This window comes from Vulpes vulpes, chromosome 12, assembly GCF_048418805.1.
Source record: "Vulpes vulpes isolate BD-2025 chromosome 12, VulVul3, whole genome shotgun sequence".
Taxonomy (NCBI): Eukaryota; Metazoa; Chordata; class Mammalia; order Carnivora; family Canidae; genus Vulpes; species Vulpes vulpes.
Genome location: NC_132791.1, coordinates 106,036,211 through 106,324,568, shown reverse-complemented (window position 1 = coordinate 106,324,568; position 288,358 = coordinate 106,036,211). Strand labels below are relative to the sequence as shown.

Here is a 288,358-nt window from a genome sequence, read left to right as displayed (position 1 = left end):
TGCATCTGCTATACTTCAAATGAAGTAAGAGGAAAAGGTCTTGTGTACCCAAGAACAAAAAGTAATTTACTGATACTGGTGGGAGGCAAGGTGGGAGAGGGCAATGAGCATTGAGAATCTGGCAGCATTTAATGCAAGAAGATGGTAAAACAATGTCCATAAGGCTCTGAGGAAAAGAACATGGGATACAAGAACTTTTCACCAGACAGGTTAATGTGAATCAGAGCCAGGAGAAAATGTGAAGCATAAGAAGCTCAGGGAACATAATATCCATGAGCCCTTCTTGCAAACAAATGAAAATGAAACACATTCAACCAAGAGATGAATCAAATCAGTTCAGAAATGGAAAAGTACTGCCATCGGAATTCTTCTTACAGAGGGAACTTCCCTAAGGAAAAAATACTTTGATAAGCTTCCAGGGGTAATAGAGTATTTCCCACCTTCACAGACTTTTCCATATCTCTATATTATCTCTACCGGTATTTATTTAATATGTTTCTTTAAAATCACTCATGACTCAATTTAGATTCATTTGCTTATAAAGGAAAGTTGCTATTATAGGCCTAAAAGAAAAATTGGCATTGCTTACAATAAATAGAAGATAGCCAAGCATGAAAATAAATTCAGTGAAGCCCAATGTTATTACTATCTCACAGGATCCTATTGCCCGCTCTCAGAGCTGAGCCTAAATCCTGCTTTTTCTTTGATAAAAGGGAGATTTACATTACAGGTTACATGCCTATTCCCACCAAACTGAGACTTTATTTTTGACTAACTCACCTTACTAATAAACAGAGTGTGACATTTCAGTATGTGATTCAATTTAAATGAACGCCATGTCCTTCTATCACCTTCAGGCTCTGCTTTTGCGGAGCACAGGTGGAGGATGAGACCCTGGAAACACAGCAAATGAAAAATCATTGTGCTTAGGACCATGAGAGGAAGCTGGTTTTGCTCTCCTACAGGGAGAGCTGAGATGCTATAAAGGGAAAATGAGCCCAATGCGTGTCTTAGTTTTCTAGGACAAATCACCACATAATGAATGACCACAAACCTGGCCGCTTACAATAACACATATTTGTTCTCACAGTTCTGAAGGCCAGAAGTCCAAGAATCAAGGAGTTGGCAAGGTTGTGCTTCTTCCAAAGACTCCAGAGGGGGTTCCTTCCTCACTTTGTCCAGCTTCTGGAGACTCCAAGTTTTCCTTAGGCTTGTGACTCAATAACTCCAATCTATCTCTGCCTGTCTTTATGTGACCTTCTCTTTCTCCCTCTGTGTCTCTCTCCTGGGTGTTTTATATAAGGACATTTGTCATTGAATTGAGGCCCACGTTAAGTGCCAGGTGATCTCATCTCAAGATTCTTAGCTTAATTACATATACAAAGATCCTTTTTCCAAGTGTGGTCCTATGTTTAGGTTTCAGAGGGTTGGAGCATGCATATGTCCCTTGGGGGGGTCATTATTGAATGCACTACTGTGGGAAAGCAGATAAAACATCAGTGAGATGCTTTGGGGACAACTGACTGGCTCAGTCAGTGGCACGTACAGCTGTGCAACTCTTGGTCTCAGGGTTATGAGTTTGAGCCCCACATTGGATGAGGAGATAACTTAAAGAATAAAATCTTTTAAAAAATTTAAGAGTCAGTGAGATGCTTTTAAGATGGGAATTGATTTGGTTGAAATTCCCTGATGGTTAATCAGCAAAATGGTATTTGAGCATGTGGATGTCAAATGCTCCATTTGAAATTACTTAAATTGCTAGGACATAAAATCCTCTTTTTTTCCTCCTATATTTTCTGTCCAGCTATTGCAACCACACACCCATACACTCAACATTTTAAACTTCCCTGTTTGTATGTAGGTATAATATTTTTCTCAAGGTATGTAGGTATGTATTTTTCTCAAGTGCACATGTTTAAATAGATCATACTCTTCCTTTTATGAAATGCTATCATTATTGGTTCTTTCAAGACCCCATTTTGTCTTATTCTGTTCCCTTTTTTGCTCAAAATTATATTTTTGAGAAATATCCACATTATTACATATATGTCAAGTCTATTTTTTCCAAATACTAGACAGTATTCCATTATATACATATAAAGCATTTTATCGCTACTAGTTTCCCCTAGATGGGCCCTTAAGACATCTCTAGTTCCTTGCTACCATAATCAGCACTGTGACAAACTTACTCTTGAGGTCTCCTGCTCTGTACTCATGTGTGAGCTTTTCTACTATGGAATTGCTTGGTATATGCTTGATATAGGTATATGTACACTTAAATTCAAGAAAGCTAGCTCTCCAAAATGTCTGCACCAATTTACACTTCTACCAGCAGTGCAGTAGGGTTTCCATCCTACCAGCACTTATTATTACATAGCTTCATGTAATAATTACATATGTATTATCATATAACAATAGAGACCATGGTGCCATATACTACTATGCTAGTATAGTAAAGATAGTCTCTCAAGATGCTGGGCAACTCTCAGTCAGCCACAAGGGCCAACAATCAATACACTTAGAGCCATTCTGTTTTTCACTTTTAGTAGAATTTTCAATAAAGTACATGAGATTCAATACTTTATTATAAAATAGGTTCTGTGTTAGATGATTTTGCCCAAGTGTAGGCTGCTGTAAGTGTTCTAGCTATGTTTAAGGTAGGCTGAGCTAAGCTATGATATTCAGTAGGTTAGGTGCATTAAATGTATCTTTGATTTATATTTTCAAGTTACAATGGGTTTATTGAAATGTTATTTCATCGTAAGTCAACTATCTGTACCTATTGGTGAGTCAAGTTTCCTTTTATGTGTATTACCTATGCATATGCTTTTCCTAGTTTTCTTTGGGTGTCCATATTTTTCTGGTTTATATGCCAGATATTAATTTTTTGTTACTTTTAGTCATAGAAAATATCTTCTAGTTTATCAGCTTCCTGTTAATGTCTCATGGCATCCTTTGTTGAACAGAAATCTTCCATTTCATTTTAATGCGTTCAAATAACTCTATTTCTCTCTTAATGTGTTGTGTTTTGGGAGTCCTTCCTTCATCCCAATGTCAAAAATGTATTTTAAATTTTCTCTCATTAGTTTTGTAGTTAGACCTTTTTTATTGGATATTTATTCCATGTAGAATCCTTACTTTCTTATATATATAAAGTAGGAACTCCAATTTACCTTTACTATATAAAGAGCAAATGTTCCCAGCACTATTAACCAACTAACCTATTCTAGTGTTTTTAATTTTTTGGCAAAGATTTGCCAGATGGGAAGATGGGTATTCATAATCTACTGGTGGGAGTCTAAATTGATAAAAAAATATTTTGGGAAGGATATTTGGAAATATCAAATACCCTTGACTTGTGACTACAGTCTTTATTAATTTCTGTCAAAAGAATATAACCTCTGGAGGGGGCACCCAGCTGGCTCAGTAGGAAACTACTGTTTAAGACTCTTGTTTAAACTAACTACTGTTTAAACTCTTGTTTAAGAGTCACATATTCTCGGGGTTGTGAGTTCAAGCCCACACTGGTTGTAGAGGTTACTAAAAATAAATAAAAACTTAACATAAAGAATAACCTAGGGAAAAAACTGCAGCAATGCCCATGCAACCAGAGGATGCCAGATAAAGGGATAGGCTACTCAACTTTGACATGTAAGGAAATTTCTATCATATCACAGACTGACCACAGAGATAATGGGATGGAAACTCCAGTGACCACATGCAATAAGAAATACAGTCATTGCAAATAGCATGGAAAAGTCACTGGACAAATGGAGGGCCAAGGCCTCAAAAGCAATCCTAAGAGGAGTAGAAACTGATTTTCAGAGTCACCACACTCAAAATATCAACTTCTCAACAAAAAATTACAAAGCATACAAAGAAACAGGAAAATACGGCTCATTCATGGAAAAAAATAATTTGATAGAAACTATACCCGAAGAAGCCCAGATATCAAAATTACTAGTCAAAGACATTAAATCAATCCTTGTAACTATACTCAATGAGCTAAAGGAAGCCATGGATCAAAAACTAAAGGAGATTAGGAGAGCAATGTGGGAATAAGTAGGGAAAGTCAACAAGGAGATGGATATTATAAAAAGGAACCAAATGAGATTCAGGAGCTGAAAAGTATAGTAACTGAAACAAGAATTCACTATAAGAATTTAACAGCAGATTTGGTCAGTCATAATAAAGAGCCAGTGAACTTGAAGATAAAGCAGTTGAAACTATCCAGTCTGAGGAGCTCAAAGAATAAATAAAAATGAGCAGAAGCTGTGGAACACCATCAAACATACCAATATCTGTATCATCGAAGCCTAGAAGGAGAAGGGGGGGATATTTGAAGAAATGATGGCTGAGAATTTCCCAAATTTGATGAAAGACATAAAAATCTACACATCCAAGAGGCTCAACAGACCACAAGCAGGATGAGATCAAAAATCTTCACACCAAAAAATACTACAGCCAAATTGTCAAAAGACAAAGAGAATCTCGAAATCAGCAAAGGGTAAGCAACTCATCACATCCAAGTGATCCTCAATAAGAGTAATAGTTGATTTCTCATCAGAAACCATGGAAGTCAGAAGACTTTGAGATTATATATATATATATATATATATATATATATATACATATATTTTTTTTTTTTTTTAAGATTTATTTATTTATTTGAGAAAGAGCACAGCAAGGGCAGGGGCTGAGGGGAAAGTTGAAACAGACTCCCCATTGATCAGAGAGCCTGATGTGGGGCTCAATCTTGGGACTCCAGGATCATGACCTGAGCCAAAGGGAGACACTTAACCAACTGAGCCACCCAGGTGCCCTTATATATATTTATGCATATAATATGTATATTTATTTATATACTATATATTACATATGATATATTTATTTTTACATTTATTTGTATTTAAGTGGGCTGAAAGGGGCAGCCCAGGTGGCTTAGCCATTTAGTGCCGCCTTCAGCCCAGGGTGTGATCCTGGAGACCCAGGATCGAGTCCCACGCCAGGCTCCCTGCATGGAGCCTGCTTCTCCGTCTGCCTCTCTCTCTCTCTCTCTCTCTCTCTCTCTCTCTGTGTCTCATGAATAAATAAAATCTTAAAAAAAAAAAAAAGGCTGAAAGAAAAATACTGTCAATCAGAAATTTCATACCTGGCAAAACCATTCTTCAAGAATGAAGGAAAATTAAGAAACCCACAAACAAAAACTAAGGAAGCTTTAGTTACCAGATCAGTTAAATAACTCTTGGCAGTAATTCAAAGCCATGTGAAGAAATAAAGAACACTTGTACTACACAGGTAAATATAAAAGTGGGTGCTATTTTACATTTTTCCTGTAACTTATCTCTTTTTCTATATTACTTAAAAGGCAAATGCCTTAAAAATTATAAATTTGTGTTAATGAGCAAACAATGCACAAAGACACAATAGGTGACAATAAGAATATAAAGGGGGGAGGGACAAAGATGCATAAGAGCAAGTGTTTGTAAATTATTGAAACTGAGTTGGTATTACTCAAAAGTTGTCAAGGTTTAAAATGTTAATTGTAATCCCCAAGGCAGCCATAAAGAAGATAAGCAAAAAATACACAGAAAAGGGGGAACAAGGAATAAAAATGGTGTACTAGAAAAAATTAAAAACTAAATACCAAAAAAAGGCTGTAATGGAAGAATTGAGGGGGGAAAGCATATAAAACATACAGAAAACAACTAAATGGCAGAGGGCAAGTCCTTTTCTTGTCAGGGATTACTTTAAAGATAAATGTATTAAACTTCCTAACCAAAAGGGCCATAGACTCACTGTGCCCCCAAAATTCATACTTTGAAATCTAACCTCTAATGCGATGGTATTAGCAGATGTGGCCTTTGGAAGATAATTAGGTCATGAAGATGTAGCCTTCATGAATGAATTTAGAGACCTTATAAAATAGACCCCAGAGAGCTCTCTCAACCCTTCCACCATGGGAGGACACAGTGAGAACATGCCAATTACGAACTAGTAAATGGACTCTCACCAGATGAAATAGATAAATTTCAGGACACCTGGGTGGTTCTGTCAGTAAAGTGTCTGCCTTCAGATCCCTGGGATCAAGCCTTTATCCAACTCCCTGCTTCTCCCTCTTCCTCTGCCCCTCCTCTTTCTTGTGCTCTCCCTCATTCTCTCCCAAATAAATAAATAAGATCTTAAAAAAAAAAAAAGAAAGAAATTTCTACCAGAACTGAATCATGAAGAAATAGAAAGCTTAAGTAAGCCTAAAACTAGTAAGGAGATGGAATCAGTAATTAAAAACATCCAAATAAATAAAAAAAAGCAGATGGCTTCACTAGTGAATTCTATCATACATTTTAAAATGAATAAATCCAATCCTTCTCAAATTCATCCCCAAGAAATGAAAGCAAGGGACACTTGCTGACTAATTCTATGAGGTCAGCATTACCAAGCTAGGTAGAGACATCACAAGGAAAAAAAACTGCATCCCAATATCCCCTATTAATATAGATGCTAAAATTCTTCACAAAATACTATCAAACCAAATTCAGCAGCATCTTAAAAATATTATTCACCATGGACATTATATTGAACTTCATCAAAGTTAAAACACTTTTGAATGTCAAAGGATACTATTAAGAGCATGAAAAAACAACCCACAAAAAGGGAGAAAATATTTGCAAATGACATCTGGAAAGGGTTTAATATCCAAAATATATAAAGAACCCCTGCAACTCAATTCAGAAATGAGCAAAAGACTTGAACAAATGTTTCTCCAAAGAAGATACACAGATGGCCAATAGGCACATGAAAACATGCTCAACACCATTAGTCACTAGGATGCAATTAAAAGCACAATGAGACACCACTTTGCATCTACTAGAATGGCCATATATTTTTTTTTAACAGAAACTAAAAAGATTGGCAAGAATGTGGGGAAATTGGAACTCTCATGCTTTGCTGGGAGGAATATTAAATGGTGCAGCCACTGTAGACAAAATTTGGCAATTCCTCAAAAGTTACACATAGAATCATGATATAACCTGGCAGTACCACTCCTATGTATGTACTTTAAAAAGCAATTAAAAAGAATTCAAACAGATACTTGCATGACAATGTTCACAGCAGCATTATTCATAATAGCTGAAAGGTAGAAATGATCCAAATGTCCACCAACTGATGAACTGATCAACAAAATGTGATATATATACACACACAATGGAATATTAGTTGGCCATAAAAAATGACATTCTACTACCTGCTTCAACTTGAATGAGGACATTGTGCTGAGGGAAATAAGCTAGACACAATAGAATAAGTGTTGTGTATTCCACTTATATAAAATGTAGAATAGGGAAATTCATAGAAATGGAGTGTGGGTTTGAGATGATGAGGGCCATGAGGAGTGATCACCTAATGGGTACAGAGTTTCTGTTTGGGGTGAGGAAAAGTTTTAGAAATATTTTGGAATAGTGGTGAATGTTGCACAATATGTGAATATAATTATACCACTGAATGGTATCCTTAAAATGGTTAAAAGGGCAAATTTTATGTTATATATATATATATATATATATATATATATATAAAACATTATATATTATATCTTATATATATTATATCTTTGATAAAAGATTAAAAAGAAATGAAGTGATGGTCCTCCATAGCAATGAAAGGAAGACTTACTTATCCAACAATTTGGACAATTCTAAAAAACGTAAAGTTAACTGAAAGAAGGCAGATACTAAGACATTTAGAGAAAAGGAAACATATGATTCCATATGATTCCAGAAAAGCACTCCTGGCAGAGGCAGGGGTGAAGAGGGACTGAATGAATACAAAGAGGCATGAGGGAACTGTTGGGGGTGATGGAAATATTCTATATTTTGTCTGCGGTGGTAGTTGCATGATGATTTACCTTTGCAAAAATTCATTGAATTATACACCTAAGAAGTTCAATTTTACTTCATGTAAATGATGCCTCAATAAACCTGATTTAAAAAAATAATAATAAAAAAAAAAGCCCCGGGCAGCACACGTGGCTGAGTGGTTTAGCGCCACCTTCAGCCCAGGGCGTGATCCTGGAGACCTGGGATCGAGTCCCACATTGGGCTCCCTGCAGGAGCCTGCTTCTCCCTCTGCATGTGCCTCTGCCTCTCTCTCTGTGTCTCTCATGAATAAATAAAATCTTTAAAGAAAAAAAAAAAAAACCCTTGCAGAAATGTTGGCCTGTGCTTTTGGAAAACAATGGGTCTGCTAATCCAAACTCAACAGATCATCTGTCCCTGCAGTTTGACTGTCCTCTCCTACAGGCCTAGCAGCCATGCCTGTGAGAGCCATGAGTTTCAAAACCATTGGCTGGATGATATTTTTTTACTTCCAGCTCTGGAAGCCTGGCTAATGGAGGGCTCCCTACGAGCTGACAATGGAGGAGAAGCAGAAGGGAGGGTTTGTTGCAGGCGGGAGGGATGCAGAACCAAAGGCAGAGATGGCCTGTGCCCATTGCAGGCCATAGCTGGGCAGGGAGGTGGTGGGGCGGGCGGGGGGGAGCTCTGAACACCTCTGTTCTTCCTTTCATACTCCCTCTGCCAAGAAGAGGGAGATTCCTCCCTTCTGATAATCCTGCATCAAGAGTCTTGGGCAGCTGCTCCTGGCATCACTCGTGGAAGGAGGGTCTCTCCTGGCTGAGATGTTTGTCTCCGATACCCCCAGAGGAAAACAGATGCACTCCTGGTGACACGCAGGCTGCCCCTGCCTTCTCACTGACGCTGCACCCGAAAATGCCACCCTGCCCAGGAAAGGACCCTGCCTGTGCCTCCCGCTCCCCTCCCAGAGGGACCTGTTCAGGCGTGTCTCTTGTTTCCTCTGCCTGTCGCAATCCTGCCAGCCCAGTAGGGGTTGTTGGGGGCAGACCATGGGCGTGCCTCACCATGGGAAACTGCTCTACTGTTGGTCCCAGCCAGGAAAAGTAATTGCCTTGGAGAGAGCTGTACTCAGCTCCCATGGGCGAGGCAAGGAATTCACCCTCTCTTCCAGGGCCCCTGGCTCTCCCTTCCAGATGCACCTGGGGACCTGGGTTTGCCTGTGGCGCAAACTGGGAAAGGAGAGTGAGGAAAATGAAGTGTTAGCCAGGGAACCGTGGCACGCTCTGCAGCAGACAGAAAACCCGGTGAAGAGTTTGCTTGGTGTGGTCTGCATCTAACACCAAAGGATTTACAGTAAACCTTCGAAACACCCCCAATCCAACCATCTTATCTCACCCCTAATGCACGTACACCCCAAAGATCTTACCTGATTTGTCCAAGTGTCATGGCAGGTGCCTGGCAGCACCAGGACTGGAATGAGTTCTCCTGGCCGATCTTGTCTTGCCCCCAAACCTGCCAGGGGCTCCCCTTTTCTCCCAGAGCAAAAGCTGAAGTCCTTATGGTGGCCTCTAAGACCCCACATGATCTGTCTTCCTTCCCCCAAGCCCAAACTTCTCTGGCTTCCTCTCCTTCTTCTCTCCTGATTCCCTCCACCCCACTGCACTAGCTGCTCCCTGAGCACCTGGGCCTGCTCTACCTCCTACCCCAATCTCAGTGTCTAGCTCCTCGCCTCCTTCAACTCTTGGCTAAATCTCACCTTTTCAGTAAGTCCTTTCTGGAATTGCATTTAACAGTTCAACCAGTCCCCTCACCCCTCCGCCACTCCCATTCCTCCTACCCAGCCCGACTTTTCCTCCTCCTCAGTTCTTCCCACCTAACATACCTGCCAATGTCCTTATTTATGATGTTTCCTGCCTCTACCACGAGAATGTCAGCTCCACAAGGGAGGGCCCCATCTGTTTTGTTCACTTCTGTGACCCCAACATCTATGAGGAGCCTAATACAACCAGTATTTGCTAACTGAATGATTAAATGAGCTTTCTAAAGTGCACATGCACTATATGGTTACTTCTCTTTCTAAATTTTCCCCAAAGGCTTGATACCAAACTTAACAAATGATACACCCGCTTTTTAAATTTATGCACCTAGTCCCTCTACTGCTGAAGGCAGCATCCACTCCCAGCTCCTTGATTAGGAGCTTGTTGGAAACACCCTACAGCCCAGGAAGAAACAAGCCCCAGCCAAAAGCTGGCACCACCTCAGAGAGGTACCAAGTAGGAGAAAATAGCCCTTGCTGGTGAGAGAAATGTAAGATATCAATGAAAGAGAAATGAAAGAGAGAAACGTAAGATATCAATGAAAGAAATGTAAGATATCAATGAAAGAAATCAAAGAAGAAACAAATAGAAAGATATTTGTATTCATAGACTGGAAGAATTAGTGTTGTTAAAATATCCATACTACCCAAAACAATCTACAGATTCAGTGCAATCCTTATCAAAATTCCAAAGGCATTTTTCACAGAAATACATCCCAAAATGTGTATGGAACCACAAAGGACCCCAAATCACCAAAGTAATCTTGAGAAAGAACAAAGCTGGAGGCATCATGCTCCCTGATTGCTAACTAACTATATTACAAAGCTATAGAAATAAAAATTGTGTGGTACTGGCATTCATAATAAATATGAAGATTAATGGAACAGAAGAGAGAGCCCCAAAATTAACTAACCCCAAAATGGTCAATTAATTTATGACAATAAAGCCAAGAATATGCAATGGGGAAAGGACAGTATCTTCAATAAATGTTGGGAAAACTGAACAGCCATATGAAAAAGAATGAACCTAGACCACTATCTTATGCCATACAAGACTCAAAATGGATTAAAGACTTGCATGTAAGACCAGAAACCATAAAACTCTCAGAAGAAAACACAGGCAGTGAGCTCTTTGACTTTGGTCAAAGGCAAAGACAACAAAAGCAAAAGTAAGCAAGTAGGACTACATCAAATTGAAAAGCTTCTGCACAGCACAGAACATCACCATCAAAGTCAATGACAACCTACTGAATGGGAGCAAATGTCTGCAAATCGTATGTCTGATAAGGGGGTTCATATCCAAAATACACAAAGAACTCATACAACTCAAGAGCAAAAAAATAAAAAAATAAAAAAACAAAAAACCACACAACCTAATTTAAAAAATGGGCAGAGGATCTGAGTAAGCATTTTTCCGAAGAAGACATCCAGGTGGCCAACAAGCACATGAAAAGATGCTCCACATCACTCATCATCAAGGAAATACAAATCAAAACCACAATGAGATATCACGTCACACCTGTCAGAATGGCTAGTATCAAAAAGACAGGAGATGACAAATGCTGGCCCGGGTGTGGAGAACAGAAGCCCTCGGGGAATGCTGGTGGGAATGTAAATTGATATAGTCACTATGGAAAAGAGCATGAAGATTCCTCAGAAAGCATGATCCAGCAATTCCACTTCTGTGTATTTATCCAAGGAAAATAAAAACACTAATTGAAAAGCATGTTCATTATATAAGCACCCCGTGTGTTTATATTTTCAGTAGCCAGATATGGCATCTACCTAAATGTCCATCAATGGATAAAGGTGGGTAAAGAAGATGTGAGATATATATATATAACAGAATATTATTCAGCTCTAATAAAGAATGAAATCTGGATGTTTGCAACAACATGGAAGAACCTGGAAGGCCTTATGCTAAGTGAAATAAATCAGAGAAAGACAAATACTATATGATCTTACTGATATGTGGAATTTAAATAACAAACCAGGTACATGGATACAGACAGCAGTCTGGTGGTTGCCACAAGCAGAGGGTGGGAAACACACGGAAAGGTGGTCAAAAGGTATGAACTTCCAGTTATGAAATAATTAAGTCCTGGGGATGTAATGTATAGCATGGTGTCTATAGTTCGTAATACTATATTGCACGTTTTTGAAAGTTGCCAAGGCAGTAGATCTAAAGTCCTCATCCCAAGAAAAAAATGTTTGGCCACTGTGTATGGTGATGGATATTAACTAGACTCATTGTGATGGTTTTATATTATGTGCGAATATTGAATCATTGTGTTGTACACCTGAAACTAATATAATGTTACATGTCATCTATACCTCAGTGAGAAAGAGAGGAAAGAGGAAAGAAGAAAGAAAAGAAAGAAAGAAAGAAAGAAAGAAAGAAAGAAAGAAAGAAAGAAGAAAGAAAGAAAGAAAGGAAGGAAGGAAGGAAGGAAGGAAGGAAGGAAGGAAGGAAGGAAGAAAGAAAGAAAGAAAGAAAGAAAGAAAGAAAGAAAGAAAAAGAAAGAAAGAAAGAAGAAAGGAAGGAAGGAAGGAAGGAAGGAAGGAAGGAAGGAAGGAAGGAAGGAAGGAAGGAAGGAAGGTCCTAGATCTCTCCATAGCCAGGGAAGGGGGCTGGGCATCCCACCCTGGTAGGGCGCTAGCACATTGCCCCCAAAACACTGAGCAATGCTCACATGCCACAGCTCACCCTGACCCAGGAAATCCTTTGAAATAAATATGCCTGCCCCTCGTCAAACCCAAAGAACTAATACGTGTGTCCTTAGTCCCCCCCCGCCCCCCCGGGCCTGAAATGCCCCAAGAACAGAGGCTCCGCCTGGCGTGAATTGCCAGGTTTCTTTCCTCTGGGTTTTCCCGTCTTCGGGCCGCAGCTCTCAGTCCCCTTCCCTGCAGGTGGACTGCTCGCCTCCTCCCTGCTGCTGCTGGGCTGCCCAGCACCACTGCGGCGGAGCCCCAGAGCCAGACACACTCGTGCCATCAAGGTCCTGGAGGGCTACGAGGTGACGGGGACCACATGGAACCGAGACGCAGAGCACCTGGACCTGAGGGCTGAGGCCCTTGGGCAAGTCTCCTCCATAAAATGAAGAGTCGCATGATAGTGCCTGTCCTCCAGAAACGTCCCGAGGATTCCTGAGGCTTGGATGCAGAGGCACCTTAGAGACCAGGAAGCAGCAAAGAAAAGTTAGCTGTTACTGGTCAGGTTTACAGGATGCCCGGAAGAGAGGGCGCTGCCTGTCTTGAATTAATTTCCAACTATGGAATTTTCGACGTCCTTGAATCTTGGTGAGGAAAAGACTTTGGTTGGACCAACCGCCTCGATGGCTTTCACATCACCTGCTCACCCATTTTGCCTGGGGGTGAAGATGTGTGGGGAGGAAACTGCTCCATCCTGTTCTTTCCCATGGGAGACAGGCCCTGGGAGTAAGCCTCCAGGAGCCCCGGACAAGGGGCCCTTCCCAACCTACGGGGGGCTTGGGTGTCTGGCTCCCTCAGCCTTGGCAAAGGAGGTGGCTGCAGCTGCCAGAGAGGGAGGCCGACCCGGTGCTTTATTGCGGGGCTGTTAGCTGGAAATGGAGCCCCAAAGAGTTTGTTATTCCAGATATGAATTCTCTATCTCACTTTGCACCTTCAGACTTGGCCTAAATGCTGGAGAGTCTGTGAGCAAATGGTTCCCGGTGGCCTTGGGGGAGATCATGAGACTAAATGCAGAAGTCCCAGAGCAGGTGGGGCCACCCCACAAGGAGTCACCTCCAAAACACCAGGACTAGCCCAGCCAGACCTCCCTCCCAAGGTCCAAGTGGAGCCACCAGGCGCCATGTCACCCCAAGGGGGCCTTGACCCCTGGAGAAGATGTTGACTCCTCCAGGAATGACCAGAGGTCCACACTTGGCAGGGAGGGAACAGTTCGGGCCAGGCCAGGCTCAACAAGGCCCCCTTGTGATCAGAGGGTTTCCTCTGCAAGATGGGGGCAGGGGGGTTGAAGAACTAATCCAAGTTACCCTCACGTGGGAATTGAACCCATGGCCAGAAGGACACCAAGTGGCATTATGGTCACTCCCTAGGGAGGCGTGCTCTGGCCAGATTTTGTGGGTATAGCACAGGCATCTTCCTTCACCATATTCCCCCCACCTGTAATCCTATACTTATCCGAGACCTTGTCACCCAGTGTCCACCGCCGTGAAGATGGCCTCCACCCCTGCCATAAGGTCAGGACTGGAACAGTCTTGAGAGAGAAGTAGGAATTCAGGCAGTAGGGTGACTGTGGGTGTTCTGGGCAGAGCGGGGCCGGGTTTGAAGAGGTGCAGAGGCCCAGGGGGCAAGTGCAGAGCTTACCGTGGGGACCTCGGGGCACCTGCTAGGCAGTGCAAGAGAGGATGGAGAACAGAGGTTCCTGACCCCCTCAACTATGGAGCGTGGGATAAGTTGGGGGGCTGTGGAAGGACTTTAGGCAGAGTATGTGAGACCATCAGACTTCTTAGGGAGATGATCTTTATGACAGCATGACAGAGAGGACTGGAGAGAAGTATCCAGAGGCACGAAGCTACAGGACACTGGTGCTACCGTCCAGGCGGGAAACAGTGGAGGCCTAGAGTAGGATGTGGCAGTGGGGCTGGCGTGAGGAAGACGGAGTCCAGAGATAGTAGAGCAAAGGACTTGGAGCAGTTTGGAGGTGGGTGGAAATGGGGTGAAAGGGACCAGGAGCCAAGCAATCCAGTTCTTCCTACCACAACTTCACCCCACGTCCTCATTCACGGGGCCTGGGAGCACGCAGAGACCCAGCTCACTGATCACGTTCCAGGTACCTCGGCCATTTCCTCTGACCAACACGGATATTTCAGAAACCCCACCTCTGTTCAGAAACAGCCTCTGACTAACAGGTTGGTCCTTGGTCAAAGGGGGAACCCCTGTGCCTCTCTGACCCCCCATTTGGAGCCCATGTATCTGGGCCCAGCTGGCTGCCCAGGCTCATCATCTGTGATGTGCACTCGTTCATCCCAACCGGCCTGTTGGGGGCCAGAACTGCAGGTGGGAGATCAAGGTCTAGGGCCTGCTCTTTCTGTACAGGGGCTACAAAGCCTGAAAATCAGAAAGCTCTTTCTCCTAGATCCCTAAGGTTTTTGACAACCCTGAAAGAAACTGGTAAAAGTTCCTCCTTGCTTCCTAAATGATCTCACCCATTGCCTGGAGATGATGACATGACCTCCGCACACAGGCAGGGAGCAAGCAACAGCTGAGATTATTGGAGAGATTAATTTCCCCATACAGGGCAGTTTTTCCCCTTTTTGCATAGGCAGCAATTCAATAAATAATTAATGCTTGTTCATCTTCTAGTTATTTCTCCCGTTGTAAAAAATTAATTGGTCTTCCATCATCTATTGCATTGCAACCTGGACGTATTTGGCCCCAGTCCACCACCTGCTGAAACATGCTCCAGCTCCACCTCGTGCTCACTGGTGAGCGGCAGTCCCACTTGCAGTCACGCCCAGCCCCCAGATCCAGGGCTGCGAATGGGAGTGCACGGTGCTGTGGCAGGCACCTCCAGGGGAGCCTCGCACAAACACTGGCTCTTTCTTCCAGAAAGCTCGGGGAGTTTGCAAGCACTGCTTCTCACATCTCCTCCCTAGGTGCTGAGACTCTCATTTTGCAAACGACGTTGAGCAAGATTAGTGATGGGATGGGGGAGGAGCACCCTTTCTCTCCAGGCCTCAGTCTAGGGACGTCAGATGTCCTGGGATCTTTCTAGCTTTTGCTGCTGAGCTGTTACCCCATACACTTGAGCAGGACTATCAGATCCCTAAGAGGTGAAAGGGAGAGGGTCCCGAGATGGCTTGGTTCCTCCAGCCTCAACTACTACCTTTCCCCCTCTTTTAAATTATAAGTCAATGGTAGCACCTCCTCCAGGAAGCTCTCCTAGATTATGACAGTCTGATGTCCCCACTCCAATGCCTGACTCACCCTTTCCCCTCAGTGCCCTTCCATGATCCCAAATAGAGTTCTGCTGATTACGAGTTTGTTTCCTGAAATTAGAACGTACGCCCTGGTAGGTAGGGCAGTCGTGATGTTTGCTCTGTATCAAATACACCAAGCCCTTGTGTGGCTGTGAAGAGTCCCAGAGGAGAGATGGGAGCATCGGTGGGAGTAGCTGAGGAGCAGGCCAATGAGGGCGGGCCACGTAGCAGCCCCTGGACTTGTCACCCCGCCCCCAACCCCGGAAGGAGGTCGTGCAGCTAGCCTTCGGGGCTGCGGCCCAAGCCCTGCCCGGCCCTCACTCACTGAGTCCCAACCCTGCTCCTTCGCCTGCCCCGGGCTCATGCCACTTAACCTTTTCCAGCCCCGGGACCTCATCTGAAAAATGCCTCCCCCCATAAGGCTCATAAGGCAGTTGTAGGGATTCCACGAGATGATGCATGTAGACGATGTTCGCACACTGTAGCGTGCTCAGTGGTAGACAACGTATTGTTATCATTGTCTGTGTGGTCCTCCCCTTCCAATACCCTAACCCGGAACCCTGTTCAGAGACACCATCCTGTGCCCACCCTGGAAGCCGCATGAATTCCAACATGCTGATTCACCACCTGGTTTCTTAGGGTGACCTGACGCTAGTGTTCTATAATATTGAGCTAGAAGGATCCCTTGAGATCAGCCAGCAACTTGTTTCTCAGGTGGGAAAAGTGACTCCAACAGTGCTTGACCTAAGAGCGCTTTTATTGCCTGCTTAGCTTGTGCTAGGGTCTCTGCTAAGCACTTAAATGGATTATCTAACTTAATCCTCATACAACCCCGTGGGCTCAGTACCATTACTCCCCTCATGCTATAGATGAGATAACTGAGGCACCAACAGTCACCACCTCAAAGTAGCCAGGCCAGATCCTAAGTGATTCCAGAGCCCAGTGCTCTTGGCCACACTCTGCTGCCTCTATAGACTATCTTCTCAGAGGTTGACTCTCTCTAGGAAGAAAACTACATGAAAAATACCCTATTAGTCACAGGATTCACTGAAGAATAAAGTAGAATCTCAGCCATCAAAGAGTTAGGGTCACTCTCTTCTTCGTCTCCATTCCTTCCTTTTCCAGAAGAAGTCCGTCCGTCTTAAATCCATTAGTGGAGCTGAACAAGATAGGCTTCCAGGTCAGAGAATGGGGGTGTGATGGCCCAGAATGGGGGAGGCAGAGCACAAGCAAGGCGAGGAGGGCATCCTTGTAGGGCAGTGATAAGAGGCCAAAACAGATGAGGGAGGCATTCCCGGGGGACCCCCCAGCTGAGCGCCTAAGGGGAGTGTCCAGGCCGCAGTGGACCAGCGTGGACCATGGGCACCCAGGCAGAAAGAGGGGGGATTTCTCAGAGAGACGAGCCAGAAGAGGATGCCAGAGCCTGTCCGGGGTAAGGAAGGCGTCATGGGGGTGGAGGTGCTGGGGTTGCTGATGGGAGATTTGATAATGCAGACAATTGGTCAAATAAGTAAATATATTAAAGGTAATGGGAGCCAAGTCTCCATCAGTAAAGGGAGTTAAAAACCACAGAACGGGACAAAAATTAGAAGGAACCTTGCAGCGTGGGGGGGAGCTGGGGGTACCAGTGTGAATTCATGGATTTCCAGACATGGTGGCCTCGCTTAAGGGTCTGTGACCAAGTGGGATAGTTCTGCTTCTTTGGGGGAAACCTGGTCTGCTCTGAGGTGTTGGAAGGCCAGGTGCAGGGGAAGTGACCTGTCTAGCCTAGAATATGCCAGACCAGTGGGCCCCCAGCTCTTCCTGCTTCCAGAGAAGACGCTCTCCAGACAGGGCAGCAACACCAGCTGTTTCTTCAAACCTCAGTGCCATCATCGGACGCTCACCCAGCACCTCCTTCTGGGTGGGGCTGTGTGCTAGTCCCTGGGAGTGGCTTACAGTCCCGCTCTTAGATCTGCGGTTCCTGAGCCTGAGCGAGCATGATAGGCACCTGGGGAGCTTATTAAAAATAGTGTCCTGGTGCCTTCCCAGAACCACCAAATGAGAATCTCCAGGTGGGGCCTGGGCAGTTGTATTCATAACAATCTCCCAGTTAATTCTTGTCCCGTCAACCCATGGTTATGGACTAGGATTGGGACCCACTAGTTCAGAAAATGGTGTAGATACTTCAGTATTTGTAGTGCTGAATAGAAAGCCCTTCATCCTCAAATAAGTCTTTAAAAAAGAGAGGGGAGGGAAGGTAAAGAGGGGGGGGGAAATAATGACAACTTGACATAATTACGGCGTCTCCCTTTTAAGCCTCACAGACAGTATCTTGCCTAAATTCTTCTTCCAGCTTCCACTGGTTCTCACTATGAGCTGGGCACTACCCTAAAGGCAAGAGGACTCCAGGCTATAGCACAGAATCATATGTTTCTAGTGTAGAAAAAGTGGAGTGAATGATTCAGAAATTCTGGATGCCCTTTAAAGGCCTAATACGATCATTCCACACCATTAGCAGAATTCAACTGTGTCATGTAAAACATTTGCTCATCCCCAAGAAAGTCACCAATGTCCCAAGGCTACTAAGGACTAAGAGGTTGTACCAAAGTGAATAGAAAGTTTCCAACAAGTCCCACCCAAACTTCCATCCACAGTCACCATCAGGAACTGCATTGAGAGTTTCAGAATATTCGAAGAGGGATTTTGAGAGGCCTTTGATGGCTCCCAACACACTCATCATACCTGAGTGTATACCTGAGGGAAGGAAGGCAGACAGAAGTGCTTCAGTAAAGGCATGAATGTGAAGGCATATCCGTGAAACAACAAATAAATAATCCAAGATGGCCCAAGAACAGGGCACCACACAAGATTTTTCCTTTTCCTTTTTTTTTTTTAAGATTTTATTTCTTTATTTAGAGAAAGAGAGAGCACAAGCAGGGGTAGGAGCAGAGGGAGAGGGAGAATTTCGAGCAGACTCCTTGCTGAGCTTGGAGTCCCGATGTGGGACTTGATCTTGAGACCTGAGAACAGGACTTGAGCCAAAAACAAGAGTCTGACATTCAACGGCCTGAGCCACCCAGATGCCCCCATGCAAGATTTTTCTATGCAGCTCCGAGAGAAAACACAATGAGGAATCAAGAAGCTAAAGGCTAAATGCAGATTTGTACCTCTGAGAGATCCCGCCACCACAACCCAGCATAAGTCATAGAGACGTCCTTTGAAGGCATTACCATGACCCAGAGACTTAGGGAGTTCATAATCTCTTATACCTCCATTTATCTCTAAAAGGGACTTTGCTGGAGACAGTGCCTTAACCTAAAAGAATGAGTCCATGGTGGAAATGGTGAGCCCCAAGACACAGCAGTTGAGGGGAAGTTTACCAGACAGGTAAGCCTGTTAATGTCCCTCACATGCCAGCCTATTGTACCTGCATTTGTCAATCCTACTGAACGTGGGGTCGAGAGATCTGAGTTCCAGACCCGGCTGTGCCATTTGTTTGCTGCGTGGCTTTGGAAAGACCTCTTAACTTCTGTGAATCTTGAATTCTTCGGCCACAAATTGCAGATAGAGTATCTGCCCTGCTTACCTCACGAGATTTCTGTAGATGAAGCAATGCCCAGAGTGCTCTGTCAACTATTAAGCATCAGTGAAAGATAATGAGCTACTGTATGACTCTAGGTCCACATAATCCTCCCTTGTTTTCTGCTTCTTGTCCTTTGCAGACTGACCACCGCTCCTTTCCACGGGACACTCCGAGTCAGGGATGGTCTCTCTTTTCTGTGGTGTCTGCTCACCACCCCCATCTGTCTGAGTCAACCATGAAGAGGCCTCCAATCCAGAACACTTGAGTCCCACCCACATGAGGCCACCACACATTCTAGGGGAAATGCCTTTGTCGTGTCTTACAGATTTTGCTCTTGCCCCAAATCACAGAACCAACCAAACTATGGTAGGAAGAAAGTCCTGCTTGGTGAATTCGGGTTTTGCCATTCTTTTGACAGTGGTTGACACCAGAGCTACACCTATGCTATTGTTTATCCAGCCTATTAAGGTTCTGTTTTCCATAAGATATTTTTCTTGTATTCCATCCAGAACTGACTTGGTCGGAGCTCAGGACTGCTAAAGAAAGACGGCAGGGCCAAGCCCAGGACTTCCTAGTGTTTACTCAAGGAAAACCCATACTAAGGGAGCACCTTACTACACATAGGTGCTGAAAGCAAACGAAGCTAGTTCTCATCTATCCCCCATTCAGGCCCCCATGACCTAGTTTCTCTCTTTCTCCCAAAGAGGAGATCATGAATTGTGAAATGCCTTCATGGAAAAAACAGCCGGAGGGCCCCAGCCTAATGGGATTATATCCAAAATCATTATGTCATGAAAAGTTTCTTTCCCCGAGTACACACAGGCTGTTTTCCAGCATCTATCCCAAATCACTTTTTATAGGGAGATGAGGCTGAGGAGGCGGTTTATAGCCAGAGAGATGCACAATCCCCCAATTCATCCCTCTTGGCTCTGCATTCCCCCGTATTATAAAGGGTTCGTCCCCAGCCCTGAGACACTAGGCTCTCCTCCTGACTGTCTCTGGCCATCATCCCTCTTTAAGTATTTAGAGGACCCTTGACAAGAGATTTGCTGAGTTGGCGATTGCCTTTGTCTTGTTTCACAGTCTTGACTAGAGGGAGCCCTCCAAGGTTGGGGATGAAAACAATGTTATCTCTTACAGGACGTGGGCACCCCCAGGACAGGATCATTTGACTGGGAGAGGATGGTGCAATGCCATGTAATAAACATGACTCTGGGAGTTCTGGCTCCAGCTCTGTCATGGATCAACAGCTCTCTCACAGGATCTGGAGGTAGCCCCAGAATGATCTGCCAAGTTCCATATAGTTAGATGAGTCTCTGAAAAGACGGCATCTTGCCACAGTCAGCCTGATTGGGTTGAAGAGAAGAATACAGTTGAGCATCATGGAGCCTAAACCACTCTTCAGGAGCCAGCATTTCATTACTATTCATAGAGGAGAGGTCAGGAATGTGACTGAAGGAGGGCTAGGTGGAGCTGGAGGGGGAGGCAGGTGCACGGGATGGAAGATAACAATTTTCTGCAAATGATTTGGGAGATAACTGGTCCACCCAGTTTAGAGGCCAGTTCAAATGGCCTGAAGTTAACTAATGAGAAAATCAAGAGAAGAGGTGGCATGTCAAGAATGAGGCCACTGCCTGCTTCCCTGTAACAGGGAGGATCATCAGTAGCAGTGGGTTCTGAGAGCGCTGTGTGGGTACAGGATAGCCTGAGTACACGGAACAAAGCCAAGTGACTCTAAGAGCAAGAAGAGTTGTCTCCTTACTGCCTCGCCCACGTGAAGATTGCCAGGTTCCAACACATTCTGCCTTTTGTATCTGATGGCAGGTCAATTTTTATAAAATATCCTGAAGAAATGTGTAAATATGAAACTGATATAGCTAGATTTTTAAGAAGCAAGGATCTGATTGCCGAGTATTTGCCTGTGCAGATTATAGATTTAATCACCCTCTAACCTATGGCCAAATCCTTCTGGGGAATCATGTCTATAACAATGGGGAATTCCCAAAATTAACTCAATCCAGCCTCCACACATTAATATTAATGCTATGTTGATATAATAGAGATAGTGTTAATAAGTTTCCTGGTTTCAACACCCCAGCAAGAGTAGGGGAAGTCCCAGGCATAGAACAAAGTTCAGTTGCTTTACTTCCCACTCTCATATTATTCTTCAAATGGTCCTTGGCATCTGTACCAGAAGAGAACTCAGGCTTGCTCCCAGCGGGGGACCCGCAGAGAAACCTTCATTGGAAGGAAAGGATCAGGCCCTTAAGAAACATAACAAAGGAGCACAGGGGAAGGGAGGGAAAAATAAAATAAGATTAAATCAGAGAAGGAGACAAACCATAAGAGACACTTAACTCTAGGAAACAAAGAGGGCTGCTGGAGGGGAGGTGGGCGGGGGGAGGGGTAACTGGGTGATGGACAGTAAGTAGGGGACGGGATGTAATGAGCAGTAGGTGTTATTTACAACAGATGAATCCCTGACCTCTACCTCTGAAACTAAGAATACATTATATGTTAATTAACTGAATTTAAAGAAAATAAAGGGCAGACCTGGTGGCTTAGTGGTTTAGCGCCTCCTGCAGCCCAGGGTGTGATCCTGGAGACCCAGGATCGAGTCCCACGTCAGGCTCCCTGCATGGAGCCTGCTTCTCCCTCTCCCTTTGCCTGTGTCTCTGTCTCTCTCTCTCTCCTCCCTGTGTATTCTCATGAATAAATGAATAAAATCTTTTAAAAAAAAAAGTTTAAAAAATAATAATAAAAAAAAGAACTGGAGATCATGGAGTGCTAGAACCAGGAGACAACTGAGTCTAATAATGGTCAGTTCCATTCCAAGAATAGCACTAACATTTTGATATGTATTTCCCACAAACAAGGACACTTCCCTACATAATAACAACATGTGTAAAAACCAGGAAATTAACTCATTTCCATTACTATCATTAAATTCCCACACCTGTTCAAGTTTTGCCAGTTGTCCCAATAATGTCCAGGATGGCACCCTGCTTTAGTTGTCACGTCTCTTGATTTCTCTTTAACCTGTAATATTTCTTCAACTGCCCTTGACTTTCACGGCCGGGACTCTTTTAAAGATTGCATGACAGTTATGCTGTAGAATGCCCCCTCCATTAGGATTTGTCAAATGTTTCCTCATGACAATTTTCAGGTGATGCATTTTTGGCAAAAGAGACGCAGAAGTGATTTTGAGCTCTCCTTGCATTCTACGAGATGGTGCGTGATTACAGCGCACCTTATTACAGCTGAGGCTAACTTTGACCGCTTGGTGCAGGTGCTGTCTGCCCGGTGTCTCCACGATAAAGTTGCTCCTTTTCCCTTTGCAGCTATGAGACCATGTGAGACTACAAAAAAAAAACCCTAATCCTCATCAGACTTTCACCCACTTGCTCTAACGTTCATTGATATTTCTTGGCTGAATTAATTGCTCTGACGGTTGCCAAATGGTGATATTCTAATTTCATCATTCCTTCTAAGTGTACTAGTTGGCATTCCACTGTAAGGAAAAGCTTCCTCTTCCCTGCATTTATTTATTCACTTAAATATTTACACAGACTCAGGGATTCTGCTTCATTCAGTGGATTATGATTGGTTACTAACATCATTCATTTTCATATTCAAATCATGCCTGATTCGGTCATGGGGAGCCCCTGCGGACTGGCTCGTATGTCCTCTACTTGTCTCCATCACACTTTGAGTGCTTCCTTACTTTCTAGTGCAACAAAATATTCCAGGACCATTATGTCCTTTCTCTGCCACTCCCATGAGATTTGTCATTTTCCCCAAGAAGCCTGGCTCATTTTAGTGGAGAATGGAATTTAGGCTCTAAGATCTGAGCTCTAAGTTTGCTTTTACTGCTGTTGGGGTGTCACTGTTCTCAGGACCTCTCGGTGGTGAGGATGCACACACACACCCCACATACCACACAGTACACACATTTAACCTATTATGACAGAAAGCAGATCAGTGGCTGCACAAGGGTGGTCCACAGGGATAGAAAAGAGGAATTATAAAGGGATGCAAGGAAACTCCTGAGGTGACGGATAGATTCATGTGTCAAATTTCAGCAAAGTGTACATTTTAAATATATACACTTAATTATATGTAAATTATACTTTGATAAACTGGTTTAAACAGGCTCCCTCCATGCAGGGAGCCTGTCAAAAAAACTTTGACATCCCTGGATTCACCATATAAGGAAAGCAGTATTCAATGGGTGTCTAACACCCTGGCTGCTGAAGTATTACTTAAAGAACAGTAATGAGTGGGGGCACCTGGGTGGCTCTCAGTTAATCACAAAATGTTGATGGTTGTTACTTCTGAAGGTAGAGCTGTGAATATTTTTCTTGGTGTTTTTCTGTATTTTCCAACTTTTATCCAACTGCATGTACGTACATATGCGTGCGTGTGTATGAGCTCATCATCCCTTATCTATAATTCAGAAATCCAAAAAAGCTTTCACGATGAAAGTTTTTAGTAAATTGGGCACAAACTCATTTAGCAACAAAAACCTGGCCTGAACCGACATGAGACTTGACGTACTTTATAAGCATTAGTCTTGCATAATCTGTATTTACCCCATCTGTGTGAACGCTTGCATTTGCTGCAAAAAGGCCACTGCCCCCAGACTCCTGGAGGTGCTACAGAATATTCGTATAGGTAGCACTCTAATACTCCAAAGGCTCCAAACTCCAAAGCATCTGTCCCCAAGGATTTCTGACAAGGTATTACGGACAATATTTTATGATTAGGGGAAGAGGGAAGGAAAGGGGGCTGGAGGAAAAGAAAGGAAACATTTCTAATCTGGGTGGGTGAAAAAAAAGTCCCGGAAGGGGTGTCGAGGGCACATTACATGTAAGAAGAGGTTAAAATGTAACCTTGGCTGCCTATTCTGCCAAAGTTCTTCAGCCAAAGGCCACCAGAACAAGTCGGGCGGGTCACCTGTGCAGGCAGGGTGCACACATGCGCGGGGGGGATCCTCAGGACGTTTCAGGAAGGGGGAGTTAGAACGTGTCATAGATTTAGGTTTTTATTTCTTGATTTGGGGGAGGATCTAAGGGAGGAGGGTTCACTCTAGAGTGGGTATTTTCAGAGAGTGGGTGCAATTCTAGGACCGGGTATCTGGATAAATCTTACCTACTGCAGGGGACACAAGAAGGAGGGTAGAGCTGCAATGGGTGAAGAAGCCGTCATCTGCTTCAGCCAGGGCAGGCTGTGTTTGGCATTTGCACGACACGCCGTGACTTGTTTGGGTCTGTGCTTAGACGTGGTTCTGAGGCCACCTTGCTGGGTCTCGTTTTATCACGGTGTCAAGCACCCTGAGCTTGGGGGTCACGGCCAGTGGGAGATAACATGGCCCAGCCTCCGGTGCCAGGCCGGCTCCTGAACCTCAGGGGCTGTGCTTTTTTTTTCTTTCTCATCTCAGCGTCAGCTGAGGCCCAGAGCTGTGGCAAACAGGTGCCAGAGGCCCCACTATTCTAAAGAGGGGGTGACAGCATCGGTACAGAACTTGATGGGTGTCACCCCAATGCCAGTCCAGGAACCCTTGGCCCATCACCTGCTTGAGGCGATCAGTAGGCAGAGATGGGAGCCAGGAGTTTGCTAGAATATGGCTCACAGAGGCAAGAGTGCTTCCCCTCACCCACAAACCATAAATATGTCCAAAGGTGAGAACCACAGGAATCTCTAAAGGGGAGAGAGAGGCTGTAGCACCCAGCTGTGGGGAAGGGCAGGGAGGGAGACTGGGAGAGGTACCACCAGGTTTGGGGCAAAGGGACCCCAACACACACTGTCGACTGCAGAGAGGGCCCCCTGGGAGCCAGGGGATGAGAGGTGCCCAAAGACACAGGGGGCTGCCCGGGACCCAGGAGCCCAGCACAGAGACCCCCGGGGAACCACAGCAGCCACCTCGCAGAGAGCCAGATGGGGACAGCTGCCATCCGGGGCCACCAAAACCAGATCGCATCCTATTCCCTCCTCCGTGTCCAGGGAAGTCAAAAGCAGACATCTGGGTGGAGAAGACAGAGGAGAAGGGAAAAGAAGTAAAATAGTGAGGAAGCCCCCCCACCCCCTGCCTCCTTCCTCCCCCGTCACCCAGCCCAAGACGGGCCCACGAAGGGGGGGACAAGTTCTGGGTCAGGCCAGAGACTGACGCGTGAAGAATTCAAGGGACCAGGCTCCCTAGTATCCCCGAAATAAGAAATTTTAATATTGCAGAAGGACTGGGAAAGCTACAGAATCTACCAATGACCTCAGAAAGGAGAGGGGTGAGAGATTCAGACAGAAGCAACAGCGTCAAAGAGCAGAGTTGCCTTCTGCTTACACCCAACACGTGGGCTTGCTCGGTACGTCGCGGCCTATACACGGGGACGTGCTGGTGCGTTTTTTTTTTTTTAATGGATAGACTTAGGTGGGGGGTGCAGTTTGGGGTTTACAGGGAAAAATGGAGCAGGGAATGCAGAGGATTCCCACACACTCCCCTCCGCCTCCCACCCAAACACCCACGGTTCCCTCATCAACACCTCGCAGCTGTGTGATGAGCTTGCAAGGGTGTGTACGCCGATGCTTCCTCTGTGTCATTCGGGTGAGTTTCACCGCCCTAAGACCCCCGCCAAGCTCTATCTCTTCACCCCTCCCCTGGGGAGAAGCCCTTGCAATCACCAATGTTTATATTTTCCCTAACTTTGGCATCCTCCAAAATGTCATGCAGTTGGAATCCTCCCGTACGCGGTCTTTTTGGACTGACTTCTTACACTTAGCAACGCGCATGAAAAGTTCCTCCCCACCTTTTTTTTTTTTTTAAGATTTTTATGTATTTATTTGTGAGAGAGACAGAGAGAGAAGCAGAGGGAGAAGCAGGCTCCATGCAGGGACCTGATGTGGGACTCGATTCCAGGACCCCGGGATCACGCCCTGAACCGAGGGCAGATGCTCAATCCCTGAGCCACCCGGGCGCCCCCCTCCCTGCCTTTTCACGGCCTGGTCTGCTCACCTCTTCTTATCACTGAATAATATTCCATTGTATGGATTCCAAACTCTGGGTTCCATGGTTGGTTTATCCATTTACCTGTCAAAGGACATCTCGGTCGAGTCCAAGTTTGGGGCGTCATGAATAAAGCCGCTCTAAACACTTGTGCACAGGTTTCTGTGCGGATCTAAGTTTTCAGCTCATTCAGGTAAATAACTGGGAGCCTCACGGGGGGATCACAGGGTAAGACCTTGTCAAGCTTTGTAAGAAATTGCCGAGCCGTCTTCCAAACTGGCTGGGCCCTTGGATGAGAGCTCGTCTGGTTTCAAACCCTCATCTGGTCTTACCAGTGCCTTTGATCGTGGCCATTCCCGTAGATGTCTGCTAGTAGATTATTATGTTTTTTAATGTTAGCCATTCTCAATGTTTTGCTAGCAAATTTTTCAATCAGCTCTCTAGCAAAAGGGAAACCCTGAAATGTTGCCCATTTTCCTGACGGAAATACCCCCACGATGGCCAGTGTAAGCGACCAACGCGACATCACTGAAGAGTCAGGCTGGGATGCGCAGGGGTGGGCGCCGGCTCGGGCACACCATTGCCTGTACAAATGCCAAGGCCAGCGAGCAGGCTTAGCCATTCTCAACAAATCCGTCACCTTCTCAGACTGGTTGGTCACTACTCCGTGGCAGAGGGTGTGGGGGGGGGGGGGGCTGGTGTCCTGGGACTCAGAGGCGGGAAAACCCTGTAGGCAGCGTCCTCTATGGGATGCAGGCTTAGCTAGGCCAACTTCTATCTTCAGGACAAAGATGCTAAAAGTAGCTGGTGGGTGTTTGGCAATCACTCAGTCATTCCTTATCAATGCTTGGTGCTCCCACAGGTCTTCCAATCTCTACAGAATTGTGCCCCAAGTCATCTAAAAAGGTTCATGCCACCAAGAACTTGCTACCCTGTACGTCTCTCTCTGTTGTTCACCTCCTTATAAAGAGAGCTATTTGGGGGAACCTCCTTGTCCTCTTTTCCCCCTTCACCCTTCCTCGTTTGTCCAGCCCTAGTTGAAGAATTTATTTGGTGACCATTTGACAGCATAATTTAGATAAATATGGATCTAGAAGGCAGGAGAAGATCCCCAACCCCTTACCTCTCAGCTCCCCTGTAACCATTCTGGGATCAAACACCCTCTTGATCTCCAGGGCCCATAAGGTTTCCATGGCTTCTGGGAGGACACCTAACAGAGGTGTCAAGCTTTCTGAAATAAGAAGACAATTGTACGTACACACCGGATTATTTTTCTAAAACCTCCACGGGGATTCGATTATGTAACTGATTCGTCTCTTCCCAGAGCATTCTTTCTTAGTCATCAATAATTGGACTTGGCTGCGATCGTTTGACGATTTTGTGTTCAGCAGTTATTTGAGTAGAGCTCAATTTATGAGATTATGCTCTGAAGTATGACCGGGGCTCACAAGACCAAGACGGGTACGGCCGTGAAGTCAAAGCAGGAGTGTGGGAGCAGGACTCCGGGGCCTGCGGAAGTCCTAATCCGCTTGCACCCAGGGAAGCTGGAGTACAGTCAGCAGACAGGATTAGTGGGAGCGATCATCCCGCCTAAGTGAAGTAATTTGTCCAAAAGGAACACAGCTCCTCGTAGCCCTGAAGTTCCCAGGCAGTGGCCTGCTCCCTGCTGGCGTCCGCGGCCCCCTCTGAGCGCCCTGCATTGAGCCCAGGGCTGACCTTGGGTGGATTGTGCAAGCCCCTGAGATTAATTTCCTCATCTGTTACCTGAGACCACAAGCCTTTCACGATGGACAGGTGGTCTGGCTCAGAGGGCGCGGCCACGGTTGGAAGCAAGCAGCAGGGAACCTAAGACCGGTTTTGTCACCATGGGTGCTATGCGACCTTGACTGAGCAAAGCACTTAATTTAAACCTGTTTCTCTCTCTACTAAATACGGACAATGATTATGCCGGGCTAGGAGGTTACGAGAAGTCCGCTGGTACTGCCAGCCCACGAACGGTCCATTAAACCTGAGCTCAGCCTTGGGCTGCAAGACTCCCCAGTCCTTTCCACGGCTTCTGTGCATTCCTGTACCTCCCCTTCCAAGGCTGTCCTGCCCCCCGGGCCCCTCGCAGGTGCATGTGACCCCTGTTCTGCCCCCGTCAACCCAGATGTGAGCGAAACCCCTGAATGCCATGAAAAATGCACTTACATGTGAGCACGTCCTGCATTCAGAGAAACCCATTTTGGAGGAGGCGGCCATGGAGTGGGGTCCCTTCACGCTCCTCCCCCGGCCCCCCCTAGCCTGAAGCACCAGCCCTCCCCATGCCTGTGTAGCACATTCTGCCCACACCCCAGGCCCCTAAACTCCAGCTTCTATTCCAAAGCACGGCTCCTCCTTCTAAGGGAAATGCTGTTAAGTACACTTCCCCCCCATGTGGCTACAGTTCCAATAACGGACAGACGGACTCTATCTTTACAGACTATTCATGCAAGGCCTGTGACAACCCTGAGAATGTAGTTTTACAGATGGGGAAACTGAGGCTCAGAGACGTTAAGTGGCCACCAACATGGCACACCCAGGAAAGGCTGGGCCTGGATTGAATGCCAGGCTGACTCCAAAGCCTATGCTTCTCCTTCCATCACCTGCTCTGGGTTTCCGATGCTCTGGGTTTTGGGACCCGCCAGGATGAACACCTGCTCCCAGGAAGATGCTGGCCTGCCACCCCCTCCCGGCCAGGAGGGCAGGAGACGCTACTTGTGCACCACACCCTCCACCAAGGAAGCAAGCGACTTAATTGAGAGCCCAGGCGGGGCAGGACAAGGTCACTCTGGCTTCTCTGCCTCCTGTCCTCTCCCCTCCACCTCCCTGACTGCCCCCTCGCGCCCTCCCCTCCCACCGCTCCATTCCCAACCGGGACGCCCATGCCCTGACAGCAGGGGGAAGCCTGTAGGATGTGCTGGGGGGCCCACAGTCTGGGTAAGCTCGACAGGAAGAAGGCTTGACAGGGCAAGTCGGAATCGGGTTCTGGAGATAGAACCCAGGCCCCGACCAGAGCGAGGTTGGTGACACGGTCGGAACAGGGCACCCTAACGACTACTGCATGCAGAAGCATCTTAAAGATGGACAATGGATCCTCCGGTAACGAGGATAACGGGGAGACGAGGTGGGGCCGTCGCTTCGCAGAACGCACCTCAGCAATCTGGCTCCAGACTGCACGTGCCTCCTTGGGGGCTTCACTCTCCGACCAAGGCTGCTGCGGTTGGCAATAAAAATGCAGTCGTAACCTCCTGAGCACGCTCCCCACCAGCTGACGGTGGCGGGAGGTGGCGGAGAAATGAGCTGTGTGGTCTGGGTAAGTCAGCCTTGGATTAAAGATTGGCTATGGATGATATACAAAATAAATACCAACAGAAAGGCCACAGTTGACCCTGCTACCTAAAACGGGGGGCGCGGGGGAGGCGGGGGAGAGCGCGGTGGATCCTTAGATCATCAAGTCGACGAAGGGCGCAGGGACTCTGACCTCACCTTTCTACCGCCCGTCGCGGTGTAGCCCCCGACTTCACGTGCCCCGTTCTAGTTAGGGAACTGCGCCGTCCAGACTCCAGCGTTGAGCAGCCTCCTTTGAACGTCAGCCCCACGACACGCTGTAATGGGACTTGGGGAAAACGATCTTTCCCCCACCACCCTGTGTCTCGGGTCCCCCACCATACAGCAGAGACGCTAAATGGAGCTGGTGTCTGTGGGCCGCCCTGAGGCCTCAAAGGGAAAGCGGTTGGTGCGTTGGGCAGGTGGCCCTGAGCGGCGGCCCTCGGCCCCACGCTGCTCTAAGCGCAGGACAGACCACGCAAGGGCCTTCTCTCTGCGAAGCACTGTCCCCAGTGGGGGAGACGGACAAAGTTGGCATAACCGATGACCGTGCTGTGTTGTATACGGGGGTGAGCAAACCACGGACGCTCAGAGCGGGGCCCCAGAGCCTCACACCCCAGTCTGCAGCCACCCTAGGTCATCGTCGGGCTGCCGACTTACGTCTTACGGTGCGCCCCTGAGCCTCGGAGGCTGATGACCCCCCCCCCCCGGGCCGCGGAGCCAGCCACAGCCAGGCCAGGACACAGAGTCGGCCTTCTGACTCCCACTCCAGTGCTCTATCCCTGCCTCTTCTGGGGGGAGAAGCTGGTGAGGCCAGGAGCGGGGACGCTGGCTGGGGACTCATCTGCAGGGAAGCTACTGTCCCCGCAGCTCCGACCACCCTTCACCTCCCCGCCCGGGAAGCCTCCAGAACCCACCTAGCAGGACACTCGGTGGGGTGGTGAGGCTGCGCACCCCGCAGGAGGCCTGTTCCCGACCGAGCCCCCTAGAGAAGGGTTCCCACGGCGTGGAGGTTGTCAGGGTGCCAAGGGGACAAACAGCAGCTGATTGTACTGACGTGCGCCTCAGTTGAGTCCTCCAGACCTGAGGTTAGAAGACAGCGAACAGAAGGGCTGGGCCGCCCCTGCAGGATGTCTGTCCCCTGGGTCTCCCGCTGCAGGCAGAAGGGGACACCCCGGGCGCGCGCTCCAGGAGGCACCCACCGGCCCACAGCCCCAACGGGCTCCACGGGGGAGGTGGAGGCTGGAGGGCCAGGCGGGCCCAGCTGTGTGGGGCCTCACCCCGACACTTCCAGCCCAGCTCCCCCCAGCCCCGCTGCCCCTGGGATTAATCCCAAGGCCCCAGAGGAAGCCGCGAGTCCCCAGGCATCAGCACCAGGGACACCCGCCCGGCAGCGACCTGTCCCTCGGGCCTGCACTCCTGGTGATGGCTCTGCCCTTCTCCGGCAGTGCCAGCTCGCTGACCCTTGCAGGGAGTCCCCGGGTCTGCAGCCGTGCTCTCTCCAGACTCCTCTGCCATTCATTCGAGTGTCAACCTGTCATCTTGACAAGACTCTGTGACATCTTGACAAGCTTCCAGATGCCACCTGCCCCCGCTTTTAGGTCTTGGAGTAACAGCAGCGTGGCTGACGCACCGGCTGGGCCCCACATCGGGTGACCCCAGCGTGCGCACTGCAGAGGTCCACCCACCCCGTGTCGTCTCCGCCTGGCCGGGATCTGCTCCAGGGCCTGCATCATGTACCCCTGCCCCTAACTGGCCCTGCCGGGCATGTTCCAAGGCACGTGGTAAGGTCTGCATTTCCGAGCTCTCAGAGCAGTGCGAAGACGGTATTACCTATTCAGTTTTCTTTTTTTTTTTTTTTACCCTCCTTTTTTTTTAATAAATTATTTTTTTATTGGTGCTCAATTTACCAACATACAGACTAACACCCAGTGCTCATCCCGTCAAGTGTCCCCCTCAGTGCCCGTCACCCATTCACCCTCACCCCCCGCCCTCCTCCCCTTCCACCACCCCTAGTTTGATTCCCAGAGTTAGGAGTCTTTCTGTTCTGTCTCCCTTCCTGATATTTCCCACACATTTCTTCTCCTTTCCTTTATATTCCCTTTCACTATTATTCATATTCCCCAAATGAATGAGGACATAGACTGTTTGTCCTTCTCCGATTGACTTACTTCACTCAGCATAATACCCTCCAGTTCCATCCACGTTGAAGCAAATGGTGGGTATTTGTCGTTTCTAATGGCTGAGGAATATTCCATTGTATACATAAACCACATCTTCTTTATTCATCATCTTTCGATGGACACCGAGGCTCCTTCCACAGTTTGGCTATTGTGGACATTGCTGCTAGAAACTTCGGGGTGCAGGTGTCCCGGCGTTTCATTACATCTGAATCTTTTTCTAAACATATTTTTTTTAGCTTTAGGGCAAAAATTCAAACAACAAAATGTGCGCAAAGTCAAAATGAGCAGCTCCGAAACGCGTGAAGGGGGTCAAATGGTGTAGAATTTCATGTATAAAATAAATAGTTCACGAGAATATAATGTCCAGCACGGTGACCATAGCTATTAATCCTGTGGCACAGTTGGAAAGTCGCTAAGAAAATAGATCTTTAAAGTTCCCAGCACAAGGCAAAAAAGCTCTGTGACTACCTCCGGTGATGTCAACTCGGTTTATCGGGGTGATCGTTTCATGATATATACAAATACCGAATCATTAATTTGCACCCCCGAAACTAATATAATGTTATATGTCAATTATATCTCAATAAAAACCATTAATAGCCTCCCCCACACTTCCTCCTTGATCTCAATCCCCAGAAATATTCAGTCTTAACAGTTTGGTGTGTATCCCTCCACTCTTACACACACACACACACACACACACACACACACACACACATACACGGGGTCCACATAGATTCTTTTGCACAAACAGAAATATTATACAAATTGTTCTGCACTTGTCTGTTTTTAATGCAGCAGGACACTTTCCCAGTCAGGACACGGAAAGCCAACTTGCTGCTTTTGGGGCAGCCATAGAATCCATTGCAGGGAAGTCCCATAACGGGTTAAGTCAGCCCCCTGTCTGTGTACAAACCACTCGCTGCCACACACGTCTTTGTGCGTACGTCTTTCTGTACTTCTGTTTTCTGTTTGTCCACAGGTTAGTTTCGAAGAATTCGTGTTACTCTGTGTCATTTTGCGTTCCTGGGTGACTAGTGAGGTCGGTGTGTTTTCCCCTGTGGGTTGGCCCTTTGTATTCCTGCTGTGAATTTCTTGCCCACGTGCTCTGATGCTCCAGGCTTTTCACTTTCACAGCAATCCCACTGTCTCCACCACCACTGACTCTGACCTTCTGTTCTATCAGCCTGGGGAGGCGGGGGGTGGGGGGAGGTGGTAGTGGATCTGCATTCCTCATGCCTGGTTTGGCTCTAACAGGATGATAGTAAAAGCACACATCTCAGAGCACCTGGGTGGCTCAGTCAGTTGGGCATCTGCCTTCGGCTCGGGTCATGATCCTGGGGCCCTGGGATCCAGCCCCCAGGGATCCACCATGGGGCTCCTGCTTCTCCCTCTCCCTCTGCCTGCTACTCCTCCTGCTTGTGCTCGCTCTCTCTCTCTGTGTCCAATAAATAAATAAAATCTTAAAAAAAAAAAAGCATACACCTTTCATAAAGCTTCCCAAATGGAGACTGAAGGACCCAGCATCCTCTTGCTCAACCGTACTGCCCTTCAGAACCATGCAGAGCCTGAGTCAAAGCAGACTCCACTGTCACCCAGCTGATGGCGGAGGCAGTCGGCTCTGGAAGCCTCAAGGAGAGACATTATCACTTGGGGATGAGCACCCAAGTGGAAGATGAAGGTTCAGGAGGGGGCTGCGGAGGAACATGATGAGGGATTGGAAAGATGTTGAGAATGAGAGCAGTGAGTTGGAGTTTTTAAAAGATGTTATGTATTTATTCATGAGAGTCACATGAGAGAGGCAGAGACAGAGGCAGAGGGAGAAGCAGGCTCACTGCAGGGGATCCCAAAGTGGGACTCGATCCCAGGACCCCCGGGTCATGCCCTGAGCCGAAGGCAGACACTCAACCACTGGGCCACCCAGATGTCCCGGGAGCAGTGAGTTCCATCACGGGACATGTCACAAAGCTCCGAGTGATGAGGTTTATCCCATCCCTTCTTCCCTCACCCCTCACTAGGAGGCAGAACGCGATGGCTGAGCTAAATAACTTCACCAGAAAATAATTCTCAGAGGATGTGTTGCTCTGTGATATTCTTGGAACCCTGTAGGAAATGATACACTTGACCTTGGGAGACACTTGACCTTGGAGGACAGGTCTGGTGGCATTTGGGACAAGGGGACAATACCCAACCTGAGCAAGTGTCAGCCCTTCTCCTGCAGCAGAGATGACGACCCCCCGTAGGCCCCAATCCACCCCTTGCGCCCCACCAGAAGCTGGGAAAGGACAACCTTGTGCAGGACAGAAGGGCCCCCACTACACAAGTAAAACAATAAGAATTGAGCAACAAGGAAATCCCTATAGACCCACCACACAAACTCAACCTCTGGTGGCATCCAGTCCTGTGTGTCCCCTCTGCTCAGTACCTTCCCAGAGAACACGGGACGGGCTCTTGCATTGAGTGACCAACTGTCCTTGGACTCTGGCCAAGGCTGGCACTTGGACAGTGGCCTTGGCATTGCTCCTGGGCCAGTGTGGGCACATTCGGGATTGTGTGTCCTCAAGGCTGGCACTCTATTATCTCTTCAGAGTAAACATGGGAATCGCATACATTAAAAAGCCACCCTAGTTCTAGAAAAGCTTTGAAGAGGAAGAGGAATATATCAATATATATAGTGGTGAGTTTCCACGTGCCATCCTCAGAGTAACATTCCATGTTGGGTATGAGCATCAGCCCCCTCAACAGACAAGGAAAGTGAACTTCAGAGGCATTGGGGGTCTTGCCCAGGTCCCATGGCTGGTCAGAGGGAAGGCGAGGATTGGAGCCCAGCTCCTCCCACCCCTCGTGCAGAACTGCTCGCATCACACCAAGCTGATTGCATCATTCATTAACCATCTTCCAAGGGCACCATAGTGAGCAAAACTCGTTTATTACCCTTTCCCCATCTCTCTGTTCACATAAATCCCCATCCCAAGTGGGCACGGGAGACAGGAATCGGAGGAAGGATGGGGAAGTCAGCCCTGGGCTGAGGAATGGCCCGGACAGAAGGAGCCACGCATGTGCCAGTGCAGGCCGCCCGCCCACGGTCGGGAGCGTGGACGAAAGGGAGGCTGTGTGAGCAGACACCTGCCACCCCCTCCCCAGCGCCCTTGTGCCACCTTCGGAATCGGCGACACCCCCAGACAGCAGAGGTGGGTGGAAAAGAGCAACTCATTCAAACTCATAGATGTGTTCAACAGCAGCCAGGCTGGGGTGGGAGAAAGGGCGTGTGTCGGGGGAGCAGGGTCGGCCACCTCATGCCACACACAGTGACCCCCGAGTCCCTCACCATCCAGTGGTGCTGGGCCTGCGGCCCTGCCATGAGGAGCAGGTGGTGGGTGCTGGCAGGTGTTCGGGGCAGCTCCGCGGGGCACAGGAGTCCTGAGCGGTAGCAGCCCCTGCTGGATTCCAATGCTCTAACTCCCACCAAGCCCTGTAGCCTCCGTCAAACTTGAATAGTAGTAAGTGACTGGTGGTGGAGGATCTGGGAAGAGGTTCAGGACCAGCTCTCAGGTCTGGCGAGCCCTTCGCTGGCCCCGGCCCTGGAGTCTGGGGAGCCCTTCCTCCAGGGCCCCAGAGGGGGAGGGCGCCAGAGAGATGGGGAATTCGCACCTTGCCCGCCGGGGCCCTAGTCTTCTCATCTGTCCCTCTTCGCTGTACGTCATATACACCCATAGGCGACGAAGCACTTAAGAAAATAGAAATAAAGAGAGAGCAAGAAGGGGGGCTAGCTGAGAATATTCCGTTGTTTGGGGAGGAAAAGTTTTTGTTTTTTTTTTAAACAGAGTGAGCTGACTTCTTTTATTGTCTCTCCCAACCTCCAAGCCCCAAATCTGAGCCTGGATGTCCTCTAAGAGTCAAGGCGATGAAGACCACCACCTCCTTGGCTGGCTTTATTCCCGGACCACCCTTCTCTGATGGTCTCAGCATAGGAACTGTACTAATTATGTCACTCTGCTGCTGAAAAGCCCCTCCACCTCTTGACAGCCCATAAATAGGACACCTGTGGAGTGTCCTCTGTCCAGTACAACAGCCTCATTTCTCTATTTTGACCCAAGTTCTAGACATAATGAGCATCTTCTGGCCACTCAAACTAACCATTCTCTTCCTTGGCTTCCTCCCTTCGCATGGGCTGTCTCGACCTTTCTACTCAACTGGCCCAAACTCCGCACTGGTTCTTCCAGTTAACTCACTTCCCCGAGGAGGCTCATCCCTTACTTCCAGCATTGGTGAGCGCTTGACGTCCCAACTTACAAGATCCTGCATTCTCTCCACTGAAGCAGCCAGCATGCATGGCTACTATCCCTCGTTCATCTATCTTCCCCACCAAACTATAGACCCCTTGGGGCAGGGCCTTGTCCGTCTTGTCTGTTGTGTCCTACTGCCTAGCGTGACATTGGGCACCTGTAAGTACTCAGCAAAGAGTTGTGAAATGCACCCCCAACTTTTGTTCAATAACAATACTCATCAAGTATCGTTAAAGCACCTCAACGTACTAAGAACGGAACCAGGGCTTTGAGATTCAGAAGTCAACAAGCACTGTAGATGCCACAGAAGATTCTCCACTTCCTCTTGTAATAAATACACTAAGTGAAAACAAGATCCACGAAGCCAATGTACCTGCCACCCCCACGGGGGAGCAACCGAGTGAAAAGTGGGAAGCGAGATAAAAACTGTGGATTCCAGCTATAAATTATACAAATGCTTGGCATTAAAAAATTATTTTAACACATCAAATATTAAGTCATTCGTATGCTGCGCAATTACTTTATCTGTCATCAGCACACTCAAGCTATTCGAAGCGGTGACAGATGGAAAGGAGTCCATGCCAAGTTTTCCCGCAGGTGTGCATCTGGGCTGGAGAGGATTCTGTACGTGCAGGAAGGGAGGGGAGGAAGGGGGTTGACTGAGGTTATGAAACTGGAGCTGATGCGAGAGGCTTGGCAAAAAATAAAAATTACAAATTTGCATCCTGGAGAGCTGCAGGGTATTGCACTCCCTGGGAACTCAGCGTGATCGTTAACCAGGCAGCTCAAGGGAGGTGAGACGGCTGCTGCCCACATGACAGGAGGGAGACATCGAGGCCCAGCACAACTGCAGAGTTAGCAAGGCAGAGCCGGTGACCAGACCCAGCAGTTCCGGATCCTCTCACCCACCTTGCTTGGAGCCCACTCAGGTTAATTGATTCTGAGCGCAGCACCCCGGAGAAAATCAGGCAAGTGGAAGGTGGGGCGAATGGGCTGCAAGATCACCCAGAGACCAGGGCTCCTCGGAGGCCATCAGGTGAGGGATGGATGGATGGCGGGAGGACCAGACACACAATATCTGACCCAGGCTAAGGATTCTCTAGAACATTTTCTAATACAGGATATGAAGCCTACTCTGCCAGATACTGAATCATCCATTTGGACCCAGCCTGGTGCAACTCGTCTTGGGCCTAAGGACGTACACTCATACCAGGTGGCATTATGCATTTGCTCATGTCCACTTGTCCCCATTCTCCACCCAAATTCCCAGACCTGGGTTCTGCCTCCAACAGGGCATCCTCAGCTCCCTTCCGACAAGTGAGCCTCTGGCCCCTGGTCTAGGAGGGCGGCTGAGTGCCATCCCCACCTGTCACCATCGTGATGAGCTCCACACTCAGCCAATGGCTCCCGCCTCCTTCTCACATGGTCTATGCTTTGTCCAACACGTGGACTTCAAATCTCATGATCTTAACTCTCTTAATTAACTTTGATATCAGGGCTCACACTCTCCCTTCCTTCTAATCTCTCCCCCATAAATCTGGACAAGGAAAACAACCCTTGTTTGACATTTGAGTCAGTTCATGATGAATGAGGGGCTCAAGCAGAGGACAAGACTGAGGATGCGTCTGAGACCTGACAGGCCATGGAGCAACCCTTGGTCGATGGGTCCTCCACCTGTATCTCGCCCCAAACACACATACACACACACACACACACACACACATACACACACACACACACACACACACTTGTCATGTGGCCCAACTGTGAAAGCAACTTCACTCTGCAGTGTTCATTCTCTGAAGGGACCACCTATCTGGCACAAAATGATGCTCATTTTTCTTTCATCTTCTCAAGCAGAACAGGAGGGAAATGATTGGAAGCATAGGATGAAGGAATTAAGGTTGATATGAGATTGTGTAGTTCAGCTTGAAGAAGTCCTGAAAGCAGGGCATCTGGGGGGCTCAGTCCATTAATCATCTGCCTTCAGCTCAGGTCGTGATCTTGGGGTTCTGAGATCAAGCCCCCACATCAGACTCCTTGCTCAGCATGGAGTCCGCTTCTTTCTCCCTCTGCCGCTCCCCCTGCTTGTATGCTCTCTCTCTCTCTCTCTCTCTCTGTCAAATAAATAAATAAAATCCTTAAAGTCTAAAAAAAAGGAAGAAGAAGTTCTGAAAGTACCTTTTCCAAGCGACTGTGGAAGAGACTTTTCAGGTCTAGGAAAGCTGGGAAAGAGCCTTGCTTGGCAGATGGATAAGGTCTTCCTGTCACCAGCGGGCCACCTCGCTGAGAGCCAACCGCCAAATGGCCAAAGTGCCAAAAACCAATTGACTTTCAGCAAACTTTCATGGAATTGACCCGAGGCCTAAGCAGGGCAGTGACGGTCGAGGCAGACGGGACGACTGCAGTCCCTGCAGAGCACGGTGCGTGCAGATGGGACAAGCATCTTCAAGATGCCATTGCCTTGTTTTGCTTTCATAACCACATCCGACTTGTTTTGAAATATTCATGGCATTAAAGATAAAAGATTTTTGTGTTTCTCAAAAGAGGGCACAGGTTTTTAAGAAATGAGAAACTTCATTCTGGGACAACATACGTCTTTATCAAAGCAAAGGAAGGATGGAGATTCCAGCTTTATTCCTTCACTTGTTCTACAGACGTAGGAGCTCATTTCCTACTTCAGGCCTGGGATTATATAGACAAATAAGGCCGAGTTCCCAGCCTCAAGGCGGGCCTCCTGTAACAGAGGGAGCTGGCAGGAGAGGAAATAATTGCCACTTGGGTAGGTCCTGAAGGGGGTGGGTAGGGTACCCTGGGAAGAGGAGGGGGGAATTCAGCAGGCCTGGCATGAGGTAGGAAGGCTTCATGGGAGCAGAAACATTTGAGTCCGTTCATGACGAACGAGGGGCTCAAGCAGAGGACAAGTCTGAGGATGTGTCTGAGAGGCCATGGAGCAAACAAAACATGTGAACCGTCACCACATGTTCCAGAGCAATCAGGAGACCACTGCCATCACCTGGGTGGGAGAGGTCTGTGCACTTGGAACATGCTCCACGTCGGAGACAGACTCTGCGTCACGCATCTGCATCGTCCACCACAACTGTGGATTCAAGGACATCACCTTTCAAATAGGAGTTGAGACTAAAACTGGAATAAAGACATGCGGAACCCATGGGGGTGCGGGTGGACCCTAACTACTGCAAGATAGACTCCAGGGGATGAAGAACGGCGACAGGAAAGTACTTAGGACAACCAAGCCGTGGGGAGGAAGAGCCTCCCATCCCATGAGGAGCACTTGAATTTAAATTCCAAAAGAATGCTTTAGGATCGTCAAGCATCCGAGGTGCAAGGGCTTCCGATTCGCCGCCTTGGAAGACGCTCCTCGGTGGGACCCTCGGCCCATGGGCTTTTCTTCGCTGGCTGGCCCTGCTCGCTCCCTGGGGGAGTCACAAACAGGACTGACTTCCCAACTCAGCAGCTTGAGCTCTGACAAGATCTCCGCCCCAGGAGGCCAGGTTCCCTGGCAGGCACCCGCTCCCCGGCCCCGCCTGATGTCAGAGGAAAATGATGCATCCTCCCGAGTGGATTTGGGCTGAATTGGAAGACCAAGCCCTTGTCGTTCAAGTGCCAACAGGGCAGTTCCGAACCTGCCAGGCTGGGTTAGTCATCACCCCTATAAAATAAAGTACCCCGATAATTAATACAGGACAAATTAATTAAAGGAAGTGGGAACATTGCAGAGCCCATTATGAACCGGGGGATAACTATTAGCAAACACAGGAAGAGGTTTACTAAGTGCCCCTGACTCTCGCTTCATGGACCATAAACCAAACCCTGAAGTCGTGCCTCCCGTTTCCTCCGAGAGTCGGAGGAAGCACAGCAGAGTCCGCGTGACTGAGACCTACAAGGTGACAGTCCCTCCATGCTCAGCCCTTTGCACGATCCTTCCACCCATTCAAGGATCTCCTGAGCACCTGTGTCCCTCGGTCAGTTACCGTCCCAGCCCTCGGGTGAAAGAACCACAGGCCTCTCCCTACATTTCTAAGAAAGCAGACACAAGGGAGCATTAATCCTAGAGTAGCCAAGCCAGGTCCCTACAGCGGTTGCCCTCCCCACCTGCCCCAGCCGCAGCACCTTCTAGCTGCGAGGCAATGACCCCCAGCTCCCCGACGCCCAACCACAAGTTTGCAGGGCCTGTGGGTGGAGCGTTATAGGTGATCGGAACCAGGGACTATATCTAACGTGCACTCAATTGACTCTTTTTCTCTCCGTTACCACCTGACTCACCTGCTCATTTACTACACGAACTGCTGTTAGGAGGTGGAGGAGGGGCGGTAAAGGATCTCCCTCCCCCCAAACTGAGAGGGCACGTTGAGGCCAGAGAGCGAAGCAGGCCGCTCCATACAGTTTACAGAGTTTTATTCGGGGTCCTTACTGACGAGGGCGGGGATGGGGACGAGCATGATCCATGCAGCTGTGAGGTCATCCTGTGCAAAGGCCAGACCTTAGTCTGCAGATTTTCTAGAGCGAGGGGCACACTCAGAAGGACACTGGAGTAAGATCAAAGGGCTCACGCACACCTCGCAAGGCTTGCATGCACCCAGTTGACAGCTAGCTTTGATGGCATCACCTGAGCACCAGGAAGGGGAGAGACTATGTCCTCTCTAGGATGCACGGGAGGCCAAAACCAGCCTCCTCCGCGCCCTGGCCTCGGCAGGCATTCCAAAAATATGTGTGTTAACCTCCAAGGGGCCTGCAACGTGTAGCCCCAAGAAAGGTCACCGCGCGGCTGAGTGTGAGCAACGTGGAGGCCGCAGATGGAGTCAGCAATGTCAGCCCTCCTACAGTTACTTGCCTCACTCTGCTCTCTGTCCCTACGTCACCCACAGAAGTGATCCTCCCAGCTCAGCAGCTATCACAGCACGTCCACCAAGTCAGGTTTCTGGACGAGCACTGAGAACCTGACAGGCATCGGCCCTCTCCCCACACCCGATGTCCAAAGAAAGGCGATGCATCCTCCTGAACAGATTGAACCGGATTTGAGGTTTACACCCTCCAAAGGGGGTCAGAACGTTGTATTTAGTGTTGCTTACCCTCTATAATGAAAGAGCCGGAGCTGTATTGCCAAAGTGCCATGGTTTTACTGACGGACGAGGTCCGTGAAGCTCGAACAGGGCCTGGCACACAGTACGCACTCAATGAATACTTTCTTGGATAACTCAGTGAATAAGATCACTACGGTAACTTTTCAGGGCCATACTGCATACGCTCAGCAGAATTCCCGGAATGAGGGGATCCCTGGGTGGCGCAGCGGTTTGGCGCCTGCCTTTGGCCCAGGACGCCATCCTGGGGTCCCAGGATCGAGTCCCGTGTCGGGCTCCTGGCATGGAGCCTGCTTCTCCCTCCTCCTGTGTCTCTGACTCTCTCTCTCTCTCTCTCTCTCTCTCTGTCTCTCTCTCTCTTTATCTATCACAAATAAATAAATAAATCTTAAAAAAAAAAAAAAAGAATTCCCAGAATGAAAGAGCACCCGATTGCAGCGGCCTGCTGTTTCCCCCGCGCAACCCTGTACACCTGCTGCCCCGGAACCGGCGGGGAGGAAGGACACAAGAGGCCAGAGCAGCCTTTGCACGATCCCAACCCGTGAGGCTCCTGGAGGTCCCTGTGAACCTGTCGGAGGCTGTGAGGAGACAGGACAGGCCACCGGGCACGTCCGAGTGTGTGTGGCCACACCGAGAGTTCTGGAGGCCCGGAGTGCACATGCCCTGCCCGTGGCGGCTAGGACCACCTGTCCAGCAAGCTCAAGGGTGCTCTAGCTCGGGCCCCCGACGTTCCTGCACAAGCCTGCTAATGTTGCCTTGCCAGAAGGCAAGGAGCAGCTCACTCGGCCCCCGACGGAAACCACTTTGCTAGAATCCTGGTTCCCGGCACCTGGTCCCCGGGCCTCTGAGCGCCCCAGGCTTCTGGTGAACCGGCTGCAAGAGGTGCACCCTCCCTCCTCGCGAGCGAAGGCCCCAGGGGTGCCCCAGCCCTGCCGCTGTCTCCGGCGGAGACCCCTGGGCTGCACCGTATGGACATCGCAGGAGGAGGAAGTGTGTCTTAAATGGAGTCGAGGGCCTTTTGCAACCATCCCCCGGTAACAGACTCCATCACGTTAACCCGGGGCTCTGGTCACTGGCCAACCTGAGTGTCATTTTCTTCTCGAGGGTGGAAAGCGCCAGAATATTTTAGCTGTGAGGCAAATAGGGCCCCTCAAGCAGAGTGACAGGCCTGTCCACTCACCTGTCTGCACAGAGGCAGCCGTCTGAGTCCTTGGGGGGCGGGAGGCTCCCCTGGAAGCAAGCGTCTCTCCACGTTGTCTGTACTGCTCCAAGGGAACAGAGCATTATTAATTCTGTTTGTCAACGAAGCCAGAAGTTGTAGGGGACCAACCCCCCTAAGCTCTTCAGCATACCTGCCTTCCTGATATGTCTCCATTCCCTCCCCTTCTCCCCGTAGGACTCCAGCCCACCTCACATCTCATGTGGATGATACCCCAGCCTGCAGTCTTGCTCCCTCTCCACCCACTGGCCACTCTGGCTAGAAAGATCTTGCCTGAATCTCTTGCTTAAAACCCTCCAAAGGTTTCCAGTGTCCCTAGGCTTGAGTTCCGTCTCCTTATCATGATCTGAGCCCTCCCAGACCCAACAGCCTCCTCTCTTACCCACGCCTCCATCTCCCACTCAGCAGAAGAGTCATGCTCTACCCCCTTGCACTTTCCCCCCTAGACACCGTGTCTCCACCACTTCCAGGTCTTTCAGGATGCGAGTTCTGACACCCCCGACCCATCCCTCCCCACTGCTTCTAACCTAACCTCGACGCCCCTGCATGTCCCCACTGCCGGCTGCCCCGCAGACCAGCTTACACACCCCTGCTCTCTATCACTATCCGTCTGAGTACGTAGCCCGTCCTAACCTTCATAAACACCTTGGAACGGCCGGCTTCCCACGTGACGAAAGCCAGCCTGGTCTGTCCCATCTGCCCACCACCGCTTCACCACCGCCCAGGACGGTCCTAGATCCCTAAAGATGCTGGAGACGGAAACACACACCCATCTCAGAACAGCTTTGAAGCTCTGCGTCTCTGCCTCCTCCCCAACACTCTTGCCCAACGTTACCCTTCAGTTTATTTCATATCTGGGATTCTCGCAGTCGATGCACCTGTTGTACTTCCCTATGAAACACCTGCTATTGTCTCTGTTTCTTGTCCCCTCACCAGCCTGCTGTTTCTGCCCCAGCAGGGAATTCCGTGCGGCCAAGGAACTCAGGAGCCTTGAGAAATGCGGGCCAACCCGCCCCTAAGGATTCAAGGCCGTAGAGAGGTCTGGCGCGCCCCCTGGAGACGACAGTGAGTACTTCTGTAACAATCGTCGCGTCCTCCGGGATCTCCCCAAACCACGGGCTGTAATTCTGGAAGGACTGTTAGGAGGTACCTAGCCCAGACACCTGCACTTGCAGATGAAAAACTAACCAGAGCATCCTGAAGAGGGAACATGGTGGGGAAAACGTTGGCCTGGTCCCTTCTCGCTCCCAGCACCACTGCCCCCAGCTTTCTAACCCACCCCGCTGCTAATTCAGGGAGAGGCAGCAAAGGCAAAGCCCCTGGGGGCGGACACTAGTCTCATTAATTGCAATTAATGAGAGTTTGTTTCACAGCGAGGAAACAGAGCTCTGAAGTATCAAATGAGAGCCAATGTCCTTTGTGTGGGGGACCACCAGGGAGGCCTTCCTGAATCTCTTTCCCAAAACCGTGCAAGTTGGAATAGCCCTGCAAAACCTCACTCTTAACAGACGTCGATCATCCATATAATGAAACACCTGAAATAGTCTAGTCGAACTTAGTCATCGTATGAGATGAGAAAGATTTACTTACACACATTTTCTGGCACCTACATACGTAATGAAATGCATGAGGTTTTCAGAGACTGTCCTCAAGTCAGATGCAGCTCTACTCCACGTCTGCTGAGTCTGAAATAAGACAAATTTATTTCACTGTCAATACCCTAAGGAGATATTAGGGCTTGAGAAAGGTATACGGGGGTGTGTGTGAATCTACTATCTATTAATGTGCAGCAAATGGTAACCATACAATGAGAAGAGTAGAGGGGCGCCTGGGGGGCTCAGTCAGCTAAGCCTCTGACTTCAGCTCAGGTCATGACCTCAGAGTCCTGGGATCCAGCCCCGGGTCCGACTCCTCACTCAATGCGGAATCTGGTTGTTCCTCTTCCTCTTCCCCCACTTTCCCATCCCCACGTCCCCACTCTGCTCTCTCAAATAAATAAATAAATAAATAAATTCTTTAAAAAAAAAAAAAGAGCAGACATGGTTTTTCATGAGCAAGAGATTTTGCCATAAGGTGACTTTCTTGGGAGGCCTGGGTGGCTCAGTGGTTGAGCATCTGCCCAGGTCGTGATCCCAGGGTCCTGGAAAGTCCTGCATCGGGCTCCCTGCATGGAGCCTGCTTCTCCCTCTGCCTGTGTCTCTGCCTCTCTCTGTGTGTGTCTCCTGAATAAATAAATAAAATCTTTTTTTAGAAAGGGTACTTTCTCTTTATCACATGTGGCACATGCTAAATTTCTCAGATTGGTTTTCTAATACAATGCAACTGTAAGGAAGGCATCAAATGTTTATGTAGTTTGAACAGGCAGTCATGTAGAACAGTATTTCCCCCAAGTATGAGCTGTAGACCCCTAAGGGGTCTCCAAAACTCTTCTGGGGGTCTGTGAGGTCAGAACTCCTCTCCAAATAATACTATTTTGTCTTTTCCACTATGTTCATAGTTGCATGGGTGGGCAAAAGTGCTGGTGACTTAGCACAAATCAAAGGTGGTAACATCCAATGTTCCTAGTATCATCGCATCCTTGTTTGCTATGTGTTCCGGGGGGGGAGGGGGAATGCTAGTTTCACTTAAGAATGTCCTTGAGGAAACAGTAAAAAGAAAATATTGATTTTATTAAATCTCTATCCTTGAGTACGCACACCTTCTAAAATGTTACACACTGTACATACAGCATTTTTGTAGCACAGTGAGGTCCAACCCTGTGTAGAGGATAAGCAATTGAGGGTTCTTGGAATTGTAAGAGGAACTAGCTGCTTTTTTCATGGAATGCTATTTTTGCTTGAGTGACTGGCGAGCAAATTACACTTACTCAGATGTGGGTATTTAGAGGCGTTTTCGTAAAAGACAAATAAAATGAGCCAGTCGCTTCGATGAAAGCAGTTGACAATATTCATTGCCAATGATAACATGTGACCTTTCAAACAAAAAAATTGCAATTCTGGAAAACTTCTATCTGCCACTGTAAACCTGACAGCTTCCCTGCCCGTAAAGACTTTTCCAGTGAAGTCAGTACGTTATTAACAAATGTGACTTTTTTTTTAATCTTGCGTGACGAAATTTGTCAACACTTGGAAGATCTGCAATAAGTCAGTGAGTCGTTATTTTCCGAATGACCCATGCATGATGTTGCAAAATCACGCATGGGTAAGATCCACTCAAGTGCATGATTGGCCAATGGATTTATACGTAGCAGAAGGTGAAGTTCATGGACACGGTTTCAGATTCCACACCGCAACTACCCCTTCAGAAATTACCACTCATCGATTTTTGATGTAGAAAGTGTCCATAATTATCTGTTGAATACTTCTAGTCTGTATAATTACATATCTTTGTGAAGTCGTATTTTCTCCCTATATGTCCCCTGAAACCACACATTACAAAACATCTTATTCAGAAGCAAGCATGAAAAACCAACAGCCTTCTTTTAGGCCAAACATTAGAGTGAGTTGCAAACATGTAAAACAATGCTGCTCTTCTCATTGAAATGTCTCTGCTTTGGGTTAGGGTTAGGGTTAGGGTTAGGGTTAGGGTTAGGGTTAGGGTTAGGGTTAGGGTAGGGCCTCCGTGGCTCAGTGGCTCAGTAGGTTAAGCATCTGCCTTCTGCTCAGGTCGTGATCCCGGGGTCCTGGTATCGAGCCCCTCGTTGGGCTCCTTGCTCAGTGGGGAGCCTGCTTCTCCCTCTGCCTGCCACCCACACTTTTTCTCTCTCTCTGGCAAATAAATATAATCTTTTTTAAAAATATATACTTCCTTTGGAAAATGTAGTTATTTTTTTCTTAAAAATCATTTTATAATGGTTTATAATGATGTACGTTGCTATACAATAGGTTTATGAATATTTTTTAATTAGCACTTTTCGAAACATGTCAGTTTTGACTTTTAACTTACATAAATAAAGGTATACTTTTTTCCCACTCTGTCTAGTGCTCATCTCCACAGTAGCTGGGATATAAATCAGGCTCTCTCACTTGCTACTTGAAAGTTTTAGTGGATTCGCATTTGAGGTTAGAATAGACCCCTAACCTGCTGCTGCCGGGGGCTCCAGTGCAGGCGGGGGGCTTGCTGGTCAGAGCAGCGGAGCTCACGCCGCTGGCCCTCTCTGTTCAGGCCTTGGCAACTACTGCAGCCCCAGAGCCTTGCCTGGCGGCCGGGGAATCCTGCAGGCACCTCCACCGACCCCCATCCAACCAGCCTGTATGTGTGGCACTTACGCTCCCTGCAGTCATCCTACTTATTTCTGTTTTTACATCAATTTTTACTGTCTGTCTTCCTGGACCAGAAACAAAAGCTTCATGAGAGCAGTGCCCTATTTGGTCCCAAGGGCCCAGCTTGTAGAACCATTGCAGACAAGGCACTTAATAAATGCTTTTTTAAAAAAAGATTATTTATTTATTTATTTATTTATTTATTTATTTATTTATTCATAAGAGACCCAGAGAGAGAGACAGAGACACAAGCAGAGGGAGAAGGAGGCTCCCTGCAGGGAGCCTGATGCGGGACTTGATCCCAGGACCTCAAGATCATGAGCTAAAAGGCAGACGCTCAACCGCTGAGCCACCCAGGCGCCCCTAATAAATGCTTTTGAATGAATACGTCTCCGCCGTGTTAACAGACATGTTGGAAAGGGAGGAAGAGGGAAGGAGCGAGGGGACCCCGGACAGACAGGTCAGTCAGGAATCGAGTTGGTTGTCAACAGCGGTGGAAGCTTCATAAATGCTCTGCCTTCTGGAAACATCTTAAAAGGGGAATGAACCGGACAACCTTCTTGGGTCCCCTCCCTCTTTGGGAGCTTTGTACTCTATTATTCAATATTTCTCAATAAACCTTGCTTTTCTGCCCCCCCCAAAAAAAGGGTGGGGGGAATGAACACAAGAGAAACCTCCTTACTCTGACACACGGGCGTATAATCTCCCTTTCTCGTGTGCAAACTCCCAGGGCCCAATGTCCTGTCTACACACGTTCACACAGACGCTCTGGCTAATTTGCTCACACCGACAGGCACCTACACTCACGAAGATTCTTCCTTTTAAAATTCTTCCTCTTCCTTTCGTTTATGACTTATGACTTTATGTTTATAATTAAGGATTTTCTTAATTCCCTGGGTGTTCCAGGCATCGAGTTCATGACAGGGTGGACGCTGAAAGGGTCAGGCAATGCTTTCTCTTCTCTTTTCTCTTCTCTTCTCTTCTCTTTTCTCTTCTCTTCTCTTCTCTTCTCTTCTCTTCTCTTCTCTTCTCTTCTCTTCCTTCTCTCTCTTCTCTTCTCTCCTTTCTCTTCTTTCTCTTCTCTTTTATTTCTCTTCTTTCTCCTCTCTTCTTTCTTTTCTCTTCTCGTCTTTCTCTTCTCTTCTCTCCCATCTCTACTTTCTCTTCTCTTCCTTCTCTTCTCCTCTCTCTCTTATCTTCTCTCTCTTCTCTTGTCTTCTCTTCTTTTCTCTTCTCTTCTCTCCTCTCGATATTCCAGCGAAGCAACCCTGCATCTGCAAAAAGGTGTCTTCCCTCCAAGAACAGTAACACCTGGCTCAATTTTCTAAAGCAATCTACACATTGATGCAACTTCTCACTGAATATCTTGCAAAGTTAACAAAAGATACAAAAATTAAGGTGGAGATCATTAAAACCCCAACCGTGCTTCCTTGGCTTCCACCATCCTCCCGCCATAATAAATCACTGAGGGAAGCGATCACTGATTGAAGTCCTGGCTGGATCTGGGAACTCACCCAAAGTAGAGGCATGTGCCCAGAGTAGATGGCAATTCTTTACTTGAATCTTTAAAGTAATATGATTCTGTTCTGCATATAACAGTAGACGGGGCGTCGGGAAAGGAATATAAATGAGGGGCACTGGGCCAGGAGAGGGTCCTAGGCATATATCGTGTGAATCGTGGGTGTCTGATGAACTCAAGATCCTGCAGAGGCAGCCGCTCACTCCCAGGTGGAACACAAGCCCTGTATGGCCAGAGCTGCCAATTTTTTATGAGAAGCTAGATAATTGGATTTTCTATGCAAAATTCCCCCAATTGTTCAATGGTAGCTCATATTCTTTAAAAGCACTTTTTATGTTTAAAAACATATCTGAAAAAAAATATCTGTAGGGACACGTGGATGGCTCAGTTGCTTAAGCATCTGACTCTTGATTTCAGCTCAGGTCATGATTTCAGGGTTGTGGGTTTGAATCCCCACATCGGGCTCCCTGTTCAGTGGGGAGCCTGCTTCTCCATCTCCCTCTACCTACACTCTGCCTACTTGTGCGCATGTTCTCTCTCTCTCTGTCAAATAAATTAAAATATTTTTTTTTTAAATCTGTAGGTCAGATTCAATCTGAAGGTCGCCAGTTTATGACTTTTGTTCTAAAGATTCAGAGAAAAAGACAGAGGACAAGAACCATGGGGGCAGGGCCGGGGGGTGTGGTGAAGACAAAGGAGAAACAAGCTTTTAGCAAAGATTTGAAATTTCAAGAGCAGAGAGACTGGCTGGCCTCAGGGACAGTGTGATTGTCTCTGACTTCATTCCAACCTGATCAAACCGCAACCAGGTCTTTCTTGGGCCACTTGGTAGAAAGAGGGTGTGAGGAACTTGACAGGACAAAGTGGAGACCGATCCGAGAAAGTGAAATTGGTGGGTCAGCCCCAAAGGATGGGTGAGGAGAGCAAAAAAACAATCCGAAAGATGATTTAATGACAAACTTCAAAAATGCTGGAAACGTAGAAAGAATAGCCATTGAACTTTGAGGACCATGGAAGGAGGTGTCTTGATTCCCCAGACTCCAGAGGCGGTCGGGGGGCCGGGGAGGGGACTTCCATGCATTCAGAAGCTAGCTTTTTGCTGCCAATCTTTTAAAAAAATTTTTAAACGTTTATTTACTTATTTATTTTTTTAGAGAGAGAGAGAGAGAGCACAAGCAGGGGAGGAGGGGTAGAGAGAGAATCCACCAGCAGACTCCGCTGCTGAGCACGGAGCCCAACTCGGGGCTCGATCCCATGACCCTGAGACCATGACTGAGCCAAAATCAAGAGTCCCACGCTCAGCTGGCTGCACCCCAGGCGCCCTCCGCTGCCAATCTTCCAATACAGCTCTGCCTCTGCAGCTCCAGGCCGGGGGGAGACCAGGAGGTGGCACTCAGGGCTGCCGAGGGAGGCCTGCACAGCCCTGACAACCAACTGAGCAGCCTGGGCGAGCTCGTCCTGCCATCCCGCAGGGCCCCAGGGCAAGGCCTCCTACCCCCTCATGCCTCTCTGGCAACTGGAACCCAAACAGCCCCTGGAAAACAACTTGGGTTATAAGAGTGAGCGTCGTCTCCGTTATCAACGTGAACTTCCCACTTTTGTCCCCAGAGGAGGCTTTCCCCACTCAGGGACCTGACAACTCTTCTGCTGCTCGTGTTGCTTGCGTCCAGGGTCAAGGATGAGGAGCGTGGGCAGAGACAGGAGCCCCAAGGAACAGGGACTCAGGAAGGTGGGAGCACCCTTACCTGCAGCACAAAACCCAAAAGCTTTGAAAGCAGGTGCTCAAGAAAAGGTCCACCACTGCACTCTTCCATCTCACCAAAAACTGGAAATCACCCAAATGTCCATCGCTGATGCATGACAACAAAATGTGGCACAGCCAGGCCGTGGAAATTATTCAGTTGTGAACAGCGACAAAGGGCTGACACGTGCTACACACATGGACGGGCCTCGTCAACTCTTCTAAGTGGAAGGAGTCAGACACGGGGGGCACCTGCTGGATGAGCCCACTCATGTAAGACGTCTACAAGGGCAAACCCTGACCATCAGGAAGCAGATGAGGGGGGGCTGAGGCTGCGGCCAGAGCAGAGCAGGGGGTGACCGTGAACAGGTGGGTGCGGGTTGCCTTTGGGGTGTGGCTGCTTTGTAAGCAGAGGAGATGGGAGTTCAACATCGCAGAGGGACTAAATGCCACCGAACTGTACGTTTTTAAACAGTTAATTTTATGTTAAGGGAGCTTTGCCTCAACTTTGAAGAGGCAAGTCAGTAGAGCATGTTGGGTAGGCGCTGACCGCCTGGTGTGGGATCCTGGCTCTGTCATATGCCAGTCGTGCGCCATGGGGCAAGTTGCTTCAGCTCCCTGAGCCTCAGTTTCCTCATCCTACATGGGGGGGGGGGGGAATACTTTCCTCATACAGTCATCACAAGGACTAAATGCGTTCATGCTCACAGAGCACCTCGGCCAGTGCTCCCGTTGTCTAAGCACCATATCAACGTGTTTTCAGGGATACGTGAGCCCCCTCGCCCACCCCAAGCAGGCCGTGCAGCCCCCCGATGGATCTCTCCAGGTCTGTGGTTCTTGGTGCCACCGCATGGCCTCCCTAAGGAGCCAGATGCCACAGGGGGCTGCTGAGCTCAGCTGGGGACACTGCTCCACTTTTTTTTTGTAAGATTTTATTTATTTATTCATGAGACACACACAGAGAGAGAGAGAGAGAGAGAGAGGCAAAGGGAGAAGCAGGATCCCTGCGGAGAGCCCGATGCGGGACTGGATCCCGGGACCCCGGGGTCACGCCCTGAGCCGAAGGCAGATGCTCAACCACTGAGCCCCCCGGGTGCCCCACTGCTCCACTTTTAAAGATCTCATGCAACAGGAATGAACAGGAGCTTCGGGCCTGGGACCCCAATTCTCACATGCCTTAGGGTGTAGGACCTATATATTGTGGGCGGAGACTTGTTTCTAAGGACTTTTGAGATTCCTGTAAAGAAGAGAGAACTTGGAGACCTCTGGGGAAGCTGCACAAGACCGCCCGGGCTCTCATCCACAAGGCTGGAGGTCTCTGGTGCCAGCCCCTGCACCCTCCGCCCCCCCGCCCACTTCCAAGGCCGATCAGGATGGGGAGAGCAGAAATAGTGAGGGCCCTGGAGCTACACTGGCCCCGGGTGCTGGCCCCACTGCACCCAAGTGGGGTGCCTGCACCTGCGAGGAGGCTGGAGGCGCGTTCCCTGCTGCACTCCGCCCAAGCTCGGCTGTTGTAAATGTGACCTTACTGTTGCTTGGGCATCAGGTTTTCCCTGGGTTTTGTTTTTGTCTTTTACATGAAGTGTTTTTATTTTGTTGGGGGATGAGTATTACATGAGCCCCAAATCCATTCACCCAAAAAGATATAAAGTAGCCCCCACCCCGCTTGTTATCCACGTGCTCCCACCCCACAGCTGACCTCACTAGCAGCCTCTGCGTGCCTCCCCGGAGTCTCTTTAAGGTAAACCAAATGCATGTGGTGGTGTCTCTCTCTTGACAGGAGGAACCGTGTATTGTATGCGCCCGGCTACACTTTGGCTTTTTTCACCAAATACACCTTGGACGTCAGTTCTTGGGGAGCTTCCTCGTTCTTTTTCACAGCTGTATAGCATTCCCTTGCGGGGCGGTTCCATAATTTATTTAGCCATTCCCCTCTCGATGGGTATGTGGATTGATTCCAATCCGTGGCAACCAAAAACCAGGGGTGTAATTTTGCAGGTCATTTTGCAAGTAGGCAGTTTTCTAGAAGGCAAATCCCCAAGAGTGTGGGGTCAAAGGTCACACGCAATTCTGATATTGCCGAATTTCTCTCCGTTTTACCTGCCAACATTAATGCAAGAGATTTCTGTTCCCTCACAGATACACCCCCACAGTGTGTTGTTAAATTTTTGGACTTTTTCCAATCTGATAGGTGAAAAATGGTATCTGAGAGTGATTTTAATTTGCATTGCTCCCATTATGGGTGAAGTTGAACTTTTTTTTTTTTTAATATATCTAAGAGGCCCTTTCTGTCTTCTATCCTGTGAACGATCTGTTCACATCCTTCACCCATTTCCTTTTTTCACATTCTTAGTCTTTTGCCAATTGGCATCTATGAGGTTGTTTTTTGTTTTTTGTTTTTTTATCTGTTAGTAGATTAGCCCTTTCCCAGGATCCCAATTACAAATATTTCTCCCAGTTAATCATTTTTGCAAGTGGTGTGTTTGTCATGCAGCATTTTTTTATATTGTTTAATTTCTCAATTTTCTTGGGGCTCGTGTGATTTCTGGATTTTGAATCATAGTTGGAAACCCATTACGCACTTCAACGCTAACAAAGGTTTTAACATAGAAATTCTCCCAAATTTCCATCCAAGTATCTACATGGCTATATAAAAGAAAAAAAAATTTTTTTTGATCTTTGGTCTCTTTGGACCTTCTTTTTTTTCTTTCCAGCTCTTTCTCACACGGGGTAGGGGATTCCTGCGTCCTCTCTCTCCATCCAGCCACCCTCATAACTCCCTTTCATCCTAACCTGAACTTGGCCCTGGCACCGTACTTAGACATTACAACAGCTGCCAGCAATGTAGACTTTAGGAAAAGGCAGCAACCGTAAGGCACCTCCCAGAGTGATCAGAATTTCCACGCGCATCTGAGCTGTCTCGGGTGAGGCGAGGTTTCGGGGGGACCCGGAGGAGGTGACTGGATGGGACCCCAAAGAGCGGGGACCCCAAAGTCGGTTGCCACGGCCACTTAAAATTCTTGGAAGCGCTGAACAGAGTCCCGTGGAAAGGGAGCAAAGGGGACTTAAAACACAGCTCCCGGGTTTCAACATGTGTTCTCCGTTGGTAGACTTCAGGATGAGGATTTGAAGGACCCTGTGGGAGTATCCTTTCACTGCTCGCTCCTAATCCTCTCCAAATCGCCTAGGCTCTACAGCTGTTGGTTAGCCAGATAAACTATTTGTTCAATTATTCTTGGCCTCGATGGGGCGGCCGGCCTCAAAGGCTTCGGGCTTCATACTTCGGGCTACTTCAATCAGCCGGGGCCCTCCCAGGGCTGCCCACAGGAGCCGGGGCGCGTTTGAAGACACCACGCTCCTCGCGAGTCTCTCCCTTCCACTTCCTTTTCATCTCCACCCAGACGGGGCCCGGGCGGCTGACACCTCCCCGCGGACCCCGGTGTCGGGGAGCAGAGTTAGCTTTGGGAACAATGCCAAAGCAGGGAATCGAGGCGATAAAATAATTACAAATGAAAGGGAGATTAGCAGGCACTGTCAGGACAAATGCTTCCAAACTGGTTCCTGAGACCTCGGGCAGCACATTCTCAGAGGACACGTCGCCGCAGCTGCTGTCTCCATGGCAATGGGGGCAACAGATGCCCGGCTGGGAGCCCTCGCCGCAAATGTCAGACCCGACAAAACACCAGCCACGGGGAGGAGATGACAGACTAGGTCACCTTTGCATCATGGAAATGGACTGGTAATTAACACAACTTCATTTTCCCCTTTTGTCTGCTCTCCGTCCCCCTCCCTGGCTTCGGCTGAGCCCCACTAATAAATGGTTGACAGCTGTTGAGAGATAGGTCCGGTCTGGCAGTTGCTATGAGAAATATGCTCTTTGGGGGTCTGGTTCCCCCACGGCGAGGTCCCCGGAAGGGCTGGTGTGCTCGCTCTTCAGCCGACTTCTCACCCGATTCCTCTGCCCCTGTGTCGCCAGTTTGCTACCTTTCCCTCAAAACTTTATTTCAGTTTCCCATTAAGATCTCAAGGCAGCAGTAGGAACAGCGGCTTTGCTCCATCTTCACCCCCTCATCTCCATCATTTCCCCCAACATAAAACCCAAATAACAGGACTGGATTTGTTGCATAAGACCCTGAGCTCTGTGCTTCCAAAGAGACTGCCAGTACCTGAGCTCTCGCTATGTAAAAATTCTAGAACTCTTACCAATAGCACCTCTCTACCTAATATGATTACAGAATCTGACGCTCACCCTCTTTCACATTTCATACCAGCTTAGGCATTCCTCTGGGGTGATTTTCCTAGGAGCAGTGGCCAAGAATCTCAGCAATATAAGCAAAGGGTATGAAGAGGTACTTTCTAAGCACTCATCAGGAGACCCTTGTCAAACTCCTGAACTCATTATATAGTCACTGACTTGGAGTCAAATGAACCACATACAACCTCAGCTCCTCCGTTCACAACGAAACACCTACTATGTACAAGATTAAACTACAAGCTCCCAGAAAGGAGGCCCGACACAAATTTTTTGTTTATCTTCATCACCTGACACAATGCTCTGAGCAAGCATCAAAAAAACATGCAAGTTCTGTAAGGCAGGGTACTCCAAACTTTTAAAATCAAGTATCCTTTTGTCAGTGAGTTTTGAACAGGCACCCCCAATGTAGCTATGTTTATTTAAATAATATGACCCAGTAACATGATGAGCATTTACAGGACATACAGAACAGGAGAAAGTGATACAGAAAATTGGGCACGATTAAAAATAAGCAGAAGTTCTAAGATTTTCTTCTTATACTGCAATGGATCATCTTGCCCTGCCACTTTAGAGATCACTGTTGTGGAGAACACACAATTTCTACACTCAAGAGACTTAGGGTCTACTTGAGAAGACTTGAAAACAAAAATAACCACTGGAACTTCTGGTTAAAAACAAATAATAATAAAATAAAATTTCAGAGTGGGAAGTGATCTCTGAGCTCATGGATGGGCTTCAAGGAGCCCAAGAGACCCACCGAAATGGAACGCTGAAGTTCATAGGTATGAGCATATGTGCACATTTTCGTAAAACCCAAAGCTTCCAGACAATTCTCACATGGGTCTAGAACACACAAAAAATACGAAAACAAGTAGCTTAAAAGGAGAAAGGAAACACAGAAGGATCCTGCCCAACCTTGTCCTCCTTGTGCAAATAGAGCACCCTAGACCTGATGGGTTATTGCGCCTAAAGCTACCCAAGGAGATGATGGTATTTCCAAGGACTGAAACTTTGTCTCTAGGTTACTGATTTTTCAACTTCTTGTAGCAGAACCCACTTTCCAAATGATCTCCTACATGAAAAGCCACATATATAAAAGTAGATGAAAGTGAAGGTGTTCTGGGTGGAGTAGGGTTGATCTCACACCACCATTCCCTCATCATCCCCAACCTCAGCATTCCCGCATTGGCAACTCCAGAGGACTCCCCGGATTATGGCTGCAAATCCCTACACCAAGGATTCTCGAGCCTGTGATCTGACAGTTTTCCTTAACTGACATCCTTTCACTCAGTTCATGAACCATTCTAAATCACTCCCTCCGCTCCACTTCTATTTCACGTCCTTTGTGTCCTTTGCCAAAGCCCCATGAGCTGAAGTCTCTAAATGTTTTTCACCAAGTGCAATCCATGATGCGCCTTCAGCAGAATTACCTGATGTGCTTGTTAAAGATGCAGACTCATGGGCATCACCCCAGGCCTACGGACTCAGAATCACTGGTCTTTGGCACCTGGGTGGCTCAGCAGTTGAGCGTCTGCCTCCAGCTCAGGGCATGACCCCAGGGTCCTGGGATCGAGTCCCACATTGCGCTCCCCACAGGGAGCCTGCTTCTCCCTCTGCCTGTGTCTTTGCCTCTGTCTCTGTGTCTCTCATGAATAAATAAAATCTTAAAAAAAAAAAAAGAATCACTAGGCTTGAGGCCCCATCACATGTAACTTCACCAAGCTCTTCCCATAATTCTCAAGTGCTCTAATTTGGGGTCTACCATAGGGCCTGGGCAGCAAGGCCCTAACTACCGAAGTCACCAAAACAGACTCAGCTTCTCTTGAACCTATTCAAAAGCTAAAGACAGAGCCAAAGGAGATGAAAATTGCAGGACTGTGTGTCCACGGCTCTGAGGTGAACAATAACTGAGTGTCCTCTGAGGTGACAATCCTCTTTCTCCGGTCGGGATGCACGGTGACAGGTGTTTTTCTTTGAATACAGTGCCTCATGCTTTGCCGACTTCTGGAAGGGAACAAGGGCAGCTCAAGAGGTGTGCAACTTACTAACCTGGAACTCAGTCATCTGCAGCCTTGGGTCGGGGGCTGGGGGGAGCCGGGGGGCAGCTGAACCCCGGAGGTGGACCATTTGCTCTTGCGACATTCAGTGGAATGGGAGAGTCCCTAAACCTTTCCCTTTTTTCCCAGTTTAAAAAAAAACAGCAGTGGCTAAGCCTATGTGTGAGCTACCAGGCAAACTGGCCTCCGGGGATGTTCCTGAGCTACATGGTCGAAGTTGTTTCTGCCATCCTGACGTAGAAGCCAGAACGACCCAGAGCTGTAAATGGCAGGAAGTCATAAAATCAATTCTTCATATTTTTAGATCCAAATCAAGTTCTGCTTCTTTCATGCAGCCCTTCCTCAACCTGCACCTCTTTCTTTTGAATCCTGAACACCTCTATCAGCAGAACATATTTTAGCACAAACTTATTCTTTCCTTTCAGCATCTTGTTTTTGCCCCCACGTCTCCACAGCATAAGCCCTTGAGGGCAGAGACCACATCCCATCTCAGTTTCTCCCTCAGCATCCGCCAGAGTATTTTGTACATGAGCATCACTGGGTACCTTCTGAACAGAGAGACCACATCAAAGGGAGAGGTTGGGAAAGGGGAAGGTAGTAATAATAGCTCAAGTTTCCTGAGTACCAATTACATGCCGGGCCAAGGGGCTAGAGCCAGGCACCCGGACCCCCCGCAGGGAAGTGCAGAGCAGGGTCCCCTCGCCCTGCGGGCTGCTTCACACACCTGACCTTGCCTACAGCTCGCGGAGGCTCTTCCTCTCTGCCCACAGCGCCTCGCCCCATGTTTTTCATACCAGAAGCATTTAACATGTATTAATCTACTTAATTTTCACAACCACCTTTTGAGGTGAACCCCACGTTATAGAAGAGACAATTTAGTTACAGGGAAGTTGAGTGAATTGCCTGAGGTCACACAGCTACTGAGAAGCAAAGCCACGATTTGAATCCAGGGAGTCTAGTTTCAGAGCCCAGGCTCTATACACAACCTAATTCTGCAGAAGACAGATCCCCTATGGACATGGGAGGGGTAGATGAGGTCAGAGAAATGGAGGAAACCCTTCTCAGCAAAAGGAAACTAGGCCCCAGAATCTTTATCCCGGTTCGATCCACCATGACCAGCAGCAAAAGGCAATGAGCTTTTTCCCTGTGTCTCAGCTCTGGGTTTGGCTCCTGACAAGTCAACTTTTCCCTCTGCAACACCAACTGCAGGCCTCCCCTTCCAGATCCTGCCTCTGCGTGGATTGGGGGAGCTGGGGAGAAAGGGATTTGCCAATGGAGAGTAGCCCCAGATCAGAGAGCCTCAACTGGAGCCTCAAAGTCTCCTGTTGGGGACAACCCCCAACTGGGTGCATCCAACCAAAACTGGCAAGACAATTCTCACTACCCTAGAAAAGCACCCTGAAAATTAAAACAATCCCTCACACCACTTTTTGTCCAAACCTTCTAATGCGAAATAATAAGATTACTTGAAAAAAAACAAAAAAAAAAAAAAAATAAGATTACTTGACATCCTGAGCCCCACTGCTGAAGCCCAATCCCAGTTGGCCAGGCCCAAAGCCACTGGGGGCACTCCCAACTCCAGTCCAGGCCAGGATACATGGTGGCATCTGCCACTCACAGGAAAGGACGTTGCCACCTGTAACCTGGGAAGACACTTTCCAGGAGGTGGGGAGAAAGTCTTTCCTGTGAAGGTAGCAACTATTTAAAGGACTTCATATATGGGATCCCTGGGGGCTCAGCGGTTAGGCAGCTGCCTTTGGCCCAGGGTGTGATCCTGGAGTCCCAGGATCAAGTCCCACATCAGGCTTCCTGAATGGAGCCTGCTTGTGTCTCTGCCTCTCTTTCTCTCTCTCTCTGTCTCTCATGAATAAATAAATAAAAAATCTTTTTAAAAAAATGAAATTAAAAAAAAAGATAAAGGACTTCATATATGAAGTAAAAGTAAACTCCTTGCTCTGGCGATTGTTTTAAAATGTTAACATATTCATGGATCATAGAGCAACAATGAATAAAGCACCAGACCAACTGTCCAAGGCCTAAAAGGTCAGTGTGGTTGAAAGAGACACTGGCTTGGTCGGGTTTTTAGGGAAATCTCTACCTTACGTAACTTCTTTCTACAGTGGAAGGTGCTTGTTTTTCCTTCATTCATTCACTCCATAAACTGGTGCTGAATGTCTACCAAGTGCCGGGCTCTTCCCCAGGCTGCCCGCCGGAGATGTGAAGGTGAACATGCCTTCCGGGTGGGGAGACCCCAGAAGACACAGACAGGTAGGCAAATCATCATGTGCAATAGAAGTTTCAGGTTTCTGGGATGGGCAACCATAAAGGGAATCGATGACGAGGGAATGGTTAGATCTACCAAGGGGCTCAGGAAAGGCATCACGGACCGAATGGAAATCCTGAAGAGAATGTAGATATTCACACCAAGGGCTCAGGGCACTGTGAGCTGCACAGCAAAGGTGAAAATGGAGAAATAGAGTGAAAAATAATACCGAGGAGCTGAGCAGGAGAGTCAGACCATGGAGTCAAAGAATGATTCCACTAACCAGGTTCCTGTAAGCACTTCCTTCTGAAGAAGCCAAGAACTTGATTCAAAGTCCTTTCTTTGGTGCAAATTATCTGGAATTCTTCGAGGGAGGACATAAGGCTTCCCCCCCTCACAAAGGGAATGCCTGGCCCTGCAGCCCGGGCCCTCCGGAGACTGGCCCAGGGTGAAGGCCAAGGGGCTAGAGCCAGGCACCCGGACCCCCCGCAGGGAAGTGCAGAGCAGGGTCCCCTCACCCTGTGGGCTGCTTCACACACCTGACCTTGCCTACAGCTCGCGGAGGCTCTTCCTCTCTGCCCACAGTTCCTCGCCCCATGTTTTTCATACCAGAAATATGAACTGGCCCAAATCACGGCGATCTCTTTCATGTGACTGCTTTCGGGCAGCAGGAAGTGTGTTGTCTGTGAATTCACTCTAGAAGGTTGAACAAAGGTGCTCAACTGAGGACAGTGAAATACAACGATCCCCACTATTTCTGGTGCATCAGCTAACTGCCGGGCCCCGTCCTGATGGCTTTTAGAGACCTCTAGAGAATCCAGAGATGGCTCCTTTGACACAGCACACTTACAGGTAGAACCACTGTCCATGTTCCACAGAGGAGAAAACCAGCCTCAGACTGTGCTCGAACCACACAGAAGTGGCAGGTTGGGGACTCAGACTCTGGTCTTCCCGCCCGGTCACTGGCATCCGGGCTGGCACTGGGACTCACACAGGACACGGAGGACTGCAGTCAACATCTAAGAAGTGAGCTCCGTGGATGGGGTGGTTTTCCCCTCTCATCCTCTTACATAACCTCCGCAAACAGGGCAAAGGTTCAGGGAAGGGAGCGTTTTCTCCGGTTCCTCTCCATCCGCAATTTTACCCAGTCCTTCTCTGGCGGGCAGACGGTCTCCATCCCAACCAGATTCACATGCTTTCATTTTCAATATTGGGTTTTCCCCTCTTCCCTCCTGCCCCTACCTAAGAGATGGAACTTCTGGAAGCCGAGAACCTCAGGGCATAAGTGAAAGAGATTTTGGACTCCATGAAATTGCTGACCTCACAGCTAGAATAACTGAAGGACGTAAGGTGCTGGTAAGCCCGCAGCCTTTTACCCCCTGCCCAGGGCCGGTTGGAGAAGATGGTTCCAGAAGGGGTAACCTAGGCTCGCAGCACCTGCCTGTGATGGAGGCCACCCGGCCTCACTGTCTCCCGTTCCCACCGTCGCTGCTGAGCCCGCCAGGGTGCTAACAGGTGCAAGAACAGGGACAAGGAGGTGTGCCCCTTGCGCCCTTGAATGGAAAGATCTGCCAAAGAAACTCCTATTTGTGCCAAGTGATAGCAGACCCCTAGGATCCAGTTTGGGGTCTCAGCGCCTGGCTTCTGCGGACACACAAATGCCAGGGTGGATCTGGGACACACACGTCTCTCGATCATTTTGTACGGATTGTTCAGGACACCTTTTCACGCCTCGACTTCCTCACAGCTTGGCGTCCTCTCGCCTTTCAGAGAGCCAGGAGCCTGGGCAGCCCGGAGAGAACGCCTGGCCGTGGGGCTGGAGATGTGTCCTGGAAGGAAAGAGCGAAGGAGGGGGACGGACTTGGGCCCAGGGGCTGCGTGGGGAGCCCTGCACAGTCGCCTACTGTCCTAGAAGAGCTGACCCCAGACCGTCCCTGGAGTAAATCTGGTCCAGGGGGCTACGGACACAAGAGCTCTGGCCGCAGGGACGCACTGAGGAACAGGACTGAGGTTGGCTCAGTGGCTCTGGCCGCTGGGAGGGAGCGCCCTTCGCAGAAATTGGTCCCCAGGAGCAGGACGGCACCCAAGGGACGGGAGGTGTGCGAGGCCACTGCACTGTCGTGGAAACAGCGACACCTGCTGAACATTCTCTAAGATGCTGCTTTGTCCGCTCCAACTGTTCGGAGGTACCTTGATGTCTGGGGTACTGGGCTTGTCAAGAGCGTGCTGGAGACATGGGAAGATGCAAGGTGGTTTGCTTCCTGGAACAGTGGGATTCCAGAAGACCACGTGGCCACTATTTCAATAACAGGGCTGACTTTCCACCCCGAGCTGTGAGCACAGGGCACAAGCACGCGCCATGAAGAGGCCTGCACTTTGCAGCCGGACAACCGAGACCAAATGCCCATTAGCTTTGTGAACTCGGGAAAGTCACTTAACATCTCTCAGCTTTAGCTTTCCGTATCTTAAAAGGCAGGGTCCCCGCAGCGTGTTACGGCAAAAATTAAATGAGAGGATGGACATAAGTTAAAAATGAAATGTGCATTAGGTAAATCAGATGCTATGCATGATAAATAGGCTTCAAAAATGTAACATAAAATATTTAACATGGGGGACCACAGGGGGCTCAGCCGTTGAGCATCTGCCTTCAGCCCACAGCCTGATTATATATATATAATCTACACTGCATTCATTTTTGTAAAAGCTATGGAGTCCAGTGTTCTTTTTCTACGTAACATTTCTTTGGCATTTGGATGTCCAGTCGTTCTGACATTATTTATTGAAAAGATGATCCTTTCTCTCCTGAACTGTTTTTGTACGTTTGTCAAAAATCAATTGGCCACGTTTGTTCGGCTCTATTTCTGGACTCTCTATTCTTTCCATGGATCAATGTGTATCCCTCTGTAATTCCACTGTCTTGATGATGGTAGCTTCGTGGTGTGTCCTAAAATCGCATAGTGTGATTCCTGAAACATTATTCATATTTTTCAAAACTGTTTTAGCTCTTCTGATCCTCTGTCTTTCTCTATAAATTTTAAAACCTATACCAGGGCATCTCGGTGGTTGAGCATCTGCCTTCAGCTCAGGGCATGATCCCAGGGTCCTGGGATCCAGTCCCACATCGGGCTCCCTGCTGGGAGCTTGCTTCTCCCTCTGCCTGTGTCTCTGCCTCTCTGTCTCTGTGTCTCTCATGGATAAATAAATAAAATCTTTAAAAAAAATTTTTTTAAACCTATACCAACAGGACGTCCTGGTGAGATTCAGAATGGAATTGTGCTCCATCTATAGGTCAATTTCGGCAGAATTGACGTTTTTATGTTACATCTTCCCATCCGTTAACATAGTATGTCCCTTTATGTGTTTAGGCCTTTGTGAGTTCTTTCACCAACATTTCAGTGAGATTGCTATCTCACTATTTCATTTTGTGGAGCTTTTTTAAGCCATGTTGTTTTTTAATTTTGCTTTCCAATCATCATTTCTGATTGTGATAGTTCATTTTATATGAAACTGGCTAGCCCTTGGTGCCCAGTTTTGGGTAAAAACACCAGTCTCCACGTTGCAGTGAGGTCGTTTTTAGATGTGCCTAACATTTAAATCCCTAGAGCTTGAGTAAAACAGATCACCTTTTATAGTGTGAGTAGGCTTCTTCCAATTAGAGAAAACCCATAGATTCCCCCCCACCCACCCCAGGAAAAAGGATTTCTGCCTCCAGCGAGTCTTTGGCTTGAGCTGCAACAGCAAGTCTTCCCTGGGTCTCCAGCCTGCAGATTCAGACTTGCCAGCCCCATGGTTGTGGGAGCCAACACCTTAAAATAAATCTTTTTCTCACTCTTTCTCATATATACACATACATGGAGAAGAGAGACTAGAGAGAGAGTATATATATATATATACACACACACACACATTCCCTATATTCCTTCTTTACACACACACGTACACACACATCCCATTGGTTGTGTTTCTCTGGAGAATCCCGATTAATACACTGGCATATAGAAATATAACAGATTTTATTGTATATTGACTTTATGTCCTGGAATCACATTAAATTCACTTACCAGTTCTAGGAAGATTTTTACAGACTCCTTGGGATTTCCTACAGACACAATCATGTCAACTATAAATATAAACGCCCCTTTTACCTGGGCAGGGCTGGAGAGCCCGGGGTTAAGAGCGTAGCATCCCCTTTATTAGGTTAGCTTATGAGAGCAGGGAATGTGCCTGGCCTTTTTGAAAGCATGAAAATTCTGAGAGAAAGCAACAGAGGACAAAGTTTTCTCAACTGTGAGGCGGTGAAGGGTGGTGACTCAAACCCTAGGTTACAAAGAACAGGCCCAGACAGCGGGGCCGGAGACAAGCAGAAGAACGAAGTTGAAAGATAACCGTAGCCTGTTCCTCAATAGGTCCAGGCCTTTAGATGAAGCAGGGATCTGGGCTTCAAGTGAGGCTGGGTGCATCCCAGGGATCCAGGTAGGGCTGGTGCACCGCGGGGGGTGCTCAGGGGAAGTCTCTGTGAGGGGGTGGGGGGCGGAGCCGCTAAGAAGTTTTCGGGGCTAGAACTCATCATGGGAAAAGAAGAAATGGGCCCTAGAAACTACCCCAGAACAGAGCCTTAGAGCCTTAGAGCATTCTGAGACAGCAGGAGAAATTTCATTAAAAGTCTCCAGAATTCTGGGGCATAAGCATCCCCTCCTTGGGAGCCCTTCCCTTAAACTGTGACTCCAGGTCCACAGAAGCTCCCCACACACCAACATGACACATTGGCGGCTGTGCCCAGCAGGCCAAAGGTGGAACGGCTCTGCACAACTCAGGCTCAGTGGGTGGGGACGCACCCAGACCCAGAGCCGCTGTCCTGTGGGAGACGATCTGCATGTGAGCACTGCTCCTGTAGGATCTAAGAGTCTGGTCACCATTTCCAACTTGGAGTCTGCACCTAATTTCAATGTGGGGGTGGAGATTGCGACACCACCAAGCAATTCTTACACACCAGCTGGGTGTCTTACAGTTCAACTCAATTCTGACGCAATCTACACCAGCATGGTGTCTACACCAGGACAGCGTCTACACAGAAATAGTGTCTACACAGAAACAGCATCTCCTCGGAGTAGCATCAGATCCCACAGGTTAAGGGTTCAGTCCTACAAGACTGCCCCTCACCACACTCCCTTTCAGACGCCAATCATAAATCCAGGTAGTCAACTGTGCTCCCCAACACCATCTGCAGATCAGAGGTGCCCACAAGCCTCTCCCTGGGTTCAGTTAATAGGCTAGAGCAGCTCACGGAACCCAGGGAAACATCTTGGTTACTAGATTACCAGGTAACTCAGCACAGCCCACGGGTGAGCAGCAGAGGCCAGGTGTGTGGAAGGGGCTCGGGGCTTCCAGGCTGTCCCCAGCACCACCACCAGCTCACCAACCAGGAGCTCTCTGAACCTTGTCCTGTTGAGGTTTTCTAGAAGCTTCATCACACAGGCAGGACTGATTAAATCGCTGACTCCTGGTGATTGAGCCCTATCTCCAGCCCCTCTCCCTGCAGGGGCAAGGGGTGGGGGGCATGGAAACTTCCAGCGCCCGGGGGCACCTGGTTGGTCCCCCAGCGACCATCCTCCCATCCTTAGGTCCTTTGGGGGCTTTCCAAAAGTCACCTCACTACCATAACTAAAGACACCTTCCTCGCTCTCATCACAGGACAGTCCGAGAGTGGACGAAGGCCAAATAGGTGTTTCCTAGTCTAAATGGCAGGTCGCAGGGCCCCACCGCCGGGTGCACATGTGGAGGGTCTGGGCCCGGGGGAAGGCACAGGAGCCAGGATGCCAAGCCCGGGTTTTCAGCTGCGGCTCTGTGCTTCAGGTGGCGAGAAACAGGGGACTGGTACCCGTGTCCCCCCGAAGCCAAGCCCCCTCCTCTGTCCAGGCTGATACAGGGGACTGGCACCTGTATCCCCCAGAACCCAAGCCCCCTCCTCTGTCCAGGCCGAAACAGGGGACTGGCACCCGTGTCCCCCCGAAGCCGAGCCCCCTCCTCCGTCGCCACACCTTGGAGATCTGCTTTTGCCATCTCCGCAGAGCTGGAGCTGAGAGCGGCGGGCCACCTATGAAGTGGCGGAAGGTGGCAGGATGTCATTGGCCCTGGGGCCGCCTGTTAATCATCACGCCGCCCTGCTCCCGCTCACTCTTCTATCATCCCATGGAAAGTTCCTAACAGCTGTCCCCAAGCGCTCCCAGGCCGCAGAGATCTCCCCTGGGGCAGCAATGTCAAAACACCATTAGTGCCCCTGGAGCCCCGGGCCCCCCTTCCCTTCCCCGCGCCGAGAGCCTGCTGCCCCCCACCCTCCTGCGCCCCAAGCCCCAGCCTCGGGGACTTCCTCTGTCCTCCCCCTCCCCGACGCCCCCCGGGGCCTCCGACAGCTGGGCCCTTCCTGGGTCCCCTCGCACCACCGAGCTGAGCCAGGTTCCAAAATAGCCTCCCGACACCGATGACAACTGCACGGTTATTTTGGAAGGTCTGCAGGGCCGAGCCCGGGAACAATGCGGCCACGACAGTAGTGCTGGGGTCACCGGCCACCGCTGGGAGGCAGCGGCCAGCTGTTTGCAGGGCGGTGGCCCGGGTCGCAGCCTGTGCGGGTGCCCAGCACCAGGAGCACCACGGACAACTATGAGCAGATCCCAAAGCTTCCATCCCTTAAACACACAAGGACGGTCTTTAAAACATAAAAATAAATAAAAATAAAAATTTCAGTGGGGTGCTTTTGAAGATTTAATTGGGTTTATTAAATGACTTCTGAATCGGACAGCATCCCATCTGGCAAGTAGAGGGGGGCTCCACTGATTGAAACAAAAGAAAGGTGTTTAAAGGCAAAAAAGCATATTAAAAAAAAAAAAAAGCAGAAGCCCTTGGGTGGTTGAGCGTCCACCTTGGTCTCAGGTCATGATCCCAGGGTCCTAGGATTGAGCCCTGCATTGGGGATCCCATTCTCTCTCTCTCTCTCTCTCTCTCTCTCACTATCTCTGTCTCTGTCTCTCTCTCAAATAAAATCTTTGAAAGAAAAAAGAAGAAGAAAGGAATTTATTAGCAAGGAATGCGTTGTTTAAGCAAGTTTGCCCTCCTAAGGGGAGTGGAAGGGGCCTCTCTGGAAATTTCCTAGTGCTGGCCAGGACATTTCTCGTGCTGACTGGTTAAAGCCTGCATTCCTAGGAGGCTGAAGCTGCCCTTGGGTTAGGCATTAAGTCTGGGTTTGCTGACTTGGCCCAAGTGACACCATCTTGGGCCTGTGGTTTTCTTTTCAACAACAGTAAAGACATAGAAACAGCTTCCTTGAAAATTGGCTTCCTTATTCTCACAGGATGACCAGAACCAGGGCCTGGAGCCTTACACATTAGGGTCCACGCTAAGCACTTGCTCCCTTCAAAGTGCAATTTCAAACTAGCCCTGAGCGGAGTCCAATTACATCGGACGATATATTTATTCTGTATGTCAAACAAAAATTCAACTGAGAAATTTAAAAGATTCAATTGGCTTTTTTGAACGATTCATGAGTCAGCCAGCCTCCCATCTAGCAAGTAGAAAGGAGCCCCCATCAAGCTGCAGGAAAGGAAGAGAGGAAATTATTAGCAGAGGATCCCTGGTTTTAGGCAAGGTCGCTCTCCTAGGGGAACGCAAGGGGTCTACCAGTAAATCTCCTGGTGCTGGCCCAGCCATTCCACATTGGCTGGCCAAAGGTGACTCGGGGAGGAGCGGCTGAATCTGTACTTAGGGTAGGGTGGGTGTTAGGTGTGGGTGTGCTGACATGGGGCCTGTGGTGAGGCCTAAGATTTTTCTTTTTTCTTTTTCTTTTTTTAATTGTATTTACTTAGAAGCATTCAGAATGTCAACAAAACAGCTGCAACTTTTTTTTTTCTTTTTGCAATTACAGAGTGGTATTCAGTTAACAGAACAATTATTTCGTAGAAGCTGCATCAGAGACAATTGAAGATGAAAAAACTACCATCCCCATATAGAAATAATTTGTGCTGTGCACCAACAAGAACCTGCTTTAAATTTCCATGCCAATTTACAGCTCCCATACTGTACCAGGCAAGGTTAGTGGCTATTGAAAATACCACCAGGACAGGGCTATCTAAAGACACATTCGGTAGTGTGTTAACTATACAAAAAAAGACACTGTACAGTTTAAAAACAAATCTTACACAGCCTTACATTTCAATTTTTTTCTTTAAAAGGAGTGAGTTGTATACAGGGGAGTTAAGTGCTTTATAGATAAGAAAAAAAACTGCTCTAGAACCAACTTATTCATCATCATCATCTTCTTCTTCATCTTCTTCCTCCTCCTCATCCTCTTCATCCTCCTCGTCTTCCTCCTCTTCTTTCTTTTTCTTGCTCTTTTCAGCCTTGACAACTCCCTTTTTTGCCGCATCAGGCTTTCCTTTAGCTTGGTACGCAGGGGCCTTAACAGTAAGTGACTCCACTGGGGGCCTGTGGTTTTCTTCTTGACATTTGTGAATTTTATAAAACATGCATATCAGGAACATACATAGGTCATTAAACTTACAGCCTGATGAATGTTCACCAAGTGGACCCAACTGTGAAACCAGCACCCAGATCAAAACACAGAACATTACAGGGGACATCTGGGTGGCTCAGTGGTTGCGTGTCTGCCTTAGGCTCAGGGTGCGATCCCGGAGTCCTGGGATTGAGTCCTGCATTGGGCTCCCCACAGGGAGCCTGCTTCTCCCTCTGCCTGTGTCTCTGCCTCTCTCTGTGTCTCTCATGAATCAATGATTTTTTTTAAAAATCTAAAAAAAAAATTTGTTTTTTTAAACAGAATATTACAAAATCCCAAGAGTCCCCTAGGCCTACTTCCGGTCAGAACTCCATCCCCCAGGTCACTCCCCACCCCCCCCACCCCCCCGTCAGAATTGCCCCCAGCCCCAGGGCAATTGCTATTCTAATACTGTAGATTAACTTTCCTGGGTTTTTAAAATTTATATAGGAAAATCATAGACTCCGTACACCTTAGTGACTGGCTTGTCTCACTCAGCGTGAGTTTGTGAGATTCATTCTTCCTGTGTGTGGTTGAACTCATTCTCACTGTTGTACGGTATTTCGGGGATAAGTGTCCTACAGTCTATTCATCCATTCCACTGTTGGGCATTTGGGTAGTTTCCAGATTGGAGACATTGGTAACAGGGATGTTGTGAACCTTCTAGAACACATCTTTTGGTAAACATAGGCATGCAAATCTGTTGGGTACATATTTTGGAGTGGAATTACAGTTTCGAGAAATAGATTTCAAAGGTAAAGAAGCAAACTCAAGTTTGATACAGACTTGACCGTAGCAAGAAATGAAGTCCATGATCATGGGAAACGAACAAGGGGTGGTAGAAAGGGAGGTGGGGGGGGTGACTGGGTGATGGGCACTGAGGGGGGCACTTGATTGGATGAGCACTTGATGGGTGTTATGCTATATGTTGGCAAATTGAACTCCAATAAAAAATTAAAAATTAAAAAAAAAAGAAGTCCATGATCATAGCACACCCAAGGTGGCCATGAGCAGCAGAGGGAGCGTGCTTGTGAAAGCACAGCTATAATATTGTGACACATGTACAAATTTCAAGGAGATTGTTCAGAGAAGCACCAGATTTCTTTTAAATGATGGGAAAGAGCCTTGGGAAAAGATCACAGAATCACCCAGATAAATAAGGCTGATGGGTGAGGCCAATATCTATCTTTAGAGAATCTGCATAAGATCATATAGTTATTCTTCATTCTTATACGCAGAACTCTCTGATGAAGAGAGCTAGAACCACTGGGGAAAGGAGACAAGCAGAAGACGGGGAGGATGCCATATGTGTATGTGGGCCCTAAAAAATCTGCACTGGGAGCTATTTATAACCCTGGATGGGGGTGAGGAGGCAGGTGTTACCTTAAGGAAAGAAGGTTGCATGTCACCATTCTCTGTCTTGGGTCCTCACTGCATGGGACCATAAGATCCCCTCACCAATATATACAAAATATTTCTGAACAATGTTATGTCATTTCCCCTCTTTGAAGGCAAGTGACAAAATTAATCTTCCCATTTCTAAAACAGAAAAACGAAGTCCCAGCGGAGTCTGCATTTTCTAATTTCAGTTGCAGTCAATGCTTTTGGAAGTTCTGTCCTTAGTAACCTTAGTGGCCTGGCCTGTGAACCAGACTAAGCCAGGCTCCTGGGCGCTCGCCGTGAGGCACCATGGCTGGGCCTACGGCGCCATCTTGCGTCCACAGTGAGGCAGCCACCCGTTGCAGACGTTCTAGCAAGTTTTACTTCCTTGGTATTGGGTACTATGCCTCCTCACCCCTAACATGAAGTGCAGGGCATTCAGAGATTGGGAAGATAGCTTTAGAGTTCTGGTTTTAACTGCCATATGGCTTTGGGCAGCTTATTTTGACCTCATTGTGCCTCAGTTTCCAAAACCTGAAAATGGAGATAAAAGCAAGAAACTCAGTTTCTCAGAGGAGTATGCAAGTTAAGCAATAGAAGGCACACAGAATGTTTGTCCACGTGGTAATCACTCCATACGTGGTAACCACAAAGCATGTTCCCTTGAAGAGTTGATAGTCTCATGGGGGAGGTGGGCGTGTAAGTGCAACATAGAAAATACATGACAAGTAATGAATAAGAAATACAAACCTTGGGGGATCCCTGGTGGCTCAGAGGTTTAGTGCCTGTCTTCGGCCCAGGGCATAGTCCCGGAGTCCCAGGATTGAGTCCCACGTTGGGCCCCCTGTGTGGAGCCTGCTTCTTTCTCTGCCTGTGTCTCTGCCTCTCTCTGTGTGTCTCTCATGAATAAATAAATAAATAAAAATATTTAAAAAAAAAAGAAATACAAACCTTTTATGAATATTCAATCCATGTAGACAAACACCAAAACTAACGTTGCCTTCACATGTGACCTTCAAGCATTACGCATGAACACTCCTTTGATCGCAGGGTCCCAGGGTGGCTCTGATGGTTGAGCGTCTGGCTTCCGCTCCAGTCATGATCCAGGGTCCTGGGATTGAGTCCTTTGTGGGGCTCCTTGCTCAGCCCGGAGCTTGCTTCTCCCTCTGCCTGCACTCACCCTACTTGTGTGCATGCTCACTCTCTCTCTCTCTCTCTCTAACAAATAAATAAAAACAAAATCTTTAAAAAAAAATTTTTTTTTTTTTACTTCTTTGATCTCAGTCAAAAAATAAGTATATACTGGGGTACCTGGCTGGCTTAGTCAGAAAAGCGTGTGCCTCCTGTGGTCATGAGTTCAAGCCCCCTTGGGGGTAGAGATTACATAAATAAATAAATAGACAGATGATAGATAGATGGTAGATAGATAAGAATAAGTACATCCTAAAACAACAATCAGGGACCTCTTGTGTGAACAAAGAACTTTCAGGCATAGGTAAGTTACCTACCACCTACCATCATTTTGTTTCAAGCTATATATCTCACACCCTGGTTGTTAGATACGAACGATAGATAGGTTGTTAGATACCATGTGTATGTATTAACATTTCACAATTTCATTTCATCCATAACAGATATTCTCTAAGTTCATGAACCTTAGAGAGTTAGAGCCAAAGACTATGGTTGACCAGAATAATGGCATTTAAGTAACAGCAGAGTCTCTGCCTCGAGCTCACCCCAGCAAAGCCAGGGGGAGGCAGTTCCCCTTCAGTCTCGGCTCTCGCTCTCAGGGCACCTGGGTGGTTTAAGAATTTTTGGTGAGATGCAAAACCCTGTAAACTGTACTTACTGGACCCAGCAGGAGAAGAAAGGGACATGGGGCATGTAGCCCCCCTGTAGCCTCCAGACTCTACCAACAGCCTTCTGCTCAAGCAGCTCCCCTCCTCTGATCAGGTGGTTCTCCCTCTCTTTGCTAGAGCTGCTTTCCTAATGACTCTCTTTACTGGTACTAAAATCTCTCCCTTTGCCCACCCTGGAGCCCTATTGGGTCCCGAGGCTGAGCCCACTAACTCTCCCCCTGGGACTCTCCAAGGCACCATTAACTGCTTCGGGCCTGAGCGCAGACACCCAGCGAATCCACGACGTGAGAGTGGATGCCACAGGCCGCAGTGGGGACCGGAGCCTGCTGCTCCAGAAGACAATGCCCCACGTCCCTTCCTTCTTCCCCTCCCACACGGGGGAGCTCACGCCTGCTTCTCCAGCCAGACACTTGGTCCTCGCCTCTCTCAGGTACAGCCTCCAGGAAGCCCAATTTACAGGGTTTTGCATCTCACCCAAAATTAGCAGGCGTGAAAAGAAAAAACAACAACAGAAAAATACCATCCATAATGAAGAGAAAAAGCAAACATGAAGCCACATCCAGAAACAACACAGATTATGTACAATTAGTGGATAAGAACATGGCATGTTCCCTGCAACCGCTGCGTGTAACATGCCTACATGCCTACATGTTCAAGAAGTTAGAGGGGAGATTGGACATGCCAGGAGAGACGTGGAAGGTACAAGAAGACCCAGGTTGAACTTCTGACAATAACGCTACAATTCTTTTTTAATTTTTAAAATATTTTTAAGAAGCAGGGGAGGGGCAATAGGGGAGGGAAAGAGAGAGAATCCTGAGTAGGTTCCATGCCCAGTGCGAATCCTGCTGTGGGGCTTGAGCCCACGACCCTGAGATCAGGGCCTGAGCCAAAACCACAAGTCGGAGGCTTAACGGACTGGACCACCCAGGCACCCCTGTGTCCTAATATTTAAGAGCATCTCTAATAGAAATACTAATTAAAATAAGGATAGAAAGAAATGAGTTAAACATGGTGAAACTGTTCATCAAAAACGTTCAACTTCAGCTTTCAATCACGATGGAATAATAGAGACTGGAGTTACCCTCCCTCCTTAAACAACCAAATGCTGGACAGAATATGTGAAACAGGAGTTTTCGGACATTGCACCTCCACCAGGGCAGGTCAGTGACCCTGGAGAGAAGGAAAACAAGGGAGGTGACCCCAAAAAGTGTCCCCGAGTCTCCAGGCTGGATGGGGAGGGGGAAACCAACACAGAGCCCAGGATTCTCACCCAGCTAAGGAGACAGTTTCAGAGCTCGAGGAGCGGAGCGCAAGGTGATGAAAATTGTTAGCAAAGGATCAGAGGGGGAGATGGAGAGAGAGAGTGAGAGATCGAGAGAGCGAGAGAGCGAGAGAGCGAGCGCTCCGGAGATGGCAGAGGGCTCCCCGCAGTCTCCGGCTGTGGCCCACGGTGTATGGCAGGTGGAAGGAAGCCTCCAGGGCCTGGAGCCAACACCAGGGAGGGGGAGGCAGATCAAGCTGGGGCACTCACCCAGGGCAGGGATCGTGCCCCCCCCCCCACTAGCCGGGTGGGGACAACTGCCTCTTCCCTGAACCTCAGACACAGGGCTCAGAAGCACAGTGCCTCAGTGGGACCGAATTGGCCCTTGATGAAAAGTTGGCTTAGAGATGCCGGGTGGCTCAGTGGTTGGGCATCTGCCTCGGGCTCAGGGCGTGACCCCGGGGTCCTGGGATCAAGTCCCACATCGGGCTCCCTGCACGGAGCCTGCTTCTCCCTCTGCCTGGGTCTCTGCCTCTGTCTGTGTGTCTCATGAATAAATAACATCTTTTAAAAGAAAGAAAGAAAAAGAAAAGTTGGCTTAGACCTGTCCTATCAGACCCTTAAAAGCAAGCCTCAAAAAAAATCAAACCCATTGCAAGTAATTTACTGCATTTTTAACCCAGCCCATAAAAATCTAAAGGAATTTTAAAAAGCCAGAGCCTGATAATGTACAAGTACAATGTCAGGTATCCGATCAAACATTACCAGGTATGCAAATAAGCAGGAACTATGACCTGTAACCGGAGGGAAAAATCTATCCATTGATCCAAAAAAAAACAAACAAACCACAATTCAGGAGAACACCCATTAACTATATTTTAGCCAAGATTTCACACTCTTGCCTCATCAGAGCTGTTAGCACCAGATGCCACCTCAAAATTACAGAATTGGCAGATTTCCTCTCCCTGATTTTTGGTGCTAACAAACCAAAAAGTTGTTAAAGGGGAAGAGAAACCAAAGCCGGACCGACCTAGGTTATTTCTGAGGAATTCTCTAAGCTTCAAGTTTTCCAGTCCTGCTTCGCTCGGCTGCGTTCCATTCTTCCTGCCTTCCATCGTTCGTCCTTCCTTCTCCTGGTAAGCGCATTCCTGTTTTTGTTTTTCACAAAAAAAAAAAAAAAAAAAAAAAAAAATCGAAAACAAAAACTCAAATATATATATATATATTTATGTATGTATATATATATATATTTTTTATATATACACACACCAACTTAGGCACGGCCACTATTAAACGAATGGTTCTAGGTTGTCCTTTTTGCTTCAGATCTTTCAAATAATAGAAAACATTTATATTACACTGTTATGTGCCAAGCACAGTAAGTGCCACGCAAATCTGTATATATTCTCTCTTTTTTTTTTTTAATTTTTATTTATGATAGTCACAGAGAGAGAGAGAGAGGCAGAGACACAGGCAGAGGGAGAAGCAGGCTCCATGCACCGGGAGCCTGATGTGGGATTCGATCCCGGGTCTCCAGGATCGCGCCCTGGGCCAAAGGCAGGCGCCAAACCGCTGCACCACCCAGGGATCCCTGTATATATTCTCATATGAAATACATGTTTCGGCAATTAGATCAGCCCCGTGTAATAGGTATCATCCTCATTCCTATCCTACAGTTGTAGAAATTGAGGCACGGGGAGGTTCAGAAGGCTGCACTAAGTCACACGGCTGATAACTGGCAGCTTTGGGTTTGGGCTCAGATAATCAACAACCAGAGCCCACGATTTCCATCATAAACTCTACTGCCTGTAACTGAAGTACAGAGGCTATAGAGCAGAACGCCTATTTTTTAAAAATTAAACTACACAGACGTAACCAGCACAGATCCCTCTCATTCTTTTCCTTCCCCACGTCCCTCCAAGAAACCACTAATCTGCAGGGGTTCCCACACACGGTCTCCCCCTCACCTCTTCCCACCTATGGATCTCAGATGACGATGATAGAGTGAATCCCATTACCCAGCCTCCACCGCCATCGTTAACTATGATTCAGTGTGTTTTGTATGTAGCTTCTAAATTCTGTATTTCACCCATGTTCGTGGTGGTGGTGGTGGTGATGTGAGCTTTAAATTTATATAAAGGGCATTTTACTACATAGACCTTGTATTATTCCTTATTATTTTTACTCAGCACTGTTTTTACAATATATCCATGTTGTTATATAAATTTCATTGCTGCTTCTAATGCGCACAGCATTCCCTCGCATGCAGCAACTGCATTTGTCTAATCGTCTCCAACTACAATGACCATTTCTAGACATGTCTTGCTGTGAGCCTGTGTGTGAATTTCTCTGGAACACATGAATCCTTAATTTTTTCTTAAAGATTTTATTTATTTATTCATGAGAGACACAGAGAGAGAGAGGTAGAGACACAGGCAGAGGGAGAAGCAGGCTCCATGCAGGGAGCCCTATGTGGGATTCGATCCCAGGACCCCAGGATCACACCCTGAGCCAAAGGCAGATGCTCAACTGCTGAGCCACCCAGATGCCCCTGGTTTTTGATACCTTTACTGAGCTATAACTTACCAAAAAAATTCACCCATTCTAATGGGCACAATTTAATGATTTTTAGTTAATTTTTGAAGATGTGCAAATATCACCAAGCTGAGTTGTAGAAAACTTCCATTGTCCCACAGTATTCCATCTTGCCCAACTGCCATCAGTCCCTACCCCATCTCCCACCCCAGGCCCAGGCAACCATTCATCTGCTTTTCAATCTCTATACATTTGTCTTCTCTGAACACTTCTTATAAATGAAATCATTTTGTATGTGGTCTTTTCTTTTTTTTTTTAAGATTTTATTTATTTATCCATGAGAGACACAGAGAGACATAGGCAGAGGAAGAAGCAGGCTCCCTGTGGAGAGCCCGATGTGGGACTCGATCCCAGACCCCAGGATCATGACCTGTACCGAAGGCAGATGCTCAACCACTGAGCCACCTAGGGGTCCTGTGGTCTTTTCTATCTAGCGTTTTTCACTTAGTTTTTTACATAGTTTTTACAGTCATACATGTTGAAACTTCTATTAGTGTTCATTTATTTCTGCTGTTGAGTAGGATTCCACTTCATAGATGTAATACGTCATCCATTCAACCAGTGGACTGACATTTGAATTGTTTCCAGTTTTGAATATTATATATAATGCTAGTATGAAAATTTGCTTGTAAGTCTTTTACATGTTTTCATTTCTCTTGGATATAGAGCTAAGAGTGAAATTTCTGGGTCACATGATAGTTTAACTTTATAAAAAACTGCCAAATTGTAATCTAGAGTGGCTGTACCATTTTACACTGCTATAAGCAATATATGAAGGCTCCAGTTTCTCCACATCCTCCTCAACTCTTACTATTTTCTGGGGTTTTTTTATTTTTATTTCCATAATTGTTCTTGATTAATATCATCTTGGGTTTTTTGCAGGGGATTCTGTATTTTTTTATTCTAATCATCTTAGTGAGTGTATTGATATCTCATTATGGTTTAATTTGCATTTTCTTAGTAATTTCCATTTTCCTTTCTGGGCTTTTTTTTTTTTTTTTAAAGATTATTTAGTTATTTGAGAGATAGAGAGCACACACACAAGTGGAGGGGTGGGGGCAGAAGGAGAGGGAGAGAGAATCTCAAGCAGACTTCCCACTGAGTGCAGAGCCTGACACAGGGCTCGATCCCAGTACCCAGGGATCATGACCTGAGCTAAAACCAAGAATTGGATGCTCAATCAACTAAACCATCCATGCGCCCCTCTTTTTATGGGCTTTTAGATATTCACATATCTTTGTCGGGGAAATGTCTGTTTAAGCACTTTGCCTGTTTTTTAATTGGGCCTCCTTACTATTAAATTATAAGACTTCCTAGTACATCCTAGATAAAAATCCTTTATCAGATATACAACTGGGAAAGTTTCCCCTAGCCTGTGGCTTAACTTCATTTTCACACTGGTGTCTTTTGAGTTTTTAATTTTGCCAATGCCCAATTTATCAAATTTTTCTTTCATTGATCATGCTGTTGGTATGGATATCTCGGGTCCTCTCTGGTCTATCCTGTGCAGACATGTGGGAACTTATCCAGACCTTATGGCTGTCTCATGTTCTTGATATTCCTGTTAATTTTTTTGGTCAGTCCCCCAGTTAATTGTTGCAGGACTGCAACCTCAGTCTAGCTGAGCCACTGGTTTTACCTGCTTGTTTGCTCCTAAGATCATAACTATTACTTCCAGTACTGCTAGGAGTAAGTTTTTCTATGCTTATTCAGAACCAAGGGAGATCCCTCTGGCAGTGAAGCTCTGGGTTTTCACAGCTTGAACATCCTGGTACAATATCCCACAATCTGAGGCAGCAGAAATGGGAGCAGTCTCAGGTAAGATAGTCACAGAATTTACTGGGTTTTTTTGTTTGTTGGGTTTTTTTTTAAGATTTTATTTATTTGAAAGAGAGAGCATGAGCAGGGGTCAGGGGGACAGAGGGAGAGGGACAAGCAGACTTCCCATTGAATGGGGAGCCCTACACAGGGCTCCATGCCAGGACACTGGGACTGTGACCTCAGCTGAAGGTAGATGCTTAACCAACTGAGCCCCAGAACTGTTTTTATTCAAAGTTTAATATTTTATTAATAACTGCCTCTAAAGTAGTCATATGCCTTTGGTCTATTTCCAGAGCCCTAGAATGATTATTTTGACAATTTAGTCCAGTTTTGTGATTAACTTTGGAGGAGAGAATTTGCTGAGGAATTCCTTCTTGGCCCTGAGCAATACTGGTTTGGGAGATAGAATAATGCAGGCAAAATGACACTTTTCCTCCAAGACTTGGAACAAGACAAGGGTGCCTACTCTCACCACTCCCACTCACAAAGTACCAGAAGTCATAGCCACAGTAATCAGACAAGTAAAATAAATAAAAGGTATCAAAACCAGAAAAGAAGAAGTCAAGCTTCATTTGTAGATAATATGGTCTTATGGAAAACCCTAAAGACTCTACCAAGAAACTGTTGAAACTAATAAACAAATTCATTTAAATTGCAGGATACAAGTCAACATATACATAGCAGTTGTGTTTCTTTCTGTGCAGAAAGTCACAAAAAGTCAGTTTATTACAAAAAAAAAATCATTGCCAAGACCAACAAAATATCAAGAAAAAAATAGTCAAGAAAACAATGTCATTCAAAATAGCATCCAAAAAAAAAAAAAATTCTCAGGCGTAAACTTAACCAAAGAGCTCAAAGGTCTGTAAAACTATAGGACTTTGATTAAAGAAACTGAATACATGAATAAGAAGAAAGAGATCTAATTTTTATGGATTAGAAGATTTAATATTACTAAAATGCCTATACTATCTAAAGTCATCCATAGATTTGATCAAGTCTATCTCTTTCTATCTCTGTCCAATGGGTTTTTCCCACACAAATAGAAAAAAACAATTTTAAAATATGTATGGAATCAAAGAAGACCATGAGTAACCAAGGAAATCTTGAGAAAGAAGAACAAAGTTGTATGCATCTCAATTTCTGATTTCAAACTATACGGCAAAGCTATAATAATCAAAATACTATGACCCTGGCTTAAAAATAGACACACAGACCAATGGAACAGAATCAAAAGCCCAGAAATAAAGCATTGCATGTATGGTCAACTAATATTTGACAAAGGAGCCAAGAACACTTAATGGAGAAAAGACAGTGTCTTCAAGAAATGGTGCTGGGGAAACCTGAATATTCTCACGAAAAAGAATGAAATCGGACACCATCCTACACCACTCACAAAAATTAACTGGAAATGAGAAAAAGGAATTAACTCAAAATGAGACTTAAACATAAGAACTGAAATCATAAAACTCCTAGAGGAAGGCATAGAGGAAAAGCCCCTTGACATTGGTCTTGGCAATGATTTTTTGGATATGACACCAAAAGTACAAGCAACACAAGCAAAAATTAATAAGTGGGACTGTGTCAAACTGAAAAGTTCTGCACAGCAAAAGAAAGAATCAACAAAATGAAAACAAAACCTATGGAATCAGCAAATATTTGTAAATTGTGTATCTGGTAAGGGATTAATATCCAAAATAGTTGAGAAACACACAACTCAATAACGAAAACAAAAAACAAGACAATAATCTGGCTTTTACGTGGGCAAAAGACTTGAAAAGACATTTGTTTTTCAAAGAAGGCATACACATGGCCAACAGGTACATGAGATCTACCTGTTGAAGATGCTCCACATCACTCATCATCAAGGAAGTGCAAATCAGAATCATAATGAGCTATCACCTCATTCATAACCCAATAAAGCTGAAAAAAATTGAGCATTTTTACTTATTTAACTGGCTATTATTCCTCTTTTTTTTAAAGTGGCTATTTAACTCCTTTGTTTATGTTTAAATGTGTTGTGTGTCTACTTCTCACCGGCTTGTAGACATTATTTGTATATTTTGTGTATGCATCCCTCATCAGATACACGTTGCAAATATTTTCTCCCAGTCTGTGGCTGTCCTTTTCAGTTTCTTAACACCGTCCTTTTCAAAACACAAGTTCTTAATAAGGTCTCATCTATGAATCTTTTCTTTTATGATTGGTGCTTTTTTTATGCAACTTTGTAGGAATATTTTCTTATTCCCCAGGTTGTAAAGATAATTTTTTCTATATTGTCTTCTAAAGCCTTTTTTGTTTTGCCTTTCACAACTAGATCTACAATCCACTGTAATCGATTGTGTGTACCGGTGAGAGGGAGGGATCAGTGTATAAGAACTTCTGTATCGAGGTACAATTGACCCGGCTCTGTTTATCGAAAGGTGACCCTTTCCAGCGGTGTATTGCACTGCACACTCTGGCATAAAGCAATGACTGTATGTGGATGGGCCAGCTTCTGGACTCCGTTTCCTGCTCTTTTTGATAATTAGTCTATTCTTGGGCCTATTTCCATACTATTGTGTTTACTGCAACTTCATAGTAAGTCTTGATATCTGATCATGTTAATCCTTCAGCTTTGTTCTTCAAGTTTGTCTTAGCTCTTCTTACCCTTTTTGCATTTCTGTATTTGTCTTATTTTTTATTATTTTTATTTTTTTATTAATAATAAATTTATTTTTTATTGGTGTTCAATTTTGTATTTGTTTTAAAATCAGTTTGTTTTTCACTCTCTCTCTCTTACACACACACACACACACACACACACACACACACACACCTTCCAGTGATTGACTGAGATGGCATTGAATCTATAGATCAATTTACAGATGATTAGATCATTATTATACGGAGTCTTTCAAAATATGAACATGGTGTATCTCTCTTTTTCATAGGTCTTTAAATTCTTTCAATATAGTTTTACAGGTTTTGGGGTAGAAGTCTTGGCCATGCAGTGTTAGATTTTATTAATGTCAATTATCTCATTAGAAATTGCCAAATGGTGGGGCGCCTGGGTGGCTCAGTTGGTTGAGCCTCTGACTCTTAATTTCAGCTCAGGTCATGATCTCAGGGCCGTGAGATGGAGCCCCCCATCCCAACTCTCCCTGTTCTGGGCATGAAGCCTGCTTAAGATTCTCTCTCTCTGCCCCTCCTGCGCTTGCTCTCTCTCTCAAAAAAAAAAAAAAAAAAAAATGCCAAATGGTGATTTTCTAATTCTATCATTCATTCTGAACTTATTAGCTAGAATTTTTCTACAAATATTCTCTGAAACTATCTAATTTCTCTGCTATATAGTTCATTGAAGAAAACCAAGATAAGGGCACCTGGATGGCACAGCTAGTCGGGCATCTGACTCCTGCTCAGGCCTGATCTCAGGGTCATGAGATCCAGTTCCACATGGGAAGACCAGCACGGAGTCTGCCTGGAATTCTCTCTCTCTCTCTCTCTCCCTTTGCCCCTCCTGTTCAAGCTCTCTCTCTAAAATAAATAAGATGTTTTGAAGAAGGAGAAAGAAGAGGAGGAGGAGGAAGAGAGAAAGAAGAGGAAGAAAGAGGAGGAGGAGGGGGGCAGGATAAATACTTAATTCTTTTCCTTTAGTTACTAATAAGTTGGTGCCCTCAGCGACCCCCAAAACTATCTGACTAGTTTTGCCCTTGTTGGTAAAGGACATCTCATGTGCAGTCTTTCAGTCCCCAGCCAGCACCCGGAGAATGGGCCTTGGGCCTGGAACACTTCCTTACCAAGAGACACAGAGCCCACACACCAGTGCCAGGCTCACAGCCTTCCTCTGTTTAAACATGCGTGTCGACTGCCTCAAGCACACCCCGAGCATTCAGTATTTCAGACCCCATGGGAGGAGTTGGGGTCTTTCCACTCTGGACAAGAAGGGCACATACATACCCATTGCCCTGCAGTGGCTGTCAGGAGTGGAGGGGGACCTTGGTGGCCATGGGGGACTGATGAACACTATCGGAGCTGACCTGCTGCCTGTGCCATCCGGCGCTCTACTGCGCTGTCTTCCTTGCTGACTCTGATACCGGGAGGCAGTGAGCAGAGTGGTTGGACTTTCACTCCAGGTGACTTGTGTTGTGAGGAGCTTCGCTGTCCTCTCAGTAGCTGAAGTCCTCCCCTTGGATTGGTAACTGGGTCACTGTCTTCTGCTCGGCAGTAGAGCACAGTGAGCAGGCTCGCCATCTCTGGCGTGGTGGAAGCACAAGTGCTTGTCAGCCCCAGCACCCCAGGGTGATGCCAGCCCCCCAAGAATCATGGGCTGCTTTCTTCTGCCTTGTAGGGATGTAGATAAACTCTGTGTCAGTAGGAATATGCTGGTGCAATGGATGAGGGCAGATATACAAGAAGTGGGTCCTAAGAAGAAAACCTATTCCTTGGCTCTTGGCCACCCTGGCATTGCCACACCACCAGCCAACTCCCATGGTATTGCAACAGTCTGTTGGTGTTCACTGAGACAACATGACTGCTGGTTGACTTCCAAGCTGGACTCCGGCAGTGGGTGACTCCTCACCCCTTCCCTGTCCTTAGAACGTGCCTCCCACTCACTTTTCCCTCTTTTGGCTGGGACTGGGCATGGGCATTATGCTCAGTGGCCTGAGCTCCGTGCAGGGGTGATGGTTGCGAAGGCCACTCAGGCCACCAAATCTTGCTACATTTTCACCAATTTGTGGGTCATTGCCAGTGGCCTAGCCACCTGGTGAGAAGAATGGAAACCAAGTGTGGGGACATGAACTATGCCAGCAGCTTGCTGCCTGGAAAGGAAAAATATATGCTAATGCCCATGTTAATGTTCATGGCAAAGGACTTTTTAAAAGGGAACATGAATGAACTCTCATGCCCATTAGGCTTATGCCCAATGGGTAACAGCAGTAGCCCAATGGATACACCAATAAACTGGACATGAAAGTCCACTTCAGATGCAAGAAAATGCCAAGGCCCAAGGAGTGATCCTGGAAGATGTCAAGACTAAGGAGGTAGTACAATCTTGGGATTCTTGTCAATGGGCACAAATCATCCAAAGAAGAGAAAGGTCTGAAGTGCTGCTGGAACTGCCACCCACATATTTGGAGCATTTCCCCCCCAGACTCCAACAGTCCACATGTGGCCTATTGCTAATCTGACAGGAGTCCCAAGCCATCAATGGTTTTGATCAGAGACTGACACCCTCAGTGCAGGTTCAGATCCCTAGGGCACCTAGTACCCCATGCATGAAGCTTTCCTGGACCAGAGACATCAAGCGAGAGGCTGACTTTAAATGTCACCGATGGTATGGGACCGTCAGACGTCATGCAACTTCGCCACCTAACCTTGTAGTTAAACCAGACATAAGCTTCATACAATTGGCCTGGAGACTCTTCTGACGAGCGCTCCCCAACCAGACTGACGTGCGCTCCTCTGAGTTAGATGTTCTCTGAGGGGTTACACTGGCCTATGAAGTGCTTGTCACCCTCAGATGGGGCGTTGGGATTTCAGGGTTCTCGGGTGTTGGTAAAAAATGATACTCTAACTTGGAAGGGCCCCATGATTGGGACACATTGCAGGGTTGCCAGAGACACTACAAGGAAATCAATGAGACAGCTAGTGCCATTCTGCTGTGTCCTCATACCTGGCACAGGCAATTATGTCCTGAAAAAAATGGTCTGCAGCTGCCGTTAGCTCCGGCAGAGACAGTCAGCTCTACTCCCCACGCTCCGCTCAGGGAGCTCACTCGGCCCGGTGGTGATGGAACAGGGCGTGGCTGTGCGATCGCCAAGGCCTCTGGCTGCGTAATATCAATAATTCAGGGAAGGCGGAAACCACACTGTAGAAAATCCAGGCGCAGATGGAATGGTTACCAGCTCGCAGGTCCCCCCAGACTAACTCTTTCACATCTTTAGTTGAAATAACACAAGCACCTAAGGTCCCAGTTGAGGACCATCCTGGTTAAGGTCTGGCCACCCTCTTGGGTCTGGTCCTCCTAATGACCCTAGTAAGATGCTGTCTCAAAATGACAGAGAGGCAGCAAAGCACAGCCACATAATAGGCGATTTAGGGACCTCAGGGGACCCAACTTCACCTCCAAATTCAAGATAGGCAATAGTCCTGCTGGATTTGATAGGTTTCATCTGCTGTTTCAGTGGCCGGGTGAGGACCAAGGGGGGGAGGCTAGGAAAGGCACTCTCACGTGCAGCCTTCCAACCCCACAAGGCCCCATAAAGATGGAACAAGAGACAGAGGGCCCACACAAACGTGCTGGGCTTACAGCCTTGTGTGGAAACGTTTCCCTGCTCCAAACGCAGCCTGTGCCCCTTTGTTCTGCTTAAGACTGTGCATCGGTGCCCCCCAGGCATCCCCACCCTTCCATTCCCCCCCTCTCTGGCAGAGGAGCTGGGGTCCTTCTTCACTGGCATGAGAGGGGTGCGGATTGACCAGCTGCCCTACATGGGCCGCCGGGGCTGGAGGGGACCCAGGACTGTTAGACCTGAGCTCGCTCTGCTCTTCTCTGCACAAGTAAAGCCTCATTTCACCCAGTGCTGTGCTGTGGGGTCCTGGCTGACTCTGAGACCAAGACACAGTGGGCAGGACGTTGGATCTCTCCCCGGGGAGCTGACGGCGTGATGAGCACTGCCCTCTGTGCCTTGAGGGTCCCCTCCTGGGACTCGTACCCAACGCACTGTGTTCTACCCAAGTGTGATTTCTCTTTCTCTTTTAAACATCACTATGCATTCATGTTTTCCATATGTTCCTATGAATTGTTGGCAGCCTATCGGATTCTCCAAATGGCCCCACCTTCAGAGTGTTCCCTCAAGCTGGCCTCTGTGTCCTTTTGACAAAGCTCCTCTTTTCACCTAGATTTCCCCAAGTCAGAACCAGAGAAAAACATTTGTGTTGGTGATTTGGATGTGTTAGGGTAGGTGATTCCAGACGCAGGAGTGAAAGATGAGTGGAGTGGCACAGGAAGGAGGGACAAGTTGGCCACTGGGACTTCTTTCCTGACTGGTATTTCTGGAGTTTTTCAATGTATGTATCAGAACCAACCGTTACTCATGGGATGAAAGGGGAACGCATTCATTGCTTAGATACCATTCCCCACCGATGGGGAGTGGCTTCACGGGCATTTATTCTTCCCAAGTTCCCAGTCGTACCTTCCAACCACCAAGTGGAGTCCTGCCAGTGTTCCACAGCCTGCGAGCCTCAAGGAAGGCCCAGGCAGGAAGCCAGAGATGAGAGCACAAACAGGCAGGGAAGCACTCTGGGGCTGCTCAAGCCTGACAAGGCTCACAGCCACCTCCACGAAACTGAGAAGTGCGACGGAGATGATTTTGGAGGCTCGCACAGGAGAGGGCTAGTGCTGCTCACTTGGAGCCACTCGGGCTCAAGTCCCATCCAGCACAGAGCTTCCTTTCATGCACTGGCCAGTCGCAATTTCTGCAAGAGGATTAGTGGAAAACAACAGTCTCCACTGCTCAGCTGCCTCTGAGGCCATGCCAGGGATGGTCATCACATAGCACCCAACCCAGGTTCCCTTGGCCTCACCAGCCTTCAGCTTGGAGCACCCTTCTGAAAAGAAGTTCTCTCTCCCCACCAGTGTTATTCTCACCAGGTAACCAAAGTAGCCCTCCACACCTTCCTTTCTACTCACACATGCAACACACACACCCTGTGCTTGTGAGTCTGCATGACCACACCATTGTGAAACAAAGCAACAAACAAAAAGAAAAGAAAAAATAAACTGGATCTAGCAGACATAGACAGAATGCTTCACCCAGCAGGGCACAATACACATTCTTCTCAAGGGCAAATAGGACGTTCTCCAGGATTCAGAAAGAAAGAGATCATACAACTCTGACATACAGAGTCAGTGCAATCCCTAACAAAATCCCAAAGATTTTTCTTTTTGTAGGCATAGAAAAATTCATCCTATAACTCATATGGAACCTCAAGGATCCCTAATAACTAAAACAATCTTGAAAAGGACAAATTTGGAAGACTCATACTTCCTGACCTGAAATTTACTACAAAGTTACAATAATCAAAACAGTGTGGTACTGGCACAAAGACAAACATTCAGATCAGTGTAATAACAGAGATCCCAGAAATAAACCTTTGCATATAAGGTCAAGTGGTTTTTTTTTTTTTTCTTACAAGACTGCCAAGATGATTCAATGGGGAAAGGACAATCTTTTCAACAAATGGTGCTGGGAAAACTAGATATCCGCACGTAAAAAGTAGCTTCTCTGAATGCAACAGGGTGAAGTTGGAATTCCAGTAAAGGGAGAAAATTCGAAAATTCACCAATTTGTGGGAAAATGAGCAACACAGCCTTAAACTCTCCATGGGCCGAAGAAGAAATCACAAGGGAAGTTAGGAAATACTTAGAGATGAATGAGAATGAAAACAACACACTAAAACTTAGGGGATGCAACAAAAATGGTCCTAAGTGGGAAATTTACAGCTGGGAATGCTTACACTAAAATCAAGATCTCAAATTAACAATCTAGTTTAAAAAAAAAAAAAAACCATCTAGCTTAACCACTCAAGGAACTAGAAAGACAAGAAAATAAGCCCGGTGGTAGCAGAAGGAAGAAAGTAATAAAAATCACAGCAGAGATAAGTAAAATAGAGACCAGGAAATTAAGGAGATCGAAAGTTAGTTTTTCAAAAAGATTAACAAAATTGACAAATCTTTAGCTAGATTAAGAGAAAAAAGAGAAGCCTCAAATCACTAAAATCTGAAATGCAAGTGGGGGCATTACTACCCAGTCTACAGAAATAAAAAGGATTATAAGAGAACAATTGCAGTGGGGTTAAGTGGTTCAGTGGGTTAAGTGTCTGCCTTCAGCTCAGGTCATGATCTCAGGGTACTGGGATGGAGCCCCACGTCGGGCTCCCTGCTCAACGGAGAGTCTGCTCCTTCTCTCCCCACCCCCTATTTGTGCTCTCTCGCTATCTCTCTCTCTCTCAAATAAATAAAATCTATTTTAAAAAGAGGTCGGGGGAACACCTGGGTGGCTCAGTGGTTGAGTGCCTGCTTTCGGCTCAGGGTGTGAGTCTGGAGTCCCGGGATTGAGTCCCACATTGGGCTTCCTGTATGAGGCCTGCTTCTCCCTCTGCCTGTGTCTCTGCCTCTCTCTGTGTGTGTGTGTGTGTGTATCTCTCATGAATAAATAAAAATTTTAAAAATACTAACAAATAGACTTCAACAGCATATCAAAAGGATTATATGGCGTAACCAAACGGAACTTATTCCTGAAATGCAAGGATAGTTCAACATATGAAAACCAGTCGATGTAATACACCACAATAACAGAAGGAAAGGTGAAAAAACGTGATAGGATCATCTTAATGAATGCAGAAAATTCAACATGCCTTCACAAGAAACACTCAACAAACTGGGAATAGAAAGAAACCACCTCAACACCCCTTCACAAAAAACAAGAAGGTGACAGCTGTGTCACTGAAAACTACAAAGAATCCCTGAAAGGAATTAAATAAAGCATAAAGTGGAAAGACATACTGTGTTCATGGATTGGAAGACAATTTTAACACTACCCAAAACAACCTACAGAGTCAGTGCAATCCCTAATAAAATCCCAAAGATTTTTTCTTTTTTTTTTGTAGGCATAGAAAAATTCATCCTACAACTCATATGGAATCTCAAGGATCCCAAATAACCAAAACAATCTTGAAAAGGACAAATTTGAAAGACTCATACTTCCTGACCTGAAATTCACTACAAAGTGACAGTAATCAAAACAGTGTGGTACTGGCACAAAGACAAGCATTCAGTGTAAAAACAGAGATCCCAGAAATAAACCCTTGCATATAAGGTCAAGTGATCTTTTTTTTCTTACAAGACTGGCAAAATGATTCAATGGGTAAAGGACAATCTTTTCAACAAATGGTGCTGGGAAAACTAGATATCTACACGTAAAAGAATGAAGTTAAGGACACCTGGGGGCTCAGCAGTTGAGCATCTGCCTTCGGCTCAGGACAGGGGTCCCGGGGTCCCAGGCTCAAGTCCTGCATTGGGCTCCATGCAGGGAGCCTGCTTCTCCCTCTGCCTCTCTCTGTGTCTCACATGAATAAATGAAATCTTTTTAAAAAATGAAGTTATATCCTTATCTAACACCATATACAAAAATTAAGTCAACATGAATAAAAGATTCAAACATAAGAGTTAATACTATACAAATCTTAAAAGAGAACGTAAGGGGAAATCTTCATGACATTGAATTTGGCAGTGATTTCTTCGGAATGACATCAAGAGCATAGGCAACAAAAGCAAAAATAGAATATTGAATTTTTTTTTAGAAAAATTGAATTTTATCAAAATTAAAACTTTTTGCATCCATAGACACTAACAGAGCAAAAGATTGGATAATGAGCAAGCCTGTAAGATCTTCCAAAAGAATAGTCCATTATGCCAGCAATACTTATAAAGTAAACAATTTCCCATTGAATTAAAAGCCATCCTTGTGGGGGCACCTGGGTGGCTCAGTCAGGTTGGCATCTGCCTTCGGCTCAGGTCATGGTCCCAGGGTCCTGGGATGGAGGCCTGCATCTGGCTTCCTACTGCGAGGGGACCCTGCTTCTTCCTCTCCCTCTCCTGCAGCTCCCCCTGCTTGTGCTGTCTCTCTCTCTCTCTCTCTCTCTCTCTCTCTCTCTCTCTCTCTCTGTCAAATAAAATAAAATAAAATAAAATAAAATAAAATAAATAAAAAATAAATAAAAAAAGAAGAAGACATCTTTGTGTTTATCAAGACCCACATACACTTGGATCTGTTTCTAGACACTAATCTGTTTCATTGTTATATTAAACGGCTTTCTCATAATTGGTAGCTGTTTGGTATTCATTTGTGGCTGTTGATATATTAGTAATTTATCTTTTGTTAACTGTTTAAGCTGCTTGATTTGTGTTATTCTCACAGACCAAATTAAAGACAGTCTAACTTACTTTGTAAAAACTAGTTTGTCCTGGCACTTGGATATTATCATTTGAGGCATACATAATTTTCCCAGTTCCAATTTTTCAGTGTTAAGAAGCATCTCAGGGCAGGCACCTGGGTGGCTCAGTGGGTTCAGGGGCCGCCTTCCGCTCAAGCCCTGACCCCGGGGTCCTGGAATCAGCCTGGCATCCAGCTCCCTGCTCATCGGGGAGTCTGCTTCTCCCACTGCATCTCCCTCCCCCCTGCTTGTGCTCGCTCTCTCACTCTCTCTTTCTCTCAAATACATAAATAAAAGGGTTTTAAAGAAGAAGAAGAAGAAGAAGAAGAAGAAGAAGAAGAAGAAGAAGAAGAAGGAGAAGGAGAAGAAAAGAAGAAGAAGAAGAAGAAGAAGAAGAAGAAGAAGAAGAAAGAAGAAGAAGAAGAAGAAGAAGAAGAAGAAGAAGAAGAAGAAGAAGAAGAAGAAGAAGAATCTCTACCCACCAGTAACTACAACTGAGAGATCACAGGCCTGTCTCATCCTCAAAGCCTTAGAGGAAAACGTCACTCAAGAGAGAGCCTGGCCCTTGCAGGGAGCTAGCGACAGGGGACAGTCTCCCTGGGTAACAGACATCCAGGACTCCACCTTCTCAAAAACAGTGGACATGAGCAAGTGCCAAGATGAGGCCTGGTGGTTAAATAAACTCCCAAGTTGATAGGAAATCAAAGTGGTGCTCCGGCAGGGGTGCGGGGCCCTTACCCTCCGGCTGCCGCAGCGCTCTCACCCTGCTCTTCCAGGCCTCATTCGCCCTGCTGTTACAGAGGAAAGATGCTTTATCCTCGAAAGTGCCTCCCTTCGACTTTATAGGAAAGAAAAGCTATGTGATCAAAGGAGCTGTATTTGGGATCCCTGCCCTGCCCGGCTGCTCCTGTATCCTGCATATCTGTTGCCTTTCTTTCAGACCCACATAGAGCATCTTCCCTGAAGCCTCTCTTGTTCTCCAGCAGGGACCACGATGGAATAAGCTGGAAGGCCTGTGGGCTCTGGAAGGGAGGTCCTGGACCCTGACTTCTCTGCGCACCGAGGTACCCTGAGCAGCAGGTCCTTCTGCCCTCGGTCCTCCCCAGACTCCGGTCAGTAGGTGCGAAGCGGGGCCCTGGCTCCCGCTAAGGGGGGGCCTGTAACTTCCAGGGGGACTAAGAGCGGGGCAGCCCCGTAACTCGCAGGTGGGGGCGCCGAGGCCCAGGGTCTACAACCCGAGCTGGGGTGTCTTCGCGGGGGCCACCCCCCCCACCCCCCGCAGGGACTTCCTCGCGCTGGGTCCCCAGCACCCAGAGCCTGCGGCCCGCGGGCGCCACACCTGGAGGATGCGCGGAGGAAGGACCTACGTGACCCTGAGCTTTTGTATGGTTTTTGTTTGGGGGCGGGGGGGGGGGGGGGGGTGCGAAATCAAGCCTGTATTTATCTTCATTGATTGACACGCGAACTCCATGTTTCAAACAACCGGAGTCCGCAGTGGCGATACGGCTTGGGACCGCGGGACGGAGGCGGCGGGAAAGGCCCGGGCTGCAGGGACACCCGCCGGCCTCCGCCCCACGGACCCCGGGACCGCTCGCCGCCGCCGCTGCGGCGTCCCCCGAACAGCCCCTGCGCCCCGGGGCTCCAGCCGCCCAGGCTCCGGCCCGGCCTTGCCTCCCGGGGGTCACGCTGGGCGCCGCCCGCCCTGGGTGCCGGGACCCTACCCCGGGCGGAGCAGGGCTCAGGGCGCGTGTGGGGCCGGGCTCGGCGGCGGGGCGGGCGGGGCGGGAGCGGGAGGGGGAGCGGGAGCTGAGCCAGGTGCGGGGAAGCGGGGGAGGGGGAGGGGGAGGGGGAGGGAGGCCGGGAGGGAGCCGAGAACAGGAGCCGGGAGCGGGATGCTGGGAGCCCGGAGCTGGAGCTGGAGCTAGAGCTGGAACGGGATGGGAGCTGGGAGTGGGAGCCTGGAGGCCGGGAGCAGGAGGCTGGGGGGCTGGGAGCTGGGAACAGAGCCGGGGGCAGGAGCTGGGAGCAGGAATGGGAGCCAGGAGTCAGGAAACAGGTGTGGGAGCTGGAGCAGGAGCAGGAGCCCAGAGCAGAGGCCGGGAGCAGGATGCTGGGAGCGGGAGCCAGGAGGCAGGAATAGGAGCTGGAGTGGGAGCCGGGTGCGGGAGCTGGGAGCAGGAGCAGGGAGCAGGAGATAGGAGCAGGAGCCGGGAGTAGGGGCAGGAGCTGGGAGCGGGTGCCAGGAGGCCAGTAGCCAGGAGCAGAGGCTGGGAGCAGGAGGCTGGGAGGCCAGGAGTCTGGGAGCCAGGAACGGGAGCTGGTAGTGGGAGTCAGGGGTGGGAGCTGGGAGCAGGAGTGGGAGCCAGGAGTGGGACCCTGGAGTGGGAGGCTGGGAGTGGGAGCCAGGAGGTGAGCCAGGTGCCAGGAGGCTGGGAGCCGGGAATGGGAGCAAGAGCCAGGAGCCAGGAGCTGGGAGCAGGAGCTGGGAGGCCAGGAGGCTGGGAGCCGGGAGTGGGAGCTGGGAGCAGGGAACAGGAGCCGGGAGTAGGAGCAGGAGCCAGGAGCAGGTGTCAGGAGGCCAGTAGCTGGGAGCGTAGGCCGGGAGCAGGAGGCTGGGAGGCCGGGAGTGGGAGCAGGGAGTGGAGGCCAGGAGCTGGGAGAGGGAGCGAGAGCCAGGAGCCGGGCACTGGGAGCAGGAGCAGGATCTGGGAATGGGAGCCTGGAGTGGGAGGCTGTGAGGCCGGGAGGCCAGGAGCTGGGAGCAGGAGCGGAGGCCAGGAGTGGAGGTGGGGAGCAGGAGGCTGGGAGGCTGGGAGCGGGAGCAGGAGCGGGAGCCAGGGAGGCTGGAAGGCTGGGTGGCCAGGAGGCTGGGAGGCCAGGAGGCTTGGAGGTGGGAGTGGGAGCTGGGAATGGGAGCCGGGAGTGGGAGGCTGGGAGGCCAGAAGGCTGGGAGCCGGGAGCGGGGGCTGGGAGCGGGAGCCGGAGAGGCTGGGAGGCTTGGAGGCTGGGAGCCTGGGAGCCTGGGAGCCTGGGAGCCAGGAGCAGGAGCGAGAGCCGGGAGCCGGGTGCTGGGAGGCTGGGAGGCTGGGAGGCTGGGAGGCCGCGAGTGGAGGCCGGGAGCGTGCCGGGAGCGGGAGCAGGAGACGGGAGCAGGAGCCGGGAGTAGGAGCGGGAGCCGGGAGCGGGTGCCAGGATGCCGGGAGCAGGAGAGGCTGGGAGTAGGAGTCTGGGAGGCCGGGAGCGGAGGCCGGGAGCGGGAGCAGGGAGTAGGGAGCGGGAGCGGGAGACGGGAGCAGGAGCCGGGAGTAGGAGCGGGAGCCGGGAGCGGGTGCCAGGATGCCGGGAGCAGGAGAGGCTGGGAGGCTTGGAGGCTGGGAGTAGGAGTCTGGGAGGCAGGGAGCGGAGGCCGGGAGCGGGAGCAGGGAGTAGGGAGCGGGAGCGGGAGACGGGAGCAGGAGCCGGGAGTAGGAGCGGGAACCGGGAGCGGGTGCCAGGATGCCGGGAGCAGGAGGCCGGGAGGCGGGGAGGCCAGGAGGTCCCGGAGGCCCGGCAGGGGCGTGGAGGGGCGGGCGGGGCGGGGCGGGGCGGGGCGCTCGCACCTGCCGGGGCGGCCGCAACAGTCGGCGCGCGGGCTGCGGAAGGCGCGTCGCTGGGCGCAGGTGAGACGCCGCCGCGGGCTGAGGGCTCGGGGCTCCGGGGCGGGTCCCGCAGGGGGTCCCGGCCAAGGTAGGAGGCCCTGGATCGGGGGGCGGGGGGGGGGGCTCGGAGCGGGGACTTGGCCAGGGCGGGGGGGCCGGGGGCAGCGGCGGCGGCCGTGCCCCGCGGGTGGGGACCTCGGGTGTGAAGGCGCCGCCGTCGGTCGGCCGAGCCCGGGGCTGACGCCGACGCCGCAGCCGTGTCGGGGCAGGAGGCCGAGCGACGCCCTGGAGCAGCGGCTGCTGGAGCCCCCCGCGCCGGGGTGGAGCCTCCGCGGCTCCCGGGGGGGCGCGGGAGGAGCAGCGGGGTAGGTCGGGGGAGGTTCCCCTGGACCTCAAAACCGTCTGAGGCGACCCCGCCTGGGTCCAGAAGGTGAGCCCCTGGGGAGGACCCCCTGGACGGGGAGGGATGCGCGCCCACTCGGGGCACCGTCGAGACACGCGCCCCTGGAACACGTGAGCAGCCACCGCCCCTGGCCGTCCGCCTGTGCCCCGGGCCCTGCGCCCCCATCGCCCCCCCGCCCTGCCTGGCTCCTAACGTGGCCCAAGAACTTGCGGGTGGTCGCCCTCTTCTGCCAGGCGATGGCCCCCCTCCCGACCGAGGCCGCCGGCCCCCCCGCCCCTGGACTCCGTGGGAGACGCTCGGGGTGGGAGTGGAGGCCTTGGGGAGGGCGCGGGCGGAGCGACGGGAAGCACCGCTGCGGGGCGCGGGAGCCCCCACCTCCCCGCAAAGGACTTGGCAGCACCACACACCTGCCTCGCCCGCGCACTCTTCCTTATGTCCCGTGGGTCCCCCCCTCACCCTTGCGCTGGGCCATGGCTGCGACCACCCAGGTGCATCTACTAAAGCTCAAGGGTGACACCAGTGATTCTGTTTGGGGTGTTTCTCTACAGTCGCTGCTTGTGTTTCTTGCCTAATCTTAGCAAATGGCACTTTGAGATAGGGAGAGAAAATGGGTGAAGAGAAAGAAAGACTTCTGCTTTCTTATCCCCCCCCCCCACCTTGTCATCAAGGTGACATCGGCTGCCATGCTTCGTTGGTCAAAGTACAGATACTACTTAGGTTGATTATGATCCAAGGACTATCTCTTTTCCTCAAACGCATTTGCCTGTTGGAAACGGATAAGGGCAGTTTTACCATCTGTAGAACCACTCCCATAGCCAAAGTTCCTGTTATTGCAAAACTTTTTATAATTATAAGTAGGAGAATGGAAGTCACCACTGTGTCATCGAATAATAGGTGCCTATGAGACATAGTTCAAATCTGTATTTATTTCTAGAGACGGGTTGCGAGACAAAAACTAGATCATGCACAACACTTCACCATATCCAGTGTGGACAATTAGAAGCAACGAGTAAATCCTGTAATCCCCACACTTCCTTTGAACTTGGCCTTAACCCTTTTAACCGGTCTTCTCCCCCAAACCTTTACTGGGGGGTGGAGGGGGGCTAGGAATAAACAGAGATGATTTCTCTGTGTGAAAAGAAAATGGGTCATGGCTGCACTCCTGAAAGGACAAAACTCAAAAGATCTATCAGCCTTAGGGGAGGAGGAATTTCAGCTGAAGGTGCCAAAGCGCACTCGTGTGTCCCTTGCAGGATTTGGGTATCATAAGCCATTATTGATGTCTCGCTGGTATTGCTCATCGGGGGCCTTACAGAGAGTACAAGGCGATTTCCACACAGCACTGTGAGCAGAGCGATTACTTATTTCATAAACGGGGAAACTGAAACTTAGAAAGACTGAGTGTCACCTCCTCTGAGGGCTGGGGTTATCCCGCTGTTAAGTGGCCGGGGCAGGACTCAGACCAAAGCTGCTTCCCTACCTCAGCTCCCTACAGGGTGTCTTTTTTTTGTTTGTTCGTTTAATCTGGGGATGGGAGGTGTTTGTGATTTGTTTCTCCTGAGCGCTTATTGACTATAGTCTCTGAGTTGAACTCCTAGAATCTAAATTTAGAAGCCTTCTTGTTTGGTAGACGTCATACGCACCTTTGTTCAGTGTTACTACAAGAATACCTTAGAGCTGAAGATAGCCTGAAATATTGTCAAGCCCAATCTTTCTGGCTTTCCAAAGAACAAGGGGGGGGGGGGTACAGGAAAACTAAGCAGGTACCCAGACCTACTTTGCTCAAACCCAGGCCTCCCAGTGTTCAGACCACTGCTCCTTCCAGCATGAGGTCCCTAAGGGGGGCTGGGGTGCTCTACATAAGACCTGCTTATATAAAGTAAGTGGTTCCATTTGATGTACTCTTTTCCTTTGGGGTCTGTGACCCCAAACCATAGCCTCCCTGAACCTCTGGACCCAAATAACCATAGATTCTTCGACTCTGATTGGATTCCACCTTCTACGAGGGAAAGAGCCTCTTGGTCTGGCGCGTTGTGTTATTCTGAGCACCGAGCCTGTAGTAGGCACTCAATAGAATGTGTTCAATACCCATCAAATAAACATTTGAACAAGTATAAGATGTCGTTAAGGACTTCACTCAGCCACAAGTAACAGAAACCCCTACTACGGTAACTTAATAAGTGAGGAGTTTGTTTTTCTCAAATAGCTAGACGTCTAGAGGTGGCAGGTCCAGGGCTGGGCCAGATGCCTCTGTCTTCCCGAACTACCATCCTTAGCGTGGGGCTTGCCTCCTCCCTGAAGGGCGGGAACCTCTTCTTCCCAGGGAGGGCTTAGCCGAAGAAAAAGACAGAACAAAGGGCAGAAGGCATGTGCCAGGTGAATCTGTGTTTTTATAATAATATCGTTCTTGAAAGCTCCGCCTACTAGACTTCGTATACCTCATTCATATAAGAATTACGTCGCGTAGCCAGTCCTAACTGTAGGAGAGCCTGAGCAAATCTATTGTCTTAATGACCATGTTGCCACTATAACAAAATAGGGATTCTTTTAAGGAAAAGGGAGGGAATGGATACCAGGTAAACAACTAGCGTTACCTGTCGTAGTGTGTTTCATGAGTCCCTGACTCCTTGTTTCTTTCTACATGGGTTGTTGCTGTTGCTTTATTTTTACTTTTTGTTGTTGTTCTTTGGTTTACTAAAAAAGGCGGGGGGAGGGATAGATCATGCAGTGGGTGTAGAGGAAATGTTTTAAATTATAAATTCTGAGATCCAAACCAAGAAATGCTGATTATTTAGGTCTGAGTCTATAAATCTGAATTATACAAACCAGCACTCCAGATCATTTGCATGCAGGTGGTCGCAGGGTCACAATTTGAAAAACATTGAATCGGGGAGTGGTGTAGCAGAGGCACCTCCACTGTGCTTCCAAAGCTTTCCTGCCTCATTCCTCTGAGGCTCTTACTTTCTTTTTTAATTTTCTATGTTGGTCAACAGAAATAAATGTATAGTCTTAAAAGTCACGAGTTCAACAAGGTTTTTACTAAGTCTGTACTGAGCTATCTCCCAAGAGGCGGCTATTCTCAATGCTCTCAGCCTCGTTTCTCTCATATTTACCACCATACTCCCCAGTAACATGCTAGACCTGGCTAATTCTCTTTCTCTTCCCAGTTCTGGATAATATCTATTGACCTCCTGCCTGGGAGGATAAGGATGTAGCTCTCTCATACCTTCATTATCCTTGCCCCATATTTGCTTCTCTTTCTTGCAAGGTCCCAATATAGTTACATCCTAATTTTTTCTGATATAACCGTGTTTCGTGTTTACATTATTATGACCCTGTAAAGGTCATTCACACCCCAGCCTTGTGATAACCATGACTTCTACACTTCCTTTCTCATACAGCCTTTTTCTATCCCCTGGACTCAGTCATTGCTACCTCTTTCAGTCACTTCGTTTTTCTGTTTTGTTTTTTTTGTTTGTTTGTTTGTTTGTTTGTTTGTTTGAGCGTTCATTACAATTCTGCCTCAAGTTTTGACAGGATGGGAAAATTCCTCTCAATAAAGCTTCCACTAAGTAGTCAGTTTGATTCGCTTTTCTTGGAGGCATCTCTGGCTCAGCCCCCCATTCTCTGGGACTGGTACTTCTGAGGCCCTTGTGGCACTGGGAGCTCCCCTGGCTGCCACCTTGTCACCTGCACTGGATTCCTGTTTCCTGGATTGCATGCCTTCTCACTCGGTTCAGTTTTGCCAGAGCACAGCTTTCTGAGAAAGTGTACGTGGAGGCAGAGGTAAATTTATCCTGAAGCTGCTGAAGCCCACGGGGCCTCTAGGAGGGAAGAAAAGCCAGGTCACCACCATGAAGCATTTTTGGCACATTTTCTTTTTTTTTTTTTTTTAAAGATTTTATTTATTTATTCTTGAGAGATAGAAGGAGAGACAGAGCCAGAGACACAGGCAGAGACACAAGCAGAGGGAGGAGCAGGCTCCATGCACCGGGAGCCCGACGTGGGATTCGATCCCAGGTCTCCAGGATCGCGCCCTGGGCCAAAGGCAGGCGCCAAACCGCTGCGCCACCCAGGGATCCCCCTTTGGCACATTTTCTAAAGAGATTTTATATTTATTTATTTTTTTAAGATTTTATTTATTCCTGAGAGATGCAGTGAGGGAGGCAGAGACACAGGCAAAGGGAGAAGCAGATTCCATGCAGGAAGCCTGATGTGGGACTCAATCCCAGGACCTCGGGATCATGACCGGAGCCAAAGGCAGACGCTCAACCCAGGCGTCCCTCTAAAGAGATTTTAGAAGCAAGATCCACGAACCTCTAAGGCTCCCATTTGTTGTGATTTCTTTTCTCATTCTAAATAAATATTCACGTCTACACCCAAGTTTGTGTTTGTAATTTTATGACTTTTTCTTTCTTTTTTTTTTTATTTTATTTATTTATGATAGTCACACAGAGAGAGAGAGAGGCAGAGACACAGGCAGAGGGAGAAGCAGGCTCCATGCACCGGGAGCCCGACGTGGGACTCGATCCTGGGTCTCCAGGATAGCACCCTGGGCCAAAGGCAGGCGCCAAACGGCTGCGCCACCCAGGGATCCCCTAATTTTATGACTTTTTCTTAAAGAGGGCTCCCCAAATTATCTAAGATGCAGGCCCCACAGGACCTGGCTGGTTTTTCAGACTTTGTACATTCGAGATGCCATTTTTCATCCTTCACTTTTGATTAGTGGTTTGGCTGGTTATAGGATATTAATTGGAATTAACTTCCCCTGAGAATATTGAAAGTTTTGCCCCACTTTCTTCTACCTCTTGATCGCTCAGTTGAGAGGCTCATGTCATCCTGATTTCTGATCCCTTGTATTTTGTTTGTTTAATCTCTGAAAGTTTGTAGGGTTTTCTTTTGTTTATTCCTCATGTTTTGCTATTTCATGATGTTGTTAGTTGATATTGGCTTTGGCTTCCCCTCCCCCCCGTCATTGTTTTAGATACTTTAAAGTCCTTTCCAATCTGAAAATCATATTTTTCAGTTCTCTGCTTTCTTCTGTTACATAGTTTCCTCTGTATTCCTTAGATGCTGGAGCTCTTGAATCTGCCCTCTTACTTTATCTTTGCTATTTTTTAAAAACCTCTCATCTTTTAGTTCTGGTTAATCCTCCAACCCTCATATTAAATTTTTACATTCTAGGGACACCTGGGTGGCTCAGTGTAATATATACTGACTCTCTCTCAGTATATACTAAGAAGGGGAGAATGAGCAGAAAGGAGCAGCAGAGGGAGAGGGAGAAGCAGACCCCCCTCTGAACAGGGAGCCTTGGAATCTCAGTTTCTCTAGCACCTAGAACCATGCTGATACACAAGAGGCCCTGGATAAATGTTGCTTGAATCAAATTGGCTCCATTATTCATTTTAAATTAACCCTTCCTACCGGTCCCTTTGCTGTTTTCTCTGCTTCTTTCGCATTTTTTATGTCATTTTTCTGGAAGATGATACTTCATTGAATTTGATGTGTGGATGTGTTGGAAAAGAGACTGGGAAGATCTTCCACCAGGACTTCAGGTAGAATTGCCAGGGGTGAAAACTCCCTGTATCATCTTACTGAAGATATAATGATTTCTTGGGTCATCACCACACACCCTACCTACATCTGGTGCTATCTTGACCCACAGTTCTATTTGAATGCTTCTTTCCCCCGTATTTCATGCTTCACTTGTCCTGTCCTTTGCTTCCTTCCACTCTCTTTGATCTGGCCCCTACTTTGACCCAAACCTTCTCTTTGTTCTGTTCTAACAATGTTTTTCTGCGCCACCCCCCCACATCCCCACCTTCACCTGCCATCTGGTATATTTTGCACACAGCACAGTGATGTACCCATTTTAGAAGACTTACCCTGCCTATCATGTAGACATCTTTTTAAACTAATCCAGGCCCAGAATGAAAAATCGCGCTCTCTCTTCTGTGGTTGAGTTTGTGTCTATGCTTTGTTCCCACTGGGATTTATTTTTATATGGAAGACTCTAGAAAAAGAGCTAAACTACAAGATCATCGTAAAACAGTAGTCTGTAGATTAGTGTTTCTCAAATGCTACCACCCACCACGGAACTTGTACTCTCATAGCATGGAGGCTTGGCTGGAAACAGCATGGCATAAGCTACAGTCTTTCTTAATGCTAAAAAGAGTATGGTACCCCAAAATACATCTCTGTTTTAATATGAAAATCATTTTCCCCAAAATCTTGAGGCAAAATTGATATTCCAGGATGATAACTAATGCTGGTAATGTGAGTCCAGATATTTGCAGCTTACCCATACACCAGTCTAAGAGGCACAGTATGAGATGATCTGTGAAGGACTCATCTAGCTCTAAAAATTATATGGAAAAAGTAATGTTAGCAGCAACCTTACTAATGACTGGATTTCCTCATGGTTCAAAATTACAGCTAAGTTGAATCAGTTCAGTTTAGATCAAGAACTATTATTATATGACAAACTTAGTGCTAAGTCATGGGAAGTTTAAGATGAAGTAGATAAGATCTCTGCTGTTGAAGAACCTATGGTCTAGTGAGTAAGACATGTAAATGTATAATTTTCATATGACAGGCTAAGTGATAAAAAAAAAATCAACATATGTATAAGGTAGCGCAGGAGTGAGGCAGTAGCCCAGCCTCGAGGTTCACAGAAGGCTTTCTAGAGGAGAAAAGGCTCACCTACTGAAAACTGAGTAAAGTTAAGCCAAGCAAAGAAAAATGAAAAGAAAGTGGAGGGAATAGGATGAACAAAATGTACACTGTAAGGTTTGTGATGGGGAGAAATGAGGCTCAAGAGACACAGGGCCAAGAGGCAGTCTCTGGGCATATGCCATGCAAAGGGGCAGACTACATCTGTGTGGTGGTTGGTTACTCAATGAAATATTTTAAATTTCATAGTGGTGTGGTCAGATTTACATTTTAGGTAGATGACTCTGGTGGCAGAGTGGAAGAAAGATTTATAGATGGCAGACTTATAGGCTTTGCAGTAGCTGAGGCAAAAGACAATGAGAGCCTAAGTGAGGTCATATTGTAGGAAACAGAAAAATTGGGGAAGCAAAATAAGCAGAATATCTTAGTCTCTTGGAAATTGGGACACTGCGGGGCAGAATGAGAGATGAAGGGGTATCTAGGATGAGTCGTAGGAATCTGACATTAGGAGTGACTGGGTGCTAAGCCATTACCCGAGTCTGAGATACAGAAGAGAAGCCAATTAGGTGCGGAAGGAAGATGATGAATTCAGTTTGGAACATGTTAACTTTGAGGTGCCTATGAAGAATCTGTGTGTTTATGTGTGTGTCTGTCAGCTCAGCAGGTTGTTAGATACGTGAGTTTGAAACTCAGGGAAGAGGTCAAGACTAGAGATAAGAGTCATGAGCGTGCAAGTGGTAATTGAACTATGGGTGTGTAGAGTTCTTGCAAGGAGGAGATATACTGAAGAAGAGTGGACCAAAGTCTACTAGTGTTTAAGAGATAGGGAAAAGAAAAGTACCCTTCAAAGGGGAGGAAAATTACAGAAGATGAAGAGAACGAGGACAGAATAGTATCATGAAAGCCAAAAATAATAAATTCCAAAAATAGTGACTAAGTGACAGTGTCAACTAAAGAAGGTATCACAAGAACAAGAAAGGTCTATTCAGATAATATTTTAAAGATTTCCATTGGTGAAACAATATGGAGATCATTTGGTGACACCTACAAACACACTTTCAGTGTTGTGGTGGTGAAGGAAGAGAAGTAAATGGAGAAAGCAATTGTCTTTCCAGGTTTCCTCCAAGAAATTTAACTGATTTTGACAATGTTTGATTGCATTACACAAAACCATCAAATTCCTTTCTATCCAAAGAAAATTTCATTTAAGTGGTAATTTAGTTCAATAATTACTGACTTTCCAAAAATTTTAATATTAGAAATTGTTTCTAATTATCTGTAAATAAACAGTATCAGGATGCCTGGGTGGCTCCGCAGTTGATCGTCGGTCTTCGGCTCAGGGCATGATCCTGGTCCAGGGATCGAGTTCCGCACTGGGTTCCCTACGGGGAGCCTACTTCTCCCTCTGCCTATGTCTCTGCCTCTCTCATGAATAAATAAATAAATAAAATCTTTTTTAAAAAAATAAATAAACCTAGTGCCAAAGGCATTTGGGCTCTGGACTAGGGGAGATGGTTAGAAAAGATCCACATATTTTGAGAATATATATATATATATAACTATATATATATATATATATATATATAGTTTAAAAGTTTGCAAAACTATATGTTATTTGAAGATAACATACATAGCAAACGTATGTAGTATATAGTAAAACAAAAGTGAGTGAACACTAAACACAGAATTCAAAATGATACTTACTACTCAAGAGGGAAGAAAGGGGGAAGCCATCAAGAAGGTGTCAACAGGAAGTTCCAAGGATATTAGTAACGTTCTCTTTCTTAAGCTGGGTCATGGGACACAGTTATTCTTCATAATTTTTACATACATTAGGTATGTTATTTTTATTATTCCTATTCCTATAGTAAATAGGAAGCGAGATAAACAGTGGTTCTTCAGAGATCCAGGTTCAGAGCAGATTTTTATTTCTTTTTCTTCTATTATTTTGTGTGGAAAAAGTCTTGGGCCTGGTTATAGGCAAAGAGGAGAAGGCGGGATCCCTGGGTGGCGCAGTGGTTTGGCGCCTGCCTTTGGCCCAGGGCGCGATCCTGGAGACCCGGGATCGAATCCCACATCGGGCTCCCGGTGCATGGAGCCTGCTTCTCCCTCTGCCTGTGTCTCTGCCTGTCTCTCTCTCTGTGTGTGACTATCATAAATAAAAAAATAAAAAAATAAAAAAACAGGGATCCCTGGGTGACGCAGCAGTTTGGCGCCTGCCTTTGGCCCAGGGCGCGATCCTGGAGACCCGGGATCGAATCCCATGTCAGGCTCCCGGTGCATGGAGCCTGCTTCTCCCTCTGCCTGTGTCTCTGCCTCTCTCTCTCTCTCTGTGTGTGACTATCATAAATAAAAATTAAAAAAATAAAAATAAAAAATAAAAAAAAATAAAATAAAAAATAAAATAAAAAAACATTTCAAGGAGGAGAAGGCAACAAAGAGAAAAGTTCATGAGTAATAGGAGTAGACCTAGAGGACACAGATGGAAGATTGGCCTATCAGAGGGGTGAATTTGAGAACAACAGGTGTGGATGTATATGAATTTGAGGTGAAGAAGAGGAAATTGATGTGATTGGTGCCTTATAGTCTCAATTATGTTCATGGAATGAGAAGGGAGGTTTGCTCAGAGTTGAGTGAACTCAGTTTTGAGGGAAGTGATGAGTTTTCAAAACCAGTCTATAGGAAATGGAAGCAAGACCTTGCATGTGACAAGAAGCACTGCCCAGTGAAGTAGGAGGCCTGGCATCCATCTTGGTCACAGATAGTACAGAAGGAAGGAAAAACATATTAAAATTTTTTTCCTTCTTGCTTAAAAAATAAGCCAACTTTTCAAGTCCAGAGATGCTCCTCTTGCTCTAATGTATGCTGAAGTGACTGCTGGTCCTCCTTGGTGACTCCACTACTTTAGCTCCATTTAACTTCTCTCCTATGTCTGAACCTACTCTGTCCTTTTAATTTTTCATTTCATTTTTGTGATGTGTTAGGAGCAAACACAAAAAGTTATTTTAGAATTAGGAGAAGCCGTGGAGATTACCTCCTCCAAACTATCCTGTAACAAGGAACTTATGATCCTGAGAAGTCACATATCTTGCTCAAGATCACAAAGTAAATTCATAGCAAAATGTGGGCTAGAACCCAGGTCAGCTGACTCAGAGGTCAGTGTTCTTTATTAGTTCTTGAGAAATCATGGAACTTAGCCCAGATTTCTTCTTCAGTCTTTAATTTAGGATTCCAGTAAGACTGCCTAATTTTCATGACAGTTTGAAAGTGGCAATCAAGAAAGACCCAGGTCAAGTGCCAGTCCCCTCTGTGAATACAGGATCGCAATCCGGATATCGTGACATTCAACCTTTCACAAGCTCCTCACTAGATTATAAACTCTTTATGGATAAGAGTCAATTCTTTTTTAAGTTTTTATTTTAATCACCCAGCGCTCATCTTGACAAGTGTACTCCTTAATCCCCATCATCTATTTCACCCTCCCCCCACCTCCCTTCTGGTAACCATCAATTTGTTCTCTAGAGTTAAGGGTTGATAGTTTCTTGATTTGTCTCTCTTCATTTTTCCCCTTTGTTTCTTAAATTCCACATATGAATAATATATCATACAGTATTTGTCTTTTTTTCTGACTTATTTCACTTAGCATAATACTCTCCAGTCCCACCCATGTCATGGAGAATGGCAAGATTTCATTCTTTTTTTTTTTTTTTAATTTTTATTTATTTATGATAGTCACAGAGAGAGAGAGATAGAGACAGAGTCACAGGCAGAGGGAGAAGCAGGCTCCATGCACCGGGAGCCCGACGTGGGATTCGATCCTGGGTCTCCAGGATCGCGCCCTGGGCCAAAGGCAGGCGCCAAACCGCTGCGCCACCCAGGGATCCCGATTTCATTCTTTTTATGGCTGAGTAATATTCCATTGTATGTATGCATGTCTGTGTGTGTGTGTGTGTGTGTGTGTGTGTGTGTGTGTGTGTGTGTGAACCACTCTTCTTTATCCATTCATCAATCAATGGACACTTGGGCTGCTACCATATTTTGGCTATTGTATTTATTTAATGCTGCTATAAATATAGGGGTGCATGAATCCCTTTGAACTGGCATCTTTGTATTCTTTGGGTAAACATTCAGTAGTGTGATTGCTGGATCATATGGTAGTTCTATTTTTAACTTTTTGAGGAACTTCCATACTGTCTTCCACAGTGGCTGCACCAGTCTATTCCCATCAACAGTGCATGAGGGTTCCTTTCTTTCCACATCCTCACCAACAACTGTTGTTTCTTATGTTGTTGATTTTAGCCATTCTGACGGGTGTGAGGTGATATCTTATAGTCTTGATTTTCATTTCCCTGGTGATTAGTGATGTTGATCATCTTTCCATGTGTTGGAAATCTGGATGTCTTCTTTCAAGAAATGTCTGCTCAGATCTTCTGCTCATTTTTAATTGGATTATTTGGTCTTTGAGTGTTGAGTTTTGTAAGTTATTCAGTATATTGAATATGTCATTTGCAAATATCTTCTCCCATTCCATAGGTTGCTGTTTCGTTTTTCTGATTATTTCCTTCACTGTGCAGAAACTTTATTTTGAGGTAGTCCCAATAGTTTATTTTTGCTTTCATTTCCCTTGCCTCAGGGGACCTATCTAGAAAAAAAGTTGCTATGGCTAATGTCAGCAAAATTACTACCTGTCCTCTCTTCTAGGATTTTTATGGCTTCAGTTCTGACATTTAAGTGTTTAATCCATTTTGAATTTATTTTTATGTATATAAGAAAGTGGTCCAGTTCCATTCTTTTGCATGTTGTTGTCTAGCTTTCGCAATGCCATTTGTTGAAGAGATTGTATTTCTCCCAGTAGATACTCTTTTCTGCTTTGTCAGAGATTAATTGACCATATAACTGTGGGTTTATTTCCGGATTTTCTATTCTGTTCCATTGATCTGTGTGTCTATTTTTATGGCTATACCATACTGTTTTGATGAATACAACTTTTTAATGTAACTTGAAGTCCAGAATTGTGATGCTTCCAGCTTTGTTCTTTTTTAAGATTCCTTCAGTTATTCGGGGTCTTTGGTGGTTCCACACAATTTCAGGAGGGGTCATTTCTTACTTATTTTATTATTTCCTCAGTACTCAGCATAGAGTCTTGTATTTAATAGGATCATAGGAAAAAAAATTTTAAAAAAAGAAAGCAGGAATAAGACCATATTTTGCTTAGAAATGAAATACTGCTGGGCAGTAACTGAGCTCTTGTTCATAGAATTTTGTTCCATAGCTCATGAACTCATGCCAGAATGAGGTTAAGATTCTTAGTTTGGTCTTATGCCTTCTGACCAGTTGTTCCAAGGACCCACCTACCCATCGACAAAGTAAAAATGACAGTAGTAGGTATAAAATTTTAAAAAGAATGATGGGCTCCGAAGTGACTTAAAGGCTCTCAGACTACTATAGAGCAGGGATACACTCTGGCTGAAGTTCAGGACTAAAGCACCATCCACATCAGCTGTAGGCAACAAAGAACTTTCAACTCTGTACCTTGTACTTCCTCTGCATTTTACGACTAAGCAGCTCATAGAAGGAGGGGTTTTAAGCTTGTTATTTGCAGAGTAACAGAAAGCTGAGTCAGGTAGGACTGGTTGTATGCCAAAGTAAACTCAGACCAGAAGCCACCTGAGTGTTTCTGTTGGCAAGGACAGATTCAAAAAGTATAAAAACCATGTCATGGAGTAAAATAATACACTATATTCTCCCCATAACTACTTGCCTACTGACTAAAAACACATCCCATTCCTATTAAAAAGATATTCAACAACTACCCTCTCCAGAGTCAGATAAAGGTTCAACATGATTCCCCTCTCCCTACTTGGAATTAGGTACTAAAAGCAAAGGACAGCAGTCTTAGTTCAATAATTATACTTCCCACAAGAGAGAAACCCAGGTTTCTCCCCCCATTAATTGTGGGAATAAGTGTAAGAACTCTAGAGAAGAGAAGAAACTAACATTTGTTAAATACTTACTCTAGGTAGTTGCTAGATGCTCTCCATTAACCCTCATAAGATGCTTCTGTTAAGGAACCTGTTTTGGAAGAAGTGGGGTACTGAAATTCAGAGATGTTGGGGAACTTGTGGAAGGTCCTACCAGTAGAAGTAGCAAAGCAAGGACTGACACTCCATAGTTCATGTTCTTTCTCTTATGCGACTATATTTCCCCTTAAAGAAACATGTAGGAACTCAGTTTCCTTTAGGCAAATCTAGGACATAGAATACATCTGAACCAATATAAAACTTGACTTGTGTCTTCTCTAACTTGACTTTCCTCAGGCCCATTTGTGAGTTCATATGCTTTCCAGAGACTCTTGGGCACACAGGACCACAATGTTTGGTTGATTTGACTTTTAAGTATACTGTTTTGTTCATTCTCAATCTGAGATTATTTCAAGGTTTAATGCATTCCACCCATGGAAGACACTGACATTTGGTCATTCTTGGTAACGAAGGTGGGAATGATAGGGTAAAGAGAGTAAGCAATGTGACCTAGCTCCATTCTTACTATATGGATGATTGGTTGCACCTGCTTCTTAGTCTGCACGTACTATTTGCTCTACCTGGCACTGTACCCACACTACTTACACTTACCTGTTTTTCAAGGAAGTTTTAGGGACACTTCCCTCTATAATCGTTCTATTTCTGACTCCAAGGTGAGTCAGAATCCTCCTTTCATTGTCATTACTCTGCATACGCTATTAAAATATTTAATGTATGTGTCATGATAGTTGAATTATTCTTTCTTCACCAGAGTTTCACCTTATTTAGGCAAGGTCCTTCTCTGAAGATTGATGAAATCCATTTTCTTTTTTTAAGATTTTATTTATTTATTCATGAGACACACACACACACAGAGAGAGAGAGAGAGAGGCAGAGACACAGGCAGAGGGAGAAACAGGCTCCATCCAGGGAGCCTGACGTGGGACTTGATCCCAGGACTCCAGGATCATACCCTGGGCTGTGGCGACTGAGCCACCTGGGCTGCCCTGTAATCCATTTTCAAGAGTAGAAGGGTAGACAGACAAAGGCACCAACAGAATTCAGTGGGGGAAAGAAGAATCTTTTTAACAGATGGCTGGGACAGTTGGATATGCAAAAAATGAAGTTGGATCACTACCTCACACCATATACAAAAGTTATTGTATCCATCATAAAATGGATCATAGACATAAATGTAAAAGCTAAAACTGTAAAAATCTTACAAGAAAACAGAGGAGTGAATCTTCATGCCCTTGAGTTAAGCAATGATTTCTTAGGTATGACACCAAAAGCATAAATAACAAAAGAAAAAAACAGATAAACTGGACTTCATCAAAATCAGAAGCTTCTATGCTGCAAAGGACACAATAAAGTAAAAAGACAACCCACAAAAACAGAGAAAGTATTTTCAAATCATATATCTGATATGGGACTTGTATCTACAATAATATAAAGAACTATTACAACTCAATTTAAAAAAATTTAAATGGGCAATGAATTTGAATAGGCATTTCTCCAAAGAATATATACAAATGCCCAATAAGGTCACAAAAAGATGCTTCACATCACTAATTATTAGGGAAGCAAAACAAAACAAAATGATGAGATATACTTTATGAGAATGGCTAAAACAAAAAAGATGAACATAGTAAGTGTTAACAAGGATGTGGAGAAATTGGTAACCTCATACACTGCTGGTGAGATTGGAAAGTGGTGCAGCCACTTTGGAAAAGAATCTGGTCATTCCTCAAAATGTTGAACATAAAGTTATCATATGACCAAGCAATTCCACTCCTAGGTATATGCCCAAGAGAAATGAAAACATAGGTACACACAAAAATATGTACACCAATATTCATAGCATCATTATTCATAACAACCCAAATATCCATCCACAAATGAATGGATATTATGTCAACTATATGTCAATTAAAAGTTTTTAAGATTAAAATTTAAAAACTAGATGAGGGATACCTGGGTGGCTCAGCAGTTTAGCACCTGCCTTCCGCCTAGGGCACAGTCCTCGAGTCCTGGGATCGAATCCCACATCGGGTTCCCTGCATGGAGCCTGCTTCTCCCTCTGCTTCTCTCTCTGTTTCTCTCTCTGTTTGCATGACTCTCGTGAATAAATGAATAGAATCTTAAAATTTTTTTTAAAAATTTAAAAACTAGATGAATGGACAAAATGTGACAGATCTGTACAATGAAGTATTATTCAATAATAAAAAGGAATGAGGTCATCTGGGTGGCTCCGGTGGTAAGCATTGAACTCTTAGTTTCAGTTCAGGTGATGATCCCTGTGTTATGAGATGGAGCCCTCCAAGCTGGGCTCCATGCTCAGTGGGGAGTCTGCTCGAGGATTCTCTCTCTCCCTCTGCCTTTGCCCCTCCTCCTGCTTGCACTCTCTCTCTCTCTCCCTCTAAAAGCAACAACAATAAAAAGGAATGAAGCACTGATGCATGCTGCAAGATGGATGCACCTGGAAACCATGCTAAGTGAAAGAGGCAGAGATATATGATTGCACTTATACAAAATATCTAGAATAGGCAACCCCATGGAGACAGAAAGTAGACTAGTGATTGCAAGGGTCAGTGGGGTTGGGAGGAAATGGGGAATGACTGCTAGGGGTATGGGATTTCTTTTGGGGTTGATGAAAATGTTCTAAAATCAGAAAGTGGTAATGGTTGCACTACTGTGAATATACCAGAAATCACTAAATTATACACTTTAAAGGAGTGAATTTCATGATATATGAATTATATGTCAACAAGGCTGTTATTTGAAAAAGAAAAAGAGAATTAACAAGAAAGCACTGAGACTTCTAGAACCACAGGAGGGTGACTTTCAGATTCATTAGGAAAAACTCCCAGGAACACAAAGCAGGAATACTTAGTAAGGTTGCTGAAATCTTCATAGTGACTTCTTTGATACATATGAGTTGTCTTTTATAGTGATTTATTTATTCATGAGAAAGAGAGAGAAAGAGAGAGAGAGAGAGAAAGCAGGCTCCCCATGGAACAGGGAGCCCAACACAGTGCTTGATCCCAGGACCTCAGGATCATGACCTGAGGCAAAGGCAGATGCTTAACGGACTGAGCCACCCAAGTGCCCCTATAATGATTTAGTAATTAAATCTATAAAACTATATGGAACTGTCAATTAAGTGATGAACAATAAATAAAATGTGGTGTTATGGGCTAGATTATGCTCCCTGCCCCCCAATTCATATGTTGTTGAAGTCCTAACTCCAGTACTTCAGAAGGTGACTATTTGAAGATATGGTTTTTAAAGAAGTAATTAAGTTAAAATGAGGCCATTATGGAGGGCTCTGATCTAATCTGTTACCCTTATAAGAAGATGCCACAGGGACACACCAAGGGAAGATGTGTGTGAAGACACTGAGAGGAGACAGCCATCTCCAAGGCCAGGACAGAGGCCTCAGAAGAAGCCAACCCTGCAGACAGCTTGATCTCAGACTTCTAACATCCGGGACCATGAGAAAATAAATTCTGTTTTTTAAACCACCCAGTGTGGGCTGCTTTGTTACAACAGCCCTAGCAAACCAATAACTGCAGTATATGGCTGCAATGTGAGAGTTAGCCATGGAAAGGAGTAAGTAGTGATGCACACTGCAACTTAGATGAGCCTTGGAAACTTAGGCTGAAAGACAGAAGCCAGGGCAGCCCAGGTGGTTTAGTGCTGCCTTCGGCCCAGGGTGTGATCCTGGAGACCCGGAATCAAGCCCCATGTCAGGCTCCCCGCATGGAGCCTGCTTCTCCCTCTGTCTGTGTCTCTGCCTCTCTCTCTCTCTCTCTATCTCTCATGAATAAATGAATAAAATCTTAAAAAAAAAAAAAAAAAGTAACTTTGAAAAAAAAAAAAAGACAGAAGCCAGTCTCGGGGCACCTTGCTAGCTCAGTCAGGGGAACACGTGGCTCTTGATCTTTGGGGTTGTAAGTTCGAGCCCCATGCTGGGTGTAGTGATTATTTAAAGAAGTAAATGAATGACTAAACTACATAAAAAAAAAAAAAAAGCCAGTCTCAAATGACTCCATGTTGTATGATTCAGTTTATATAAAATGTCCACAATAGGTAAATCAAGAGAGATATAAAAAAGATTAGTGGTTCTCTAGGGCTTTGGAGGTAGGGAGACTTAGGAAAGTCACTCATGGGTCAGGAGAATCTTTCTGTGGGTAATGAAAATGTTCTAAAACTGACTGTGGTTATTGGTTGTACAACTCCATGAATATACTCAAAACCATTGAAGTTTACACTGTCAGTGAAAATGGTATGTGAATTATAGATCTCAATAAAGCTGTTACTTAGAAAAAAAAAAAAAAGAGCAGGGGCAGCTGGGTGGCTCAAGTGGTTGAGGGTCTGCCTTCAACCCAGAGCGTGATCCTGGGGTCTGGGGATCGAGTCCCACATCAGGCTCCCTGCATGGAGCCTGCTTCTCCCTCTGCCTGTGTCTCTGCCTCTCTCTGTGAGTCTCTCATGAATAAATAAAATCTTTAGAAATAAATAGATAAAAATCCATTTTAAAAAAAAGAGCATATGGAAAGCAAGGGAGAAAATTGCTAGGGAAGTAGGCTCATGCTCCATTAACAGTTCTGAATGTAGAACACTCTAGTAAGTGGTAACATAAGAAACAAAGAAATAAAGGCAGCCTGACCTCTGCTTCCTTCAGAAAAAAAGCAGGATAGGAAACTGGCCTCAAACAGAACAGGGTTTCATGGCCCCAGCATTATTGAGAGTTGAGCTGCAGAATTGTTGTGGGGGGTATCCTGCCCATTACAAGATGCTCAGCAGCACTTCCAGTCTTTACCCACTAGATGTGCACAATGCCACCATCATCCCCAGTTGTGACAACAACCAAAAGTGTCAGCCCCCTATTGAGAATGGGGGGGACCTGGAGAAATGGAAATAAAGGTTAACCTTACAATGTAACAAACAGACCCCTGCTTGCCTGAATTTTAATTTTGGGGTCTCTTAAGGCAGGGCAGTAGGGTGTGAGTAGAAGAACATAGGCACCATTTTGAAAGAGAATATGTGTCTGATATCAGAAAGAAAAGGGGGGAGTCTGGACAGTTTTAGATAAAATTTGCCAAAATAGTATTTGGCACCTTTTTGGTACAAATTCTGCCATTCTTTATGGCCCCATAACTTCCTCCCTGGATATAGTAAAGGTTTCCAATATTTTTTTATAGAAACTATAAAAGTGAGCACCTGGGCAGCTCAATTGGTTAAGCATCTCCCTTTGGCTCAGGTCATGATCCCAGGCTCCCTTGTCAGGCTCCCTGCTCAGCTGGGAGCCTGCTTCTCCCCTGTTTATCGCTCCTCCTGTCCTCCACTCTTCCTTACTCTGCTGTGCTCTCTCTCTCTCTCGAATATAATCAAGAAGGAAAGGAAAGGGAAAGGGAAAGGGAAAGGGAAAGAAAAAGAGAAGGAAGAGAAGAGAGAAAAGAGAGGAAGAGAGAGAGAAGAGAGAGAGAAGAGAAGAGAAGAGAAGAGAAGAGAAGAGAAGAGAAGAGAAGAGAAGAGAAGAGAAGAAGAGAAGAGAAGAGAAAAAAGAAACACAACTACAAAGCCTCAGTGCCCTACCCATAACTGTTGACCCGGGATATTTCTGTAGGACTCATAACAACTTAGGTTATGCTGGATAAGAACAAACTGCAAAGTTTAGTGGCTCATTACACCTGTTCATTTTTCTCAGGCCACGTGCTCATCATGGCTTGTGTGGGGCTCTGCTCCCTGTCTCCTCACTCTGGGATCTAGGCTGATGGAAGAGCTACTGTCATGAACATTGACAGAATGTGGTAAAGGGAAGTGTGTTCTGGGGTCTTGAGCTGCCAATTATGTGTTTCTGCCCATCCCTAACACGTGTCACTTCTGCCCAGAAGTCAGAAGACCCCACCCAAGCACAGGAAGGCCCGAAAGTGCAGTCATACCATGTGATTAGAAGACAGAGAGCCAGAAATACTTAATGAATAGTGTTAAATACCCTTAAAGTACTTGTCCGTATTGCCTTCCCACTTCATATCATCTAGCTGAATACATCTGGAATACATATATGCAGGACGTTACCATTGGTGCTCAAAATAGGGGCCTCTTATAAGTAGTCTTTTCCATCTTGCTTGTCTAGGCCGACTATCTCATGGGAAACCTTCCAGGGCAGCTGGTATAGCTCTAAGTCATTCTTTTTAATGATTACATAATATCTCAAGGTGAAGATAAGCCATAATTAGGTCAAATGTATGGCTAGAACTAAGAAGAGGTCCAGGTTCTCTGGGATATTTGGTAATCTATAAATTTTGTATCTTGTCATCTCAGACTGGGAGAAATTGGCTTTAATTCCTGCCCCCGTCGTGACTGCCAAGTCCTTTGTTCTGATGTTAGAGAGTGCTGGGTGCTAAGCCCAGGCACTCAAGAAGAAAATAAAATTTGATTTTCTTGTTTTTCTAATTCTCTCGCTCATTTACATACATCCTTTCACTACTTTTTTTTTGTCTAAAATAAGGGAAAATGTGGACTACGTTTAAGAACAAAGGGCACCATATCAAGTTTTATTTTTAAGTACAGGCAAACGGCACCAACCATAATTTCTCCTCACCTCCACTCACTGCCTCTCTCTACTTCTGTGACTCTTCTGTCCTTTATTCCCTGTCCTCCACTCTTCCTTACTCTTCCCTTCCTTTTTCTCTTCTGGACACCTTCAACTGGTCTTCCGTTTCACTTATCTCAAATTAAAAACAGAGAATGTAGAAGGGGAAATGGTTAAAGATAGGAGGACAAGAAAAAGCATGTCAAACTCTTATGCAAATTATGTTCCTTTTCCAGTGATCTTAGGACCAGAAAAATTGCCCAAACTTCTCAGTTGCCAGCTTTCACTTAAAGCTACTACCTCTCCAGAACACTCAGTCCTCCCTCTACATTCCCATTCTATCTCAGGCAATATAAAAAAAAAAGAGCAAATATATTAAAATAAGAAAGTTAGGAAGCTTGTCTTTGCAGAAGCACTTTCTGATGTTTTCCACTCTGTGGGTCTTCCTTAGATTTTTTTAAATCCCGGGGTTGTGGGACGGCATGGGGGCTCCGCAGTTAAGCATCTGCCTTCAGCTCAGGGCGTGATGAGTCCCGCATTGGGCTCCCCGCAGGAAGCCTGCTTCTCCTTCTGCCTGTGTCTCTGCCTCTCTCTGTGTCTCATGAATAAATAAATAAAATCTTTTTTAAAGTAAATATATAAATCTCAGAGTTGTGAGTTCAAGCCCTATGGAGTCTTCCAAAAAAAAAAAAAAAAAGCTGACCTCAAATCAAGAGTTGGATGCTTATCGGACTGAGCCTCCCAGGCACCTCTGAAGTATTTTATAGTGTAATTCTAAAGAGTTTATCCCTTAAACATTTGCTTTTTTAATGTTTATTTTTAAATTGTTTTATAAAGGGACACCTGGGTGGCTCAATGGTTGAGCATCTCCCTTTAGCTTAGGGTGTGATCCCGGGAGGCTGCTTCTCTCTCTGCCTGTCTATGTCTCTCATGAATAAATAAATAAAATCTTGGGGCAGCCCCAGGGGCTCAGCGGTTTAGCGCGACCTTTGGCCCAGGGTGTGATCCTGGAGACCTGGGATCCAGTCCCGAGTCGGGCTCCTTACATGGAGCCTGCTTCTCCCTCTGCCTGTGTCTGTGTCTCTCATGAATAAATAAATAAAATCTTTTTAAAAATAAATAAATAAATAAATAAATAAATAAATAAATAAAATCTTTAATAAAAATTTTTTTAAAGCTAGACTCTCAGGGACTTAGCCTATTTGAATGGTGTTATCCAAATTATTAGAAGTCTTTATTTTTCTATTCAAAGTGAGTTACTGCCTTGTTCCTCCTTGTTAGAACTGACCCGTCCTCTATCTCTACCACATGTCCTAATCAAATAAACTAATCTAATAATTGGTTATTGCAAGGAATCTCTCTCCCTGCTCCTCTCCTTCACCAAATCAAGGTCCTCAGCCTTCCAAGTAGCATAAGTTTAGAAATAGTTTCTACGATATACTGCCATCCACTAACATGAATCTGAAACCAGGCAAAAGGGAAGGGTGGGGCTTGACAACTTGGTATGAACAGACAAGGACTCTGCTTTTATTCAGGGTATTGCTCCTCAGAAAAATGGGGAAGGACAGGAAGGATTTGCAAAGCTGGTTTTTCTGCACCTCTGGCTGTAACAGGCTTGATCATAAAAGGGACCTGTGTTAAACATTAAACGAAAATGGAGACCCTTTTTTTTTTTTAATGTTGATCAATATACGGTTTTAAAGGAATGAGAAGAGGGCCTTCCAGTTATGGCAGCATGAATAGATAGGCAATTTCTTTCTGCAAAAACAAAACAAAAAAAATGTATAAAACTAGGCGAAATTGTTAAAACCAGCCATTTCCAGGAACTGGAATTTAACCAAAGTCAAACAACAAATTAAGAAGCTGTTGTGACTCAGTTAAACGAATATTTGTTGGGGCAGCCCGGATGGCTCGGCAGTTTAGCGCCACCTTCAGCCTAGGGCCTGATTCTGGAAACCCGGGATGGAGTCCCACATCAGGCTCCCTGCATGGAGCCTGCTTCTCCCTCTGCCTGTGTCTCTGCCTCTCTCTCTGCCTCTCTGTCATGAATAAATAAAATCTTAAAAAAAAAAACAAACACGAATATTTGTTAAGTAGAGTCACAGGGTGTCTGTTGGTAAGTCTCTGTGCAAAAAGGGATTACTATCGAAATAGAGAATTTTATTTCTTACAGGTTCTGGAGAAGATTCAAGTCACGCTGCAAGGGGCCATCTGGGGAAGTCAAAGCAGAGCGCCTTGGTAGAGAGTGTGACAGGACCTGGGGCACATACCTTTATAGGGTCAAGTGGAACCCTTGGGATTCCCAGGCTGAGCCTGGATTGGTTAGTTCAAACCAGAAACAACAGGAGTTTGATAAGCTTCCCAGGGGTCTTATGTAAGGATGCACAAGGGGAAGGCCCTAGGAGGTGGGGGGAGACTGCTCACCTCAAGGGCCACTGGGGGCCGTATCAGGAACTTAGGTTTACTCAGGAGTCTGCTGTGTTCTCTGGGCAATGATCCCAAGAGAGCTCACAGCAGTTCAAGGCCCCCCGCAGGCCACCTGGCCACACAATACTATGGAGTAGTTCAGCTCAACTCTCAAAAGAAGCTTTTATTTCTGAAAAGCTCCTAGATCTTCAGGTAGAAGCAGCTGGAGGCCATGGCCTTTTCCCTGAGGCTGCTGCCTTTACTCACTCAATGACTTTTAAGTAATGTCAGACATTGGATTCCTACATTATGTAGCCTCTTCAGATTGGCTTCTCATTTAGTAATATGCACTTCAAAAAAAAAAAAAGTAATATGCACTTCAGTTTCCTCTGTGGCTTGATTGCTCTTTTTTTTTTTTTTTAAGATTTATTTGAGAGAGAGCTGCCAGCTCTGAAAACAAGGCGTTTTGCTGCCAGGGGAAACATGCAATTCAGGGTGGTAACTGAGTGGCTGAAAATCCTTGGGTCTATGGGTTTAACAAGGAAATGAGCAGGGAAGAAGGGGTATAGAGAGAGAGAAGGGGAGTCAGAAAACATAATTGAAGAAATAATGGCTGGACACTTCCCAAGTCTGATGAAAAATATTAAACTATGGACTCAAGAAGCTCAGCCAAGATCAAAAACACCAACGAAACACAAAAGAATCACACAAAGATGTATCATAGTCAAACTGCTGAAAGCCAAAGATAACAGGAAAATCTTGAAAGCAGGGAAAGAAGTGACCGTAACTCACTGGGGAATAAATAACAAGATCATTAATAGCTGACTTCTCATCAGCCAGAAGCCAGTGGAATGACATGATCAAAGTGTTGAAAGGAAAAACTGCCAACTAAGAATTCTATATCCAGCCTAACTATTCTTCAAAAATGAAGGTGAAATAAGATAATTCCAAATAAAACTGAAAGAATTCATTGGTAACAGAACTGCTTTATAAGAAATATTAAAGGATATCCTTCATGTTGGAATTAAATGAGATCAGAGGGTTATTCAAATGCACAGGAAGGAATGAAGAACCCAAGAAATGGTAAATATGTAATTAAATATAAAACTATATATCTGTCTCTACTTCCTGAAAAATGTAAGACTGTTTAGCACAAGTACTAAAATTAGAATGATATAGATTAACAAGGCTCCTGCACAAGCATGACATGCAAATTTGTGAAGTGTTCCATATTTTTTTTGAATTACTATATAGTGTGTCTAAAACTAATATTACACATATGTTAACTACACTGGAATTAAAATTAAAAACCTAATAAAGTTTTAGAACACCTGGGTGGCTCAGTCGGTTAAGCATCTGCTTTCAGCTCAGGTCATGATCAGTTCTTCCCAACTAGATCCAGAGATTAAATGCAATCTCAATCAAGCTCCTAGCAAGTTATTTCATGGCTACGGACATATGGATTCTAAAGTTTATATGGAAGGGGCACCTGGGTGGCTCAGTCGATTAAGCGTCTGCCCTCAGCTCAGGTCATGATCTCTGGGTCCTGGGATCGAGTCCCATGTTGGGCTCTCTGCTCAGCAGGGAATCTGCTTCTCTCTCTCCCTCTGCCCCTCTCCCCCTTGTGCTAGTTCTCTCTCTCTCTCTCTCTCTCAAATAAATCTTAAAAAAAAAAAAGAGCAATCAAGCCACAGAGGAAACTGAAGTGCATATTACTAAATGAGAAGCCAATCTGAAAAGGCTACATAATGTAGGAATCCAATGTCTGACATTCTGGAAAAAGCAAAACTATGGCGGCAGTAAAAAGGGATGGTATCAGGGGAGTGGGAGGGGGAGAGATGAATGGACAGAGCACAGACAATTTTTAGGGCACTGAAAATACTGTGTGATATTTATAATGACAGATACAAGTCATTATAATTTTGTCCAAGTCCATAGAATGCACATCAAGAGTGAGCCCTAGGGGTGCCTGGGTGGCTCAGTCCGTTAAGCATCTGTCTTCAGCCAGGTCATGGTCCCCAGGTCCTGGATCCAGCCTCGTGTCAGGCTCCCCGCCACCATGTTCACATAGTTTCTCTCTCTCTTTAATAAATAAAATCTTTAAAAGTAAAAAGAGTGAATCCTAAGGTAAACTGTGACTTTGGAGTGGTTATGACATGTCAATGTGGATTCATCTGTGGTTTAAAAAAAAGAAAAACACTAATCTGGTGAGTGACATCAATGAGGGAGACCACGCATGTATGCAGGCAAGGGGTATATGAAAAATCTCTGTACCTTACTCTGAATTTTGTTGTACCTAAAAGAGCTCTAAAAAAAATGGTGAAAACAACACAATATACTACATGGATGAGCATGTATTCCTTCCACAAATATTTGAATGCTTACTATGTCAGGCCCTGCAGTAAGCACTGAACTAACAACAATAACACAACAGATCAAATCCTTACTTTATATATATATATATATTCCAGTGGGTAGAGCTGGATGCTTAAAAAAAAAAAATCAGTATGTAATATCAGATAGTGACCCATGCAAACTTTAAAGAACATTAAGAAGTAGACCTAGATGCCATTTGGTAGGTAGTGATTAACTGTGAATAATAAACATATGATAAACTCTCTAAAAAAAAAAAAAAAAAAGTAGACCTGAATTGAAACATGGGACATGCCTACATCTTTACACAACGTAGTCAGGGAATAAAGGAACATCTGGACAGAGACCTGAGTCAAATGAAGGCGAGGCCTGTTGGCTGTCTGTGGGAAACTGGGTAGGAAAAACACAGAGCCCCAAAGCCCGAGCTGCCTGTACTTGGGAATGGGAGGCAATGGACGGGACCCCAAGGTGCAGGCTGGAGGGGCAGGAGAGGTCAACGAGATAGCTCAGGATCGCAGAGGGCTTAGCGGCCCTGGTAAGGACTCTGAATCTAAAGATGATTTAGGCAAATGACCATCAGGTGACCACGGTGAACGTGAAGAGGAGGGAGAGGCTGGCAGAGAGCCCGAGGACCCCGGGTAGATGATGCCTCATAAGGATAAACGGACAAATGGCAGCGTTCACAAACTCATGAGAAACCATGCACGTAAATACCAGATGAAACCGTGGAAAGGGTGTAAAAGTGGCTTCACTGGTGGGTGAGGAAGTCAGAGCACGAGGCTGCTGCTTCTCACTGCAGGCCTTTTAAATATGATTTGACTTCTTAACTCTAAGGGTTTTTTTTTTTAAAGCTTGTGAAAATTCTTGCTGAAGGGTGGAAACCTCAACTGTAAATGCGTCGGATGTGAAATAGCCCGGACCTTGGAGCCAGTGATAGGAGAGTGGTAGCCCTGATGGCCAGGGTTGGACTAGTCTGTGCAGATCACAGGCACTTGATGCTCCTCCCGGGAACACAATGGGATAAAAATAAATCATGCCTGACGTCTTTTTTGGAGTAAGACAGTGTTTATAGAATTATTTTTACTTCCACCAAATTTGAATCATATTGACCATATTCCTAAACTAGAAGACTACATCAGAACTCTAATTTTTCAAATTGCTTTCAAATTTAGGTGGAAGGGGCGCCTGGGTGGCTCAGTTAAGCGCCTTACTCTTGATTTCAGCTCGGATCATGATCTTAGGCTCATGAGATTGAGCCCCCCCGGGGGAGGCTCTCAGCAGGGAGCCTGCCTGAGGTTCTCTCTGTCCCTCTGCTCCTCCCACTCCTGCTCACTCCAGGTCTCTCTCAAATAAGTCCTTAAAAAAATAGGTGGAAAATGATACTGTGCTTTCATTTGCACACCTTCAATTAAAAGGAGACTTATCTATTTGCATCATTTTGTGAATTGCACATTCCTGTCTTTTTGCCCATTTTTCTGGTCTTTTTCTTACTAATTTGCAAAAGACTAACACATTAGCCATTTATCGTAACTATTACAAACGTCTTCCTGACCTGTTTGCCTTCTGATGTATTTGATACATAAAATATTTATGTAGGTAAATATTTTTAGGCTTTCCTACCCTGTGATCAGTAAATATCTATCTTCTTCCCCAACACCTCCTTTTATTTTATCCATTTTTTTTTTAAGATTCTATTGGAAAGAGATAGAACGAGCAGGGAGGAGGCAGAGGGGAGGGGGAGAAGCAGGCCCCCCACTGAGCAGGGTGCCTGCCATCAGGCTCGATCCCAGGACCCTGAGCCACCCAGGTGCTCCTATTTTACCCATGTTTTTAAAGCCTAAGGGCTAGAGGTATTCTTTTGGGCGCTTACTCAGCAGATAAGACTTCAATGACATAACGCGAAGGCTTATGAGAATGAGTGGATCCTTCTTAATATGGTTTATGATTTAGAATCCTCAGTCACATACGGTGTTTCCTGCCAATGTATCTATTTATGTTCTCTTCATGCAGCCACCTGACAGCTGTCCCCTGTTTTCTCAGGTGCTCAAGAACAGTGATGGCAAACTTCAAGGGCCATGCTCTCCCAGGGAGTTTCTTCTTGATAGTTGGACTGTGGTGGTCGGTGAAGTACCCACTGATGTACTTCCACCAGAAGGGGAAGAGCAGCCAACTGACTCATTACCATCAGCGTCTTGAGATCATCGAAGCCGCAATCAGAACTTTGTTTTCAGTTGTTGGTAAGAAGGGGGCCGTATAGTCCAGGGGATCGCCCCATCACACCCCGAAACTTTAACCCACTTTCTGGACCCTGTGAAATGGCTGTTTCCATGGGCAGATAATAGAACAAGGGTTTTCAGTTGGCCACGACATATTTTATAGAGTCTGTTGTGTCCTGAGCTTTGTGACTGTTAACAGCACCTGGCATCATAGTGCACCATGAAAAACTACCAAATGAACTACATTCTTTGCCCTAGAAGGATGTAGGTGTAAGTTGTAGGAACAGAAGACATACTTAAGGAAAAAGATAAAACACAAGTTAGAAAAAATAGTAAGAGCAAGCTCATGTACATGAGCTAAGGGAAAGTACTAAGTGGAATTTGGTTTCAGAAAAGTCATCATGTTTCCAGTTGTTCCTCCACTAGAATCTTAAGAGTAGTAACCACCTAATTCATACCCTCCACCCCCACATCTCAAGCAATCACAAAAATGGGGACTGTATGCTAGACGGCCGGTAAGAGAGGCAGGGGCAGGGACTGAAGGAACCAACAGAGGGCTTTCTGGAAGGGATCTCCCTTTACTGTGCCCCGTTCCAACAAAACCCACACTCCCACTGACTCGCCATCCATTCCGCCCCACTAGTGGCCACGTGAGAAGGTGCCCGCCATGCCAACAGCACAAAGTGTTCTTCGTCCGCACCAGCCCGTCATGGGGCAGGGGGGCTTCATTCTGCAACTGCACCTAGCCACTTGTCATCTTAGGCCCACAGTGTCTCAGGAGGAACTGAAGTAATACCAGGAGCTCCTTCTGGAGCATGCAAAGGCACTTAGCTTTGTTTGCCCAGTCCTGCTGAATTTTCCCATCTGCCAGTCATTCGGGCATCTCCTCTTTCTGGAGTCGAGAAGTGACAGGAACTACACAGCTTCAGTGGTGAGGATAGCATCAATGCTGCCGAGAAAACGAGAGCTGGCAAAGTATCTGGCCTCTTTGCTGGGTGCAAATACTACTCATTCAACAGTATCTCCCTGAGCTCCCACCCAGTACACTCTTCCAGGTTTGGGAGACACAGCTGGGGGAACCAGAGTCCCTGCCCTCACAGGGCTTCTGTTCTGGTGCAGTGGGACTTCCTTCTCTGGGCTCCTCTCCACCAACTCCTTGATCCTTCACACATAAATCAGGGAGAGGCTGGGTTTAAGAAAAAACTGTTTGGGGAACAGGGTCCAGAAGGTTGTCATGGAGGATTATTCTAGGCCCCAAGGACATGTTGGGTACCAGGCATAAAGGCCAATCTCTTGCCTTCCAAAACAGGTGATGGAGCAGAAGAGCTAAGAACTGCGAGCCTCCCGGTTCCCCCAGTGTTTAGGACACGGGGCCCTGAAGCCATGGGAAGGACTCATAGAGCTCACTCTGTGCTCAGGAAAACCACTCGCTTGAGGTCTCCCTGAGGACCACACACCTGGGCATTTTCTTTCAAAAAGGGCTTTCAGAAGGGCTTTTCACCCCTTTGTGCATGCACAAGTATCTCTACCACCAGGGTATCTCGGCTGGGATTCCATTATTTTCAACCTAATGGTTTCTTTCCAGGGTTTTTGCTCACTTAGCCCAAAGACTAATGTATCAGCTACCTTCTCACTTACGTGGTAAGTGCCTTGCTTTCCGCTTAGCGACTAGGCAAATATCTTGTCGACCCAGGTGGCTGTTGCTATGGCTGCCTCCCTCACACCCCAACCCCCGAAGGAACGACAAAGGCCAGGGGTCTATGCAGGTTCCTCGGCAAATGCCTCACCTTGCACTCAGGTAGCTGCATCTGAGGGAGCAGAGCAGGCCTCGTGACCCAAGGCCATCTCCACCCCGGGCTCAGCGTCACTCAGGCCGCAGGGGTACGGTCTCCTGCCCGTGCTGGAGCCCCTCTGCCCTCCTCATTTTGCACTCTCATCCCCCTGCAGGGATCCTGGCGGAGCAGTTCGTTCCAGACGGGCCCCACCTCCACCTGTACCATGAAAACCAGTGGGTAAAGCTAATGAATTGGCAGCACAGCACCATGTATTTGTTCTTTGCCGTCTCGGGAATCATGGATATGCTCACCTATCTCATCACCCACGTCCCCCTGGGGCTGGACAGATTGGTTATGGCTGTGGCAACATTCACGGAAGGTAACGTAGGGATTCGGGTAGAAATGGACAAAACAACACAGATAAATTGTGATTATGGGGGATCAGGGCAGAAAGATGAGGAATACTGCCAATACAGTAACTTTCCCCCAGAAAACCCAAATCTCTGAATTTCAGAACACCTGAACAGGGCTTGGCCCTGTGCTCTGGATACAGGTGACGTGTTCCAGAAAGCAGCACATGAAAACATAAGATGTGCAGCCGAAGTCCCTGGCTCTCGGGGCACAGACACTGGCTGCCCCCCTCCCCTTACGCTCATGTGTACAAGTGCACGTGTACACATCACAGTGAGACGCACAGTAACTCTCCAAGCTCTGGCTGGATGCCACCGTCCCAGAAGGTCGCTCCCTCTGCTGGGAGAAGAGAAACCGAACTCCACCTCCTACCCTGGAGCGTTGCTGTCTGGACCCCATCATCACAAACCTCAGGAGGCCCACCCAGCAGCTAGGACAGAGCTCCCAATAGGAACTCCTACAGGAGCATTCTGTAACCCAACAACCTCACTTACTCCTGCACCTCAGGAAGAGTCAGAAAAAATAAAAAATAAAAAATAAAAAGGTTGGCTGAATGAGAGCAAAACTGAATTTCAAGTACATGCATGCACAATCCGTCACAGGTCAGCAACATGCCTCACCTACACGTCCTGTATCGAGTAGAGAGAGATTTTAAAAGATCCAGCCTTTGCAGCTTACATCCACTTCATACATACGCAAAATAAACCTCATCTGTGCTGGTTGCCCTGCAATGTTCTATGAACTGATTCCCCAACTGCTGAAAAATCTAGCTGTGAGACAGGGGTAGGAAGGCTTTCTAGCAACGGAAGAAGTTCCAGATGGACTTGCCCAAGTTCCTCTGTGATGGCTGAAATTGCTTTGTGCAGGTTTTCTCTTCTACTACCACGTCCATAACCGGCCGCCCTTGGACCAGCACATCCACTCCCTGCTGCTGTGTGCAGTGTTCGGAGGGGCTTTCAGCATCTTCCTAGAAGTGATCCTCCGGGACAATATTGTGCTGCAACTTTTCCGAACCAGCCTTGTGATTCTTCAGGGCACCTGGTTCTGGCAGGTAATCATGCAAAAACAATGCTCTTCACGTTGTGTGGACTCGGGGAGCCCCACTGGGCTCGCCCAAGGCACATCCGGCAGTGCAGCACGGACACGCTCGTGAAGAGGGTTAGGTGGCCACTGGTCCTCCCCGTGCTCCCCTCTTGACTTAGGTCATTTTATCCATGAGTAGCGTGCTGAGAAACTGACTGCTGAACCTGCTGAACCCGCAGAGCATACGTAGGGAGCATATTCCCAAAATTCCCCATCCGCTCTCCGCAGTGGAGGAACTGATACCATCGGTTTACAGGCTCCACTTGCAAGACTGCTTTCAAGGATCATTTCTATAGTTTGTTACAGGCTCCACCTGCTAAACTGCCCACTTGAGATACAGGCCCTGAAATGTTGTTTTAGATAAGCCTGTACTAAAACCAGAATTAACTTAGAGCAATTCTCCTGCGTAGAAAGGTCTTTCTATGCTGACGGAGGTATGGGAAGGATGAGGGAGTGGGGGACGTATGGACAACTTGGGTAGCCACGGGAAGGCAGCGAGCTTCCTTCTCAGGACCAATGAAGGCCGGCTTCTCTGTATTAAACCCACCAGATCGGGTTCGTGCTGTTCCCACCTTCTGGAGAACCCGAATGGGACCAGAAAGATGATGCAAACATCATGTTCGTTACCATGTGCTTCTGCTGGCACTACTTGGCTGCCCTCTGCATTGTGGCCATCAGCTATTCTCTGGTATACTGGTAAGTCCAAGGGGAGACAACTTCTGTCTAGCTTTTTCCTCCTAACCACAGCTTGTCCCCAAAGTCTATTACACTGCATCATTTTTATTTCCAGTGAAGTATTTATTCCCACCTTCCGTAACTAAGCAGTTCTAATGTCTACCACTTGAGTGCCAACTCTATGCCCAGTTTTGCACAAGGTACTCTACACCTGCAAATGAGGGTGATGAGATTCTGAGACGTTAAAGGACTGTCTGGTCACAGTAACCTGACAGACCCGGGTTTCAAAGGCAGTGCTGATGGACTGGATGCCTGCCGTGTGAAGGGAGAAACTCTGAATTAGGCTTGGTACTGGACTGCAGGCCCCTGCTCTGTCCATCCTTCTGAACCCACCACCTTATTCCTGGATCTGCCCCACGTCCCTCGCAGGGATGTGGCAATCAGGACGCTGTCACGGTGAGTGCTCCTTCCAGTGCTCGTCACAGGCCACTGTAATAGCTGATCTTTCCAGGCACTCACGGTCCCCGGCACTGTGGTAAGCACTCAAGTCTACTACCCCACTGAATCCTCATTATTTTATGAAGTATGTGCTGTAACGTTTTACGGATGGGGAAACCAAGGCTTCAAAGACTGAGTAACCTGATCAAGGTCACCCTCTGAGTCAATGGTAGACTCGGCCTTGAACTGCAATGCGAGTGACGTTTCCGGATATGCTAGTGATTAGTTCTGTTGTAGCTACCCCTCGTTTTTTCTAGTTTCTGATTCCCCTACCCAAAGCAGATATACTTCCCCCACACAGAGCTCCATGCAGACCAAACAGAAGGGAACTTAAAATCAGTTTCCTTTAGTTCTACTGCCTGGTCAGTGAGACAACAAATAGAGACAGGAGCCCTATGTTTAGCCTGTTACAACATTAACTATTAAATATTGTTAGTCATGAGTCTCTATCTACCAATGAGTACTGTCCAGAAGTGAGATGTGCAGACAACCACAGTAGTTGACAGACATACAAAGAAAACGCTTTAAGAACCAGTAGATGCCGTAACATCCTTTGGTTGAGAGAATAAACGAATCTGGGGGCCTAATTTCATGGGCTCCTACTGTTGCTCTGTTACAGCCATCTGACTCGGTTTAAGAGGCATGGAGGAGAAATCATTGGCATTCAGAAGCTGAAGTCAGATCCCACTTACCAGACATCCCTCTTGGGTGGCTCAGATGAGGAATGAGAGGCCACCAGCATCGACGTGGGGCGCACATGCCCCTCTGAGTCCGAACAGCTGGCGTGTGCAAAGGGGAGGCTCATCTCCCTTTCAATGCTTGCTCTGGTCTGCTCTTAAGGTTTTATAGATTAAGGTTCTATATATTTGCACCTTCTCGTTTAACTAAAGTCTGTGTTGCTGCGGTGTCCTTCATAAAGAAAAATGAAGCAAGCCTTCACTTGTGTCTCAGTATGAAGACAGATCAAAGACTCTAGAAGTTTCAGAACAGGATGTGGCCTCATGGAGGAATCCAGGATATGAATCCAGCAGAAAATACCGCTTTTGGTAACCTATCCCCTTTTTTTCTCTCAAGAATACGGGTACTTTCTTATCAGAAAGTAAGTAAATGAGACTGCCTTTATTTTAAAGATAAAAAAAAAAAAATCTGTGCTGGAATTGTAAGTAAAAAAGTTCACAAGATTTGGTACTTTAAATGTTATCTGTTAAGCATTTCCTAATTAACCAGTAATACTCCAGAGTACTGCAATACCACTGATAAGTGATGACACTGGGCCAAAGGTGACTTTTGTTTTGTTTTTAAATCAGGAAGCTAGTTAATGGCCCAGCTGAGAGCTGGAATACAGATATTCTGGGTCCTCAGAAGTACCCTAATCAGAAGATGCTAACAGAAAGTCTGTGTAATGAGGTAGGGGAAAAAGTGGCAGGTTATAAAGACCTTGAATTTAAATACAGCTGAAAGCAAAGGGTAAGAATCCTGTAAAGGGTAAGAATCCTGCAAAGAATGTGGACCTTGAACTAGTAATATAAAGTCTTGACACTCTAATCTTGGTTCTGGATTTTTTTTTTCTTTTTTTAAAACGTCCTTCAACAAGTGTTTATTAGACATCTGCTTTGCACCAGCACTGAAATGGTGGGAAGGATTGATGAGATCCCTGTCCAGCAAGGAATTCAGTCTAATGGGGAAGAAATGTAAGCAGTTGCATGCAGGGTGACTGGTGCCATAAGGGTAAGTACAACTCCCATGAGACGCCTGGGAGGGGAGGAGATGGGGAGCGTGCCCGGTAGAGACAGCACGCTCCAGGCGGAGAAAACAAAGGCCATGAAATCACGAAAGAACACGGAGAGTGAATTAAGTTCTACACACTGACAACAGTGTGGGCCAGGACAAATCTGAAAGGCTTTCTGGACAAACAGTACGGCGCTTCCCGCACTCTGAAATGCACCGTATCCCACGTGATTCACACAGCCGCCCCTAATGGAAGCACATGGGGTTCTGCAGAGAAGCTGATCAGCCGAAGGCCACACAGCTAAAGCCAGCCTTCCGGACTCAAAAGCCAGCTCACTTCTCGTTAGAGCCTCCTTGCTATTTCACACAAATAGAGGAGAGATCTTTTCCGTGAAGCACCGTGTGCTCTTTGGCGGAAATGCTGCACTTAAGTGAAAGCTGACCTCCCATGGTTAGCCGGCACTTCAGTGCTGAAGTCACATCCCCGGGGTTAAGAAGCAGCTCTCTGAAAATGCGATTTAATCATGAGCAGAGAACCTGTGGGTCCCCTTTCAGGATCCACTTTCGTATGCCTGCTAAGTAGGAACCCAAACCTCCATTCAGTAAGCACCGGAGGACCTGTTGTGGGCGGTTAACATAAAACATAAGTTCTTTCCTTAGGGACTGGAGCTGGGTGTCAGGAACCTATTCCCCGTTTTACCTTCACAGTTAAGGATCTCCATCTCAGATTGAAGGGCCAGGGGTAGGAAATGCAGTATTTCCTCCAGAGTGAGGGGTTGAGGTGTGACGACCACCCAGGAACTTATTGGACACCTCTTTGACAAACAGTTTGGGAAACCACGGAACTGATCGACCCTGGAAAAAAACATTCTTAGATGTGGTATGAAAGCACAAACCCACCACAATGCTATTCACCAAATCCACTCTTAGGCACGCGGTCTCAATCAATTTTACCAACCTCCGAACCTTGGGTGCGGGGGCTCAACGGCCGCCACTGAGTTCTTCTGGACTTGTTCTCCCCAAAACATCCACCGCAGCCACCGCATCTCCACAAGACCCCTGAGGTCTGTATCTGAGAAACCACGCTCGATGCAGATAACGGTACATCGCTTGGACAACAGCAGGGGGTTACCATTCCCCAGCACCCCAGAAAACCCGGGCGGTACAAACCATGCTCACCGGGGCGTCACCTGTGACACCCCTGTTCCCCGAGCACGCAGATAAATGTCTCCAGGCACTGGGTGGACAGATGGAGCCAGGTGACTTCAGGAAACACAAGGGTGGGGCAGGGCTGGGGTTGAATGCCAAAACTACTTTCAGGAAATCATGTTAAGTAACTTCATGAGGGGTTTGTTTTAACCAGCAATAAATATCTGAGACAGGATCCCTCACATTTCTACCGTTTTCTCATTTAGAAACGGTCACGTGGGCTCTTCACGTGAAATGTGACTCTAGGAAGCAATGACATGCAAATATCAAAGTACTGGAAAACACAGGTGCTCTCTCCTCCACTCACTAAAGGCCCTGTTTCTCCATCCTGGCAGTCCCTACCTCTGCCCCTTCCCAGTCCGACCTCTGTGCCAGCCCCCCACTACCAGCAAATGCTCGCTCACCCCTCAGCCAATTCACCTCTGCCCTCTGTAACTTGGGCTTACCCCAGCGCCTCTCAGCATGACACGTCACAGCCATCCTCCCTGAGGAAGGCAGCAGTAAGGACAGGTGACTTAGAAAACTGGATTTTTATGTTGCTCCTCTTTAACCTCAACTCAGACTTGCAATCTGTCACAGGGGTGAGAAGCCAGAAGAGGGATAACAATGTCTATTTTACAGGACTGCCTCAAATGTGAGGTCTAGAAAGCCACCAGCTCCTCTGGCCTTCTCTGTTCCTCCGCAACCTATCTCATCACTCAGCTTCCACCTGGAGACCCCCTCTCAAGTAGGCCAGGGAAATTCCCTGCCCCTTAAGTCCACTTCCTCACCAGTCCCCATAAAACATCACTACATTTCCACAGATTAAAGACACATTTTTAATAACTTGGATACTCTCAAGAGATGCAGGGGAGCCCTGACACTGCACAAAAGCTTTACCATCCAACCCTTGCTCCCATACAAAAGAGGCACATATTGTTCACAACCAGTGCTTTAATTACTTAATACATCTTAAAACATTGTTCAGAGCTCTGCCTAGAGCTTGGTGGAGGCTGAGAAGTGTGACACAGCCGGGATGACAGGACCGATAAATCCCGACTGACCTCTCCCGTGACCATGCTGCTCCTAGTGCACACACCCCGCTCTTCGTGCCGTCTCTACTCCAGAGAAGTCAGCAAAGTTTTACCCAAGGGGCCTGAGGGCCTATGGACTCCAAGCCAGTTACTCGGGTCTGCCTTCTAACTGAAAGCAGCCATGGTAACACACAGACAAATGGCCGTGGGCTGTGTTCCAATAAGACTTTATTTACAAAAACAAGTAGCCAGCCCCAGGGCTGTGGTTTGCAGACTCTTGCTCTGGAGCAAAGCAGAACGTGTAACCTCTGAACTGCAGTAATGTCTGAGCTGCAAAAGCAACATTTCTGCTGGCGCTGGCCTACTCTGTCCGCCGGCTCTGGACTTTGGTGTGAACAGGCCTGACAAGCAGGACGTAGTCAGCAGGTGAAGCTATGGCCCACACTCAAGATCTCGAAACCTCTTCATGAAGCAGTGCCAGACTCATCCCACTTGGGGGAACCCACGTTCTCTCACTCCCTAGGTTTCCTGCCCACCTTTCAGCCTCCCCGTTACTATGTAGTGATCAAGTCAGCCACCAACTTACTAAGAATTCTGCTATTTTCTTCTGGTCAAAAGAATAGCAGCAATCAGTTTGGAGGACAGGGTGGGAGGGCTACGGCCCAGGTTTCTATTGGATAAGGATATACAACAGGTTCTTTAAAAAAATAAGTTACATAAAAATTTCTGGACACAAAACTCCTATCTAGACCACTAGTCACGGAGAAGAGCAGAAGCTAAAAAATCCAATCCCCATACAGAACGAGGCTTCTGGCCACTTGGCACACTTGGCGGCTGTAAGCCTTCCCCGGTGTCTGACTCTCAGGAGAGAACTGTGGCTCACGTGGCACAACGATGACCTCACCCGACCCTAACAGAGGAGCTTCTCCCGGCTCAGAACGAACAGCCCTTGGAAGCCCGGGGGGACTCCTCGGCGTGCTCCGCTGTGGAGTGCGGTGGAGATCCAGGCCACCGCTGCCATCATCCCACTGCTGTTCTTTCCTAAACAGACAAGCTGAGGAGAACGATGCCACCTCCCTGCTCCCCTCCTCTCGGCCAGGAGGGCAGACCAGGCGCGCTCTTTCACGGACGCCATCTCTCGCTCTTTCTCTCTCTCTCTCTCTCTCTCTCTCTCTCTCTCCCTGAATCACTGCTGTTCAGGTGCCTGTTTAGGAGATGGAGCTGTAGTCACGACGACAGTGGAGACTGCTTTGGAGGAACCAGAAGCTGTTCCCTGTTGAAGATGGGATGCGGGGACAGTCTGGATGCGCACCTGTTTGCAAAGAGAGGAGGTCTGGTCAGGAGGTTGCAAATGAGCTCCTCAATTGCGAACAAATAGCAAAGGAGAGAGAAGCCTGATGTGGCCAACAGTTTGCCTCGGCCCTTACCTGTGTGGCCTGACCTTGTTGCTGAAGCTGCTGCAACTGCTGGGCAGTGAGGAAACTAACGGGCTTATTGCCAGCAATGAGCTTAGTACCCGCGGGCATGGTGGTGAGGATGATATTGCGGCCCAACCCACTGAGGCTGTGGAGGGAAAGCAGGAGTGAGGCGTCAGGACAAGAGGGGTGTTACCTCTGGCCCAGAACCAGGCCATGTGCTTAAGGAAAACAGTGAAATCTGCAGGCCAGTGAAGACTCCTGTATTCTGGACTGAAATGGAAACCAGCCGGTGAGACCACCTTTCTCTTGGCTTCTAGGCTTCTCACAAAGCCCCAAGGCCCTCAGTGCTCTGGATACAATGGCTCTGACACCATACTCTCATCAGCCAAATAAGGGACAGGACCCCAGGGAAGTGTGTATTCCAGACAAGACATGTCCCCCAAAATAGCTGCCTTGAGACCACCAGGCTGATCTCATCAAGCCCCTTTATCCCTGTTTAGGTCAGGAGCACACAAAGCCTAGGCTCCCCAGTAAGTCCTCCTCTTCTGAACTATCATGGCCCAGGGCTCAATGTCAAAGTGAGGCCTTCCCTAACACCCACTGGAAACTGCCATCTGAGCCACATCACCAACCCACCCCATCCCAGCACTTCCCGTCCCCATTCTTGCTTTTCTCCCCATAGTACATATCACCACCCCACGTGGTATCTACTCTATGATTTCTTTCCTCACCCTACAACGTAAGCTTGAGGACAGCACAGATTTCTGTCTGTTTTAATCCCTGCTCTGTGTCCCCAGCACCTAAAACAATACTAGGTCCTCAAGAAATACACAAGAGCACAAGAAAGGAGAAATATCCAAGGAGAGCCCCAGAAAAATGAGCTGCCTTTCCACCGTGGAGCAAGGAGTCGCCTGGAAGCCCTGCCTGCCCAGCACCAGGGCACTTACTTGGCTCCAAGGCTGCCTTTGATGATGGGGGCCGTGACCACGCTTTTGCCCTTCATAGGCTGGCTGATGACAGACAGTGGAACCGTGATTCGCGTAGGCAGCTTCCCCTAAAAAGAAAAAGGAAATCAGGCTTATGGGATCGGTGGTAAGGAAAACTACCAAGGGTCACCTCCAGGGCCCCAGAACGGAGACACAAGCACTCAGATGCTCTCATTTCGGTGACTCTGCAGGGGCCCAATCTTTCTGAGGTGTGGGCCCAAGCTACCCTCAGGGAGCTGCCAAGAGGCTGCAGTTACATGCTCACATACTACATTTAGGTATCATCTGATCTATTAACCATCCTCCTTCACACCACCCAGAGCAGCAATAACCATATATCGGGATATATGCTACTATCGGGATAAGAATATGCACTAGATCGAAAAGGAAAGCGTGTGTTCACTTAGGCGCAGTAAGAGTCTGAGCCCGAGTGGGTAGGGCCTGAAGTCAGCTGTGTACCTCCCAACACTTGGCACACAATCACTATCTGGAGTCCATGTAAGAAGGACAGAGGCACTCAAGAGTTAATAAAGTGCACAACCACTGCTTCCCTGGAACGCAGGCTCACTGGTGGGGAGCATACAGCAGGGCAGGCTAGATTAGGAACAGGTCACATTTTCCAGGTGCTTTCCGTCTCTCCCACAGATAAGAGAGGTTATTAGGTAAGGGGCATTAATAATAAACTCAACCAAGTGAAAAGTCCAACTCCAGAGCCAATAAGGCCTAAAAGGAAAAGAGAAGCTGAAGAGGCCTAGAGTCTTTGGGATTTCAATGGCAAAGATTAGCTCACTGCACCACCTGTTTTTAGGCTGCCTGCTTTTGAACCTTTGGTTGGTAACAGAATTTATACACAGTTACATCTTGTGTAAATCTGATTTTTAAAAATGATTCAAGAGGAGTGGTTGCTAGGATACTAAGAGGAGGCATCGACATTTCCCAAGGGCAAGCTATTTCTAAAGAAGCCAGGCACGCGGGTGTGAAACCGTGTCACAGCTACTCATCCCTCTCTCCAGTTTACTCACAATGTGCAGCCCATCAGAAAGCACTCAAAGATGTCAACAGGCCACCGAATACCTTGAGATGGTACCTCCGGGTGGATTTATTTATGGTTTTATTTTCTTAAAAATGCCTCAGTTGCTTCCAACATTTCAGACCACAGGAACTCCAGCTAGAATTGTCCCTCTGTGAACTAGCCTAGGTAGCTGACTAGACCAGGAAAAGAATCACTGCCCCAGACTTCGTGCCCCTCACACGCTCTCGGGTTGTATTTGTCTAGACTGTGATGGAGAGGAGATGCCATGGGCTTACTACCTTTCTGCGTTAGAAGAGAACTCAAGAGAAACAAAAGTGGTGCGAGTACACACAGTTTCCTTGCTTCCGTAATTTAACTTTTGTGATATGAGAACCTAAATAAATATTTCCTTGTAAGCCACTGTGTTTCAAGGTTTGTTGGCCGGCTGGTTTTACTAATGTCCTCCTTCCTCCACTGCTCTGGCTTTTACCCAAATTACTGAGGTTTTACTACACAGCTTGCTTTGAAAAGTAAAACTGGGCTCATTAATGTCTATATGCACCCCACTCTATAGAACAGCGCTCTTATCCACAGGCACCCAGAAACATACCGATGTTGATATGGGAATTTACTTTGTAACTGTAGCATTTCAAATTACTAGGTAAGGAATAAACTAGTCAATGATGTTGAGATAAAGAAATATAAGATGGCATCTCTACAACATGTCATTCAGGAAATATGTTTTAAATGGATTATCCATCATACTTTTTCCTAAAACCCTAAAAATATCTTATAAAAATGAAAGCTAATCTGAAGTCAGAAAAGCATAAGACACAAAACCCAGGAACCATAAAAGAAAATGTTGATAGATCTAGTCCGATAAAATACCTGTAGAGCAAAGACTCCATATGGAAGGTTAAAAAATGACAGACTGGAAGGAAAGATTTTCTACACATACCAAGAATTAACCGACAGAAGATACAAAGAGCCACCTCAAACAACGTAAAAAAGCTAAATACCCCAGAAGAAAATTGGCTAAGATTTATTCACCACTGGACAGCACATCCCAAAATGGATGCTCAACCCCTCTCAAGATCAGGGAAATTAAACAGAAAAAGAACTTTTTTCACCAGTTAATTAAAGTTAACAAACAACAAACCTGTGATATCCAGCACTGGTTAGGGTAGGGGGAGAAAGGAGAGCTGCTGATGGGAGTGTAAGGTGCTATGGTCTTTTTGGGTGCACAACTGGACTTAACAAAACTTTCAATACATGTATCCCTGACCCATTCTAGGAACCTCCGCTCCAGAAATATTTATACATGTTCGTTCACCGCAACCTTGGTCTTTAAAAGAAGAAAGGTTCAAGCTTATCCCCTCTATGGATTACCATGTATTGTTAAAAAAAAGAAAGCTGTCAATATCCACGTCAGATCTAGAATAATCCCCCAAACAGATTTTTTAATAAATAAAGCAAATCACAGAACAGTATACGGATTTAAGGTCTCTCACGGGGCTCTCTTTTTAAACTATGTATACACACGGTATGGGAATGCTCAGGAAAAGGACCGGAAGGATAAATGCCAAGATACCAATAGTAATCAGCTCTCATGAAGGGAGAAGTAGAGACTAGTGAAAGAAATGTTATCTTTTATTCTATGTACTTCTGTACTGTTTTAATCTTTATAAGAATGTATGCATACACTACTTCATAAATTTGTTTTGAAATTAAACAAAAAAGCTCATTAGAAAGTTAAGCCGTTGGGGTCAAACAAAGAGATACAGACAGGGTGCATTTTCTGTTACCCTAAGCGTGAGGGCTACTCTTCCCCCCACCTGTTACTCACAGCCTGGGACGTGGAAACAACCGTGGTGCTGACCGGGACCTGCCGCACGGCAGAGGCGCCTGTCCCGATGCTGATGGGGGTGCTTGCGGCCCCGGAGGCCACGGCCACAGTCTTGGACACAGCAGCATTCATACTGGGCAAGGACACCGCAGAAGTATGGACAGTTCCAGACCCACTGGCCACTGAGGACCCCTGCTTGGCATGGGTTGCGACTGTGATGGTCTGACCTGCTTTGGGGGGCATCACTCCCAGGCCCTGCACGATGCGGATCGTGGCAGCTGGTTTTGCTTCTGAAGAAGCCACTGTGTTTTTCCCCTTCTGGTCTGCCACACTCACACCAAGTGCTGGCATCAAGCGAAAAGCTGAACTTGAGGCTTCTGTTGGCTTGAGGTCAGGAGTCACTTTAACCACGGTGGTACCTGTTGGAGTGGATGAAGGGGCACTGGCTGAGCTGGCCTTGGCAGGGCTGTCCGTGGCATGGACTGGATTGGAGGTGACGTGCAAGGTAGCAGAAATGCCCTTGCCCCCGGCGCCACTTCCTGTCCCAAAGAGGTCCTGAGTCAATTTGACAGTGGTGACCTGGGACTTGGCCAACGTGGCCATCATGTCCGGAGTGATTCGCAGAACCGTCTGGCCTTTGGCATCTGTCGTGATGGAAGAGGGCGGCAGCCGCAAGACATCCTTACCCTGGATGCGGAAGTTAGTGGCCGTGAGCGGAATGCTGTTGCCCGCCTGGGGCTTCACACCGAGCTGCCCAGTGATTGCCACCTGGATGGAGAAGAAACAGCAATGATAAGGGGGTCCACAGAGCTAAGCTGGTTGTGCAGTGTAATGAGACAAACCTCCATGTCTTGGGTATGTGTGTTTCAGACAGTTTTCTTTTTGTTTTGAAAACTGGTAACCATTTACAAAAATAGAGAACAGTGTATAACAAATCCATGTACTCACTCTCACCCAGCTTCAAAGTGATCATTTTGCCAATCTTGTTTTATGTCCTTCCCTGCTTTTTTAGGGGGAAGGGGTAGATAGAGGAGTTGGAATACTTTAAAGTAAACCAATATATATCATTTTGCTGATCAATACTTCTGTACACATTTCTCACTTGGAAAAGGACTTTTTAAAGTAAAAAATATAATCACCTACACATTAGACCAGATGAGCTTAACAGATATATATATGGAACATTCCAGCCAAAAGTAGCAAAATATGCATTCTTTTTAAGTGTACACAGAACATTTTCCAAGAGAGATCACATGTTAGGTCACACATAAAGCCCCCACCTGTTATTACCTAATAATCATCTGTAAATAGTATCTAATAATATATATTTATATTTCCCAACTGTTTCAAAAAATGTGTTTCCTTTAACATAAGGTAAATTTTAAAAAGTCAAGTTATGGTGACCCTTAATTTTGAGAGCAGCCGAATGGCATGTGGTCACGACATGGGCTCTGGAGCCAGACCTGCTGGATTCATACCCTGACTCCTATCCAAGGCCGATGTCCCATGTGTAATACATGCAACTCTTCTAGCCTCAGGGACCTTCTCTCTGTTGCGTGAGCAATTCCCCCTCTCTGCTGGACCACTGCCATCAGAATGCAAACCTGCTTTAACATTTCTCAACCTACAAAGAAGACGACCCTCATTTACTCCACACCTCCCTCCAGCCCGTTCTCTGCTCTTGTCAAAAGCAGAATTGCTTAAAAATTGCCTACATTGCTGGTCTCCACTTCCTCACCTTACATTCTCTTTTGAACCCATTCCCAAACAGCTACCAATCCAGTGGTGGCCAGTCAAGTACACTCATTACCTGTAACCAATGAGTCATCAATATTCAGCCTCATGTCACTCCCACTTTCATACCCTTGACACAGGTACCGGCTTCATGAACACACCGTTCTCTCGGACTGCATTCCCATGTCTGCACCTTGGTATTTTCTTCTATCTCAGTAAATAATATCACAGTCTATCTAATCACTCAAGCCCAAAGAAAGCTGTAGGACACACTTTCAACTCCCTTCTTTCAATACTCCATGGCATCAGCACATAAAAACCACATCTATCACTGCTACTGTGCCTAACAATTCTTAGGTTTTTTTTATTTTTTGAAGATTTTATTTTTAAGTAACCTCTGCACCCATTGTGAGTGGAACTCGAACTCACAACTCTAGGGTCAAGAGTCACAAGCTCTCCTAAGCCAGCCAGGAGCCCCAATGCCTAACAATTCTTCAGAATTCAGTGATCATCCTTGCATATTCACAGCCAGGCAAGTGCAGGTGTATCCTACTGTTACCAGAGATAAGGCAAAACACCACAAAGGTATATAATGTTATACTGCAAAATTTTCACTAAATAAATTCATGGAATGTCTACACCAAATCCAGAAACTACTAAATGCTAAATTATACAGGAAAGAAATCTTTGGTATCTGTGAAGCCTGTACTGTCGTCAGCAGGAATTCAACTTTGAAATACCCACGAACTAAGGATCAAGAAGACAAATCATTAAGACCTCCAACTGTCCCCAGCTTTAGGATGAAGGAGTCAAATCCACCCAGAGAGATTTCCACCAACCTGCTTGATGATGTTCTGTCCTGTGACATTCTGAATGACAGCAGCTGTGGAAGCACTCGGAGCAGAGCTCCCGGGAGAACTTGTGGCTGGCTTGCTCGCGGGGCTGGCCGTGGCAGGGAGACTTGTCATCGTGAGCCCCGTCTGCCCGGGTCCGGGCCGCTGCACAGTGGCCGCCGCGGTCTGGGCTTTGACTGGAACGGTGGCCATTACTGTCTAGTTCAAGTGTGAAGCCAAGAGCTTGATTAGACACCGAGGTGCAGCCCAGCACACCAAGCCGTCTCCAGCCAGCCACCACCCAGGACGTGTCCCTGAGAGTACTTCTACTCTATCAGTGCTAAGGCTCACTAGACTTTTTTTTTTTTTAAAGATTTATTTATTCATTCAGAGAGAGAGAGAGACAGGCAGAGACACAGGCAGAGGGAGAAGCAGGCTCCATGCAGGGAGCCCGACATGGGATGCGATCCCGGGTCTCCAGGATCACGCCCTGGGCTGTAGGCGGCGCCAAACCGCTGCGCCACCAGGGCTGCCCAAGCTCACTAGACTCTTAAGTGCACACTGTAAAGTTCTTGTATCTGTGTGGAGCATCTTAATTTTCAGAAAGCTTTACACTGCACATCCCATTTTATTCCTCCACAATGAGAATAAGCATTATGCCCCTTTCACAGTAAAGGAAACTGAGTCCACAGGAGCTAAGACCCTTCTCTAAAGTTACCCAACTAGTTAGCAGTACAGCTAAGACTCAAGGCACAACAGAAGGAGCCTGAGATTTAGAATCCCATCCCACCTCCATAAAGGTCCTGACGTTACAATGCTGGGTAAGTCACTGAACTTCTCAGAAGTTCTGATTCCCAGCACGTAAAATACAACTTATTAGTCATGCTTACCCGGCTGTGGACATTAACTGGGCTGCTGTGATAAAGAGTAGCAGCAACAATGATCTAAGGCTCCTCGGTCCCTCCACAGCCTGCCACGGGACTCATTAGACCACCTTGTGGTCCTGGTTCACTGTCCCTGTTTACCTGGGGCACGACTTTGGTCTGAGTAGCAGTGGCTGGAACACGAATCTGTGGTCCCGCTGGCATCTGCGGCAGCGTCTGTGCTGGCCCTGCAGACTGCTGAGTCACAGTAGGAAGGCCAGGCTGCGCCACCACCCGCACCTGGGGTAGTCCAGCCGAGCCAGAGTGGCTCACAACGCGGGTGGCGGCCTGAGAGTTTGGTGGAGTCTGGTTGGAAGCCGGGGAAAGCATGGTTCCCAGCTGTGGCATTGTTGGTGAAGACACCAAGAGGACACTATAAGGAAACAAGGAAATGGGCGGGGGTGACAAAAAACAAACTTAAGCCACATACCCAAAAGGCCTTTACTGGAAAAAGAGAAAGCTGGAGAAAAAAATGGAAGAGCTTACCCTGAGCTAGACTTAGCTGGTTCTGAGACAGTAGTAGGACCACTTTTGTTCACAGATGACACGGGGGGAGGGGAGATCGGAGTGGCAGGCAAAGCTGGAGTGGTGGGGGTCACGGGTGTGACTGGGGTGGGGGGCATGCTGGAGTCACTGAGGCTCATCTGGCTCTGCTCGGAGGGGCCGCTGCCGAGGACCTTCAGGGAACTCTCCTTGCTACCGGATTTCTACAGGCAGAAGAGAAATCCGGGTGCAGTTTAACAGAGTCCCCAAGCGATGGCACAGCCCTGCGGTTTCCGATGCACTGAGGTCACAGAAGGCCTAGCTGCCACCAACTCTGACACCAGTAAGGCTCCCAGAGGTCACTTACCACCTTGGATGGGGGCTTGGGTTTTTGCTGAAGGGCTTTTCTGGCTTTAGCTGCAGCTGCTTGTGCTTGGTGAATCCGCTCTGTCAACAAGAGTGGTTAAGGTTCAGCAAGAGTTTAACCTCAGCATAGCAAGGATGAGGGTTCCATGACCTTGCTGGTGGCCTCACCAGTGGGCTAGATAGCTGCCTGTACATCACTCCCATCCTGCCTGAACATCACTGAAAAGCAAAACGAAACTGGGGCAGGGAGTAAGAAGCACCCCTAGTCAACTCAGAGCCTCACACACCGAACTCCTCCTCGCTCCGGTCTCGATGCAGGTAGATCCACAGCTTTCGCCCAATGTCGTATTTCACACACGGGTCTTTTTCATAATGCAGCCGATCCAGTGCCCCACTCACTACTGTGTTCACCTGAGAACCAGACCAAAGGGGAAAAGAGACAAGTCAGATTTGGACACCAGAAAAAAATCGCTGGGTGTAAGTCGCAGCCGACACACACATCCTATCTCAGCCTGGTGGCAGTACTGCCAATGGCTCACTGTGTCTCTTGGCAAAACAAGATTCCTGAGAGACTGAGCGGTCCCCTGCAGGAGCCGGGAACTAAGCAGCTGTAGAAGAAGCTGAAGTGCAGAGTCAAATCTGTGCTCTGCTGACTACAGGTCTTAGATCATCACCAGTCACATTTCTCAGCATCTTCTCCTTTCCTCTTCTTCATTCAGTTGAAAAAAATTATTACACTTTATACTTCCTTGTAAGTTTCCTTAAATCCATCCTGGAACAAAACAGTCACGATCTCTTTTCCATCTTACCTGAGTGCTGGTGACATCTGGTGCGAGGAACTGGGAGTCCTTGAGCAGTTCGCAGATCTCTGCCCGGGTACCTTCCCCGTTAGGCAGCCGGGCCGCAGCGTCTCGAACTGATAGCATCGGGAAATGAGTCCAAGAGTCAAGCAAGGCTGCCAGTGACGAGCACTGTCCCTCTAGCCTGCTCTCATGGGGAGTAGCTTGCTGAATAGGTGTCTCTTTGCTTTAATCAGACTCAGCGTTATCATCTATTATGACAGTAACGGGGCAGGTGTCCTGTATTCTTCACACCTGCAGCTGACACTAAGGTCCATCAGCTCGGGTGGGAAAAACATCTGACTGAAATTTAGTATTTCCTTCAGGTATGAGCAAAGGTAACAAATCTACTGGCAGCGACGTGATCAGAAGTCAAATATTTTCATATCACATCGTAGCTGCTGTGGACAATTTCCCATCACAGTGTCATTTCTACTCATCACTATTTGAAAATTACAGAGATATAAGACCTCCTGCTGGAGGCTGTCATTTCATATCGTAATAAAAAACATGTATTTCTGCATCATAAATTTAACATTCTGATAAATACTTTAATAAAGACTGGTTTTTGTAACCCTACACATTTCATTTTATGAATTTAAAGACAAAATCCTGAGATGGAGTGTACAGGATTCACTACACTACCAAAAAGCTTCATGGCACAAAAAAGGTTAAAAATCTCATCTTAAACAATCAGCCTGGAGAAAGCAAATTCCCAAACAAGCTATTTCACTGGCCTGTGAAAAATTCCTGCATAAAATAAATGTGAGCTCAGACATCAGGGAAAAAACACTGATTCCTGGCATCAGTCTCTGGGGATAGAATCCTCCCTTCGTTTCCCAAATTCTAAGGCCTCCTAAAACTACATTGGACCCTTAGAGCTCTTCCAGGGGGTGAGGGAGAGAGAGCTGGTTGGAGAAAGAAGGGATCCCTGACAAGGGACAGATGACACATACCAAGAGACAGGATGGTGACATAGGCAGGCCGGTCAGAACGCAGCAGGGAGTGCTCCCGAGCCTTGTTGAGTGAGGTCTCTTTGTCAAAAACACCCTTCACAGGCCCTACTACAGACTCGAAGCCATGCATGCGAAAGGTGAACGCCTTATGGGGTTGGCTGTATCTGTAACGCTCCTACCAAGAGAAACCAGAGAAGGCCCTTAAGTCACAATCAGTGGGGTTCTTTCTAATGTTCTCATACAGTAAAGGGTCAGCCTGGAGAGACTAAGACAAGAAAACAGGGTATTCCACTAGGAATACCACAGCCAACCAGAGTGGGAAAAGGATCATCTCGAGCCCTAATCACTAGCAAAGAGACACAGAGAAAAATATAAGTGTATTTTACTGTCTGGAAGAAAAGCCCATCGAAACATTTCACATTCCCTTTCCTCATACCAATTCCACCCCCCAGCAAAGAAGCTCAACCAACAGACTATCTAAGGTTAAGGGTGTGAGTTTCCTCGAAGAATTTGTGGTCAAGGAGACTCAGGCTCAGAGCTTTCTCTGCATGGCCCCACAGATGAAGTGATTTTCACTGGGTGCTAGTGATCTCTTACCTGCTCCTGAAAAACTCGTTTCTCCTCCCCCGTGCTGGGCCGCACCACATAGTCTGTTCTTCTGAAACATAAAGGATTTTGCATCATCACCCTCCATCACCTTTTCTCCAGTACCCAGAACCAGTCCTTTGCACCATGAAAAAAATGTCCCTTCATTAGTACTCTGTTCCTGCAAAGGTCAAAAGTCCACTTTCCAAATCCTACCAAGTAAGTCCTAGATTTCTGAAAATTACTCGAGTCTTAGACATCCAGAAAGTTACTACATAGGTGAGAAAGAGGCTGATATTTTTACGTTTTCAGTACTACTGCTAAATAAACCCCACTGAATGGCAAAAAAAAAAAAAAAAAATTCAGCCTTAGAGGAACAAAGGACTTCAAACTGTAACATGACAAGGATGGTTTTTCTCCTCCCAAGAGAAACGGAGTGCTACACCCCTGTTACGTAAGGCAACGGTCCTGCCACATTCAGCTGGCCCTCTGTGCTGGTGTTCAGGGTCCTAAAGAACCACACCACAGCATCAAAGCAATAAACTAATCTAGAAATAAATTTAGCAAAGGAGGTGAAAGATGTGTGGGTACACTAGAAACTAAGAATTTGACTAAAGAAACTGAAAACACACACAGAGACACAATAAATGAAGATTGCCTATTTCGTGGATTGGAAAAATACTGTTAAAATGTACATATTACTGGGGTGCCTGGGCAGCGTAGTCAGTTAAGCATCTGACTCTTGTTTTGGGCTGGGGTCATGATCTCAGGGTTGTGAGACCGAGCCCTGTGTTGGGGTCTGCACTCAACAGGGAGTCTGCTTGGGACTTTCCCTCCTCTCTGCTGCTCTTCTCTAAATCTTAAAACAAAAAGTCCAATTACCCAAAAATCACCCACCAATTCAGTGTAATCTCTAACAAAAGCCCAATATCATTTTTCACAGAAATAGAAAAAAAAAATCCTAAAATTTATATGGAACCACAAACAACCCCAAACAGCTAATGCCATCTTGCGAAGCATCACACTTGCTGATTTCAGACTTTATTAGAAAATTGTAATAGTCAAAATCGGACAGCACTGGCATAAAAACGGACACATAAGCCAATGAAACAGAATTAAAAATCAAAAATGAACCATCATGTATATGGTCAATCCAAAGGCTCCATATTTGACAATGTAGCCAAGAATACTCAACAGGGAAAGGACAGTCTCTTCAATAAGTGGCATTGGGGAACCTGGATAACCACATGGGAAAGACTGAATTTGGACCTCTATCCTATACTACTCACAAAAATTAACTCAAAATGAATTAGAGACTTAAACCAACACCTAAAACTGTAAAACCCCTAGAAGGAAACACTATGACAGAGGCTCCTAGACATTGGTTTCAGCAACAATTTTTTAGATATGACACAAACACGCAAGCAATGAAAGTAAAAATAAACAAGTGAGACTATTCCAAATAACATCTTCCACACAGCAAAGGAAACAACAAAATGAAAAAGCAACCTACCAAATGAGAGAAAAAGTTGCAAATCATACATCAAAACCACCATGAGATACCACCCTCACACATGTTAGAATAGCTTTTACCAAAAAGATACAAAATAACAAGTGTTAGCAAGGATGCAGGGGAAAGAGAACTGCTGTGCACTGCTGGTAGGAATGCAAACTGCTTCAGCTGCTACTGAAGGTATACGGAGATTCTCCAAAAAATTAGATTGAAAAAAATTAGAACTATCATATGATCCAGCCATCCTACTTCTGGGTGTACTTCTGAAGGAAACGAAATCGCTACCTCGAGAAGACAGGCGCACCTTTGTGTTCATTGCAGCCTTATTTACAACAGCTTCAATACAGAGGCAACCTAACTGCCCATCAATGGATGAACAAAGAAAATGTGGTATGTCATCCATAAGACAGAATATTATGCAGCCATAAAGAAAAGGCGGCAATCCTGCTATTTGCCAACAGTACTGACAGGCCCATTACGCCAAGTGAAAAAAATCAGGCGAGGAAGACAATACAATGACCTCACATACGTGGAATCTAAAAAATGCCAAAGTCACAGAAACGGTGTAGAACGGTAGTTATCAAGGGCTGGTGGGTGGGGGAGATGGGGGGAGGCTGATCAAAGGGTACAAACTTCCAGTCAGAAGATCAGTAAGTTCTGGGGATCTGACGCACAGCATGATGACTACAGTTATCAATACTGTTTCATAAACGGACAGGTTGCTAAGAGAGATCTTAAATGCTCTCACCACAAAAAAAGAGCTGATAATTATGTGACATGATGAACGTAACTAATACTACAGTCATTGGTTCATAATACATACGTGTATCAAATCACCATGCGGGACAACCTCAAACTTACACAACAGCCTATGTCAACCGTATCACAACAATGCTGGGGGCGGGGGTGCACATCAGACTGAAAACGGCCACATGAAATGATGTGATATAAACAGCTCAGGATTAGTGGTCAAGAGGCCTACATTCTAGACCAGGTCCTGTCACTAACCTTCAGCAAGTCACTTAACCTCATGCCTCAATTTCCTCATGGGCAGAATGAGACAGTTCTGAAATGGGAACTGAACAATTCAGGGAAAGGAGTGTGCCCTCCTACAAGGTGGATCACAACCCCCTCAGAGACTCTACTATGCAGTCCTCTCCCCAATTCAGGACACTATGCTCGGAAGCCACTTTTACTGATGGGAGCGTTACCCTTCTCAGGTACTTTATGGCCGGGAAGAATCAGCGGACAACTAGGAACTCTGAAGTTCACTATGGCTCTACCATACTTAAAAATGTCAGCAAAACAAGGAACTACCTTAAACTGTCATTTCATGGATTACCAGCCATCATTAGAGTATTATACTCACACCCGAGGAACAGGTGTTGTGGCATCTGAGCTGTCTTCATTTTCTTGCTGGAAAAGGAAAACATTAACAGGTAAATAAATTTTGGCTTTAAAGTTAAGGACTCCAGAAGCCCAGCAAGAAAGATCTGGTTATTTCTTAAAAACTGTACCTTACAGAAAGCCTGGTCTTTGGTTTCTAGCCACAGCTGGAAGAGTGCAGCTAATTCCTTTTCATTATCTTGAGACTGACCTATCAGAAAAACAAAAAGGCAAATAACAATAATGGAGATAAAAAAACAATCTAAGATGTTACTGAAAATCTCACCTTCTCCTTACTTGCTGCCATCAGGACCTACAGGGCAATGGTTCTTTGCACTTACTATCCCGTCAGCCTGTACGGCCTTGACCGGCATCTGGATGTTCCCTAAGCAAATCACTCATTCCCTAGGTATTCGCGGAGTAGCCACCATGTGCCAAGCACTGCACGCTAGGCAGGGTTACGCAGGGACTCAGTCTCTGTTCTCACGGAATTTACAGTCAGGTGAGAAAAGAATACACATTAATAAAATCTCAAAGGAGTAGGGGTCACAAAGGGTATCACAGAAGCATACCCTAGGACGTTATCCTATGCTTGGGGGGTGGGGGGGGGCCAGAAAAGGCTTCCTCTTGTTAGTGGGGCAATACAGGCACTGTACCAACTGGCACAGCAGTGGTGGCCCCCAGGCAGGAGAAAGGCTTGACCCCCTTGACCTGCTTACAGAGATGAGCACCCCCCTCTGCGGCCCCCTCCCCATTAGTTTGTTCTGGCTCCTGCGGCATCTTCCATCACATGACGGTCCCTACCTGTGTCTCCTGCCCAGACCAGAAGCCACAGACCCTACCAATACTCAGGTCTGCATAGAGGGAGAATGCAGCCCCCCAGGGCTTACCCTTTTCAAAAGCAGCTGCGACGGCACTTCGGGACCCTCCTACCTGCTCCCACTAGTCAGGCACGTTACCACCATCCCCAGAAAGAGCTGAACTTTCTTATCCTGGAAGCTTCCTATTCCTGCTCTGCCTTCTAGAAATGCTCCTTCATCATCAGTTTCCCTACAGCCTAATCCTCTTCTCCCATCACTCCTTCCACATCCTCGGTCGGTGTGAAGCCCGCTTCTCCACAGCCCTACCTTGGGATGCGCTGGCTACCTATTCTCTCACAGCCACATCCTTCAGCGTGGAGCTCCCCTTTGCATCCCATCACTGATACCATACTATTTCTCCCCAGCTCTTCTGAAAATCAAAGTAAAACAAAAGCCTGGTCCCTAAGGCTCTTACCATCATCGATCCACCTGTTCCACCCTGTCCCCTGCTTCTCGCAGCTACTTACCTAGTCACTCCTCACGGAGCACTGGCCCACCTGGCCCCTCACCATCCACTTCCTGCCACCACACTGGGCAACTGGTGTGTCATATACAGTACAGCCAGCGTCCAAACCTCTTGGTTCTGTCCTCACGACGTCCTCCCTCCTCTCTACCCCAGCCCCACTCCCGCAACCACCTCTGGACACTGCCATTACGTAACCCATCCTCAACATGCCTAATCCACTGTTCCTCAACCCTGACTACGCACACATAATAATCACCTGGGAACTTTTAAATCACCTGGGAACTTTTAAAAACACTGAGGGTCCAGTCCCACCCAAGCCATCAACCAAAACCTCTGTGGGTAAAACCCAGGCATCAGTGTTTTTAGTTCCCCAACTGCCTGCAAGACACAGAGCTGAGCCTCGGCATAACCCCCACCTTCTGCTCCCTGACCACCACCAGCCAGGCTTCTTGCTTGCTCAACTTCTCCCACCAACACATCCCTCTGACTCAAGAGGACTGAGAGTCCATGGGCGCCTGCACTTCTCCAAGGCCTGCCCCTTCCATCACACTTCGCTCTCTCCTGGGTTCAGGGAGTGCCCATCCCTTCAGTGGCACTAATACCTCCTACTTCTGCTGCTGCCCCTGCAGCTCCACTCAAATTCTAAGCTGTCCACGTTCTCCAAGCTTTAACTCAAGACAGCTGAGGGCTGACAAAGAGGAAACACACCAAAAGGCCAAGAATACCTCTATAAAGGGCCACAGAGCAGCCTCCGCTGGGCCTCGACACCAGCCGGCCATCTAACGTGATCTCTGGTCAGGCTAGTCTCCCACTGTAAGGGCTGTAAGGACTACGTCCCCACCCTCTCAACCTCCCTTCCCTCTCACAACTGCACCTCTCTCGCCTCCGATTTTTTACAGAAAAGGCATCAGACCAAACCCCCTCAACACACTCAACAGCCCAGCGCTGGGCGCCCACCACTTCCTCCTATAGTAAGAACTGCGCTGTCTCCTGCTAACCAAGGCCAATCCCTTCCCCTTTCCTCAGGGTTATTTATGGTGAATTTTCCTTTCTCTCCATTATTTCCAATCTTCTTATCACTGTACTCTTAACATCAACATTTAAACTCACTCAGTTTCTCTCAATGAAGAAAAAGAAAATGCCTCTCTTGGCCACTATCATCCTATCCCCTGCTAAACCTCTAAAAAGATGTGTTTAGATTTATGGTCTCTTTACCCAGAGGTGTGAAGGTAAATGTTTAACTGACCACAGGAAAGCAGGACCTGACTGGGAGCATCTGCAGATTTCCAAGGGATACAGTATGGCAAGGGATCAGCAAAATGGCCACAAGCTTAAAATCCTTATTATCTGGTCCGACAAGCTCTGCCAGCCCGGGGGGAGGTCCCCCTCCAGGCTGACTCCGAGCCAGCAGCCTGGCACAGTCAGCGATCACGGGTCACCTTCAGCTAGCCACTGCCCCTGATGCCCACCCTGGTGAGGAGTCACTCTTTTAAGAAGTTCACCATTTCTTCCATGTCCTCAAATCCACGGCTTCACCTCACTGGACCTTTCAGGAACAAACAAGGCTAACAACCGCTCCCCACTTCCTGACTGTGTCCTTCCCTGGCTTCCAAGATTCCATGACTATTTCATGGTTTCCTCCCAAGCCTGTAGCCACCTCTGCATACGCTCTCCTGCTCAGCCTGCTCGGCCTCTGAGCTTCTCAAGGCTTAGTCAAGGCCCTCATTTCCCCTCATGTCATGCTTCCTCCCTATGCCTTTGGCTGCCATTACTGTAGACATGCCAACAAACTCTCTGCCTTGACTCTCCCATCTGGATTCTAAACCCACACACCCTACTGCCTACTCAACGTCGACACTTAAATACCTCGAAGGCAGCTCACGCTCAGCATGCCCAAAACTAAACTCAAGGTCTCCGCCCTCACCCGAGGAGAGACATCCTCCACAGGTGCCACCACAATGAATGGCATCTTCACCACGAGGTGCAAATCTAACACAAGTGATGCTTGACGGCACCCTCCCTTCACTCCCCACAGCCAGTCATAACCAAGTCCTACGGTTATGGACTTTATCAAACTTGTCCATTCTCGCTCCATAGGTCCTGAGTATCCTCATCTCTAAGTGGGCTTATGTGATCTTTTCGAATCGAATGTTCTCTGGCCCTGCTGACCCACACTGCTTGCTCCACATGGAGTGATCTTCCCCTCAGCCTCCCGAGCTCCTTCCTAGGCTCCGTTAACATCTCTGCTAAAACGTTCCTCAGGAAGGTCCTCCCGACTCTGCAGAATATACCAACACCTCATCATAAACTTCCATCCTTTCTGGTACTTTCCTTTTACAGAACGTGTATGTTTGTTACTTCACCTGAATGTTTGTTCATTATATACTCTAGCACCTAACGTGATGCCTGACCCCTAAATGCTAAATATGCTTTATAAGGAATAAATGAACCTACTGCATTCACAACCTTCTGTCCATCTCTCTCTTCACAGATCACTCAAGGGAGTAAAGAGAAAGGTTAGTGAATTTCAGTAGGAAATCAAGATGGCATTTTCCTCTTATCACCATCATCGGTTAATAGTCACCGAGTTACGTCAGGTATATAACACTACAACTTAGTGAGAGGAACTTTGTAAATTTAAAACAAAAATAAGAATCTTGCTTCTTGGAAACAGCACATTCAGTGCCGTCTGACATCTTGTTGCACGTTATCCTTAACAGAAATCCCATTGTTAGGAAAGAAAATAATTATACTATGAAACATTAATCTAAAAGCTTACGCACGATTAACATAACTCTGGGTGCCACTGTAAAGTACCCCCCCAGACTGCAATCCAATCCGCACCACAGGGCATCATCATAGGAAGGCCATCCCACCCCAGCTCGGGAGAGCCAAAATCCAGGGGAGGGATCGATTCTGAGATACCAAAAGAGTCACAAAGGACTTCTTTTTACTGAACAAAATAAGGCATAATATTGTTTTCAACATCCTACTGGACTGTAAGGACTAAAAGGCAAAGGCAGCTGAGCAGGGGAAGTGAGACAATGAGAAACACTGCAACATGTGGGCAGAATGAATTACTCACCGAGCAATTTCCACTGCTGGGTTTTCTCTTTGAATTCAACAAACGGAGAGAAACTGGAAGGTACAGCTGCAAGACATGGACCACATGAACAAGTCACACAGGTCAGAGAGAGTGCAAAACTCAGAGTAACTGCTATCCCTAAGCTCTGAGAGAACTTGTGAATGTTTCATAGTGGATGAGGACAGCAGAGGCCCTCCCCACCCAAGGCACAGCGTTAGGCAAAACCATAATGGATTTAACCAAGAATGCTGCAGTTTACAAGGAGAATGAATCAAAGGGGGAAAACACTTGACCCTAAGGAAAAAAGTACCTTACCACGACTTTCCCCAGCAAGATACTGCAGGGCTGGTAACACCAACTCTGCCCAGTTGGGCGCCGCAGAGAACCAGCTGTTAAGGGAGCTGGCTGGAGAGGACTGCCAATCCAAAACCCGTTCCTCCAGCTAAGGGAAAATAAAGCCAGAACCCAGTTAGAGCTCTGTTCCACACCAGCAATGCCGCGGCCATGCCACAGCATAGTCACAAAGTAAGTTAGCTGCAGAGCTTTGGAAGGGACCCAGAATTCTTCTCCAACTATAGATTGTTAAAAAGTTTTCTACAATTTGAAAATTGACGTACATCTGAGTTTTCCAAAACTCTTACCATAGGAAGACTAGCCTGCCCCTCTAGCAGCAAGATCTCTAATAGAAGGGAGAAGAAACTGGAAGATATTTCATTGATTCCAAGGCAAGGCTTGAGGTCTTCAAGAGGCCTAATGAAGGAAAAAATATGTAAGAACTATCAAAAAGATGGTTTAACACATCCCCAGATGGTTTAGGCCCTCTAAAACTTCTAACAGTCACATGAAAATTCAATAAAGGACCACACTATACACATTCCCTAACAGGTGCCCTGGGACTCTGGTCTTGCAGGTTCAACACCCAGGGGTTCATTCCAAGCACCAGTGCTGGGCACACCACAGGTTAACCGTTCACCCTCAAGCAGGAGACTCTGTTGCTCACTTACTCCTCCTTGATAGCAGGTATAGCCAGCGGAGAAGGGGCCTGAGAGAGAGGTGGGATCCCGTCGGCACTGCTTAATGGTTCGGCCAAATCCTCTGCCTCTGATTTGATCAGTTTTATTTTTTTCTTCTTTTTCTCCTCTTTTTCCTTAACCTTTTTTTTAAGGACAGCCAAGTCATACAGAGCTAGGAAGAAAAGACACACAAATCACAGAACTACATTTTCTATCAGGAAGTGAGGGTCTTATCTGCATATTATTTTCCTAACACCCACCAGTAGAAGAGGAGTCTTAAGTCATAAAACATTTAGTTATTTTTTGCTTTGTTTTTACCAGACCCACTGAGAGATCTTACAGATTAATTTTAACACCTATTAAAGAGTCAAAGATCTGCTGTACTGATTTTATATTCATTTTGCACCTATAAATCCCCAAGAAGCAATAAGAAAACACAGGTTATCAGCAGGAAGGAAGCTGTGGTCTCATTTATTTACAGGCCCATATAACGTTAATACCACAGTCAGATGACATCTACCTACAGCGGACATCATTTACCTGCTAGAGAGCCCTTCCTGCCAGCGTTTACTCGAGTCATGATGTCATTGAGAGTCAGGTCCCCTGTCAAAAGGTCCGGATGATCCTGGATGTGATATTCAGAGATTGTTACAGAGGCCCCAAAAGGAAGCTAAAACTGATTTTGCCAATTTACGTAGATACAGTCAGGCATTGAATGCACTTGAGGAACTCAGGTGAATTGAAAATATATGGAGATAAAAAACTACTGCCCTTCATAAAGAGGCATAGAACCCACTTCCAAACCTTCTATCGTATGGTAGACAGAAAGTTTATAAAGCTCTTGCGCATTCCTGATCTTTTGTGCTCTTCAAACAGTCTTGTTAAGTATCACTATACTTTACAGTCTGAAAATGGGGTTCAGAGGAGGTCAGGGATTTGCTGATTTCCAATGCAAGACTCTTCCCATCTCCCCATCTGGCCTTAGATGGACTGACCTTTCTTCCTCTCCTATGCTCTCTGGCTTGGCTGCATTGCATCACCTTGATTGGTGACGTAACAAAGAGTAAAAAGTGGGAAGCGCACGAGATTGGAGTCCTGACCTCCTAGCTGTGGTGCCGAGAACAAGCTCCTTAACTTCTCTGAATGCAAAATGGATATAAGGATCCATGGACCAGTCTTGCTATAAAGATTAAATCAGGTGCTATGTAAAACATTTGTCTTCCTCTCACATCTTTGGTGTTAACTAGCCCTACGGTTGCTCCTGCCCCCTAACAGCGATAGAAAAGGAAGCATAAATGATACGGTGACTCCCTTCATCTCCCGATAGCCAATCCAAAGACACTGAACTTAAAACCACTAATGAGCCACCCCAGCCAATCTTACTGGTTGGTGTTTCCGCTTCTCATGGTGCTTCTTTAACATTATCTTCAGGTCACTGTCCCCCAGTTCTATTTTATCTGAGAGAAAATGAACCAAACCACATGGACGAGGTCATTCACTAACAGTGCTCAAATTCAAGTCTTTCTGGTTACTCATGACACTCAAAAGTAACATGTTTCTGAGTTTCCCTTCTGACTCCCATGTACCACAAGCACGCACAATCTTGAAACCGTCACAGGATCAATGCTTCAGCTTCTGTCTACACCAGTAAATAACAATGACCTCAGTTATATAGCTGCTCCCAAAAAACCTCAAAAGTATTTTTTTTTAAAGATTTTATTTAAAAAAAAAAAAAAGGATTTTATTTATTCGTGAGAGACACTGAGAGAGAGAGAGGCAGAGACACAAGCAGAGGGAGAAACAGGCTCCATACAGGGAGCCTGATGTGGGACTCGATCCCGGGACTCCAGGATCACACCCTGGACCAAAGGTAGCGCTAAACCGCTGAGTCACCCAGGGATCCCCACCTCAAAAGTTCTTAATGTTCTTCTTTGATCTCTATGCTATTCCTATCCAATTAAAAGTTCTTCTCTAATTTCACAGACCTTCTAAAAAATTATTATGGTTCTGATTATCTCTCTTGTTCTATTATTGAACTGTCCCTATGTATTGCTATTTTATCAATCTACTTTCTTTAGCCCAAAATACCACCTGAGCAGCTCCTAAGGAAAAGTTTCAAAACAAAGGAAGGAAGGAATGAAGGCCTAGCTACTTGTACAAAAGTGGAAGTGTACAGAAACTTCACCCCATCTCCTACTTCTAGGGAACAGTGCTCCAATTCCCTGGCAGGTAAGAATCCAGTGCCCACCTCCCTCTAAGGGAGCTCTCAGATCTATGTCCTGATCTCCCAAAACGTCCACAACATCACTCAATTCTCACCTGCAGTTTTCATATCCGTAGTTGAAAGCGTGGGCACCACCCTCAGGGGCACCGCAGGGCTAGGAGAACGCGCTGGAGAGCTCGGAAGCCATGAGCTGAGATCTTCAAAAGAAAATTTTTCTTGTAAATCCAACGTGGCTGTGGACTCCAATAGGGGAGATTGGGTAAGTGGCCATTTGGGTTCAACAAGGTTAAGCCAACAACATGGAGGCCAGGGTTCCACCATTCCTTTCTGACCCTTCTCCAGACGAACTGGAGCACACTTAGGTCATTTAAACGGCTCTTCCAGGAAGAGAGACTTCAACAGAGTGATGGGGTCGCATTGCAGCAGGCCAACAGTCACTACTACTCTCCTGTAAGGGGAAAAGCAGTTCTCTCAAGTGGCACAATAGGACCAGAAGGCCTACTGTGGAGAGCCCTGCCATGCAGGGAGTCAACTCAACTAAACTCATTTGCCACTTAGGCATCAAGGGTAAAAAAGGTATACAGTCACACCCCACCTAACGGGAACATCTCAGAGCCCAAAGACTGTGGAGTTCTGAGTCCCATTATCCACCCCCCAAGAGAGACAACTGGGATGACTTCTTTCCTGGGAGATAAATGGCTACCACTGGCTCCAACTGAACAACAAGCTGCCTGGCACCCCACGTGCCCACAGACACTCACCCTCCTCATCAGATGACAGGTCTGTGTCACCACACTCCTCCTTCACTTCCCTCAAGACCTTCAAGTAGCGCTGCTGGGTCCGCCACTCCCGCTCCTCAGGTGTGCGGGATGGCGAAGGGCGCTTCTGGCGGAAGGGCAGGGCTGGGCCACTTCGTCGGGCCATCTCCAGTAGGTCCTAGTAAGAGATCAGATGAGGATACACACTGTCATCCAAAGCTTGCTCTGGTGCATTCCCCAAGTCTACGTTTTCTTCTCTTCACTGTTTAACAAGCTCAATCCTCTCCCTTTAGATCACCAGAGATGCACATGTGAAAACGTGTCCAAATAGAGTCTCTATTGGTTACCACATGGCAAAACATCTTAAATCTGATTAGCAAACTGCTCCCTCAAGAATGAATACTTATCATACTGGACACCCAACTACTTCCACAGCCAAGCTTAAAATCCACTTAAAACCACAACAATCATGCCTCAAAGATTACCACACTGGGACAGATCTCAGGGCCGTGAAGCCTGGTGCACTATTCATCCATCAGGGTATGTGGAGGCCTGTGTGCTCTCATACATCAATTGCAGAGCCACCTGCTTCTCCTTAACAACCCATGATGGGGTCTCAAAGACCCCATTTGTTTACCTTGCTAAATACTGAAACTACGGTATTTCATCGGTTTTAAGAGACATCTTTCTCACATTTTCTCATCTCTGAAATCAGGTTACATCTTCCAATAAATAGGAAAGGATGATACAGCCTAACTGCGTCATGGCTTAACTGATAACATTTTCTTCCTAGTGCTACCTTTTGTATTTGGTACCTGAACCACTTCTTGATGTCATGAGATCTGTGAGTTCACTGTCCATGTCTCATATCCAGTTCCCAGCATTACTTACACTCCGGGAAGCCAGGATCTGCTTCAGCAGCCTATGGAAATACTGCTGCTGGGAGGTGAGGTAGCGCTTGTACTGGGATTTGAAGCACAGCTGCCGGTACTTGACGACTTCTGGGTTAAAGTGTCCATCTTAAAAGAACAGAGGCACTTTGTGTGTGTGTGTGTGTATGTATATACATATATATATATAACACATACATACATATACGTTCACAGGCCAACAAATATTTAATATGTACTTAAAATCTGGTATTAAACTGGAATATAGTACAGAAGAAAAAAAGAACAGTCTACGTGAATGTGGAGCCAACAATCCAATGGAGACAAAAGATAAACAGGTAAACAGACACTTTTTCTTAAGTACTATATGAAATAAAAAAAAAAAAAAAAGTACTACATGAAATCAATTTGAAACAACCGTAGAAAGGAGGGGTATATTCAGAAAAGGGATCTCTAAAGAGTAACACAAAATGAAGCCTGATTAAAGCAATTGTGGCAAAACATTAACAAAATATTGGTAGAAGTTATACAGATGTTTGTTATACTATTTACCAACTTTTCCTATGTTTAAAAATTTTCAAAACAAGGGGTGCCTGGGTGGCTCAGTGGTTCAGTGTCTGCCTTTGGCTTAGGGCATGATCCCAGGGTCCAGGGATCGAGTTCCCCATCGAGCTCCCCACAGGGAGCCTGCTTCTCCCTCTGCCTGTGTCTCTGCCTCTCTCTGTCCCTCATGAACAGATAAATAAAATCTGTAAAAAAAAAATTTTTTTTTCAAAACAAACAATGGGGAGGAAAATCAATGGGAATTTAAAAATAAGAAGTAAAAATGGGGAGAAGGCAGTAGAAACAGCCTGTGGCTAAGGCAGGATCTGAAGCAAGAACTCTGCATGTCCCAAACCTTGAGGAAATGTCTGTACGACTGACGCAGAGTGGGCTGGAGCTGAGGGGAGAGGATGACATCCCAGGAGGCGGGAAGATTCAACCACACAGACACCTACAGGTCACGAGTGGAGCTGGATTCTACCCTAAGTGCAATGGAAATCATTTGAAGAGTTTAAAGCAGGAGAATGATGTGGCGGAGAGCAGAAGAGGATGAAGGAAAACTCTCACAGAGGCTCCAGGTGAGAGGGGATGGCAGCTTCCCTCCACACTCAGAACAGAAGCTCAGGTCCAAAAGACGGCCTGTCAGGCCCCTCAAGATCTGTCCTGGGCTACCTCTGGCCTCATCGTCCACCAGTCCCCAATGTGCTCCCTCTAGCCCAGGCCCACTTGCCTCCATGCTGTTTCCTGAACAGGCTGTGCACCTGTGTTCAGGCGCTTTCTCAAGGCCTTTGCACTTAAAAGTTCCATCTACCTGTGATGCTTCCTACCAATGCCCAGTATTCTCACGGCTTGCTCCCCCTACCCTCATTAAGGCCCTATCCTGGTATCAGCTCGTCAGAGAAGCCTTGGCCAACTACCACACCTACACCAGCTCCCTCCTGTCACTCTAGTCCCATCACCCTCCTCATTTCTCTGAAGTACCAAATGCCCATAAGTATTTGCTTGTTCGTCATCTGTTTTTCCCTATCAGAACGTAAGACCATTACCATATTCTCAGAACCTCGAAGAATGTCTGGCACGTATTAGCTGACTAGTAAGCAAAACAGTGGTTACGTGCACAGAAGTATGCAGACTTGAGATACATTTCTGAGGGAGAAGGGATAAACCAGCTGATAGTTCAGATATCGGGGAAGGATGGGGAGGTCATGCAGAGGTCAACTGAGCATGGTACCCTGATTGCTGGACATGAGCAACTAATATCATCCATCACGAGATAAAAAGGTAAAAGAGAGGTCCTTTTCGGACATATCAGATTTGAGCAGCCAGGCCATAATGAAAACTGAGACAGAAAGACTGAAAAGCTAATTTCAGAAAGCTAAAATGAGGGGTCAAAGTACACCACCCTAGCACTGCCCAAGGTAACTAATAACAGCAAATGCTCATTTAGGACAGTCCCTGACAGTTCCCACTATGTAAGAACCTTGCATATATTAATTCATTTAATCCTGTAACAAGCCCATAAAATGAGGACACTACTAAATCCTCATTTTACGGCTGGAAAAACTGAGGCAGCGAGAAGTTAGTAACTTGTACAAAGTCACAGAACTAGTAAGAGAGGAAAGCAGGTTTGAGCCCAGGTAGTCCAGCTCCAGAGTCCAAGCTCTTACCCACCATGCTATGCTGCCTACTGTAGAGAAACAGGAGCTGCGACAATCAAGAAACGAGCCTAGGGTTCAATGCTGCTGATGCTGTTTGATATATACAAACTGGACTAACGTCTTAGTCTCTATACTTCTTCAAATCATGTTCCTTCAGTCTTTAGCTTCCTCCACTGTTTGAAAGCCATTAAATGCTACATCTCTGCTAAAACATTATTTTGGGGCATAATAAGAATTGTAAAGGCAGGGGCGCCTGGGTGGCTCAGCGGTTTAGCGCCGCCTTCAGCCCAGGGCGTGATCCTGGAGACAAGGGATCAAGTCCCACATCGGGCTCCCTGCGAGGAGCCTGCATCTCCCTCTGCCTGTGTCTCTGCCTCTCTGTCTCCCTCTCTGTGTCTCTCATGAATAAATAAATAAAATTTTTTACAAAATTTAAAAAGTAAAACGTTATTTTGGATATATTAAGAAAAATATTATTGGAATTAATAATTACAACAAAGAATCTTAAAATTAACTGCTGTTACAATTCTTTTTTTTGTTAAAGATTTTATTTATTTGAGAGAAAGAGAGCACACGCACACAAGGTTGGGGTAGGAGGGGCAGGCTCCCCTCTGAGTAGACAGCTGACACCAGGCTCTATCCCAGGACCCTGGGATCATGACCTGAGCCAAAGGGAGACACTTAACCGACTGAGCCACCCAGGCGCCCCTGCCTTTACAATTCTTATTATGGCTACTGGAAAATTTTAATTTGAACACACAACTCATGTAATTTTTTTAAGGATTTATTTTAGTGTGTGTGTGTGTGTGTGTGTGTGTGTGTGTATGGGGTAGAGTGAGGGAGAGAAGCAGATTCCCTGCTGAGGAGGGAGCCTCACACAGAGCTTAGTCTCACAGCCCTGAGATCACCTGAGCCAAAAAAACAAGAGTCCGACGCTTCATCAACTGAGCCACCCAGGAGCCCCAGCCCATGTAATATTTCTACTGGCCTGCACTGGGCTAGGTAACGGTGAGAAAAGAAGAGAGTAGTACCAGATGAAGTTGGGTAAGTGGGCAGGGGCCAGGTCACATACAGCCTCATAGGCAATGAATTTTATTTCAAATGACAGCAACTGTAAAATATTCTGAAAAGTGAGGTTTTAAGAAACTCGCTCTGGTAGCTATGTGGAGGTGGCTACTAAAGCAGCCCGGGCAAGAATCATCAGTGAAGAGATGACGACTGAAAGCAGGCAAGTACAGACGTAAGAACAGAGCCTCAACAGCGGTAACACAGACAGGAACAATGAGTGGAAGAGGGGTTAGCAAAGGAAGTAGGGGCGGGGAGAGGGGAGGGTGTCAAAGACAGAGGAGGAAACACAGGCCAGGGAAGAGTCACTGACACAAAGTGGGGGAAAGTCTCAAGATGAAGAAAGTGGTAAAGACAGTAGATATTGGGACCTATGGGAGCACCTGACTGCCTCAGTCAGTAGAACATGCAACTATTGATCTTGGGGTCATGGGTTCAAGTCCCATGTTGGGTGCAGAGCTCATTAAAGATAAAGATAATAAAATTAAAAGGAAAAAAGAACTGTACATGCTGTGCAAATACCAAGTAAAGAACTAAAAACCATCTACTGGGCGGGGGGCGGGGGGGGGGGAGGCGCCTGGATGGCTCACTCAGTTGGTTAAACATCCAACTCTTGATTTCAGCTCAGGTCATGATCTCAGGGTCGTGGGACCAAGTCCCCAGACAGGCTCCACACTCAGTGGGGAGTCGGCTTGGGATTCTTCCTCTCTCTCAGCTCTCATACTGTGTGCTCTCATACTCTCTCTTGCTCTCAAATAAATCTTTTTTTAAAAAAATAAAAATAAATAAAAAGCATAGGCTGGTTTGGAAATTACATGGTCACAAAAGAGACATGGAAAATGCTCACTGAAATAACTGGTGAAATATGTATACGGACTATATATCAGATAACAGACTGTCAATGTTACATTTTATATTTATATACAAAATTTAAATACAGAAAAATTCTGTATTTCTGAATTTGACCATGTGTTCTTATTCTTTAGAGATAAATGCTGAAAAATTTAGGGGTGCAACATCTCCAACACTCTCAACTGGTTCAGCAAAAAATGACAGCAATAACATGTACAGAAATAAAGAGGGTAAATGTGGCAAAACGTTAACAGTTGGTGAGTCTGGTGAAGAGTACAGCTGACCCTTGAACAACATGAGTTCAAACTGTGTGGGTCAACTTACACTTGAATTTTTTACAGTCCACACTGTAAATGTATCATCCTTCTGATTTTAATAGCATTTTTTACTTTAAAAATACAATATGTAATGCTCATGACATATAAAGTATGTGTTAATCAACCGTTATAGCTAAGACTTCCAGTCAATACTAGGCTATTAAGTTTTGGAGGAGTCAAAAGTTTCACATGGATTTGTGACCAAGCAGGAAGCAGGCACCCTTCACCCCTGCACTGCTCAAGGGTCAACTGTATATAGGTGTCCATGATAAAGTCTTATGACTTTTCTGTATGTAGCTCAGATTTCAAAGTAACAAAGTCGAGGGAGACAAGAGGTCAGGGTGGCATTGGAGCGCTCCCTGTGAGATAATCAAAGAGCCACCAGGGAACAGGGGCAGAATGAATAAAAGGGACAAGTATGCAGGTCTTTCAATAAGCCTGGAGATAAAAAGGCAAATGACAGAGGACAACAGAGGAGACATATGGTCAAGAACTTTTTTTTTTTTAGTGTGAGACCCCTGAAGGGGGTCTTTGTTCTGAAGAACAAGTGGAGTGAGGAATAATCTAGAGTGAATACACAGGACGGAAGGGATGGTTCACTGAGGAAAACGGTTCCAGAGGAGGTGAAGGATAAAGGATCAAGAGCAGAGGTTAATCTTAAACAGAAGACAAAACTCCTTCTTCCTCTGAGACATGTGAAGTAGGTCAGACTGGAATGAATACAATGAGCTGGGGTGCCAACTGGAAACAAGAAGCGGGAAGTTTATGACAGAAGATAAAGGTATGAAGCAGGAAGCAAGAATTTGATTAGCATGTGGAACTTAAGGTAAATACTTAAAACAGAATCAGAAAAGATAACCAGGGACGCCTGCGTGGCTCAGTGGTTCAGCGTCTGCCTTTGGCCCAGGGTGTGATCCTGGGGTCCAGGGATCGAGTCCCACATCAGGCTCCCTGCATGGAACCTGCTTCTCCCTCTGCTTTTGTCTCTGCCCCCTCCCCCTCTCTGTGTGTCTCGTGAATATATAAATCTTAAAAAAAAGAAAGGATAACCAAAGGTTATCAGAAAGCAGACTGATAACCATGGTAATGCACCTGTCTGCAGCAACACTAGAACTGAAATAAGACTGCCAAATGCTGACAGAGTGAAACCCGCAGGAATCCTTCTTTGACATTCCTTGTTTGCATCTTCACATCACCATCATACTGTGTCAGAGAGAAACAGGCCAGCACGACAGACAGTGCAAACAGTACACAAGGTCCCTGACATAACCCCTCTAAATCCAGGCAAGCTCTATTGGAAAAGATGGTTTATGCCCACCTGAGGCCCCTGGCTGCAGGGAAGTAAACCTTTGCCAACGACAGAGAATTCCTCTTTAAACCAGTAACTCACCAAAGGAGGGAATGCTAGTTTTAAATGAGCTGAGATAATAAAGTTTTGCAATGATAAGCCTGTCCACTCCAGGCTTTTGTAGCTATCATGGTATCCAGTTTAACAAAACTCAAGGAGATGCACTCTACTTTCAGAGCCTCCTGCCAAGGCAAAGTCACTCCAGAAAGGGGAGAAGAGGCTTCCTCTGATCCTCTCAACTGAACAGAGAGGAAATCTGTGGCTTAATAGTGGCCCCAAACCATTCTGCAGTCTCCAATGTAGTAACTGATTCAGGGCAAGGATAGTAATGGATGTTAAACCACTGAGCAAAACCAAGGCTTTTGGGAAAGAAAACTATCACATGGTCCCAAATATCATCCTACATTTTTCCTTAATTATGAAGGTAAAAAGGTACTGTTACAATCAGTATGCCCGGCAGACACCACTTAACCAAGTGATCAAACACATCATCAACACTGGAAACAACGACATTGCATACCTCCTAAGGTAATGGTGGGAAAGAAGTAACACGTCCATCTAGTTTTCTTGGCAAAATGTTTGACCCAAATCTGATGATGAGGAAACAAGAACAATTCCCCAGAAAGCGAGATATTTTACAAGTGTCCTGGGCTCTTCAAAAGTATCAGTGTGTTTTGTATGGAACCACAGAAGATCCCAAACAGCCAAGGCAATCTTGGGAAAGTAAAACAAAGCTGGAGAGTCCATGTTCCTTTATTTAAAACTACACCATAAAGCTACAGCAATCACAACACAACGGTAGTAGCACAAAGAGACACACAGATCAATGAAACAAAATAGAGTCCAGAAATAAACCTACACTTTTAATACACTCAATTAATTTACAACAAAGGAGACAAGCACATACAATAAGGAAAAAAGTCTCTTCAATAACTGGTGCTGGGAAAACTGGACCACTTTCTTACATCAGACACAAAAACTCAAAATGGATTAAACACTTAAATGTAAGGCTGAAAATCATAGAATTCCTAGAAGAAATCACAGACGTAAACCCTTGGGACATCAATATAGGTAATAAAGCATTATTTTTTTTGGCTCTCTCCTCAAACAAAGGCAACAAAAACCAAAACCAAATGGAATTACATCAAACTAGAGAACCAAGGAAAGCAAAGGAAACCATCAACAAAACAAAAAGGCAACCTGTTGAACAGGAGAAAACATCTGCAAATGATATATCCAATGAGGAGTTATTATCTAAATTATATAAAGAACTCCAACTCAACACCAAAAAATTCCTAATAATCCAATCAAAAATGGGCAAAGGATATGGTTTCATGTGACCAACAGACACATGAAAAGATGCTCATCACCAATGAAATGCCAATCAAAGCCACAAGATATCACCTTAACCTATGAGAATGGTTATCACCAAAAAGACAAGATAAAGTAAGTATTGATGAGGATGTGGAGAAAATGGAACCCTCGTGCACTGTTGGCGGGATAAGAAATGTAGCAGCTCTGGAAAACAGTATGGAGTTCCTTAAAATATTAAAAACAGAGTTACTATAGCAATCCCACTTCTAGGTATTTATCTGAAGAAACCAAATACACTAATTCAAAAACCACATATATGCATCCCTATGTATTATGTATTATTATGTACACAAGTCAAGCCATGGAGCAACTAAGCATCCATCAATAGATGAATGGATGAAAAGGGATATATACATAAACTATTTATCCATATAAATAGTTAGAGGATATGCTTACTCTTCCACAGAGTTAACATGGAAGAACTTGTACGGTTACGGATAGTAGCTAAATGTATCATGGTGATCATGGTGATCACTTGAGAATATACCTGAGAATCAGGATGTACACCTGAAGATAATATGATATTGCATGTCAACTACACTTAAATTTTAAAAAAAGTCATTGTTTTTGAAAGACAAAAGAAAAAAAGGCAGAGGTTCAGGAAGCCAAGAGATGTGTAACCCAAACACAATGCATGAACCTTGAATAGATCCTAAATTCAAAAGGAAAAAATAAAAGAGCCACTATAAACAAGATTTAGGGAAGACGTGAGAATATTTGAATATGAGCTCTCCTATGATATTTGATCATTATAAAATTTCTTGGGTGTGATAGTAAGACGTGATGATATAGTAGAATGTCCTTGTTAGGAGATACATACATACTGAAGTGCTTGGCAGTAAAGTATCATGTTTTCTGCAGGAAAAAAAAGTATATGTGTGACATACAAATACACATATACACATACATATGTACGTGTGATAAAGCAAACGGTAAACAACTATTTTGAAAAATTTTTAAAGACTAGTCATAAAGAGTGCTTATACGACGCTAGTAATGCTTTATTTCTTGATCTGGGTGGTGGTTACACAGTTAAGTTCATTTTACAATAAATCAATGTATTTCTTGTGTAAGTTAAAATTTTTTATTAAAAAAAAAAAACAAAACAGTCTAGGCAATCTAGGCAAAGGGTCCCACATGGTCTGAGTATCAATCAGTACATGAAAATAAATACAATATACGAAGAAAGAAGCATTCACATAAGTGAACACGCTCTTACTCTTCCACTGCTCTCAAAGACAGAATGCCAAGCTACGTACCTCGGAAAAGTTTCTGGGCAATGTGCAGAGGGTTCCCAAAGCGGAAGTTCTCCCCACTGAACAGGGCTAGGATGAGCTGATTTTGCTGCTCAAAACTGTCTTCAGGAAAGTGAGGCAGAAACTGCTGGAGGTGTTCACGTTGAGAGTCACTTAATACTTCTTGCCATGTTGAGAGGCTGACTACATCAAAGAATATCTCAGGCTAGGACAATCAGGAAAAGCAAGAGAAAAATAAACAACAGAAAAGCAAGCTTTAAATTTTTCTGTGAGTGGCAAAATATACACAACATAAAGTTTACCATTTATCCATTTTTAACTGTTCAGTTCAGTGGTATTAAGTACATTCGCACTATTGCGCAACCATCACTATATCCAAATTTTTAAGTTTGTTTAAACCAAAACATCACTGATCTTTATTCAATTCACAAATCTTAGAGATTAGCAATAACTACATATAAAAACCACTATCTTACACCCAACAGTAATTAATAATCCAAAGGAAAAATGACCTCAGTAGAGAGAATCTCATTTGGAAACCATTTCTACCAATAAGGAATAGGTAGGATAGACAACTGAATTTAATTTAAGACGAGAGGAAAGAAAAAGCTACGGAGGAAAGAACACGAGGGGTTGAGTCACCTGTGAAGAGTGACAAGCAGCAGGATGGAGTTCATTTTCAGCTCAACTATATACCGTTTATCTGTCTTGTATGTGCTGAGTACTAAGCTAGACTGGCATACACACTGTCAGAGGGGGAAACAAGCAATTACAATGTAGCCTGAGAAGCACTGATGTATGTACACAGGAGCAGCCCATGTCCCAGACCCAAGGTATTGGAGAACAGAGGAAGTAACATTTAAAAGAGTTAAGGGGGCAGCCTGGGGGGCTCAGCGGCTTAGTGTCGCCTTCCGCCCAGCGCCTGATCCTGGAGACCCGGGATCGAGTCCCACGTTGGGCTCCCTGCATGGAGCCTGCTTCTCCCTCTGCCTCACTCTCTCTGTCTCTCATGAATAAATAAATAAAATCTTAAAAAAATAAAAAAATAAAAATAAAAGAGTTAAGGGATAAAATAAAGAAAAAAGAAAAAAAAAAGTTGAAGCAGGAGAGTTAAAACTCCACAGAGCAGAGGCGTCTGGCTCAGTCAGTAGAGTATGCAAGTCATAAAGTTCAAGCCCCACACTGGGCATAGAGATTACTTACAGATAAACAAAAATTTAAAAATCTATAGAGCAAAATCATAAAAATGGAAGAATTACTATAAAAGAAAGGATAGCAATTACCTGTGGGTGTTTGAATGGTATTAGCATTCTACTTCTTAACCCAAGTAGGAGCTACATGGCTGTTTTATCACTCCTTAAACTGTATATACACCATATTTATATACTCTTCTTACATGTGATAAAGTTCACTTTTCTAGTAACGATGAGAGTTGAGGCAACGTACGGCTAGTGCAAGGATACAAAGGGAGAGGGAGCTGCGGACAGAAGACAGAAGAGCAAGGGACCTATAAACATGTTAAGCACTTGCGACGTTATCTAAGGACAATGGAGAGCCACCAAACGGCTTCAGCAGAAGACAACCAGAAATCCAACCACGTACCAGGCATCTGTGCACGCATGTACTAGAGTACCTCAGTGTCAAAGATCTTCCCCTGCAAAGCTATTTTTTGGACACTACTTTATTCCTAGTATCTCAGTGTCTGCCACAATTAGGCACTTAATAAAACAAGTGTTTGCTGACTAAATGAATAACATAAAAAGACTTATCTGAAAGAGTGTGCAAAGAAAACGTGGATGAGAAGAATCTGTCAACGTCAGTACTTATTACTTCAGAAGGCAGAGAGAACAAGTAGTGGCTTTAATTTTATCTATGTTTGATATATTAGGGAAAAAAATCTGAACCAGGTATGACTAAATGCAATTATCTCTAAAACTGGATGATGCACAAATGAGTGCTTGCTATAGGACACTCTACACCTGTCTGTATATGTGGAACACAGCAAAGTGAACAAGATAACTAAATACGGGCTTTGGCACACATAGTGTCTGGCACACAATAAGCACTTAGTAGGTGATAGCTACCTTAATGATAATGATGATTACACAGCCTACCTGTGAAAGGAGCCAAAAGCACAAAATCCCAACCCAGGACATGTCCTATTAACTGACCAGAGGGTTACTTTATGGACAGATACAGTATGTTGGGTTTTGTTTCATGATCCACAATGTGAGTAACCAATTTAACATAAACATTCATAATTTTGTTCTTAAAATATATAATTTCTTGTTAACTGCTCAAAACTATCTGGTTCAAAATAAGGCTTAAGTATATACCTTACACTTTCTTCTCGAGTCACAATATTAAAGATGTTACATTAAAAGAGAAAGAGAGAGAGATCACTCTGGCTGCAATATAGAAAATGAAACCAAAAGAAGCATAAAAGACTGAAAACTTGTAAAGTGTGAAAAAGGCTTAGGATTATGGTTAGGGGCAAGGTGCCAGAGAAAAGACGGTGGCGCTGCTACTACTTACGTCCTCCAGAAGGTCCTCGGGCAGACTAACCCTGGTGCCCCCCAGGAGGCAGTCCTCCATAATACGTGTGCCATGGCCATCTCCACATGGACCCAGTTCCAGGGGATCCGTCAGCATATGGTCCAAGGAATCCATTGTTTATGTGCCACAGATAATCTAGACAAATACACGCAGTCATACCTCCAGATAGAAAGGCAGGATTCCCAGGGATCTGATTGATACCCATGCTCCTTCAGAAAGTATTCTGACTCAGATGGTAGTCAAACTCAAATCTAGTTTTATACCTTATCCTCATACGCTCACTACAGCTACACACCTCTTCTCTCTTCTATCACGGCATTCTCATCTCAATCTTCAAATCTTTTCTAGTTCGGCCTCTTGTTGCTCAGAATGCTCCTAGAGTAACTCCCAAATTTACAGAATTTCTTATACGTTCATTTCACACTGAAGCAAAATGAGACTTGGAGATTAAATGATAAGCAGATCAGAGTTCATAACTTTGACTTCTCAGGCCAATAATCTACCATAAAATAATTTCTTGGGGCACCTGGGTGGCATCTGCCTTCAACTCAGGTCATAACCCCCAGGTCCTGGGATTGAGCCCTACATCGGGCTCCCTGCTCAGCGGGTAGCCTGCTCCTGCTTCTCCCTCTCCCTCTGATCCTTCCTCTGCTCATACTTGTGCACTCTCTCTCTCAAATAGATAAAAATCTTTTAAAAAATTTTTTTCATAAAAGAATTTAACTATTACTGTTGGTCTTTTTAGTAATCCCCTGTTGTGCTTGCACAAAGAAACATCACTCATATAGACTAGTAAAGGTCAGACACTAACAGTAAGTTTTTTAATGCGGGCCTATTAAGTGCCGGGCCTTTTCACGCATCTCATTTAATTCCTACAACTGTGCAAGACAGGATCTTCAGATCTATTCCACAGACATTAAAACTGAGGATCAAAGTAGATATATAACTTACCCAATCTCGGGGTAATGAATGAATGAATGAAACTCAAGTCTGCCTGACTATACACACACATTTTTAACACTACACCTCTTGTATAAACTCTCAGTTGGAATTATGAAAGAGGAGTATGTTAATATGACTTTAGTCCACATAAACTCTGGGGTTTCCAAGCACCTGACTGACCACAACAGCCAGTAAACGTAGTAGCCAATCTACCAACTAAAGGTCCATCTGAGGGCAGCCCAGATGGCTCAATAGTTTAGCACCGTCTTTGGCCCAGGGCATGATCCTGGAGACCCAGGAATTGAGACCCACATCGGGTTCCCTGCAGGGAGCCTGCTTCTCCTTCTGCCTGTGTCTCTGCCTCTCTCTCTCTCTGTGTCTCTCATGAATAAATAAATAAAATCTTTAAATAAATAAGTAAAAATAAAGGTCCATCTGGTATTTATAACCACGTAAATGTAATGCTACTTTTCTCCTTCCTGTAATAACTGAACACTGCCGGTCATCTTTAGAAATAGACATATCAAAACAACTTTACAGGGGTGCCTGGGAGCATCCAACTCTGGTTTTGACTCAAGTCGTGATCTCAGGGTGGTGAGATCAAGCCCCAAGTCAGGCTCCACGCTCAGTGAGGAGTCTTCTTGAGACTCTCCCTCTCCCACTGCCCCTTCCACTTGTGCTCTCTTTCAAATAAATAAATAAATCTTTAAAAAAAATCTTCAGAGAGCATCTTGTTAGGCTAATGGCAAGTATCATCTGTTAAAGCTGAGGCCATAGGATTGAACACAGAGAGCATGAACTCAGTCACTCTACCACTCTGCTAAGTCAATTCTATCTCCTAGTCCTACCAAATGGACTAACAAGCACGATAAAATGGAAAGAAAAAAAAAAAAGACTTAAGAGTCAAGATGCCAAACTTCTAGCCCAATCTCGGTGACCTAAGGCAAACCTTACCTTGACAGGTGTCGATTTCCTTACTTGCACGACAAAGGGGAGCTGCACCAGGTCTTCTGTTATTTCCAACCTTGGAATCCTACAATAAATAATCTCCAGATGGAGGACACTTTATATGACTTAATGCACTCATATAAGCATCGTAATGTTAACGACTTCTGATTCCAAAACTCTTTTAAAAGATAAAAAGCAGAGCTGTAATACTACTACTAAAATAAGTATGTTCCCTCAAATTATTTCAAGTTCTATTTTAGAGATTTCAGATTTATGTAAAGATTCTGCAGCAAGATTACTGCTGGGTAAAGCAGATGGGTCTCCAAACGACTGTGCTCCGTCACCTTTCAGTACCTGGGGATTTGCAGCATCCTCAACATTCTTGGTGCCTAAGGAACTGAAGCAGGTGAGAAAGCGCACGGTGCGGGAGTCTAAGAAAACTTTAAAATAGCGAGATTTGCAGAAGCAACCTGATGCTTAGAGCAAGGTCCTCTTTACAAACTGATGCAGAAAAGGGTAAAAAGGGCAAAGCCAGGGTTCCAGGGACTCTTGGAGGAGGAGGATCGCCCTCCTCCACAACTTGTTCGCAAGTTTCTTCGACTACGACAGACGTGTAGCTGAATTTAATCTATTCGAGTGGCCACCTCGGCCCTGCTACTATTCTGAATAGGATCTCAAAATACAAAAAAGCAGGGGGCTAGCCGGAGGGTCGGAACCCCGGAAGCCAAGGATTTCTGGGCCTTGCGGCAGCTGGGACCTGCGTACCGGCCCAGCGGGGTGGCTCCCGCACCCGGGCCAGCCTTGCCCCCGGGACCCTCCCCAAGGTCCCCAACGCCCAAGCTCCACCCCGGGCTGCTTCCGCAGCAAACGCCCGCTCCCAACCCGCGGGCCTGCAGCTAACCCCGCCCCGCCCGCCCCGCCGAGGCCCCGCCCCTCCGGGCTGCCCCGCCGCGCGCTCGGCCCCTCCCCCATGGGGGCGCCTAGCCCTAACCCCGCCCCCGCCCGCCCGTGGCCACGCCCCTCCCCGCCGAGGCCCCGCCCTCCAGGCTGCCCCGCCGCGCCTAACCCTAACCCCGCCCCCGCCCGCCCGTGGCCCCGCCCCGCCCGCGGCCCCGCCCCGCCCCTCCAAGAGGCCCCTCCGCGCGCTCGGCCCCTCCCCCACGCCGCGCCTAACCCTAACCCCGCCCCCGCCCGCCCGCGGCCCCGCCCCGCCCGCGGCCCGGCCCCGCCCCCCCGAGAGGCCCCTCCGCGCGCTCGGCCCCTCCCCCACGCCGCGCCTAACCCTAACCCCGCCCCCGCCCGCCCGCGGCCCCGCCCCCCCGAGAGGCCCCTCCGCGCGCTCGGCCCCTCCCCCACGCCGCGCCTAACCCTAACCCCGCCCCCGGCCGCCCGGCTGCCCCTCGCCCGCCGCCCTGCCCCGGGCCTACGGCAGCCGCGACCCTCGGGGCCCGGCCGCTCGCTCTCCCCGCTGCCCGGCCACACGCCGACCCTCCCGCCGTCCCGGGCCCGCCCTCACCTGAGCCGCAGGCGTGGGTCCCCCAACCCGCAGCGCTTCTCGGCCCGCGGGCTCCGGGACGCGCTCGCTCCCGCAAGGCGTCTCAGTGCGTGCACGCTCCGGGCTCGGGCGGCGGAAGGGGCGGGGCCTGGAGGGGCGGGGCCGGGGGCCGCGCGGGGCGGGGCGGGGCCTGGGGGCCGGGCGGGGCCGGGGGCCGGGCGGGGCCGCGCGGCTGGGTTTGGGTTGGGCTGCAGGCTGCGCGCGGCCTCTCGGTCTCACCTGCCGCAGAAGCTTGCGGAGCGCGGCTTTAGGGGCAGCCCGGGCGGCGCAGCGGCTCAGCGCTGCCTTCGGCCCAGGGCGTGATCCTGGAGACCCGAGATCGAGCCCCACAGCGGGCTCCGTGCATGGAGCCTGCTTCTGCCTCTGCCTCTGTCTCTCTGTGTCTCTCATAAATAAATAAAATATTTATGAAAAAAGAAGGATCTCACTGTGCCGAATAATAAAGGTACCTATTTAAAGAAAACATAAAGTGCATCCTCCCTGGCCGGGAGCTGAGGCTTGTTTGCAGGGCGCGCCCCGTCCAGCCGCTGTGCTGAGCGCTCTCCAGCCCCCGCACGTTCCCGGGCACTGTTCCTATTTCACGGCTGAGGAAACTGCAGCTTCGTCGAGTTTCAGGGAGGAGAACGCAGGCCCGGAGCCTGTGCGCCTGTCCCGGGCCCCGGTGTTCGGAAAGGAAGCATACGCACGTCGAAGAAATGCGGTTAAAAACGTTCCTCCTGTTGACAGTCCAGGCCGGCCCCTTTCTCGTTCACGGGGTCTTACTAGAACAGCTTCAGGCGACTTGATGCACAGCCACTCCCTGCAGCCGTGCAGAGACCATCCTTTGGTCCCTCCACTGGATGGAAACACGTCTGGGAAGCTGCCAGGCGAAAACGAGCCTTCCTGCCTTGTTGGAAAATAGTGGTTTCCAGAGAAAGCCCAGTCTTCGCTCCCCTGCTGGCTGCCCACCTGCCCTAGTCCCTGCCTGTTAGACCGCGGGGAGGTTCTTGAGTTAGAAACCACCACGTAAAAGGGCAGGGGAACACCAGCCCATAGTTGTCATCCCTAACTTCACTTACATTGTGTGCTGACCAGACCAGCGTGATCCAGTCAAAACACTGTGAATTGAAATATTAAAAAAAAAAAAAAAAAAAAAAAAAAAGGGAGGGTTGCCTGGGTGGTTTAGTCGGTTAAGCCACGACTCTTGATTTCAGCTCAGGTCGATCTCAAGGCTGTGAGATTGAGCCCTAGCAGGCTCTCTGGTCCTCCAGGAGTCAGTTTGAGACTCTTTCCCTCTGTCCCTCCCCCTCCAGCAATCGCTCTTTCTCTCTCTCAAATAAATAAAAAATCCTTTTTAAAAAAACTAACAATCTCAGTAGTTCTTGCAGCTTCACGATACAAACAAGGAAGATGTTTATTAAAAAAAATATTTATTGATTTTTACACCTGCTGAGTAGCACAAGACTATTAACACTATAACTCACTGAATGTACAATAAATGTTCACATTTAAATAACAGGATAGGGTCAATATTTTCAACCTGCGGGTCAGCCTTAGCATCTCATGAAGTGCTTTTTAGCCCTAGATATCTTGAAAGTTTTTTGAAAGGATAATTCCAAATCAGAAAACAATTCAAGAAGATCAAAATAATAGGTTTTTCCAGAACAATAGGAATTTTACATGATGAAATGGCTATTTATGCGGACACAAATCAAACAATAAAAATGTAAAATCTGTATGTAACCTATTCCAAAATTTTCACACTGCACTGATTGAAGTCTAGCGTGCCGATATGTCCTAAGAGAGGCCACAATATAAACATTGGCTACATACATTTTTTTCCATATTGGTCTTCAGATGGCTCATAACCCACCATCTCTTCAAATCCAAGTCCTTTTGAAAAATCTATTAACTTGGAATGAACATGGAGAATACCTGATCTTAAAGAAGTGTAGTTTGGCTTGACTGCCACCTGCATCTCTGGTTGATAACATACAAACTAGTTTTAGATCCTTTGCCTATTCCACATAAGTACAAAAAGAGAAAAAGAAAAAAAAAAAACTTAAATGGGAAAAAAAACAAAGAGGTCCTTCCAAACCATTTCCGTCTGTGTATTTTACAACTTGAAATAACTGGCATGAAATGAACATTCTGTTCAGTGACAGTTTTCTCTTTTCATCAGTAAGTTACTCCTGAGGAAGGGGGGGTACTTTGCTGGTTCAAATTAAGAAGGACCCAAAAGGGCCAGATTTAAGGTGTGAAAATTAAAACTGGACCTTTAGCAAAGTCTAATATTCTTCGTCTAGCAAGTCCATCTAGACTGGACACGAGAATATTTACAATCGTTACATTGTGGGATGTTGGGATCCAGAGTCTCTGCTTTGTGACTCACGTTCAATATTTTCTACTGAAAACATCAACGTGACATCTTTGTTACCAAAGATAGAGTCCAATCCCTAGGGTCTACACATTACCCAAGTAACTTTCTCAAGTTCTTTTAGGGCCCAAATTTTCAGGGATAACTAAATGAATGAGGTCTCAGAAATAAAGTGCAAAATCTACATATTAGTTATTTCAACAGAATCATTTCCTTTTCAAAAAGGTATCTGTACTATAAAGAAGCTATTCTACTTTAGTTTGTAGAACCAGTTTTAACCCAGAAATGTAAATAAAATACATTAGTTAACTTCATTTGAAATAGAAGTTAGGTCTTTCTGTTCAGGAGTGATAAGTTCTATCACATGATAATTACTCTAAAAATGTGTTGGTATGTCATAAAAAGTTGCTAAAATATGTACTGATTTCTGTGATGATTTATGTGTACAATTGGAATGCAGAGTAAAAAGGAGGGAAATCTTTTCCCCCCGTTGAATTCATAGCCAACAAGACAGCAAACAGGAACACATACAAGAAAAACTGTCACTGAGGCAGATTTTTTTCCCTCCCAAATGACAGTGTAAGATGCATAAAGATTGGATTTCTCCCACATCCATTATAATTACCTTGACATATAAATGGTCCCCACATTTTAATTTTTCCCCTAAGTGTGAAGTTGGTCATCTTTCCAAAAGGTCCAGATGAGTTACAATATGTATAAGTTAAAAATGTTAAAAAAAAAAAAATGAGGGCCACCTTTCCACCTAACCTTAAAGAATGTTCATTTTAAGACAGCATAAGAAGTACTAAAATACACTGGATGATGTGAGAGTTGAATGTACACCTGATAAGAGCAAGGAACTTATCCTTTACCAATGAATGGTAAATGGATCCTGCAAGGCAGGACAATGTTTCAGTGCTTTTCACTTTATAGATATGTAATTATCTGAGTAATTTTTCTTGGTATCGAGATTTCAAACACCTCCTTTTTAATACACCACAACCAGAGAAGGGGGAGGCAAAATTTTAGTGTAGGAGTTTAAAATCTGCTGACATCAAACAAACCTTTTCTCTTACAGGGAGTCTACCATTGTGGAGTAATAAAGTAAGATCTCTCAGACCAGGAGGTTCTCGTCTAAGTGGCTGAAGGCCAGCATCTGTGCAAAGCACTACCAATAATAGTAGCCCAACAATAGTTTTTCCCAAAGAGGCAAGTTGTTGTTGTTTTAAATCAGCAATAAGAAAAATCTAGACAACAGTTTTTCCTTCAGAACATCACTATCAAGCCTCTATTTCATCATCTTTATTTTTATATTCAATAGGCTCCCTTTGTTAAATTACTGAAAATGCAAATTCAGTAGATGAAGCAGTTCCGACGGAATAAAATGCCCCTCTCCTTTGGTGCCATGGCTTGGAATGAAGCAGTCCAGTGGCCATGGACTTGGCACATCCTTTCTCCACCTTTGGTACAAACGTGATACACCACTTAATATTTCCACAAAGGAAAAGTAAGGCCTATCAATGTGTTAAAAAAAAAAAAAAAAAAACACAACTCAAGTACAAGGTGAAGTTTCTCCACCTTGAAATCCACTTTCCCCTGAAAGATCTCCATTCCATGGCAGAAGCTCCTAGAGTCAATTTGGTAAAGACGACGTTAATAAAAGAAGCCCAAGTGTGTGTAGAGTGTCAAAACTGTGGTTTCCAAATTCTTGAGTGAATGATAAAGCTTAAAAAAGAGTTCCAAGTATTGGAAGCTTTTGGACTTATGGATGAGAAAAGACGTGATGTGACCGCTGGATTCAAGCTCAAGGGTAGAAGAAGTTAAGGTTTAGTGATATGCACTTCACTGCTCCCATTCCCATTGGTGGTGGTTGTAATGATGTACTGTGTGGGCTGTTGTTGGCTGGTGGTCTGGGGGTCCAAGTCACTGTGTGTAGCTGCTGGAACCTGGACTCCTGCTGAGAGAGCAGAAGCTTGCTTTTCTTCCAATTCTGGTTGACTTTCTGATAATACATAATGACCCTAGGGGGAAAAAAAAAAGATCTTTAGAAATCTGAAGTCTAACATGGGGGAGGGGGACGCTCTTGGTGGAGATAAAAAGTAATTGGAAAGGAAATGTTATAACATGACACCAAAATAGGCACCTTTGTGAGATCTTTTATGTAAGTACTTTAGAGGGGATGGATCAGTCACAGTAATAGACTACAAAGGTAATTTAAGGGACTGCCTTAGGTGTTCTACCAAATAATATAGCGAAGACCTTCATGTACAGAAATTTGCATTATAATAGTAATCTATGTGGCAAAGGAAACATGAGCTATTGTACTGATCCTAAGAATTTAGAAATTCATAAAATAAGATTGCTGTCTGTCAATTAATATTTAAGAGTAATACAAAATAGAACACAAAAGAGATATTTAAAGTTCCCATAAAAAGGCAGAAAGACTCCCAAGTCAGGTAGTCAAGATCAGTGGTTCCTAGACTTCAGAGTCTCACAGATCAGCAAATTAAAAGTAATAATAAGTATCCCCAAATTTTATTTTGCCAAGTAGAGTAGATTTTAGGATGATACTCTCAAATGAGAGAAATTTTAACACTCAAAAGTATAAGAAGAGTACAATCTTAGAATAAAGTCCCTTACACTGAATCAATTTAGCTTTATGAAAAGATGCATTGTCATTATTTTTCCTCTGATCATGAAGACTTCACAGACTTGGAGTAGCTATTTCCTTAAGTTAACATTTTTAAAGAAAGAATGTGTCCATTGACTAGGTGATTGGTTTCCTCTATAGGCTAAGAAAAGAAACGTCACAGAGGAAAGCCCTCTGCCTTCCAAGCTCTGTCCAGAGAAAAAGCCATAGCCAAATACCCATTTGATTTATCTAGGGCCATGTGCTCTGAGTCCATACTCATTCAATCTCGGATTACGATTTGGTTCTCCATGTGGGTCTTTTTCTAGGAGGAGGGGGCTGGTTCTCAGCCTACTGTCCATGAACAACTAGGTAGTCACAGGTGGGCTAGAGATTCTATGAACCCTGGAAAATGTACATTAAATTTGTGTGTGCGTGTGTGTGTGCGTGTGTGTGTGTGTGTGTGTGTGTGTGTTGTGGCAGGGGGAGAGGAATGTCCTTGACTGTAATCAGGTTCTCAAATGAATTCCTGGCCAAAAAAAGGTAAAGAGTCAGTGGGTCCCACCAGGAGTAAAAATTTCACTGATTATGCCAACGAGACTATTCCATTTTACATTAGCTATTGTCTTCACTGATAATAGTGTTACCCTGGATTTACAAATCTCTCCTAAGTCTAATTAATGTGAGTTTGCGCGCTAAGAAATGGGTAAGCTCTCAGTATGCTTTCGGAGGGAAAAATCAGGTTTTGAGGCCACTAGACTACCCTGCTACTCTTTGAGACTTCTTGGGAAATAGTCTTCCCCTGGGAACATCCCAATATCCCTAGTCACTTAGGAGTATGTTTCGTAATTTAAACTTAAGATACTCTGTTTTCTAATTACTTAGAGGCAGACCAGAACAAACCAGTGAAGATAAAAACAGAGGTAGCAGGTACAACCAAAATTGACCTGCCCAATCTAAATATAACAAGATAATTCACAGCAATGTTCTGCGGAGGAGGAGGGTTGAACGTTTAAAATAGCTTAAAAGAGCTCTGTAACATATTCATTCAATTATTCTCTCCCAATCCAGCTGAGGACCAATAGTCATGAATACTCTCCACAAAGCACATAAAAAAGGTGATCAATTATGAATTGGTACATATTTGGATCTAGGAGGTTCATTATAGTTATTAATTGCACAGGTATTTATCGACCATTTGTTATAGTCCAGCCTCCTGAGCAAGGCACTGAGAATAAAGAGATAAAGACCAAGACCCAGCTTTCAAGGAATTCATTGTCTGCTAGGAAAAGATAGACAGTAAATCAGTAATTAAAATAAACTATAATAATTAATTATAATACAGCTCCATAAGGAGTTACGGGAATACACAGGATGTACTTCTAACTCAGATAAGGAAAACTGAGGAGCAGAAAACAGAGGTACAATGGACAGGAAAGCCCTCCCGAGCAGATCACTTACCGGTGTAACTGCCTTTACTTGGCCAGAGGTGACAGGAGTGGCCACACCACTGTCTGTAATCACAAACTGACCTGGAGGAAGGGTCATCATTTGAATCTCTGATGCTGAAAAACAGAAAATATTCATACTTAAGTGGTCTCAGATTCTAATACAAGTTGTAGAAACAAATACCTAACCAGTGGTCACATTCCTTTTCTTTTTTTTTTTTTTAATAAATTATCCATGTATTTTTTTTAAAAGATTTTATTTATTTAGTCATGACAGACACAGAGAGAGAGAGAGAGAGAGAGGCAGAGACACAGGCAGAGGGAGAAACAGGTTCCATGCAGGGAGCCTGACGTGGGACTTGATCCCAGGTCTCCAGGATCACACCCTGGGCTGAAGGTGGTGCTAAACCGCTGGGCCACCGGGGGTGCCCTGTCACATTCCTCACTGAGAAATTTTCCATGGATTTGCTTGCTGTAAGAGTCTTATCATGACTTGATTTCTTAACATGTAAAAGTCTTATCATGATATGATCTTGATACTCTGATAAAGAATGATCAGAGGAAGTTAGCAGAGAGTTATAAAATATCAGAAACAATCAATGCATCTCCCCCAAATGTGGCTTCTAAATATCCATAAGACAAATATTCAATAATTTTTTTAAAACCTTGAAATAAGTTACAAAGGTTTACCTGTTAGCTTAATATTTTTATCTTTTACATTTGGATTTGAATCACTGGCAAATGTATGCACGCACTATTGCCTACTAATCACAACATAATCTAACTTGAAGTTTATTTCACCACCAGTGTTATTAAAACAAATTAAAAACAAAGTTCACCCTAGTGTGCAGTTGATGGTCTTTATATAATATTTTCCTCTTAAAGGAACCAAAGTTTCTAGCTTTTGTCTGATTCCAGTGCTGGCGTAGGAAATGTTATAAGATGAGCCTAGGTCATAAGATGAAATGGGATCACACCAGCATGCAAGATGCTATAAGAGACTATGGGGTCATGCAGAAAAGACACAGGGGCCAATCTGAGGATGTTCCCATTGGCCAACAATGGGATAATCTGAGCATTAATAAGGGTAGCAACTTCAGTAGTTTGAAACACATCTACTGTGTTGAAATATATGAGAATAAAATGATACTAAGACACACACATATACCCTTCACTGCTCACCTGGGATAATACTAAGAAAGAACTCATTATTTTGAAAACTGGTAAATAAAAGATATGAACTAGATATATAAAGCATTTATCCTTCCCTTCCTTGCAAACTGTGCCTCAGAGTAACCTGTCAGTTAAGGTAAAAATTTTTCTTTACAAAAGTTTTCTAGGGGCACTTTGGTGGAGTGCTCAACTCTTAATTTTGGGGTTGTGAGTTCTAGCCCCATGTTGGGTCTAGAGATCACTTAACAATAAAATCTTAAAAAAAAAGAAGAAGATGATGACGACGACATCTTCTAGCTGATAAGTGAGTAAAGGATGATAGAATCAGAACATGACAACTTTGTGATCCCTAATGAAACAGTGGAGCAAAGCGAAATGACAGACAACCAAACATTATGTGCCTCCTGACAGAAGTACACACCACCAGCTAGAAGTATTTTGGTGGAAAAAACTGAACGTCAATTTGATCAACCTCCAATCTACAGTGAATAAAAAGGACAGGAAAAAAATCTTAAATGATAACATAGAGATGACAACAGCAAAATCTAAAACATGAGAAATTCTAAAGAATAAATGACCCAGTTTCTTCAACACATAAATTGTAACTTAGGGATCCCTGGATGGTGCAGCGGTTTAGCACCTGCCTTTGGCCCAGGGCGCGATCCTGGAGACCCGGGATCAAATCCCACGTTGGGCTCCCGGTGCATGGAGCCTGCTGCTCCCTCTGCCTATGTCTCTGCCTCTCTCTCTCTCTCTCTCTCTCTCTCTCTCTGTGTGTGACTATCATAAATAAATAAATAATTTTAAAAAAACTGTAACTTAAAAGACAGAGAAGACATACATTCAAAAATAACAACAACTCAAAAGCTGCCTGGCTGGCTCAGTCGGTAGAGCATGTGAATCTTGATATTGGGGGCATGAGTTCAAGCCCCACACTGGGTGTCAAGATTACTTAAAAAAATAAAATCTAAAACAAAAATCAAAAAACAAAAACCCTCACAAGACATAACCAATTGCAATATAGGAGCCTTACTAGGGACTCAATTTGAACAAACCAACCATTTAAAAAAAAAAAAATTGTGAGACAATCACAGAAATGCGAACAGTGGATATTTGATGAGTATTTAAAAATTACTGTCATTTATTTTCAAGTTTGATAACAGTGATGTGGTTGCATTTTAAGAAATATTTTGTGGGCATCTAGGTGGCCCAGTCAATTGAGCATGGGACTCTTGGTTTTAACTCAGGTCATGATCTCAGGGTCGTGAGATTGAGCCCTGCATCGGGGTGGAATCTGCTTAAGATTCTCTCTCTGCTCCCCCACACACACTTGTGCTCTAAATAAATAAATAAAATCTTTTAAAAAATATTTACAGATGAAATCATATGGATTATTATATAATTGGGGGACTGGGAAAGAATAATGGGGGTACAAATCAGACAAGATTGGCCCTGAGTTGAAAACCAAAGTTGGATAATGGGTATAAAAGGCATTCATTATACTATTCTACCTCTGTGTATCTTAAATGTTTTCCCTAATAAAAAAATGTCAATTCCAGAATCGTTTCCTCAGGTTAGAATGCTAGCTCATTCTATTATTACCACAGCTATCTGCATCATTCCACATTTCTTTCACAGGAATTAAATGTAGTATAAACGTCTACTTACCAGGCTTCTCCTGGTATTCACCATGAGCAGGAGTCTTTCCCTGGCTACAAACAAGACTCAGCTCTCATTGTGACCACCGATATTTAAGAGGATAGATTGTAAAAATAACCAGGTACAGTTTGAGCCTGATTCCATACCAAATCTACAGAACATATCCAAAGACCAAGGACAATGGAGACAGATTCAAAGAAATAAATCAGTAAGAGGAGGACCAACACTGGCCTCCCTAACTTCTCAGCCCCTACTGCTCCTAGTTGCTACTATCGAGGTCTAGCTGTTCCTCTATCCCAGACTTTCACTCATAAAGACCTCATACTTCCCGGCTCATATCTGAGGCTGCCATCCTCACCAAAACCATTAGCTATTAGGACTTTCACAGCCAGCCTTTTGCTGCTTCTGTAGTGATAATCTCAGGGTTTTGAAAGCCATCTACTCATACATCTCTCCCTACTAGATAATGATCTCCTTGAGCCAAAGACTATCTTATAAGGAGAGGCCACACAGTGGGGGGAGTGTAAACTCTAACTGCCTGGGTTCCAATCCTTTAGGTACTAGCTGTGTTCCTTGGGCAAGTGACTCTGTGTCTGAATTTCCCTATCTGAAAGTGCAAATAACAATTGTACTTATAGGTTGCTGTGAATACTGAATGCAACATATATGTGGTTTAGAATCATTCCTGGCACTTAGTGAGAGCTTAATGAAAGCTGGCTAACATTATTACTGGGTGGTGTCACTGATACGAATGTCAATATTAATTTTTTATATACCAAGGGTCTAGCACATCCACTGATACAAAGACATCCAATAAATGTTGATGAAAGAGATGAATCACCACCATCAGCATACCCTAGATCCATTTATTCTGCTATTTAATTCATTTGCCTATACTTCCTCTGGCAGTATTCCTGATGTCTCTGAATTGGGTGGCTCTTTGAGATCAGAACGCTGCCTTGAATTTGGTCATGAAACTCATTCAAGGACATGCACTATCGAGTGTAAAAAATGGCCAATGATCCTTTAATTCAGAAAATTTATTCTAAAGCTGATAAAGTTATGACCCATAGCTGTAGGTTCCCCACCCACGAGCTACAGCACTCTGCCTGCTTCTTACTTACAGTAGCCACGGAAGGAATTCCAAGCATTGGGTAGATAGGTGTGTTGTACAGAGGAACCTTGCTGCTGCTGCTGGAGAGTCTGGCCTGGCGTAGAGGAGCCGCCCTGTATATGGGAAGGGCTGAGCCCTTGTTGGGACTGCTGGGAGGCAGGACTCAAGGGCTGCCCAGCTACCTAGAGAGAGAGAGAGAGAGAGAGAGACAAAGCAAGAGTAGAAAATGAATGACTTCCAATATAGTTAAGTCTCACAAATAACTGAAGAAAAGAAATCTGGCTAACATGAATTATAATACTGCAAGTATCGCTGCTAAAATAATACTTTAAATAAGAATAGGATTAATGAAAGGCAATCATAACTATCAAATCCCATTTAGTTTTCGAGGGATTATCTACAAGAATATCCAAAAAATTAATTTCACTAAGCTTATTAGAAAGATAAATGAACACAAGAATAATTATCTTCATTACATAAAATTTGAAAAATGGAGAAGCTAAAGAACTTGCCTGTGTCATAAAGCGAATCTATAACACAAACTGAAGTCGAACTCAAACATCACAATTTCCATTGAGTACACTGGGAAATCTGTTTGCCATTCAGGCCCTCCAGCTCCAGCTCCAACTACCTTTCCAACCTTTCTCCTAGACATCATTTCCTGTTAGTAACCTAAAGGGTTTCCATAAATATACTGGTTTCCCACCTCTGTGGCTTTATTCACAATGAGAACACATTCAGATCATAATGCCTTCCCCAACTACCATGTCAAAATCATACCTCTCCTTCAGGACCTAATTCAGACTCCACTTCCGCAGAAATATCCTTGGTTCCTTGCTAAACATAATCGTTCCCTTTTCTGAACACCCATAACTTATCTAAATACCCACATCACCCTTAGACCATGGACCTGGAATATGTGTCCCCTTCTAAATGACACTTGGGAACCAGAGTCCTCCATTCCCTGTGGAAATAGCCCTGCACACACTTCCAGGACCTGTAACAAGTCTCTTCCCTGGGTCTGTCATCCTATGGGGTCCTATCTTGTGGCTGTGGGCTCCTCTGATGGTATTTAGGCACATGGGACCAAGGGGGTGGCCATGGGATCAACTTTGCAAGGATGGGGAAAAGGCTGAGACATGTGGGTATACAGAAGGCCCCATGATGTGCAGGGTGGAGGCTGGGTGAGAAGAAATGGGGAGCCTTCCCAGTCTTAGGGAAGGTTGTCCCTGTGCCACCACATTCTGCGAAGGAGTCCCTTCAGCCTAGGGTTCCTTTGTGTGATGCCAGCGGGGGTGGGGAAGATGGGCCCTTTGTGGATACAGGCGACTGTCTGGGACTGGGACAAGTGTCAGAAACGTCAAAGCTGCTCAAGTTCACAGTAGAGGGAGGGGAGGGGCCATCAGATGCTAAGCAGCCTCCCATCCCCAACACCCCCCAGGAAGCAGGAAGCAGAGAAAGGGCATGTTTCTCTGATGGATTTCCACAGCAATCGGAAGGGCACAGAGTCAGCAAGGGAGGGAGAAAGCCTTTCTCCTGCATCTTCCTACCCTCACCGGGAAGCTGCCAGTGTCCCCCATGCATCTGGCAGAAAGGCAAGTAATTTCAAATTGGCACTATCCGTGTGATTTAGCATCAGTTGTTAGTTTGCATGTACTTTTCAATTTTGTTATTATGAAAATGTATGTGTCAAGTAGGAAGATAGAATACACATTTTTTTTTTAGTTTTTATTTAAGTTCCAGTTAGTGGGGGCACCTGGGTGGCTCAGTCGGTTAAGCGTCTGACTCTTGATTTCAGCTCAGGTCATGATCTCAGGGTCGTGGGATCGAGCCCAGTGTCGGGCTCCCTGGCTCTACACAAAGAAAGTCTGCTTGTCCCTCTCCCTCCCCCTGCTTGCACTCTCTTCCCCCACCCCCACTCAATCTCTCTCTAAAATAAATAAAATATTTTAAATAAATAAATAAATAAACAAACAAACATAAATCCCAGTATAGTTAGCATACAGTGTAATCTTAGTTGCAGGCGTACAACATAGTGTTTCATCACTTCCATACAACACCCAGTGCTCATCACAAGTGCCGTCCTCACTCCCCATCACCTATTTCACCCATCTCCCCAGCACCTCCCACCTCCCATCTGGTGACCATCAGTTTGTTCTCTGTAGGTAAAGAGTCTGGGGACACCTGGGTGGCTCAGTAGGTTAAGCATCTTATTTCAGCTCAGGTCATGACCTTGGGGCCCTGGGATCAAGCCCCGCATCGGGTTCCACTCTCAGCGGGGAGTCTACTTCTCCCTCTCTCTTTCCCTGTCTGTCTCCCTCTCCCTCTGCCCCTCTACCCACTTACACTTGCTCTCTCCCTCTCTCTCAAATAAGTAAACAAAATCTTTTTTTAAAAAGAGTGTTTCTTGGTTTGCCCCTCTCTCTTTTTTTTTTTCCCTTTGGTTGTTTGTTCGGTTTCTTAAATTCCATGTATAAGTGAGATCATACAATATCTTTCTCTGAATGATTTATTTCACTTAGCATAATAGCCTATAGCTTCATCCATGTAGTTGCAAAGAATATATTTTATTGAACAGTTTAGCTTGATTTAAAGCTTTCACCACCTAGACACATGGCACGCAGGCTTTCATGTATACTCTTCTCCTAGAGCCTGTGAATATTAGAGGTGGGTCTACATGCATCCTTTCTGGTTCAGATACCTTCATGTCATATCCTGTTTACTTCTATATATATAATGTTATATCCCTACTAGACTCCAAGCTCATTGAGGCCAAGACCTAGAAAAGTTTTATGCAAAAGGAAAGACTTTAATAAACATTTTTTGAATGGATGTAGCTTTGCTATCTCAGTAACAGACTCTATATCATACAAACACCGTATTACACCACAAAGTCACTGTCCCAAAATTCAAGGAACAACTTAGCAACTGCATACTATCAGACAGTCACTTAGAACAAGAAGCAAAGGCTGATGTTGTCCCTAGGATACAAGGTCACAGGGCTCCCGTTGCACAGGGGAAGTTAATCACTTCATGCAAGTGTGTCCATAATGTCAATACAAAAACTGGAACCAAAGATAGGAACTTTAATTAAGGCCCCAAAATGAATGGTATCATTTCAACAGTCAAGGGGACTAGGTCTGGAGATAACGTGTCTTCACTCTTATTAACATTCCCAGGGTCCCCAGGACCACACAGCCCTTGGTGAGGGGTCGGAGAACATACCTGGGATGACGACGGGGTGGAGGAAGTAGGCTCCGTGACCTGGATGTGCTGCACCTGGATGGCATGCTGGGTGTAGGTCTGAGGGTCGTGGAGCTGGCCAACGTCCACAGTGGACTGCTGAGACTGGTGTGGGGAAGTGGCCTAGAGGGCAGGGAGACCAAGTGCATACTGATTAAGGGGAAGGGAACTCCTTCCAGAGAAAAGGTTCAGCTGAAACAATATCCCAGCAGAGGAGCCGTCGGAACTTCACATCCAGGGCTTCGCTCCCAGAGAGCCCACGCCTAAGCCAAGCTGGCAGATATTAGAAAAGAAGATAGTTTTAAAAGTTATGCTTATGAAAACATAAGCCTAATGCTATTTAATTCTGGAAGAGAAGGAGATAAATGGAATACACCTCCTCATCATGAGCTGAATGAGAAGCTCTTGGGAATCAAAAGCCCTTTTCCCCTTAAGTTTCAATTAAATTTAATACCTTATCCTTGATAGGTTAAGAGATCAATGAAGAGAATTTGCTTTCAGCTTGTCACAACTGACCTGCTAGAACAGTGGCCCCCAACCTTTTTATGTATCCCAGACATCTCTGAAAAGTCTGGCTAACATATAGTCCCTTTTTCCAGAACAATGTACATATACAGCACACGTTACAGGCTACTTCAGGGATTCACAGGTTCCTCCAAAGCCTGAAGTTAAGAACTGTCTCATAAGAAAAACAAGATAAGAAACAGTCAATCACAGTAGCAATTCCTCACTTCCCACTCTGGTATTAGTCCTAAATTCTCCTATTTTCCTATGTTTTCAGGCCAAATTACTTCAAAGCAACAGGTTTGATCATCTGTGCCTTGAGTACACTTCCTCAGCATAATTAAATGAAACAATAGTTCTGGGAAGATTCCTTCTTTTAGCTCCCTAATCAGTGAGGACGAGCTCCCTAATCAGTGAGAATGAGCTACCAATTATCTGGTAGAAGGAGTGCGGTCATACCCCTGTACTAATAACTGTACCTTGGGGATCCCTGGGTGGCGCAGCGGTTTGGCGCCTGCCTTTGGCCCAGGGCGCCATCCTGGAGACCCAGGATCGAATCCCACATCAGGCTCCCGGTGCATGGAGCCTGCTTCTCCCTCCGCCTGTGTCTCTGCCTCTCTCTCTCTCTCTGTGACTATCATAAATAAATAAAAAAAAAAATTTAAAAAAAAAAATTAAAAAAAAAAAAAAACTGTACCTTGTACTGCCTACTACTCAAAACTCGCAATTATTCCTCACAACCTTCCATACCTCTCAGGCATTCGATGCCCAAGTAGGGACTTACCAAACTGGTCCCCCACCAAGTGGTCAACTTTGGTGCCCAGGGATTCAGAAGAGGCTCAGAAAGAGTTCACGTAGTCTATCCTGCGGTAGCACAGGATGACAGTATATACCCGGCAGCCTGAAACCTCTAGGCCGCTACTGACAGAAATCTCTTACACTAAGTCCAGAGCCCTATGCGGCCGGGGGGCTGGGAGAGTTTTACAAATGCCTTAGACTCAGAACTTAACACGCCGAAGCACATTACGTGGGGCCCAGCTCTAGCTGTGAGAACTGGGTATTTCTGTTGACCGCCCCCCACACACCCCCGCCCGCACTGCTCAGTGCCATATTGGCTAGTGACGATACAACATTCGTGAAGGTAAAGAGAAGGATGTGTACCGGAGCCACTTGCACCACTTGAAGCTGTATGTGCTGAGGCTGCTGAAGGCCTGACGTAGACTGTGATACAGGGATATACTGAATTCTCTGGTAGTCCCCCTGCGATGTCCGGTAATCTGTTGTTAAGGTCTGGGACAGTTCTGTCATGGCTTGGGTTAGGAGGTCTGTTGTCTAGAAAAGTCACAAAAAATACATTAGCTGTCAACACCACTGCTGGTACAAATTAGCCCTGAACTCAGATTGGAAAACTCCAAAGGTGAGAAGATGGTGGAAGATTACCTACAGATCCGTATCTACCTGTCTACATCAGGCCCGATGGAGTTACCTAAGAGGTCCGACAGTCTAGCAGCCCAGGAGCAGCGCTGGACATTTCCTGCTATGCCTTCTACGGAGAACTTTGGGAAGGAACAACTAGGAGACCCAAACATAAGCCTAAGGCCCTGGGTAGAAGAGTGAGGGATAATGGGCTACCTTTGCAGCCAATTATATAGCGAGATGGACATGGCTTTGGTATTGGAAGCTGTGACAGGCACTGAAGGGGATGAGGTGCTCTTACCAGTTCGTACACTTACCACCACGGTCTCCCCGGTAGCACTGTCTGTGGTTAACACAGCCGGGGTAGCACTGATCACAGCTGTTGTCAGGGGTGGATGTAAGGTGTTAGGGAGCTGGGCATACTCTGGATGCTTCTTTCGAATGTGCTGTACCATCTTGGTCTGAAAAAGTATGGCAAAACCAAGAATCACTACTGGAGTTAGTTGTTAACCCTGCAAAGATCCCTAAGGCCTTTCAAGTTTTGCCTCAAAAAAAATAAGGTGTGGTGCTGACTCTGGGCCTGCTCCTCCCAAAGCAACACAGACTTTGCAAGAGGAAAAGGAAGAGGCTGAAAAGAAACTGAACACCCATGCCACCCCACCCTGACAGGTAAGGACAGCACACCTCACGGCATCCCCTAATCCCATCAATACCTGTAGCAATCAATCACAAGCTCCCCCCCCAACCAAGAATGACCCTTTTTTCAAGATCTATCATGTAAGTTCCTACGTAGTGCTTCTGTAAACCTGAGCTCACAAAGCATGAATCTTAAATATTCCAATGTGAGACCTTCAGTAGACCAAGGGAAAAGGAGACCAGTCAAGTGCTCATGTTATGTATGAGATATGCTAACTCTGGGGAAATTCCACATATTCTCTTCTCATTCTGGATTTATAATCCCTATTCTCAGGAAGCGGCTTCTTAGCCAGCTGAACTAGGAAAACACTTCCAGTAGACCCCCATCCATTCTGAAGAAGCCAATCATCACCTTCCCTTAAGAGATTCCTTAAATAATGACCTTGATTCAGGCGCAGTCAAAGCCCTTCCCATACCTTGCTGCTGTACTGTTTGGAGCAGTGAGGGCAGCAGACCGGAGGGGTGGCTATTGTGCCTGTGAGTTGGGTGTGGGTGCTCAGCATCGGGTCTGGTTCTCCAGGGCCAGCTGGACGAAGTTTGCGAATGCTTGGTGGGAGCTCAGCACCCGGATGATTCTTCAGAATATGGGCTTTTCGCTTGCTGGCACTTTTATAAACCTGCAAATTCAAATGCTTTGCCGTGAAAGCAATATACAGGGGATCCCTGGGTGGCTCAACAGTTTGGTGCCTGCCTTTGGCCCAGGGTGTGATTCTGGGGTCCCAGGATGGAGTCCCACATTGGGCTCCCTGCATGAAGCCTGCTTCTCCCTCTGCTCGTGTCTCTGCCTCTCTCTCTGTGTGTCTCTCATGAATAAATAAATAAAATCTTTTTTTTTAAGCAATATATGGTGCCACTTTCTTACTTTAAAGCAATCTAACAATTCCTTTGTTACATATAAGAAATGAGAAAAAGTATCCATGTACCCCAAAAGAAAATATATTATCAGCTATATTGAAGGATATATAAAATAAGGACATAATATAGACATGGTAGGCAGCCTCCTGGAATTTATACATCTAAGATAGTAATAATAAAAATATCCCTTACCCTGAAGTTTAAGAGGTAGATACACAGTCACAGAAAAACAATTGTTCCAAAGGCCAGTTCATCCCACTTAGCCTTTCTGCAAAAGCTCTCAAATGTTTCCTAAAGCTACATGCCAAAGAATCCTCCAAGACAGCAGGTCTGATAGTGACTAGTACCTATAATGGTGAATCTATGCTTTAAAAAGTTTCCCAGTTTTAAATGGACACGACTATACTATGTAAGGAAACATTACAATGAAACAGTACGCATATAATCTGCCTTTTTGTAACTGCACAAAAATAAGGATGAAATAGTACAAGTTTTCCATCTCAAAACTCCTCCACATCCTACTCAATCCTACTCAATCTTCCTGAAATCCCGAACCTACTGTATATATTTTACAAGTAGGATGATAGACGCTTTCGCTTTGGAGCTTAGGAATTTAAAACAAATTCCTATACTAAGCTCTTTGTAAGCCTCTACTTTTGTAACAAAACCACAGAAAGAAGAAAAAAGTGTTAAACACAAAGTCAACTAATGCTTAGGAGATACATTTTGGCTTAAAATGAGGCCGCACTTCTAGCCCTTTCTCATCCGAATGGAAAACCAGTGAGAGACAGGGAACCATCTATTGAGAGTAACTCCAAGATCCAAGTGTATACTTATACACGCAGACAAGTGGGTTCTCGCAGGGCTCCCGGACAGGCATCCCAGCATGGATGGCTTCCTCTTACCTTGTCACAATACTGACAGAAGTAATCGCGGTTGGGCTTTATGATGGGTAGAGTTAACTCTGGCACTTCTTCTATCTTCATGTCTGGGTGCCTCTTTGATAAGTGATTCACCTGAAGGGGGAAAAAGCAAATGAGAGAAAGAGAGCCCATTACAAAGAGAAGCGAACCGAATGCCTCCGGTCTTGACGGCTACAAGTCGGAATCCTCTGGTGCCATCCCCCAGAACAGTAAGACACGTGGCCAGAACCAGCATTGCCAGGCCCATCCGACACCAAGCCTTAACTTAACAGTCACTGTTGGCAGGGATTAACAGTCATTCAGCAAAGCACTGAAGGGGAACTGGGTCACCATGGATTCCATCAACGCTCTGACTGAAAGGCCCACTGATAGAAAGTGGGAAATCACACTAGCACGAATGTCATTGTTGAATTCTCCCGATGCAAACCTGTCTTCCATTATTCAGTGCCCTAGCCTTACTGAGGACGCCGAATGAGACACAAACTCGGGTTCCAAATTTCAAATAATGCTCTATGTCTCTAGTTCTGCCAGAAACGTGATAAGGTCAAAATGAACTGAAGGCAGAGAACTGGTTGTCCTGAGGTGCCTGCTAACCCAAGTCACACACCCTTCTTGGTAGAGCGGTTTCCTTCTATTGCTGTTTCGCATCTGGGACAGGGAGGCCTTACAGGGAGCAACCGGGGAGAAGGAAACCCCGCCAGAAAGTATGTTCCAGAACACAGAAGAGAAGAGGGAAATAAAATATAAGAGCAGAGACTGAGCAGGGTCAGGCGAAGTAAAACTAGTAATGAAAAGTGATAGAAGACCTCTCCGGAGAGGTCAGCCGAAATGAGCGGCGGCCCACGGGGGCAAAGGGAGACGGGAGAGATCCAGGGGGGCATCGCCTGCTCCCAGCTTTTCCCCAGCCACTGACACACCCTGCTGCTCGATGCCGTACACGGCACTGCACAAAAGCCAGCACCATAAGCAGAAGCAGGCGGCTCTGGAAGCCGTGGGGCACTGACCAGCATGCCTCGCCTCCGGAAGCCCATCATGCACAGGCGGCACTTGAACGTGAAGCTGTCGTAGTCCGTGGACGTGATCCGCGGCTTGAACGTCTTGGAGCGGCTGATGCGGTCGGCTTTCTTGGCCTCCCTCTCCGGGTTATGCATCCTCTGCATATGTTCCCGCAGTTTGTCCTTTCGCTGTTTAGAGAGAATTTTTGAAAAGGCAGGGGAGTGGGGAGCGAGGGTAGAATGATTTTAGTTGAAGACATTAAAGAAAGCCATACAAGTGGACCGCAAGCACGACCCCACCAAGAGGCGCCCGAGCAGCTACGGGGCCGGATGTTCACGGCCACTCTGCCCACGAGCCAGGGAGCGCCTTCCACCGAGCCTTGGTTTTGGGGAAGAAAGAATCGACGTGTATACGGAGAAGATCAAAGGATAGCGGAATAAGTCTGGTATCGAGAATTATGAGACAAATTGACGAGTAACAGGTAACATTGTATTTACGACACCACGTGTATGCTCGGTCCCCACGCATTTTAACAGACATTCTGATATTCTTCCAAACCTCACATGGATTTAAGAATCTCTCATCGTATGGACTTACAAGTGCCTGTAAACAGTCACAGAGCCCACGGTAGGTGGAGCCTACGGCCTAGGGCACAGGTCTTAGTCTGATGACTTAATCTAGTGATACCTGCTGATAGGAGTCCACAGAGACAGAAGTCAAGCAGAGCCAATCCCGAGGGGAAAAAATTTCAAAAAATGCCAGCTCCCCTCTTTATCGTGGCTCTCTTCTCTTAGACATATGATTAAACTATTATTGGTCTTTTTAAAAAAGATTTCATTTATTTTTTCATGAGAGACACAGAGAGAGAGGCAGAGACACAGGCAGAGGGAGAAGCAGGCTCCATGCAGAGAGCCTGATGCGGGACTCGATCCCAGGACCCTGGTATCGTGCCCTGAGTCAAAGGCAGACGCTCAGCCACTGAGCCACTCGGGTGCCCCAAAATATTACTGGTCTGATAAAGATTTTGAACCTTCCTACCAGAACAGTTCTCCCCGAGTTTTGTTTTAGGGACTTTTACTTAACTACTGCCTTTTTTTCAGCACATTCATTTAACAAGCATTTCTTGAGTGCCCATCGAGTGTCAGGAACCACTCAAAGTTCAGAGTTCAACGCTAGGACCCCTCACCTACCTCCCTCTTCTGCTGCTGTGGACAGGACCCAACTGCTCTTTCCTCCTACCCCCACCCATCTCATTCCTAGAAAGCCTAGGAGAGAATTTCATAGTTTCCTACTCTGTAATAAAGTCTGGATTATGAGCCCTGCCCTAAATAACAGAATTTCTCCTGACTGTCTTTAGATACAGTGATAAAACTCACCACCTCAGACTTCTGTTGCATTCCTACTTTTTCCCCAGCATCAGTATTTGCTAACTTTCCCCCACCCATTCCCTTTAAATGAACAAACTTACTTTAACTGAATCATTACGTAAGTCTGAATGCCGTCTATTACTCACTCTACTACTACTGCTACTACTGCTACTGCTGCTACTACTACTACTACATGGAGCTCTGCCTACAGAGACAGACGTGTATACTGAAGGCCAAATCTCAGCAAGGCCTTTCCATCCTAACAGCCCTAAGGCCAATACAGTATGCTCCCACTCTTTCCTCCTGCCTGCATTCTGCTGCTGGATCTGCAGTGTTCCCAAACATCTAGCCTCCCAAGCTGGAAAGTCCAATTCCAACCTGTCCACACACACACCCGCCCCCTCGCCCATCAGCCCATCACCCAGACATAGTCCTACCAATTCTCCCTCAGAGGTTTGTCTTGATTATGGGTCCTCTTCTGCACGCCCACTGCCGGTACTTTAGTTCAGCCAAGCTCTAAAATGCCCCTGGGGCATCTTCACCCTCTCCCCATCCTCCTCCTGCCCCTTCTCTAGCAGGCTAACTCTTCCCCACCCTTGGAATCCAACCGTCACCTACCTATGAGGTCTCCCTACACCCCAAATCAGAGTTCATCCTTCTGGAATTTTATTCCTTTCTCTATTACAGTAGCAGTAATCATTTTTTCGAAGTTTTTATTCACTTAAGTAATCTCTACACCCAACGTGGGTCTCCAGCTCATGACCCCGGGATCAAGAGTAACATGTTCTTCTGACTCAGCCACCCAGGCACCCCTTGTGATGTCGAAGTGATAAGCACTTTGGAATCTATCTAAGGGGCTATTAAAATTAAAGGTTTTTTCTGAAGGCACAGGACATCAAATTTGTTCTCTAGGAAAAATAACTCATTATAGTCTGAAAAATGAGTTGTAGACACGTTTTGTTCTTGTACTGCATCAACTTGGCTAAGGGGAACTAACTACATTTACATGGACCCCCTTCCTAGCATGGTTCCCAGTAAGTCTTAGCTAAGAGAGAGACTCATACCAGAAGGAGGTGGAAATGAAGCAGCAGCTGTGATGCTCTGTGGGTCAGATGCAGGGGTGCCCTGCTCACCCTCACTGTCTCCCACTCGGCAGAAGTTCTCTTGCCAAGAGCAGGTGCCATGGGCAACTCTGTATCCACCACCACAGGCAGCAACATTCCTCCTGGACAGCACCAGCTCTCTTTCATGAGCCCCCTGGAGGTGCCTGGCATCCCAGATCCCCAGGTAATTAATTTCCCATTGTCCACCCAGACCGGGAGTCAGAGAGGCACGTTAATGACTCTCTTCCGATCCTCCAACTTCTCCTGCCAGACCCCTGCTTCTCTATCATCTTCTATGATGAAGTTTGTTCCTATAAGAAAAACTCTTACTGCATAACTCTAGTGGGTTTGCTTCTCTGATTGAACCCTGTCTAATCCATCAGGTGAGAGTAAAAGAAAAAATGAAAGGAGCAAGGCTTTTCACATGCCTGGTGCTAAAATGATATTGGCACAAGAGAGATAATTAAAAAAATATCAAATGGTAGAATGGATGGATAGCCAACCACTTAATACCATAAGACAGGGGGTAGCCCCAGTGGTTCAGCGGTTTGGCGCCGCCTTCAGTCCAGGGTGTGATCCTGGAGACCCGGGATTGAGTCCCACGTTGGGCTCCCTGCATGGAGCCTGCTTCTCCCTCTGCCTGTGTCTCTGCCTCTCTCTCTCTCTGTCTCTCATGAATAAATAAATAAAATTTAAAAAATAAAGATCTCCATAAAAAAAAAAAAAGCGAACCTAGGCCTATTTATAGCTTTCACATTAGAGTTTTCTGCAAAGGTCTACACTGTGCTACTGTGTACTGAAAGCCATCAGGATTATATTCCACATCAATTTAAAGTGTGGGAATTACTTCCTATTTCTCTTTATCGTCTCCACATTCTATATAATGCATTTTTTAGATTAGTTTTTCCCTCCTGCATCCATTTCTGACTCTTCCAGTTTCTATGTCAGCATGACCTACAATCAGACTCACTAGTGTTTCTCTACTGAGTGTGAATCATCTGATTTCCCAATGAAGTATACCTTATTATTTTCATATTTACTTGTTTAACTCTTATTCCAGTGTCTCCTGTGGGTGTTCCCCTTGCTTCTTCCAGATTCTAGGTGGCCTACAGCTACTTATGACATCTTATTTTAATCCTCGGAGTCATTACCATTCCCCAAAGTTGCCTACGCCATTCAGTGATCCACAGATTCTCCACCTTCCGTAGATGACACTCCTGAGACTTTCAGGGCTTCATTACCAGGCTCTGAACAAGTGCTCAATAAAAATCTCTTGATTTGGTAAATAAATATATCGTTCTATTAGGAATTCCTCAACAGCAATTTAGTTCAACTCATCGTACGAGCGGATTTTTTTTTTTTTTAAGGAGATGTGTTACTACTCTATTTGGCAATTTGAATTAATTATTTGGGGAGTATTAAGGTGAGGTTTTTTTCCTGAATTTTATCATGATAACTAAGTCAAACACTAGACACAAAATGCATCTCAAGTTCAGCTCTTTGTAAGTGGGCGATTAACTGATGAAATGACCAGGCATTTGTCCTTTAGCCGGACGTGACTTCAGCGGCCACAAGTACAACCCTTCGTACCTTAAACTGCTTCCCGCACGTAGAACACAGGAAATCCTTGCGGTCCGAATGTCGGAGCATGTGCAGGCGCAGCTTGTCAGGACGGCAGAAGGCCTTGTCGCACTCTGTACACTGGTAGATCTTTTCTGAGTGGAAGCTTCGCACGTGTTTCTTCACCTGGCAGTCGAAGATGTGAGAAAGTCAGAGGGCGCGGGCAGGGACGGAAAGGACAAAGGGTGGCTTATCGACACTAGAGGGAGCCAAACGCATTACCATGGACTTTCATCAACCTGGTGCTGTAATCCAATCAGATGTGATTGATAATTGGCCTCAATCACACATAGTACCCCTGTCACAAAGAAACAGAACAAGTAGCCAGAAAGCCTCATAAATCTTAACCTGCCATATAACTTAAAGAAGAGGAAGAAAGAGTGCTTGCTCAGTCAAAGCCCTGATGGCATGGGGCCCATTTTTCTTTCTTGCTCTCTCTCCTTTTTTTAAGATTAAAAGCAGAGTTCCTCTGTATTTATATGAATTCTGCTAAAAATTATCTACAGAAAGACAAAAAATAATTCTTTCTCACTTTTTCCTGCCTCCAACATGCATAGAAGCAATTTAGCCCCTTTTAAGTAATTGATCCTTTTACATCTTTCCATTAAATCAGGTTCTTAAGAATAAAGACATGAATTAGATGATATAAAATGCATTACATATTTATGAGAATGATACAATATCAGCATCATTTCGCCTTAGTTGGGACTTATTCCCTGTACTTTTAGATAATTTAAATAAAGGAATACGGCCTCTGAATTCTCTTAGCCATAAATACCCCATGAAGGAGAGCAGTGAATGAGAGCTGGGTAGTGAGTCGTAGCCAACTATTCCTGTAAGATGTTTTGCTTCATTGTTTGAGTTTCTTTGCCATTAAATTCTGCCATAAGCCACTTTTCTAATTGTATGAAGTGATAAAATTACCAAGACTCCCAACACTAGCAGAACTATGATCACCTTTCGTTTGGGTAAATTTTTTTTTAAGAGACACTATTTTTACTAGATATTTATATTTAATTATTCACTGACTAGCATAGAACTAGCGTATCATCACTTGAAGTTCAAATGAAATCATGAGTATTCTGGAATTTATCCTCACCTATTTTGCTCCAGAATATAGTCCAAGGAAGAGGTCAGTGCTTGATACGAAAGTATATTATATACCAACTCTCTCTCTGTTTCCTTCCAAAATGCATGACCTTAGTAAAGCAAGACAGGATACCACAGTGGTAGAGAGAAAATGTTTCCGAGCCAGGAAATGGGAGTATGTCTTCCACAGGCTCTCTACATCTTATGAGTAGAGGGCACTGGCAAAGATGTAAGAAAGACTTTGTAAAAATGATAATCAGATCTGTGTATTTGTTACTTGCAATAAAACTTAAATGTTTCAATGCCAACGTCCGATTTAATTAAGGGTTGTGGTAATCTTTTGTTTATCAAAAGTAGCTTGATTGAAGAAATACCATTCTCAACCATAAAGTTGTCTCAAAGAAGGGATGAAAATGCAGGCGACAGGCAAGTCTCAATTTTCCAAACATCGAAGTTTCTTTTACCAAAAGAAGAAAAAAGCGTATGGGGGAGAAGGGGTCTCAGGCATAGACACTCACCTGGATAAAATCTGGGAATCGTTTCTTACAAGTTGGGCATGTGAAGCAGCCATCATTGATATGAATGGCCACATGATCCTTCAACAAATCAAGGCGGTCAAAGGATTCTGGGCAAAAAATGCAAGAATAAGTCTTCTGGTCCGAATGGAGCTTCATGTGGCTCTCCAAGGACGCACTGCTGATGAAGCCCTTGTTACAGAGATCACAGGTGAGCGGGCAATTCCCCTCCCGCCCGTGGAAGCGCAAATGTTGGTCCAGTTTGTCCTTCTCACGGAAAGCCTTCCCACATTGCAAACACTTAAAAGGCCGGAAGGACTTCCGAATAAACAGATGCTGAAGAGCTGCATTCTGAAAGACACACACAAATACGATTATTTAGCAAGGAAGTCAAGGTGGGTGAGCAGCTCGCACATGTATAGAGAAAGAGGATGATCTCTGCAATCAGACTTTCCAGAGAACTTAAATGCGGGAACACACAGTTGAAAAAAGATTTTCCTGGTGAATACATTAAAAAGGAAGCCATCCCCAAAGAAGTTCACCCTGAAAAGACAAACCTTTTTTATGTCTTAACAATATTTATGAATGTACAAGTTGTTTTTCTTCCCAAAGAATTTAAGTAACAACCAAAAAAGTATTCCCAATCAAGGATTTGTATAATAAAACAAATCCTAGAGTTGAATAGAACAATTGGAGATTTAGAAGAAGCGATGTGGGACAAGTCACACATGCATGAATGAGGATGGAGCAAGTCAGCCAAATGTCACTTGCTGAAGTTCTTGAGACAAAGAATTCAAAGCCTGATTAAAATGTTGAGCAAAGAAAAGAAAAGAAAAAGAAAAAGAAAAAGTATAAAAAAAACTGAAGGGTAGTACTTGCTGGGGAAGGAGACAATGGATACAAGGTTTCTTTGAGGATGATGAAAATGTTCTGGAATTATAGTGGCGATGGTTGCACAACTTTGGGAATATTCTAAACATCACTGCAAAAGGGTGAATTATATCTCAATTTAAGAAAAGGAACTTAAAAGAGAAATGAAGGATACAGATTTATGTGAACATGTTCGTTCACGAGATAAGATATATGAGCACACATCATAAATGGAATATGCGTATTTGACCACTTCCTACTTAGAAAATGCAGAAGTCAAGTTCCAGTGTAGCTAGTTAGTGCCACTGATTTAAAGGCCATGCTAACAAAGTTATGCTTATCGCTTTGTTCCCTGTCTAGAGTAGTCAATTTTCCTTTTTTTTTTTTTTTCAGTCACAGATTGCACTGCTAATACTGATTAGGCATCTTGTAAATTCATGCAATTGTTATAGGGACTCCAAGTGAAAGAATATGGATATTCAGTGCAAATTCATCACTACTGCTGGAAAATACAGCTTATGCTCTACTAAGAGCAGATCAACAGAATCATCTTTCACACAGGGAATGCAGAATCAGTATTTTAGTTATGCTATAATAAAAGCTCATTCATAAGTTCCTCAAAATACCAGAGGGAAAGCTCTAGAGAGCTAGGAGAAGGGGAAAAAATCCCTCAAAAAATATATCTCTGAATGCTTATGCAACAATAAGGGAAAAGTAATTGAAGGATTAATGGAAACCTTAATGCATTATCTGTGCAATGAAAAAGGCACAATGAACCATGCCTAACCTCTCACTTTCAAATTACTTACAAGAAGCAAGTTCTAAACTAAATTTAATGTGAAATAATCATTTGGAAAAAGGCAAAATAATTATGTTTTTTTTAGTGAAAATTCTGAACACAGTTACTATACAACAGAAAGCTTCCTCCTCAGCGTTCTCTCTCAGGGCCGAGAAAGATACTTTGCCAAAAAAATTAATTAATTAATTTAAAAAAAAAAAAAGATACTTTGCCTACTCATGTATCTTGAGGAGCTTTTTAGAAGTCGTGTTGTCCTCCCCAGTTGACTGAGGCTGCTTCAGGACTGCATTATATTCTTTTATCTTTTGTATCTAGATCCCTGAAAATATAGCTTAGCTCATAGGAAGTGTTCAATTAAAAGCTCGAGAATTGGTGAAATGTATTTCATATGAAAAAAAAAAAAAAAAAAACAAAAGAATTCTTTCAAGGTCTCTTCTATAGCATCTGAGAGATCTTTAATCGCAGACCCCTCTCACGTCAGCCACAGAGCTTTCCTGCGCTTCATTAAACTGTTCAGCAGTTACCCAGTCTTTTCGCTCTATCTCAACAAATCCTTATTTTCCAAAAAAGCTCTCAGTGTTCTGACTTCTTCTAAAACTTAATGGAAATATTGCAAATAAATGAATACTATCCTGAAGTTCAGACATTAAGGATTTACAGTGCTTTTGGTGTGTTAAGAATCACATCCTTTATCCAAATTCGAGAAGGTTTCCAGGGCAGACACGATGTACCCTTGATCTTGGTCCCAGTGGGGATCCCACTGGCCACCTTTGTGGGTGCCAAATCTAGAATGCGGTTTTGTTTTGGATTATTATGCTAATAAGTCTCTGTCATTTCTGATTAGTATGAATGTCCTCAGACACCTGATCCCTGACCAGCCACTGGGCTGGCTCCGCATTCTTAGTTCTGCCCACAGACCTTGTTCTCGTTGTCTTTCTAATTCCCGTGGAGCCCTGAAGATCATATTTCTCTGATCTCATGATCCTAATGTAATCTGCACAGTACAAGGTAGTGAAAGTGCTGAACCCATCCCCACCCCTTGACCCACTTGCAGGCCATTTCTACTCCACTTGATCTTAGTCAAAAGGCCGAGAAGCGATAGGCCATTTCTACTCTAAGGAATCCTATGCAGTTCGGAGCGATGCTGGCACACATTTCTAGAAGCCATGTAGAGTGGCGGAAGCAGAGCAGATGGATCCACTATGGATCTTCCGATCCTTGAGCTGCCGTCAGCCAGGCACGCCATACCACACGGTACGTGAGGTGCTCTGGGTGCCAAAATGCTCCAGCTGCTGAAATCTGTGGCAAGGGAAGCAACTCACACTGAAATAAATTCTGAGCCAACAGATTCTTTTGCAGATGAAGACCTGTACTCTTTCTAAAGTTTGATATTCGTGGCCAAAGGAAATTGATTCTTGATCACTTTTCATATTATTGTGATCTTGACACTAAAAGGTAATCAAATCCCGTTTGTTGGCTTTTTTTTGTTTGTTTGTTTGTTTTGTTTTATTTTTTTTTACTTTCCTCTGCCTGTTTTTTATGTGGCTTTTTGGTGGGCTAGCCTTTGGTGGGCTAGCCCTACCAACCCATCTGATTCTCCACTGTCCTTCAGCTGGCACCCCATGCTAGGGTCAAGCTGCTACGTGCACTGTCCCAAAACCTTTGCAAGTATATGCCCATATGTTGGCCTTTGATCCTATGGCTGGCTGCCACCCCAGATATGGCCTACCTTCTTCCTGTCTCTTTCCAGGACCATTTAAGGCCTGCTTCACCCATCACCTATTCCCTGACGCCTTCTCATCTTTCTTCGGTCTTTCTCTCTGCCCAGTGCCCACAGCAAGGACAGGCTACACTTTGACACTACGCTAGACTTAGCCCTCAACTATAAGCCCCCTTACTGGAGCACTGTCTCCCCCATTAGGCTGCAGGCTCCCAGAGGATGGGACTCATGTGAAAATTGCACTGTGTCCCTAGCCCGGGGCTGAGTGGATAGTCAGATCTCGCTGCCATCCTGTAAGTCACCCAAATCACTGTAGAACTGGAAGGGACCCCAGAGGTCACTTAGTCATACCCCCTCATTTTGGGGGGGAGGAATCTGCCGCCCACAATTTACTCATCAGTCTACCTGAAAATAAACGGTCATTTATTAACCAGTTTGTATTCACTGCAGCAACCGAATCGTAGTTTCCACCAGGATTTAGTAAGCAGAGGTCGCAAAGAACAGAAGGTCAGGTAAACACTTCAAAAACGTTCTGTTACGTGAACACAGGAAACGAACCTACCTGCAGCTCCAACTGAGCAGGGCAGCATTAGAGGAGAGAAAAATAGTTACATTACCAATTGGATTGGAAGACTTCCCTTCAGTTGGTCATTACCAATCTGGATAGAAAAGATGAAAAAAATACATAGCCCTACTTTTTAGAATGTGCGAGTGGAAAAACAAAAAAACCCAAAAGCTCAACTAAGCCTGACCTCCAAAAGCCACATGTGACGTGGCTTTTGCTTTGTCACGAGGAACCTGGCACCCAGACCAGTCACCCAAAGCACTGAAGGATAAGAGCACAGTCCGAGCTACGCTATGCTTGTACCACCACAGCTTCACTACGTGTGTGGGCTTTCAGTTGAGGTTGGCTTGGTTTTTTTTCTTTCTTTTCCTTTTTCCTTCCAAAAAACTGAATCTTGTAAGCATCTCTCTGGACTTGGTGAAAAATCAGAATTAGAATGGCCAAAGCGGAAAAGACAGTCATGGAGCAAGGAAGTAAAATGCAGATTGGGAAATAACGTGGAATAACGGAAAATAACGTAGAAGGACAGATGGGGCTTTTTGCCTTCCTGGTCTATATTTACGTATGTTCACATAGCCTTTTGAAAGGATATCCGTGGAGCCGAAAATATTACACATTTCCATCAAAGGACGCTTATCAAGGCTACTTAGCCTCAGAGTCCTGACAACCTTTCCACATTTTTATATGGCTAGGAATGTTTAAATAAATGTATTTTCACAGAAAGGCACGGACTAGACAATTTTTCAAGGTCCCTTCTAGCCTAGAGGCAAATAAGAAGACCAAAGGAAAAACAGGCTACATGTACGCAAGTGAAAAGACCAAAAGAAGCATAAGCTAAAACAATCCCCTCTCTAGAAACTGTAAAGCCTGGGAAGTCATACAAAAAAAAAATCTTTCATCGGTATAATAAAAGTATATACCCTGCTGCCACGGGCAGGAGTACAATTGCAGGCAGGAGTACAATTGTTTTCTGGATGTACACCAGTCAGCACATGCACTCATCCCACAAAACCCTAATGTTCTCCACATGCATCCCCTACAGGAACTAACTCAGACTCAAATGCTGTCCATGAAGTAAGAGTACCACACATCTGACCTGGAAGCCACGGAGGCCGTGCGGCCGCATGGTCTAGAGTCAAGACGCAGGCCCCAGGAGTGAAACACTGACCAACTCTCCAACCTGGTGCTGAACTTCCAGCTGTCCCGAGTGTGTAAACTGTACCTGCCATATCAACTTGGACACAGGTTCTTTTGCGTTGATGAGTAATGACATTTGCCAGTCTCCCCTTGGAAACTGTAGACAACCAAATTCATTTACCCGAAATTAATCTGAGAGCTAGCATGAGGCACAGATTCGAGTGGCTTTGGTGTAAATCATGATTATGATAGAACGTCCTTATTTCCCCATTTCCAATTGGTGAGTTTAGGGATCCAGGGAGCTATCCTACCTGAACTACACTAGTCCAGAAGCTGCCAAAAGCCAGGCTTCTGCATCATTACTAACTTGACAGAATCTAGGACCAGCCATTCCAGCCGGTCACGGGACACAAAGACACTGAGAAGTAGTTAATACATTCTTCCTAGATGAGGGGATGGGGCGGGTGGTAGGCTAGATACAAGATTTCGGAGTGGATGGTGAGCAAGCTGGGAAACATGGCACCTAGAAAGCCAGCTGACTGGAGAAAGGGCAGCACCTCGTGAGGGAGGAGCTCTGCTTCCCACTTACTCGGATACGCTTGGCCCTGCGCATGTCATCAGCCGTTAGAGCGCTCTGGGGGGGCAGCACGCTCTCCTCGTGCTGGGGCTGCAGGTGTAGGCTATGAGTTTCCGGCTCATGCTCCAGGGAAGGCTGGGCGTCCTGTGGCAGCGCAGGGATGGGGAGAGCGGTCTGTTCTGGTTGATCCAGCCCATTCAGAGTAGCTGGCTCAGCCTCATCGAACTGTTCCTTGGCGGAAAAATGTAGCAAGTCCTGAAATTGCAACAACCAGGAATTATTTCCTTCCTGCAGCTAGAGAGAGACTTGTGCTAGAGAGAGTGTCAGCTAAGATTTAGAACTGCTGCGAGTTTATAAATGACTAGAGTTATAATGCTCAGAAAAAAAAAGAAAAAAATTCTCCTTCTGGGAAAACTATCCCAGGTTAGGTAACTATCCACAGGATGTAAAATCTAGGAGACGTTCCAGATGGCTTCATGAGGAAAAGACTCTGACTGGAAGAAAGATTATTTTAACTGTTTAAACTGATTAAACAGCACCCCCCAATAATATCTCTGGACAATTTCAAATCCTTTTGCGAGGGGAGGGCAGGGGGGCGTTGCAGAGGGAGAGAGAATCTTAAGCAGGATCCACACCCAGTGCAGAGCCTGACCCGGGGCTCGATCTCACAACCCTGAGATCATGACCTGAACGGAAATCAAGAGTCGGATGCTTAACTGACTGAGCCACCCAGGGGCCCCCAATTTCAAATTTGAGGGCATCGAAGTTGGGTTTTTGTTGTAACACTCAAGAATATGTTTTTGTTTTTGTTTTTGAGAATGCATTCTTCCTGCCTTTCCCATCACCCTTTGGCTAACACGCAGCCAAGCACCTCCGTGGCAGGACCATCAGCCTGCCTCTGGGAGGTATCTGTAATCGCCCTAAGTGCCCAGAGCAGGCGACGAACAAGGAGTTCCCCCTCCCCCAGTACCTGTGTCCCATCGTCACACTTGTCCCCATTTTCGCTGGTTATCTCCAAGCGGATAAATTTTGGAGGGCGTCCTGGCCGTCGACCGGGGCCAAATCGCCTCTTGCCTCGTCCTCTTCCTCTACCTCTTGTTCTAGGGACAAAAGGTTGAGTTATAAATAGTCACAGCTACACAGCACTCGCTAACAATTTCCCTCAGTGGGAAATGAGCCCCAAATCTTGATTTCCTCTCATTTTATTACTTTATTACTTTTCCTGATTCTTTTTTCTAATGGGAACAACTATTTTGATGATACACAGTTTCTTTTTTTTAATGTGGATTTTTTTGTTGTTTTTTTAAAAAGATTTTATTTATTTATTCATGAGAGACCCAGAGAGAGAGGCAGAGACACAGGCAGAGGGAGAAGCAGTCTCCCTGCAGGGACCCTGATGCGGGACTGTATCCGGAGACTCCAGGATCATGCCTTCGGCCAAAGGCAGATGCTCAACAACTGAGCCACCCAGGCATCCCATTTTTAATGTGTTTTTTTAAGATTATTTACTTATTTATTTATTTTTAAGATTTTATCTATTTATTTGAGTGAGAGAGAGAGCATGAGAGAGAGAGAGAGAGAGAGAGCATGAGCCATGGGGGAGGGGCAGAGGGAGAGAGAGAAGCAGACTCTCTCCTGAGCAGGAAGCCCAACACAGGGCTCAATCCCAGGACTCCAGGGTCATGACCTGAGCCAAAGGCAGATGCCCAACCAACTGAACCACCCAAGAATCCCTAAGTTTTGTGGGTTTTTTTGTTTGTTTGTTTTTTTGAGAGAGAGAGAGAGAGAGAGCACTCATACAATGGATTGGGAGAGGGGGAGGAAGAGGCTCAAACAGACACCAGGCTCTAAGCACAGATTCCAATGTAGAGCTTAATCCCACCACTCGAGATCGTGACCTGAGCCAAAACCAAGAGTAGGCTGCTTGACTGACTGAGCTATCCAGGCACCTTGTACTTATATACTTTACTTATACACTAAGTATCTCATCCTTGCCATCAATAGAGCCTAGAGATCTCTTAAATTATTCAGAAAAAAAAGGGGGTTTAAAAACTCAAAGCACTGACACCATTTTGCTACTGAAACTTCTGAAAGCACAAACATATCTCCAAAATGATGTGAGAAAGGCATACAGAACTGAACATGTTAAGCCTTACAGCATGTCCCCAGAGACGAGATTCCATTCTCTCCCTCTTTTCCCCCCTGCTTCACTTCCTGCTCCTTCCAAGAAATGTGGCTAGATTCAAAAGAACTTTCTTATTTTGCTATAAGTTTCTGGAAAGTCAAAACACACTTCTAATTCAACTGTTCCATAACATGCCTAGTAAGCACCAAATAAACTTCATCTCCTTGAACAGATTTCAGGCATACGAAAATTCCTTAATAAAGGAATTCAGTCGGTGTATCATTAGAATCTCTTTTCAAGGATGAACATGTGAGAGGATTAAGAGTACACTTACTTGATGAGCACTGAGTAATATATGGAAGTGCCGAATCCCTATATTGGACACCTGAAACTAATATAACACCATGTGTTAACTCTACTGGAATCAAAAAAAAGAAAAGGAAAGACGTGCGTGTGTGTGATATGTATAAAACTGATGAGATCATGTTTTATTTCTCCACTCATCTATTTAACAATTTAACAAGAATTATATGCTGTTCCAGAACTTTTAAAAGACTCTTTAGTATAGAAAATTCTGAACCTAGGCAAATGTAGAGAACACCATAAAGAACCCAATGTACCCATTACCTAATTCCAATACTTAGCTATTCATGGCTAATCTCTATCTCTCATATCTCCAGTATTTCCCACACAGACACACACCCATTAGATTATTTTGAGGTAAGTCCCAGACATCATTTCATCATCAAATATTTCCACAAGTATGTCTCTACAATATAAGGACTCTTTTATATGTATAATGATATACCATATATTTATATATATATATATATATATATATACACATAATATATATCATAATATCATTACCATATCTTAAAAAAATATTATAGCTGCTCAGTGTTATTAAATCTATTCAAAAAGTTCAAATTTTCCTAATTGTCTCAAATTTCTTTTTAACACCCAGCCAATAAATCTTTCTATATGCCAGGTCACGCCCTGGGCTAGGCAATAAAGACAAGCTCTATGTGACAATTTTTACCCTCAGAAGTCTAGTAGAGGGTAAAAGAGTCTAGAGAGCAGCAAAACCAAAAAAAATCACAATACAATTTAAAAGTGCTATAACAGAGCCATGAACGGAGTTCCACAGACACCTGCCAGGGAGTGATTTAACGCCCACTGTGTCCTCTGCCCACCTCAGACATTTACTCCCATGGTCATATCCTAGACCTTGTCATCCTCGATAAGTGCAGAGCCTCCCTTACCCCACTTCCATGCACTGTCCACTCCAATGCTATCTCTAGCTTCTAGCTCACGCCCTCAAGTGCCTGGACTCAACAATCCTTCCATCTCATTACCACCTCCAATCTAGTCCTTCGGTCACCTATTTGCAGTCCTACATCCCCTTGCTCTTTTCTCTCCCTTCTTCCACACATAAACTCCAAAGTCATTCACTGTAACCACTCCCTTGTGTATACGCTCCTGATCGCCACCCCTACTGCTGTTCCATCACTCTTGCTGTGTTGGAGAAACCACCACACTGCATAGTCCCCTTCCCTAGCCACTCTGCGCTGGCATTATTACAGCAAATGAAGCTGGACGGTGACAGATGGCCATGCCAGTGGTCTCACTTTAACAACAGGACCATGAACCTCCAGTGAGCTCTTAACATCACAGGTAGTCACTGCACTTCCCTAAAACAGAGGCTTTCCCACTTTCCTAAATGCCACGTCACACTCTCTCCTCTCTTTCCAAATCCTGTAAAAGATGGCAACACTACACCTGTCCCATTGGTACTGCCTATTCCAAAGCACTCTCATTCGTCACTTGTACTGTTCAAATAGCTTCCAACTGGTCCCCTGCCTTCCCTCTTGCTCCAATGAAAGTGAAAGTGACATTTTAATTTTCATCCAGCATGACATTTCAACATATACATCACAGAACCCTTTGAATACTTCTTATCATGCTTAGAATAAAATCCAAATTTCTTACCATTACTCACAAGGCCTACCAGATCTGGCCCCTGCCTACTCCCAACCTATATGATTCTCTCTCATCTTTTTTTATATGGTAGAATGAAACTTATGATTTAGTTTGATGAAGGAATTCTACTTCTGAAAAAAGCTTGCAAGTCAGAGATGCAGAATGTGTGCTATCTCAAGAATTCCTACCCTAGAAGGAATTTAAGGGGATAGGTTTAGCTAAGGGGGAAGGATTTCCTATTGCTGTGCACTCTGGTTGTGCTGGCAAAGAACTCAGCAGTAGATGTGGATGGGGGCAGGGAAAAGGAAATGACAGATAAGAAATTTCCCTCTGCAGCCCACCTGATAACCTGTCTACACACAGAAACATCCATTAGTTTACTGACAATATGGAAATGAATCTGGACCTTTAACAACTAAGTTTGTAAAACCTTCTCCCTTGTGATACCTGCTAAACACATCCAGTTTTTCATCATGGGAATTGAGATGCTGTTGCAACTGCTCCGAGCTTATAAATCGGCGGTTACATTCATAGCAGGGCCAATTCTTCTCTTGCTCACGAAGAACTACAGTCACAGGAGAGAAATCATAATGGTGATGATCAATAGACAGCAATAAAACTCAAATGCCCAGTAACCCCACCATTCTCATCTCATGCAGCCCGGGGCTCATAAACATAGTGTCTGCTCTTTGTCTTACCACTTTGCTATAAAATCAAAGGCTACAGGTGGACAAAGAGCATTTTTTAGGATCTTATTTTCAGCTGTATTCATGTAAGACACCCAAGGAACAAACTCAGTCATGCTACCCTTTCCCGTCTCCCCGACAGACACTCACACAGAACCTCACCACGCTGGAAAGACGGAAAGTGCTACAATGGAAATCAGTATTCAGATAACTTATTTTGATCCAGATCCAAGGTTCGTAAGCCGAGGACCCATTGTATCACAAAAAAAACTTAAAAGTCAATGCCCAGTATAATTACTTTAACAAAATGTTAAAGTATCTACTAATGTTGATGATTGGCACGCCCAATCCTAACATTTCCACTCCTGAATGCGCACCAACAAAAATAGGCACACATGTTCACTAAAAGACATGTGTAAGAATGTTCACAGTAGCATTCTTCAAAATACCCAGCAACTGGAAGCAACCCTGTTTGTATAATAAAGAATTAGGCTGGTTTTTGCCCCTGGTTCCTGGCAAACAACTTCTAAGTCTTTGGAACATCCCACATAAGAGGAGTGTCATCGTGGTAGTCTTTGACCCCACCTGAGTCTCTGCTAATACAACCCAGGACAGGGGTCCCTGTGTCTGTAACCATCTGATTGCAGGGCTGGAGCTCTGAGCTGGGTGATATCAGCCAGGGAGCAAGAGCTGGAGAGTGAATCCGATCATGCAGCCAATGATTCTATCAACCATGCCTATGTCATGATGCCTCGATAAAAGCTCTGGACACCAAAGCTCAGGTGAGCTTCCCAGGTTGGTAATCATACATCAACGTGCCACAGAGGTGACATGGCCTAGGGACATGGAAGCTTCATATTTGGAACCCACACAAACCTTGCCCTGAGTACCTCTTCATGGGGCTGGTCCTGAGGTGTATCCTTTATAGTAAAACTGTAATCTTAGGTAGAGCACTTTTCTGAGTTCTATGAGTCATTCTAGTAAATGATCACACCTAGGGAGGCTCTAGCTCCCTCAACTGTAGTTAGTCGGGCAGCAGTGCAGATGGCCTGGGGACCCCAGAGCTTGCGGCTGGTAGCTGAAGTGAAGACAGTCTTGTGAAAGACTTAAGACTTGCGCTTAACCTGCAAAATGTGACCTAACCCAGGTAAGTGTCAGAACTGCCCTGCACAACCCAGATATTCAACTACAGTGAAATATATGGATGAATTACGGCATATTCACACACTAGACTACCAAATAGCAATGCGGATGAACACACTACAATAATATGCAATAATATGGATAAATCTCAAAACATGTCAGGCAAAAGATCCTCAGAACATACATAATTCTAGTTATATGAACTTTGGTAATGAGTATCCATGGTATTAGAAGTCAGGATATTAGTTATACTTGAGAGTGAAAAAGGCACAAGGGACCCCCAAGTACTGGGCACGTTTGGTTTCTTGATCTGGGTGCAGGTTACACAGTTGTGTTCCCTTTGTGAAAATCTTTGGGCTGTATCCTTACGATTTGTGCACTTTTCTGTATGTAAATTATACTTCAGTAACATTTACATTAAAAACAAAGTCAATGCTTGCCTTGCTAATGTTCTCAGTGATGATTAAATCTAGATAGAGATTGTCCTCAGGTCTAGGTTCTAATTGAGTATCTGGAAGTTTTCATTATATTAAATACTATTTTCCAGCCACTCATGAAAGAAATGTAAATATGTCACTGTCAATTTGATCCTAGAATAAGACAAGGATGTGTAGCTGAAAAAAAAAAAAAAACCTATTGCAATACCTTCTTAATATATTGAGATTGGAAAATCGGATGTTGCATAATGATGTAATATATACAATTTAGAATTCATATAGGAAAGAGAAAAGAGAGAAAAGTCCAACCACCTTTCCTTTCTTCCTCAGAAATGTCATGAATTTTCTGGTTCACAAACTCAGCATAGGATGCAGCATACCACACCTGCAAGAACCAAGCACATCATCAAGAACTAAAGGACATCACCAGATGTACTTTGCATACTTAAATTCTTTCTGCTGCTTACATCAAACAAGTCTGGCTTTCCCACAACCCACGAAAAACAAACAACAACAACAACAAAAATCCACACTGTGAGCCGATCTCTTTAACACCAGATGGTCAGTCAGGAAGTCCATTTGCCAAGACACACTAACTGTGTGTTTTCTTTTTCCTTTTCAAAAAAATTGTTTTTGTTATTAGAACAACTTTACAAGAGATAATAGTAATAGTCTCTTCATCAAAATAAAACACAGCCTCTTCTGGTTGTTTTATCCGCATATAAACATGGGTTTTTACACAGCTGGAGTCAGAGTGACATCCACCACAACATGTCACCAAACAGCTCTTGCTGGGATCACAGATGATGATTCCCAACGTTACCACACCCTCCTGAGTCTCTTCTTCCCTCCCTCCCCCAGTGGCTGCCTCTGCTCAGTCTCCTTGTCTGGCTCTTCTTCCTCTCCTTCCTCTCTACGCTGCCTCAGAGCTTCATCAAATCCAGAGCCTTCTTATTTTTCCCTAAAGTGGTCACATCCATTCCCAACCAACTCTAAACTAGTATCTCCACCGAGACTCTCCCTCTCTGTTCCCTCTGTGTACATCCTACTCCCTGCCTAGTATTTTGCACTGAACTGCTTCACAGACGGTTCAAACTTGATATATCTAGAACTGAATTCTAGATGCTTCCTTATCGCACCCCCTACCCCTACCCATCTTCTCCATCTCAATAAACACCCTGCCTTTCACGCAGCGGTTCAGACTGGAAACCTAAAAGGTATCTTGGATTTCTCTGTGTTCTTCTGTCATTCTTTCAGGAAGAAAGGTGTGAACTCCTCAGATGCTCTCCATCCAGTCTTCTCCCACCATGATCCATGCCAAGATGAGCTCTTGCCTGGTCTTCTAACAGGTGTCTCCTTTTCCACTTCTGCTCCTTCCGATCCACTCTTCCCACAAGAGCAGAGAAGGCTTCTTAAAACACAATCGGATTTCATCTCTCGCATGCCTAAGCAGCTTCTTGCTCATAAAAAACCTGCAACGCTCAATGAAGGGCTCGAAAGAGCTCCATGACATATTCCAGCTCCTATCCCTCTCGCTGTCTCCCTGCTTGTAGTTCCTCACACAGGCCAAGGTCTGTCCCACCCCAACCTTCATCCCTGCTCTTCCACCATCAGGAGTGTTGGGTTCTTCCCCTTGGCCTCCCCTGCCCCTTCTATGCTACTGGCCCCTCCCTTCCCGATCCTCAGCCCTCAGCCTAATTATCCTCTCCTCAGCAAGGCCTTCCCTCTCCAGCATTTATAAATTGGTCCCTTTCCTGATACCTGCTATTTTTGGACCATTTGTTTCCTTCATAGCACTTAACCACTCTGTGTTATTACAGCTGACCCTCAAATAACAGGGGTTGAACTCCCTGGGTCCACTTACATGCAGATTTTTAATAGTACAGTACCATAAATGCACATCCTCTTCCTTATGATTGTCTTAATAACATTTCTTTACTCTGGCTTACTTTACCGTAAGGATAATACGTACCAAAAAAAAAAAAAAAAAAGGATAATACGTACCACATATGAAGTATGTGTTAGTCAACTGTTTATGTTATTGGTAAGGCTTCTAATTAACAGTAGGCTATTAACAGTTAAGTTTTTGAAGAGTCAAAAGTTACATGTAGATTGATTTTTCAACTGCTTGAGGGGGCAGCGCCCCTAATCCCATTTTGTTCAAGGGTCAACTGTATTTTTTTAAAGATTTTACATATTTATTCATGAGAGACACACAGAAAGAGGCAGAGACAAAGGCAGAGGGAGAAGCAGGCTCCCCATGGGGAGCCCGATGTGGGACTCAATCCCAGGACCCCGGGGTCACAGCCTGAGCTGAAGGCAGACACTCAACCACTGAGCCACCCAGACATGCCTGGGTCAACTGTATTTGCTTACTTATATCCTTCTGCCCACTTTCCCTCTAGAATACAAGCTCTCTGAACACAGGCACCAGTCTATCTTTTCCTAGTGTCTAAAACACAATAGGAGTTCAATATATTAATTACTAAATGAATTAACATGTATAATTATTATGGAATACTATTTTAACTATATGGAAACATTTATATCAAGACTCCATTTTTAAATATGGAGTAATATTCTACAGAGTCTGTGTTCTATAATTTACTTGACCATGACGTGTAGTTGGATTTTGACATAGTTTATCATTTTGCTGGTATAAATTCTACCCTAGTCCAGCAATTCCAAGATGTATATTTTTCATATTTTAACATTTCAAAAACCATCTCATGGTCCATGGCATTTTGCAATCACTGCTGGGATGTAGTTTCTTTTACTAACTGCTCATTGCTCCTGCACAAACCTGGCCAAGCTCTTTACGTTGTTCTCACCTCATTCAGTTATGTGCCCCTCTGGCACCATGACTTAACACTTGCCCTCATTCAGTTATGTGCCCCTCTGGCACCATGACTTAACACTTGCCCAGCAATGCGAAAGAAGGCAAAAAAATAAAAAAATAAAAAAATACATATATATTTGCCATCTGCCTGAGGATGAATAAAAGAAATGTCAAAGCAATGCAAGGCTGGTGTGATCACCTTGCAGGACCCCTGTTAATACATCAAACATCAAATTGTCTGAAACTTCCCACTGACTTCATGTGACTTCACAGTTATGTGCCCCTCTGGCACCATGACTTAACACTTGCACCTCATTCAGTTATGTGCCCCTCTGGCACCATGACTTAACACTTGCCCAGCAATGCGAAAGGCGGCAAAAAAATAAAAAAATAAAAAAATACATATATATATTTGCCATCTGCCTGAGGATGAATAAAAGAAATGTCAAAGCAATGCAAGGCTGGTGTGATCACCTTGCAGGACCCCTGTTAATACATCAAACATCAAATTGTCTGAAACTTCCCACTGACTTCATCAAAAGCCACTTAACTTCCAAAGGTAGGTATTTTAATTGAGGAAAAAGACACAAATGGGTCCAGTCAGTGGGAAAGCACAGGGTTGAAACTTGTACAGAAATGCCATCAATCATTTGGGAAAATACCCCAGAGGTGATAGCAGATCACTTATTTTAAAAATAATACAGCATCATCAACAACTTGATGGCACAGAAGATGACAGATATACAAAACACAAACGTCCATAACAAAGTAAAATAGTGATTCAGTTTAAAAAAAAAAAAAGTTAGACTGAACACAGGCAGTTTATACAGTAACCATTTTGCTTATATGTGCCTTTTTAAGTATGCAGAAATATAACAGGATTTCAAAATTATCTCTAAATGAGTCTAATACAGCTCCTGCAGTAAGTAGAAAATTACTTTTTGGTGATAAAAATAAGCACTATAACCTAGCTTAGATAGCAGCATTTTTATTAATGGCGTATAAAATAATAGTTCATCTTAAAGTCATGGGTGTTTAAATCAGTGAAACACAGCATTATAAAATTAGAATGTATCTGGCTCTATCTTTGTTTATAATTATTTCCTCAGACTAATTTTCAAGGATTAGGTTTATTCAGCCAAGAACATTTTTACTATACACTGCCAGAAATATTTTATAAAACATTGCAATTCTGTGACAAATGTCCCTATTTTTTAAACCTTCACATTCCCTGTACTGTATCCATTTATTTTTGCTAATTTAACAAAAATAGTAACTCATAGTTGTTTTAAGGTTTAAAATTATTAACATTGAAAAAAGTACTTAACATTTCTTTACTAAAAGTGTTTCTCTTCCAAATAAAGTCAATTCCCAGCATTCATGTGTCCATGTGGATACCAGAGAGGTTAGAGGTATTTTCTCTTAGTTTTCATTTTCTTTTTGTAAGATTTATTTATTTATTTGGGGGGGATAAGGGCAGAGGGAGAGAGAGAGAATCTCCAGCAGACTCCCACAGAGCACAGAGCCAGACAGGAGGCTCAATCCCATGACCCAAGACCAAGACATGAACCAAAGTCAAACACCCAGCTCAACCATCTCAGTTTTTATCCTTTTTTTTAAGGTTTTATTTATTTATTTATCTGAGAAAGAGACAGAAAAAGAGAGCAAGCAAGGGGAACAGCAGAGGGAGAGAGATAAGCAGATTCCGCACTTAGCGCAGAGCCCGACCCAGGGCTTGATCTCAGGACTCCAATATCATGACCCCAGGGCAGCCCGGGTGGCTCAGCGGTTTGGCACTGCCTTCAGCCCGGGGCATGATCCTGGAGACCCAGGATCGAGTCCTACATCAGGCTCCCTGCATGGAGCCTGCTTCTCCCTCTGCCTATGTCTCTGCATCTCTGTCTCTGTGTCTCTCATGAATAGATAAATAAAATCTTTAAAAAAAAAAAATCATGACCCCAGATGAAATCAAGAATCTGATGCTCAACTAAATGAGCCACTCAGGTGCCCCTCAGCTTTTATTTTTAACCTTTTAACTTGTATTACAAATACTTCTCCCATTCTGTTGCTTCCTTTTCATTCTATTGTTTTGGTTGTTCATTATGCTGAACTATTATATTCTTATTTGTTTCTGCCTGTCTTTACCTCTACAGTTCTATCTACTGCTTTGAGAGAGAGAATAATCTACCCTCCACAGGCAAGAAGTATTCACTTCAGTATCAAGAATTTATTGGGGGGCGCCTGGGTGGCTCAGGGGTTGAGCGTCTGCCTTCGGCTCAGGTCATAATCCCAGGGTCCTGAGATCGAGTCCCACATCGGGCTCCCTGCATGGAGCCTGCTTCTCCCTCTGCCTGTGTCTCTGCCTCTCTCTGTGTGTCTCTCATGAATAAATAAATAAAATCTTAAAAAAAAAAAAAAGAATGTATTGGGATAGATGATGTGAGATATGAATCCCCTTTTACAAAGACTCAGGTCTTGTACAGCTTTTGAACAAAGTCTAGGTCTTTGTTCTCCCCCTAAAGACGTACCTATTTCTCACTTTTACCACATCGAAGCCCTGTGTAATTCAATGTTCATGTACTGATAAAATCATTTCTCATCTCTTTTTCATCTATATCTGGAATGTTCCCTTAGAATCACAACAGAATTTTCATTATGTCATCAAAAGTTAATATTTAGACAAATTCCTACAGAGTTATCCCCCCAAAAAATATATTCCTGAAATCAGAAGTCAGTGCCTAGAATTCTTTGGGTAAAATGAAGTATTGAAGCAAAGAAATCTAGCCGGTACACCTAAATTCCATTTTTTTGAGATCCCCTGTTTCCAGCTAATTCTTCAGTGTGTAAATAATGTTAAGTGACCCCAACTTTAATCACTCCAAAAAAACCAGTCTGCTCCCCAAACACAACTACCTCTTTACACTAGGGCCTAATGCCACAGTGGAGGCCTTTGACAGACCCAAAAGTCATGTACTTTTCATTCTGTTTTATCCATAGGATTGTTATAAGTGTACTGTACACAGCAGGTACTCAACACATAAGTGAATTATAAGGAAAGGACCATTTTTGTAAGAATCCCCCTTCAGAGAAAAAAAAAATAAGAAAAGCATTAAATGGTCACTATTCCTAACAAAGGTACCCCTGACCCAGCACTGTACCTTCAGTTCTTGTTTGGGTTCTACGTTCTTTATTGTTGTGTAATACACATGGTGGCCATACTGGTAAGCCACCAGGTTCTGCTCCAGGTGGTTCTGGGCTGGACGTACAAACATCATCCAGTTACAAAGGGTCTCATCAGACAATTCAAACCACAGGTCTTCATGCAAATCCCTGTCTTTTCTGTCCCCTTTGTCTAGAGAAACCTGTAACCAAAGAGAAAACAAAAAGCCATATCAAAAAACAAAACAAAACAAAATAAAAACAAAACTTTTAATATGATATACATTAATGTAATAATATACAAAATACCACTCCTTAAATTAACCACATATCCTGATCCTTCCTTTTGTATCTAGAAAGATACAGTGTCTTTGCCAGTGTATCTGGCAAGATTGTGTCTTGCCAAATATAAAAGGAAAGGGACACTTTCTGAAGACTCACCTGTAGCAGAATCACCTGGCAAAATGTTCAAGTTAATAATATCACTATATAGCTTTAGGTGAGGCTTCATCATTAACACATCAAAAAACACTATAAATAAGCTGAAAAATGCAAGCAAAATACTCTCTAGTTTTGTAAAAGTTGCTTACTTCAGGGATTCAACTGCCTTTATTTATGATGAGTACCCTAGTGATATGTATTTCTCTTTAAAAAAATGATATTCTTTCTTGAAGGTCTTGAGCATTTACCGAAGGAAAAAAAAAAAAAAATCAAACCCCAAAAACTCTCCCTTCCTGCTGCTCTTTCTTGGTTCTCCAGAGTAGCTCTCCAAGAAGCAGACAACACAGGTGTTGGACAGAAGCAAGAGCATCAAATGTAAAGAAGAGAGATCAATATAAATATACTTTAAGATACAGTGAACTAGGGGATCCCTGGGTGGCGCAGTGGTTTGGCGCCTGCCTTTGGCCCAGGGCGCGATCCTGGAGACCCGGGATCGAGTCCCACGTCGGGCTCCCGGTGCATGGAGCCTGCTTCTCCCTCTGCCTGTGTCTCTGCCTCTCTCTCTCTCTCTCTGTGACTATCATAAAAAATAAAAATAAATAAATAAATAAAAATTAAAAAATTTAAAAAAAAAAGATACAGTGAACTATTCTTTAACAAAAGATTCAACAGGACAGACCTGTTTCAAAAACTGACAAGGGATTTTCCTGAAAATGTTATTGGTACTTAGCAGATTACATGAGTCTACATCAAATTAATTTAAAGAATAAAAGAAAAAGTGGTCAAAACCCCTATTATGGACTGAATTGTGCCCCCACCAAATTCACATGTTAAAGTCTTTACCCATCAGTATGTGAGTATATTTGGAGATACGGCTTTTCAAGAGGTAACTAAGTTAAAAGAGGTGATTTAGGCATCAGAGTGGGTCCTAATCCAATCCAGTTGGGGTCCTTACAAGAAAAGGAGATAGGGACACATGGAGAGACACCAAGGATGCGTGCACACACAGGTTAAAGGCATGCGGACACAGAGAAGAGATGTTTGCAAGGAGAGAACAGAGGCCTTAGAGGAACCCCACCCTGCCGGCACCTGGCTGTTGGCCTTCCAGCCTCTAGCGCTGTAAGAAAGTAAATTTCCGGGATCCCTGGGTGGCGCAGCGGTTTGGCGCCTGCCTTTGGCCCAGGGCACGATCCTGGAGATCCGGGATCGAATCCCACATTGGGCTCCCGGTGCATGGAGCCTGCTTCTCCCTCTGCCTGTGTCTCTGCCTCTCTCTCTCCCTCTCTCTCTCTCTGTGATTATCATAAATAAATAAAGTTTAAAAAAAAAAAAAAAAAAAAAAAGAAAAAAAAAAAAAAGAAAGTAAATTTCCATTCTTTAAGTACCTCTGGTCTGTGGTATTTGTTACAGCAACTCCAACAAACTAATCTGGCCCCTAAGAGCTACACCTCTCAAAATTATTCATATAATGCTTTAGGAGACTGAGATTGCGATCTCCAATTTAGTGGTGAGAGGGAAAATGTTTCCATTCAAAACATATTAAGCAGGAAAAAATAAATAAATAAAAATAAAACAAATTCAGCAGTGAAAGGAAAATACTAGCAAACAACTGTTATAGAATTAAGAGAACCAGTAAGAAAACACATGCACCTTTAAAAGTTATCAAGAGCAAGAGTGAAATATGATAAAGCATAAATTACCTTCAGATGAATATAACAGTCTTTCAGCTCAGACTCCCTGACGAGGGGTCCCTCCACAGGGCCAAACTGGGTGCGCTTGGGAATGCGCCTTTTGGAGAACACCCCTCCGAGGAACCTATCGATGTAGAGGACCAGGGGGAGGCTTGCTCTCGCTCTAGTGAGCACAGGCCGGTTAGGGATGGGATGCAAGGGGCCATGCTTTGGGCACACTGAAGAATGTGCATTATTACACTCCTCACACCCTGCAAAAGAAAGAAAATTCTAAAGTCAAATTCCTCAACATCACTTGATCTCAGACACAAAGTTCTAACCTGAAAAATCCCCCATATCTAAGTTTGCAAGGCCAAATTCAATTAACTCCTACAGTTATACCCCTCATTCAGGTGTAGTATGTTAGCTTTCATAGACCAATAAAATCCCATCCTGTTCCTCTGAAACCAAGCAGAATTAGCTTGTGCCCGCCAAAAATAATACACAGGCAGTGACTTATTTCTCTACTGGAGATTAAGTCAAACATAGCCCCGTAAATTCACAAATCAATTATAACAGATCTGAAAAGAGAAAAGAAAAAAAGAAGAGCTTATGAGGATAAATGCTGCAAAATCTGATGAGACAAAATAGTTGAATTTTAGACTATGTAAATTATATCTCAGTAAAGCTATTTAGGAAACCCTGACAATACCATTCACTCAGTTTCTTCAAAGGGAGTCATTGCCTCATTGCCTGGGCACGTCTAACTCAAACAGAAGAGGTGCTGTACAGTTGGAGACCTCAATGCATATTGCGTGAAGATAAGGCTAAAATGAATGAATTTAGCATTCCATCCTTCATTCTCTTGAGTGACACAGTTAGCCTGGCCCAGACGGGTCCCATTTTCAGCTCCTTCTAGGAATGATCACTTTGCACTAAGCATCCATACTCACTCTTTCCCAGGGGCACCTACCTGTAAACTAACTGCCAGAACTAGATGGAAATGGCCACGAAACAGAGAAAAGTGCCTGGACCCCAGAGGCACCATACTCATGACCCTTAACACATTTAATTATTTTGCCCAACTCCAACTGGGTGATGACCTGGCTTGGGAAATAGGAACTTCCCATTTCTCCTGTTCTTCAATATTTTGTATTACTATTTGTAAGATAGAGTAATTTTATGGTATTTGACTAAGGAGTCCACCTTGAAAACTTATGAATTCAAGGAAAAATAAAACGAGGAAGTTCTCTATTGGATATGGAAATGAGCAGTGGCCCCATGCAAATAGGCCTCACCATCACCACACAGAAGGTCCCAGGAGCCTTGGGGAGACCACAGAGCGCTGAACAGCCTCAGTAACTCAGATAAATGAGATAAGAACTTTGCCATAAGCATGAAAATTGATACCAAGGAGCAATCATTTGGCAGGTGGAAGCAGGGACCCTCCCACCCTCTCCCAAAGCAGGCCGCACAGCGAGGCAGTCAGCCTTCTGGTTAACCGGGGGCACACTGGCACCAGACCACCTGAGTTTGAACCCTGACCCTCCAAACAACCAAACACGACCTCGGGAAAGCTACCCACCTGATCTTAAGACTAAGGAAAGCATTGATCAGCTTAGGAAATGTAAAGACTGGGGCCCGGAACGTAACAGGCATGTTTAAAAGGTTACCATGAAGAGAGGGGAGGCAGCAGAGCACACTTGTTAAAGTCGAAACAGCGAATAGCCCAGGAACATCCCAGAACCAGACACACTCACCCTAGCGGTTTGACAGCGCAGGCACTGGTGTCAGAGACTTGGGCTCCGAGCCTGACCCACCACTCACCCCCGGGTGACACCGAGCGGGCTGCCTAGCCGCTTCTGACCTTCATTCCTCCTTTGGTAAAATCGGAGTCCCCTGGAGAGCATCAGGGCCTCCGGGGCAAGCCGCACGAGCAGAGCACGCGGCCCGGAGTCTGCACACAGGAAGCCCTTGGCAGACAGCAGCTGTGTCCCCAGTCCCCGTGCTTGCACACGCTCGCGGGGGCAGCTCCACTTACACAAGTCATGCGGGTCGAAGGGCCGAGGCGGATCGGGTTCCCAGTCGTCCAGGTCTGTGTCCTCACCATCCTCCTCCTCATCTTCCTCGGTATCTTCATCCTCATCCTCGTCCTCTTCCTCTTTGGCCTCCAGTCTGCCCAGAGGGTTCTGCAGAGTTGCCAAAGGGTCTGAACCGTCCACACCCTCAATGGAAGGTAACACCTGGTTATGCACGGGTAATGAGGCCTGGACAAAGTGTAACCGGAAAGTTAGCGCACGTGTGCTTTTAGTTAGCTGGTACACACACGCACACACACGCACCCAATACAAGGTTGTGGTGGGAGAGATTCTCCACATCAGTTCCCTTCATGACCTCGAAGACGAAACTCTCTCCATCTCTAGGCTGGAATGGATTTGCCTTCGCTGCGCTGTTGCCCCAAGGCGGGGAAACTGGTAGGAAAGCCCGGGTGCTCCCTGCTTTGGGCCTGCCCTGGCTCCCCAGACACTTCAAATACATAACAAGCTTTCCATACCCTCGCGGTGCATGCCGGGTGTCCTGTCTCAACATCTGAACTCAATTTTGAGTCAGGGGATCCCTCCTGCCTTTTCAGATTGACCACAACACCGTGTATGTAGTGATCAGACCTGATCTTCGACCATTTCACTTTTAAAACTAAACACGTGGGGGATCCCTGGGGGGCTCAGCAGTTTAGTGCCACCTTCAGCCCCAAGAGTGATCCCGAAGTCCCAGGATCGAGTCCCATGTCAGGCTCCCCGCATGGAGTCTGCTTCTGCCTCTCTCTCTCTCTCTCTCTCTGTGTCTATCATGAATAAAAATAAAATCTTTTTTAAAAATTTAAAAAAAAAATTAAAAAAAAAATTTAATTTAAAAATTAAAAAAAAAAAAAATTTTTTTAAATTTAAAAAAATTTTAAATGCATGGGCAGCCCGGGTGGCTCAGTGGTTTAGAGTGCCTTCGGCCCAGAGTGTAATCCTGGAGACTCAGGATCGAGTCCCACGTCGGGCTCCCTGCATGGAGCCTGCTTCTCCCTCTGCCTGTGTCTCTGCCTTTCTCTCTCTCTCTCTCTCTCATGAATAAATAAATAAAATCTTTAACAAATAAAAAAAATAAAATAAAAATAAATGCATGGTAATAACACCCAGGTGGTAAAATTCAGTGGTCAACAGCCCTCCTTTCACACCCTTCAGAGAGGCTAAGGCTTTTAGGTAAGTGAGAGATGCTTATTTGTTTCAGGTTGAAGTTAGTCTTTTGCAAGTAAGACAAGGTGTGGGGCATGTATTGGGTTACGACTACCTTACCAAATATACTGGCAAAAAAATAAATGGTACCTTAAAAAGTTCGCTGCCCAATAAGTGTCACAGGGTTCTAGGGAACCCCAGATTCCTTCATTCAATCTTATTTCTCCTTCCCAATTAGCACCATAAATCATACTCAAGCCACGTCCCTTTCCAGTTCAATGAACAAAGCAAGTTTTTTTAATGCCTACTCCACTTTTCTTTATCTTCCTCTATGTTGTTGTCCTCGCCTAGAATGTTCTTGCCTCGCCAATCTTCCAAATCCTGTCAGGTTCCAGTGTTTCCATGAACCACCCTTGAGCACTCGAGCTCTCCCTGACTCTCCTCTCCTCTGATCCCTGTAGCGTCTGGAGTCATAGAATCCTGCCCTACAGCCTCGTTCAGCCTCTGCGCCAACATTTCATCACCTCACCAGGCAGCCCGAATCATTTGGACTCATTCAGTGATGGTTCTGTGCAGTCAAGGTCTCCCCGTGCGCATCTTCACACGGTGGCCAGGACCTGCACCTTTTCCCTCGAGGGACATAGAATCAGTGAAGACACTGAGTCCTTCAAATATTTTAAGACCAAAACCGCTAATTCGCCCAATTGTTTTCCCATGGCCCAGTTTCCAGATCCCTCATCATTCTGTTGTCTTCACTTATCCCTTAATGGATTCCACATTTTTTAATGAATATGGCTTCAGATTACATTAACATTCATGACAGCCATTGTTCTACTGCTGACCCACTTTGAACTGGCAAATAACTAAAATCCCTGAGTCCTTTTTTTTCCCCTCACATCATGCTATTAAGCCATTTCACTCCTCCTCATGACTTAAATAGCTGAGTTTTACTTAAATGTATGTGTGGGGGGGAGGGGGTAGTGGGTATTTTGCATTTATCACCAGTATATTTCATTTTATCACTTTTTCTCTTCTTCCAGTCCGCCAAGATCTTTTAGAATCTTGATTCCGACATATCACACTTTAGCTGTCCCTCATAGCTTTGTATTCGTTGCCAAACACCATCCAGATTTCAATTAGTATGCATTTTCACATGACCCCTTCTCGTCTCTCCAACTGCACATCAGGGAAGTAGACCATGGGCTTTGGAGCCACAGAGACTTGGATCAAAATCCTGGCCCTACTCCTTGGCAAGTTAATAAACTTCTCTGAACCTGTTTCTTTATCTGTAAAATGGACACAGTAATACACACGTCACTGGTTGCCATGAGGATTAAGTGACACTGTACATATGTGAGGCCAGTAGTAGGGTGTCTGGCCTTTAGAAAGTGCTTAATATTAGCAAGAATTGATTACTCTTATCATAAGTTCTTTAGGGACCGAAATATCACATATATCGTCTGCAACCTTACGAGACAGCTCACACATAGCAGGGATTCAATGAAGACTCATTTGTATAAACATGTTTGGCCCTTAGGAAATGACATCAACCCCTTCAAGCATGTAGAGAAGCTCTACAGTATTCACAGAGGATTCTCTTTCAGTTGTGCTTCTAAGAACTCCTTAAACTCCGTGAAGACGCAGCATCGTGCGTGTACACAGAATGTGACCTATCCGGCAGCTAAAGATCATTGCCTGACATCTGAAACAGGCTCCAGAGAGCGGATAAAACCAGTCACCTCAAAATAGCATGCGCGTGCTTAAACATGCATCCATTTAACCCAGGAGCCAGACTCCTCTGTGACATTTCATCTCTGGCTCAGGGCCTTTCAGAGGCTTTATGTAAGAGGACAAAATTCAGGGAGATGCTTCAGCCTCAGTGAAAACAGAAAAAAAAAAAAACACCCACTGAAGTGGGACTCCCTAAGGAAAAGAGCAGGAGGCTTCGGGCAATGAAGCCGCATGTGCCGCCTCTCCCCCTGCACCCCCCTGCGCCCCCCTGCACCCCTTCCCTTCCCCCAAGCTATTCTTGCTGCCTGAGAGCTCCATGCTGTCTCGCCCCCTACTCCAAGCCACTTCAATTTCAGGCCAGCGTTTGTGATGAATGTTATCACACCCTGAACAAACTACAGCATAGATATCCACCTTGACTCTCATACATTCTTTATCGCTTTGCAGAGCCAACTGAAAAGAATGAATTCAGTAATCCAGGGTCAGCCCAGTGAAGCCACAATGTTTTTTTATTGTTGATTTTTTTCCCAATAGATGCTGCTAGAAAGACTGCAGTTAGAGGAGGCTACCGCTGGCCTCTCGCCACCGCTGAGAAAGGTGACATTAACATAGTCCCAACAACATCCTCCCCCCCATGCTGGAACTCTCCTAAGAGGCTGCAGCAAAGACAAGGCTTGAGAACACATCCACACTAGCTTGAAGAACTGATGCTAAAACAGAGGTTGCATGTAGCCCAGAATCACAGGGGCCACTGTTGGAAAGGGACAAGGGAGTTCACAACAATCCCTTCTGGGTAACCACTGTGTATTCCTACGTAGCACAGGCCTTGACACACAGTAGGCACACCTTACACATTTGATTAATTAACAATTCCAATCTGACTGGTATTTCAGGAGAGCTAGGCATGTATTTAAACTCCTTTGAGCTGGGTAACATGACCACACTGCTCCTAAGTGACAGGGATGAAATTCAATTTCTGACTCTGCTTTTTCCACCACATTGGTTCCTAGGTAGTTGAATCTGTCCAAGGAGGGCGCCCAATGAGGTACACATCACGCACACCTTGCATACCAGAGCCGCAAGGTAAGCACACCTGCTCCTGAGGCACCAGCCAGGCAGCAAGCATAGGAGCTGTGCGTGCCAATTTCACTTAGAGGAAGTGAATGAGCAGCGAAAATACGTTAATCCCGTGCACTTGGTCATGCACACTAAGACATGGTAAAAGGAAAAAGAATTTGTAAAACTTATGGTATACTTTCTCCTTCCCACCTAGCATCACCCTCTATTATTATTTCTGAAATGTAATTTCAGAAATAATGCATTTCAGGATACAATTTATCTGAGAAGTGGAATATGAAACTACATTGGACGGCAGCAAATACAACAGAATGCTTCTGGATCCCTACTGAGACCAATTATCAGTGTAGCATATTTCCTTCTCAGTGTGTGGGGAGTCACACATGTTCACTTTCAGAAACAACGGGGAGACTGCTTCTAGGTCCAGAGACTGCCAGTGTCTTTCTTAAGGACAAGGGAAAAGGCATTTATGGAAAAGGCTTCAAGTGAATTTTGCCACCACTATAAACCATTGAAGGGGGGTGGGAGGAGGCAGGAAGCATCCATCATCTGTGTTGAACTCTCTCACTTTCTATCCTGAATTTTTCCAGGTCACAGAATAAACTGACAATCTCGGAGGTATTTATTATAGCCAGAAATAAAAACCATGCTGGCTGAAAGGAAACAGCAAGGTACTAAGCCAAAAGTTACACTGCATTGTAATGCCAGGGTTCATAGAGCTATCTGCCTACAAAACATGAAACGAGCAGATTGTTTCTGGAGATTAAAGAAGATGAAGGGCTCTTTGAGGTGCCAATGGCAGGAAAAGTTCTAATTAAAACCATGCCTTAATATTAAAACAACAAAATGCCATTTTGCCTATCAGATTAGCACAGTTTTAGAAGAATGCAAATACTCAGTGTGGCAAGGGTGAGTGTAAATAGGCATTCTCGTGTATTGTGGGTGGGAATGTAAGTTTTTTCAGCATCTGCAAAGCCTTTTAGAAAGTTTTATCAAGGGATCCCTGGGTGGCTCAGCGGTTTAGCACCTGCCTTTGGCCCAGGGCCCTGGAGTCCCGGGGTCGAGTCCCGCACTGGGCTCCTGGCATGGAGCCTGCTTCTCCCTCCTCCTGTGTCTCTGCCCCTCTCTCTCTCTCTATGCCTATCATAAATAAATAAATAAATAAATCTTTAAAAAAATTTTTTTAAAAAAAGAAAGTTTTATCAAAATAACTTTCCCATTTATAATAATGAATTTCAAACACATCAGAGAGAAAGAATAGTATAATAAACCTCACGCACCCATCACTCAGCTTCAACAATTATCAACTCACAGCTAACCTTATGTCCACTATCCTCCCACCCATGCTCCCCCTACTAGATTATTTTGAAACAGACCTCAGACATATATTTTCATCTGTAAATGGCTTAGCAGATATCTTAAAAGGAAAATAACTTACATATTTTATGTATTACCATATCTAAAAAAAAAATCAATCATTCCCTATTATCATCAATTACCTAGTAGGTGTTAGAATGTCCCCAACTGTCTCATACTGCTGTTCTTAATAGTTCGTTGAAATCAGGACCCAAACAGGGTCCACATATCGCATCTGACTGATAATGTCTGTGAAGGTTCCTTGAATCTCTAAATTCCTTTTCCCCTTCTTTTCCTTCACAACTTACATGTGGAAGAAACTAGGTCATTTGTCCTCGAGATCTTCCCACAGTCAGATTTTGCTGATTGCATCCTTGTGTGTCTTTTACTTGTCCATTTTGTTTACTGTGCTTCCTACAAGCTGGAAGTGGAATCTGGAGACTCGATCAGATTCAGGTTCAGTTTTTTGGGACTTCATATGTGGTAAAATGCAATGGGAGAGACAACACCAGGAGGCCCACAGTGGTATGAACAGTGTCCAGAGGGTTAGGTTGTTCTATCCATCATAAAGTACCTCATCAGCTTTTTCCTGACCATTGCAGATTATTGTTGATGATCATTGCTTAGATCCCCATTTCATTAGGAAATGAAAAATGGTAATATTCCAAGCCAATCATCCTCTCTTCATTTATTAGTTGGAATGCTTCTATAAAGAAATTTCCTTCATCAAATAATTGTTTACCTGAGTACATCCAGAGAGAAAGGCTGGATTCCTTGCCATCATTCACCATTTTTTTTGAATAATGTGGTGGGTCTCCCAGCATCCTCAAAGATTGACCAATGAGTTATTTTTTAATATTAATATAAACTTACAGATTTTAAATATATTTAAAGTATTTTAACCTATTGTAGATATCCTACTGCTTTTACAGGAAAATATAATGCCCCATTTTGGCCCATTCTTTTTTTTTTTTTTTTTTTTTTTCATTTTGGCCCTTTCAAGCTGGATCATGAATTCTTTCCATAGGGCCCCAGAAGTTTTCTCTAATGTCCTTGCATTCTGATAAGACATGACATTTCAGGCACATCTTGTGTGTTTCCTGCCCCAGAGCTGGAATCTGCCATTTCCCTATGGAGCCCGAATTCCTTTTACTGGAAAATTGTATTAGAGACCACATTGGTTCATTGCTACTGAATTGATGACTCTGGCTTATAAACCTTTTTAGTGGCCCAAATTAGAAAATATATGTTTTAAGAGAAAACACATTACGAGTTCATGCTAATACTCTAATTCAGATTTAGGAATCTAGGTTTTTAACTTGTTCGATTTTTACACTTGTAAAAATCTTCTGATTTTTTTGGGAGGGATTGGAAAGAAAGAAAATTGTCAGTATTCACAGACAACATGACTATTTATTAAGTGAAATCTTTTTTCACTTTAACAAAAAAATCTTGGTTCCTAAATAATTTTAAGTATGAAGACCTCTAGTCTCTATCATTTCACTTTGGGGAATTTATTTATGCTAAGGAAATAAGCTGATATGACATCTACAGCAACGTTCTATACAGTAGCAAAAAAAAGGAAATAACATACATATAAAACAATAAACAGAAAATATAAACAATAGTAAGCTCTTAGGATAGTATTCAATGATGATGATGTAGCTTTTCAGGATGCAATTAAAAGAAAAAAACTCAAGATGAAAGCTACCTTTGTTTTCTGTTCTTTTTTTTTTTTAATGGTAATTTTTTTTTTTAAGATTTTATTTATTTATTCATAAGAGACATAGAGAGAGAGGGGGGCAGAGACACAGGCAGAAGGAGAAGCAGGCTCCATGCAGAGAACCTGATGTGGGACTCGATCCCGGGACTCCAGGATCACACCCTGGACTGAAGGCGGCGCTTAAACCGCTGAGCCACCGGGGCTGCCCTAATTTTTTAATAATAATTGACATATTAGTTTCAGGTATGCAACATAGTGATTTGATATTTGGAAGCTATTTTAAAAGAAATAAATCAAAAAGAAGAAAGGAGAAAAAATCCAATACTCTGGCTAAAAACACAATGGACTAACTACTGAATAAATATGCAAAATCTGGGACACCTGGGTGGCTCTGTGGTTAAGCATCTGCCTTAGGCTCAGGCTCAGGCTCAGGTCGTGATCCCGGGGTCCTGGGATGGAGTCCCATTATCAGGCTCCCTGCAGAGAGTCTGCTTCTCCCTCTGCCTATGTCTCTGCCTCTCTGTGTCTCTCATGAATAAATAAATAAAATATTTTAAATAAATAAATAAATAAATAAATAAATAAAATATTTTAAAAATATATGCAAAATCCCAAACAAAATATTAACACATCAAATCCAAATTTAGACTCACAGGAGAATGATAAAATAGAGTTTATTCCAGAGGGCAAGGCTGGCTAAATTTGTAAATATCAATTAATATAATTCATTATATTAACAGTAAAGTGAAGAAAAAGCTCAACAGATTCAGAAAAAGCATTTGATAAAAATCGATATGCATGAATAATAATATCAATTAATAAACACTCATTAAAAATTAAAAATAAAAAGAACTTCCTTCAGCTGATCAAGGGTATTCTTTTTATAAAAATCCTACACTATACATCATTCTTAATAGTGAAAACGTTTCCTATGAGAGCAGGAAAGAAAAAAAGAAACCTACTAGCACCACTCTGTCCAACAATGTAGATCCCAGCCAACAGGCAAAAAGGGGAACAAAAAAAGAAATAAAATTAAAAGATATAACATTTGGGAGGGATTGGAAAGAAAGAAAACTGTCAGTATTCACAGATAACATGACTATTTATCAAGAAAATCCAAAATAAAAGTTAGGAAATGAAAAACTTAAAAATTATACCATTTATAATACCATCAAAACACACTAAATATCTAGGAATAAATCTATTGAAAGATGTACAACACCTCTACCTGAAGACAATTTTTTAACTTTTATTTTAAACTTAGGGATATATCATGTCACAGACTGGAGGACTAAAAATTATAAAGATGTCAATTCTTCAGAATCTGATTCATAGATCCAATGAAATTCGAGTCACAATCTGGCAGGACTTTTGTGGAAACTTCCAGGTTGATTCTAACACATATATGGAAAAGCAAAGCAAAAGACCAAGAAACTCTCGAAGAACAAAGTGGAAAAATGATCACACTCTTGTGATCCTTTGTTGGACGTTCATAAAACTGAACACTAGATAGCAGTAAAACTAGAAGGAAACAAAACCCCAAAACAGCTACACCCAAAAACATGAATGGATCTCCCCAAGCAGCACGGTGAACAAGAGAAGCCACAACGAAAGGAAATGATACCAAGTATTTCCATTTACATACAGTTCAAAGCCATGGAAAGTAAAAAAAACATGGAAAGTTAATTTATGGTGTTAGCAAACAGGAGAGTAGTTACGTTTGAGGAGAAAGGAGGGAGAAGTGATTAGGGGAAAGCATGAGGTTGGCTTTTAGGAGCTGGGAATGTTATATTGTTTAATCTGAGCGATGGTTACACTACATGCTTACAATCTTTTGCACTTTTCTATATGTATAAGTTAATTAAAGAGTGAAAAACCCACACAGTAAGAAATATGGTGAACATAAAGGAAACTACACAAATAATATAGGAAAAAAATAGATATAAAAATGAGTATAGAGGGGCGCCTCAGTGGCTCAGTCAGTTAGGCGTCTGACTCTTGATTTCAACTCATGTCATGACCTCATGGTCCCTGGGATCAGGCCCCATGTTGGGCTCCACGCTCAGAGTGGAGTCTGTTTGAGATGTTCTTGCTCCCTCTCCCTCTGTACCTCCCCCTGCTCTTTCTCTCTAAAATAAATGAATCTTAAAAAAAAAAAGAAGAAGAAGAAGAAAGAAAGAAAGAAATGATTAGGGATGCCTGGGTGGCTCAGCAGTTGAGCATCTGCCTTTGACTCTGAGTGTGATCCCGGGGTCCAGGATCAAGTCTCACATCGGGCTCCCCACAGGGAACCTGCTTCTCCCTCTGCCTGTGTCTCTGCCTGTGTCTCTGTCTCTTTCTCTGTCTCTCACTAATAAATAAATAGATCTTTAAAGAAAAAAGATGATTATAGAGAACAGGTTAGGTATGAAAGGCAAAAAAAGAGTCAATATATTCACAGCTGATGTTCCAGAAAAGTGAACACACCAAACAAAACCAGAAAGATTTTCAAAGGTCTGACAGACGAAAACTTTCCTGAAATAAAGTCTTAACCTATACATCTAAAGGACACACACTGTCCTAGGAAATTCTAATTCACATGCTGGTGAAGTCATTAGACTTCCAAGAAAAACTTCAAGGATAAAGAAAGTACCAAACTGGCATTAAGGTAGAAAAGGAATGAGGAAAATAAATTAGACTCACGATTTCTACAAATTAAATGCCAGCAGAGAATGGAACAAAGCTCTAAATAACCGTGGTTACTGAACAAGACATAAATTTATTAGTCACAATAAAAATGCACCTAACAACACGGAAGAGCAGAGAGGACGGTGGGAGGAAGTGTCAGTGTGCAGATGTCCTTGTCATCACAGCCGGAGCTAAGGACAAAACAGGACTGACACTCAAGTGCAATTTAGAGAATATGATGACTCCAACCTCCTTCACTTTCACCTCAATTTCTTTTTCTTTTGCTCAAGTAAATTTCAGTTTAAAGCATTTAGATTAATAACAGCATTTAGAGCACATTCCATTTCCCAACCCCCCACCGCACACCCCATGCTTGTTTGTCTTTGTTTGCATGTCTAGAATAATAGTTACCAACTATAAAGCTCATGAGGATGTTTCTGGGCAGAATTTGTTGGGGGTATTTTTTATGTACTACTTTTTTTTATATTGCTTCAATTTTTTTATGAAAAAAAAGTATTACTCCAAAAATGAGTGAACTAATCATCTATGCAAGACAAAGGTATTTCCTTTTATTTTTTCTTGCCAAATTGTCAAAACGAATTAAACCTATCCATTGCTTGCTTGATGGAATCAATAAATATTCACAGAAATGGACAGGATTTGTTTTTTCAAGCATATGCCTAATTATTACAAAATGATTAAAGTAAAATAACACTGCTATAGACTGTCTCTCCCCAAAATGTATATGTTGAAAGCTAATGACCACAGCTGAAATTAATATAACACCATATGTTAACTACACAGGGAATTTAAAAAATAATAAAATTAAAATAAAGAAAACAGATCCTCAGTGTGATGGTATTAGGAGGTGGGGCCTCTGAGTGGTGATTAGGTATTGAAGGTGGAGCCCTCATGAATGGGATTAGCATCCTTATAAAAACCCAGACTCCTGGCTGGCTCAGGACTCTTGATGGTGGGGTCATGAGTTTAAGCCCCAGGTTGGCATGGAGCCTACTTAAAAATAGGAAAAAAATTAAAATTAAAAGGGGGAGGGCTCCACAGACCTCACCCGCCACTTCGGTCATGCGAGCCCTGAGCAAGAAGACTACTGACTATGAATCAGAAAGTAACCAGAAAGTAAGCCCTCACCAGAATCTGCCAGCCCGTGACTTCCCAGCCTCCAGAACAGAATAAACACAATAAATTTCTGTTGTTCATAAGCCAGTGTATTGAATTCCATCACAGCAGCCTACATACATTAAGACAGATTCTCATTCAAGTTCAGAGACGCCGCAAGATTGCAGATTACTATCAAGCAGGATTAAATTCAACCAAAATTTCTAATGACAATGACTCCTCAGAATTCTCTCTCCATTTCATAAACAATATTAATAAAACTATTGTTCACTTTTCACATTTTTAAATGGAAGTATCTGAATCGTCTACTAAAAAAATTTAAATGCATGAAGTTCTTACTAAAGGGAATTTACTTAATAATCACCCATGACAGTGGTACAGCTAAATGACAGCCATATTTCCTTTAGAGTAAGACCAAGGGTATCTAGCTTCGACGCCTTCTTTTTTTTTAACTTTTTTTTTTAAGATTTTATTGATTTAAAAAAATGATTTTATTTATTTATTTGAGAGAAAGAAAGCAAAGTAAAAGAGCATGAGCAAGGGCAGAGGGGACAGAGGTAGTGGGAGAAGCAAGTTCCCCACCCAGCAGGGAGCCCGGTGATGTGGGGCTCCATCCCACAACCCTGAGACCATGACCTGAGCTGAAGAGAGACTCTTTTTTTTTTTTAATATTTTATTTATTTACTCATGAGAGAGAGAGAGAGGCAGAGACACAAGCAGAGGGAGAAGCAGGCGCCATGCAAGGAGCCCGACGTGGAACTCGATCCCGGGTCTCCAGAATCATGCCCTGGGCTGAAGGCAGCGCTAAACCACCAAGCCACTGGGGCTGCCCTGAAGAGAGACTCTTAACTGACTGAGCCACCCAGGTGCCCTGCTTCTACACCTTCATCATTTTCCTAATCTGTAGGGAAATAAGGAAGAAGCACCTCAAGTCAAATAGGATATATTAGAAATATAGATAAAAGAAACGTTTTAAAAGAAAACCAAGAAGTGGGAGCGCCTGGGTGGCTCAGTCGGTTAAGCCTCCAACTCTTGATTTCGGCTCAGGTCAGGATCTCAGGGTCATGGGATCAAGACTTACGCCAGGCTCTGAGCTCAGCGCAAAGCCCACTAGAGATTTTCTCTCTCTTCCTCTTCCTCTGCCCCTCCCCCTGTTCGCACCCTCTCTAAATGAATAAAATCTTTTAAATAATTTTAAAAAATAAAAGAAAACCAAGAAAAATCTCAGTTTTTCAGAAGCTAGAATAAGGAAGACCACTATCAAATTTATATGTAATTTAAGCATAAGTTTTTTTCTCAATATTTAAAAATAGACAAAGTACCCAAATCTTCCCAAATTTCCAAAAAGAGACACTTAAAACTCAGAATTATTCATTAGCATTTGAACCAATATCCCATTAATATACTTGTTTTTTTTTAATTTCCCTGACAAACCATTTTTTGTATTACCAGACTATTTCAATATGTACTGATTATAATGTGTTGGTGTGATGTTTTGCTTTGTTTTCATTAAAGGAAATAGAGACCATTCTTAATACATAAGAAGCAGACAGCCAGAGAATGCAGAGTCCAGAGGGCTGGGGTGGTGAGGGGGTTGGGGTATATTCCAGGGAAAGGAAAACAATAAAAAAGCAAAAAAGCAACTCATTACCTGCTGAGCTGTAGCATCCTGTTGGACATAAGCTACCTGCCCTGGGTCTGTAAACAGAGTCTAGACAAAAAAAAACAAAAAAAACAAAAAAAAAAAAACAACAACAAAAACAACCTATCAATACATCTTTAGATGGCTTGCCTATACATGAAAAATTATCCTACTGCTAAGCACCAAATTCTTGACAGACTTAATTCCCACATAGCTAGTAATAATCCTTCATTAATAAAGAAGATAAAGATAGTATTCTTACTTTTAATCAAAGCCTTTCATTTAGATGGTTCCAAAGAGATTGTGTAAGTTAACCATCTCAACTGGCTAACATACTTGACAATTTTACTCTTAAGCAAAATCTCTCTTGAGGTTGAAATGTTACAGCTAATTAAAATGTATGTCACAAAAGGGTACGAGACATGGCATGAACAGGGTGCATACGTTAACACGTAACACTGTATTACAGTAGACTCGCAATTAGGTGAAAATGGATGGAGACATCAGACAGACAGAAGACTACTACATGCACAAGGATATCTTTCAAATATGAATGCATGCTTATTATCAAAAAAGAAGTAGAAGGGAAATAAACTGATTTTAATGTTCCATAGATTCATTCCTGGATAGTCAGTAAAATCATAATTGTTAAAAGTTCTCATTATAAACACATAATAATTTGGGCCATGATACAGCAAAACTAACTAGAGAAGGAAAATCTTCAAAACTATTTTAGCCAGGGCACCACAGAATATCACTAAGCCAGAAAAATATTCTTTCTTCTCATTTGCCCAGGCCTTTAGCAAAGCTAGGGGAATAAGAACTATGTTTAAGTTTTGATTCCAGAGGTACACGTAAGAGAATTTCAGCCAGTTGTATGATTTCTTTGACTTGCTATTTAAAAATTATCACAAGTGGGACACCTGGGTGGCTCAGGGGTTGAGCATCTGCCTTTGGCTCAGGGCATGATCCTGGGGTCCTGGGATCAAGTCGCATATCAGGCTCCCTGCAGGGAGCCTGCTTCTCCCTGTACCTGTGTTTCTGCCTCTCTCTCTGTGTCTCTCATGAATAAATAAATAAAATATTTAAAATAATAATAATAAATAAAAAATTATCACAAGTGTCAGAAGAGCATGTAACTCTTGCTCTTGGGGCTGTGAGTCTGAGCCCCACACATTGGGTATAGAGATGACTCAAATAAAATAAGTAAACCTTAAAAATTATCATAAGTCAGACATTTAGTAACAGTCATAAACTAAAGCTGCCTATAGGACATTCTTTACATAAACCATCTGACCTTATTTTATTTTTTTTTACCTTATTTTAATATATTTAGGGAATTCAAATGAAGCAGAGACATACTAAGAGTAGCATCGGACAACTTGGTGATTTCATCTTTATAGAGATTTGAAAGTTATTAGTAAGGTAGGCCCCACTTCTTGGGAGTGATTTGAGCCTCTTAATTAAATAAATATTGCATGAGGGCAAATTTTTATTACCAAGATTCTACTATAAAAGTATGGAATTTATTTTTTTTAATATTTTTAAAAGTGCTCTGTACATTCTAAAGGGCTAACATACAAACTAATATTTATATATATATATGTGTCATGCATTTGGCAACTAACACTCCAAGTCAGGGAGAGAAAAATAAAATAAAGTGGTTCTAATTGCACTGTTCTTACCTTTGCTTCTATTAGAGTCCTACAAATCAGTAAATGATCAATTAGTAGCAGTTCATAAGTGAGTAGTAGGACTTTCTGCTTATACATTTAGCTGAAATAATTTGTATGTTTTCACTGACCCACCTGTGATGAATCTATACAGAACTACATGCCATTTTTGAGATGGTTCTTGATACATAAGAAAAGTAACAAGTTGATAATCTAGTCAAGGATCACTGGGACAAGAAGTCCTAGGAGGCTAGTGCTCTGACACCTTTTTGCATTTAATTTAAATAAATAAAGCATGTCTGCCTCTGCCAGGTTGGTGATAAGCTCCTGAAGAGCACACATCTTTTCTGCATCATAGCTCGTATCACCAGCACCTAGTGCAGTAGCTTGCAGAGAGTAAACGTAAGTCCTTGGGGAGTTGACCAATTAACAAACAAACTGTAAGCAACAATCCTTCACGTGCCTGTGCGGCTTCCACAGGATGGATGTACACCAGTGTATGCTCAGGACCATCCACTGACGTGTAGGAGGCACCATCTGCTGTGTACACCACCTGCTGGGGCGGACGAACCTGGTCATCGGTGTAGACAATCTGAGCCACAGTTCCAGCGTCGGGAACAAAGTGTACCTGGGGCAAAAAGCAGCAAGTGTGTAGCAAGTGTCCTTGTAGCACAAAACCAATCTCACAAAGACATAGGGTTGATTAAGCACAGTACATGATTGAGTTTCTAAAATACCCCCCCAATGAAAGGAGAATGAGAACTGACATGTTTTCGTCTATGCTGTTAGTGACTTGGGAGACAGGATCCAAGGAACTTGTCACTGATTTACTACTTAGTAAGTATTAGGCAACCGATACCAATTCCGCTTTGCCTCAAATGTCTAAGGCAGGCATCTCTTTGGGGGAGTCATGAGGAACACTTAGCTAATCCTGGAAACGTGACTGAAGATTCCTGGTTGACAGTATTACCAAAATACAAAACACAAATTATCCTGTAATGTAAAACAAATGTCAACTCAAAAGCCGATTGCTCTCAACATGTCATAAATATTCCGCTTTATAACTCATGGTGCCTTCCAGCAGACACATTAAAACAAGGTCACTTTCTTTCCTACGTGTTTTTTTCACACTCAGAGGCTGGACTGGAGGCCTGTCAGTGACCATATGCTGAGCCAATGAATGTTGCAAAACTCTTCCTTGCCAGCAAGCTAAAGATGCAGAAAATCCTAACCAAGTACTTTTAAGGGATTTCAGAAAACTATTTCAGTTGTCACCAGGGTAAATAATTTTCTACTTACCAAGAACTAAACCCGAAACTGAATTCTATAAAATGCTTTCTGAGTAGTCAGCTTTGGAGGTTTGAATTCTTGAGGCCAGAGCTTGGCATGCAGCCTGACGCCTGATATTGAAGGTATGGAAGCAGATGGCCAAAGCACACATTTGGGAGAGAAATAATTTATGTGCTGATACTGAACTTAGGTTGGAATCTTTACTCTTATACCATCTTGGCTTCAGACCTAACTTTTTTTTTTATTTCAGTGTTCTCCAGCGGAGAGTAGTAGATTCCAAAGATGACATGAGTGAATTTAATCCCCAGGAAGAAACCTGGGAACCAAATGCAATCCAACCATCACAGAAGTAAAACAAACTTCCACTTCTATACAAGTGATTAGTCCAACTGCTACGCAAATTTGATTTGTCCATGAAGATACAGTTTGTTTACTGCAAGAATAAGACTTAAAACAATTGGCACAGCTTTCAGTGCGACAAGACAATTTTGGGACTTTAGATTTGTTCATTAACATCAAAATCTGGTCTCTATCACTCAGTATTTTGCTAAATCAGAGCTCCTGGCTAGGAAAAGAAATAACTGGGAAGGAGAGCAATGAGCTGTGCTGTTTACTCTCTGGTTACCTACAAAATGGTGACTCTGTTTTTGAATGGACTACATTTTCACTTATAAACAAAATACAGGGCAGCCCGGGTGGCTCAGCGGTTTAGCGCTGCCTTCAGCCCAGGGCCTGATTCTGGAGACCCAGGATCGAGTCCCATGTCAGGCTCCCTGCATGGAGCCTGCTTCTTCCTCCGCCTGTGTCTCTGCCTCTCTGTCTCTCTGTTTCTCATGAATAAATAAATAAAAAATCTTTAAAAAATAAAAAATAAACAAAATACACCAAAATACATAGCTATGTGAGAGTTGTCTTCAAAAAGCTTTCTATGAGAAACAGAATAGCATTCCTCAGTTATTCTGCTGGAAGCATCACTGGAACATTTTTTTTAAGTATTCAGATTCAGACTTTAAATCATACTAGAAAATTTATTTAATTCATTGTAATATCTGCTGTATTTCTTAAATTAAGTAAAACGTGTATACTTAAGTGTTTGAGTGTTAACTTCCTGACTTCGATAGTGATACTAACATTATGTAAGTTAATGAAAACCTAAATTAAAATTGCATGTTTATTACAATGCTGAAAAGTTAAGTTTTACACTTTGGCAACACATGGCTCCATAGGACTGCTGATTATTCCCAAAATTCAATTCCACACCAAAAAAGCAGACATTTGCCTTTGTTAAGAAGAGTCAAAAGAACATGCAGCTGGTTATGATCGCAGCCCAAAAGGCAGTGATCATCCATTACAGCAGCATTTGGAGAAGTGACAGCCTCCAGAGCGACTGACTCAGTGGGACAACTTTCAATTAGACCTTTACATTCTGAATTTGAGAGGAAAAGAAAAGGCCACTCTATAGACATACTCTGTGCTTCATGACACACGAAGAATCAGAACCCTACACTAGGTAACATGAAAGAAACACACGGGAGTTGGAGGTTTTCAGCATCAAGAACATAAAATAAAACGGGGCAGGGAAACAAATCAAGACACTAAGGTGCGGAAATGGCAGAGGAGCTCATGGGTGGCGGCTGAGCCCTCCTGAAGCGCAGTGGCCTGGACTGATGGAGCACTGCAAGGGCTCAGACACTCCCGGCTCCTTCTGCGAGAGTCCTGTGAGTCCGCTCCCTCGTTACTGCAGAGAAGCAGCGATTTCTTTAACTGTCAGCAAACTGTACCCAACCGTAAAACTCCTACCCACACCATGCTGGGAGGGCCACTCTTCACCTGTGCCGCGCTTTCTTCATGGTCTGCAGACGGAGGCCACACGTGTGAGCTTTCGTCCTTGGGGTCCATCCTCCCCCTGCTGCACAGCTCCACGTCCAGGGCACCTAGAGCAGCACGGCGTGGAGGACGGTCATCTGTCTCCCACGCATGCGTTCATTAAGCACAGAAAGACCCCTCTGCACCGGGCCTGAAACGAGAGAGAAAGGGAACCAAGTCTTTAGGTGGATGAATACATTTTAATAAATTTCCCCCACAAGGAGAAAAAAAAAAAAGAAGAAGAAGAAGAAGAAGAAGAAGAAGAAGAAGAAGAAGAAGAAGAAGAAGAAGAAGAAAAGCTTTGTAAAAGGTAACACAGCTGGACAAAAAAAGGTGAAATGGAGAAATTGTTTGTAACGATAACACAATGTATTGCACGCTCGCTTACGTTCTAGACACTCAACAGGTGGGTGTCACTCTCACTGAAAATACTGAAGGTCTGGGGCGCCTGGCCAGCTCAGACTGTAGAGTACATGACTCTTGATCTCAGGGTTGTGAGTTCGAGCCCTATGTTGGGGATAGAGTTTACTTAAAAAGTAAAGAAATGAATGAATAAATACTGAAGGTCAACAAGATGGAATAAAATAGGAAAAAAGATGCTGCAGGTAGATCTCTGAGTTTTGCTGATGAGGAGAACGACGGTCCTGGAGGGTGAATGCAGGTGAGTGATGGGTTGGCACCCACGCCTGACTGGCACAGCCCCAGCCAGCTATCCCCTGCACATACTCAGACACGGACTTCCCATACCACCTACTCAAAATGAACAGCAGAATAAAACAAGGGGGAAATGATAGGCAGAGGAGACTGAGTTTTCTGGGCCACAATCTGGTGAATACAAATGTAGACTCTGTTTCCCATTTGGCCAATGGAGGATTGATAATGAGCAAATCACAAGCCTTACTTAAACATCCACATGCACGAAATCTATACCTTGAAATGTTATTCTTTTCCAAAATGGGTGTTTTAAGGAAATCAATCTTCCCTTTTGATGATAAAATACTGACATGTTAAGAGTCGTGTGAGAGGGGCACCTGGGTGCTCAATCAGTTAGGTCTCCCTTTGGCTCAGGTCATGATCCCAGGGTCCCCGGATCCAGCCCCACATTGGGCTCCCTGCTCCACGGGGGGCCTGTTTCTCCCTCACCTTCTGCCTGCTGCTTCCCCTGCTTGTGCTTTCTCTGTGTATGTGTGTCAAATGAATGAATAAAATCTTAAAAAAAAAAAAAATTGCTTCAGTTTAAACCAAAAAAACTCAAAAAAAAAAAAAAAAAAAAAAAGGAGCCGTGTGATATTTGCTGCTTAATAGGGCAGCTGCACCTGACATACCTCCTCTCGCCATCCCGTTAAAGCGGCGTGCATAAACAGGAAAGGTGAGACAGCTCACAACACCATTACACCAGAGGTGAGGAAGACCACTGGCCCAGATCCAGTAAGAATTCTCCCCATTATTAATGGAAACAAGCAAAGAAGCATGTTTTAGACTGCACATGCTCCAATTTCTGAACCAGAATAAGACTCAAAGAAGAAAGAAAGAAAACACTGGAGGGGCTCCTGGGTGGTGCAGTCGGTTAAGTGACCAACTCTTGGTTTCAGCTCAGGTCATGATCTCAGGGTTGTGGCATCAAGCCCCACGCTGGGCTCAGTGCTCAGTGTGGAGTCTGCTCGGAATTCTCTCTCCCCTCTCCTCTTTCCCTCTGCCCCTTCCCCTCTCTAAAATAAATAAATAAAATCTTTTAAAAAAACAAAAAAGGAAAGGAAAAGACTGGAATATCCCATGTCCAGGCCTTACTCTGGAATACAGGAACTGCCACATTGCAACTGCCTGGGAGCCTCTTCTGAGCCACTGAGGAGCCTGTTCCTGCTTTTCTTCAGAATTGTCATTCCTTACCCCCACCCAAAACCAACCCCCCCCCCAACCCACACACACATATTCACCCTGCATACACCCTACCTTTCTCCTCTCCATCAGAGGGTGCTTGGAAACAATGCCCACATCTACCAATGGATGATGCATAGACAAACAGGTATGCAGGAACTTTCTGGATAAATGGAAGTGTAGACCTTGTATCTAGACCTTGTATCCAGAATGAGGTTGTGGTTACACAGGGAATACATGTATCAAAAGTCATCAACCCATTAAATTAAAATATGTGTAAATTAGGGGTGCCTGGGTGGCTCAGACTGTTGAGCAGCCCACTTTTGATTTCAGCTCAGGTCGCAATCTCAGGGTCCTGGGATCTCAGCTTAGGTCATGATCTCAGGGTCCTAAGATGGAGCCCAGGTCAGGAATATGTGCTCAATGGGGAGTCTGCTTGAGATTCTCTCGCCCTCACTCTTTGTCCCTCCCCCCAACTTGTGCGTGCACACACATGCACTCTCTCTAAAATAAATATTTTAAAAATTAACTAATTAATTATGTGTAAATTATACCCTAACGAAGTTGATTTTTTTAAAAAAGCATACCTCCCTTACATAAGAGTACTATTAAGCATTTTTAAAAAGATATTCAGGGTGAGCTGTATAATATGTGAATTATACATCAACAGAGCTGTTATTTTTTGGGAGGAATAAATATATTAAGAAATCTAGGAATAAATGTCACCAAAAATATAAAGCTCTACATAAAGAAAACCACAAAATTATACAAGAGGATGTAAAAGGGACGGCCTGGATGGTTGAGTGTCTGCCTTTGGCTCAGGGTGTGATCCTGGGGTCCTGGGATCGAGTCCTGCATCAGGCTCCCCACAGGGAGCCTGCTTCTCCCTCTGCCTGTGTCTCTGCCTCTCTCTCTCTCTCTCCGGTTTCTCATGAATAAATTAAAAAAAAAAAAAAAAGAGGATATAAAACGCCCAACATTACAAAATCACAGAATTTTCCATATAGGAAGCAGTTTTTTAACTTTTGAAATAGTTTGACAGAGTAGCTGCAAAATGGTAGAAAGAATACTTGTATTTCTTCAAATTTACCAAATGTTAACATTCTACCTTTGTCTTTCTCTCTCCCTCTTTTGCTATTTGAGAGTAAGTTGCAGACACATGCTATTTTCTTACTGAATTCTTAAAACCTATTTCCTAAAAACAGGACTTTTTCCCATGGTAGTACTACCAAAACCAGGAAGTTAGAATGAAACAGTGTCATTACCTAATTTGCGGACCATTTTTCGTATTTTGGCACTTGTCTAATTAATGTACTTCATAGAGAAAGAAACAACTGTTTTTTCTGGCCCTAGATCTAATCTGGCATTTTACACAGTGCATCCAGTTGTCGTGTCCTCCCATCCTCTCCAATCTGGAACAGTCTCCTAGTCTTTCTTAGTCATCCATGACCTTGAGATTTTTTAAATACACAGGCCATTTATCTTTCAGACTATTCCTCAATTTGAATTTGTCTGATGTTCCTTCATGGTTAGATTCGGGATATGTATTTTTAGCAGGAATACCACAAAAGGGATGTTGTATCCTTCCTACACAGGAATTTGAGATTGTTTTTTCAACTTGATTCAATGATTGCATAAAATACTCAAGTGCATGCTATGCTAGGTGCTGGGGATGGGGCAAGGACCAAGGCAGGCTCATCCCACACACTCAGGAAACATGTACAGCCTTAAGTCCCCTTCTGTATTTGTTTTCATTTCTAGGAAGGCACTTATGATTTCAATTTCAAAATCGGAAGGCACAAAAAGGTATGCAGTGGACAATCTCCCTAACTGGAATCCCTTAACCACCCTTCAGAAGCAACCTATATACATTATTTCCTGTCTATCCTTCCATAGGATATATATATGAATATATAACCAAAAATACAGGGACATGTGGCTGGCTCAGTTGGTAGAGATGCAACTCTTGATCCTTGGGTCGTGAGTCCATGCTGGGTGTAGAACTTGCACGCATGCTTGCACACATATATACAAACATAAATACAGCTTCTCCCACCACAGAGGGCAGCATACTATTGATTCTACACAAAGTAACATCTCTTCTAAGTCATTTTGTTTATCCTACAAAACACCATACCTTCTACATTACTCCATATTTATATAATCATTTCCTCATACTTTATCACAACTGCATCATTTCATTGTATAAATATATCCTGATTTATTTAATCAACCTCCTGTTGACAAACACTGAGGCTACTTCTAATCTTTCACTATTACAAGCAACACTGTGATGAATAACTTGGGTGTTGCTTTACATTTGTTAGCATCTTGAATTCTTTTGAAGTCTCTAAGGGAAGATGTTGAATCTTTAGCGGCTGTTTGGCTGGCAAGCCATTACTATTCTCAAATTCCAGCAGTGGCACCCACCTCCCTGTGCCTGGTGCATGAGGGCCCAGGGGACACACGAGGAAAAGTGCTCTGAGCTGCAGAGAGGCAGCAGTCAGTACGAGAGCACAGTGCTTAGAGCTTGGGCTCTGGACCTGGATTTGGGTAGCAATTATGAAATATAACTGACCTCACACAAAACACAGATGTTCTCTAAGTTCCTGTTCCTTCTCTATAAATGGGGATCATAAGGCTATTGAGAGAATGACATGAAATAATGCATGTGAGGTGCTTAGTACATTGCCTGCTATATAACAAACACATATTAGCTTTTTAAAAAGTGTATTCAATCACACTGCATTTTTCTGTCAAATTATCTGGCTCTCCATCTCAACTGTAAGTTCCTACAGGCCAAGGAATGTGTGTGTTCCTGAGAGTAATTCTAGATCTGACATGTGGCATGCTTGATAATTTGTATGCAGTGTTTAAAAAGCTATCACAGCATGCCATGGGAAAAGAGGACCCCTAATCCCAACTGGGTGCTCAGAGATGACCTCAGAGGAGGGCATTTGAAGGAAGGACAGGAGCAAGTAAGCAGAAACAGGAAGGAACAGGATGTTTACCCCAGACTGAAATACCCTGTTCCTAATCTTTCCCAAATAAGGAAGTAGACATCACATAACATAAAATACCAATAAACTATATAAGATAAGGACAAAAAGAAGAAGAACGGAAATAACTACTCAGTAGATATCGAGCAAAAACAACAGAACTGCTCATCTACACATAGGAAAGGTTGCATGTAACATTGAGCAATAAGGATGTGAGATACTGCCCATGGTCCAAGTTCTCAATAATTTTAGAATTTCATTAGCAAATAAAGAAACTCAAGATGGTGAAGATTCTTTAATTCAGAAAGTGTCTGGAATCCAAAGCAGTGCCACAGAATATCCTCTTTGTAGTTCTTGTTCTTTACAATATAGTGATAAAACCTATTGAGTTTCTCAACCTATGAAACTACTTCAAACACCCATTACAGTGACATTCTGTAATTATTTATTTATTTAATAAATTGCTCAGGAAAACTCAATTCTAAGGGGTGCCTGGCTGATTCAGTCAGTAGAGCATGTGACTCTTGATCTCAGGGCTGTGGGTTCAAGCCCCACAATGGATGTAGAAATAACTTAAAATCTTAAAAAAAAAAAAAAAAAAACAGGTGCGTGTGTGGCACAGTAGGTTAAGCCTCTGACTCTTGTTATCACCTCTGGCGTGATCTCTGGGTCATGAGAGGGAGCCCCACATCAAGCTGAGTTCAGCAGGGAATCTGCTCTCCCCTTCTCCCTCAATCCCTACCCCCACTTGTGCTCTCTTTCTCTAAAATAAATAAATCTTAAAAAAAAAAAAAAAACTAAGTTCTAGACATGACTCCACTACTAAATAAGTCATTTTTTAAAAGATTTTTATTTTTATTTTTATTTCTAGTGAGAGAGCAAACACGAGCGGGAGGGGCAGAGGAAAAGGGAGAGAGAATCCCAAGCAGACTCCGTGCTGAGCTTAATCTCACACCACCTGAGCCAAAACCAAGAGTTAGACTCTGAGATCACAACCTGAGTCAAAACCAAGAGATGGAAGCTTGACTGTCTGAGCCACCCAGGTGCCCACTGCTTTACACTCTTATTTAAAAATGGGGACACTGATGCTGGAGGATATAAAGTGATTTATTTAGGGGTGCCTGGGTGGTGCAGTTGGTTAAGTACCCAACTCTTGATTTCAGCTCAGGTCGTGATCTCAGGATTGTGAGATTGAGCCCTGCATGTAGCTCTGCTAAGTGCAGGGTCTGCTTGGATTCTCTCCCTCCCCTGCTGTCCTCTCTATGCTCTCTCTCGCTCGCTCACTCTCTCTCTCTCAAATAAATAAAATCTTTTTAAAAGGGGGAAGGGGAGTGTAAAGTGGTTTCTAAAGCCTAATCCTGCCTTAAGCTTAGCCCTCTAAGCTGCAGAGTGTAGAGGAAAATCTGCAGAATCTCAGCTGAACATCCTAGCTGCCAGACTGGCTCATCAGCTCACTAGTATATAACTTTGGCCACATCACTTGTTTATTCTCTGAGTCCTAAATATCATCATATGGAAAATGGAGACATTCATTACCTCCTAGAGGGGCACCTGGGTGGCTCAGTGGTTGAACGTCTGCCTTCGGCTCAAGGCATGACCCCAGGGTCCTGGGATCAAGTCACACCTTGGGCTTCCCGCAGGGAGCCTGCTTCTCCCTCTGCCTGTGTCTCTCCCTCTCTCTCTGTGTCTCTCATGAATAAATACATAAAATCTTTTTTTAAAAAATTACCTCCTAGATTACTGTGAGGGTTCTATGATACATGGGGAAAATTCTAGTGCTCAAATATGTCAACTTTTATATTTACAGATGAACTGTACGAGCTTCAGAGTTTTCAAAACATTTCTTATCTTTTTTTAAACCTAGCAGTTGGGCAGCTCAGGTGGCTCAGCAGTTTGGCACCACCTTCGGCCCAGGGTGTGATCCTGGGGTCCCGGGATCAAGTCCCACATCGGGCTCCCCACAGGGAGCCTGCTTCTCCCTCTGCCTGTGTCTCTGCCTCTGCGTGTGTGTGTCTGTGTCTCATGAATAAATAAAATCTTTTAAAAAATTAAAAATTAAAATAAATAAAACTTAGCAACTGATCAAACAACAAATGCCCTCCCTATATACAAATTTCTTTTAGGGTAAGGCTTATCAGATTTGTGTTCCCTTTTTTAATTTATTTCTAACTGCACAATGCATCGAGTCCTGTTGATGTGAACTTGCAGAAGGTGGAGAGGAAGAGTCCAGGGACAACCTAGTGTGTGCAACAGGCTGGTGCTGACAGACTCGGCTGGGGACAGATGTCCTTCCCCTCCTCACAAGGTTGCCTCTCCTAACACCTGAAAGAAATGATGAACCGCACACTCCACCTTGTCTGGAAAATGGTCACGCATCTTCCTGGCTTTCCCCCCTTGTCTAAAATGCTATAAACTTCATTTCTAGAAAAGGAGGACATGACTGCACTTCCGTCTTCTCTTGAGGGGCTTTATTGAACAGGTATTAAGTACTTAGTACATGCCAGGTACTGTTCTGGGTCCTTAAAAAACATCAGTGTATCAAAAACAAAAAAGATCTTGCTTCCTTGAAGCTTCTCGTCTATTTTTATTTTCTTGAATAATGCCGTAGACTTGAAAGTATGAGCTTTAGAGTCAAACAAATCTGGGCTCTACTTTCCCAATCCACCACGCTCCTGGTAGATATGACGTCAGTAAGCCACACACAGATCCCCAGTCTCCTCGTCTGAAAATCCAAATGATCTGCCCAGCAAGGATGTTGTAGGAATTAACAATCTGTATTTTGTCAAGTCTATGATGCTTTTTCTTTTTTCCCACATCTTAACATTTCTGAACTAGGGATCTATTTTACAACCGTGGTGTCCTGCGGTCACTGTCTCCACCGTGTCGGTCAGGATGTGGATGCCGCTGGCCGCTTGTTGTGACCTTGCTCATGGTCATTTATGGGCCCTGTCCTCGCTTCACTGAGTCGTGTGTGTTGTCCACACTGGACGCCCTGAGCCTAACTGCCACTTTAAATATCTTCAGAGATTATACTATGATTTGGCATTAAAACTACAAGGGAAGCAAATGTCCATCACTGGGAAAATAACTTTAACAGCCAAAGGCCTGTAGGACCTGGATATGGAAGACAGTGAGAGGGATGAAGCTGCACTACGCACCACCATTTCTGAGATACGAGGAAAGACAAGCCTGCCACAGGTCGAGGGAAAAAACACCAGGATCAAAACTCCCAGGATGGTTCTAGCTGCCTGGAGGAGATTCCCAGAGATAGCGGATGACCTCTTTTAAAAAGTACTGCATCACCAACACTATTTTTTTTTTTTTTAAGATTTATTTATTTGAGAAAGGGGGACCACAAGCAGGAGGAGCTGGAGAGGGAGAAGCAGGCTCCTTACTGAGCAGGGAGCCTCACATGGGCCTGGATCCCAGGACCCCAGGATCATGACCTGGATTGAAGACAGACACCTAACTGACTGAGCGACCCAGGCGCCCCAGGAAACACCGCACCACCACCACTCTTGGTGGCACAGAGATACGTCAATGACTCGGAGTCAAAAGTGATTCTGAAGAGTCAGATAAAATCGGAATACCTTAATCAATTTCTTTCACTTACATTTTCCTTTTTATGTGTGCATAAGAGTGACGTGATAAAAATCTATGTCTAAATAAATCTAAAAGAGCTCTTTCAATAAGTATATAATAAAAATTCTAAGTGGCAAAAGCATTTGTATCACAGTTTAACTGGCAAGGCCTTCTCTTTTGTAACAATACATAAAGCAATTATGTATCTTACCACTAATGTCTCAGATTCAATAAAACATGGTAACAATTGGGATCACAGGGCGTAATGATGAACATTGAGAAATGGTAACAATTTTTCCCCTCACTTTGTGAACATCAGATACATAAAAAGGTGAGTGAAAACCCTGCTCCTGTGGAGCTCACTGTCTGGGTGGGGAGATGGACAGCCCACCTCCCAGCTCGCTCCAGGTGAGACCTGCATGAGAAGGGTGACAGTGCTGGAGAGTAAGGGGGAGGAAGAAGATAAGATGAACCCCTGCTTTTCTAGCCAGTTCGCTATAAGGTTGGGTCTAAATATGTCAATGGAGTGTCCTAGAGCCCCCGGCCTCCCCAGATGCCTGCCTCCCTCCTAGTTCCTAGAGTGCCCATCCCGACGCCACAGCACCCCACCTCCCCTGGAGCCTTACCCCTCATCATCCACCGGCCTGGTTCCCACCAGCATTGGGCCTATAGTGCTAGATGAAGTCACTACTCTGAAGCCACCCAGCATTTAAAGTGGAGAAGCTCTCACTTCATCACCTGTACACAGAGGTGGAAGACAAGGCGCAGATCTGCCTTCACAGGTAGATGTGTAGCCGAGATAACAGGTTGAGCTATAAATAAAATTTCACTTAAAATGCTATTATATGGGGCACCTGGGTGGCTCTTGGTTGAGTGTCTAACTCTGGTTCAGATCATGGTCCCAGGTCCTGGGATCAAGTGCTGCACTGGGCTCCCCGCAGGGAGCCTGCTTCTCCCTCTGCCTGTGTCTCTGCCTCTCTCTGTGTGTCTCTCATGGATAAATAAATAATCTTTAAAAAATAAAATCACATAAAATAAAATAAAATGCTATTATGCGGGGCACCTGGGTGGCTCAGTGGCTGAAGCGTCTATCTTCAGCTCAGGTTATGATCCCAGGGTCCTGACCTTGAGCCCCCAATCCAGCTCCCTGCTCAGTGGGGAGCCTGGTTCTCTCTCTCCCTCCACCCCTCCCCACTGCTTGTGCTCAGGCACTCTCTCTCTCTCTCTCAAATAAATAAAATCTTTAAAAATAAAATAAAATGCTGTTACGCATAGTGATTAAATTCCACAGGACTACTGGTACATTATTAAGACCTGGAAACGAAGAATTCAACAGAGGTTTCTGTACTGGCCTGGCACCTTCTCTGCCTATTTATGCGGAAAGAGGTGTCCCACATTCCATATCGTGCACTTACAAATTAACTTTCCCAGCTCATTACAAACCGACTAATTATCATAAACTGCTGGCTCCTTCCCTAAAAGCCAACACTAGACACACCTAGAAAAGAAGCTAGAGGGAGGTCGACAGATTTGCAAAATGAACATAAAATGTGTGAGAAAGAGAGTGAAAAAAGTGGAGTCCCAGGCTGGGGAGGGAGCTGTGGGTAGGCTGGGGAGTGAGAACAGAAGGGGGGGCCAGTCACCCCAGAAGGGGAGGCCGAGGCAGAATATTTCCAGAATGTTTCCCTTGCCCCAGCATTTCCCTGAGCTCAGGCGCCTGCATCACGGTGGCGATGCTGGGCAGGGCAGCCAGCCCAGGGCTGTGGCGGCGGGAATCCTCCAGGTAGCAGATGAAGGCAGATGGGGCCAGGATGGGAGTTCCTCTGGGGCCAGTGGGGTGCCGCTGAACCCAGAGGCCCTCGGGCCTAATACACAAGCAACTTCTTATTTGCCCTATCACCTGATGGCTTGATCCACTGTCATTCTTTGAAAGAGTAGGAACAGCTATATGGTGACTTCTGCTGACCCAAGTAAAAGAAAGAGCATCCTTCAAAAATATTCATGTAGAACAGGAGCAGTTAGAGGTGTGCTGCTGCCTGAGCTTGTTTCAAATTAGTTTTTTGGGGTTTTTTTGTTTGTTTGTTTGTTTGTTTGTTTGTTTTTTTAAGATTCTATTCGTTCATTCACAAGAGACACAGAGAGAGAGGCAGACACAGGCAGAGGGAGAAGCAGGCTCCTCGCATCGGAGCCTGATGTGGGACTCTATCCCAGGATCCCAGGGTCACGACCTGAGCCAAAGGCAGATGCTCAACCACTGAGCTACCCAGGCGTCCCTCATATTAGTGACCATAAATACTACAGCTCCTGGAATAGGAATTGGGATTTGTCCTACTTATAGTGCAGCAGGCTTTGGAGTCAGAAGGCCTGGCTTAAAATCTTGGATCTGCCACTTAGGGCTCTTAACAATTGGTTTACTCTCTCTGAACTCCACATTCTTCATCCAGAAGGACAAAGAATGAAGTATATTAGGTATTTAATAATAGATAACAATTGTAACTAATGTATAGGATATATAGACATCTTTGTCAAGAAATAGGAAACCCTTCTGAAGTCATATTTAAGACTAGATTCCACTTGAGAAATGGAAAAAAGTGATTTCACTCTATGTATAGTGAAAAAACATGCTCAGTAAGGGATTAAGTTTTAAAAAGGGAGCAAGAAGATTATAGGGAATCCAATTCTATGACATGGAATAAAAGAATTTCAGAATAAGAAGAGAAATTCCTGGCCCAGGCTTCTCAAACATGTTTGGAAGATAGCCCTGGAAATCAATGTTCTTTGCTGGGTACCGTTAAATATTAATCTATTATCACAGAATAATGATAGCTAATATTTTTAAAGTATTTACTAAGCAGTAGGCATGTTCTAAGTACTTTACCATACACTGATTCATTTAATCCTCATAATAACCTATGAAGTAGGTATGTTATTACCTCCACTGTGTAGGGGAGGAGAAAGAGAGAGGTTAAAAGACTTGTCCAGGGAACGGAGCTAGCAAGAGCTAGTAAGTAAATAGCAGAGCTGCAACACGAGCCTGAGCAATCTGGCTGCTGAGCTCACGTGCTTGGCCACTATCCTACATTGCTTTTCATCCTATAATCTAAGAACACCTCACCTGGGTTATGATTCCAGCACAAATAAGTCCATTATATATGAGCTATATAAAAATCACATCCAACCTCACTATGCATTTTTTTCCCCAAAATTATCAAATTAAGCAGGACTAGATATTTCCTTTTTTTTTTTTTATTTTGGCCACTTGTTCATTTGCCATCACTCAGCACATTGGCTAAGACAATTGACAGCAATAGCAACAAAGGGTTAGTGACATCTCAGGTAGTAAAAACTCAAAATTAAGAAAATTCTATCCTTTATTTTTATTTATATGAGAGAACGCCTTGGTGTGGCTGTAGAACACAATCTGGGGGGAGGAAGGATAGTTTGAGAACCACTCATCCAGAGCAACTTTCTATTGTATAGATGACAAAGTCACAAGTCTGAGAGATAAGACAAATCGCTTCAAGTCACTCAAGTCATGGAGCAAATAGAGACAGCACAAAAACCAGAGCCTGCGACTTCGAGTGCTCTCACCCCTACACCACACCACCGGGTTGACATTGGGAAGGATTTAAATGATGCTTTAAGCAGAGATTTCTTTCATTGCCTAAAGCTGTTTGTCTCAGCTTTCCTTTTCTTTTTTTTTTTCTTTAAGTTTATTGTCCTTGACTTCCCAGCTAAACCATCCCAGTCAAGATAAGTGCAAGACATAAAGCAATTTAGGCATGGATTACACTCCAAATGCTGATAATTTACATTGGTAGATAATCCTTTACATATTTCCTTTAAAGTTGTTACACACTAGGGACGCCTGGGTGGCTCAGGTTGTGATCCTAGGGTCCTGGGATTGAGTCCCAGGTCGGGCTCCCTACATGGAGCCTTCTTTGTCCTTTGCCTGTGTCTCTGCCTCTCTCTCTCTCTCTCTCTCTGTGTGTGTGTGTGTGTGTCTCTCATGAATAAATAAATAAAATCTTTAAAAAAAAAAAAAACCTTAAAAAATACAATGAAATAGTTATGTTACCCACTCTATTTTGATTCTTGGGATAATAAAAAAAAGTTTATTTACTAGTAATTTAATTGAAATAAAATAAACTTGGCTGAAATAAAACTTATGGAACCGGGATCCCTGGGTGGCGCAGCGGTTTGGCGCCTGCCTTTGGCCCGGGGCGCGATCCTGGAGATCCGGGATCGAATCCCACGTCAGGCTCCCGGTGCATGGAGTCTGCTTCTCCCTCTGCCTGTGTCTCTGCCTCTCTCTCTCACTGTGTTCCTATCATAAATTAAAAAAAATAAAAATAATTAAAAAATAAATAAATAAAACTTATGGAACCATATGTTAGGATGTCAGAGGTCAGTGATTAAACAAAGCTAGAAAACAAAACCGAATATATTAAGGAAAATTGGTTGCCTCTTTATAAAATAACTTCATCAAACTGCTTTTCAGTTTTACATCTATCATCTATATCTACAATTCAATTCTATATACCTTTTCAGTCCTTAAAATATAAGATTAAATGATTTTTTTTTTAAATCATGGAACTTGAAAAGAAACATAGATTTAAGGAGTATTAGATAAAAGGTAAATAAAGACTCCTGTGAAGATATAAGATGATGAAAAACGACTTTGGCTGTCTCCATTGTGACCTTAAACTTTCTAATTGGGTTCTTTCCAGCAAGTCTCCTGGGCCAGGCGAAGACCCCTGTGGGCACAGCACCCTGTGATGGCAACCAGAACCCCCCCACAAGCCACGAGATCTGCCCTGGGCCAGCAGGACCCCATGGGACTGACCCCAGGCAATGATTAGACCTGACCTTCACTTGCCCACCTCATGTACCCACCCACCTTTGCCCCACATTTTCCTTATTTAATTAAACCTGAACTATTTTCAGCACTTTGGAGACAGTCTTTGAGATGCTAGCCCACGGTCTCCCCTGAAATAAATTCTTTTTAGTTCCCCACCACTTGATTCTCTGCCTTTGGGTTTTGTCAGCAGCCAGCCTTGGAACCCGTCTGTCTGGGGCCTGCAGAGCCAGGTGCTCTTGGACCCTGTGCACCGGCTACCCCTGGGACTTCTGGATATAAGCACTGGTTTCTAAACATTTTTAGAGGGGGCGCCTGGGGGGACTTAGTTGGTTAAGCGTCTGCCTTCTGCTCCGGTCATGATCCCAGGGTCTTGGGATCGAGCCTCACACTGGGTTCCCCGCTCTGCAGATCCTTCTCCCTCCCCACTCCCCCTGCTGCTCCCCCTGCTGTGCCCCTCTCTCCTTCTCCTTTCCCTTCCCCTCCTCCTCTTCCTTTCTCTCTCTCTCTCTCTCTCTCTCTCTCAAATAAAATCTTTAGGGCAGCCTGGGTGGCTCAGCAGTTTAGCACCTGCCTTTGGCCCAGGGCGTGATCCTGGAGACCCAGAGCCCCACGTCAGGCTCCCTGCATGGAGCCTGCTTCTCCCTCTGACTATGTCTCTGCCTCTCTCTCTGTGTATCTCATGAATAAATAAATAAAATCTTTAAAATATATAAAATAAAATCTTTAAAAAATAGTTTCTTAAAAAATAAATTAAAAAAAAAAACCATTTAGAACTTGGCAGGACAAGCATTTTTTTGTTTAACTCAACCTTGAACTACTATACCCCACTGCCCTTGAGCTAGGGAACTGCATTCAGGCAGCGAAGGTTCGGCCCAAAAGCTGGAGCCAGACCTTCGATTTCCAATCCTGGCCCTTGTGGCTTCACTAACCGGGGACCTTGTACCAATTACCTACTGAACCTCTCTGTGGCAGCTCGGCGTCACCAGGAATGGGATGACAGTGGGATGTGCTTCGTACAGTGTAAAGACAATCAAGTGAGCTAATATTTGCAAAATGCTTAGAATACTAGACGATGGTGAGCAGCTCAGATGTTAAATGAAAGAAATAATAATTAGGGCGAATTGTGAGCCATAAATCAAAAACGGTACAGTAAGAAGAAATTAACTAGAGGAAGGAGAGAAGGGAGTAAGAGAGGCCAGAAAGAAAGAAAAGAGAAAAGCCCTGAGGAAGCAGAAAACAAGAGTATTCCAGAGAGAACGTGAGCCGTGAGCCCGAGGAGAGGAGGCAGGAAGGCAAAGGTGTAAACAGAGCAGGGGAGGATGTCTGAGCAAGAAATACCCAAACCAGCAAAGTAGGCAGGGAAGTGGGGCGGAGAAGGCGAGAAGAATGTCAGGGAAAAGGAAAGAACCTTCTCATTCTGAGGGAATAGGTGAGAATCAGAAGTGAAAGCAGATCCAGGATTAAGGATTTTCTGAGAAAAGAGAAACAGTTACAGTTGGGGTAGGGGGAGCAGAGGCGGGGGGGGGGGGGGGGTGGGGGGGGGGGGTGGGGGGGGTTTCTCCGACTACTAAGTAAAGAGGCCTTCAGAGAACAATCGGGAGCTTGATCCAGGCCCAGAACACTGCTCTGCGGAATGCCACGGGGGCCGGGGACACGGGCGAGACACACTGGGGTCTACGCAGAGGGAAACCTGACTCGGCTTTAAAAGGGAAGGAAATTCTGACCGAAGCCACGAGGTAGGTGGATGAACCTTAGAAACACAAGGCTCGGTGCCATCAGCACAAAGGGCCCGGACGAGGCCCCGGCTAGCAGGCGGCCCCACGCAGGCCGAGCACAGGCCTGGCCCAGCGCTGACCCGGGAAGGGCTGCGGGAACCTGCAGGCCTGGCTGCACCACCCCGCGCCGCGCAGGCCGGAGCCGCTCAGGGGCGGGTTCTGCTTCAGGTGTGCTTTACCACAGAAACAAACAGAAATAAAACGCCCTGGATGATGCCTGCAGTAGTCACGCGGTCTCTGCCGTGCTGGACGTGGGACTTCACTGGTACCTTTTTCCCTCGAGACCGTGAAGAAAACCCAGGGTCACTCAGGGCCCTAGTGCTCCCATGGCCAGTGAAGCCTGCCCCGCCTGTCCCCTGCCCAGCCAGACTGCACCCGCGCTCCCGCGGTGGCCAGAGCCACCCTGCCAGCCCGGTCCAGGCGCTGACCTTTCTGGAACCCCTGACAGCCAGTCAGCTCTGCGCTCCTCGGAGCAGGGTAGCGACCACGCACGGCACCTGCCCAAGTGTCTGGCACATGGTAGGTGAATAATAAATAGCAGCAATTGCTTTTTTTTTTTTTTTTTAAGATTTTTATATTTTATTTATTTGAGATTTGAGAGAGAGCGAGTGAGAACAGGAGAAGGGGGAAGAGGGAGAAGCAGACTCCCGGCTCGATCTCGGCGATGAAGGAGCAGAAGGCTAGCTGATGACAAAGCATAAGAGGACACCCCACAACCTGCCGCCCCTTGCCCCCACTCCTGGGTGGGGTGTGTGACATTCTCCAGGAAACTTCCAACTATCTCAGTGTTAGTCACGCTTGCTAGAAAGAAAAACAACCTGACCTTGAGAACAGTCAGGCCTCCAGGGAGGGTCCTGAGGGTCTCCTTCAGCAGATGAAAGTCCTTTAGGACACCCTCCCTTCATCCTTACTCCTCCATCCCCATAGTATATAATCAGCCATTCCTCACAACCCCAGGGCAGCCTCTCTTTCTGCCCACAGGTCCTATCCTCACGCTTTAATAAAAAATGCTTTCTTGGCCACGGGCTCTGGACCTCACCACCATTCTATCTCACCAGGACTTCGGGATCATGATGGCCAAAGGCAAGCCGAAGACGGCCACTTAACCGACTGAGCCACCCGGGCGCCCCAGCAGGGATTGCCCTTATTGCCAATGTCCTATTAAACCTCAAGCTCATTCTTTTCACTTCTTCCATATAAATACTTCCCCAACATGAGGAAACCCCAAAGACTTTCATTTTAGGGGGAGCAGGATGGCCAGGTGAGGGGATACAAAGACAGTTGACTTTCCTGTCAAAGGCCCAGTCAGCACAAGCCACCCTCTGGACCTATTTCAACTGTCCCCCCCACACACACACACACCTCCTAGTTTCCTAGCTCACAAACTCCCAGGCTCTGATTCTGGATTTATTTCTTGGATCTCTGACTCCTGACCTGATTCATCTTAGGTTTTATACCATTCTTTTTAATGAAAGCCTTGGAAAACACCCATCCCACCAGCTGCATGAGCATCTACCGTTAACCACAACCCTCTGGTTCTGGCACTGTGCCCTGGGACACGGCTGAGGGATGAGCCGGTGCATAGGGCCAATCACAGGGACAGGATATGCGGACAGCTAACACATACTGAGTGCCTTCCATGTGCTAGTCACTGGTCTAAGCAATTCACACTTAGCAATCTATTAATTAATTTAGTGTCACAACAACCCAGGGGAGTTGCTTGAAACCTGTATCTTCGGGACACCTGGGTGGTTCAGTCATTTAAGCAACCAACTCTTGATTTGGGCTCAGGTCATGATCTCAGGGTTGTGAGATTGACACCCCCCCCCCCCCATCAGGCTCAGCACTGGGCATGGAGTATGCTTGAGATTCTCTCTCTCCCTCTGCCTGCCCCTGCTGTCACACACACGTGCACGCTCTTACTTTCTCTTTCAAAATAAATAAATAAAATATTTAAAACAAGTATCTTCATAATTCCGAAAACAATAGCACAGAATCATAAAGGAGTGCTCTGAACAGCTGCTAACCACTACACGACTGAGAGGCAATATTAAATTTGAAAGCTACAAAATTAGGCCAAGTGAAATGAAAATGAAGGGTTTCTACTGTGCCCACTCATTTGGAACGGCAAGTAGAAATTTTACATTTAACTGATCTCTGGACAAAACGGTGTTAGAACTCAAAAGAAAAGACAAAAAAGCTACTAGACTCTGTTCTTAAAGATGAACAGGAACTGGTGGCATAAGTAGCAAGGGATGAATAACAGAATTCTAGAAATTTCAGCACAAACTCCCCAGTCTTGCAAAGAAGAGGAAGCCTAAATAATCATCACGTAAGTTTCTCAATTTTAATATTTCACACTAGTAACACCGAGAAAAAACTAAAAATGAGACGTTTAAAATAACAATACTATCACCTTGCCTAGCACGGTGTTCCAAGTCTCCTGACAGACCTGTTGCTTTGCTCTTCACCCCAACCCTGCGGAGGCTAATGCAACACTGCACTCCGTTTCCCAGAGCAGGAAATGCCAGAGAGGGAGCGGACATAACCTGCCCAGGCGTGGGTCTGCCCAGCCTGAACACCACCCCAGCCCGTGCCAGCACTGCACCCTATCCCGTCAGCCCCCTCTGCCCCCAGCTAAGAGTACTGGAAACCCCCGAGTGAGGGCAGTCATAGGACCAAAATATTATTTTTAATTCCACAATGAAGTAATATAAATACAATTTTAATTAGGGAAAATAGGCCTGAGGAACCAAAGGTTGCTGAGAGAGTAAACCATCAGGGAAATGAGACTTTCATAAGAGCTTCTGAGGGACCCCTGGGTGGCCTAATGGTTGAGCATCTGCCTTCAGCTCAGGGTGTGATCCTGGAATCCTGGGTTCGAGTCCCACATTGGGCTCCCTGCAGGGAGCCAGCTCCTCCGTCTACCTATGTCTCTCTCTCTCTCTCTGAATAAATAAATAAAAATAAAATAAAATAAAATAACAAAAGGTTTAGACAACTTTAAAAAATAATCACAATAAGCCTTTGACTAGGTTCCAAATTTAAAGTGTTTTTCATTAAGCTGTTATGGATTTGGAATATTTCCAACTAAACAGACAAGTCTGAGGGTAAAGATAAAAAATGAGAAAATGAGAAAGTGATAATAGAGTCCTCTAGGTATTTCTACTGATGCCAATCATATTTAACATGTGTCATGAGTGCTAACAGTGAAGCAAACAATGAAATGTTCGAGATTGCAGAAAAACTCCAGATAAAAAAATTATTTGTTTTATTTGTTTATTTATTTTAAGTAGGCTCCACACCCAACATGGGGCTTGAGCTCATGACCCTGAGATCAAGAGTCACATGCTCTACCCACTGAACAAGCCAGGCACCCCTCCAGGTAAAATTTTATGCCATTGGAAGAAAACTTTTGAAAAAAAAACTTAGGAAACTGGATAAGTGAACAGACAATGGCAGAAAAATTTCAGAATCAGTAGCACTTTTACTATTACAGGACTGATGCATCACAGACTAAACACTATTGCAGAAAACATCCTAAAGAAACTTTTCTGATTCATTGCTGGCCATCATCAAAGACAATACTGTGTAACCAGAAGAAAACTGAAAAAAAGATTTAAGAAAGAAAAAAAAAAAGATTAGGAAACAGGATGACTTCAAAAAAGAAAAAAGAAAACAGGGTGACAAAAATAAGCAAGGACCTAAGTGGCTCAAGCAGATCTGGAAAGGTACCCTTTTCCCACTCCATTTATATGTCCCTTTGCCCTTCTACTCCCCACCGGGCACCGAGTCCTCCGCCTTCCTCAAAGAAAAGAAAAACCAAGGGCAAGAGTCTTGTTGCGGGTCTCAGACCGACAATTCTACATTAAAATCCTTGAGAGTTCAAAAGGAACCACCACTCAGTGTGAGTTCTGAAGAATGATAAACCTTGATGTCTGCCTTTTCCTTTTTACAAAGAACACCTGGTTGGCTGGTAAAATCTGAAGGCGATTTCAAAGAGAATCTGTCAGGAGTTCTCTATTCTCCTCTCACATGATTTTAGGGGAAGCCTCAAAGCTGCAGAGTGTATCACGGGCCTACAGAAAAGGGCACAAACCATTAGCACCCGACATGAGGGACGTTCCAGAGTAAACTCTGGTGGGTCAAGGCATGGAACACCACTGGGGCCTGACAGCCCCAGTAACCACCACCATCTCCCTCCACCATCCCCTGATCCCCTGGGAGGGCAGGGCACTCAGTCCCCTGGAGCTCACTCCCTCCGGAAAACTATCACATTGGGTCTGCTCCTCAGCCTGACCTTCCAGAAGCTGCCACAGAGACTCTGAGCTGTCTCCTGGGGAGCTTCTTCCTTGGTGGGGCTGAATCGCAGCTTTGGTCTCCCCAGTGATGTAAAGCTACCATAATCCCCACCCTTCCATTTGGTTGCTTTTCGCTGGTTAGCCTCTTGACTGGCACAGCTTAGCAGCAAATACCTCAAGAGGAAAGCCATTGCTGGTCTCAGGCTCACCCCCTGGGTCTTCTTTGCCTCTGGGATGTTGGGCCTCCAGTACTGAGCGCCTTTGTAGTCCTTCAACTCTGATCTTTATCTCTCCAGGCCTAAGAGATTGCCTAACTCTCTGCAGGCGTCTCTGTTTCTCAGGCCTCTCAGCTTTTGCTTGTCAAAAACAGAAGAGCCTGTGGACACCAGAAATGGGTAGACCCCAGTAAGGGAGGCACGGTGGTGCGGCATGTCTGCTGCGACCAGGCGCAGTGCTCTGCTCAAAAGAGCTAGTCGCAAAAGGACTGCATGTTGAGTGATTTCACTTACGTAAACTATGCAGAATGGCACAGGAAGCAGAATAGAGATGGGGAATGAAGACGAACGAGATGTCCAGGAGGTGTGGAGTTTCTTCTGGGGGTTATGAAAATATTCTAGAACTGACTGTGGTGACCTCTACAGAACTCTACTACAGAATGTACTAAAGCTCCTGAACTATACCCTTTAAACGAGTGAATTGAATGGTATATTGGTATATGAATGATACCTTAATGAAGCCATTTTTAAAAAAAGAAAAAAAAAAAGATGGACACTTCAATCAATGCAGAACTCCTAGGGAGCCATTTGACAATAAACACCAAGAACTTTTGGGCCCCTGTGTGGCTCAGTCAGTTGGGCATCTGGCATCAGCTCAGGTCATGATCCCGGGGTCCTGGGATCAAGCCCCAAGTTGAGCTCCAAGCTCAGTGGGAAGTATGTTTCTCCCTTTCCCTCTGCCCCTCCCTCACCCCGCTCATGCATGCACCAGTACTTGGGCATGCTCTCTCATAAATAAATAAAATCTTAAAAAAAAAAGTTTATATGTGTGAATGTGTAATATTTATATATTACTATATAGTTATATTATATATATTTTTATATACACACATATACATATGTATATAAAAACAGCTTGAGAAAGTTCCAGATTCAAGAGGACTTGAGGACATGCTCAAGGCATAGTAACAGAGAGAAAAGTCTCTAACAAGATGAGCCTGTAAAAGCCTTCAAGTTAAAGAATTACAATTTCCAAAGTTCATGAACTGGTTTCATCAGAATCACCTAGGGAGCTAGGCCAAAAGACAAATTCCAGAGCCTTATGCTGAGAATTTTTTTAAGTAAGCACTACACCCAACGTGGGGCTTGAACTCATGGCCCCAAGACCAAGGATCGCATGCCCTACCGACTGAGCCGGCCAGGAGCTACCCGACCTTAAGAATTTTTATTCAGGGATCCCTGGGTGGCGCAGCGGTTTGGCGCCTGCCTTTGGCCCAGGGTGCGATCCTGGAGACCCGGGATCGAATCCCACATCGGGCTCCCAGTGCATGGAGCCTGCTTCTCCCTCTGCCTATGTCTCTGCCTCTCTCTCTTTCTCTCCCTGTGACTATCATAAATAAATTTAAAAAAAAAATTTTTTTTTTAAAAAGAATTTTTATTCAATCAACTGCAGAGGTAGAGGGGAAGGGCGGGCATCTTTGCTTTTAAACATCCCCAGGTGGTGCTCCCTCCCGCAGCGTACATACTAAAATTGGAAAGATACAGAGATGAGCATGGCCCCTGTACAAGGATGACAGGCAAATTCATGAAGGGTTCCTTATTTTAAATAAACAAACAAATAAATAAATAAATAAATATCTACAGGTGATCCTGATGTCAGCCAGATCTGAGTAACTCTCAGACGAAAAAGGAAAGGAAAATCTATCACGGCAATAACACCTTCTGGAAAATCATTCGAGGAGTAATATGAGATACTGAGGCCTCATATAATGATAATGAGGCCAAGACCTGCCTTTAATAAGCAAGGATCCAAGTTCTGAATTCTTACTGGGTCTTAGTGATATTAATAGACATTCATACATAAACTTTCAGTGCTCAAAATCATCACCTTAAAAAAAAACCTTTATTGCTAAACAAAAACTTACCAAGAATCCTGACACCTGATACAACTTACCAGCCTCCCTAATATGTTTGTGGCATTTATGTCAGAATTCTTAAAAGGCTGAAGTGATTGGTAATGTAAGTGGTCTTCTGTAATTTAAGTGCTCTTCCTTGCCAACCCCATTACTCTCCTGAGTATTTGATTTTCCAGCTTCCCTTTGCCACATGCTCACAAGCTAATCTGTTCCATCCACTTATGAGGAATATTTGAAATAAGCACTGTATGTAAATATGGATTTATGAGGAATATCTGAAGACTGAAAGATTGATACAAATGACTCATCCAATAACACTGAGTGCCCCTGTTTTTCAACTACAGATAATGGCTTTACATAGCAGAAGCACATCGCCGCAGCTCCCTTTGTGAACGGTGGCATTGTTTCACAAGACAACTGGCAGGGGTACAAATACTACTGGCCGTGGCCCTGGCACACCTGGACACAGAAAGCTATCTGGCCCAAATATCTCAGGCTCTTTTGTTGAATTAGCAATTGCAGTAACGAAGTAGGGGACTGGCAGGTGGGTGTTCTGGAGGCCTGAAAAGCCTTTCTTACAGATGGTTCTGGGTGGTAACAATGACTCAACAATCACAATTCCAAGTAGTTAGGATAAAATACTGGGTGATGTAAAGAGGTGTAATCTTAAATACTAAGCTATTTCTTTAAATTCGAGGGCTTTAATGATTTAACTGGAAAAAAAAAAGAGAATATTAAAATTGGTTACAGGAAATTATTGTAGAACCCAATTTTCCTTATTTAACACTACATGTTTAATGCAAGAGAAAACAGTGTAACTACCTGTTCAAGCTACCTCAATTCCTGAAACACTATTCAGCCTTTTGTTCAAATAGGCTGAGCCACTGTGCTGACCCAGGATTAAGAAGCAAATTGATACTAGTTTGAAGTAATTCCTTTTATATCCAATTCACTTCTGCACACCACCAGCCCCCAGCAGGTTAATGAGGGTCTCACCTGCTGTTCACTATCAAGTTCTCATTCCTCAACCTCAGTCCTTTGTTTGCAAATTTAAATATTTTGCAACACAGAATGGTCAAAGACAAGCATTTGATGAATGAGATGGTGAGCCCAGACAGATGACATAGGCAGGCAGTTAATTGCCTTCAATAAAAACCCTATCTTGCCGGCACATAATTAAGACTTATACTCTCTATTCAACCTTCTTCAAATTTCAACCTTCTCCATCTTAATAAAACTAACTATAAGAGGCTACCATCCAGAATTGTCTTCTACAAGCCAGGACATTTCTTAAGTACAGAACAGTGTAAAAATATTGAATGTGAAGGCAAATAAAAAGTTATTTATCTTGACAAGTGAAATAACATCACCTGTCTTAGCTAAGTCACAGGCTCACCGTTAAGATATAGAGTGGGATGTTTGTTACAATAGAGTACAATAGCATAGAGTGTATTACAAATGTTAATAACTATTTAAGTTATGATCACCACAGGCTAAGCATTAGATCATGAAGATATCTTACCCAGAAAAGTCTTAACTTCCAATCAAAAGCTACTTAATATTAAAAACAAAAACAAAAGGTACTTAATACATTTCCATTATTAAACCATTCATTTGGGAATAAGTATCCCAAAGAATAAGTATTCTTTGGGAATAAGTAACTATAAGCCAGCGTCCTCTCAACTGACACATGACGTATTTCACTAGAAAAAATATATGTATTTCAAATCAAAATGGACAGAATTTTAAACCTCTGTGATTAGCGTTTTCCTCCACGAAGAGACAAGGTAGTGGCATCCCACTGCTGTTTAGAAATCTCAGCCATATCTACTCTGCAAACACTTAGCTGAACCATTTCATTCAGATGCAGACTCTAACATGTTGGATTCATTTGCAAATCCAGTGAAGTGGTTAACGGAGACCACAAAATTAGAATCCCCTAATGGATGCAGTTTTTTTTTTATTTTAAAACTCAGCATAATCATAGTCCATCTTAATGAAAATGTATACTGTGGAAATAATATTACTTAAGTAAACACCAGTGGAATAGTAATGATTGTAGCTATTTGCCATTTACTCAGCATCTATCACATGCCAGGCATTGTGAGATGGCTTTTAAATACTCAATTTCAGTCTCCACAACAACCAAAAATGTGTACCTGTCCAAGGTCATAGGGCTCCATAAGTAGGATTTGAACCCAGACACCTTTGACTAGAGTTTGGTCATTTCCCTCTCTGCTGCACAGCTTCCTCCTACGCAAAACTGCCAGAACTCAAGCCTGGCTGGGATCTGCTTCTGTCCCCTTGGCCTCCCACCAGATGATGCAATCACTAGGCTGGGCTTGATCTCAAAGGAACCCGGGGAGGTTATAATTTACCAAACCCACAGGGAGTTTTAAATGCACAAATTAGTCCATAAACCAGATTAGTTGAGGTAACTACAAAGCTATAGTGAAGAGTACCCATTATAAAAATCAAATAATAATATTTATTAAATACCTAGTCTGTGCCCAGCATTGTTTTAGGAACTGAAGAACAGACTGGATGAAAATTTTGTATTAAAGTTTTCAGCAAAAAAAAAAAAAATAAAAAAAAAATAAAGTTTTCAGCAGAGGGAAGATATAAATAACATTAATTCACTGTTGTACCAAGACAAAAGCTACCTTTGTGCACAGAAGAGAACATAGCAGCCCTCAGATATTAACTGAGTCAACTCATATCAGGAAAATTAATTACTCCAAATACGTTTTCTGATTATCTCATATATATGCATTTCTCTAGCAGGGGAACTGCTGGGTTTTAGAGTCCACATATCTTTGACTTTCTAGATAATTCCAAACTGCTTTCCAAAGTAGTCATACCACTTTATACTCCTATCAGCCAGGTAGGAATGAATGTTCCTATTGCTCAACAGCTTCAGGATTCGGTATTGTTAACTGTGATTTACGTATATGGTTATATGGCACTGTGGTTGTAATTTGCATTTCCTTGATTATTAACAAGGTTGAACAGCTTCTTGTGCATTTATTAGACATCTGGATAGCTCCTTTTCTGAAATGCCTGCTCAACACTTCTGCCCATTATCTAATTAGTGCAGGTAACATCTTATTTAAGATTCAATATTCAAGATCTATACTGAGGTCATGAATACATTCTCCAATATTAACTTCTAAAAGCTTTATTGTTTTGCCTTTCATCTGCCATGCTTCCTGGGTCATAAGTTTTTGAATACATATGAATCTGTTTCTGGACACCTCATGGTATCCTATTGATCAATTAGTCTATCCTGGTGCCAATACCACATTGTCCTAATTATTACAGCTCTTCTTGAGCTCTAGTAAAGATGTTTTCCAATTTGTTTCTACTTTTTCAAGAGTCACTGGCCTTTTCTTGGGCATTTACTGATAATTTTAGTATCAACTTGCCTTTTTATTAATTTGTTGGGATTACATTAAATCTCTAAGTCTGTTTCCAAAGAATTGCCACTTTGCAGTATCAAATCTTCTGATCCTTGAACCAATGTATCTTCTTCATTTATTTATGTTTCACATAAAGTCATTCAATAAAGTCTTCAAATTATTTTTTGTAAAGGTCTTTTACACATTTTTTGTTAGACTTAAAATATATCTCCAAGAGTTCTTTTCAAAGATTTTATTTTTAAGCAATCTCTACACTCAATGTGAGACTCGAACCCACAACCCCAAGAGTGAGTCACATACCCTAGAGACTGAGCTAGTCAGGTGTCCCATATCTACTATCATTTATAACTGGTGAAAAACCACAGATCTGAAAAAACATATGATTTTTAATTTTTTTTAAGTAATCTCTACACATGGGGCTCAAACCCACAATCTTGAGATCAAGAGTCACATGCTCCATTGACTGAGCCAACCAGGGACCCCAAAAAGATATATTTTTTAATCATGTATAAAAAGATGCCATTTTTAAGATTTTATTTATTTATTTGAGAGACAGCAAGAGTGTATGAGCACAAGCAAGGAAAGGAGCAGAGGGAGAGGGAGAGAGAATATCAAACACATACCTCATTGAGTGCAGAGCCCAATGCAGGGCTGTCTCACAACCCTTAGAACATGACCGGAGCTGAAACCAGGAGTCGGGACACTTTACTGACTGAGCTACCATGCACCCCAAAAGATATAGGTTTTTTTTTTTTTTTTTTTATGAGACACCTAGATTTTGGGATAACTCATATATAATTCATAAATAAGCATGAATATAAATGCTCTTAAAAATTTTTAATGAAACGAAGTTCATCAAAGTATAATTTCTGTTGCATATAATTTATTCTGTTTTTTTGTTTTTTGTTTTTTGTTATTCAGTTAATCTCTACCCCCAACATGGGGCTCATACCCACAACCCCAAGATCAAAAGTCACATGTCCCACTGATTGAGCCAGCCAGGCTCTCCATAATTTGGAGGCCGGGAGGGGCTGTTGTTTTTTAAGAGTTTGTTTATTCAAGAGAGACAGAGAGACAGAGTGTGAACAGAGAGGGGCAGAGGGGAAAGGAGAGGGCGAAAGAATTTGAAGCAAACTCAGTGATAAGCACAGAGCCCAAAGGGGGCTAGATCCCACCACCCGGAGATCATGACCTGAACTAAAACCAAGAGTTGGATGCTAAATGACTGAACCACCCAGGTGCCTCCCTATAATTTAGTTTTAATTCTAGAATTAACATTTCATTGTTATATCATATCTCACTTCAACAGGTTTCATGTACTTGATAAAACTTACATGTCACATAAACAAGTGTCCTCAATACCAATTGGTTGTATGTTGGTCCTTATATTTATCAATGTATGAAGTACTTAATTAAAATCCAGGATAATTTCATTAATCAACTTCAAGAGAGATGGATAAATGACTGAAATCTAATTAATATACACAGGATTGTCAGGGTACCTGGGTGGTTCAGTTAAGCATCTGCCTTTTGCTCAGGTCATGGTGTCTGGGTCCTGGAATCAAGTCCCACATGGGGCTTTCTGCTCAGCGGGGAGTCTGCTTCTCTCTCTCTCTCTCTCTCTCCCTCTCCCTCTCCCTCTCCACTGTGTGTTCTCTCTCTCTCTCTCTCTCTCTCTCTCTGAATAAATAAATAAATAAATAAATAGTCTTAAGTGAAAAAAATAGGGATGTCTGGATGGCTCAGCTCAGTCAGTTAGGCATTGGCCTCCAGCTCAGGTCATGATCCCTGGGTCCTGGGATGGAGACCCCATGTCGGGCTCCCTGCTCTGTCGAGAACCCTCTCCCTCTGCCTGCCGCTCCCTCACTTGTTCTTTCTTGCTCTCTCTACCTCTGTGTCAAACAAATAAATAAAATATTAAAAAAGAAAAAATATATAAAAACCATTGCCTAGGATTGAGAATGCACACACTTTGCTCCTAGCCTTCCCTCCCACCACTCTTACATCATTCACTAAAATTGTCTTCTTTTTTCATCTGTAGTTACAATACTTTTCTGTCAATGTTGCACATTAAGGATGAAATGGAAACAGATAGTCAAATGCAAAGCAACAATTAGCCAAAGGTGTTATAGCTATTCCGCTCTCAGAAGGACATAATAAGGCTGCCTATAATCATGGTTTGTAATAAGCCTGAAAATAACCCCCAACAGACTGGCCTCAAAATCTTCAAACAATGCTAAGAAAATGGGAGAGATTTGCACACAAAACATAAAAATTTTGAAGAAAAGTAAAGAAGACTTCAGAAATCACCTTGAATATCTTGACTGCCTTCACTCCTTTCTTCCTCCAAACATTATAGAATCCAGCAAGTAAAAGGCTTTCTTGCACTACATGAGGGGGTTAAAAAGTATCTATCACTTCTAGGAATTTATAACATATTTGGGAACCAAGAAATAAGCCCAGATAACTGCTACATGATACAAATGGAGCAATCGGTCAATGTCACTATTATTACAAAACAGTACAGAAATCCTGTTTTGTAGGACATCCAGAGACAAAGGAGATCACTTTCAAGTAAGACGGTCAATGGGGCCTCAATGAAGAATGTGTGCTTTCAACTTGCTCTAGTACAGGGTTTGCCAAACTACAGCCCTAGGGTGGCTCAGCACCTGTTTTTGGATATAGCCTGCGAGCTATTTTACATTTTCAAATAGTTGAAAAGACTCCAAAAAAAGAGTATTTCGTAACACATGAAAGTTACAGTACATCACGTTTTGGAGTCCATAAATAAAGTTTAACTGGAACACAGCCATGCTTTCACATGACAGGGGAGGAGTGCTTGTAACAGGGACCATATGGTCCACAAAACCACAAATATTTACTCCCTGGTTCTTTACAAAAAAAAAAAAAAAAAAAAAAAGTTTACCAACCAACTGCTCAAAAAAGGTGGATGGAATTTTGGTGGACAGAACTGGAGGAGGGGGCGGGGAAGGATGACACAAACAATCCGTGTGAGAAAGTAAGGTGTGAAAACACGAAGGAAAACTCCATAATACTGCAGGAACTGCAGGAACAGTGGGAAGATTTGTTTGGCTGAAGCAGAAGGTTCAAAATCGGTAGGTACTGAGCCAGCAATCAGTATGTGCTTTGAGGTTTTTTTTGGTTGTTGTTTTTTAAGATTTTATTTATTCATGTGAGACACATAGAGGCAGAGACACAGGCAGAGGGAGAAGCAGGCTCCCTGTGGGGAGCCCAAAGCGGGACTCAATCCCAGGACTCTGGGGTCACAACCTGAGCCAAAGCCGGATGCTCAACCACTGAGCCACCCAGGGGCCCCCATATGTGCTTTGTTACTGAGCCATTTGTATTATTGTAGTGACTGATAACAAGTGTTCTCATACCAAGAGTATGAGATTGGTACTATTATTATCCTCATTAAGAATTAAGAACTAGTTGAATGAGGGATGCCTGGGTGGCACAGTTCATAGTTTCGGCTCAGGTTGTGATCTCAGGGTGGTGAGATGGAGCCACGCATGGGGCTCTGTGCTCAGTGTCAACACAGTATGGAGTCTGCTTGAGATTCTCTCCCTCTCCCTCTGCCCACACCCACCAAGCTCTCTCTCTAAAATATAAATAAATAAATCTTTAAAAAAAAATGTTAAAGGATTTGATAAAGAAACTAAGCCTAGAGATTTATGTAATAGGCCCAAGATGAGTCAACTGAATCTAGTCTATGAATCTAGGTTCTTTTGTTCACAGAGCCCACGCTGTTCAATGCCACAAGGTCAAACTAGGTACTACCCATACGGGGTAGTAAAAGGAAATACTTCCACCAAAGTAAGTTAGGGCAAAACTCTCAATGTTTTCTTTTTAAAAGTTTCTCTTTTCTAAAGATTTTATTTACTTATTCATGAAAGACACATAGACAGAGGCAGAGACACAGGCAGAGGGAGAAGCAGCCTGTGTGAAGCCCAATCAGGACACTATCCCAGGACCCCGGGGACCACGACCTGAGCCGAAGGCAGATGCTCAACCACTGAGCCACCCAGGTGTCCCTCAATGTTTTCAAATATTAAAATAATATTAAAAGAATTAAAAGGTATTAAAAGAATATGATTTCATCTGTAAGCTGACTCTCTTTTGTTTAAAAGGACAGTTGTCCCATGAGCTGGTCCAAAACGTTCCATACTTGGAATCAAACTATTGTGGCCGTTTCCTAAATCATTGAGGAGAAAAAAAAAAAAATCTGTGAGCCTGATTTTCTCAATTTCAACGTTCTCCCAGAAGTATTTCCTAAATCTCTGAAAAAATGACACATTATAAAAATCAATAAGTAGCAGACCAAGTTTGGGAAAATTCAGCTGATTATGCTTAGCTCTACTTTTTTTTTTTTTTTAATGGATTGTGTGCTCAACAGATTTTCATTTTATTATTTTAGGTTTGAATGATTAATTGAGCATATTAATTCAATAACAGTTAACTCAATTATCTGGAAGTGGTTTTAAGGTTTTCTTCAGAAGAATAATGCTTCTGTGAGAGCTATCATAAGCACTAAGAAAAAAATCAGGCCCACCTACATATTAGCAGTATCTATTCCATGAAACTATAGAAACAAAGACAATACATTGTATGACAGTTTACCACTACTTGGAAATACCTCACCCCTACTGAACTAAGCCTAGGGCAGCACAGTTCAACAGAAATATGCAAGCCATATGGGCAAGCCACATATGTAATTTTATTTTATTTTTTTAAGATTTTATTTATTTATTCATGAGAGACACACAGAGAGAGAAGCAGAGACAGAGGCAGAGGGAGAGGCAGGCTCCATGCAGGGAGCCCAATGTGGGACTTGATCCTGGGACCCTGGGACCATGCCCTGGGCCGAAGGCAGGCGCTCAACCACTGAGCCACCCAGGGATCCCTCACATATGTAATTTTAAATCTTGTAGTAGCCACATTCTTTAAAAATTTAAAACAGGTGAAATTGATTCCAATAATATCTTTATTTAACATAGTTTATGGAACATATTATCATCTCAACATACAACCAATATTTTAAGACCATCAGCTCAACAGGCTCAGCAGAAGAGCATGGGACTCTTGATCTCAGGGTCCTGAGCTCAGGCCCCACATCAGGTACAGAGATTACTTAAAAATAAGTCAATAAACTTTCTAGTTACCAATTGAACCTTTTTTTTCATACTGAATCTCAAAATCTGGCATAAAAGTATTTCACACTTACAGCACTAGCCAAGTTTCAAGCCCTCCACAGCCACATGTGGCCACTGGCTACCATATGGGGCAGCAGAGATCTAAGGGACAGCCCTTGTAAGGATCACAAAGGAAAGAGGCTGTGGATTACAGCCAGAGTCAGACCTAGAAAAGTGAAAGATATAGGTCAAGAAAGGGAGCATGTGGCTCCGATATTCTAATGTTGAAATAAGAGTCCAACTAGGAAATGAGTAACAAGCAACAACAAATCATTTTTGCAGATAATGACCTTCCAGCAATCTATCTGGGGTTCTTGAAGTCTTGCATAGTATTGATTCCATAATGTTTGTTTCCTACACATTGTGATACGTTTTGCTATACTTATGATTTGGGATTATTCATAATCTCCCCCCTCCCTCTCCATTTTCTCACCATCACCCCACCACCACCAAGTAATTCTCTATTTCAAAGTTTTCAAAACAAAACAAAACCCACTTCCAGGTGCTTTCCACAAGCTGAACAAATTTAGAATCTATACAGCTGTGTATAAACCACTGAAGGATCTGAGGAAGGGAATGGCAATAATGTTTCAGCGCTAATAGTGAAGTATCAATGTCGCAGAAGGAGCTATAGGAAATAGGCACCAGTTCAGAATGTTCCACATAAATCTTGAAATAGGGTTGCAGCCTTGAGAACAAAAAGAGGACAGGGAGCAGATTTAGCAGTGATTGAAGTAAATCATGTAAACAGGATAATGTCAGAAGAGGGAGAAGAAGGCTGCAAGGTGGGGGGAAGGACCAAAATAATGAAGTCAGCAGCTCCCCTCTCACCTTCCTCCCCCTACGCTGTAGCCATGGAGAATTCCAGAGGGACCACTCTGCGAAGATTTGCTTGTGGCAAACATTCATTTTTTAACTCCTGGCTCTTTCTAGACAGCACACCAAATTCTCATTTGCTAATATATTAAAGTACCGATGATAAATTTTAAAAATAATAAATTCTGCTTGTAAAAAACATACAAATTGCTGGAAGGGGGTGTGTCTACGCTCTTTGGGAAAGAGGTAGGATGGGGGGAGAGTGTGTATTTTAGGCTGCAATAGGTCAAAGTACATCAGCATTCAATTTTAAAACCAACTCTGACTAAACAATTCAAACACTGCGATGACAAGATGTTTAATAGTTCATTTTTACCAAATGAAAGAATGAACTTATGTGTTTACTCGTGCTTGAAATGTAAAATTAAGGAAACCATAACTATAGCTCAGTATTTCTCAACTCTCATCAAATTCTGCTTGTTACCAGAAACCTAACCCATTGGGACATGTTTTTAAAAGGTAAAATGAATCAAATGTAAATTCTTTCCACTCAGAAGAGTTCATGGTGCCCCTTCAAGTATTAGGGAAAGTCTTGAAAGTAGCAAATCACCAGTGAAGTCATTAGGTTACTGATCTAAGTTTAAAAAAAAAAAAAAAAAAACTAGATACAAAAAACACAAATCATGATGCCAAGTCGGTAGAAACGTTTCAAACACACACACAAAGATGGGAACCACACTGAAATATCAGGAGGGATTATCTCTGGTCATTTTACTTTAAGTAGGTTTTATTTCAGACTGTGTCTCTATTTTCTGTGGTTTCTGCAATGATCATGGATCGTTGTGAAAACCAGGAAGAAATAATAAATTTAGACAAAGTGGAAACTGAGGCAGTACCAACCAATTTAGGATCATATTGGACTGACAGGCTATACCTTGTATCACCATAATCTAAGTAAAAAGCATTTGGGGCCCCTGAAGATGTGAACTTTGCTGTCTCTATCATACAGACTTGATTACATTCACATGTACAGCATAGGATGCGCACATTAATCCTTGGGCTGCAAAACATTAGGAAACTAAAAATGGCTCATTTAGGAAAAGAGAGCAGGTTGCAAAACAAAGAGGGGAGCCAAGAGCGGATGAACAAGGAATAAACCAAGAGTCACAAGGTGGGCAAAACGTCTCGGTCCAAATTTTTATTTTATTTTTTTTAAAGATTTATTTATTCATGAGAGAGCGAGAGAGAGAGGCGAGACACAGGCAGAGGGAGAAGCAGGCTCCGTGCAGGGAGCGCGATGCTGGACTAGATCCGGGGTCTCCAGGATCACGCCTTGAGCCGGAGGTAGATGCTAAACTGTGGAGCCACCCAGCAATCCCCCCGCCTCCCCAACCGGTCCAAAATTTTAAAATGTAGCGCTACTACCCAATTGTTCGCTGCGACACGAGTCGTTAAAAAAAAGTAAAGCAGAAGTTGTGTCTAAATACACCAGATTGGGGCATCCCGGGTGGCCCAGCAGTTTCGCGCTGCCTTTGGCCCAGGGCGTGATCTGGAGACCCGGGATCGAGTCCCACGTCGGGCTCCCTGCGCGGAGCCTGCTTCTCCCTCTCTCTCTGGGTCTCCCATGAGTCTATAAATAAAATCTTCATAAAGATCAATACAGCAGATGGAATCAAGGCGGCTTTACAACCGGGCTCTGCCCCGAGGCGGCCCGTGTCCTCCGGGCGGGCGGGGCGGCGCGCGCGCGGGCTGGCGGGCGCAGGGGCACCTCGCGGGGCCGGCGGGGCGTCCCGGGCGGCTCTGCGGGGTCCGGCGACGGCGAGGGCCGCGGAGGCCCGAGAGCTCCGGCGGGCAGGGCTTCCTCGTGGCGGCCCGGCCCTCCGCGGCGCTCCCCGGGCTCGCGCGCACGCCCCGCCTGCGCGCGCCGAGGCCCGGCGGGGACGTCGCTGCCACGGCCGGCGGGCGGCCCGCGGGGAGCCGCCGTCCGCGCGCCCCGCCCGGCCCCGCGACGCCGGGCTGCACGGCGGGGGCGGGGGGCCGGGGCCGGAGCCCCCCGCGCCCCGCCCGCGCCCCCCGCGCCCCGCCGGCCCAGCCCCGCGCCCGCCCAACCGCCGCCGCAGGAGCGCGCGGGGCGCCCAACCGCCGCCCCGGCCCAACCACCGGGGCAGGGGAGCAGAGGCGCGCGGCCGGGGGGCGAGCGGGCCCGCGGGGGTCGCGGGGGAGGCGGCGCGGGCGCGGGCGCGGCCCGGCCCGGAGGCGCCGCGGCCGCCCGGAAGGCAGCGCCGGGAGCGGCTCCCGGAGGGCGCTCTGCCCCTGTCCCCTCGGAAGGCGCGGATGGTTTGACCCCCCACCCCGAGCGAGGTGCCGCGTCCCAGCCCCGGCTGGACTGTACCATCGGGCGGCGCCGCCGGGATTGCTCCCCCCACCACCACCGCCAGGTCCCCCCCCACCCGGGTCCGCGGTCGGTTGGCCCCGGCCGGGCGCTGAGACGCGGAAAGAGCTTGGCGCCATTTTGGGTGGGACTAAGCAAAGACGAAACACCCTCCCAGTCGATGGGGTACTCCGGCCGCCGGCTTATCCGGTTCCCTTAATCCTTTAGGTACTTACACGGCGTTGGGTGAGGGGAGCTGGAAGATCAGCGGGTCCCCGGTCCTCTCTCCCTAGGGGTGATGGAAATCAAACCCCCCCCGCCACCTCCAGGTGGTTCTTCCCGCCGCAGAGTGGGAGCAGCATAAAAGGCGGGGCCTTATTAGCATAATCTGCCCGGCAACCTGATCTCGCCGTGACGGGATTGGCGGGCCTCTGTAAACCCCATGCCCTGCCTAGAGACGAGCAACGCCGGGGCGAACTGACAGGCCCAGATTTAAGACTCATGACGAAGATCCTGAGACGCTTATTCAGGCGGCAGAGAAAGCCAGAAGGAGATGCACGCGACGGCCCAATGGCTGAAGGCCTCTTTATTTCGTGCTCTGCTGTTGCTTTAAAGCCCAATCAAAGAGCGGGTCTCAGGCGGCGCTCGCCTGCGTTTGTGCGCTAAGCCAATCAGGGAAGCCGACTCTGCGGATTCGGGGTCAGGCCGGGCCTCGCGGTCCCGCGGCTGCCCAGGTGGCCCGGGTGCAGCGGCTGCGGTGCGGGTCGGGGTCCGGGCCCCCCTCCCACCGCCACCGCGGCGGAGACGCCGGGATCCCGAGCCGGGGGGGCGGGGCGCTGGGCTCGGCGCCCCCCGCGCGCGTGCACCTGACGCCCACCTGCCGGCGGAGGCTCCTCGGCGGGTCTGCACGCGCCGCGCTGGGCCCCGGGCCGCAGGCTCCCGGGGGTGCAGGGCCGGCCGGGGCCAGGGCTGCCCCGGGGCGCGCGGGGCCTCCAGCTCGGCGACCGCGTCGGCGCCCCGGCCCTGCCCACCCCTGCGGCGCCGCACCGCATCGCTCCTCTAGCCCTTCCCGTTCGGAAGGTGGGGGTGCTGTTCAGGACACGAAGCATGATTCAACACTGATGGAGCAGTGACTCCATCGCTCATCTCTTAACCTCGGGCTTCCGCATCCCCCTCTCGCTCCAAGTCGCCTTCCCAAAGGGCAGCCGAGCGCGCACAAGTGAGCCCAAGCTCTGGAGCGAGGCGCCCAGCCCTAGGGAGCCGCCCCCGGCAGGAGGAGCAGCCGGATCCGGAGGAGCCTTGGAACCTTCGGACCTCCAGGGAGCGATCTTCCCAGCCCTCTGGCAGCTGCTTTGCTACATTGTTTTAAAGATAAAGTGAGCTTTTCATGTAAAAATACCTCCCACACTTCAACGAATAGGAATGGAAGTGTTAACGATGATAAAGCACACAAAACTGCTAAACTAACCAAGAAAAAAAGAGGAAGAAAGCACGAGGAAGCAAGAGACTTGAAAATAGAAAAAACATCCAAGGTTGGGGACGGGGAAAATGCAAAAATCCATTCAACCACGTCCTGCTCTCTGTTTTATTTATTTTTAAAAACTGGAAACAAAGTGGAAACAAGAGAACACTGCAGTTTTTAAAACTCGAAGACAGTTGATTAGGTTGTAAGCAACTTGATAACTAGACCATGTCTTGTTCCTCCACAGGATTGGAAGCTTTGCTGGGCTTGGAATTAGGTGATCCCTTAAACACTTGTTGATTTCAATTGAGAAAACGTATTTGGGCCCTGAAGAAGCAATGCCAGTAACTCTTCACTGGACATATAGACCCATGGAGGTCCGTTGCCTTAGGAAACATGATCTTGGTTAGGAAAGTCACTCCAGTGTTCCCCTTTAGGTCTGTGGATAGACAAACAATGCCAGAGGCTGGACAATCCACTCTTTATATCCCTTGGCCTCTAAAAAAAAAAAAAAAAAACTTCCCCATTTTGAGATTTGACATTATATGCTCTCTGATGGATTCCGGTGGTCCCAACTGAGGTCAGCGGACCAGAAATGACACCAAGGAACCTAAAAAGGGAAGTTGACAGAATGAATGGGACTACCTGGACTGCAGAGCACAAGTTACCCTCATGGACTTGGAGAAGTGGTCTGAAACTTTAGAGCACACACATAAGTACACACCATCCCAAAGATTTTTGATTCAGAAGGCCTTGAGTGAACCTCAGCAATCTGCATTTCATATAATTTTTTAAAGATTTTTTTAAAGTAATCTGTACACCCCACGTGGGACTCAAACTCACAACCCCAAGATCAGGAGCGCACACTAGCCACTGAGCCAGTCAGGCGCCCGCCTATACATTTTTGGTTTTGAATTTACATTCATTAGAATTCACTCCTTTTGGTGTACTAGTATTTATTGAATACATACTGTATGTGCTAGAAGGAAGAGAAGAAAATTAATAAGATAATTCCGGATGATGATAGGTGCTGTGAAGAAAGTAAAGCAGGGGTGTCTCTGTAGCTCAGTCAATTAAGCATCTGCCTTTGGCTCAGGTCATGATCCCAGGGTCCTGGGTTCAAATAACAATAACATAGGGCTCCCTGCTTAGCAGGGAGTCGGCTTCTCCCTCTTCCTCCCTTTCTCCCTCAGCCTCTCCTCCCCCGCCCCCTCCACCTTGCCCATGCATGTGCTCCTTCACTCTCTCAAATAAAATCTTAAGAAAGAAAAAAGGCAGGAAAATGCAAAGTGTGAGAACTGCTGGCAACTTAAAGAGAGTGTCAAAGAAGTCTTTTCTAAAATACTAGTGTCTGAGCTGAGACATGAATAATGCAAAAAAAAAAAAAGCCAGCCATTAAAATTAACAGCACAGGAAACAACAGATGTTGGTGAGAATATGGCAAGAGGGGAATCCTCTTGCACTGTTAGTGGGAATGCAAACTGGTGCAGCCACTCTGGAAAACAGTATGCAGGGTCCTCAAAAAGTTGAGGATAGAGCTATGCTATGACCCAGTAATTGCACTACTAGATATTTACGCAAAGGCTACAAAAATACGGACTCAAAGGAATACCTGCACCCCTATGTCTATAGCAGCTTTGCCAGCAGTGACCAAATTATGGAAAGAGCCTAAATGTCCATTGACTGATGAAGGGATAAAGATGTGGTATATATGTACACACACACACACTGGAATATTACTCGGCCATTAAAAAAAATGAATTCGTACCATTTTTAGAGTGAAAACTCCATGAAAGCAGGGATTTTTGTGTTGTTGTTGTTTTTTTTTTCACACTAAAACAATACGAAAAAAATAAAATAAAAATAAAAACAATAGCAATGCCAGAGTTGCTGGAATATAGGGCAAGGAGTATAGTGATACGAGAAAACTTGAAGAGATAGTAAGAGCTGGATCATACAAGATTTTGAAGGCTTTAGTATTGGAGTAGTTATTGTGTTTTAAGTACAATTTAAAGTAGTTGGAGGTTTTAAGCAGGGTATAACTTTATTTTTTAAGATAATTCTGGCTTCTCCAGGGAGCTTATCTTCTTAGGCAAGAGGGTGAGAAATAAGAGACAAGGAGGATAATTAGGGGTCTGTTGCAATATACTTTAAGAAACATTGATCTTGACTAAAATAGGAATAGTGTAAATGGGTGAAGTGTGTGGATACCAGATATGTTTTGGAGGTAAAGCCACAGAACTTGCAAACAGATAAGATAAAGGAACAGAGTGGGGGTTTCTAGCAATGACGAGAGTGATGAAGAATGACTTGAAAAATTGAGTCTTAAAAAGAAGAGAGAAAGGATCCCTGGGTGGCTCAGCGGTGTGGCTCCTGCCTTTGGCCCAGAGCGTGATCCTGGAGACCCTGGATCGAGTCCCACATCGGGTTCCCTGCATGGAGCCTGCTTCTCCCTCTGCCTGTGTCTCTGCCTCTCTCTCTCTGTCTCTCTCATGAATAAATAAATAAAATCTTAAAAGAGAGAGAGAGAGAAAGAAAGAAAAATTGAGCTTCAGTGACTAAGTAAATATTGATGGCTCCACTGAAATTGGGAAGACTAGGAGAGAAATGGTTAGAAAATTAAGTGTTCCGTTGTAGTTTAAAGTATATATTTCATAAATCCACTTGAATGTTCTGTATTGACAGTTGGCTTTCAAGACAGGATCAGGGCTATGATACAATTTCATGATTCATCAGACTATAAATTGTATTCAAATACATAAGGTTGGGACATCTGGCTGGCTTAGTTGGTGGAGCATGTGGCTCTTGATCCTGGGTCTGTGTGTTTAAGCCCCAGGCTGGGCATAGCACCTACTTTAAAAAAAAATTAAATACATAAGGTTACATGAAGTTTAATTAGATAAGGTCTTCTAATAAGGCTTAGGTGAGGAAGAGCTTGAGTATAGAGAAAACAAGAGGGAACAGGATTAAGCTGTGAATTTAGAGACACAGGATAGGAAGAGAGCCAACAAAAGAGACTGTTAAGTAAAACAGATGAACAAAAGAGGATGGTGTCTGAGAAGCCATGGGAAGGAAGTATTTCAAGAAGAGCTAAAGAAAGATAAAGAGAGATAACCTGGTGATCCCTGGGTGGCTCAGCAGTTTGGCACCTGCCTTTGGCCCACAGTGCGATCCTGGAGTCCCGGAATCAAGTCCTGCGTTGGGCTCCCTGCATGGAGCCTGCTTCTCCCTCTGTCTGTGTCTCTGTCTCTCTCATGAATGAATAAATAAAATCTTAAAAAAAAAAAAAAAAAAAAAAAAAACAGAGAGAGAGAGAGAGAGAGAACCTGTCAATCTGGAAAGATGGAAATAGGAGTGGCTGGTAACCTGTCAATAGCAGTTTCAGGGGAGGAGTTGCCTGGAGAAAGAATGGGAGATGAAGACTGACACCTATTGCCAATAGTAAAGCAGATAAGATAGACCAAAAGAAACAACTAAAATGCTGTGTAGGCCAGTTGTGAGAAACTTCTTAAATGCATCACAAAGATGGCAACAGAGTGAGGAGTTACAAAGGTTAACCACAAAGTCAGTGGGCTAAAAGGGAAAGCTCCTCATTAGACAGGAAAGCAAATGAATAAAGAAGAAGGAACACTGGAAAAAGAAAAACTGTCATTTGCCAGCAACAATGATTAAAGATTCTGAAGCAAGAATTATCAGGGTATGCTGAAACCAGAAGATGAAAATTTGATGGCTTGATGTCAACACAGTCTTGAAATATCTCCACAAAAGATACTTATTAATTACAAGGAAAAAGATAACATTACAGTGGGGAAATTTGGAGTTTCCATCATAGTGATCGCAGTTACTATCCTCGAGAATAGCACAATAGAGACCATGTGCTTCTTCCTGTGATGCACTGAGAAGCACACAGCTTCACTTCTGCAATATAGCTGCCAAAAACTAATAACTTGAATCTGATTATAAGGAAACAATGGGCAAACCCAAAATGAGGGACGTTCTGTAAGATAACTGGGCTGCACTCACCTTAAAAATGTTCGTGTCATGGGACACCTGGCTGGCTCGATCAATAGAGCATGTGACTCTTGATCTCAGAGTCTTTTTTTATTTTTAAGATTTTATTTATTTATTCATGAGACACAGAGAGAGAGAGAGGCAGAGACACAGGCAGAGGGAGAAGCAGGCTCCCTGCAGGGAGCCCAATATGGGACTCAATCCCAGAACCTCCAGGATCACGACCTGAGCCAAAAGCAGAAGCTCAATCACTGAGCCACCCAGGCATCCCTTGATCTCAGGGTCTTGACTTAAGCCCCACATTGGCCACAGAGCCTACTTTAAAAAAAAAAAAAAATGTTAATGTCATGAAAAACAGTCTAAGGAACTGTTCCAGACTAAAGGAGACTTAAAAGAGACAACTGAATGCCTTAGATTTGGTTCCTGGACCAAGAAAAAACTTTTTTTTACATATATAGAGAACAATTGGTCATATTGGAATACTCTGTAGATTGGATAATAATACTATATAAATGTGAATTTCTTGATTTTGAGCATTGTATTGTGGATGTGTAAAAGTATTTTACTTTTAAGAAATACACAACAGGGATCCCTGGGTGGCGCAGAGGTTTGGCGCCTGCCTTTGGCCCAGGGCGCGATCCTGGAGACCTGGGATCGAATCCCACGTCAGGCTCCCGGTGCATGGAGCCTGCTTCTCCCTCTGCCTATGTCTCTGCCTCTCTCTCTCTCTCTGTGACTATCATAAATAAATTTTAAAAATTAAAAAAATATATACACAACAGGGGATCCCTGGCTGGCTCAGCAGTTTAGCGCCTGCATTTGGCAAAGGGCGTGATCCTGGAGTCCCAGGATCGAGTCCCACATCGGGCTCCCTGTATGGAGACTGCTTCTCCCTCTGGCCCCCCCTCCCTCTTTGTGTGTGTGTGTGTGTGTGTGTGTGTGTGTGTCTTTCATGAATAAATAAATAAAACTTTAATACGATAAAAAAAATACACACCAAGTGAAGGGGAAATGTTTCTGCAGTTTAGCCTCAAACAGTTCAGGAAAAAGAAAAAATTCCATGTACATACAGCTAAAATGATAACATATGGAGAACCTGCATGATAGGTATATGGTAATTCTTGTACTATTTTTGCAACTTTTCTATAAGCTTTAAATAATAAAACAAGAAAATAGTCCAAAAAAACAAGAAGGCCAGTCATTTGGCTTCAGGTCTACACTGTGAGAAAAGGGTTAGGGTTAGGGTTAGGATGTTGGAACTGAATGGGCTTCAGAGAAAGAATCAAGGAGTTTGGGACCACACCAGACTTGTTCAGAGCTTCACTCCTGTTCAGGAAAAAACCTAACGGTGTTTAGGTGTGGGGTGACTATGAGTATAATAGAGTGTTTGAGATTTATTTTTTTTAATTTTTTATTTAAATTCGATTTAATGAACATACAGTGTATTATTAGTTTCAGAGGTAGAATTTAGTGATTCATCAGTTGCATATAACCATCAAGCTCCCTCCTTAATGCCCACCACCTAGTTACCACATCCCCCAACCCAAGCATTTGAAATTTATACTGTGTTGGAGAGTGTCCTCCAAAGTTTGAATCTGGAACCTATGACTGAGCTCTTATTTGGAAATAGGGTCTCTTGGATATATTTAGTTAATATAGTGTCATATTGGATAGGTTGGACCCTAACATAATGATGGGTATTCCTATAAGAAGAGAAAATAAAGACACATCACACAGGGAAATATTATAGAGACAAAGGCAGAGGGGCACCTGGCTGGTTCAGTCAGCAAAGCATGCAGCACTTGATCCTGGGGTTGTAAGTCTTTTTTTTTCTTTTTAATTTTATTTATTTATTCATGATAGACACACAGAGACAGAGGCAGAGGGAGAAGCAGGCTCCATGCCGGGAGCCCGATGTGGGACTCAATCCCGGGACTCCAGGATCACGCTCTGGGCCAAAGGCAGGCACTAAACCACTGAGCCACCCAGGGATCCCTGGGGTTGTAAGTTTGAGCCCCACATTGGGTATAGGGATTGCTTAAAAATAAAACTATTTTTTAAAAAAAGGCAGAGATGGATTATGATGTGTCTATAGGCCAAAGAAAACCAAAGGTTGCTGGCAACCATCAATAGTTTATTTTTATTATTTTTTTTTAGGTTTTCTTTTCTTCTCTTTTTTTAATTTTTATTTATTTATGATAGTCACACACAGAGAGAGAGGGAGAGAGAGAGGCAGAGACACAGGCCGAGAGAGAAGCAGGCTCCATGCACCAGGAACCCGACGTGGGATCCGATCCCCGGTCTCCAGGATCGCGCCCTGGGCCAAAGGCAGTCGCCAAACCGCTGCGACACCTAGGGATCCCCCATCAATAGTTTAAAGAAGAATTCTTCCCTAGGGTCTTCAGAGAGAGCATTGCCCTGCCCACACCCTCATTTTGGACATCTAGCCTCCAGAACTGGGAGAGAATAAATTTCTATTGCTTTAACCACCTAGTTTGTGGTATTTTGTTATGACAGCCATAGGAAACCAAGACAACATTATAAAGCAAATAGGAAGCTCTGTGGGTACAAGATTGTGTGTGTTGGGATGGGTACCTACTGAATATGGATGGCAGGGATTGTGAGCAGTTATGAAGTACCAGCATTTTGGGGTTTGTTTTTGTTTGTTTATTTTTTGGATTTGAAAGGAAAAGTTAAGGAATTGAGCAGATAAATATTTTTACTTTATCCCCCTCCCCCGTTTTTAAATGTTGTTTTTATATAAAATTAAAAATAGCTATTATGGAATAGAAAATAAAATCAACAATAACAACAAAAATATAGAGGCTGGAGCACCTGGTGGCTAAGTGGGGTAAGCATCTAACTCTTAATTTCAGCTCACATCATGATCCGAGGATCCTGGGATTGAATCTCTGTGTTGGACTCCATGCTCAATAGGGAGTCTGCTTTAGGATCTCTCTCCTTCTCCCTCTGCCCCTCCCCATGGAAATAAATTAATAACTCTTAAAGAAAAAAAATGTAGGTGCCCCTGGCTAACTCATTTGGTGGAGAGTGCAACTCTTGATCTTGAGAGTTAAAAAAAAAAAATAGGGGATCCCTGGGTGGCTCAGCAGTTTAGCGCCTGCCTTTGGCCCAGGGCACGATCCTGGAGTCCCAGGATCGAGTCCCACATTGGGCTCCCAGCATGGAGCCTGCTTTTCCCTCCTGCTGTGTCTCTGCCTCTCTCTCTCTTTCTATGTCTATCATAAATAAATAAATAAATCTTTAAAAAAAAAATAGACGACTGCAAAAGAACTTGCTATTATGGGCTATCAGCTTTTGTTTATGGCCCAGACTCCCAGAGAATTTTTTTCAAGTTTTTTTTTATTCAAATAATCTCTATAACCCAACATGGGGCTCAAACTCACAAACCCCCAAGATTTCTTTTTTTTTTTTTTAATTTTTATTTATGATAGTCACAGAGAGAGAGAGAGAGGCAGAGACACAGGCAGAGGGAGAAGCAGGCTCCATGCACCGGGAGCCCTACATGGGATTCGATCCCGGGTCTCCAGGATTGTGCCCTGGGCCAAAGGCAGGCGCCAAACCGCTGCGCCACCCAGGGATCCCCACCCCCAAGATTTCTGACTGAGCCAGCCAGGTGCCCCAGACTCCTAGAGATCTTACATCACAAAACTGGATATCGTCTTCAGTTCAAACAGCCAGAGTCATGGATGTTGAGAGAGAATTGGAAAGGAGGTGATGTCCAGAAGAGGCCTGGGAGGTTTAATAAGCAGAGAGAGAAGCACTATGACTTTAAGTCAAATGGCATCTTTTTCACTGAAACACAGTCAGAGTAAAAGGCAGGAAATGTATGAAATGGAAAACTACTTTTCATCAAACATTGTTATTTCAAGAAAACACCTTTATGAATGTGACTCAGCTAGAAAAATTTGGACCATAACTTAGACTTTGATATGAGGGAAGCTGTGTAAGCAAGAATTACTATAAATATAAAGAGTATGCTATGGTTCATCCTATTTGTAGTAATCTCATTTAAGGGGAATCATTGTAAGAAGTCTCCTCTCAGAAATGTAATGTCAACAGATACCTGAGAATAATTCAAAAGAGAAACTATAGCAAGTAAGGAATATTGGAAAGCCTCCAGCCAACTCAAATCTCCTTACACATTAAAAAAAAAAAAAATTCATACTGGAGAAAAAAAATGTATGAATATAGTGAATGTGGAAAACCTGTAGCCTGAAGCAATAACTCAGAGATCATGAGAAAATACATACTGGAGAGTATGCATTCAGGTATGTTTTGAAGGTAGTCAAGTGTTTTCTCTTTTTTTCCCCAAATGTTTTCTTGAATCTCATCCTTCACCCTGCATTTAAGAATCTATATAGGGAGGAAATCTTATAAAAGGAATAAATGCAGAAAATCCTTCAGCTGTAATAGAAAAACTTCATACTCATTATTCCAAGGAGAAGCCTTATGAATGTGGAAAAACTCCTGTTCAAATGCTAAGACTCATTAGACACCAAAGAAGGTGTACTGGAGAGAAACCCTATGGATATAAAGAAAGTGGGACAACTTCCAATAGTGAAAAAATCTCACAAAACCTAAGAAAATTTGTACTGGAAATAAACCACTGAATATAATCAATGTGGAAGTGTCTTTAGCTAGAAGCAATACTGCATTAAAGATCAAAACATTCATACTCTAAAGAAACCCTATGATTGTAATAAATGTGGAAAATCTTCACTTAAAAGGAGAAACACCATTATTTATCAAATAATCGATACAAAAGAGAAAGCTTATGCATACAGTAGGTATGAGAACACTTTTATTCAGAAGTCAAGCCTCATTAGACACTAGAGATAAACCCTATTCATGTAAGGAAGGTGAGAAAACATTCAATAGCAAATGAAAACTTATGTTTGAAAATAAGAAAAGAAAATTCATATTTGAAAGATGCCTATAAATGCAATGCACATGCAAAAGTCTTCAGGAGAAGCTGGACCTCACTGAACATTGCAACAGTCATATAGGAGAGATACCCTATGAAAGTACTAAGGGTGGAAAGGCCTTCTCCCGAATTCTACTGCTTATTGTATATGCAAGAAACTACACAGGCAATAAACACAAATGTAAAATATGTGGAAAAGCCTACTTTCAAACAATGCTCTGCGTATGAGAAACAACAATGAATGGAATTTCAGTTAACAGATGAATGGTTAAAAATATAGTGGCATACCTATACAATGGAGTGTCATTTCGCAAGAAAAAGACATAAACCATTGGTACATGCAGAAACATAAATTAGGGATCCCTGGGTGGCGCAGCGGTTTGGCGCCTGCCTTTGGCCCAGGGCACGATCCTGGAGACCTGGGATCGAATCCCATATCGGGCCCCCTGCATGGAGCCTGCTTCTCCCTCTGCCTGTCTCTGCCTCTCTCTCTCTCTCTCTGTGTGACTATCATAAATAAATAAATAAATAAAATTAAAAAAAAAAAAGAAACATAAATTAACCTCAAAATCATTAGGCCAAGTAAAACAAGCCAAACCAAGGAAGAGAGAGAGTACATGTTTCATGATTCCACTTGTATAAAATCCTAGAAAACATAAATTAATCACTACTGATGCGAAGCAGATCAGTGATTGCCTGGTGAGGGGGTGTGGGGGGAGACAGGGAGATGTGAGAAGTGATTACAAAGGTTCACAAGAAAACCTTGTAAATTGATGAGTATGTTCACTTTGATTGTGGTGATGGATTCATGAATGTATACATATTGCAAAGCTTATTAAATTGCCCACTTTAAATATGTGCATTTTATTTATTTTTAAGGTTTTATTTATTTAAGTAATCTCCACACCCACCACAGAGCTTGAACTCAAGACCTGGAGATCAAGACCTGCACACTCTTACAACCGAGCCACCCAAGCGTCCCTTATTTTACTTTTTTTTAAAGTAAGTTCCATGTGGAACTCAAACTCACAACCCCAAGATCAAGAAATGCATGCCCTACCAACTGAGCCAGCCAGGTGTCCCTAAATATGTGCACTTTAATGTACATCAATTACACTTCAAAAAAGCTATTAAGATTCTTTTTGGAGTTTCTGACAATTATAATAATTGAAAATTTCAAAACTTGTTAAGAATTTGCTATGGACAAATTAGTCTCATTTGTTAATATGATTAGGATTTACCAAAGTGTCTTAGATTTTTTTATGTAAACATAATATTAAAAAAATACTAAGAGACCTAAACATAAAAATAAAAATTTTCTAAGATAATCTAGGATACTATATGTACCATTGCTCCAAGGAACATCAGTGAACTTCTTCACCACGATTTGAAACCAAAAAGCTGTATTGGAAAAAAGAAGCTAAAATGAAGACAGTAGGTATATTTTAATTACTTGCAAATAAAAACTTTGGATATATATAAAATAAATGAAGTCATTAAACAATCAGGGTTGGGTATCTGCCTTTGGTTCAGGTTGTGATCCTGGGGCCCTGGGATGAGTCCTGCATTGGGCTCCCTGCAGGGAGCCTGCTTCTCCCTCTGCCTATGTCTCTGTCTGTCTGTCTCTCTCTCTCTCTCTCTCTCTCTGACTCTCATGAATAAATAAATAAAATCTTAAAAAAAAATACATCAGAACTTTTACTATACAGAAAACAAAGAGTAATTTCTTACAAGTTTATAAAACAGGTAAACAGGGGGCACCTGGGTGGCTCAGTCAGTTAAGGGTCTGCCTTTGGCTCAGGTCATGATCTTGGGGTCCTGGGATTGAGCTCTGAGTCCAGCTCCCTGCTCAGCAATGAGTCTACTTCTCCCTCTACCCCTCCCTTTGCCCCTCCCCACTCCTCTCAAATACATAGAATTTTATTTATTTATTTTTATTTTTTTTTAAAGACACTCTTTAAAAAAAAATTTTTTTTTAAGATTTCATTTATTTATTCATGAGAGACACAAAGAGAGAGAGAGAGAGAGGCAGAGACACAGGCAGAGGGAGAAGCAGGCTCCATGCAGGGAGCCCAACGTGGGACTTGATCCTGGGTCACCAGGATCAGGCCTTGGGCTGAAGGCGGCGCTAAACCACTGAGCTACCCGGGCTGCCCCAAATAAAATCTTAAAAAATAAAATAAAAAGAGGTAAAGAACCCAGTGGTAAAATAGACAAAGGGTAATAAGAAAATATCAGGTAAGAGCAAATCCAAATGCCCCCAATCATATTAACATATTAAAAGATGCTCAAACTTTGAGGTGCCTGGGTGACTTAGTTGAGCATCTGACTCTTGGTTTCCACTCAAGTCATGATCTCAGGGTCATGGGATCAAGTCCCACATCGAGCTCAGGGTGGCGTCAGCTTGAGAGATTCTCTCTCCCTCCCTCCCTCCCCCTTTTGCCCTTTCCCCATTCATGCTCAAGCTCTGTCTCTCTTTTTTTTTTTTTTAAGATTTTATCTATTTATGAGAGACACACAGAGAGAGGAGAGATACAGGCAGAGGGAGAAGCAGTCTTCAGGCAGGGAGCCCAATGTGGTGGGACTCGATCCCGAAACTCCAGAATCACGCCCTGGGCCAAAGGCAAACGCTCAACTACTGAGCCACCCAGGCATCTCTCTCTATCTCACTCTCTCTTAAATAAATAAATAAAATCTTTAAAGAAAAAAAGATAGTTTAATTATAAGATGCTCAAAATTTAAGCGTCAAGGAAGTGAAAATTAAAATAATTATTAGGTATTATATTTTTAAAGTAATTTCCTATGCCCAACATGGGGCTTGAATTTATGACTCCAAGATTAAGAGTTGCAATCTCTAGGGGATCCCTTTTTTGGCTCAGCGGTGTTCAGCGTCTGCCTTCAGCCCAGGGCATGATCCTGGAGTCCCGGGATCGAGTCCCACGTCAGGCCCCCTGTGTGGAGCCTGCTTCTTCCTCTGCCTATATCTCTGCCTCGCTTTCTGTGTCTCTCATGAATAAATAAATAAAATCTTAAAAAAAAAAAAGAGTTGCAAGCTCTAGCAAGCCAGCTAGAACAGTACATCCATTGTTAGAGTGCATTTATATAATGTTAGTGGCATCATGAATTGTTCTAGTCTTTTTGGAAAGCAAGGTAGTAACATCAATTAAAATTGAATTTGCATACATATACCTGAACTATAGCCATATCCATGGGCTTGGAGTGATTTCCAAGTGACTATTGAATTTAAAAAAGCAAAATGAAAATATTATGTTTTATCAGTCAAGTCTCAACTAGAGAAACAAAACCAGTAAGGATATATATCAAGGGATTTATTGTAGGACTTGTCAGGGCTGGCTAGGCAAGTCCAAACTCCATAAGGCAGGCCATTAGAAAGGGCAGGCTGGAACGCTCTAGCACAGGTTGAAGCTTGCATCCAGAGGTGGAATTTCTTCTTTTTCCTGGAAGTTTCAGTTTTGCTCTTAAAGCCTTTCAACTGATTAGATAAGGCACTCCCAGAGTATCTAGGATATTACTTAATGTGACTGATAATGGATTTAAATCACACAAAACACCTCACAGCAACACCTAGGTTAGCATTTATTGGAGTAACCAAGTTGACATATATAACTGACCACCACATGTGTAATATTCTATTTTTTTTAAGTGAATGATGAGGATCATAGTCCAAGATGTGGAATGAGTACAAGACCTTAGGTTTTTTGATACCAGGAATTCAGCTAGATAGCTATCAAATCATTCTGAACACCTACAAACTCAATGAGAGACCTAAGAAAAGAATACCTGCAACTCTACACATAGAAAAGTGACCACTTTCTAGATAAATGACAAGACAGAAAGGCTCATCTCAAAAAAGAAAGTAAGAGGCAGGACGGACTGCCAGGGACCTAATCAGATTGGATGTAAGATGTTAGAACTCGAGGTCAGAATAGCAATTATTAAAGATGCTATCTGGGCTTGAAAAAAAGCAGAGAAGACACTAGAGAATCCCTTCCTGGAGAAATAAAAGAAGTAAAACCTAATCATGTCAAAATCAAAAGGCTAGTAATGAGAGCTAATCAAAATGAAGGCTCTAATGGCTAGGATAAATGAGGCAGAAGAGAAAAGTAGGAATATAAAGACAAAATGATGGGGAATAAAGAAGCTGAGAAAAAGAGAAACAACTACTGGATTACAAGGAGAGAATTTGAGAGATAAGCAATAGCCTAAAGAGAAACAATATTAGAATAATTGAGATCCCATGGGGCACCTGGGCCACTCAGTTCACCAAAGGCAGAGTTTAAGCATCTGCCTTTGGCTCAGGTCATGATCCCAGAATCTGAAATCAGGTCCTGCATCGGGCTCCCCGTTCAGCAGAGAGTCTGCTTCTCCTCTCCCTCTGCCCCTCCCTTCTGCTTGTGCTCTCTGTTGCTCTCATTCTCTCTCTCAATTAAATAAATAAAATCTTTTTTTTAAAAAAGATTTTATTTATTCATGAGAGACACAGAGAGGGAGAGACATAGGAAGAGGGAGAAGCAGGTTTCATGCAGGAAGCCCAATGCAGGACTCAATCCCGGGACTCCAGGATCGTGCCCTGAGCCAAAGGCTGACACTCAACCACTGAGCCACCCAGGTGTCTCAATAAATAAAATCTTTTTTAAAAAAAGAATAATTGGGATCTCTGGGTGGCTCAGCGGTTTAGCTCCTGTCTTTGGCCCAGGGCATGATGCTGGAGTCCTGGAATCGAGTCCCACATCAGGCTCCCTACATGGAGCCTGCTTCTCCCTCTGCCTGTGTCTCTGCCTCTCTCTCTCTCTCTCTCTCTATCTCTCCAACTCTCTCTCTGTGTCTGTGTGTCTATCATGAATAAATAAATAAAATCTTAAAAAAAAAAAAGAATAATTGAGATCCCAGAAGAGGAAAGAGAGAAAGAAGCAGAAGGTATATTGAAGCAAATTATAGCCAAGAACTTCCTAATTTGGGGAAGGAAACAGGCATTTGAGTCCAGGAGGCACAGAGAAACCCCCTAAAAATCAATAAAAATAGCTCAACACCTCAACATATAATACTGAAACTTGCAAATCTCAGAGACAAAAAGAAAATCCTGAAAGCAGCTTGAGACAAGAGGTCTGTAACCTACAAGGGTGGAAACATTAGACTGGCAGCAGATCTATCCAGAGAGACCGGGCAGGCCAGAAAGGACTGGCATAATATATTCAGGGTGTTAAGGAGAAAAACATGCAGCCAGGAATAATTTGTCCAGCAAGGATGTCATTCAAAATAGATGGAGAGATAACAAGCTTCCAAGATAAACAGAAACTAAAAGAATTTGTGATCACTAAATCAGTCCTACAAGAAATATTAAAGAGGATCTTTTAAGTGAGGAGACAGCCCAAAAGTAACATAGACCAGAAAGGAAAAGAGACAATCTACAGAAACTGTGACTTTATAGGTAATATAGTGGCACTAAATTCATATCTTTCAATAGTTACTCTGAATGTAAATGGGCTAAATGCCCCCAATCAAAAGACACAGGGTATCAGATTGGATAAAAAAGCAAGACACATTGATATGTTGTCTGCAAGAGACTCATTTTAGACCCTAAGACACTTCCAGATTGAAAGTGAGGGGGTGGAAAACCATTTATCAAGCTAATAGACACCAAAAGAAGACTGGGGCAGCAACCCTTATATCAGGCAAATTAGATTTTAAACCAAGGACTGGGTCAGCCATGAAGCCTGCTTCTCCCTCTGCCTGTGTCTGTGCCTCTCTCTCTCTCTCTCTCTCAATGTCTCCCTCTGTATCTCTCATGAATAAATAAAATAGAATCTTTTAAAAAAAATAAAAAATAAATAAACCAAAGACTGTAATAAAGATGTGGGAGGACACTAGATCATAATTAAAGGGTCTATCCAACAAGATCTAACAATTGTAAATATTTATGCCCATAGCATGGGAGTTGCCAATTATATAAACCAATTAATAACAAAAATTGAAGAAACACATTGATAATAATATAATAATGGTGATTTTAACACCTCACTCACTGCAATGGACAGATGATCTGAGCAGAAGATCAACGAGGAAACAATTCCATCCTAAAGCAACAGAATACACATTCTTTTCAAGTGCACATGGAACATTCTTCAGAACAGACCATGTAATAGGTCATAAATCAGGTCCCAACTGGTATCAAAAGACTGGGATCATCTTGTACATATTTTCAGACCACAATGCTTAAAACTTGAACTCAATTACAAGAGGATATTTGGAAGTAACTGAAATACATAGAGATTAAATAACATCCTATTAAAGAATGAATGGATCAACCAGAAAATTAAAGAAGAATTTTAAAAATTGGTGGAAACAAATGAAAATGAAAACAACTGTTCAAAACCTTTGGGATGCAGCAAAGGCACCTAAGAAGGAAGTATATAACATTACAAGTATTTCTCAAGAAACAAGAAAGTTCTCAAATATACAACCTAATCTTACATGTAAAGGCTCTGAAGAAAGTACAGCAAATAAAGCCTAAACTCAGCAGGAGAAGAGATTTAATAAAGATTAGAGCAGAAGTCAATGAAATAGAAACAAAAAATCAGTAGAACGGATCAATGAAACTAGGAAATGGTTCTTTGAAAGAACCAATAAGATTGATAATCCCTGGCTAGAATTATCAGAAAGAAAAGAGAAAGGACCCAAATAAATAAAATCATGACTGAAAGAGGAGAGATCACAACCAGCACCAAAGAAATACAAACAAGAATAAGAACATATTATAAGCCAACAAATTAGGCAATCTGAAAGAAATGGATGTGTTCTTCGACACATATAAACTACCAAAACTCAGGCATCCTGGATGGCTTAGCGATTTAGCACCACCTTCAGCCCAGGGCGTGATCCTGGAGACCGGGATTGAGACCCACATCAAACTCCCTGCATGGAGCCTGCTTCTCCCTCTGCCTGTGTCTCAGCCTGCCTCTCTCTCTCTCTGTGTGTGTGTGTGTGTGTGTGTGTCTCATGAATAAATAAAATCTTTAAAAAAAAAATACCAAAACTAAAACAGAAAGAAATAGAAAACCTGAGCAGACCCAAAACCAGCAAGGAAATTGAAGGAGTCATCAAAAGTCTCCCAAGAAACAAAAGTCCAGGGCCAGATGGCTTCCCAGGGGAATTCTACCAAACATCTAAAGAAGAATTAATATCTATTCTTCTGAAGTGGTTTCAAAAAATAGAAATGGAAGGAAAATCTCCAAACTCCTTCTACGAGGCCAGTATTACCTTGATCTCAAAACCAGAGACCCAACCAAAAAATAAACATGGGTGCAAAAATTCTCACCAAGATACTAACCAATAGAACCCAACAGTACATTAAAAGGATTATTCACCACGACCAAGTGGGATTTATTTCTGGGCTTCAAGGGTGGTTCAACATCCACAAATCAATCAACGGGATACACTACATTGATAAAATATAGGACAAGAACCATATAATCCTCTCAATAGATACAAAAAAAAAGCATTTGACAAAGTATATCCTTTCTTGATTGAAACTCTTTACTGTATAAGGATAGAGGGAGCATTCCTCAATATCTTAAAAGCCATTTATGAAAAGCCCACAGTGAATATCATTCTCAACGGGGAGCAACTGAGAGCTTTTCCCCTTAAGGTCAGAAACACGACAGGGATGTCCACTATGACCACTGTTGTTCAACATATACTGGAAGTCCTAGCCTCAGCAATCAGACAACAAAAAGAAATAAAAGGCATAAAAATTGGCAAAGAAGAAGACAAACTCTTACTCTTTGCAGACAACATGATACTCTATGTGGAAAATCCAAAAGGCTCAACCCCAAAATTGCTAGAACCAATACAGGAATTCAGCAAAGTGGCAGGATATAAAATCAATGCACAGAAATCAGTTGCATTTCTATACACTAACAATGAGACAGAAGAAAAAGAAATCAAGAGTCGATCTCATTTACAATTCCATCAAAAAACCATAAGATACCCAAGAATAAACCTAACCAAAGAAGTTAAGGATCTGTACTCAGAAAACTACAGAACACTCATGAGAGAAGTTGAGGAAGACAAAAAGAAATGGAAAAACATTCCATGCTCATGGATTGGAAGAGCAAATATTGTGAAAACGTCTATGCTAGGGGATCCCTGGGTGGCTCAGCGGTTTGGCGCCTGCCTTTGGCCCAGGGTGTGATACTGGAGGCCCAGGATCGAGTCCCACGTCGGGATCCCGGCATGGAGCCTGCTTCTCCCTCCTCCTGTGTCTCTGCCTCTCTCTCTCTCTCTCTCTCTCTCTGTCTATCATAAATAAATAAATAAATCCTTAAAAAAAAAAAAAAGACTCACGGAGTCTAAGAAAAGAAAAGAAAAGAAAAGAAAAGAAAAGAAAATGTCTATGCTACCCAGAGCAATCTATACATTCAGTGCAATCCCTATCAAAATATCATCAACTTCCTTCACAGAGCTGAAACAAACAATCCCAAAATGTGTATGGAACCATAAAATACACTGAATAGCCAAAGGAATGTTGAAAAAGAAAAGCCTTGGCACCATTACCCTGGACCGCAAGCTCTGTTACAAAGCTGTGATCATCAAGACAGCATGGTACTGGCACAAAACAGAAACATAGATCAATGGAACAGAATAGAGAACCCAGAAATGGACCCTCAACTCTATGGTCAACTGATCTTCAACAAAGCAGGAAAGACTACCCAACAGAATAAAGAGTCTCTTCAAAAAAAAAAAAAAAAGAGTCTCTTCAACAAATGGTGTTGGGAAAATTGGACAGCCACATGCAGATGAAACTGGACCATTTCCTTACACCATATACAAAAATAGACTCAAAATGGATGAAAGACCTGAATATGAAACAGTAATCCATCAAAATACTAGAGGAGAACACAGGCAGCAACTTTTGTGACCTGGGCTGCAGCAATTTCTTGCTAGACACATCTCCAAAGGCAAAGGAAACAAAGACAAAAACGAATTGTTGGGACTTCATCAATATAAAAAGGTTTTACACAGCAAAGGAAGACGTCGACAAAACCAAAAGAGAATCTTAGGAATAGGAGAAAATATTTGCAAATGTCTTATCAGATAAAGGGCTAGTATCCAAAAATCTATAAAGAACGTATCAGACGCAATACCCAAAGAACATGTAATCCAATCAAGAAATAAGCCAAAGACATGAACAGACATTTCTCCAAAGAAGACATACACATGGCCAACACACACATGAAAAAATGCTCCACATCACTCAGCATCAGGGAAATACAAATGAAAACTACAATGAGATATCACCTCACATTGGACAGAATGGCTAAAACTAACCACCCAGGAAGTGACAGATGTTGGTGAGGATGCGGAGAAATGGGAACCCTCGTACACTGCTGGTGGGAACCTAAGCTGGTGCAGCCGCTCTGGAAAACAAGATGGAGGTTCCTCAAAAAAGTTGAAAATAGAGCTAACACTACAACTCAGCAATTGCACTACTGGGTATTTACCCCAAAGATACAAATACAGTGATCCAAAGGGGCACCTGCACCCCAGTGTTCATAGCAGCAATGTCCATGTTGTGCCCAAGATTGCGAATCCGAGAAAACCACCAAGGAGCTGACACTGATGCAAGTACATGAGGGTTTATTAACAAGCTCGAGCTTGGGTCCAAGTATATCTGACCCAGCGGAGCAGGGACTTGGACCCCGAGGTGGGTTACAGCTGGGTTTTTATGGGCTGGTCTAGGGGTAAGGTGGGGTTTTTCAGTAAGAGTGGGGGTGTGAGAATCTCCAATAAAGAGGTCTCACAAGCTCTTGCTTCCTTATTCCAATAAGAGCATGCTTTGTGTTTTTTTCTGTAGCCGGGGTAAGGTAGAGTTCAGTTCCTGGTCACAGTGGCCTGGTCATAGTGGCCTGAGATGGCTACCGAAGCTACAATGGCTGTACTTGTACCAATGTTAAACTTGAATGGCCCTAATTTTCTCGGCCTCCACAGTCCACAATAGCCAAACTGTGGGAAGAGCACAGATGTCCATCGACAGATAAATGGATAAAGAAGAAGTGGTAATATATCCAGTGGACTATTACTCAGCCACCAAAAAAAAGAAAGAAAGAAAGAAAGAAATAAAGAAAGAAAGAAAGAAAGAAAGAAACCTTACCATTTGCAATGACGTGGATAGAACCAGAAGGTACTATGCTGAGTGAAAATGTTAATCAGTTATATCATCTCACTCATATATGGAATTTAAGAAACAAAACAGAGGATCAGAGGGCAAGAGAGATAAAAATTAAGCAAGACAAAATCAGAGAGGGAGACAAGCCATAAGAGACTCTTAATCATAGAAAACAAACTGAGGGGTGCTGGAGGGGAGGGTGGTGGTAGGATGGGGTAATTCTTTGATGGGCTTTAAGGAGGACAAGTGATGTGATAAGCACTGGGTGTATATATAAGCCTGATGAATCACTTAACTCTACCTCTGAAACTAATAATACATTATATGCTAATTAATTGAATTTAAATTAAAAAAAGAAATGAGATACCAAAAATAAATAAAAACATAAATAAATAAATAAATAAATAAATGCAAATAATCAGAAAACTGCTATTTATTTAATGTGCATATTTTTGTATATGAGGATATCTGTACATTTGTGAATATATGTATCACATATATGTACTGCACATGTGGTTGGGGATGGAGAAAAGTATTAAACAGTTACCTGGATATGTGTGTTGGGGTGTTATGGATGGAGGGATGGAGGGTCCAGAGAAGTGGAGGAGATTGCCAAGCACAAAAAGTAAAAAAAAATTTTTTAAAGACTACAATATGAAGATATAAAATCCAAGGTATATTATATCATCACAAGGGCAGTTGGGTGGCTCAGTGTTGAGCATCTGCCTTTGGCTCAGGTCGTGATTCCCGGGGCCCCAGGATGGAGTCCACATAGGGCTCTCCATGGGGAGCCTGCTTCTGTCTCTGTGTTTCTCATGAATAAATAAAGAAAATCTTAAAAATATATATATCATCACAGTTATATCGAAATCAAAGATGGGCACCTGGGGGCACCTGGGTGGTTTAGTTGGTTAGGTGCCTGACTCTTGATTTCAGCTTAGGTCATTATCTCAGGGTCCTGCAGTCAGAGCACACTGGGGTCCATGCACAGGGCGGTCTGCTGTCCCTCTCCCTCTATTCCTCCCTTGCCTGGGTGTTCTCTCTCTCTCTCTCTCTCTCTCTCTCCCCCTCTCTCCAAATAAATACAATCTTTTTTTTTTTTTTTTTTTTTTTTAAAGAAAAGATCACCTGGCTGGCTCAGTCAGTAGCATGTGACTTTGGATCTTGGGGTTATGAATTTGAGCCCCACATCGGATATAGAGTTACTTAAAAAAATAAAAATCTGAAAGAGAAATAGAAGTGTTCTTAAAAATCTATTTTAAAACACACACATGCAAAACCCACAGACAATATCTTTATTAGTTTACTAGGAACAATTTATCATAAACTAGATGGCGTAAATAATAGACATCAATTCTGTCACAGTTCTGGAGGCTAGAAGTCCAAAATCAAGGGATTATTTTTTATTTTTTTAAATTTTTATTTATTTATGATAGTCACACAGAGAGAGAGAGAGAGAGAGGCAGAGACACAGGCAGAGGGAGAAGCAGGCTCCATGTACCGGGAGCCCGACGTGGGATTCGATCCTGGGTCTCCAGGGTCGCGACGTGGGATTCGATCCTGGGTCTCCAGGGTCGTGCCCTGGACCAAAGGCAGGAGCTAAACCACTGTGCCACCCAGGGATCCCCAAAATCAAAGGATTAGCAAGAACATGTTTCTTCACAAGGCTCCGGGGAAGGATCCTTCCTGGCCTCTCCTCGCTGCTGGTGGTGCTGGCAATCCTTAGTGTGCCTCCGCTCATAGTGACATCACTCCAATTGGGCCTCCACCTTTGTGTGGCTCACTTCCCTCTGTGTGTTTGTGTATGTCTCTAGATCTCCCTTTCCTTTAAAGACAACAATCATTGGGCCTATGGCCCATCCTTTTTTCTTTTTTTAAGATTTTATTTATTCATGAGACACACACAGGCAGAGACACAGGCAGAGGGAGAAGCTGGCTCCATGCAGGGAACCCAATGCGGGACTCGATCCAGGCACTCCGGGATCACAACCCAAGCAAAAGGCTGATGCTCAACCACTGAGCCACCCGACTTAGGGCCCATCCTAATCCAGGATGACCTCACCTTAATTTGATTACACTTGCAAAAATTATTTCCAAATAAAGTCACATTCACAGGTACTGAAGGCTAGGTCTGTAACACACCTTTTTGGGGGGGGACAATTCCGCCCACTGCAGTATGCAACTCAAGATAATTGACTGAAGCATTTCCAATAAGAGAAGATCATAACAATGTAACAGTTATGCAGTCATTTATCCCTGCCCTGGAAGTTCAAACCCATAAGCTAAAATATAAAAGAATTATAAGAGACAGTGATGGGAAGGGAAAAAAAACCAAAATCCGCATTATGTGCAGAAAGCCAAAGGAGATGTGGTGATATGCCATCCAGTCTATAAGACTGTAAAATTGTGACCACATGCAAAATAATTAAATACAGGGGCACCTGGGGGGCTCAGTGGGTTGAGCGTCCTTGACTCTTGATTTCGGCTCAAGCCATGATCTCAGGGTTGTGAGATGGAGCCCCAAATCGGGGCCTGAGCTGGGTGTGAGGCCTGCTCAAGATTCTCTCTCTTGCTCTCCCTCTACACCCCCCCATCAGCCTCCATCTCTGTCTCTCAGATAGATAGATAGATAGATAGATAGATACATACATACATACATACATACATACATACATACCAATTAGTAGTTTTCCTAAATAGTAATAATCATCATAGGAAACACCCTAGCAGAAGTATGTAGGCACGGAGAGCATTCTACACAGAAATGAGATGCATGAGATGAGTCAATTATTTATTAGGAAGGAATATTTGGAGTCGCGGGGGGGGGGGGGGGGGGGGGAGGTTTCTGCTCCAGGCACACTCCTGTCGCCTGTGGTCGGCTCACTTGCCAAGGTCAGGGATCCTGTCCGCACTGCTCGCTGATGGTGGAAACACGACTGCCCGCCGTGTGGTTCGTGTGTTTGCTCACACCTCTGGTTCCAGAGTGGTGTGTAAGGCACAGCCCGGAGCCCCCAGTTTGCTCTCACCTGTGGCTGAGCTGATAGAGGAGCTGGATTGCTGGCTGCTTCCTAGTGAAGGGCACTTCCCAGGCAGAAGCTGAGAACTGTAGTAAATGTACAGTGTTTTAAACAAGCAGTGGCCTTTGGCCAGCTTTTTCCTCTTGTTTCTGATTTGGCTCAACCTCTAGCTGCACAGGGATGGAGAATGCAACAGGACACCACGGTGGGTAGAAGAGGAAGACAAATGCAGATTCTGAGCCAGTGGTGGGAAAAGTCATCTGGGGGTAGTAAGAAAAATTTTTTAGGAGAGAATTTTTTTTTTTTTTTTTTAGTAGACTAAGAGAAGGTGAAGGACCAGTTTCGAAAAGGATAGCTCCCAGAAAATATTACAGAACTTACTTTCTAAGAATTTTCAGCGACGAAACATTTCAGAGCACCTTTTCTGGTTCACTTAAAACTTGGTTTTTTAAAAAAAATCAATACAGGGCAATTTCTATTTTGAGTTAAACCCCTCTTTTTGTATAAGTGCTCTTACAGCTTTCGCGTGGCCACATTTCATTTGAGTGGGATTGCAAATATATTGGCTGGCCAAACAGTAAACTGGGGTAAGTCTTAGGCCGAATGGGAGAAAGGAAATGGAAAATTTTTTAGAAAACAAAACCCTCTGCCAAATATAGTACAGATTAAGATCCACAGAAACATTGTTCTGAATGTTTATGGGTAATCCACCAATAATCCTCAGAAATAGATATTGCTGATGCAAATCAGATTTTAAAAATTAGGATGGATTTTTCTAGAACATTCAGCAATAAAGAAGAGTAAAACACAGTGACATTGTTAGCAAGGCTCTGGAGGCATAATTTTAAAGACTGAGGGGAAACCAAGTGCCATTAGCTAGAGAAATAGTCTTCTGTTAGTAAGGACCAGAGTTCTCTGATTATTGAAAGTAGGAGACAGTAAAAAGCAAGAGGAAGAGCCTCTTCATGGCTACATACTTCCTGTTTGGATTTTCAGTTGCTTGAGCTTTTGCTCCTGGTCAGCAAACTTTAACAAGAGACAGGTTCTGCATAGATTTAAATTTAAGTAGGACCTTTTCTCCTCCTTAACAGTGTTTTTTATTTACTCTACTCCTGTGGTCATGGAATGTAAATATTCGCTTAACTTCTCTTTCTTATCGTATTAAAGTAACCAGCAGAGAGCTTGAGAATTAAGCAGGATTCTTTTCTCTCAAGTTTCCTTTTCAAATTCTAGTATGGCATCCAATCTCCTCATTTCATTCAAAACAAAATTAAGGTGTTTTTTTTTTCAAGTTTAAATGTATTTCCTCACCAGGAAGAAACATTCATCACCAATACCTACAAATGCAACCAACTGCTGGTAACTACAGCTCTAGAAAAAAATACTTTTCGGGTTCTTTTGTTCCTTCTTACAAAAGTCACAGGCTCACACAAACATTTCAACTATTCAGGTCGTGTTCGAGCCCTAGTCATTCAGTCCATTCATACGCAAATTATTGAAAAGTTTTCCCCCCAGGTTAGAGAAGAAAAATAAGACCCTCGCTTTTAACCTTACAACTCTTGAATCCCTCGAAAAGTTTTATGCCAAGTATCATGTTCTAGTTCATATGTGCATTTGTTTTCTGAGGGAAGATTTCATGATTTCCAGCACATTCAAAGGAGCCCAAAACCCTATAAAGACTAAGAATCACTGCCTTTTAATAATTACTAAAATCCAAGGGACTTTTATATTGAGTTTCATTTTCTTAATTGGCTACATCGCTGCTTTCCAAATTTTAATTTGCACGTGAGCCCTGTGGGGATCCTGTATAAAATACAAATTATAATTCAGAAGGGCTGAGGAGGGGTCAGAGATTCTGCATTCCTAACAAATTCTAAGGTGACACTGTTGCTGCTGGTCCATGGACCACACTTTGAACAAAAGTGACACACCCAGAGGTGGGCCCTATGCAGAATTCAGAAAACTTCACCGACTAAGAAGATTCAAATACTTATTTGTCAATATACCCCAGTGCCCGACAAAGACAGGAAAGCAAACACTTGCCAGCATTGGCTTTTGCCATCCTTGGAATAAAGAGTATATTCATGAGATGAAAAGTTACACCCATTCCCCACTATTTAGATGTTTGAAGTTGATTTTTGAAGATGTCATACATCACAGAAGCTCTCTGATCGAATTTTCTATTTTTGTATTTCTTTCACCACCCCTCCCATCCATAGAATTGTTTCCTTAGAGAGAGTTTAATAAGACGCTGTCTGTTCCCCAAGTACAGACAGACATAAATTGATGGCATTCCTGGCAATAAGAAAAAAAAAAATTGTCATTGTTTAATTATCTTCAAGACTGTGAAATACTGTTCTCTCTTTCTCAAGTCATATAAAGCCTTGCTATAAACAGGTTTAGAAATAGGCAAAACAGGGGCACCACCTGAGTGGCTCAGTCTGCTAAGGGTCCGACTAACGCTTTCAGCTGAAGTCACCATCTCAGGGGGGTGGGATCCAGCCCTGCATCAGGCTCCACACTCACCATGGAATCTGCTTGAGATTCCTTCTTCCTCTCTCGCTGCCCCCCCCTTAAATAAATAAGTAAAATCTTAAAAAAAAAAAAAAAAAAGAAATAGGCAAATACATTTTATTATTTCAGTAGAAAGAGAATTATCTCTTTTTCTTTTTATAGTCACTTTATTTTTCTTCTTATCTGCTTATTCTAATTGACCTACCAAGATTATCAATTCGTATATGGAAGTTTTGCCAACATCTGAAACTTATCATAAAAAAAAATCAACAATTCCCCTCCTATTAATACTCATCTTCCATGACTCAAACAACTCTGTGATCAAATCCTCAAGATTTTGACTCTATGTCAATTTAACAAATTGTTTACCAAGTCCCATTAAATCATCCCTCTAGTGTTTCCTAAAGTCACTCAGAATTTCAAATGGGAAGAAAAGAAAGAACTATACCAGTTTTCTTTCCT

At 44.6% G+C, this 288,358-nt stretch overlaps 3 protein-coding genes, 1 non-coding gene and 1 pseudogene across 21 annotated transcripts; 3 read left to right on the top strand and 2 right to left on the bottom strand.

Moving 5' to 3' along the window:
• The first annotated feature begins 72,308 nt into the window (after positions 1 to 72,308).
• Positions 72,309 to 123,180, top strand: TMEM45B (transmembrane protein 45B). 10 transcript variants are annotated; one of them, XM_072729340.1, is made up of 8 exons: positions 72,367 to 72,610; positions 75,783 to 75,887; positions 87,848 to 87,984; positions 117,018 to 117,214; positions 119,141 to 119,347; positions 120,246 to 120,430; positions 121,013 to 121,158; positions 122,255 to 123,180. In XM_072729340.1, the coding sequence occupies exons 4-8, from the start codon at positions 117,034 to 117,036 to the stop codon at positions 122,361 to 122,363; spliced, it is 828 nt and encodes a 275-aa protein (XP_072585441.1). In that variant the 5' UTR covers positions 72,367 to 72,610; positions 75,783 to 75,887; positions 87,848 to 87,984; positions 117,018 to 117,033; the 3' UTR covers positions 122,364 to 123,180. The 10 variants fall into 10 exon arrangements, with proteins under 10 accessions (XP_025854600.1, XP_025854602.1, XP_072585441.1 ...); XM_072729342.1 differs by having other exon boundaries at positions 72,375 to 72,610; positions 87,848 to 87,928; XM_025998815.2 differs by lacking the exon at positions 75,783 to 75,887 and having other exon boundaries at positions 72,309 to 72,610.
• LOC112920400 (U6 spliceosomal RNA) lies at positions 113,750 to 113,841 on the top strand (annotated as a pseudogene).
• Positions 123,181 to 125,366: 2,186 nt separating the features above from the next.
• On the bottom strand, positions 125,367 to 164,265 carry NFRKB (nuclear factor related to kappaB binding protein). Of its 4 annotated transcripts, none has more exons than XM_072729338.1 (27): positions 164,137 to 164,265; positions 162,627 to 162,705; positions 160,710 to 160,865; positions 158,178 to 158,379; positions 149,763 to 149,890; positions 148,875 to 149,049; positions 148,209 to 148,310; positions 147,273 to 147,346; positions 146,430 to 146,514; positions 145,881 to 146,061; positions 145,518 to 145,626; positions 145,192 to 145,318; positions 144,877 to 144,942; positions 140,597 to 140,676; positions 140,449 to 140,495; positions 137,579 to 137,639; positions 136,982 to 137,156; positions 135,996 to 136,102; positions 135,474 to 135,597; positions 135,188 to 135,267; positions 134,824 to 135,044; positions 134,440 to 134,710; positions 133,421 to 133,633; positions 130,848 to 131,615; positions 127,951 to 128,057; positions 127,013 to 127,148; positions 125,367 to 126,897 (listed from the first exon to the last, which is right to left on the bottom strand). In XM_072729338.1, the coding sequence occupies exons 3-27, from the start codon at positions 160,842 to 160,844 to the stop codon at positions 126,772 to 126,774; spliced, it is 3,900 nt and encodes a 1,299-aa protein (XP_072585439.1). In that variant the 5' UTR covers positions 160,845 to 160,865; positions 162,627 to 162,705; positions 164,137 to 164,265; the 3' UTR covers positions 125,367 to 126,771. The 4 variants fall into 4 exon arrangements, with proteins under 4 accessions (XP_072585439.1, XP_072585438.1, XP_072585437.1 ...); XM_072729337.1 differs by having other exon boundaries at positions 148,209 to 148,346; positions 162,627 to 162,719; positions 164,137 to 164,258; XM_072729336.1 differs by having other exon boundaries at positions 148,209 to 148,346; positions 164,137 to 164,258.
• Positions 164,266 to 165,567: 1,302 nt separating this feature from the next.
• On the bottom strand, positions 165,568 to 262,431 carry PRDM10 (PR/SET domain 10). Of its 6 annotated transcripts, none has more exons than XM_072729330.1 (22): positions 261,995 to 262,431; positions 228,380 to 228,566; positions 225,723 to 225,887; positions 223,596 to 223,655; positions 211,074 to 211,299; positions 209,063 to 209,304; positions 206,921 to 207,124; positions 201,236 to 201,308; positions 199,105 to 199,222; positions 195,520 to 195,649; positions 194,562 to 194,804; positions 188,885 to 189,232; positions 187,248 to 187,403; positions 183,196 to 183,375; positions 182,174 to 182,284; positions 180,830 to 181,030; positions 180,035 to 180,178; positions 179,463 to 179,633; positions 177,780 to 177,920; positions 174,565 to 174,736; positions 170,622 to 170,725; positions 165,568 to 168,552 (listed from the first exon to the last, which is right to left on the bottom strand). In XM_072729330.1, the coding sequence occupies exons 2-22, from the start codon at positions 228,446 to 228,448 to the stop codon at positions 168,352 to 168,354; spliced, it is 3,459 nt and encodes a 1,152-aa protein (XP_072585431.1). In that variant the 5' UTR covers positions 228,449 to 228,566; positions 261,995 to 262,431; the 3' UTR covers positions 165,568 to 168,351. The 6 variants fall into 6 exon arrangements, with proteins under 6 accessions (XP_072585431.1, XP_072585432.1, XP_072585434.1 ...); XM_072729331.1 differs by having other exon boundaries at positions 211,074 to 211,257; positions 261,995 to 262,273; XM_072729333.1 differs by lacking the exon at positions 188,885 to 189,232 and having other exon boundaries at positions 261,995 to 262,282.
• On the top strand, positions 249,525 to 249,628 carry LOC112920394 (U6 spliceosomal RNA). The gene has a single exon (XR_003235057.1). It is a non-coding gene; the product is annotated as a U6 spliceosomal RNA (small nuclear RNA).
• Positions 262,432 to 288,358: the final 25,927 nt, after the last annotated feature.

What these genes read in the sequence shown, in the direction of transcription:
- PRDM10 (XM_072729330.1), bottom strand. Translation starts at nt 228,448, where the DNA reads ATGGACCCCAAGGACGAAAGCTCACACGTGTGGCCTCCGTCTGCAGAC. An exon ending in TTCTGAGGAAGAAAGGAAAG is followed by an intron (nt 199,223 to 201,235) that starts GTGGTTGGACTT and finishes CTGTGACTGTAG; the next exon opens with TTCTTCGTGAGCAAGAGAAG. An exon ending in AAGTAAAGGCAGTTACACCG is followed by an intron (nt 168,553 to 170,621) that starts GTAAGTGATCTG and finishes TTTTCCCCCTAG; the next exon opens with GGTCATTATGTATTATCAGA.
- NFRKB (XM_072729337.1), bottom strand. Translation starts at nt 160,844, where the DNA reads ATGGATTCCTTGGACCATATGCTGACGGATCCCCTGGAACTGGGTCCA. An exon ending in AGAAGCGGAAACACCAACCA is followed by an intron (nt 146,515 to 147,272) that starts GTAAGATTGGCT and finishes TATCACATCCAG; the next exon opens with GATCATCCGGACCTTTTGAC. An exon ending in AGACCAAAGTCGTGCCCCAG is followed by an intron (nt 133,634 to 134,439) that starts GTAAACAGGGAC and finishes CACTTGAACTAG; the next exon opens with ACAGTAATGGCCACCGTTCC.
- TMEM45B (XM_025998815.2), top strand. Translation starts at nt 117,034, where the DNA reads ATGGCAAACTTCAAGGGCCATGCTCTCCCAGGGAGTTTCTTCTTGATA. An exon ending in AACTTTGTTTTCAGTTGTTG is followed by an intron (nt 117,215 to 119,140) that starts GTAAGAAGGGGG and finishes ATCCCCCTGCAG; the next exon opens with GGATCCTGGCGGAGCAGTTC. An exon ending in AGCTATTCTCTGGTATACTG is followed by an intron (nt 121,159 to 122,254) that starts GTAAGTCCAAGG and finishes GCTCTGTTACAG; the next exon opens with CCATCTGACTCGGTTTAAGA.